The sequence below is a fragment of the Dreissena polymorpha genome, chromosome 9 (assembly GCF_020536995.1).
Source record: "Dreissena polymorpha isolate Duluth1 chromosome 9, UMN_Dpol_1.0, whole genome shotgun sequence".
NCBI lineage: Eukaryota > Metazoa > Mollusca > Bivalvia > Myida > Dreissenidae > Dreissena > Dreissena polymorpha.
Genome location: NC_068363.1, coordinates 62,594,282 through 62,861,843, shown reverse-complemented (window position 1 = coordinate 62,861,843; position 267,562 = coordinate 62,594,282). Strand labels below are relative to the sequence as shown.

At 37.2% G+C, this 267,562-nt stretch overlaps 6 protein-coding genes across 13 annotated transcripts; 3 read left to right on the top strand and 3 right to left on the bottom strand.

Annotated features, from left to right (window-relative positions):
• Positions 1 to 8,254: 8,254 nt before the first annotated feature.
• LOC127844769 (terminal nucleotidyltransferase 4B-like) lies at positions 8,255 to 49,340 on the bottom strand. Of its 4 annotated transcripts, none has more exons than XR_008032885.1 (13): positions 49,324 to 49,340; positions 48,350 to 48,862; positions 24,495 to 24,618; positions 23,426 to 23,472; positions 22,904 to 23,024; positions 21,924 to 22,019; positions 19,666 to 19,806; positions 17,628 to 17,841; positions 17,123 to 17,246; positions 16,017 to 16,205; positions 15,679 to 15,814; positions 10,161 to 15,215; positions 8,255 to 9,688 (listed from the first exon to the last, which is right to left on the bottom strand). XR_008032885.1 is itself a non-coding variant. In XM_052375234.1 (12 exons), the coding sequence occupies exons 2-12, from the start codon at positions 48,712 to 48,714 to the stop codon at positions 14,682 to 14,684; spliced, it is 2,091 nt and encodes a 696-aa protein (XP_052231194.1). In that variant the 5' UTR covers positions 48,715 to 48,862; positions 49,324 to 49,340; the 3' UTR covers positions 8,255 to 14,681. The 4 variants fall into 4 exon arrangements, 2 of the variants coding, with proteins under 2 accessions (XP_052231194.1, XP_052231195.1); XR_008032886.1 differs by having other exon boundaries at positions 8,255 to 9,727; positions 10,348 to 15,215; XM_052375234.1 differs by having other exon boundaries at positions 8,255 to 15,215.
• A 15,558-nt stretch (positions 49,341 to 64,898) lies between these two features.
• LOC127844773 (protein FAM136A-like) lies at positions 64,899 to 71,043 on the bottom strand. The gene is made up of 3 exons (XM_052375240.1): positions 70,799 to 71,043; positions 67,050 to 67,190; positions 64,899 to 65,793 (listed from the first exon to the last, which is right to left on the bottom strand). The coding sequence occupies exons 1-3, from the start codon at positions 70,877 to 70,879 to the stop codon at positions 65,608 to 65,610; spliced, it is 408 nt and encodes a 135-aa protein (XP_052231200.1). The 5' UTR covers positions 70,880 to 71,043; the 3' UTR covers positions 64,899 to 65,607.
• Positions 71,044 to 73,078: 2,035 nt separating this feature from the next.
• Positions 73,079 to 136,463, bottom strand: LOC127844767 (E3 ubiquitin-protein ligase Su(dx)-like). Of its 2 annotated transcripts, none has more exons than XM_052375227.1 (20): positions 136,302 to 136,463; positions 126,328 to 126,424; positions 125,126 to 125,273; positions 124,412 to 124,536; positions 121,520 to 121,660; positions 120,338 to 120,484; positions 119,311 to 119,413; positions 116,629 to 116,724; positions 115,359 to 115,606; positions 112,580 to 112,664; positions 110,783 to 110,911; positions 109,758 to 109,911; positions 105,418 to 105,506; positions 97,653 to 97,812; positions 95,149 to 95,282; positions 93,133 to 93,273; positions 86,492 to 86,612; positions 85,570 to 85,674; positions 82,198 to 82,294; positions 73,079 to 75,899 (listed from the first exon to the last, which is right to left on the bottom strand). In XM_052375227.1, exons 2-20 carry the CDS (start codon positions 126,389 to 126,391, stop codon positions 75,727 to 75,729), a joined length of 2,460 nt encoding a protein of 819 aa, XP_052231187.1. In that variant the 5' UTR covers positions 126,392 to 126,424; positions 136,302 to 136,463; the 3' UTR covers positions 73,079 to 75,726. The 2 variants fall into 2 exon arrangements, with proteins under 2 accessions (XP_052231187.1, XP_052231188.1); XM_052375228.1 differs by having other exon boundaries at positions 119,311 to 119,410.
• Positions 136,464 to 136,573: 110 nt separating this feature from the next.
• On the top strand, positions 136,574 to 225,086 carry LOC127844768 (engulfment and cell motility protein 2-like). Of its 4 annotated transcripts, none has more exons than XM_052375230.1 (19): positions 136,574 to 136,609; positions 141,556 to 141,717; positions 160,699 to 160,739; positions 163,409 to 163,478; positions 174,563 to 174,613; positions 175,504 to 175,679; positions 177,793 to 177,889; positions 181,840 to 181,928; positions 182,454 to 182,652; positions 187,862 to 187,984; positions 191,536 to 191,670; positions 193,569 to 193,673; positions 203,834 to 203,942; positions 206,771 to 206,907; positions 209,566 to 209,741; positions 215,352 to 215,470; positions 216,153 to 216,328; positions 221,202 to 221,339; positions 221,915 to 225,086. In XM_052375230.1, exons 2-19 carry the CDS (start codon positions 141,610 to 141,612, stop codon positions 222,071 to 222,073), a joined length of 2,208 nt encoding a protein of 735 aa, XP_052231190.1. In that variant the 5' UTR covers positions 136,574 to 136,609; positions 141,556 to 141,609; the 3' UTR covers positions 222,074 to 225,086. The 4 variants fall into 4 exon arrangements, with proteins under 4 accessions (XP_052231190.1, XP_052231192.1, XP_052231189.1 ...); XM_052375232.1 differs by lacking the exon at positions 136,574 to 136,609 and adding an exon at positions 136,688 to 136,706; XM_052375229.1 differs by lacking the exons at positions 136,574 to 136,609; positions 141,556 to 141,717 and adding an exon at positions 156,906 to 157,723.
• LOC127844772 (uncharacterized) lies at positions 139,064 to 140,275 on the top strand. Its single transcript, XM_052375238.1, has 2 exons — positions 139,064 to 139,261; positions 139,422 to 140,275. Exons 1-2 carry the CDS (start codon positions 139,124 to 139,126, stop codon positions 139,908 to 139,910), a joined length of 627 nt encoding a protein of 208 aa, XP_052231198.1. The 5' UTR covers positions 139,064 to 139,123; the 3' UTR covers positions 139,911 to 140,275.
• A 4,777-nt stretch (positions 225,087 to 229,863) lies between the features above and the next one.
• On the top strand, positions 229,864 to 260,371 carry LOC127844770 (lysosomal protective protein-like). The gene is made up of 13 exons (XM_052375236.1): positions 229,864 to 230,110; positions 231,645 to 231,826; positions 232,727 to 232,838; positions 237,318 to 237,368; positions 239,973 to 240,059; positions 240,216 to 240,463; positions 240,891 to 240,990; positions 244,924 to 245,094; positions 245,559 to 245,707; positions 247,947 to 248,022; positions 256,671 to 256,757; positions 258,515 to 258,619; positions 259,134 to 260,371. The coding sequence occupies exons 1-13, from the start codon at positions 230,063 to 230,065 to the stop codon at positions 259,206 to 259,208; spliced, it is 1,491 nt and encodes a 496-aa protein (XP_052231196.1). The 5' UTR covers positions 229,864 to 230,062; the 3' UTR covers positions 259,209 to 260,371.
• Positions 260,372 to 267,562: the final 7,191 nt, after the last annotated feature.

Genomic DNA, 267,562 nt, shown 5'->3' with positions numbered 1-267,562 from the left:
TTTTATACTTTATATAAGCTACCCCCGTAGTATCACAAAATATAACGACAACAACAGAACTCTCCAAATTATTCAATTGTTTCGCGTTGCATCGCTTCAGGTTTTTAAATCGTAAAAAGACGCATATAATGGATATTTTGGAGTATGGTAACTGTTCAGTATTACTGTTTTCTCACAAACATCATCAATACAACAAACATTTGCGAATCTGAAACAATTTTTTTTTATTTTGTCAATTAACCAAAGCGTAAAAAGGCCCCAATATTTTTCCTACCTAAACGGCATTATGACCCTGTTTTAAATATTATTGTCATTTATTGCAATGTTTTACTTGTGTCATGATAAACTCAAATTAGTATTGCTGCTAGGGGGATTAAACCTAACATATTTACCAAAATAGGTAGGAAGATTAAATAGATCTACTTTGTTATGAAAAGTAACAAAATGGACTTTTCCAAACTATAACAGATGGGAGTTGCAGCTGGAATGTTGGTAATCCTTGATATTTTAGGTGATTAAGTTTACGAGTTCTTGAAATGTTCACTTTACTGTTATGTCAGATTGTTAGAGTTTGTTTGAAAGATGCTGAACCTGTATCTTTTCAGAAAATTATATCTGTCGGTTCAAACAATATTGTCGATATTTACATTTTATTTAAAAAAAAGCACAAAATACGTTTTAAGGAATGAATCTACCAGCATTTCTAGTATATTAGTATATCCGTAGACGTTCCATGGACGGCGTTCCCGCTACGGTTCCCCTTGTGGCGTGTTTTACCACCAATTATGCGTTTCTAGAGTAAAACATGTTATATTTTCATCTATTTTATGGCACTTAACCATAAATGTCCTTTTTCAATCAATTGTATTGTGTTTGTTCTTTCCTACTTGACAAACGAGTTTTCCGGTCTAAGACCTTTTCATTACTATTTAGGACAATACATACATAACATTGTATGCACACATGTCATTGCATGCCTTAAATTACGTGTGTATAAACCAAACGTTAACTGTATTTTTTTAAACTGTCCAATCAAATCGAGTTATCGGTTCACGTGAGCTCTTGTGCCAATCAAAATCGATTTTGGGCATACTTGTTAGGCATTCTTACTACGCTTTTGCGTTTTAATTATCATTATAAAAATCAACACCCATGCACCTCCATCCCACTCTACCATGTGTTTTACATGTACCGTTTACATTTAATATGATTATGTTACTCTCTTACATTTCACCTTGCCTCATAATCATATCACATCCGAGGTTTTTTGTTGATATGAATATTTTTGTATACCTGTTTTTGTTATAACTTTTCGGCGTGTTAAGTTATGTCATTTAAGGAAAAATCATGTTATATTTTCATCTTTTGTATGGCATATTACAATAAATGTCCTTTTTCAATCAGGCATATTGTGTTTGTTCTTTTCTTCATGATCAGCGAGTACGTCAGGTCTAAGACCTATTCATTTCCCTCTAGGATAGCAAATAACAATATATTCGTAGACGTAGATGCGCAGACATTGAATCAGGTAACCAACAAATATAAATCGAAGAGGCGTATTGACAGGCCAGTTATATAGGTATTAAAGCAATAATAAGTTTATATATTACTTCAAATCGTGATAATCCATTTTGAACATATAAATCTTTCGATATGCTTTTATTTTGCAAAACACGACTATTATGTTATAAATTTGTCATCTTGCAAATTGAGTTTAATGGAGATTGAATGAACGTTTTAAATATTGGTTCATTTGTATTTCAGGCATTTCAGGAAAAATCAGAAAAACTATACACATTTACTCAAAATGTTTTGATTGTTTGTGGCAATATTAACTAGAAATCAATAACCTAAGTAAGTGCTCACAAATGCATAAGATAATCCGATAGTTTTCTTTAAATGTTGCTACTTAATTAAAAACATTAATAGCGATGAAAGCCCGTCATCGTGAAAAATCTATGTCCAATTCTGTCATGGGATTATTTTCTCACTCGACTATTCAATGAAACATCCGGGCTGTACTACCTAACCAAATGTTAGCCTTTGATTCGGCGTTTATGTCATGTGCTGGTTCAGGTTAACGTGTAATATTTTCATATCACTGTTTCTACTACATTTATTCAATTGAATCTTAACATAAATGTTAGGGGTCATCGTGTGAGGTTCCATAACTCTGACCTGCAATTGGAAGGAAATATGGCATTTGTTTTAGAAAATTATTGTTGACCTTTGCGTCAAACTACTCAGTGTATATTTGTGTCCCTATATATAATACAGATATTGAACTAAAACTTAAAATATCTGCATAAGGTTGTTCACTGTCCAATATCAATATCTATGTGAAACCTTTCAATATAAAGAAGTGAAACTCCAGCTGCTGGAGCAGTATTGAATTTTCATTAAAACAATTAATTGGTCCTTTATTTAAGGCAAGTGACCGATTGCCCAAACAGTACAAAACAGCACAATACAGCACAATACAAACCAACATAAACACAAAATAGCAGAATATGGAAGGGTATATATCCGCAAGTGTATGCTTTTTTTAATGCCAGTTGTATCTTGCTTATTGGCGACTCCAAGGTAACATATTACAACTAGAATTTTTATTCTGTTACATTACGACTGTATGTGTGTTTCTTGTACTTGCTTTTGAATAATTCACCGTTCATGGGCCGTTATGCTTATGTTCAGTTCCTTTATGAATACCATTCGCTTTTGGTGTAATTTAAATGTGATTTCACCTTTGCATTGTAGAAATGTTTATTCATAATACTTCTATTTACGTGTGTGCATATGACATAATTGCTGTTTCGGTGCTTTTTCTATGCAAGTACTTTATTTTATTGCATATAACTAATACTTATTTGACAATCTAGCTCAAATTATTATATAGGGAGACAACTCTGGCAGGTGTAAGGTTATTACCTGCGAGTAGACTACTTTTGTCGAAACAATTGTATTGGCGCCCGAGCTAATAGTATATTCCGCAAATAGATGTATTCGTTAAGAATAATTAGTACTAAATAATAGGATTTATTTGCAGATTGCAAGACAAACTGACACTTGGACGTACGGCAACGTGGTTAGCGATCTATACTTTCGTGTTTGCATTCGCGTGTATTTGGGCGCTTTGGTAATGTAACTCTTTTGAAAAGTATGCGAGAATATAATCCGGAGCTCATTGTATACTGGGTGATATCATAAGGAAAGTGGAGTTACCGGAGGAACCCCCACCAGTAGAGTATGTGAGCAACAGCTCAATCCACATGCACCGAGTGGGGTTTAACCACGATGAGAAACAAATGGTCCAAGCACTTTTCAAGCTTGTCCAAGCACTTTTCAAGCTTGATAGCCACGCTATACTCAACTGTGTTCTGACAAAGTGATCGAATTCTGACTGGTGTTGAGTATTCTAAACACTAAGTAATTTTTGCAAGAGAAATTAAGCAATTTTGCTTTTATTGCAAAATGGCGAGAAAACGTACAACCTGTAGGATATTACAGCTAGTAATAGATAAGCTAGATAAGATAAGCTAGTACATTGATTGTCAACAACAACAATGTGCCAATCGTGTGTTCCTGAGATTAAACTACACTCAGCTAGATATATGATCATCAAAACTGCTAATATGAAAAACGGTTTTGGAGACATTAATAACCCCGATGCGTCAATACGTTTACCCCCTGACACATGTCAATTTACGGATGGGGCTATTGCGTTGATATGTTTTGTGTATATATGTTACATGTTGATCTAGAGAGGAACTCCATTTTGGAGCAGTAGGGACCATGTTACTGTTAGCACACCCAGAAATAGTTTCCAGTCAATAGCTTGAGCTTGGATAGAGATATTTCTCTTTGTGTTTGTAGGCAGCTTACATACAGACCTATGTTGATGGAATTGCATGTGGGACCATTGTGATCAGGTTTATTGTAACTAACAAATAGAAGAGTCATTTCCGCTCAATAAATTGGTTCTAGTCTAGATCATGTTGTAATATGATCCTGCATGGTCAAATATCTTATTTTAAAAATTTCATATTTGTCTTTACATATACTCTTAAACGTCGATAGATATTCAACTTCAATCGTGGTTTCGGTCATTTTATTATGTGACTTACAGAAATCAAATATCCTACTAGCAAAATGATTGTGGCACTATAAGAGATCTCTTGTATAAACTTTACAGTGGTGTAGTTAAAAATCACTTAAATGTAATTTTCATTTTATTTGCAAGCAGAATTAAAGCAAATATAATTGTTTTAAAGAAATTATGTTTCGTTGTAATCAAAATAATTTACTACAAAGTTTAATATAGTGTAATTGTTAAATGATTAAGTCATGTGTCTGTTTATAGCAAATACATCTTATATCAATATGCCTAGGTGTTTAAAATGTTTTATCTCAATTTTAGCTCACACCACATTATAACTAAATTTTGATGTAACATGTTATTTCATACTTGTTGCGTGTAAAACAGTCTAACAAAAAAGAACTGTCCCAAAATGTGCGTCAATACTGTGTTTTATATGCGAAACTGATATACTTCTACATCGAATTTCTCTAACGTCACGTAAGAAGACGAAAGATGTGTGGACGGTTTTCCTTCATTAACTTTTTTATCCCGACGTCGACGATCTTGAAACAAAAAAAGAGGGAAGCACAAACAACGAAAAGCCAAAGATCGTATTGATTGAAAATCAATATAAATACAAAGTGGCTTACCTGGTGAAAATATCTGCTACTCCTTCGCGAAAAAAAAACAAAAACGACGCTATTATGGAAAGAAGCTCAAACTAACTTCACTTAAACGCGGCAAGCTCCCGTATACGCATCTCCCCCCCCCCCCCCCCCCCCTGCTATTGGATGAATTTGGGTTTCTTTGGAAATACACACCTTCTGAATGTTTGGTAAAGTTGGATTAAAAGGCACCTTGCACGAAATTCATTTAATTTATTTCAGGAACAGACTTATGAACAAAGTGGTTGCTTTTTTTTCTCATCACACCAATTATAACAAGAGTTCCGCGGTCGGAGACATATGCCCCCAAAACATGGCTTTGAACTAGTGACTTTAATTTCAATAGGGGTCATCTACTGTACAAGGCCAATGCACGTGTGCAGTATCAAGCCAATCTGTTGACGATTTATTCATCGGAAACAATGTTCACACTTATTGTGACAGTGACCATGACCTTTGACCTAGTGACCCGAATTGCACACAGAGTCATCAACTGTCCAAGTCCAATGCAAATTGGAAGTATCAAGCTAATCGGTCAATTTGTTAACGAATTATTGATCGAAAATAATTTTCACACTTATTGTTACAGTGACATTGACATTTGACCTAGTGACCCCAATTTCAATAGGGGTAATATACTTTCAATATCAATGCAAATGTGACGTATCAGGCCAATGGGTGAATAGTTGATTATTGATCGGAAACGTTTTCACACTTATTGTGACAGTGACCTTTGACCTAGTGACCCCACTTTCAATAGGGGTCATCTACTGTCCAATGGCCAATCCACATTTAAAATATCAAGCCAATCGGTCAAGTCGTTGACGAGTAATTGATCGGAAACAAGCTGGTCTACCGACAGACCGACAGACATCCTGCAAAACAATATACCCTCTCTTCTTAAAAGGGGGGCATAATTAGAAATGTGCCACAGACACTGATGCTCCCACAACAGATGTGTGCACACAGACAAATGCACTCTATATTCTACAGTGGACAAAAAGACAAATGGGCATTATTCAAATCTGGTTGGAGACATAATTCCTATTTTTACTATCATATTCACACTTAAACTGTCAAATTATGAGCGAGATTCACTCAGTAGTTCAAGGGTAGTTTTTATTGTATTGTATAGCCTATAGTGGAAAAACACTCAAGGATGTACGTCTGCCTAAGCGTGTCGCAAACAAAATTGTTTTTATTTACATGTAAAGGTCACTGTGATGTAAAAGTTTTAGCAAGATGGAACTTGTAGTAAACAAGAAGTTAAAAACAACATGATGGGCCTAAATAGTGTAACAGTATATAGGAAAACAACGAGGCTATAGACAAACTTCTTGAAGAAAAGAATAAACTCTTAAAGCAGAACCTCTCAAATAAAACCCAGGCCAACACAGCTGCTTTACACCAGGCAAAGCAACATGACTGAGCTAAGGCACATAAAAGACAAATGGCTCAAACAAAAAGCCCATGAAATTCAGGACTATGCTAACCCTAACAACTCCAAACGTTTCTATCAAGCTGTCAGAACACTGTATGGTCCCCAGCCTGCTGGTACATCACCACTGCTCTCTGCGGATGGGACCAAACTTTATCACAAACAAGCCTGGCATTTTTGATAGGTGGGCAGAGCATTTTGGGTCGGTCTTAAACATGCCATCTACAATCACTATCAGTGACGAAGCAATCAATCGCCTACGTCAAGCACCGATTGACAATACACTCGACAACCCTCCTTCCGCTACAGAGACAGAAAAGTATATTAAGCAAATGTCAACTGGCAAAGCTCTTGGCGCAGACTCCATTCCAGCTGAGATCTACAAAGCCGCAGGCAAACTGATAATCCAGAAAATGACATCACTTTTTCAGTCCATGTGGGAAAAGGAAACGCTTCCAAAGGATCTAAAGGATGCTTCAATAGTTCACCTCTACAAGCGTAAAGGCAACATACAGTCGTGCGACAACCACCGAGGGATCTCTCTCTTATCCATCGCAGGAAAGATCTTTGCACGCATACTTTTGAACAGACTCCTAATCCACCTTGAACACGGCCTCCTTCCTGAAAGTCAGTGCGGATTACGCTCCGGTCGTGGTACAGCTCGTGGTACAGCTGACATTATCTTTGCTGCTAAACAACTGCAAGAGAAATGCCAAGAACAGAATGTCAGCCTCTACACATTTTTAGACCTCACTAAAGCGTTTGATACTGTTATCAGGACGTGTTTATGGAAAATCATGGAGAAATTCGGCTGTCCACCAAGATTCATCACGATGGTACGCCAATTCCAGGACGGTATGCATGCTCATGTTCTCGATGATGGTAATCAATCTTCACCCTTTGAGGTCTCAAACGGAGTCAAGCAAGGATGCCTTTTAGCCCCGACACTCTTCAGCATGAAGTTTACTGCCATGCTGGAAGATGCCTTCTCTGAATGTGACCCAGGCATTGACATCAGGTACTGCACCGATGGGAGAGTCTTTAACCAGCAGCGTTTGAAAGCCAATACCAAAGTCCACTTCAAAAGGCTAAGAGACCTTCTCTTTGCAGATGATCGTGCCCTAAACGCTTCAACAGAGTCTGACATGCAACAGAGCCTTAACAGATTCTCAGATGCCTGTGACAATCAGCACTAAAAAGACCGAGGTCATGTTCCAACCAGCACCAAATAGCCATTACATCGAGCCAAACATCTCCATCAAGTCTCAGCGTCTCAATCCTGTGGAGGAATTCACATATCTTGGTAGCACTCTATCCAGAAACGTCCATATTGATGACAAAGTCAACTCTGCAAAGCTTAATCAAGCTCTGACTTTTGTCGCCTAAACAAAACTTTATGGAACCGCCGAGGTATCACAACAGCAATATGTGGAAGGGCGTTCCATGCCAGGATTGGATTAATCGGAATCTTTCGCACCCACAACACCAATCACAGAAACACAAACTGTTGAATTCATGGTCATCTTCGACAGCGAAAGACGAACTATCATATAGGAACAAAAGGCCATAAATCTGCCAAAACTCATGGCAGCCTATCTTGCTTTCTTTAAGAACAAATGGCTATAATTCTGGCAACATTCTTTTCAGCTAAAATTGCTTCCTTAACGATACAAGGGAGTTTCCATAACAGAGATTAGGAGTGGTCTTGTTGGTCTTTTAGTGCCCAGTGTGAAGCAACTATTACCAGTACAATGCACCTCAGTTTAACATCCCATGAGGAATACTAGTTAGTAGGATAGAGTAAAGCGCCTGCGGATATCAAACTTGCGACCCCTGAGTTCTGGCGCAAGTGTTTCACAACTAGAGCATGAATCTTCTTTCATAAAACGAATTTGGATGTACCAACTCCGTATCTATTTAGTATGTGCCTTTTTATTATTCATATAAGCTAATCGATCTCGTCATTCGTAACACATGACCATCAATTGTTTAACTGTCCGCAAGCATTCATTGTTACCTTCATTCCAATCTAAAGAATCTAAACTATATTAAAAATATTAATGCAATACATACTCATTTTTATTTTTTATTACCAATGCTTTTTTTATTGTTTTTATTCATTAATTACATTACATTTAACATGTTGAACATTTGATTCAATTAACAATTGGCGAATTATACATGTACAAACATTACACATACATCAGTTAAACATTGGGATGAAGAAATGTATAATAAAATACCCTAAATTATTTCCCTTTTATATAAATACGAGTGAAAACAATACTCCTTTATTTAATGTTACACAATATTTGCGATGAGTATGATTTGTTTCCAAACATGCACCAAATATTAATTAGAGCACATAATTTATTATGTATGATAAGAAAGTAAATGCCATTTTTGTAATATCTAAAAATAATCAAGAGGAAAAAAATATTGAGAAAATACAAGCATAACAAATTGTGATGTCATATTCTATAGAACATAATGAATAGGTGGGACATAATTTAACAAAATGCCTGGAATTATAGTTGCTGGTCATGCACATGATTGTTTTACAAACAGTCAAGCCTACTTAGTGTGAACAAATTACATTAAAGATTACCTTTGCGCAGTTTTATATTAGATTGCACCCTATTCACAATAAAAATTAATACTTATTACTCAAATAGTAGAATGACTGGTTTAAGGTATAATCAATATGACCCTGAACCTTCATTTCTATAGCATTGCAAATTGTCCTACACTTGAGAGAAACACAAAAAAGTATTCAACAGTATTCAATGTACTGATAAAAGTACCTTTTGCAGTATAAAATATTGATAAATAAACACCTGGTAAAAGTTCTGTAAGAAAAATGAACGCTTTTTTAACATATACTTTTTTAACCAATATAGTCAAAAATAAGTTATTAATTATACATGTCATTTTAAGAATGCTTGAAATTGGGAAAAACCTTTCATAAATCTACTTATTTAAGGTGAATTAATAGGAGTTGACCATTTTGAAGTATGATTCAGATAAATAATAAACAAGACGGCCATGATGGCCCTAAATCGCACACCTGACTAACCAAATACAATCCCAACCCAGATTTCATCAAGATAAACATTCTGACCAAATTTCAAAAAGATTAGATGAAAACTGTGACCTCTATTGTCTACACAAGGTTTTCTATTATTTGACCTAGTGACCTACTTTTTGACCCCAGATGACCCAAATACAATCCCAACCCAGATTTCATCAAGATAAACATTCTGATCAAATTTTATAAAGATTGGATGAAAACTGTGACCTCTATTGTCTACACAAGGTTTTTCTATTATTTGACCTAGTGACCTAGTTTTTGACCCCAGATGACCCAAATACAATCCCTACCCAGATTTCATCAAGATAAACATTCTGACTAAATTTCATAAAGATTGGATGAAAACTGTGAGCTCTATTGTATATACAAGGTTTTTCTATTATTTGACCTAGTGACCTAGTTTTTGACCTAGTGACCTAGTTTTTTACCCCAGATGACCCAAATACAATCCCAACCTAGATTTCATCAAGATAAACATTATGACCAAATTTCATAAAGACTGGATGAAAACTGTGACCTCTACTGTCTACACAAACAATTGTTGACGGTTTTTCTATTATTTGACCTAGTGACCTAGTTTTTGCCCTCAGATGACCCAAATACAATCCCAACTCAGATTTCATCAAGATAAACATTCTGACCAAAATTCATAAAGATTGGATGAAAACTGCGACCTCAAATGTCTACACAAGGTTTTTCTATTATTTGACCTAGTTTTTGACCTAGTGACCTAGTTTTTGACCCCAAATGACCCAAATACAATCCCAACCCAGACTTTATCAAGATAAACATTCTGACCAAATTTCATAAAGATTGGATGAAAACTGTGACCTCTACTGTCTACACAAGGATTTTCTACTATTTGATCTAGTTTTTTAACCTTGTGACCTAGTTTTTGACCCCAGATGACCCAAATACAATCCCAACCCAGCTTTCATCCAGATAAACATTCTGACCAAATTTCATAAAGATTGGATGAAAATTGTGACCTCTACTGTCTACACAAGGTTTTTCTATTATTTGACCTAGTTTTTTACCTAGTTTTGGCCCCAGATGACCCAAATACAATCCCAACCCAGATTTCATCAAGATAAACATTCTGACCAAATTTCATAAAGATTGGATGAAAACTGCGACCTCTATTGTCTACATAAGGTTTTTCTATTATTTCACCTATTATGTGACCTAGTTTTTGACCTAGTGACCTAGTTTTTCACCCCAGATGACCCATCAATACATCAAGATAAACATTCTGACCAAATTTCATAAAGATTGAATGAAAACTGTGCCCTCCACTGTCTACACAAACAAATTGTTGACGGACGCACACAAAACGGACGCCGGACATCACGCGGTCACATAAGCTCACCATGTCACTTCGTGGCAGGTGAGCTAAAAATAGCAAAAATATTTTTCTTACAAAGAAATACAATAGAACACAAGTGGAATCTTTGGCTTATAACAAATAAATGCAAATAATAACCATTATTTTATTCTTATCTTATAGACATGAATGTACAAGAACAAGTTGTCTCTTTTTTACATTTGGCATTGGTTAAATATCCATCATTGTAACTTTAAACTGACGCTAAGTTTTATAAAAAAATAAGATTCACAAAAAGTACAAAAGGTTGTAAGTCTGGAAAAAAAGCACACATTAAATAGATTTTATTTTAATAAAAGCAAAACATTTTGATGGGCAGAGCATACAATGTTACCAACCTTCCCTTTGATGTGATGGTTCTCAATGATATGACTAGGTATAAAGAATGGCTTATGTGGGTATATGACGACCATGATCATACATATAACAAAATCATGGATGAATAGAAAATAATAACGACGCACCCAGTGAACAGTTGCACATTCTTAATATTGCACAGAAGTGCTGTATATACCAAGATGTATGTCACAAACTTTAACACATGTGACAGGGCACCATATTATCTTGCAGAATTTGTTTAATGTACTTAATGTACTGAAAATCAAACACATATATAATACAATCTAAATCATTTCTTAGCAGTTTAACAACATCTTTTCGCAATCAAGCATTCAATCCATATCTCGTTTGTCATAATACCAATAATACAGACAACTTACATACAGTACATGTGGCATGTTATCACTAAGCTATTAGGCAAACCTTCAATGGTTGGTCAGCATTAACAATGAGAAATGTTGATATAGATTTTCCTTAAAAAATCACTACTCTGTCAATGAAAAATATTAAGAATGAACATCTATCTGGTCATTTATTTCCAAGTTTAAACCCTAAAAAAAGCTTTACATAAGAACTTTCATTTTTGTGTCTAAAATACCCACAATATATGCTGTCAAGACATGCTTTGGAAAGAAATTCAACCATCAGACAATGACGATAGCCAAACAGGCACCATGAAACCGTTATACAACTCACCCGGACGTCATTGTGCAAGGAGTAACATGCATTGTCAACAGACTTCTCACAATTTATTAATTTATTTCTCACTAAGGAGCAGTGTGAATATAGACCATGACATAAATACAGTTTTGCTCTATACTTTGTTAAATTACACATTTTGTTTTATTTCAAGAACGTTTTCAAACTAGTTTACAATTAAGCAAACTGGTGTATCTTATCTGGACGTAAAAAGTTAAATACAATTCAAGCATGCTAATACTTGCCATGATCAAATTGTAAACATGTATATATAAACCACACTAAATTCTGGTATAATTAAAAAAATCACATACAAATATAAATCATAAGCATCCATAAAACTGTAAAACAAAATCACCTTGAACATACAAGTTGTTCATCCAAATCTTCATACAAACCCAAAGAATATTGTGTACAATAGTTCATGATCTGTGGCACAATAGAAACTTAATATGAACCTGATTTTATACTATTTTTGTATTTTCTGATTTTATAACTTTTTATGGAATATTATTTCACACTCTTAAGCATGACAAAGATTATGCTTATGGAATTTCAATGTCACTAAATGATTATGAAACAAATGAAAAATGTACATATTAAAATATGAGAACATAAAAGTATGCACTGATGCAACCAGACAAAACAGCAAATAATACAAATGGATAACAATGTACAAAATATTTACACAATTTATTTTGTTGATCTAAACAACTGTTTTTCTAAAAAGCCAAAAAATAATCTTAATACACTTTTTGATGGTCTATATAATAACATGAATTCTTTTAGTTTACAAGGGAAACATAACTACCAAATAAAAAGCACATTTTAAATATATTAGAATTGTGTATGACCTTCAAATACATGTATATTTGTTAAACTTCTACGCTATAAGATTATGAAACAATACATTTTAAGAAAACGGGACTTTTTTGTACAAACTAACACAAAGCATCGTCTTCAGTGCCATTCAAAGTCCTAAAATATCATTCATTTTAAAATACTTAATACTAAAATGATGACAATAACAAAATAAAATAGCTCTATTATTTGCTGAAAATAAGAAAGTTCACTAACTAGTTTTAGTTTCGGAAAACAAGAAAAAGATGATACTGTTGTGTTAAAAAAACTACCAAAAACAATCCTGTTTTATGCATGGTTATAATATTACCTGCTTTAACAATATTTTCATGAATTTTGACCCTTAATATTAATACTGGACCTGTAAATATATCTCTTGCATGATATAATGTAACAAATTACTTTAAGCTACCCAATCAAACACGATTTTGCTCCATTACTTTTTCCCTTCATAATCTGGCATAAAACATGGCTAATAAAATGTAAAAATGAATACCACGTAAGACTTACAAAACTACCACCTTGTTACAATCAAAGGATTAAAATAGAATAAGAATATAATATCTTAAATACATAACATAAATTAATTTTAATTACGATAAGTATTTAAAACATTTCAGACACGAGTAATTATTGTTTGACAATCAAACTTTGAGTAAGGAAATTAACCCATCTATGCCTAGTGGACTCTCCCATCCTTCTAAATTGGATCAATTAATTTCAAAATTAGGGATGTCTAGTATATTTATTTCTATATTTAGAAAATATCTTAAAGAAATTCCTTTAAGCATTCGGCGCAGACCCTGATATACGCCGCATTATGCTGAGTCTCATCTGGGTCTACGCTGTTTGCCAAGGCCTTTTTTCTAGACACTAGGCATAAATGGGTTAAGGGAGAGATTTTCTTATTTCATTTCCAATTCAAAATTATTTATTTTCAGCCAATAAAAATCCTCCCATATCAAGAGAAATACATGATGATATAGAGCACATATAAAAAGATCTACACTATTTCAGGCTTTTGAAAGGCCGTCTGTAACCAAATATGATACTATTAATAACACCGATATTAACCAATCACTTAATCCAATTATGTTTGTTTCTTACCGATCAAATTAAAGGATACATATTCCAATCATCCAATTGTAAATTAAAACGTACTAATATGCTCCTTTATTGCACATGTTCTCGCCCTTAAATTTACATAGCTTGTTCTAACCCTTGAGTTGCCAAATAATCAAACAGACGCAATTTGTTATCTTTTGTTGTTGCTGTTTTCTTTGCATAAAAATGAATACTGATCAATCATACAGCAGCTTCAATGTCAGGGTGCAGGATCACGTGACTTTATGGGGTTCCACTTTTTAACTTTATAGGATTTAACACGACGGTAAGTGGTGCTTTATTTCAAATAACTTGTGAAGTTTTCTTAAGGATTTAAACTAGTGCATAAAAGACAGATTTTATGCTGCTCATGGCATTTTGAAATACATCAGAATTACTGTATTTATTAAGCATATGTTCTTGTTCAAAAATTTCTTTTTTTACTGCATACGTTGTACACGGTTAATGGCTGGTTATGTTTCAGGCAACGGAGAATTTTGTCACAGATTTCAGAAGTCTTCAAGGATTTATTCTTATACCTTAAGATATCGGCACAAACTGTCTTTTATGCACTATAGATTTTTGCTAATCTATTTCAATAACTTGAGATTTTTGCAAAAATTAAGTTCTTAACAGTGTGATTGCATTCAGTCAAGCCCGTGTGTAAACCCCTGAAAACCCTGTTGATTCTGCACCCTGAATGCACTTTTTTAAAAACAACAACACAACTTCGATCAAACCCGGCCCAACATTTTTTTAGTGTTGCTGTTTAATCTCACAAGATTAAGTCTTACTACTTAACATAAAATATCACAATAAATATATACATGTCTTCTTACATTATCACATAAGTCACTCACAATGTATACATAACTTAGGAGACATGCATGAGAGGAGAAATGACAGAAATCTTTGCATAAATATAAGATCTTCAATTTTGATGATTTTTCACACACTCTCAAGTCACAGCTTTTGAAACATGTTCCACATGCACCCCACAGTTCGGGGGCAAAAAGCAGTTGTTACCTTGACACTTCTGAGGCATTGGTAGAATTACTAGAATTGCTAGGACGTTTCTGACTGTCTTTGGGAGATTTTGAATTGCTGTTTCTTCGAGCCCTAGACTTAGGGTTCCTTGAGGACTTCACTGGGCCCCCTTGGTGATTATGACTATGACTAGTGTAGGTTTGAGACTTGTGGTGATAGGATTGCTTGCCATACCAATGTTGAGATCTCTGCTGTCCCACCTCCCTCCCCCACTGACCCCCATTGGGCTCATTATTTCGCCTCTGATTATGTTCAAAGTAATGGTGACCATTGTTGCTCCCATGGATCACAGATATGGGTCTCTGGCTGGCATTCGGAGGATTGGATCGGGTCGATGAAACACTGCTGGCACTGCTGTCCCGCCCCTTGGGGGTTGCTACGGAGATTGGAGATTTCTGGGGATCCCTGCTGTTGTGGAACTCCTTGGATACGATGGTGGTGCGTGGATGCTTGTTACCACCACTAAGATTACGCGTCTTTTCTTTCACTTGAATTTCTACTTCCGAGTCCTGTGAACATTGACGATAAAATGTATAATATTATTTATGTATTATTTGTGTTCTTCACCACAGCATCCTGTAGGATAAACTATGGATCATTTGCATCATATTACACAATTGTAGTCAGTTTAACCACATCATCAGTGTTTTGTTTTATTTATAATAGCTGAGTTATAGTGATAGGTAGAACATGATGAGATTAATGAGATACCTTGAACCCTAGGCAAGTGTTGATTTAAGGCAGGTTTATATAGCAAGTCTTAGAAAACCAGTATTATAAGCCATTTTATTATAAACCTACCCTACATTCTCTGTGCTGTTTGCACAGGCTAATCATGGACAACATGTTTCTCTTCCATAGTACTTTTCGTTTCAAGCAAGTCTCTTCAAAACAAAATTGCGGACTGCAAAGGCTAATCTGGGACGACGCTTAACGCACATGCATTAAGCCCATATTTCAAAATATACTCACAGATTCACTGGGGCTGGAGATTGCTGAAGAGCCCCGTGATGATGATGAGGTGGATCGACACACGGAGCTGTTCCCACTCGAGTCTGAGTTATCATCCACACTGCACTTCTTCTCTTCCAATACCAAGAGAACGGGCCTGAAACCAGTGGCACAGTTTAGGCATTGTGCCCAAATCAGCAGGGCAGTTTTTGGTTATTTGTTTTGGAAGCTATTGTATCATGCTTCCAAATCTTTTCAGTAGTTTATTGTCCATTAAAGGTAGTATCATAACTATAAAACCTCAGGCAGTACTCTTATATGCAAATGAGTTCCTAATCTTTATAATTCTATAAACATACTTATTATTGTTGTCATCCCCACACTCCGACCGCGATTTAGAGGTAGAGGTTGCCACATTGGCGTATGTTCTGCACACAGGGCCTGGCACACTGGAAGGGGAGGAATCTTTGGTCACTGGAAAGGTCTCCTGTATCCAACGACGATAATCCACCACCTCTGGAGTCACACGAACGATCCGACCCAAAATACTGCAACAAGCAGCGTCAAATATATTTTTTCTGTAGAATAATGCATTACAGTCATATTATTATTACAATGTACAGGGGGTTTTTTGGCCCGATTTTAAAGCAGAAATTCGGCTACGTTCCCAATCCCAAAAAGTATACTTTTTTCCCCAAAATGTGGCAAAAAATTCCCAATTTCCAAAAAAAAAAAATAAAAAAAAAAAATTTGAAAGAAGTGTCGAATAAGTATTTTATCTCAATTTTAATTCAATTACATCTTAACAAAGTATTATATGATTTTGTTCTTTTAATTTGAATGACTATAAAGAGTTATATCAAATTTAGTATTTCCCTAATCAGTGGACTTTTCGTGTGAAAAAAAAGGCTAATGAATTTATTTTTTCAATTTCATGAAAATTCCGATTAAATTCCCAATTCTAAAGCCATGGGCTACCTTCCCAAAAAGTGGAAAAAAAACCTGATGTGAATGTATGAAAACAAAACTGAAATAATGGCAACAATTTTAATTAGAATCGCATACAAGTCCATTTTTACAACACATATTATTTTCATACAGACCAGGGCCAGTACACAATTTTCCATAAGCAAAACAGAGAATATTTCAGAGAAGTGTTATGTTTCAAAATTGGTACTTCAATAAACTGACTGTCTTTATTAACAAATTGCGCATGATTTTAAGTCAAACTTGCATGTGGAACATTTGCAAATGCAGAAATATTATTGTTTTCTTTTGGTCAATCTTAATCAAACTGTACATCATTTTCTCTTAAAGCTAATAAAAGCTTGGTTACATTCAGGCTAAGATGGATGTCAAACATACTCAATGAAAATATATGAATATATACTGTTTCCTGCTTTGTTCAATGTAATCTTTAGATGGTAGCAACACAATCATTGTTTCTTCTCCCTTTCTGACCTACCTTTGGTGTCCCTTGATGACGCAAGCATTGTGTGGAGCCAACGCGTAGCTCAGAACTGAGTAAGCGTACTCAAAGGACTTGATCACCTGCATGACCCCGTACGAACTGCGACCTATATCATTACCTGAAACGGTAAAAATAGGAGTGGAACAGGTGCGTAGGAGTTAATGACTTCAGTAATCAAAGCAAAAAGAAAGGTCAACAAGAGATGTTTGTACAACAATAGATGCCCCATCACCACCTTACAAACTTTGTAAATGGAAAACCCCACCCCACCCCAAGTTATACATCAGCATGCATTTAAAATAAATTTAAGACTAATGAATCTGAAACAAAGTTGTTATTAATCAAATCATCAAAAAAGGATAACACGCCTGAGAGCATCTACCCCATGCAGTACCATACTACATCAAATAAAGAAAGTAAACACAATCCAATTGTCAGATGGTGTTTTATCACATTTGAAAGTATTTTTAACAAGGTCCAGTGTCTCAAGGCTACTCACCAGGTGTCAGGGGATCCTCTATACACAGGAAGGCAGGCCGATGCCCATTGTACATGTGCTTGCAGATGTCATCCTTAGGCCTGTATCGGCCCCCATCTTTCACGCTGATGCCCGTGTTCAGGTAGTTAAAGTGGCGCCCGTACAGCTCAAAGAACTCCACCAGCAGCACGCCCATGTTCAAGTTTGGGTTACGGGCATCCTCACGTGGATGAAGCTAGGAACACAGAGATGGTTAAACATTTATCACTCAGATATGCACTATTGCGCGTTTGGAGTCCCTTAGAAAATCAAATTAAATTTAGATTTGATTTTAAAAGACAACATTTCCAACCCTAAGATACTGATGAGCACTGAGCAGCAAACAGTATACAACCTTAACAGACTGCGAGTTACTCCCAACTATTCTGGTTTTATGCTGGTTGCACATTTTCAAATTCATTTTGCCATTGAGCTGGATAGGGTAAACGAGGTGAATTAAACATAGAAACGGTTCAATATTTAAAAAGCATTTCCATTCATCAGGGGTGTCAATTGTTCCAAATTTGAATCTGAAAAATTAGGCCAACCAAAATTACTGCATCTTAAAGCAACAGTCCAAAAAAAACAAGGGACAAAATTGTCACAAAACCAGGTTTTCATTGTGAAAAAAAATCTGATAAAGGGAGACAACTCAAACTGAACTTTTGAAATGAACAAACAAAATTAACCCCCTTTGTAAGTTTGTTTTAAAATAAATCTATTTTTAGTCGTGGCGACCTTGACATTGGAGATATTGACGTGATTCTTTCGTGCGACACACCGTCCCATGATGGTGAACAAATGTGCCAAATGATTTTAAAATCTCATTATGAATGACATAGTTATAGCCCAGACAAGCTCATTTATGGCTATTTTTTACCTTAAAGTGTGACCTTGACCTTGGAGATATTGACGTAATTTTTTCGCGCGACACACCGTCTAATGATGGTTAACAAATGTGCCAAATGATTTTAAAATCTCACAATGAACGACAAAGTTATGGCCCGGACAAGCTTGTTCCGCCTGCCCGCCAGCCAGCCCGCCCGCATTCGCCAATCTACTAACCAGTTTTTTCCTTCGGAAAACCTGGTTAAAAATACATGTTTTGCACATGAAATAAAATATGCATATCACTTGACTTCAGAAAATGAAAATCAGTTACCCAGCAAATGTGTTAGGAGTGTATAATATGGATAACATATTGCTTTACAATATGTTATTACAGTACTTTCCTTTGCTAAGCTATCAATTTAAATATATCAAGAGGGCAGGCATTACCAAGTTTTGTTTTATTGAATGATTTTCAGAAAGTCGCAACACATTTTTTGTCAGTTACCGTTCATGTCCGTGCCATCCGTAAACCAATCAATAAAAATCAAAGGTCAAAATCAGTACCTAGCGCGAATTTAGAGAATGCCGAGCAAGGTTTAACAATATTCGTTATCAAATGATTGCATACTTGAACAAATTTTGCTCTTCCCCCCAACCCCCCAAAAAATAAATATTTTAATTGAACTTGAAATCGACCATGGGGGAGTTCAAATCAGGATTTCCACCCTGACAATTGGCATACCTTATTCATAATAGTTAAGATGCAAATAAAATTAATGCATGTGTATGAGCCTGATTGGCAAAAGCCAATGCAACTGAACAACAAAGAGTTGTTTATTTTCCAATAAACTTCTAGATACAGCTACGAATATGCTTATGCTATTTCCTAGCCCTGTGGTCAGATCTGTGCAGACATTCGAGCCGTGTTCTGAGAAAACTGGGCATAATGTTTGTACGTAAAGTGTTGTCCCAGATTAGCCTGTGCAGTCCCCACAGGCTAAATAGGGACGACACTTTCTGCTTTAATGACATTTATCGTTTACATTAAGTCTCTTCTTAGCAAAAATCCAATTTAGGCAGAAAGTGTCGTCCCAGATTAGCCTGTGCGGACTGCACAAGCTAATCTGGGATGACACTTTACACACATGCATTATGCCCAGTCTTCTCAGAACACGACCCATTCATGTACCTGTAGAAAGCTGATGGTGAGCAGGATGAGACTATAGGATGAGATTCCCCCGGTGAACACCTCATTGAGATCTCTCTGAAGCAGGAACTGTTTGAGCACCAGGACCAGGTACTTTAGCACCGGGTAGTCCTTCATGAACTCCTGCAGGTCAAAACATAACGTATTAACTCATTTAAGCCTAGTGGACTCCCATCCTTCTAAATTGGATCAAATTTTTCCAAAATTAGGGATGTCTTATATATTTATTTCTATATTTAGAATATTTCTTACAGAAATTCCTTTAAGCAAACAGCGCAGACCCTGATGAGACGCCACATCATGTGGCGTCTCATCTGGGTCTATGCTGTTTGCAAAGGCCTTTTTTCTACACGCTAGGCATAAATGGGTTAATATTTTCAGTTAAGAAAGTGTCTTGGAAAATGGGGCTTAATTCATGTACCTAAAGTGTCGTCCAAGATTAGCCTGTGTAGTCAACAGAGGCTAACAAGGGACCACATTTTCAGCTTTTATGGAACTTTTTATTAAAGGAAGTCTCTACTAATTGAATATTCAGTTTAGGCAAAAGGATGTCTCTGTTCAGCCTGTGAAGACTGCACAGGCTAATCTAGGTTGACACTTTACCATGTTCATTAAGCCCTGTTTTGCCATAGCCCAGCTTGTATCAATGATAATTTTATTGTTCTACTGTTGAAAAAAACTTCATTATTTCTAAGCATCTAAAGTTTTTCTCTCTGTTTGTCTTTATGTCTTGTTCCAATTTTCACATGTGTTTTTTTACGAATTCCTTATTTTCCTAGCAAAATAATTTTTTACTTACATTTCCCCTGTTTTCAGGTAAATGACCAACTTTTTTTTAATGTTTAAAGCTTGAAATAAAATCTTAATATTTTTCCTTCATAAGAAAGCTGAAATCCAGAAGTAATAACCCTAGTCATATACCAGATTTCTCCATATTTTGACAGTCTTATATTCTGCAGTAAAATACTATTTCATTATCCAGTGTAACATCTATAACAACATAAACACTGTGATTAAAATGCTTAAATTCTACACTTTTCCTTTAATAGCTTCAATATAACTCAGCAGTAAAAATTAATCAAAAGAATACTAGAACCGAAAAGAGAAAAGTGCTTATGTTCAAAATTGCTTTTTTACAGCCATCAGAAGTGTATTATTTAACCCTTTCGCACTTAGAAGCAAAGTCTAAATGGCTAAGTGCAAACAGTATAAAACCAGAACAGCCTGCAAGCAACTCGCAGTCTGTTCAGATTTTATGCTGTTTGCTGCTCATCGGTATCTAAGGGTTGGAAATGAAGCCTTTCAAACTTGAATCTAGTAAGAAGGGTCATAAATTAAATAGAGTTTCCAAGGGACTACAAATGCGTGAAAAGACGTATCTAAGCGGTAAAGGGTTAAAATATATGGAAAAAGTGACCATTAATTATAAGCACATAAATATATAAATGTAGATACAATGTTTTCATTATCTGAAATAATTTTAAATAGTTCAAACTACACTCTTACATTAGGCATTTGAATTGTAAGTAATAAATGTTAAAACTTGACTTCATGAGTTCACAGAATAGCCATAGGAGATGTTAAATATTCTACATGTAATTTCAATGTACTAATTGTTGGACGTTAAATATTATATATGTAATTTCAATGTACTCATTGTTGGACGTAAAATATTCTACATGTAATTTCAATGTACTAATTGTTGGACACCTTTGGTGGAAAGCAAAAGACCACAAGCCAGACACTGGTTTTATTTTCACCCACACCTTTGTCATGTTTCAAGTGCTCTTACAGCAAATCAGTTGCAAGAATACTCTTTATTGTCGAGAGTCTCAACTTTAATTCACGATTTATCAGCCCTGAACTGATATCTATGGTTTTTATATAGGTGAACTTTTCATATTATACAAGAATAGAATGAAGAACTTGCATGTAATATGAGAAACGTTCTGGAAAAACGAGCTTAATGCAGCAGTGTAAAGTTATATCTCAGATTAGCCAGTTTAGCCTTCACCGGCTAATCAGGAATGACACTTTTCACCTAAAATGGATTTTTAACAAGAAAATATTCATTAAAAACGAGAAATCCCATCAAAAGAGGAAAGTGTAGTCCTCGAAAAGAGCGCACAGGCTAGTCTGGGATGACAATTTACCAACATGCATTAAGCCTAAATTTCCCAAAACAAGGCTTAATATATATTGAACTGAACAGGAAAAACATGCCAAATCAAGTGACCCACCATTATAAGAATAGCACTCTTGGTTCCTGTGGGCACATTGAAGCTGATGTCCACTCTGATCTCTGTCTTTGAGTCCGTCAGTTTTACAATGGGAACCTGTAACAGCGGCTGAGTCAACAACAGTGCAGTCGTGATTGAATACAGTTCAGAAGAAAATAAATGAGTCGCATTCTGAGAAAACTGGTCATAATGCATGTGCGTAAAGTGTCATCCTAGATTAGCCTGTGCAGTCTGCTCAGGCTAATCAGGGATGACACTTTCTGCCTAAACTGTCAATACTTAATATACGTGAACATGTGATAATATAACATTTGTCTTTTTAAGGGTTTATTGTTGTTTCAATTAGAAATAAGATTGCCATGTAATTATAATGCTTTTTTAAAGGAAAAAACAATGGTATGGAGAGTGCATTGTGGAGATGTACACTTGAATGTTACTAGTGCTATAAGTTGTTTGTTATCATATTTTCTTTTTATTTGATGGTTACTTAAAACTCAACCAAGATATCCCAATAGATAATAGTATAATCACTTCCCAAATGGGACCTTAAAAGTCTCAATTGATGGTTTCCAAGAAAATAAATAATTAAACGTCAAATTTATCACCTATCCAGCTTTATAAGTAACTTAAAGTTGAACCTTAGTAAATGTAATATTGAAACACTTTTAATATATATATATATATATATATATATATATATATATATTATATATTCAAGGATTTGTTATTTGTTAGCAAAAAACAAAACTAATTTCCCAATTTTAGTCAAAACGGCACATTATTTCCAAATCCAAAGGAACCCGGGCCCATTTCTGAAAGTGGTGGAAAAACCACTGATGGTACATGTATTAAGGATCTTAAAAATCTTGATGGCAATCTTCATCTGTATTTAAACTTAAATGGCCAATTAGGCCTGATTAACACAATAGCTCACAATAAGTACATGGACTGACTACAACCATTACAAGATGTGAACATACTGAAGCCTTGTCGAGGACTTTGATACTCTCTTTGTCAGTAATGCCCTTCCGTAGCAGAGCCTCCTCCAGTGTAAACAGTGGAGGCTTGGCCCACTTGCCATTCACCACCAGATCTATGTCACTGAAACAATACATCAGAGGCTAATTAACGCTGGATTGACCTTCTTGACCTAGACAAGTCTGGATAAGCCTCGCTCTGGGAAAATGGGGCTTAATGCATATACTTGGTGTCGTGCTAAAAACTAACCCAGAAGAAAATTATGATTATGATTTCCAAAACCTTTCCTTCACTGAAAATGTATTTGGATTTATACACAAAATTATTCAAATCATTTGCAAGCTGTTATGTAGACTTTATAGTTTAGTGTATTCACAGATGGAAAGTAGAGTACTGGATGACCCACATCTTTATTCTAGTAACATAAAATAAGGAAGTCACGCAATCAAATCTTAGGTAAAGATAAACATTTTAATTAGTATTTAGGACAAACTTTCATATGTAAAATAACAAAGAGTATTCACCTTGTTGGCAGATATAGCCCTGTTTTGAAGCTTCCAAAAATCTCAACCTGAAAAAAATGTACAAAAAATGCAATTAAGAAGTTTCATTTACGTCATATGAACTCAACAGATGTATTATAATCTATATTTATCTTTGTAAATGTTTTTTCTAATAAATTGGTCATGTAATGCTCAGCTCAGTTGGATCAAACATTTGTTTACACTGTATTTATACTTAATTTATATTTACTGGTTAGAGCCTCATTGGCAAAAGGTATTAATAATAACTTGTTCATAGGAGATTTGCACTGTTGTGGACACAGAATGGGGCATCTTGTTTGACATTTAAACAAGTAACCATCTGCAGACTAATAGGGTAGGTATCCGCTAAAAGCTGGACAAAACACTCCTCGTATTAGTAGGATAAAAAGCTTTAACAATTACATAAACGACTAAAATAGTGTATAGGTCAACTTTTGTGTTTAAACAACTGAAAAAATATAAACACAACACCACTATACCAGGGACTTTTTTGAAGCAGTTTTTAACCCAAAATAGGCCCCCATTCCTAAGGCAAAAAGGAGCTGTATCCCAAAAAAAAATTCTACATCATTCTCATTCCATGCAAAGTTGTTCGAGACTGCATGATAAAGACATTTATTTCAAAAGAATTCTCATGTTCAAATTAAATTAAAACAGTGTGAAGCTTAACTGTGATGTAATAATTTCATCCATCAAAAGTTGAAATGTCATTTTCCAAAAATATGGTATTGTCATGCCCATTTTCACAATTCAAGGGACAATTACCCCATTAACAAAGACCTGAGGGAATAACCATTGAATTTGTTTAAACATATTTATTTTAGCTTGATTGCATTGAAAGCCTCAGGTTTATCGAAACGCTCTCGGGTCCATTTCCTGGGCCTAGAACCAGTACTTGATGTCTTTGGGGGGAAATCTAAAGAACGCTCCCACAGTGGGGATCAAACACATGACCACCCGGTCGCTTGGCAAACACCTTATCCATTATACCATGGTGACTACTGAATTGGCCAAGGAAATTATTATGCAGGTCCAGCATGGAGCCTACCTCAGCTGAGTCCCAGAGTTCCTTGATGACGTCGGTGATCCTGTTGACCACATCCTGCCTCATGGCCTGTTCCTCTGCCGTATGTGACATGTACTGGTAGAAGTCCTTGATCTCTTCATGCAGCCTGCAACACACACAGAACTGTTGTACGGCAAAGCAAATCTAGACTAAATGCACGTTAGAAAAGTGTAGTCCCAGATTAGCCTGTGAAGTCCACACCGGCTAATCCGAAAGAACACTTTACAGAAAGAACAATTGTGCAGCGATTTCCATAACTCGGTCTTAATCAACACCTTATATGGTGGTGCGGTGGTCGAGCGGTAACACCCTGGTCTACCATTTCAGAGGTCCCGGTTCAATTCCGGCCGTGGGCACTGGAAATTTCAGAAATGCTTCAACCCACCCACCTAGATATGTACTGGTTTCTTGTGTATCGGTGCTATACACTGAGCACGTAAAAGAACCAAGGGGTCTATTCGCAAAGAGCTAGGGTATTGCACCCGGATTCCTTGTATCCCAATACTGTCTCTTCTGCTTGCTGTCTCTTCAGCAAAACCAAAATAACCCCATTACTTGCACTTTCATGGGTTATCCTTGACTGCAAGGTCAAAAGAAATACATACAACACAGAAATAAATTTCCTTTCTACAAGTGCAGATATCTTGCAATATGTTTACAAATGCTGGATCAAAGTTTAAGAAATAAAATGATACACAACTTGCGTGACCTACTTGTCATCTATCTGACCCAATCCAAGAATGAAATCTATACATAAAATTATAAGGAAAAATGCCCCACCCCCTGGTGGCCATGTTTTTTAACCAACCGGAACCATTTAGAATTTAATTTTCCGAGATATCATTGGGACAAATCTTACCAAGTTTCATGATGATCAAACTAAAAAATGTGGCCTCTAGAGTGTGTACAAGGTTTTACTACAGCCAAATAACAAATAATGCCCCGTCCCCTTGCGGCCATGTTTTTTAAGCAACCTGAACCATTTTCAAACTTGTCCAAAATATCATTGGGACAAATATTCTGACCAAGTTTCATGATGATTGGACAATAAATGTGGCCTCTAAAAAGGTTAACAAGGTTTTACCATAGCCATATAAGTAAAAATGCCCCGCCCCTAGCAACCATATTTATGAACCAACCCAGCGTGTTTTTTTGTCCAATTGGGAAAAGTACCCGTACCGGTCCAATTGGGAAAAATTGAGTCGTGAAAGCCTGAAAATTGGGAAAAATCGAGTCATGAAACCGTCAAATTGGGAGATTGGTGTATTTGATTTTATGCTCCCAAATACTTTTAAATTGATAACTAAGTGTTTTCAAGCTGTCAATATTGTATTTACCTAGGTTCAAACCATAGAGCTGCATAGGGAAACTAACAAAATGTTGCAATATTTTTTTTTTTTGGTAACTTTAATTGGGAATTTTTTGGACAGCAATTGGGGAATTTGTAGTTTTTTCATAATTAGGAAAGTGCCGTTTACCGGTACTTTATAAAGAAGGAAAAAAATCGCTACAACCGGAACCATTTTCGAACTCATTTAAGATATCATTTGGACAAATCTTTTGACCAAGTTTCATGAAGTTTGGAAAATAAATGTGGCCTCTAGAGTGTTAACAAGGTTTTACTAAAGCCACATAAAAAGATTAAGGTAAAATGCCCGCCCCTGGCAGCCATGTTTTTCAACCAACCAAAACCATTTTCAAACTCATCCAAGATATCATTGGGACAACAGTCGTCGAAATTCTCACTAGTCCGACAGCAAAAAACTAGTATTTTTTCTTTCGGGCTTGTAGGAAATCCATTATTACAAGCCCGACGTGCTTGTACAATTCATTAAACAGAAAACGAGTTCCACCTTCATTTTCAATATTTGTAAACAAAGTTTTGAGCCGCTTAAATCAACAGCCGCTTATGTTTTAACACACTGCGCACACGTGCTGGGCAATCAGCCTATAATTGGATTACTGCACATAATGCGCATGGTTTTGTGGTTCCCGGATTATTATTATGTTAAATAAATGTTTTGCGTTGTGTTCAGGACACAGAGAGTAATGGCCGAACAGTTGTCATTGAAGTACGTCGTTGAGGAATGCGAATCTGAGGTAACTGTGATTGACGCATTTGTCAACTGGCTTTTTGTAGAATAACCTGGCACTTAATTGCTTATATATTTTCTGGTTTGCTCTCTCTCTTTCACATGGATATATGGGATACATTTCTGCTAATTTTTTACCTAAACTTTATGTATATATCTATAATTGTGATTATATTGAAATCCGTGTGTGAAATTAATTTCTTCTTATTTCAGGATCCGAAAGAGGCTGGCTCAGATGACCAGGAAGCTAACTTGGATGAGGATGAAATTAATAAGAGATTTGTATTGTATTCTAAAGATTGAATAAATGAATGCTTCTTTGGATGTTTTATGTTATGTTTATCTGCATTTTTAACAAAAATGTTCGGGCTAGTAAAATCTGACTCGGGCTTGTTCAAATTCCTATAGTACTAGCCCGATTTGCTTGTAATTTTAATCTGAATTTCAATGACTGGGACAATGTAGCCTCTAAGAATGTCAACAAGGCAAATGTTTACGCTGAACGAACAACAACGAACAAAAGGTGATCGCAAAAGCTCACCATGAGAACATTGTGCTCAGGTAGGCTTTAAATGTTCTGACCAAGTTTCATGAAGATCGGACTATAAATGTGACTTTTCGAGTGTTAAAAAGGTTAAACTGTAGCCATATACGTAAAAATGCTCCGTCCCTTTGCAGCCATGTTTTCAACCAACCGGAACCATTTTCAAACTGGTCAAAGATATCATTTGGACAAATTTTCTGACCAAGTTTAAAGCCATATAAAGAAAATGCCCCCCACCCCCCTGGTCGCCATGTTTTACAAGCAACTTTAACCATTTTTGAACTTGTCTAACTTGTTGTTTTTAAGAAGGAAGTGTCTAATGATTGTTAGATCTCCTGTTTATTTCATAAACTCTAAGTTTGAGTTCTCAAAAATGTTCACCAGACCATTCATGTCAAATGCAAATATATTCAAGTTATTTAACAATTTTTAAATGGGTCTTAATGCATTATGCATAAAGTGTTTTCCCAGATAAGGGACAACACTTTCTGCCTGTCAAATATGGATGTTTGCTCAAATTAAAGACTTTCTTTAAACAAAAATACAATTACAATGTACAACATTAAGTGTTGTCCCTGATTAGCCTTTGTGAACTGCACAGGCTTATCTGGGAGGACACTTTAAGCACATGCATTATATCCTGTTTTCCTTGAGCGAGACTCATTTATAATTTAGTTAGCAGCCTAGTTCTGTTCTCACAGAGAATGCTCATCAACTAAGTATGTTAGGAATTGTTTCTTCTGCAGTCATTGTAAGACTATGTGGGCGGCTGAATACAGCGAAATACAGCAACACACAACTTAGTGTTAGCTCATAATGTTTATAATGAGAATTTCAGGAAATCTAGTGGCTGTTGTAGTTTTTTGTCAGTTGCATTTAAATTTTGCTCCCATTAATTTAGGTGGGTAAATATGGTCAAGTTAAACACAGAATCAAGGAAGGAATGTCTTATTTATCAGGATCGTACATACATGTATTATTTCAAGAGACTTGATTTGAGTAGAGCTCTGCTCATTTAATTAACATATGTATTTGTTAGTTGAGAATGTCATCATTGTGATGAAACTGTTTGCCTTTTGCAAACTTTAAAAGAAAAACAATATTTATTAATACAATTGTTATAGTATAATTTAAAATATGTATTTATTAAAATCCTTTAAGTTTTCATCTTGAATGAATCAATAGTTTCAATAGCTGATGATTACATGTGTATAACTGAATAAGCTGACACATATTTCAACATATTAAATGTCAGTTAACTGTTTGAGCATTGTAAAAGTCACACACCTGTCAGTCCCCCGATTATAAATTGAAATCGGCAATGTCATGAAGATCTAAGGAGGAAAAAAAATTATAAATTTCCATACAATATGTTTTTTTATACGACATATGCACAATGTTCATATACAAAAGCTAGTCTATTTTAAATATGAACATTTTCTGAAAATATGAATAAAATGTATTGATAACAGTTACATGTATTCTCTGAGAAGGTTGTCTATTAATCAATTTTATTCAGACATTTGATCTCCAATTTTAAAGAATTATCTAAAGGTCCAGACAAAAAGATCAATGTAAAAGATCAAATATTAATAGGTAGTAGTGGTTATAACCTAGATACTTATGAAAATATGTATGTACTCAATTGTAAATTATGTGTGCATGCAACAGCAATAGATAAGACTTACATGTACAAGAGCACAAGGAGTGCCTCAAGGCCCTAGGTTGGTCACCTAAGAAACATTTAAATTTAACTTTTATGTGCAGATGTTGTGATACGGAACATATATTGATTTCTGAAAAAAAGATTGGAAACTACAGTTCATCTTTAAATTTTGATGCACACATTTGAATAATATTTGAAGTATTACAGTCATTGAAATTTAGATGTAAATCTACAATCAAGTCGGGCTAGTAATATGGGAATTTGTACTAGCCCGAGTCAGATTTTACTAGCCCAAACATTTTTGTTAAAAATGCAGATAAACATAACATAAAACATCCAAAGAAGCATTCATTTATTCAATCTTTAGAACACAATACAACTCGATTATTAATTTCATCCTCATCCAAGTTAGCTTCCTCGTCATCTGAGCCAGCCTCTTTCGGATCCTGAAATAAGAAGAAATTAATTTCACACATGGATTTCAATTTAATCACAATTATAAATATATACATTAAGTTTAGGTAAAAAATTAGCAGAAATGTATCCCATATATCCATGTGAAAGAGAGAGCAAACCTGAACCACCAGAAAATATATAAGCAATTTAGTGCCAGGTTATTCTACAAAAAGCCAGTTGACAAATGCGTCAATCACACTTACCTCAGATTCGCATTCCTCAACGATGTACTTCAATGACGACTGTTCGGCCATTACTCTCTGTGTCCCGAACGAAACGCAAAACATTTATTTTACATAATAATAATCCGGGAACCACAAAACCATGCGCTTTATGTGCAGTAATCCAATTATCGACTGATTGCCCAGCACGTGTGCGCAATGTGTTAAGACATAAGCGGCAGTTGATATAAGCGGCACAAAACTTTGTTTACAAATATTGAAAATGAAAGTGGAACTTGTTTTCTTAATTGTACAAGCACGTTGGGCTTGTAATATTGGATTTCCTACAAGCCCGAAAGAAAAAATACTAGTTTTTTGCTGTCGGACTAGTGCAAATTTCGACGACTGAGTATTAATTATTTGTTACATTCTGAGTAGATATACATAATGTACTAATGTATAATGATTTAGTTTGCATTTTTTTGCAATTCTGTGAAACCAGGTTTTCTTTCATTTCAAACCTGCATTGCTGACCTACCTAAACATTCTATATGTGTCTAGATTTAATATATGAACTTAAACGCACTGCCTGCCCTAAATCAGATTCAATACTAGAAATGGCGCGGCAGAGGCCGACGCGTATCCCCACGCCGAATGTTTGACCTAGGTGTGCCCCAGGGTTGGTAATGGGGCCATGCATAGCTGAGATTGACCGTATTGTCATAAGAGAAGATCATCATCAATTAGAAGTGAATTGGTGTAGAAATGAAGAAGTTATAGTAAAAGGCAATTTTGGGTGGGTGTGACATATGTGGGCAGGGCGCCCCAGGGTTGGTAATTGTGCCATGCATAGTTGAGATTGACCGTATTGTCATAAGAGAAGTTCAGTATCAATTTGAAGTGAATCGGTGTAGAAATGAAGAAATTATAGTAAAAGGCAATTTTGGGTGGGTGTGGTCTATGTGGGCGGGGCCCCATAGTTGGTCATGGGGCCATGCATAGTTGAGATTGACCGTATTGTCATAAGAGAGGTTCAGTATCAATTTGAAGTGAATCGGTGTAGAAATGAAGAAATTATAGTAAAAGGCAATTTTGGGTGGGTGTGGTCTATGTGGGCGGGGCGCCCCAGGGTTGGTAATGGGGCCATGCATAGTTGAGATTGACTGTATTGTCATAAGAGAAGTTCAACATCAATTTGAAGTGAATCGGTGTAGAAATGAAGAAATTATAGTAAAAGGCAATTTTGGGTGGGTGTGGTCTATGTGGGCGGGGCCCCATAGTTGGTCATGGGGCCATGCATAGTTGAGATTGACCGTATTGTCATAAGAGAGGTTCAGTATCAATTTGAAGTGAATCGGTGTAGAAATGAAGAAATTATAGTAAAAGGCAATTTTGGGTGGGTGTGGTCTATGTGGGCGGGGCGCCCCAGGGTTGGTAATGGGGCCATGCATAGTTGAGATTGACTGTATTGTCATAAGAGAAGTTCAACATCAATTTGAAGTGAATCGGTGTAGAAATGAAGAAATTATAGTAAAGGCAATTTTGGGTGGGTGTGGTCTATGTGGGCGGGGCCCCAGGGTTGGTTATGGGGCCATGCATAGTTGAGATTGACCCTAATGTCATAAGAGAAGTTCAGTATCAATTTGAAGTGAATCCGTGTAGAAATGAAAAAATTATAGTAAATGGAATTTTTTGGTGGGTGTGGCCTATGTGGGCGGGCGCCCCAGGGTTGGGATTGGGGCCATGCATAGTTGAGATTGACCCTAATGTCATAACAAAAGTTCAGTATCAATTTGAAGTGAATCCGTGTAGAAATGAAAAAATTATAGTACATGGAAATTTTTGGTGGGTGTGGCCTATGTGGGCGGGGCGCCCCAGGGTTGGGAATGGGGCCATGCATGGTTGAGATTGACCGTATTGTCATAAGAGAGGTCCAGTATCAATTTGAAGTGAATCGGTGTAGAAATAAAGAAGTAAATGTAAAATAACCTAAAAAAATGAGTGATAATTTCTGACGCGGCCCCACCCTAACCGCTATAACTTTTGACCCAGGGGTCAGATCAAAATTCCAAATAGTGCAGGGTCGCACATATGCTCATAGCTACCATGTGTGTAAGTTTCAAGGTTCTAGTGCTTTTAGTGTAGGAGGAGATAGTGGCCAGGACGGACGGACAGACAGACAGACGGACGGACGGACGGACGGCAGAGATAACCACAATATCCCCACCTTTTTTTCAAAAAGCGTGGGGATAATAAACATGAACATCAGAGAAACTAACAGTTGTTCTTTGAAAAAACAACAGATCTTGTCAGCGGCATGATTAAATATACATGGCAGAGGACCACCAATCTTTATTGCCAAATACAACACTTTTGAGCCTTGTCATTTGAAAGATGTTTAAGTCATTTTTCCCATACAAGTTTATCATAAATCATTAGACCCCTGGGTATTTTTAGCCACAGAGCATGACTTGCATTAACTTAGTAGTGGACCAATAGACCATATTACAAATAAGTCCTGAAGTTTGTGGTTTTGAGATTTTTCAAGTTTTCATTTTCTTCAAATTATATTCAGCTCTGGTTAGCTTCATATGCATTGAACCAGCGTAATATTAATAACTGTCTAAAGGGAACACTAGGAATCTTTACTGCTAGGTTTTATTTAAATCTTCCAAGCGGTTCAAGGAAAGTTGCTACTGTCTACAAGAAGACAAAGTTAACATGCGCAAAGCCTGATCAACATGGTATGCTATAAGCTCTCTGTGAGCGCTACGAGCTCAGATGCAGATGAGCCAAAATTCCAACAAGCTAAAACGTACTCAGTCTTTTTTAAACTATCCATGCATTTTGTTTAGGCAGTTAATAATTTGCATAAATTAACTAGAAATGGCGCGGCAGAGGCCGACGCGTATCCCCACGCCGAATGTTTGACCTAGGTGTGCCCCAGGGTTGGTAATGGGGCCATGCATAGCTGAGATTGACCGTATTGTCATAAGAGAAGTTCATCATCAATTAGAAGTGAATTGGTGTAGAAATGAAGAAGTTATAGTAAAAGGCAATTTTGGGTGGGTGTGACATATGTGGGCAGGGCGCCCCAGGGTTGGTAATTGTGCAATGCATAGTTGAGATTGACCGTATTGTCATAAGAGAAGTTCAGTATCAATTTGAAGTGAATCGGTGTAGAAATGAAGAAATTATAGTAAAAGGCAATTTTGGGCGGGTGTGGTCTATGTGGGCGGGGCCCCAGGGTTGGTTATGGGGCCATGCATAGTTGAGATTGACCGTATTGTCATAAGAGAGGTTCAGTATCAATTTGAAGTGAATCGGTGTAGAAATAAAGAAATTATAGTAAAAGGCAATTTTGGGTGGGTGTGGTCTATGTGGGCGGGGCGCCCCAGGGTTGGTAATGGGGCCATGCATAGTTGAGATTGACTGTATTGTCATAAGAGAAGTTCAATATCAATTTGAAGTGAATCGGTGTAGAAATGAAGAAATTATAGTAAAAGCAATTTTGGGTGGGTGTGGTCTATGTGGGCGGGGCCCCAGGGTTGGTTATGGGGCCATGCATAGTTGAGATTGACCCTAATGTCATAAGAGAAGTTCAGTATCAATTTGAAGTGAATCCGTGTAGAAATGAAAAAAATATAGTAAATGGAATTTTTTGGTGGGTGTGGCCTATGTGGGCGGGCGCCCCAGGGTTGGGATTGGGGCCATGCATAGTTGAGATTGACCCTAATGTCATAACAAAAGTTCAGTATCAATTTGAAGAGAATCCGTGTAGAAATGAAAAAATTATAGTAAATGGAAATTTTTGGTGGGTGTGGCCTATGTGGGCGGGGCGCCCCAGGGTTGGGAATGGGGCCATGCATGGTTGAGATTGACCGTATTGTCATAAGAGAGGTCCAGTATCAATTTGAAGTGAATCGGTGTAGAAATGAAGAAGTAAATGTAAAATAACCTAAAAAAATGAGTGATAATTTCTGACGCGGCCCCACCCCAACCGCTATAACTTTTGACCCAGGGGTCAGATCAAAATTCCAAATAGTGCAGGGTCGCACATATGCTCATAGCTACCATGTGTGTAAGTTTCAAGGTTCTAGTGCTTTTAGTGTAGGAGGAGATAGTGGCCAGGACGGACGGACGGACGGACAGACGGATGGACGGCGGAGATAACCACAATATCCCCACCTTTTTTTCAAAAAGCGTGGGGATAATTATCCTTAATTTAGTCAGTACTTCATGAATTTAAAATTCTTTCAAAGGTAAACAAGAGCTGTCAGAGGACAGCGCGCTTGACTATTCGAGTGCTTGACGGTATAACGTAAGCCATCATGGAGAGGGGGGTATAATGTGTGTGTGTGGTCATTTAATAATGATATTTAAAAAAAAGAAGAAAAAAACAAGAGATGTGTTTGTCAGAAACACAATGCCCCCTAATGCGCCGCTTTTTTTTTGTTTACCTTTGACCTTGAAGGATGACCTTGACCTTTCACCACTCAAAATGTGCAGCTCCATGAGATACACATGCATGCCAAATATCAAGTTGGTGTGTTCAATATTTCAAAAGTTATTGCAAAACTTTACTGTAAGGTTAAAGTTTTGGTGACAGAATGACGCAATGACAGAAAGAAAGACAGGCCAAAAACAATATACCCCCCAATCTATCGATCCGGGGGACTCTCCTAATACTGATCTAAACATGCATGATTGCAATAGGTTTGCCATTCCAAGGGTCAAGGGTTCTGGCAAAAAGTCATTTGCTTTCAATGGGTGTACTCTCTGGAACTCTCTTCCTCAGCATATCAGAGATGCCAAAAGTATTCCATCTTTTAAACACAGTGTTAGGGAGCATTTTTTAAGCCAGATAGATTTTTAATGTGCATCTCTTTAAGATTTCTTACTGTTGATTTAACTTGAATGTCATTATAGATAGATTTATTGAGTCTTATCTAGTTGCTGTATGATTATTTTTTAGCTTGGCAAATAATTTTATGTTAATTTTTAAACACTTAAATTGTGATAACTTCTTAATAATTGTCTAGTCTAGAACTTATCAGAATATATTCTATGCATTTAGGTTAGTGTAACTTAAATATGTCACATGTCTTATTCACTGTGATATTACTACATACTGTGATATAAAACGTTGTCTCCTATGCCATACAATATTATAACTAAAGGACCACAATGGAAATAAGGGTTTAATTGCAAACCCTTTATTGTGCAATCCTTAACGTATAATGTTGATTGACATGGCTTTGTTTATACATGCAGGTTGTTTTTTATTACTTATTGTGTGTATATAACATGCTGCCATGTAAATCTATGCATTTTATGTTGAAATAAATCTGTCTATCTATAAAAAAAAAAAATGGGGGGGGGGGGGTCGGGGGTGTGGGGGATGGTTTGGGTTGAGTCCATTGTGGTATGTCAGGTAAGTGTGTTTTTGTCAAAGTATGAATCAAATGTGATCATAAATAAAGAAGTTATGGCAATTTAAGCAAAATTTATTAATTTGACCTTCAGAGTCAAAGTCATTCAAAGGCCAAGGTTAAATTCAACTTGCCAGGTACATTAACATCATGATAGTCAGAAGGTATTTGAAGTTTGAAAGCAATAGCTTTGATACTTTAGAAGTCAAGTGGATCTAAACACAAAAGTTAACAAAATATTCAAAGTTACGAAGACAAAAAAGGGCCATAATTCATACAAAATGCTTGATACAGTTGTCTGCTCTTGTTTATAGATTGGGGTCATGTTGGTAAAGAAGTCTGCAAAATATGAAAGCAAACTTTAACATAGATTTATCAATAATATGCATATTCTAAATGGAAAAAGGGCCACAATTCTTACAAAATGCTTGATACAGTTGTCTGCTCTTGTTTATAGGTTGGGATCATGTTGGTAAAGAAGTAGGCAAAATATAAAAGCAATATGTCAAGGGACATAGGAAATATTTGGGGTGGTACGCAAACTTTAACATATGAGTTGTCAATAATATGCATATTCTAAGTGGAAAAAGGGCCATTATTATTACAAAATGCTTGATACAGTTGTCTGCTCTTGTTAATAGGTTGGGATCATGTTGGTAAAGAAGTATGCAAAATATTAAAGCAATATGTCTAGGGACATAGGAAATATTTGGGGTGGTACGCAAACTTAAACATTTGCACGCTCACGCGAAGGCCGACGCTGGGGTGAGTAGGATAGCTCCACTACATATATTTCATATATATCTTAGTCGAGCTAAAAATTGGCCAAAATGATTTTCAAATGTAGCTGGTATAATACCTTTTACAGACAGTTATTTTCAGCAAGTCCTCAATTATAAGTGTGAGCGTTAACTCACACTAATGTTACAGACCATATTTTGCAAATCAGTATGTGCTTAGAAGAAGCCTTAGGTACGGTATGAAAAGACAACCACTGGCTGTTGCAGCAGACGACATATGCCATTCTCCTAGCAGAGTTGTCGTTCGTGCCTCAACATAAATGTGAATGTGATGAACCGCTGTGTATTGGTACACTGCAGAGGGTTAATATGACCAATAGTGTTTAACAGCTTGTAAAACGAGATTAGCCAGTCTATGTGTTTATCATTGAAATCTGTACATATTGGCTGCTTTCAGGGAAAACAGGGCTCAATGCATGTCAAATAAGATTAGCCTGTGCATACTGATAAGCCTGTGCAATGCGCACAAGCTAATCAAGGACGACATTTTAAAACAGCGAACACCTACAGTGCCTTCAGTGCTTTGATTAAGTCAGATTAATAATGTTTGTAGCTGACAGTATAAAACCTATACAGTATAAGAAATTCAATATCTGCCCTGGTTGTTGACGGCATAACATCTGTGTCTGTTGCTATAAAGTCAGATTATGTTGCCAAGTGCAAGCTGTGATCTTGTGACAAGAATTGAAAGTGTTAAATATTTTTTTATTCTCAACATGTTCATTCATAAAAAGTCTTTACGCCATGTTCATTCATTATGGTCTTTATGTCATGTTCATTCAAAAACGTCTTTACGTCATGTTCATTCATAAAAATGATGGATGTAATGATGAAAATGTTTACATGTATAAATATCAATAACTTTTATGCCCATATATGTTTGAAGTGCTGATACAGTACAGGCACCGTGTACTTAAACAAAAACGCCTGGCCGCGGTGTTCACTTTTCCCGATGGGTGACATTTCGCGGGGGGTATGGTGATAATCAATGCAATTGCCCTTTTTAACAACAAATACAGAGTTTCAAAGAAATCAAGAGAGTATTAAATCATTTATTTACTTGTGTCCGACTTTAAGTACTGTCCGAATTTACGTATTGCATCCGTATGTTACGACACTTGTGCGCAGTCAGTATACAATACAATAATTTTTTCAATAATGAAGGAACTGATACAGCGTAACAGTAACAATACAGCTTGTTTAAATTATATTTTATTAAGAGGAAATTTCAATGCCAAATTATTCGCGAGATACCCCGGTACTTTAGTTGAAATTCCCAACAAAACTTTTAATGGAAATTAAATGATCTCAATGTTGTACCAGCTACGAAACTTTTATTTGCAAATAAATACACCCACGCCAATTTTCGCGCGCTTTTTAATAGAACAAAGAAATTCATTTATTTCATGTAGAATTACAAACCTAAACAAGGGCTGTTTGTAAAACATGCATGCCCCCCATATGGGCTGTCCGTTGTACTGGCAGCCATTGTGTGAATACGACTTTTGTCACTGTAACCTTGACCTTTGACCTAGTGACCTGAAAATCAATAGGGGTCATCTGCAAGTCACGATCAATGTACCTATGAAGTGTCATGATCCTAGGCAAAAGCGTTCTTGAGTTATCATCCGAAAATCATTTTACTATTTCAGGTCACCGTGACCTTTGACCTTGTGACCTCAAAATCAATAGGGGTCATCTGCGAGTCATGATCAATCTACCTATGAAGTTTCATGATCCTAGGCATATGCGTTCTTGAGTTATCATCCGAAAATCATTTTACTATTTCGGGTCACTGTGACCTTGACCTTTGACCTAGTGACCTGAAAATCAATAGGGGTCATCTGCGAGTCATGATCAATCTACCTATAAAGTTTCATGATCCTAGGCATATGCCTTCTTGAATTATCATCCGAAAATAATTTTACTATTTCGGGTCACAGTGACCTTGACCCTTGACCTAGTGACCTCAAAATCAATAAGGGTCATCTGCGAGTCATGATCAATCTACCCATGAAGTTTCATGATCCTAGGCGTATGCGTTCTTGAGTTATCATCCGGAAACCATTTTACTATTTCGGGTCACCGTGACCTTGACCTAGTGACTCAAAATCAATAGGGGTCATCTGCGAGTCATGATCAATCTACCCATGAAGTTTCATGATCCTAGGCGTATGAGTTCTTGAGTCATCATCCGGAAACCATTTTACTATTTCGGGTCACCGTGACCTTGACCTTTGACCTTGTGACCTCAAAATCAATAGGGGTCATCTGCAAGTCATGATCAATGTACCTATGAAGTTTCATGATCCTAGGCCCAAGCGTTCTTGAGTTATCGTCTGACAACCACCTGGTGGACGGACCGACCGACATGAGCAAAGCAATATACCCCCTCTTCTTCAAAGGGGGGCATAAAAAGCTGTACACAATGCGTGCGAACCGTGTCAGGTTAAATTTACGCATGTATACAACTATCCTGATTGGGCGCTTATTTCATCAAATCTTTAAATTGAATTATATGCCGAAATTCATTTGATACTTTCAAAAATTTCAAATGTTTGTGTTTATGACTCTTATTGTCTATATTACCCACCCATAATTTGATTTTAAAATGGAAATCGGGCATATATTGAATTATCGTGTAATGGATACAGCGTTTTTTTCCTTCTTTGAATGGGTCCGGTAAACGGCCCTATTCCCAATCGGGACCGGACCTGGTCCCAAAATCGACGACGGACCCTTCCCAATTTAGAAAACTGTCATATCCCAAATAGTTTATATAAAAACGGCCTCGTATCGATTCGAAAATCCCAAATAGACTATCTTTTTTGTCTCAAAACAAAAGTTGACTTCAGAAGTTAGTAAACAAGTATGAAAAGGAAACGGTTGTTGTTGTAGTTGTTGTTGTTCTTTTAGAATGAGGCCGACGCAACTTCCGATAGGTGGAGCCACCTAGTAACCAAGTTGACTGTTCCCCGGCCAGCATACATAATGCAGCATTATTGAATGCTGGCGGGAAAACAGTCAACCAAATAAGGCAACAGTAGTAAAATTGACCTTGTTTTGTACGCTTCGATAACAATGTTTCACATGCTCGTGACAGTTGTTTATTGAACGTTCTCCTTAAATACAGATTCAATATACAAAATAAAATCCTTATCCAAAAAGAATGATAGATATTTCGAAATGCCGACTTTGACAAAATATTTTCCCGGGTTTTGGTTTTAGTCGTAGCGACGTCTTTACGTAGTAAACAAACCCAAATATGGAAATCCGAAATCTCGTTTTAATCTTCAAATACTCGCGGCGAAGTTAAATAGTCAACTACTTCCGACGATTTTGCACACTTGCATCGTGGTTTTTATATAAATAGCCAGAAAATGAGTCACAATTCAAAATACTACTTGAAGAAAGTGAACAAAACGAAATCAGCCAAGCATAAAAGTCTTGAAGACTTTGGGTTTCGTCTTGAACCGTGCTGGTCCTTTTAATTTAGACAAGTTATCTCAAATTGCAACACAAAGTGATTGTTTAATTGGGCTTTATGCCATTTTAAACAATTTTCAGTTATACTGCGGCAATACCCATTAATTCTATCTGGAAAACGAGTTCTTATTTTTTTTTTAAATAAACTGGTATTTGTTATACAGACTTATGATCTACCCTATCCCAGAATGCCATTGATATTGTAAAAAGCATTGTTAACTACATAAAATAGATTCCAGTTGATGTATTTGTATGATTTTTGATATTTCCCAATTTGATGGATTTCACGACGCGAAAATTCCCAATTTGAAGGATTTCGCGACTCAAAAATTCCCAATTTCTAGGGGACAGGACCTGTTCCCAAACAGGTGAAAAAAAACGCTGGGATAAAGATGGGAGAAGTTGCATGTATGCGATTGAGACAGTTGACACGTATGTTCGGGGAATCCAGAGACTTGGGTTAATACGATTTCTACAATCATTTATGAGTTCTCCATGGCTTCCAACTGTTAATTGAATAATCAAACACTCAGTTAACACTCCTTCATGTGCAGTATCATACAGCTAGGTGCGAACGCGGTTTCATTTATACTCGGCGTTTAAAAAGACAGAAAACACTGTCATGGGCATGGGTGTGAAATAAATAATTCATTATCACTTTTAAATGAAAGGAAAAATAAAGTACACGGTGCCTGTACTGTAACAATGATAATGATGGCCACTGGCAGGGTTTTTTATCTGATTTATGGGAAAGGGCCTGGCCTTGAGGGGAAAAAAAATCGCGCGAAATGCCTGATTTTGGGAGAAAAAATCACGCGAAACGCTGGATTTTGGGGGATATAAGGAAAGTCTTAAATAATCAATTTAACATATAATCCTGTTTTTAAAACAAATTCAAGGCAACAGATAATTTAATTATGCAATATGTTATATTTTCTACACTGTATCAGGTTAACTGATGTATTTAAAGTTAAAAAAAAAAAATGTTTTTTTTTTAGGGGTCAAAAATGAAGACTCGGGGAAAATTTACCTGCCGAGGGGAAAAAAAATCCAAGGGGAAAGGGCTGTTTTTCGGCGGGTCCCAAAGAAGGAAAAAAAGCCCTGGCCACTACAGGACTCGACATTAACGGTAGTCCGACTGTCCGGGACAACCAAATTGTTGGTCCGGACAAGTAAATAAAGAATTTGCTAGTCTGACGGGACAAGTGGACGTTATAATTTAATTACTTAGAAAAAAATGCCTTTAAATCTGTTATTTCTGTGGAGATACCACACAACTTTTTCAATTATATTTTGTTTACGTTTAAACGACAAAGCGCGAGATATTCCGATAGTTCCCAGGGGTGGCGAAATCTCAAAAATCTATACTTGTCCATGGACAACCACTTAGGAAATTTAACTTGTCCGTTGCTGAACTACACTTGTCCGTTAATGTTTATATAAATTTTAAACGCATTTATTGATTAATGTTAAATAATGTGGAATATATCAAAATGAGTATGATTTGCTTGTTTTGTTTATAATTGTATTTCAATGGTACATTAATTATAGCAGTATATTATAAACAATATAAAGACTTTCTCAAACTTTAAATCTTGCGAAGCTAGTGTTATACATTGTAATCTTAACAAATTAAACTAGTCCAATATGTGGACCTCATCAGACTGAGGCTCCGCTACTGGTAGCAATTTGATTATATAAACTGGTAACCATTGAAAATCTGTTAGCCAAGTTTCTTTAAAAGTTCTGGTGCGTTTACTTGGATCATATTTTTTATCATAATCTTTCTTAGTTTTTTGGGAGGTGGGCTGCTCAAATCTTCGGGTTTCTGGTCCGTTGTTGAAGAATAAAAAAAAGTTTCATCTTTACCATTAGTGTCATCTTAAATAACAAGGCAGACCGTGTTTTGATTATCTTAGATTGCTACTTTTTTTTCCGTCTGATTTCAAAAATAAAGAAACCAGTCTGTACACTGTCTAACAGTCGGGCCGAATGTTGAAAATGCGGCATGCTCCCAGTCTCTTTTAGAATAAGGGAGATCACTGCTCAGGAAAGTGCATGTATTTTAGCTGATTGCTCTGCAAATAGCACTGACAATGTAATTGCGTGTCAACCACCGGTTTTGTAAAACTTAATTACGGCTTTAATACAATGTATATTTGTATACCTGGACGCGACTTTTAAAAAACTTGTTGTCCACTGACAACTTAATAGAAAAAAATCAGTTGCCCAGACAAGCAAATGTACGACTCGGGCAACTCGGACATTTGATTTCGCCACCCCTGGTTCCATGTAATACTACACCGCACTGTTCACAAGGGAAGCAACCCGTAACATTTTTCTTTGCCAAGATAACAAAAATATTTCTCCCTTGTAAAGAATGTGCATTTTACGACACCAGTACACACCGATCTCACAGACAATGAACGTAACAACGTCATCTCTATGTATAGAATGATTTTACGACATCATTCCCATTCAAGGTTTGTTTTTTCGTTAGTACAATGTCGTCTGCTTAAAAATGTCTAATCTGCTTTCCTTTGGTTTTTCGTCTTCAAAATCACAGGACACTTAAAAAAAAATACCTTAAGGTTACTGTATTGAAATGGCCTACAATTATGTTAACATGTATTTTGAATCCGCTCGTGGAGGTTTCTCTGCTCTGGTTGATGCATTATTGAGTAGATTCTTGGACTCAGAGCCGAATTTTTTACCTTGGAATTTTCGAAGATATCACATCTTCTTCATCAGCTGATCACTGGCTGACTGACGTCACAGTGGATTTCGTTCAGAAGATCAAGGATCTTGAAGTACCCCCAGGCACGAAATTGGTATCCTATGATGTCTCAGCACTTTTCACTTCAATTCCAGTACCTAAAGCACTCACAGTGATCAAGAACAAATTGGCTGGAGACACCAAACTCGACGAACGATCTGAACTCAGTGTTGAACAAGTGACCGAGTTGTTAGACCTCTGCCTTAGTAGCACATACTTCATATACAATGAACAATTCTTCCAACAGAAGCAAGGTGCAGCCATGGGTTCTCCCGTATCGCCGATTGTCGCGAACTTATATATGGAGTTTTTTGAGAAGCAGGCATTGGAAACTGCAAGGAATCCACCGTCCCTCTGGCTGAGGTACGTGGATGATACCATGACTAAAATCCATGAATACAACATCCAAGAATTCACGGACCACATCAACTCAATAGACGAACATATCAAGTTCACTTCAGAGCAGGAGGAAGAAGGCCGTATTCCGTTCCTGGACACATGTGTTCACGTGGCAGACGATGGGTCGACGAAAACCACGGTTTACAGGAAACCGACGCACACCGACCAGTATCTGAACTTTCAGTCCAACCACCACCTTGAACACAAACGATCAGTTGTACGAACCCTACTACACAGAGCCAAAACCCTAATAACAAAAGAAAAAGACCAGAAAGACGAAATCGAACATTTGAAATCCGCTTTAAGAACCAACGGATACCCGGATTGGATATTCAGACTACCCAAAAAGAAAGAGAAAACACTAGACAAAGATAAGGGAACACAAAAGAGACCGACTGCAGGAATACCTTATATCAGGGGCACCTCAGAAGTTTTGGCTAGAGTATTCAAAAAACATGGAGCCAACATCTTCCACAAACCTTTCAATTCCATCAGACAGAACCTCACCAAAGTTAAAGACAAAACAGATAAAATGAAGAAATGTGGTGTGATCTATCATGTCCAATGTGAGGACTGTAAAAATGACTATGTAGGTGAAACAGCGAGACAATTAGACACTAGATTGAAAGAACACCTTACACGAACTTCTTCTGCCATATATGAACATTGTAAACAAACAGGTCACAAGATCGACCCTAACAAAACCAAAGTACTCACCTCCGAAGAACATCTATGGAAACGCAAGGTGAAAGAAGCAATTGAAATTAAACAGCGGCGGCCATCACTTAACAGGGACGAGGGACTCTAGCTACCCCGGGTTTATGACAGTCTCCTCATGTCACGTGACCCTTCACCGGTCATGTGACTGTGACGTCAGTCAGCCAGTGATCAGCTGATGAAGAAGATGTGATATCTTTGAAAATTCCAAGGTAAAAAATTCGGCTCTGAGTCCAAGAATCTACTCAATAATGTATTTTGAATGATTAAAGTCTTTATGATTTGAGCATTTTGCATTATTTCATTATTTTGCAAAGTACTGAGCAGAATAAGATATAATCATTAATGATCAGGACCAGTTGCTTTTTGGTCAGGACAAGTGGAATTTTGGTCTACTTGTCCGATCGGACAAGTGGCTTCAAAAGTTAATGTCGAGCCCTGCACTATCACAAAAGTCCAACAGGTTTTGTAGATCTGATATCTCCTTTTAATATTGCTCCATTATGTTACAAGTTTCATGTACACTCATGAATTATTTGGTTTGTTGAATATATACAATAAAAATGGCTTTTTCAAATTGATCAATACCCAGAGTCTTTTGAATCTGACAGCATGCAACAAGTGAAAAAATTGCAGTGGACAAAGTGTCCGTATATACTAAAGTTCAAGGATATTTTATTTGGTGCTTTATACTTAATACTTACCAATTAATATAAACACAGTTTGCAACATTGTTTTTATTTTGATAATTTAATCCAAAGTTTTTATGTTAGCAGGTGATTTTCTATACTGAACATGTAAACAAATGACCTAGGACCCTAAAAATCTCGCAAATCTGTGTGAATTGACAGTTTGACGTAATCAAAGAAAAGCCGCTTCCTGTCTAAAGGCATAACTTACTTAAGTAAACACGTTCAACTAATGCATAAGGAATGGTTTTAATTGTCGGAAGAAAGTCAATTCTCTGCTCGCTAATGCATTTATTTTCTCTTTGAAGTTAGGTTATTCCATTGATTGCTAGAAGAAGGTTGTAACTATTGAGTTGATAGTTGCATTTAATATTTACAGTTGTATTCTTGTTGCGTCGACATTAAAAAAAATGTTTACCAGTAATTATGGACCAAATCAGCAGAGTGACATTCACACATGTTAATCCCTTTTGTCAAAATACCGCAGACAGCAGTCTACACAAAAGGTCAGTAGACAAGCTTTGCGTGTTTTCATAACATCAAACACTTAAAATCCAGTTCCGCCCAGATGTCTTCTTTAATCAGTTTACAGTACAATTACTGTTAAAATAATTACTCTAATAAAATACCGTAACGATAAAGATTAGGCGTGTATGATTTGAAATTATTTTGGAGGAAATATCAACTTATTCGCGATATAATTTTGTTAAAAAATACCAAAGAAACTTTTAACCGAAATCAACAAAATTCAATGTTCTCTGCGCTATAAAGTTTGTATCAAAAAAATCAATACACCCACGCTTTGCAGGCGTATACCTTGTACATTGCAGCATAATTTTCGCGCGCTTTTGTCAGGAAATATACATGATGACTGTATATTGGAAGCATTTGTAAACGTTGTGTTAACATTAAAAATCGTAGTGTGTTTCGGATTACTAATTATTATTCTCATTTGAAAATTTTACGGAACATTTATTCTTATCTTATATGTGTTATGATTTAAATATTAATTTGTCAAATGTCTTATATTCATTCATATTGTAGACGTACCTGTGAATTAAAAAACATAATTTTTATACGTATTAATTTTCTATACAATTATCTTTTTTTATACATGTACTACAGTATTTAAACAATTAATCATAACAATGTTTTTATTTTTTGGCATGCCCAGTAGCACACTGCTAACGCGGCGTTGCGCGGCGGTCACTGATAAGAACGGAAATTGTCTGCATTTACCGACTATGCTAAAGTTATACACGCCGCGGGAATTAGCGAACGCGGCGTAACGCCGAGCATTTTATCGAGTTCACCTCGCTCTCTCAACGCCGCGTGAACACTCGCTAGCAGAAAAAAACACGGAGGGAGCGCGTTTTTGGGGGAAAACGAGTGGAGTGTACTGTACATAAGGCTGAAAAGCCCTCCTGGTAGAAAAGTTCAGGCACCCTGCAGACTCGGATTTCTTAATTCAAGCTCACCGGCGAGGGACCGTTAAATGGCATGTGCAAAGCACTGGCAAACATGTCACAGATATTGGCAAGAAAACATTGTGACCTAGTTCTGGCTACCATAACTTTAAATGTCACTTTTTATGATTTTTGACTGGCGCGACTTTATAGTTATGGACCAACCCCATTAGGAAAGTCAACCAGAAATTCCCGAAAAGTTGACAGTAAACAAAGACCGTTCCAAAACAGCTTTTAAATGCAGTTATTGGCCCAAATCAACCAATTGATAGGAAAGATTGACATTTTTCACATTTAACTGATATATTCTTTTACAAAATACTATCTTAAACATTTAAAATTATCTATTCTGCTTTTACATATCAAGAAAAACAGCGATGTGACAGACTTACTTGAAATGCGAATCTCCCGAGATTTCACGGTCATATGACGTTATTTCTATTTTTAGTAACATACCATGTGCCAAGTGCTTTCAAATTCAAAATGACATTTCCCGGTATTTTAGATTATTCTGGCTTTTTTTGTAAACAAATTGTAGTGTAAATACAAACTCAAAGTAAATATTATTTAAAACTACCTGATTCACACTGAAATCAGTCTTATAATCCACCAGACGTTAGTTGTTTATCACAAATAATAGATTTCAGAAAACGAAAGTAATGTTTACAATTTCAGCAAAAAATGGCAAGGTCGATCCGTAAGTATCCAAATGAAAACTCGTCATGTGACAAAGCGATAATGGCGTCAAAATTGTGAATTTCAGACTGATGAGAGCTATTTTCATATATTGTATGATGCATTTGAAACATTTGAACCTTAAAATAATCCCCGATGCAGTAATTTATATTCATTCACCAATATATGTAGAAATGTATCCAAGAAAATGAGCTTTCTTTGACTTATAGCATGACCAGGGTTTTTTCTCCACTTTTTGGGAAGATAGCCCATGGCTTTGGAATTGGGAATTTTATCGGCATTTTCATGAAATTGGGAAAATAAATTCATTAGCCTTTTTTTTCACACAAAAAGTCCACTGATTAGGGAAATACTAAATTTCAGCGTTTTTTTTCCCCAAAGGGGAAAGGTACCTGTACCCCTACAATTGGGAATTTTTCGAGTCGTGAAATCTTCAAATTGGGAAAAAAACGAGTCGCGAAATCAATGAATTGGGAAAAATTCGAGTCGCAAAATTGATGAATTGGGAACCTTTAAAATGCATGTAATCTATCATTAGGGGCTATATTCTGCATCACAAAGCATTTTAAACTCTAGGTTTTGACAGAAAAACTACAGTACGGTTATGCTATTTTGACTATCGTATCATGTCATGTGAAAATTGTGTTATTGCCACTTCAGTTAGGATGTGCCCGTCAATTGGAAAAAAATATCTTCCAGTGATAGGCATAAGAACTGAGGTTCCATAAAAAATAATATTAATAATTTTGTTTTAGCCCTTAAAAGTCTTACAAGCCCTGCAATGTTTCATGTGAGTTAAATTAAAAACTTAAAAACTAAACAAAAACAATGGATCTTGTACTGGTTTGACATCTTTTAACAATAGACTGAGAATAGTCACACGTAACCAAAATGAGTTTTTAGAGTGGAATGCTTTAACAATAATTTTCAAAGGTAAGTCTTATATTTTGTTTTGATTTTTTTTCATATCATCAAATAAGATATTAAGATCATCTGCCATTAAATGCTTATGTATATGTTGTAAATAACTATAGGATTTTACACCCATGTCTCATTATTTTTAATTTTATGTTAAACTTTTATTTGTTTATATCCGTATCCGAATAGTTACTGTCCGGATTTAACACTTAAAATACTATACATAGAAGTAATATGCGCATTTAACTCAATACGGTTACGTTTTTTTTAATGTCAACGAAAAATTAGTGTTGAGAAAGTTTATTGATGTAAGGAAGACTGGTCTTAGCGATGGAATTCTTTCACGGGAAATATCGATCACTCGTCGCGGTTATGTAATCCATTCACATTTTACACAGCGGTTAGAGTTGCGCCCCATTTGAAAAGTTTTGTTTACTCTCTACGCAACAATGTCCGGCGAAAATAAATGGCCGAAAATGAAAGGCTCGACAATATCAAAAGATATTTCCAGCGAAAATAAAAGGCACTAGCTATTGGGAACGGCACCTAAAATCGTTCGGAACGGTAGATATCGAGATTGGGAAAGGTCCGGTGCTAAAATTGGGAAGCCTCCGGTAGGCTTTGGGAAAGGTACCGTTCCCCGGTACTAGTTAAAGAAGGAAAAAAAACGCTGAATTTGATATAACTCTGTATAATCATTCAAACTAAAAGAACAAAATCATATAATACTTTGTTAGATGTAATTGAATTAAAATTGATATAAAATACGCATTAGACACTTCTTTCTAAAAAAAAATTTTTTTTTGTTTTTTTTTGGGGGGGTGGGGGGGGGGGAATTGGGAATTTTTTGCCACATTTTGGGAAAAAAAGTATACTTTTTGGGATTGGGAACATAGCCGAATTTCGGCTATAAAATCGGGCTAAAAAAAAACCTGATGACATAATTATGTTATGACTCTGGTTGACTTTTGATACGGGGTTGGCTTCAGAGTACAGGTCTGTCAATACTAAATAAACTGTACGCTGAAGTTTTTTTAGCTAATTGTGACCTAGAGTCTGGTTACAAGGTTTTTCTGAAATTTGATTAGGTGACCTAGCTTTTGGACTATTTATAATCAGATAAACGTTCTGACAAAAGTTCTATCAAAATTGAGTCATACATTTACTCCCTAAAAGACTGATAACATGGTGTTTCTAAGATTAAACCTGCTGACCAATTTTGGATAATTGACACAAATTCTAATCGAGATTTTTTTATAGATGAAAATTCTGAGGAAGTTTAATTGAATATAATAAGTGGCCTGTATTGTGATAACTGTCATAACACATGACAGAGGACAGACATAAGGCTATCACATCACAATAGCTTTGAGCACTTAGAGCTTAGTGGCCCTAAAAATGGGGCAAACCAGAAACAGGCAAATTGTTACCACTGAAATTAACCTTGACCTTGATTTTTCCATCACCTGTTGACATAAATTCTATGTTACATAATAAGCCAGCTAATAAAATGAATATTTAAATTCAATATATTTTACCAAATAACTGCCGGTTGGTGGTACAATTTTCCTTGGGGTATCCAAGGCGTGAGGCATCCATCACTTAAATAATGTTTGTAAATTAACCGATTGAAACCGTAAGTGCTTGCCTTGTTTTCTCGCTTTCTTTTACATATATGTAGGTTTTGACAGTTCTTCAAACTGTTTTGTTCGTTTTTGTCACAAATTCTTTGGTTCAAATTCTTCGGAAAGTCTAGCGGAATGAAGTCTTTATTCGTTTGGTCTAGATTAGGATTGTTAAATGACATGTTGTCCACGCCTATCACAGACTCTATAATGCTCGTCCATATATCGTGTGCCAAGCCAGTTTGTTCCGGTTGATACCAAGCAGTCCTTGGATCCATAAAAACACAGTATTAAAATCCCAAGCAAAACCTATGTTTATTCCAGAAAGTTAAATTTTTAAAAGCCGTTAAAAATTAACACACGATCAGCATGTTCGAATTTCACAACCGAGTGTCCCCTGCGCATGCGTACGTCAGTCGGCGTTATCTACAATATTTGAATAGAACGAAAATAATTACCAATCAGACGTTTTTTTTCCAGAAAATCTCTTCAAAGTCGAATGTATTTACTAAGGCTAATGAAAACAGTTGAGAAAGTTGTTTACAACAATAGAGGAATGGGATCATTTGTGGTTTTTGTACATTGAAAGTGAAAACCAATAAAGCACATCATGGGGCCATCCATAAAGTATGTCACGCTTTTTTGACCATTTTTAAGCCCCCCCCCCCCCTCTCCCTAAAGTACGTCACAAACTCACACTTTCGAACATTTTTTTTAATTAATACCTATTTCAAATTTAATCTAAAACACAATTCACTATTAAACCGTATTGAAATTTCACTTAAAAGAACTTTCACATTATTAAAACGACTTTAATACTAGAACAGTTAATTGTTAACAGTTGTCACAATTTTTCAATAAATTAGTTCGTCATTTACGATGCCTACTGTATTGAATAAACCGACCCAGTCCTGGTGCCTATTAAAATTTGGAACAACACATTCAGGGGATACGCAATTTGTCTTATTTTGACATAAATCTAATTCAAATGTTTCACAATTGTTTTGAAAATTATTTTTAAATTCTACTAAAGAAACAATAAATACGGTAAATTAGATTTTTTTAAATAAATGTGTGACATAACACATGGCCTGATCCCTCCCCTCCCCCATGTCACAAACTGTCACACTTTCTTACATCCCCGCCCCCACCTCACGAATGCTAGTCAGTTCGGTACCTGGTCATTTCGGACTTTAGTCACTTCGGTAGTTATTTCGGCACTTGAAGTTGGATGTTTCGGCACTTAATTATAGTTAGACGCTTCGGCACTCAATGCCTTTAAGAGCTTTATTTAATCTTAAAATTGAAAAATAATGGGAAATGGAAATAGTTAAAGCTAAATATAAACGTTTGCAAACCTCATAGTAATCGTTGAAAAAGTACCTTAGTTTTTAGTAAATATTGAATTAAAAAATTTCAATATATATTTCAATGTGCATTGTATTGTCATCGCCATATTTACGCTTCGACACTTACTTCAATTTTTAACCTAAATGATTAATACATATTCTTGATATAGGAATATAAAATTAAGGCAAACCCATCGAATTTTAATCATTTGTATTTTTCTACTCTGAAACACGTAAAAACAAACATGCATGATGAAAAAATCGATAAAAATGTACATGACCAAACAAATATGATTAATTTTTCTATTTAAAAAGGTAAAAAAAAAAACATTAATGGCAAACATCGATAAAAATGTTCATAACCGAACAAATTTTGATCAGTTTTATTTGTCTGTATTGAACAAACATTTTTTCAAGATAAAAAGGGCCAAAAGTCTGTTATTATCCGATGGTGTACAATGCTATTTGGCGTGCATCATCCTCTCATCAGTATATATACTCATACCAAGTTTCAATGAAATCCGCCAAAGCACTTCCAAGATATGGCTCCGGACACAAAAAAGCACTTTTTTAAGATTTAAAGGGCCATAACTCTGTTATTAACAGATGGTGTACAATGCCATTTGGCGTGCATCATCGTCTTATCCATATATATACTCATACCAAGTTTCAATGAAATCCGCCAAAGCATTTCCAAAATATGGCTTCGGACAAAAAAAGCATTTTTTTTTCAAGATACAAAGGGCCATAACTCCGTTATAAACAGATTGTGTATAATGCCATTTTGGCGTGCATCATCCTCTTATCCATATACATTCTCATACCAAGTTTCAATGAAATCCGCCAAAGCACTTCGAAGATATGGCTCCGGACACAAAAATGACGGACGGGCTGACGGAAAGACGGACGGACGGAAGAACGGACAAGGCCAAAACAATATCCCTTCGCCTATGGCGGAGGATAATAAAATTGCTCGACTTGACCCCATTCAAACAAATGTAAACAGTTTAAATTGTCGCATGCAAAACATGGAAAAAACGATCAGTGACCTTACCAACCAAAGTGCGTGAGATTGAAAAGAGCCGAGCATTTGACAGTCAAACCATGACAGAAATAAACAGCAAACACAAATACGTTGAAAACTTTATAAAAAATCACAAACAAAATGGAAACGATCACTCAAAAATTGTTATCAACTTACAAAATGCGGTTGGTTTATAAACAAACTGATTGAACAGCGATTATATATGTGATAATATACCAGTGCCGAAGTGACTAACTGTGAACGCGAACTATTCAAACCCGAGTGCCGAAGTGGCACTTTTAAACGGTGCGGAAGTAACCAGGTGCCGAGAAGACTAGATCCCCCTCCCCCGACCCCCTGGAGCGTGACATATTTTATGGACGGCCCCCAAGTCGGACTTCTACGGAAGTGTACTGGGCCTTAATTCGTAACTTGTTTAGCCTCAAATAAATATGTCATTATTCGGATATTAAGCCTAAAAAATTAAACAATATGGTTATATTAATTTAACTCGTGCACTCGCGAAGTCATTTTTTGCGACACAGACTACTGCTCTGAGAAGTGTATTTACTTTGGCCTTCACATTTTCATGTATTACAGTATATTATAAAATATTCTCCCACAAGCTGACATAGAAATATGGATTTGTTTTTTTGTTGCGTTTTTATCGTCATTCTTACTAATCTATATATTGTAACAGCGCACTGTCTTATGTTTTAAATTATCACAAGGTAAACTAACGCGTATCGTATGGTTCTTGTCTGGCCTAAAATGCCATCCCTTGAATTTCCTTAGGGGCGAACTTGGCGATCTTATTGTATACAAGTTTATAGGCTGACAAATCGACTTATCAACCAACAGAGTGACTCCAAAGTACACCCTGTCAAACTTCTCTTTAAACAGGGAACACACATATAACATGGCTATTAAATTATATCCTTATTGTGTTGCTTAATAAGCGGATAATTCTAGTAAAGGACCACCATGCGATGCCGCGCACTAAATATTTAACCCCTCACCATTTATTGCGGTTTGAGATAAAACGATTTTATAAGAAGTTATTTTCTAAAATACTTTTCAGTTTTAAAATCGAATTTAAGCTCTGGAGAAATATATATGCAACAGACCGAGGCGATTCGAACGACTTGGAGAGTGTCAACCAAGGATAATTCCTTTTAAGTTTCGTCAAAATCTGCCATTCGATTGAGGAGGATAAGCCGTAAGTGCTCAAGTGAAATAATTAGACATTTTATGTGACACCAATACACTAAGTAGTGGAGCCCAAGACTGGACAAGACATTCCTTCAACTAGATCTTTAAATAAACTACATTTGCAAATATTAAACTAAGTATAAGGCATATGTGTCTAATGTGATATAAAATCGAGAGACGAACCATTGTGTTTTAAAATGAAAACATAAAAACTGAAAACCGGTAATTTCTGGTGAGCTTAAAAACGAAATAAAAACGAATTGATTCTAACTGTTTTTGTTTTTCTTTCATCCTAGCTGGCGAAAAATTGTAATAGATTACTTTTCCAAATTACGGCTGGCATCATATATCAGCTAACGCAATCAAAAGGTGTTGACTTTTCACGACAAGACTGAGATCTTTAATTATACAAATACATGATATATTCTGATTCAGAAAATATCACTGTGCGCAACTGAAACTCTGCATATGTCGTTAAGATGATCGTCAAAGGTCAATGACCAAGGCAAAAAATTCTGACGTGAAGAGTTATTCCTCTTTTGTAATGAACTAAAAACATTCAAATCTTCACGTCAACTTTATACATTGAAACACACTTTTGCAGGTCTTCAGGATCTTCTTTAACAGTAACTGGGCAAAACCTATAACTTTTATAAAAGCCTTTATGTATGATTTTGCCCCTTTTTGTTTGTATGGATATTTTTGCCATTTTCAGCCGTATTTCAGTCCGCTGGTTTACGGATGCCAGTAATGACAACTGGAGGTACGCAGGACAATGGTCGTATAAATATATGTAATTAATGATCAACTCCCACAGAAGTTTTGTGGCCGTTGATAATTCGAGTAAAATTACTCAAAATATTTTACAACCACCGTATGATTTATTTACGTTTACGTTTTTTCCTTCTGATGCTGGCTGGCGATGTGGCCCTTAATCCAGGACCTCCTAGATACCTTTGTGGACTAAGCTACAAGCCGGTGACATTTAACCACCGAGGCATTTACTATGAGGGGTGTTACATATGGTGGCATGCTATCAAATGTGCAAAATTAACCCCAGCTGAATACTCTTCGCTGGGCGTCTCAGAGGACCCTTTGATCTGCAAACACTGTGATATGTTATCAAACTTTTCAAACTCTTTTTACAGTGACGATGCAACAAACCAATCATATCACAGCAATATGTGTAGTGAACTCGAAACTGACTGTGATATATTTGATCAACTCAACAACTTGAGAAAACAACATCCGAAAAAGTTTCTCTTCGCTTGCCTGAACATGAACAGTCTTAGAAACAAATTTCATTTTATACAAGAACTTTTAACAAAGAATACTATTGACTTATTAATTGTACTTGAAACAAAAATTGACTCTTTCTTTTCGGATGCTCAGTTTGCAGAAGACAACTTTTACCTCTGGAGAAAAGACAGAACAGCACATGCAGGTGGCGTGGCGGGGTATCTTAGGTCTCAAATAGCAGGCGAACGAAAACCGATGCTTGAATTTAGTGAACTAGAAAGTATAACATTAGATGTAAATCTAGAAAATCAGAAACTGTTATTTCTTCGTACTAACATGCCTCCTTCAGTTAAAAATAATGTTTTCGAAAAGCAGTGCCAAAAGACCATATGCAAATTACGAGCAAATATGATAACATCTTTTTCCTTAGCAATTTGAACTTTGATATGCTGGACAGTGCAAAATGCCAACCACTTATGAATATCTGTGATAGTTTTGATTTAGATAATATTGTCAACATTAACCTACATGTTTTACTGTAAATGGAAAACCATCACGTTTAGAAGTCATTTTAACAAACTGTAAATCTTTAGTTTTTAAATCATGCAATTTTTCATGTGGTCTTAGCGATGTTCATAACATTATTGGTTGCCAACTTAAACTTGAAAACCAGACAAATAAAACAAAATTATATTATTAAGAAGTTACAAAAACTTTTACGTTGATAAGTTTAATCATGAGTTAAATGAAAAAAATGTCTACTCTTGATATGAATGGAGATGTAAAACCTGACTATATAAAAATAAAATACTTCTTAATTTAACAGATTAACATGCTCCTTTAAAACAGAAAAAGATGCTCCATAAACAAGTACCTTTTATGAATAAGACACTAAAACAAGCTATATATCAAAAGCGAATGCTGCTAAATAAAAACAACAAGTAAAACAATGCAAAAAACTGGGATAAATATAGAAAACAAAGAAATCTAGTTACTAGTTTAAGTGGAAAATCTTTAAACAAATATTTTCTGGACCGATGTATTGGTGGATGTCAATCAAAAGATTTCTGGTCAACAGTAAAACCATTTTTAACAAATAAAGGCTCAATAACCCATACAGATACTATTTTAAATAAAAATGCCAATTTAGTAAATGATCAAACCGAGGTACGCGAAAATTTTAATGACTTCTTTGTTAATGTTGCGAAAAACATTGGTAATGACGCAGTTCAAATAGATTCCACACATCCTAGTATAACATAAATAGAAGAAAATATATCCTCTTCAGTAAAATTTGATTTTAAACCTGTAAATGAAAAATTATTAATAAGCAATTAGACAAACTAGGTACTAAAAAAGCTTCAGGCCATGACCGCACCCCTTCTAAAATATTTAAACTTGCCAAACCGTCAATAATTAAACCAATTACAAAAGTAATAAATAAATCATTTTCCACAGCAACATTTCCAGATAATCTTAAAACAGCTGAAGTAAGTCCCCTACATAAGAAAAACAGTACATTAGATAAAAGCAACTATAGGTCAGTCAGCATACTTCCAATAATCTCAAAACTGTTTGAAAGGGCAATTAATAATACTAATACTAGAATTCTTTTACCAACATTTCAACATTTACCTTTCAGCTTTCAGACCAGGTTAATTATGGCTGCCAAACTACACTCTTAAAAGTAATCGAGGATTGGAAATTAGCTTTAGACCAAAATAAATATACAGCTGCAATTTTAATGGACCTGTCCAAGGCGTTTGACTGTCTTCCGCATGACATTTTTATATTAAAACTTCAATCATACGGTGTGTCCAAAAGTGCTATATCCTTATTATCAAGTTACTTATCAAATCGAAAACAATGTTTTAAATTAGGGACCAATAAAAGTAGTTTCAGAGAAATTATAAAAGGAGTTCCACAAGGTTCAATATTAGGCCCTGTACTTTTTAATATATTTATTAATGACATTTTTCATTGTGTAACTGAGTGCAATATTTACAATTATGCTGATGATAACACACTTTCTTGCTCAAACTCAAACATAAAAAAAGTAAAGGAAAACCTAGAAAAAGACAGCCATAACCTAATTAAATGGTTCGAGAACAAAAAAATGCAGGCAAACCCTGATAAGTTCTTGGCCATTAAAATAACATATTTTTATTCTGGCATAAAATAGCACAATGCATACTTATAGCCAAAAATACAATTATAGCGTGAAAAGTGATAGGAACATGAAATAATATACACATTATTCTGAGAAAGATTAACAGAGATGTAAGTGCCGTGCAAACAGAATTTGCATGGTACATATCTATTTACAACAATAACAACAACATTTATTTGCAAGAAGGTGACTTTGAACTTCAAAACATTTTAACAGTTTGTATTCTTGTGTGAAATAATATACGTAATATACATTACATATTGGTCCAAAATAGACTTAAATATTCTTTGTAAGGTTAGAACTTAAATGGAGAAAAATTCAGATAAATTAAAGCAATATTTATGGAGACAAAATGTTGTAGTATAGATATAAAATGAGTTACAAATAGTTCATTACACATCGATAATAGCTAATTTTTAGCGTTAAAGGTAATGTGATCTTAAGAAAAATATGTAAGTTAGTTGCACATATCAATGACGGTTTTATTATAAATAAATACATTACTAGTATCATATATCGTACTTCAAACTATCTTCTTATACATGATGTAAGAGACAATAATGCGCTATTTACTAGGGTACATTCGAAGTAAAAAGAGTTTGTGATCTTGTTGCATTATATATGTATTTCGATAGATTGTTTAGTACATTAGTGGATTTTGACGACATAAGAGAACGGAACTTGTTTATTGATGGCCAGTGACAGTAATATGCTTTCAAATATTGCTTTCTGATTGTGGTATAAGCTGGGCATACAAGTAAGAAGTGGTATTCACTTTCGATTACTTTCATATTACAATATGTGCACAATCTATTTTCTTTTGGGATATTTTCATGTCGTCCTTTCTCAATCGCAAAATTGTGTGCGGATATTCTAAACGGAGTTAGGGCGATTCTAAATTTTGTTACGTTTATGCGATTAAGATACGCCTCAAATTCAAAATCTTACTTATAGGTGCTATAGGAGGCTAGTCGATTCGAATTATTAATGTTTGAGTACCACTACTGCTTAAAGATATCATATATTCGGTTTGATATAATTTTTAGCTCGTTATCATTTGTAAGTGTCTGCTATAACACTGGCCTTAAGCAGACTGATCTTCGTGATTGTATTGATGGTGCTGTACGCTTTCTTACTGCTGTCTGTGGTCATCTCTTTGTCAATGTTGATAAATGTCTCCTCAGTACAGGCTGGTGTACTTCTCATGCCTCAGCTCTCGCCTTTGGTCACAGAGGTCTTTGACCCCGGTTGTCAACCATGGCTTGTTCTTCCTCTCTCTCACAAAACTTCCTACGGCCAATGACAGCAGAACACCCTTATTGCTGTTGGTGATGGTGTCTATGCCATTGTACAGTATGTTCAGTGCTGCAAACTTTCCACCAATCTGTGCTTGAAATTTCCTCTATTATCTCTGGATGTTTAAGTTTCTATAAGTAAAATCTGATGGAAAGGTTCCTGGTGATAAGCATGCTCTAAAACTTCAGCTTGATGGTGGTGAGCACTAATTAAGCCATGATCTCTGCCAAAGAGAAACATGGCACAAATGAGTTACATGCATGTTATTTGGAAAATTTTGCATCTTGTGTTCCACATGAAACTTCAATCTATGGACATAATAATATTTACTTTCAAGACCAGTTGGAAATGTAACCCTTAATCATCCATATCAGGTTCCCTTCCCATCCCAAACAGCCTTGTTAAAGGGGCCTTTTCACAGATTTTGGCATATTTTGAAGTTTGTCATTAAATGCTTTATATTGATAAATGTAAACATTGGATCTTAAAAGCTCCAGTAAAAAAACAAGAATAAAATTTAAAAAAGGAAAAAAAAGTAGCCGGTACCAGGGCTCGAACCAGTGACCCCTGGAGTCCAGGAGTAAGTCTGAAGTAAAAACGCATTAGCCCTCTCGGCTATTTCGCCGGGTTTACACAGTTTGAGTATTTTATACCTTATATAAACAATCTTCGTAGTATCGTAAATTTAAACGACAACAACAGAACTCTCCAAATTATTCAATCGTTTCGCGTTGCAACGCTTTATAACTTTTAGGTTTTCAAATCGTCAAAAGATACATATAATGGCTATATTGGACTATGGTAAATGTTCAGTAATACTGTTTCCTCACAAATATCATAACTGAAACGAAAATTGGCGAATCTGAAACAACTTTTTTCAATTTTGTCAATTTACCAAACCGTGAAAAGATCCCTTTAAAGCTGGACTTGAACCGTTGTTGCACCAGTATGAAATTAATCTAGTTATGTACTTTCCCGGTAAGAGCATGCCAAGTCGCTGGTCTGTGTTTGTGGTGGTGCAGCCTGTTGGCCAATGTGAAATGGTGGTTTCTTGAGAACTCAATCAGTATTAACTCTCTTGCTGTTTACGTTCCAGTCGCCTTGGAAAATGATGGTATCTTCCTTGTGGACCTGGACTATGATGCGCTCCAATTCTTGATAGAACTGTTACATATGCTTTTCTTCTTAGTCTGACATTGGGGCACAGTTCTGGATGATTGTGATATTGTGAGGAGGTAAAACTGATGACGCTGATAACTTCCTCCTTCCTATTGCTAAAAGCAACCTCGAGAAACCTCATAGCTGAACCATATCTTGTGCCCTTCCTCTTTTGATCTTTCACCTTACCCTAGCCAAATAATGTCCAATGATGTCCCAGCTTTAGCGCTTCAGCTTGTCAGTTCATAGATTTTGCAGCACGCATGTTGTGTTTTCAAGTTGCATGTTTCTATGATTGTGCCATTTGTCACCATCTTGATCAATGGATAAGCTCTAGTAGCTAACTTGTCCCATCCACCCCTTAGACTGGCAGTGGAATGGGCAGTCGTTGTTTTTCCAGGACCTAACAGATCCGGCTTGGTTTTCCGTTGTCTGTCCACAACAAGAGAAAGTTAATCCTATTGTATTGTTATTACGTTGTATCGTCTACTTCCGTGACTTCATTTATCGTTACTAACCTAATATAAGAAGCTACATGTACTTACCAAATATGAATAAAGTTAATCCTATTGTATTGTTATGACGTCGTATTGTCTACTTTCGTGACTTCATTTATCGTTACTAACCTAATATAAGAAGCTACATGTACTTACCAAATATGAATAAAGTCAATCCTATTGTATTGTTATGACGTCGTATTGTCTACGTTCATGACTTCATTTATCGTTACTAACCTATTATAAGAAGCTACATGTACTTACCAAATATGAATTAAGTTAATCCTATTGTATTGTTATGACGTCATATTGTCTTCTTTCGTGACTTCATTTATCGTTACTAACCTAATATAAGAAGCTACATGTACTTACCAAATATAAATACATGATTAGCATGTGACCTGGCTTAACCCATGCAAATAAAGTATTCATGTTCTATAGTTTTTTTAATAACTAGAAGTTATAGTGTACCAATAGCCTTTTATATTGAAGGCTACTATTATTTTATTATCAACAAGAATGCACGTTGGCTTGATATTTTACATCACTTTCACACACAAACTGGCTCCAAATTCTTAAAATGTCTCAAATCCATACACAATTACACTTAGTTATAATTATTTCTAGTCAACTATAAGTATTTATTTGTGAAATTGTTACCCTATGTTTTTTAAAAAGTCAACCAATCTATAGTGGCTGCCAGTGGTATATGTTTGAACTGTTACTGAAATGCACAATTATTGGCTGTCATGCATGGTCTCTTTAAAGGAATTCCTATGTGGTTTGCATACAGACGGTTTGTTAAACACAACAATAAAAAAATATGAAAAATCAAACAATCCAAATAATTTAAAAATAACCGACTTGATAATAGGGTCTGTTTTGTTTGTTGCATAACAATCATAGTATGTGTAATCAGGGTGCAGGATCAAGTCACTTTATGGGGTTCAATAATGGATGTAAACACGCTGGAACGTCATCCTTTTTTCGGCTGTATACGCCAGCTTTTCACCTAACCTGACCTTTGTAACTGTCAAATAAAATTCAAATTAAACTTCCTGCGGCTAGTTCAGAATGAATAGACTTCATTTATCCCATAGGCTGATTTGAACATTCCACCGGAACATTGGAAACATGTCCGCTTCTTTGTAACACTGTTTTACTGCGTGATCAGCATGAAACATTTTTATCTCTAATGAAAAGGCTTAATAGAACAGTTTTACACTCAATCTCGACATCAATACAGTTTGTGCGTGCACCTTTTATTTTCAGAGGCAACAGCGTTTATACTTAAAGGCTATGTTCTCATATTTAGTACTGACTTCCATATTCCTGTCAACATGTTAACATGTAAAAGTATAAAGAGCAATGAAAGCGTGGCCTCACTTTAATGCATTGCCGCGAGGTATCACGGGTCAGTTTGCAGTTAGTGTGTGGTTTATTTACAGGTCATAACTGCGTCTTCGAATACGCTGACCTGAGTTCGCAGCCAGTAAAAGAATCGTTATATAATATAGACGCTATCCGTGAACTAGGTGAACTGGAATTTTCTTTAGACCAGAAAGATGTTAAATGAAGATATTCAGCGATATTATTATGGTATGTCAATAATAGATTCTTAATTTGTTTTCAACAATACCATGACAAATAATTAATTTAACAAGAATTATTCCACTATATTGACTAATGTATTAAGCATGAGCGCGATGATTCTCGATACTGTTAATAATCGAATCAAATAGCAATGCCCCACAAACCACTAAAACAGGTTTGTTCGAAGAACGCGCGTATAAATATTTAAAATATGTACGGATACTTCGCGTGTGGCCGGTTGACTCATATGTTTAAATTTCACTTCCATTCTTCTTTTGGGTTTCTGTTTCGTATCTATAGGTTTATGACCAGCAATACGTAATAATGTTATTTAAAAAAATATATTTTAAATAAAACAGTATTGAGAATCATCGCGTTCATGCTTATTAATACATGCTTAAAATAAGCCGCGAAAACTCCGCGTAATCCCGTACTGCGTGTGATGCAGCTAAGAACTGCACAGAAAAAAATACATTCGCTATCCTTGATCTCATTCATTGAACTATCAACGCCGTATATCTTTTTAAAAAATATTTCTTGTTTCAAATAACTTTTTTTTAATTCTGAAGAATTTCAACTAGTGCATGAAAAACAGCATTTAATGCGGCTTATGACAATGTGAAAAACATCAGAATCACTTTTTTAAATAAGACTGTGTTCTTGGCCCAAAAATCCATGTGTACAACATTTATATACACGGTTTTGCTACTTGCAAAGTGAAATTTTGGCACCGATTTCAATAATGTATTCTAATTTTAAGATATCGACACAAACTGCATGAACAACTGTCTTAAATGCGCTAAAGATTTTTGCAAACATATTTCATTAACTTGAGGTATATGCAAAAATATAGTTCTTAACGGTGTGTTTTTATTCTGTCCAGCCCGTCAGAAACACAATGCTCCCTACTGCGCCGCTTTGATTTATCATTAAAAATTTTAGCATAGGTGCGTTTACGCACCTATGCTTATGGTATATACCACATTTCGAAAATCCACATCGATTGGTTGCCCTTTATGAAGCCTTACCTGATAAAAAATCAGACGAAATATCTATTTAATTTAGTATATGGTCATTCTTACATTTTTTTTTTGGAAACGTTTTTCTAACGTTTTCTTCCAAGAATATTGCTGACACCGTTTTTAGTGAATTTTTCTTAGACCGTTTTATGTCAAAAAATCTTCTTATAACCTAAAACAAATTTCGTTCGTAAAACAATTCTATCTGCACTATAAATCTCAATCTCCTACGCAGTGGCCTCCCTTATACTAGAAGTTACTGACCGGGCGAAGCAAGGGAAGTAACTGCTGTGAGGAGTTTCTATAAAAATCTGCATTCAGAAATCTGTATTCAGAACTCAATCTGTTGTGCACGTCTGCATCTAACGCTTACCACAAGTTTTACGACAAATTCTTGACGCAGACGAATAGGGTAGCGTCTATTTTCATTTGTGAAAACAATAGTTCGATACAGATCTGTCCGTGCTTAAATTTTGAAAGGCTTGGGTAATTATTTTTCATAAGCGTTTCAAACACTGATGTAAATGGAAAGATTATCTATTTAAATAGTCGGTAATTGTTTGAAATTATTGATTTGAGAAATTCGCGGATGGCGATATCGAACTACATTATACCACGTGACGCCATTCTTCCCTGTATCTTGCACCTATGCTTTTAACGCCATCGGCGCTCTCGTTATCATTTGGCATAAAGGGCATAAAAAATTGTTACAGTACAGTACACAAATAAAGAAACCGCTTTTTTCAAAACTCCATAAAATGAGCCGAGCTCTAGAAGACTGGGCTGAATCCATCTGCATAAAGTGTTGCCGAGCACTAGGAGACTGGGCTGAATCCATCTGCATAAAGTGGTGTCCAAGAGTAGCGTAGGAAGTTTGCACAGGCTTATCTGGAACAACACTTTCCCCCTAAACTGGATTTTCCCATAGAAGAGACTTCTTTAAACATAAAATACCACACAAACGGAAAGTATCGTCCTTGATTAGCCTGTGCGGACATATTTGCCTTTGATATGTAACGTTTCATAATCAAATCCCATATCTATTTGTCACTTAAAAATAGATGAATATAAGAAGTGATTGAAAATAAGACAAAAGGTTATTTATACTCTTTTTTTTTGCGATTTATACATATTCATGTATATATTTATACATAATTATCTACTAATTGATTTATTTCCATATAAAGTTGTGTGTTTAGTAATAGTCACACAACACTCCAGTTCTAAAGAAAATAAAAGCTTCTGCCGACAGGTAATTAATCATCAAGTTGCTGTTTATATGTAGTATAAAGTCAGGTACTTTTGAATTAATGATCATATTTGAGCGGATGGAAGGACAAATAGACAGAAGGCAAACCTAAAAAAACTCTGTGAAACACCAGTGGAAGAAACGTATCACACTTTAACTGGCAGCAATAATTGATTAAATTTTCTAAAACACAACATAATGTCTTTGATATTCTTATATGGTTAACCTATTATACATTAAATTATCTACCCCAAAATTGAAAGTTTTTCAATGACAGAATACACTTTTAAATATTTAACACAGTTTTCATCATTTAACACTATACTACCAGTTCATTTATATCTAAAATAAACATCATTAAAACAATTTTCCATGAAACATAATGTGAACAACAAGGTAAATGAAATATAAAATCATTTAAACAAGAGGGCCATGATGGCCCTAGTTCGCTCACCTGAGAGGAGTCGGTTCATTCAATCTTAAATATCAACTTCACATTTGCTTCCAAATTTTAAAGAGACGTATTTGCAGTTTGGGTAAAATGACAAAATAAGTGTCATAGTTTAAAAAAAATGTATACAAAATGTTCAAACAAGCAAAATAACACTTCTGAGTACGAAAATGTCAACATATTAAAATAGTTAAAATGTTTGTTCATTCATGATAATTGTCATATAATTAGCATTCAAAATTGGTTAAACAATAAAGCATTTACGATTCTATTTCTCAAGAAAAAATCTGCAGTACTTACATTACATTTATAATCTGCTTCTAAATATATGTATGTTTGGCAAAGTGGTAGTGCATTGGCATATGCTACTGGAGGTCCCTATTTTCGATTTATAGGGACTGCACTATCTTTTATTAAACCTTTTGTCTTGCTTCTATCATTAGTTTAGGGATATCCAAACATTATCGTTAATTTTTATTTTAAATGTGAACAAGTTTCTTTTTAGTGCATATAATTCCACGCACATGTTTTATATTTAGAGTTCCAACACTATAGAAACCATTTCAAGCTTATCTGGCAACAGGGAACACCATATAAGTCACACAAAAAAGTATATGATAAATGCTAAGATGTTTTTTTCCCAAAATACATATAATTTAATAATCTGTGGTGCAAAAAACATTAAGAAATTTGCAACTATAAGAAGTTAAATATTTTATTTACATGCCTGCTGGAGTACAAAATTAGAAGTTCAGCCTCATTCACACATTCATTAAGCTTTTATTTTATTTTATTTTTTCTTCAATTAATACTTTTGAATCTGCCATGCTTTTTTTGTAATAATATTCTGCCTTTTCTGAGTCAACGGGCACATTCTTCATGAGGTTGCTCTTTCCACTGAAGACTCCATGCAAGAAAAAACATGAGCGTGTATTGCCATATTCGCACGCTTTTTGGCTGAATTCCAATGACCTATCCGTATCTTTTTTATTTAATAAATGCTTTGCCATAAGAGTACATCCTGCAGCACAACCCCCATCACAGGCACGTTCGTAGTACCGCATTGCACGTGGTAAGTTATCGGAAGTGTTGATTTTTTCACATACTTCTTTCGAAACTTGTATGTCGTACATGCCAAACGTCAAACTTGACCTAGATATTGTCCAGACAAACATCCTGGTTAAGTTTCATCATTATTGAACCAAAACTCTGGCATATGGAGTGTTTTTGTTTTTGCAAGATTTGACCTGGTGACCTATATTTTGAGTTGACCCCCCCCTTACCAAACATCAAACTTTGCTTACAAAAATAAATATTATGACCAAGATTCATAAAATCTGAAACAAAATTGTGACCTCTAGAGTGTTTACAAGGATTTTGTATAATACAATGAAATTTTAGACAATCTAAGGGCAATAATTATGTGATATATGTAAAACCAATCTTTGTACCAAGTTTCATGATGATTGAGCAAACATTATGATTTCTAGAGTGTTCTCAAGCTTTTTTTACTATATAAACATAAGAAAACTTCCCCCACCCTGGCAGCCATGTTATTCAACTGACCGGAACCATTTTCGAACTCAAATCTCATATCAAGGTAACAAATGTTCTGACCAAATTTCATGAAAATTGGGCCAAAAATGTTACTTCTAGAGTGTTCACATGTTTTTACTATATACATTATAGAGAAAAATGCCCCGCCCACTGGCGGCCATGTTTTTTCACCGATCTGGACCATTTTCGAACTCGTCCGAGATATCAATAAAACCAATGTTTTGACCAACTTTCATGATGATTGGGCAAAAATTATGACTTCTAGAGTGTTTACAAGGTTTCTATATAGCCTAATTAGGAAAACTGCCCCCCCCCCCCCTCCCCCCGCAGCCATGTTTTTCAACTGACCGGAACCATTTTCCAACTCAACTCTCATATCAAGGAAACAAATGTTCTGACCAAATTTCATGAAAATTGGGCCAAAAATGTGACTTCTAGAGTGTTCGCGTTTTCACTATATACATATACAGAAAAATGCCCCGCCCACTGGCTGCCATGTTTTTTCACCGATCTGGACCATTTTCAAAGTCGTCCGAGATATCAATAAAACAAATGTTTTGACCAACTTTCATGATTGGGCAAATATTGTGACTTCTAGAGTGTTTACAAGGTTTTTCTATAGCCAAATAAGGAAAACTGCCCCCCCCCCCCCCCCGGCAGCCATTTAATTTAATTCAACTGACCGGAACCATTTTCGAACTCAACTCTCATATCAAAGAAACAAGTGTTCTGACCAAATTTCATGAAAATTGGGCCAAAAATGTGACTCCAAGAGTGTTCACATGTTTTCACTATATACATATTATAGAGAAAAATACCCCGCCCACTGGCGGCCATGTTTTTTCACAGATCTGGACCATTTTCGAATGTGTCCCAGATATCAATAAAACCAATGTTTTGACCAACTTTCATGGTGATTGGGCAAAAATTGTGACTTCTAGAGTGTTAACAAGGTTTTTCTATAGCCAAATAAGGAAAACTGCCCTGCCCACTGGCGGCCATGTTTTTCAACGGACCGGAACCACTTTTGAACTCGACCAACATATCATTTAGGCAAACATTTTGACAAAGTTACATGAAAATTGGGCATGAAATTTAACTTCCACAGTGTTTACAAGGTTTTTGTTTTTTTTGACCTAGTGACCTAGTTTTTGACCCAGCATGACCCAGTTTCGAACTTGATCGAGATATCATTGGGACAAATCTTCTGACCATGTTTCATGGAGATCGGACATGAAATGTGGCCTCTAGAGTATTTACAAACCAAATGTGGACGACGGACGGATGGACCGACGAACGGAAGACGGACAAAGACCGGTCACAAAAGCTCACCTGAGCAATCAGGTGACCTAAAAAATTAATGGTTCAACAACACTGACTTAATACGCTTTTCTAGTTCTGGTAATTTGCCTATAAAACTATCAGCGCATGCATTGACACAAGATTCTGCTTCTGCTTTCATGGCTGCTGTCACATTTGAATTGGAACCTAGTCTGTCCTGCATTTGGTCCTGGCAGTTCTGCACACAACGGCTTAGACGGCTCTGAAAAATTTTAAACATAACATTTACAGATGAAAAAGTAAGTTCTGATATACATCCTATTTTTTGCAAATGCCTGGAAAAATTTTTTTACATTTGATGTGTCACATGATGTTATATGGTGCATAATAACTCTAAACAAGAGATTTGTTTGTCAGAAACACAATGCCCCCTATTGTGCCGCTTTGAAATAAAATTTCAATATATCATTTGGCAGGTTTAGAAATTATCTCCCTTTTAAAGCTTATTACTTCCCTTGGATTGTATTTTGTTACTTTTGACCTTGAAGGATGACCTTGACCTTTCACCACTCAAAATGTGCAGCTTCATGAGATACACATGCATGCCAAATATCAAGTTGCTATAATCAATATTTAAAAAGTTATGAAAAAACTTTAACGAAGTTTAAAGTTTTAGGAAAGGAAAAAACAATGATATTTGACCTAAACTTTAACGAAGGTTAAAGTTTTAGGAAAGGAAAAATGAGATACACATGCATGCCAAATATGAAGTTGCATATTTAAACACATTTAGGTATTCAAAACACAAGTGCTGTAGGGATTGCAACCTGGATTAGGCTGGTTCATTGGCCCCATATCCATTTCTTAACTAGTACGAAACATAGCAAAAATTGATAATTGAAACACCAGGCATTTGCAAACTTAACATAAATCGCCAGAATAGCTAGGTGCAGTTACTCATAAAATGCACAGATCAAACGAGATGTGTTTGTGAAACACTTTGCCCCCCCCCTACATATTTGACCTTGAAAAATGACCCTGACCTTTCACCATTCAAAATGTGCAGCTCCATGAGATACACATGCTTGCCAAATATCAAGTTGCTATCTTCAATATTGCATAAGTTATGGCCTATGTAAAAGTTTGACGCAAACCAACAAACAGACAGGGGAAACACAATATGTCCCCCAGTATAGACTGGGGGGACATAAAAATGAAAGCCCAACAGGACTCTGATTTTGAAGTTCAAGTCCCCCAGAAATGGCCCGCTGAATGCTATGTTGAAAGCATCTCAAATGTATACAGTTTGCTTGTGAACATATACATCACAACTGAACAATTTAGTTTTTTACTGACCGAAATCCAGGGGTTTCAAAAACCAATCAGTTACAAGTTAAACATTGAGTTTGCAAATTGAACAAATTCCCCTCAAAATAAATTACTTTTTCATCCAAAATACATTCACACACTTAAAGCAAATAAATAAATAATTTCTTCAAAATAACAGCAATATCAAACCTGATACTGCTGTGTTTCTGACTCGACTTGGCTTTGTAGTTTCTCCATTGGAGCAGCACACATGTTCATGCAACGCTGGACATCATTCATGCTGCTGGTTGTATCATCACAGCATTTAGCACTGCATCGGAATGTTTCTCCCTGTGTAGTGAAATCCAGAAATTTAAAACTTTGATTGCATAAAAAAATTAAAAAACAACATCGAAATGTTGTTGTTAGAAAATATCAATTGATTCATGAAGGACACATCAAACTCTGATTGAACATTAATATTAAAAGCTGTACAATCAAAACTAGTTGCAATAATACAACTCCCAGCTATTGACTCTCTGGGTTGCTGGAAGTTGCAACTGACAACCGATTTTCAATAGAAACTCTTTGCCCAGAATCCGGACGGCAGTTTAATCGGAAATATTAGCCATATAGACTATTTTCTGGCATAAATAAACACAAATAGATCGTAAATATATCCATAATGCGCAAATTAAAACAACTTATGGTGGACGAACCAGTTATCGAACACCTAAGAAATTACGTTAAATTCCCTTAAAATTGAAACACTAAAAATGACAAAAACATTTTTTTTTAACAAATGACTAACAGTTCAATCATTGAATGATTTAACTGTAAAGTTTTCCAGCAAACTACCTTCAAGAATTTATAACAATGATTTCCTGGTTATTGTCACCTCTAGCAGACATAACAAAATGGCAGCCTATGTAAACATGACCTATTACCCGACACTTCATAAATACTACTCCAGTATATGTAAAAGTCACATGACTATCACGTGACCCGGACTCGGCGAAAAAATCTGCGTCTGCTGCAATCAAAATTTCAAACGGAAATATGCTTTTTGGTGTGTAAATGCACGTTTTGATAAATGCATTCAAAAAGTAATAGCAAAAAACACATAAAACGGTGTAAATAACAAGAGGGCCATGATGGCCCTGAATCGCTAACCTGACTCATTAAGATCAGATGAAAACATAGACCTCTATTGTCTACACAATGTTTTTCTATGATTTGACCTAGTGACCTAGTTCCTGACTCTAGATGACCCAAATACAATCCCAATCCAGATTTCATCAAGATAAACATTCTGACCACAGTTCATAAATATTGGATGAAAACTGTGACCTCTATTGTCAACACAAGGTTTTTCTATTTATTTGACCTAGATTTTTACCCCAGATGACCCAAATACAATCCCACCCAGATTTCATCAAGAATTCTGACCAAATTTCATAAAGGTTGGATGAAAACTGTGATCTCTAATGTCTACACAAGGTTTTTCTATTATTTGACCTAGTGACCTAGTTTTTGACCCCAGATGACCCAAATAAAATCCCAACCCAGATTTCATCAAGATAAACATTCTGACCAAATTTCATAAAGATTGGATGAAAACTGTGACCTCTATTGTCTACAGAAGGTTGTTCTATTATTTGACCTAGTGACCTTGTTTTTGACCCCAGATGACCCAAATACAATCCCAAACCGGATTTCATCAAGATAAACATTTTGATCAAATTTCATCAAGATTGGATGCAAACTGTGACCTCTACTGTCTACACAAACAAATTGTTGACGGACGGACGCACGCAGGCACGCACAACGGACGCCGGACATCACACGATCACATAAGCTCACCGTGTCACTTCATGACAGGTGACCTAAAAATATGTGTCGAAGATAAACATGAACAGTTGTGGTTAAAATCCCATAGAAACAAGGGCTGTTTGTAAAACATGCATTCCCCCCTATATGGGCTATAAGTTGTAGTAGCAGCCATTGTGTGAATACGTTTTTTGTCACTGTGAATGGTGGTGGTGGTGTAGTAGTAGTAGTAGTAGTAGTAGTAGTAGTAGTAGTAGTAGTAGTAGTAGTAGTAGTAGTAGTTGTAGTAGTAGCAGTAGCAGTAGCAGAAGCAGTAGCAGCATTACAAGACCAATACTTAAGAATGATCAAATGGGAAAAGGTAACCTAGCACTGGCAGTAAATATGGGGCTCATTTACAGGTCAGATTTGGAATCTCTGCTGTAAAATGAGATTTTGAATGAATTAAAGGAAGGCAAATCTGTAATAAAAAGAACATGCATAAACCGTAGTTGTTTCCCTTGTTTGAACCATGCTAAATCCTTACAAGTTTGGAAAGAATTGGATGAAAAATTTGGACTTTATTGCATAAACACCATTTTCTCAATTCAATGGGAGGTAATTCTGTACTTCATGGACCAATAATGCTCATTTTTTGTAGGGTTCGTGTCCTCATTGATATAAAGACACTGTGCAAATTTGGAAAGGATCGGACAAAAAATGTGGAAGATTTTTGAAAGTTTTCACAAAATAGGCAAAAACGAATAAACATGCAAAGTTCAACGAGCTCCTGCGGCCATGTTTTTTGACGAATCAAATTTCTTTGAACAACTTTTTCAGGGGAGCCTTCAGAGGTCATCCCTGTGAAATTTTTTGAAAATCTGATGAGCGGTTTCTGACAAGAAGATTTTTTAAGGTTTTTACCATATATGGTCATGGCGGCCATCTTGGTTATGTGATCAAATTTTTTTTAACAATTCTTTTGTCCCATGACCTAGGGATGCTCCACATGAAATTTAGTTGAAATTGGCTCAATGGTTTAGTAGAAGAAGATGTTTACAAATTGTTTACAGACAGACAGACGGACGGACGCCGGACGGTGAGCGATCACAATAGCTCACCCCGAGCTATTGCTCAGGTGAGCTAAAAATAACTGCTTTCCTTTAACCTGTTTTTGGCGCATTTGTTTCAAGCTAAGTAGGAAAGTAGGTCATGGACTTCATGTGCGACCATTTGTTTATCAATGTGACGTCATGCGCACTTTTGCGCATGTGCATACAGAACCAAAACAAAACGTCCGATAATAGATGCTGTTCGATAACAGGTACTTACCTTATATGTTATGCTCGCAATATATTGATAATAATCCAAAGTTTCAAACACGTCACTGGTTCTTTTAAATGTATATGTTTTTGCAATTGACAAAGCCGAGTCTTCCAATAATTATGAATTTGAAAATACGTTGTATTCTTATTCCGGAATCCTCGGCAAGATAGATCTCATGTCTAATCTACCAATCGTAATATACCGACGATCTCCGGAACATCCGTAAGATAGATCAAATTGTCAATTCAAAACTTCGGCTTTGGGTTTGATAATGTTTTTTATATAAAGTTTTTGTTTTGAGTATTTCTCCAAAATTCACTCGCAAATAGATATCGGTATTAACATGTATTGTGTTTTGTAACGATGTATTAGGTAGATATAACTCGATTTTATAGACATACGCGAGACAATTTTTTGACATTAAAAAATGGGTGAAAAAGAAGAACTCTGAGCTATATGTATGTAGTTATAAAAGCTCAGAGCATTCAAGAAGAACTACAATAAAAACTTGCTATCAAACGTTGAATCAGGTGGCATTGTTTCCCAGATAGATATGACACAAATAACAGATACCAAATAGATATTACTATCTATTTAACATCAATTAACCCCTAACCCAACCCCTAACCCTTCGTTCAATTTCTCCTTTGGTGTGAATTTATTTAAAATACAATGACGTTCTCGCGTCGAATCACCGAATATCCGAAATCAAATATGTCCGGAAAATCACTTAAGTTAATAATTATCTACAGAGTAGCTTATCGCAACCTGCAATTTCAACTTTCAAATAATTAACTTGTTAAAATAATTCAAAGGACCATCACCTGCAACTTTCTCATGACTTCTTTGTCAAGTCTTTCCATCATTTTAACGCTTTCATTCTGAATTCTCATGCCGGCATCCATGTTGAAGGTCGATAGGTTACATCATAAAACAATCATAAAATACTTCACCCTATAGTTAACTATTCGTTGTACTACGTTTCGTTCTGATCTTCGACCCAAGTATAGATTTACTGTTCAATACTGTTTGAGATATTGAGCTAATTATCGAACACGTGGAATGTCGACATGTACACATTTTTTCATTTAACGATAATAGGTTGCGAATAAGTATGCGCAAAAGAGATTGCTAACATTTAAAGGGGCCTTTTCACAGATTTTGGCATTTTTTTTAACTTATTCATTAAATGCTTTATATTGATCAATGTAAACATTGGAATATAAAAGCTCCAGTAAAAAATCAAGAAAAAAAAATAAAAAAAGGAAAAGAACATTGCCCGGAGAAGGTTTCGAACCAGTGACCCCTGGAGTCCTGCCAGAGTCCTGAAGTAAAAACGCTTTAGCCTACTGAGCTATTCCGCCGAGTACACATTCTTGACGTATTTTATACCTTATATAAGCAATCTTCGTAGTTTCACAAAATTTAACGACAAAAACAGAACTCTCCAAATTATTCAATCGTTTCGCGTTGCAACGCTTTATAATTTTTAGGTTTTAAAATCGTCAAAAGATGCATATAATGGCTATATTAGAGCATGGTTAATGTTCAGTATTACTGTTTCCTCACAAATATCATAACTAAAACGAAAACTTACGAATCTGAAACAACTTTTTTCAATTTTGTCAATTTACCAAAGCGTGAAAAGATCCCTTTAAGTTAATCATGAGCTTAAATTGTGTTTCATCTCAGGAATAGCATCCATGTATAATTACATATAAGAACGTTTGTTCAGTTAAATTTTCAATTATTTCCTTTTTAGCCATTTAAATGCAACCCAAAATCTTATTTTATGACACGGTCCATGCAATCAAATTCAAATACGTTATTATTTGCACTTGTGCATAATCACTTAGTACATCAACCCATACCAAAGTGTGTGTAACTAATGTATGAATGCAAATACCATACTGAACTGACGCTGTCGTGTTATGTATCAGTTTTTCTTAAAGAATACTTTTTTGGCAAGTGAAGGGAACTGCTTAATTAATTATAATTAATTCAATCACAAATTAAGCTGTGAAAACATACTGCTAAGAATTGCTAAATTTAGGCATGTTGAATGTGTCAGACGAGTTATGGAGGTTTCGGTAAATGACAAGTTCGGTAAATTGATTTGTATAGTAAATGCCGTGGAGGTTTCGGTAAATTGGTATAAATAGGGATTATCGCACCTTTTGTCTTTGTCTTTTTAATTATCTGTTTAAATGTACGGAGTTGATTTTATCAATTTAGAGATGTTTGCAAAGTGTTAATATTAATTATCCAGGCTTGTAACCTATTCATATTCTAATCAAGGGAGGTAAATTATATAATAAAAGTTTATCTTTAGGTCATGATTGTTTTGTTTTTTTATTTATGTTTTTAAACAATTAGTTGAAAAAACCTTAATTAAAGTGTATCAGATAAAAAAAAATGTGGCTCTTACAAGAGGTGGCCTCCACTTGGCAAGAGCTGGGCAACATATTCATTATGTTGGCAAACTACCTCATGTTTATATATTGAGAAATTGAGTGTTTATCGGTGGTCTAAAATACTATTGCGCTTTATATTTAAACTGAAATTACTTTTATTAAATCATGTCTACAATATATTACAAGAAACTTTTTTAAATAGCATTAATCTTAAAGATCTTACATTGATTCTGCCATAAATCATTATTTATTATTACTATTATGTTATTTAAATAAAAGCACCAATTATTAAAAAAAAAACAGTATTGCGTTATTTACATCAATTTCCTAACAGAATTCGTTTTTCAGAGGTAGCTCATTCATTCCCCTTAATTCTTTACCGTAGGCATAGCATTAATTACTCAACTCAAAATTAATCCACAGTTTGCAAATAAATGCCCCTAATGTTATTGTAAGCCAATAATAGGTGTCATTAACACCTCGTTGTAGGTATACCACCTCTATAAAAACCAATTTACCGGACCCTCCACGGCATTTACTATATAAATCAATTTACCGAACTTGTCATTTACCGAAACCTCCAGCACCTGTGCCAGACCCCTTATTTCTTCTCTGCTTATTTAAATATACACGTACAAATGTACAGACTGACACTGCCCTAGAAGGTTGTAGTAGAAATCACAATTAATAAATCCTTCAGTAATTTTAATGTTCCAAGCAACATATTGCAACACGCAGTGGAAAGAAATGCCAGTATAACAAAACTTAACAACAGAATGCTATGGGATATATAAGGCAAACAAATCTAGAGCGATTTCATTTTTTATAGACTGTTGTAGATTGTTGTCAGTAGACTCAGTACATTTTACTTATTTAAACACATATAACCAGATTGATCTATAAACAATGGAGTTTTACACATGCATAGGCATAATCTCTTAACTTAAGCATAAGAATAACCTCACATTTCTCATATAATAATCAATACTAGTGCTTAGAACAAATATAGATGAAATAATTCAATTGTGACTTTTGTTTAAATTCCTGAAAGAATCGTAACTAGGCACGAACCATGCAAAAGGCTGTGAATAAGTTTTTAAGAGTTACAGAAAAATCTTTGTTAAGGTGTTGGCAGAACACAGTAAATATTGATTATATGTTTATATGTCCATGTTTGTAGTATGTTGATAACTTGAGGAATACATGTAACTCTAAAGAACTATGTTTTATTACCTGAACCTTGTCAACAACTTCCCTGTTAAAATTAAACAAACTAATAAATTGTAAGTAAAATGTGTCTATGAATTTTTCTGATGAATTCAATGTAGTCTTGGTAACAAATTAAAACCAACAAAAATATTCATGTATAAATGATAGATAAAATATATCGCTAAATCTGACAAGAATCGCTTTAACAATTACGATTTTTGAATTTTAAGCAAAAAGTTACATTACAAAGATATTGTATACAGGGTATGAGCGTCACTGGTTTCTAGAAAATTAAAATTACCATTTAAACAATTTTGTTTTCATTAAAATACATTCATTATGTTGAAGGTGATTTGCGTTGAATCAAAGCTTAAGACACATTTAGTTTTTGTAAGGGTCACTGCAGCACGTGAAACTGATACAGAAGATTATTCTCAAGTAATCATGTGAAGGCTATCTACAAAACACAATTTTTTAAAGATTAATTGTCTAAAACAGAAAAAAACACAGTCTAACTCTTTGGTAATTGTCATTAAACTTAAAAATAAATGAACAATACACAAACTTCTACCACTTGATTTGTATTTCCTATTAACATAAATTGATCAAAATTTGAAATCTTTCGTTTTTAAGGAAACTTTGTATGGAGTGCATTACTCTAGAAAATACATATGAATAATGAATTTCTTGTATATATATTAAAGAATTAAAAATTACATCCTTAATTACAAAAACAAGTGTACATAATGAGCCATTTTAAGTACATAACACATAATTAAAGAACAAAGTACACACAAATCACTGTACAAGTTGTGTTTTCTTGGAATTCATGCTTTTGATTAAGCATAAAAAACAACATAATAGCCTTCCAAACACTACATTTTCACAATATACCAGTTGTAAAATATTTCTTAACTATATTTTATTCAGAAAATAATATTTGCACTGCCATGGACTACCTATATGACGGAGCATACTGCATACATGAACTGAATTCACTGAAAGCTTGATATTGAAGCTAATAACTGTTATTTTCTCATTATCAAGATATAGTTGTATTTTTTGCATATACATTTTGAATTCAATACTTGTTTTTAGGCTCGGTCTCAGTAGAGGTGTTTAAACTGGGCATAATGCTTGAGCAGAAGGCGTTAAATCATATAAGCCTGTGCAATCCTTAAAGGCTCATCAAAAGCGACACTTTCCGCTTTTATGGATTTTTTTGTTTCAGAGAAGTTTCTTCTAAACAGAAATCAATTCTCGGCAGAAAGTGTTGTCCCTGGTTTGAAACTTCAAGCACATGCATTAAGCCCTGTTTTCCCAGAGCGAGGCTCATTCATTTGAAATGTTTGTAGAGTGTCAATCAAAAACATGCATACATGTGAGGAAACAACATGTCAACGTATTCTCTTTAGAGAATATAACAACATTTTTATTAAATAAACAATAAGAATATTTCAATATTAATAAAAGAAGATTATCGTACAAGTATTTACATGATTGCTACACATGTGTGGAATACATACAACGACTAGATCAATCATATTTTTCCAAAAAACTTAATTAATACTAATAGGGTTTTCACTTTATTATTAGCAATAAAATGATTAAAGAAAAACTGCTCTGAATATAAAAAAGAAAAAGACAATTGCATAATTTGTTATTTAAATCCCCAATTCATGGATATGGATAACCATTACCGGTATTGTGCATTAAATAATATAACTGTTTTCAATGTAGGAAATCTTGAAGAAAATCTGTTTTGGGTACAACCCATAGTCAACCACTTGTCAAAACTAGATTTGAATGCAACATAATAACACCAGGGATGAAAACAACTCAATAATAAGATGCTGGTATCATTATTCTTTACATAGATTGAAAATATATAAGAAACACATCACTATGAAGATTGTTCATAAAAGCCTGTTTACACATGTATTAAATTAGCACAATTTTAATAGTATCTTCTAAATTAACATTCTTCCACATATCTGCTTAAGTTTCATCGCTTTTAACAAGAAGCAATTGTTCTCCATTAGGAAACTGATAACAATGAGTAATCTTGCCCTAATCTTCAATCTCCCTCTATGAAGAACTTTTCTTTCCCATGTGTTCAAAATCATAGTCTATTCTTGGCCGAATCCTTCTGTTTCCTCTATAGCCATTGTCAGTTTTTCCACAAGCTGTTCATAACTACGATACGGCGGCAAGTCTATTCTGTTGAAACATGTATGACTTCGAGGCAGCCATGTTTCCTTTCCTACCTTCTCTATACAGAACCGCTGTGGACCGTTGCTCCCTGAAAATACCAACAAACATAGAATATTTATTGGAAAAAAATCCTTAATGGCTCTAACTGAATGTAGCAAGAAAATGTGTAAATCTGATTACATCATAATCATTCATTTTTGTACAAAAGCTGAATGACATGGACGCAGATTATTATTATTTACTATAATTACAGCCTACCAGATTAAATTTGCCTACAATTAAGATCCATATTCAAATAATAATAGATGTAGCCCTGATTGATAAGTTTGGAAAACCCCTCTACTCAGACAGTACAAAGTTGGCATATGAAACCCTTTGAAAATCAAACACCATTGCAACCTTTACAATTTGAAAGAAAGTACCTTTGGTACAAAACCAGTAAGTGAAATTAGTTGAGTTCAACACATACATGTTTGTACAGGATGTTTGAATATGTTTCATTGTAGTTATCCCCACGTTTTTCGGAGAAAAAGTGGGGATATTGTATTGATGTGCGTCTGTCCGTCAGTCCTGGCCACCTGCTCCTCCTACACTATTAGCACTAGAACCTTGAAACTTACATACATGGTAGCTATGAGCATATGTGCGATGGTGACAGTGACGGAATTTTGATCCTGGGTAAAAAGTTATGGGGGTTGGGGAGGGGCCCGGTCAGAGATTTTCACTCATTTTTTTATGTTATTTTACATAACTTCTTCATTTCTGCACTGATTTACTTCAAATTGATACTGAACCTCTCTTATCACAATACAGTCAATCTCAGCTATGCATGGCCCCATTACCAACCCTAGGGCAACTCGCCCACATAGGCCACGCCCACCCAAAATTGCCTTTTACTATATTTTCTTTTTTTGTACACCGATTCACTTCATATTGATACTGAACCTCTTTTATGACAATACGGTCAATCTCAACTATGCATGGCGCCATTACCAACCCTGGGGCGCTCTACCTACATAGGCCACGCCCACCCAAAATTGCCTTTTACTATAATTTCTTCATTTCTACACTGATTCACTTCTAATTGATACTGAACTTCTCTTATGACAATACGGTCAATCTCTACTATGTATGGCCCCATTACCAACCCTGGGGCGCCCCGCCCATAATAGGCCACACCCACATAGGCCACGCTCACCCAAAATTGCCTTTTACTTTAATTTCTTCATTTCTACTACGGTTCACTTCAAATTGATACTGAACCTCTCTTATGACAATACAGTTAATCTCAACTATGCATGGCCCCATTACCAACCCTGGGGCGCCCCGCCCACATAGGCCGCGCCCACTCAAAATTGCCTTTTATAATATCTTCATTTCTACACTGATTCACTTTAAATTGATACTGAACCTCTTTTATGACAATACAGTCAATCTCAACTATGCATGGCGCCATTACCAACCCTGGGGCACCCCGCCCACATAGACCACGCCCATCCAAAATTGCCTTTTACTATAATTTCTTCATTTCTACACATATTTACTTCAAATTGATACTGAACATCTCTTATGACAATACGGTCAATCTCAACTATGTATGGCCCCTTTACCAACCCTGGGGCGCCCCGCCCATAATGGCCACACCCACCCGAAATAGTCTTTTACTATAATTTCTTCATTTCTACACCGATTCACTTCTAATTGATACTGAACTTCTGTTATGACAATACGGTCAATCTCAACTATGCATGGACCCATTACCAACCATGGGGCGCCCCTGGGTCAAACATGCGGCATTGGGATACGCGTTGGCCTCTGCCGCGCCATTTCTAGTTTGTGTTTATAAACACGATTGTATTTGTATTGTACATATGCACTTTGACTACATTTTTTGTTTGTAAATGGTCAAAGGCATTTTGACAATGTTCCAATATAACAAGAGGCCACAAAGGGCCCTGGGTCGCTCACCTGAGAGACTTAGATGGAAAGAAAGAAAGATTAAAACTCTTCAGCGAATATTTCAAGTTATTAGTACGAAAAGACTGATTTTAAAAATAATGTGTTCCAAAGAATTAACAGTAGGCCTATATAGAAAATTACCCCACCCACCCTGGTGGCCATGTTTTTAATACCCAGATTTTTTTAAATATATAAATATAAGAAAAATGCTTCTTACAAACATATAGAGACAAGAGCACCGCCTTGCGGGTGCAGACCGCTCATCCATTCCAGGGGGGGGGGGGGTTTCTTGGGTGCGATGGTTGGACGGTATTTCAAAAATAAAATTATAAAAATAAATATTTGTGTTTTTTAACTGTTTCAAAAAAAAAAAATGGGGGGTGGGTGGGGGGGTATACTGTGAGGGATTCAAATCTTATCATAAATAAAGAAGTTATAGCCATTTTAGCAAAATTTAATAATTTGACCTTGAGAGTCAAGGTCATTCAAAGGTCAAGGTAAAATTCAACTTGCCAGGTACAGTAACCTCATGATAGCATGAAAGTATTTGAAGTTTGAAAGCAATAGCCTTTATACTTTAGAAGTAAAGTGGATCGAAACACAAAATTTAACCATATATTCAAAGTTACTAAGTAAAAAAAGGGCCATAATTCCGTAAAAATGACAACCAGAGTTATGCAACTTGTCCTTTTACTGTCCCCTTATGATAGTTTGCGAGTGTTCCAAGTATGAAAGCAACATCTATGATACTTTAGGGATAAAGTTGACCAAATCACAAAACTTAACCAAATTTTCAATTTTCTAAGTATAAAGGGCCCATAATTCCGTCCAAATGCCAGTCAGATTTACATAACTTTGCCTGCACAGTCCCCTTATGATAGTTAATAAGTGTTGCAAGTATGAAAGCAATAGCTTTGATACTGTAGGAATAAAGTGGACCTAAACACAAAACTTAACCAAATTTTCAATTTTCTAAGTATAATAAGGGCACATAATTCTGTCAAAATGCCAGTCAGAGTTACATTACTTTGCCTGCACAGTCCCCTTATGATAGTTAGTAAGTGTTGCAAGTATGAAAGCAATAGCTTTGATACTTAAGGAATAAAATGGACCTAAACACAAAACTTGACCAAAATTTTCAATTTTCTTAGTATAAAAAGAGCACAAAATTCTGTCAAAATGCAAGCCAGAGTTATCTAACTTTGCCTGCCCAGTCCCCTCATGATAGTAAGTAAGTGTACCAAGTTTGAATGCAATAGCATTGATACTTTCTGAGAAAAGTGGACCTTAACGCACAACTTAACCGGATGCCGACGCCGACGCAGACGCCGACGCCAAGGTGATGACAATAGCTCATAATTTTTTTTCAAAAAATAGATGAGCTAAAAACTGCCCCATCCCCTGGCAGCAATTTTTTTCCACTGATCATGACCATTTTCAAACTCATCCGGCATATCAATAAAACCAATGTTTTGACCAAGTTACATGATGATTGTCCAAAAAATGTGACTTTTAGAGTGTTTGCAGGCTTTTTCAGTATATAAATATAAGGAATATGCCCCCCCCCCCCCCCCCCCCCCCCCCCCTGGCGGTCATGTTACTAGATGGGATCAAAACCATTTTTGAACTCAACCGTCGTATCCAGGAAACAAGGGTTGTTAACGTTGTTTTGTGAAAAGAATAGGTTTGCTGTTTCGGCAGATATATACATATATGCGCTATCAGTTAGTTTTGTGTGTGTGTGTTTAAATTTTTTTAATAGACATTAATTTTGGTTACCCGTTGCGACAAAGCTATTATTTTGGATAAAAGTAATATGAGGACAGTAATTTAATAATGAGCATCAGCAAAAGAAAATGGAAGTAAATTTTTCAACAAATTGTTGTCCAAATTTGAGATCATGAGATAAGCATCACATCATCTTATAGGGGATGACTGTTTACAATCTTTTAGCAAGAACACTTTTAGATACTGAAAACAACAGTATTTGTTAAAGAGATTGTGTTTTTGTAAAAAAGTTTTTGCATAATTATATAAAATATGTTGAATTGTTATGATATATCAAAGTCAGTTATAAAAAAGTAAATGAGAATATGTACAGCTACTAGAAATTCAATATTGATCTTCTTTTATAGAACAAAACATCACTTGATCTTTCTTATAGTTATAAATGTGTGCAGATATAGAAGTTAACACACACAAAACATTTGAAAATGTATCATATCAAAACAACTATCAAACTATTTGTAATTTAAATGCACATAAAATCTGTAGCATAAATACATTATTTTTGCAAAAACAAATGCAAATCAACTTTTCTTCAAACAGCTGTTTGTGCTTCTTAAAAGATGTGATAAGTTGTTGTTTTTTACTACCAAATTGTTCACATTTTTGACAAAGTGTTTTTAAACAACTGGAACAATTTTATGACTCACCTTGCATTGATATTTCCAATTGAAACAACAATAAAACCTGCTAAAATCACAAATCTTTCATAATCACACACAAACTACTGACTAACTGAAAATTGTAGGGGTAAAACATTTAAAGTTGTAATGTCATTATCTATCTAATGAATGGTTTCCATCTGACATCAACACAAAGGTCTTTGATGAAAGTGCCCAGTTAATTGGGGTCAATTTCCAGGAGTGTAACACAATTACCACCTGGCAACAATGCAAGCACAGGTATAAATGAGTTTTATAGAGAGTAGCCTAGGATAAGTGTATGAAAAGTCAATTAAGATTCATATGTAACACTTCTTGTTGTTTTATTGGTTTTACCACTATATTAAATTTCTGCAAAGATATAGATAACAATCATAAGTAATGGCAATAATTAATTTGAGAAATGCAATAATTATAATTAGATATTTGGGTTGTGGTTAATGTTTCTGAATCCATTACCAGAATCATCATAATAATCATCATCATCATTGTGCACCAACATCCGCATTACAACCAGAGTGTTAAGATGGTTTTAATATAGTCATATTATGAAAACTGCCGCTACCCTGGCGGCCATGTTTTTCAACAAACCGTTACCATTTTCAAACACAGCCAAACTATCAATACAACAAATCTTCGGACCAAGTTCCATGAAGATTGGGCTATAAATGTTATTTCTAGTGTGTTAACAAGGTTTCACTATAGCCATATAAGCAAAGCTGCCCCGCCCCCTAGCGGTCATATTTTTCAACAGACCAAAACTTTTTTCAAAATCAGCCTAGCTATCACAAAAAGAAATGTTCAGACCAAGTTTCATGAAGATTGGACAATAAATGTGACTCCTAGAGTGTTAACAAGGTTTAACTATAGCTATATAAGCAAAACTGCCCTGCCCCCTGGCGGCCATGTTTTTTACCGATCCGAACCATTTTCAAACTCAACCGTCGTATCCAGGAAAACAATGTTCTTACCAAATTTAATGAAGATTGGACCAAAAATGTGACTTCTAGAGCAATCACATGTTTTCACTATATACATATAGAGAAAATTGCCACGCCCCCTGGCGGCCATGATTTTTCACAGATCTGGACCATTTTCGAACTCCTCCGAGATATCAATAAAACCAATGTTTTGACCAAGTTTCATGATGATTGGGCAAAAATTGTGACTTCTAGAGTGTTCACAAGGTTTCTCTATAGCCATATAAGGAATACTGCCCCGCCTCCTGGCGGCAATGTTTTTCAATTGACGGAAACCATTTTTTAACTCAACCAACATATCATTAAGACAAACATTTTAACAAAGTTACATAAAGATTGGGCATCAAATGTGACTTCTACAGTATTCATAAGGTTTTTCTTTTTTTGACCTAGTGACCTAGTTTTTGACCCAGCATGACCCAGTTTCGAAACCCAGTCGAGGTATCATTGGGACAAATGTTCTGACCAAGTTTCATGAAAATCGGACAATAAATGTAGCCTCTAGAGTGTTCACAAGGCAAATGGTGACGAAGGACACACGACGCACGACGGACGATGGACAAAAGGCAATCACAATAGCTCACCATGAACACGTTGTGCTCAGGTGAGCTAAAAATGGAAAAACTTGAAGTGTTGCCCAATCCAGGGTAAGTCTATTGAGAAGTCTTCAAACATATACGAGTATATGTAGTTCACACAAAGTATATTGCAATAGATCAGCATGTGATGTTTGGACAGGCTAATCAGGGACAACACTTTCTGTATAAATAGTATTTTTTTGTTTTAAAGAAGTCTCTTCTCAGCAAAAATTCAGTCAATGAGGAAAGTGTCGTCACTGATAAGCCTGTGTGGACTGCACAGGCTAATCAAGGCTACACTTGTACACAAATGCATTAAGCCCCTTTACTCAGAGCGAGGATCATATCAATATATTTATAAGAAGTATTTGAATCCGAGTCCTTTGAGTTCAAACATTAGTACTGATATACGGTGTCCTTACCCATCAACTCTGCAAATCCGCCCACTGGCAGACGGCAGGTGCCGGTTACAAACTGCAACAATCTTATTCTCTTCTCATTTTCTAGCTCACGAACAAACTGAAATTTACAACTTAATCAATCAGATGGGCAAATACAGAAGATGAACAAGAAAACGTTTATCTCCCAAACCAACTGAAATTCACAATGAAAATTTCATCATGTGCCTATGATGAACAAAGGTTATTAAGTTGGATGAGAAAACTTTAAATGGACAAATGATAAGTTCAATCTGACTGGACATCCACAAATTTTAGGGGAAAATCCTGAACATACATAAAATAAAAGATTTCCATCAAAATAAAAGCCAGAGAAAGTTTTCAAACTAATTGTGAGCATTATCACCCTCTAATTGTGAGCATTATCACCCTCTAATTGTGAGCATTATCACCCTCTAACATTCAGGGGATCAGTTTTAAGGAGCAAATGTCAAAGAATTTAAATATTATTGCAAAATTGCTCACTTAGAAGGCAATAATAATCTAAGAACAGCCTGTAAAATGAACTCATCATTTTATTTACAAATATGTTTCAGGTCATGTTTAAACCAATATAATTATCATATAATCATTGTTTATTGTCAGAGCCTTTTTCTTGATATGGGGAAAGGGCAAAGCCTTCCATTTTGTGAAATAATTCATAGAATTTATTTAAGGGAGGACATTTTCCGAGATTAATATGAAACCTGGTGAAAATTGCATCATTTTAAAGAAGTTACCTTACATGAAAGAGTTCCATAGTAGACACTAGCTAAATATAAAACAAGAGTTCCGCGGTCGGAGATGACCGCATTGAAGCCGGATTTTTGATTTAAATGACAGGAAAGTACCTTTCGTGTTTTTGTCAATGCAATACTTAAATTACTGAAATATTGTTCAAAGGTCAAAATGAAATGTAAGTACTTTTCAAGGCATGAGCAAACCTTGTGTTATGTTTTGAATGCATGCATATACATGAACAACAATAACATTTAAGGTCACAGTGACCTTGACCTTAGAATGAATGACCTTGAAATGACCAGTGGTCATCTAAGTGTGCTTGCAAACCTTCATGTCAAGTTTGAAGACTCTATGTCCAAGCATACCAAAGTTATAACAATTTTAACATTTTAACATTTAAGGTCACAGTGACCTTGACCTTCAAATGAATGACATTGAAATGACCAGTGGTCATCTTCTAGTACTGGCCAATCTTTATTTCAAGTTTGAAGACTCTAGGTACAAGCATACCAAAGTTATAACATGAAATAAGAACTTTAACATTTTTACATTCAAGGTCACAGTGACCTTGACCTTCAAATGAATGACCTTGAAATGTCCAGTGGTTACTTACTAGTTCTGGCCAACCTTCATGTCAAATTTCAAGACTCTAGGTCCAAGCATACCAAAGTTATAACAACTTTAACATTTTTACATTCAAGGTCACAGTGACCTTGACCTTCAAATGAATGACCTTGAAATGTCCAGTGGTTACTTACTAGTTCTGGCCAACCTTCATGTCAAGTTTCAAGACTCTAGGTCCAAGCATACCAAAGTTATAACAACTTTAACATTTTTATATTGAAGGTCACAGTGACCTTCACCTTCAAATGAATGACCTTGAAATGACCAGTGGTCATCTGTTAATCCTGGCCAACCTTCATGTCAAGTTTGAAGACTCTAGGTCCAAGCATACCAAAGTTATACCATGAAATAAGAACTTTAACATTTTTACATTCAAGGTCACAGTGACCTTGACCTTCAAATGAATGACCTTGAAATGACCAGTGGTTACTAACTAGTTATGGCCAACCTTCATGTCAAGTTTCAAGACTCTAGGTCCAAGCATACCAAAGTTATAAGAACTTTAACATTTTTTATATTGAAGGTCACAGTGACCTTGACCTTCAAATGAATGACCTTGAAATGACCAGTGGTCATCTGTTAATCCTGGCCAACCTTCATGTCAAGTTTGAAGACTCTAGGTCCAAGCATACCAAAGTTATACCATGAAATAAGAACTTTAACATTTTCGAGCACGCCGCCCGCCCGCCACCCCCGCCACCCCCCGCCCGCCCGCCCGCCCGACAACATCAATCTATAAGCCGAGATTTTTTTCGAAAAAAATCCGGCTAAAAAATCAGCATTAAATAAACGCAGATGCCCATGGTTGAAGCCTGGTCGATATTGATTGATTTCCCATTTAAATAAGTTATAGTTAAAAAATTGTTCAATGTGAAAATCAAAATAAGGTCAGGTAATGCAACATGTCGTTCGTTTTCAAAGACATCATCAATGCAAGTATAAAAGCCTTGTAGACAGCATTATTGATGATTGATGAAACACATCAAACTGGGTTAACTAAGGCTTTGGACCTTCAGAAATAGTGACGAGTCCAATAATAGGTCAATGTCAAGCTCAAAATGATGTTCGGTTGAGATGGTAGGTTGATATAGAGGATATTTGTTGGACTCCGTGGATTATCGATTTTAATTCACGAGTGATCATAGAAAATAATATTAGATTTAGATTAAATATATATTTTCTATGATCACGAGTGAATTAAAATTGATATTCCCCCGAATCCAACAAATTTTATTTTTATTTTATGCTTTTTTTTTTACATTTTATATGCACTGTATAAGAGTTTAACTAAAAAAAATTGCTGGGAAAATGACAGAAAACTGAAAATTATCGATAATTTTCACTGTCAATTTTCACTGTTTGAAACAGTGAAAGTATCAGTTTTAATTCACTTAGATTTCTTTATAAACCACCAGAAAGCATAAAATAAAGTATCCAAACTTTGTACTTAGCATTATTGATGTAATATGAAGAATGTAATTTTGAGTAAACCTCAGAGGGACAATTAAAAATGAAACAGACAAACTAATGGATTGCTAGATGCCTCTCTGTCAGCATCAGGGTTAGGTTTTTTTTATTTTTATTTTTTATTTTGGGGGGGGGGGGGGTTGGGACAAGGAATTAATAAGCCCTGATTGTTGGTTGGCCCATAATTATTTATAATCTTCAGCATAGCTTTTGATTTTGATTTCTAAGCAACAGAAATCCAAATCTGTTGACAATAAAGCCACATACTGGGATACCTGAGCATCAATCATGTGCCTTATGTGTCGTCCAACATTATCCAGTGCAGTCCCCATAGGCTAATCAGGGACGACACTTTCCGCTTTATGGAATTTTCCGTTTAAATAAGTAACATTTAAATGAAAATCCAGTCTAGGCATGAAGTGTTGTTGCTAATTGATCTGGGACAACAATTTACACACATACATTGAGCTCAGTTTTTTTCAGAAAGAGGCTAAGTATTCTGATTTATCCTCAAAGTCAGGTTACCTTCCAGAACCAGACGACCTGTTTGCTGGTGCGCTGATAGTGCCTGTATATTGTGTTCCTTTCCCAGTCGTCCACATCGATCTCTTGCATGCCACACAACATCAGCTGAAATGGAAAATGTAACCTCGGTGCCTGGCTTCCCTTAACCCTTTGCATGCTGGGAAATTTGTCGTCTGCTAAAATGTTGTCTGCTGAATTTCTAAAATTAGCATTTACTTAGATATTTTTTTCAAAGTATACTATCAGAATAGCAAAACAGTTTTGATCCTGATGAGACACCACGTTCTGTGGCGTCTCATCTGGATCCAAACTGTTTGCAAATGCCTTCAAAATTCGGTTCCAGCACTGAAAGAGTTAATTTTATTGAATGAAACTGAAGTCACATATGAACCATCTAATTTAACATACAAAGATTAATATAAGTTGAGCCTTTACTAAAGGAGATTAATACACTTACAAAGCGCTTTGACCAAAATGTATGGATTGTTCAATTAATGAGTTATTCTGACCTTTGACATTAAGAATTAGCTGAACCATGAAGGTAGCAATTAGGTTATTGCATGCTACACATTGCCTCATATAGATTAGCTTTTTGGCATTTTTTTTAAATCCATCATTTCATGAAGTTATCAAGTGAAAAAGCTTAATTTAAACTGAAAAAGCCCTATTTTGCCTGAAAAAGCCATGTGGTTTTAGCCTGTGAAACATCTTCTCAGATAGGTTAAGGTTAGTGCCCATATACTCTGAAATATTCCAAGATCAAAAGCTGACAAGTGAAATGACAGACCAAGCAACAGACAAACTGATTTAAGTAATTCTTGTATAGCCTCTCCTCCCCCACCCTATGGAAGAGATCTCTATATCATACTTCTCTCTCCCTCTCATCAAAGTACTGAAGCCACTCTAGGGCTCTATATCATACCTCTAACTCCCTCTCATCAAAGTACTGAAGCCACTCTAGAGGTACCACCTCACTGAACCCATCCAAGAATGCCTTGGTTTGCTCCTCAACCCCTCGAGTGAATCGCCAGTTTGTCATCAAACTAAAATTTACCAACAGTTTTTGTAATGTCATTTATGGAATAATCGTGAATTTGGTGTGTATTTTGTTCAGTCAATAACTTGTACAGAATAAATATCTACTTCGGCAAGATAAACAAAATGTGGCAAGTACCAACAAGAAAAGCTGTCAGAGACTAGCACTTTTGAATGTTCTTGTTCTCGCCAGGTCCTACTTGATGTATTCTATAGACACTATGACAACAAGACTGATAAGCCCCTCCTTCCTGATGTATTCTATAGACACTATGACAACAAGACTGATAAGCCCCTCCTTCCTGATGTATTCTATTGACACTATGACAACAGGACTGATAAGCCCCTCCTACTTGGTATATTCTATAGACAATATGACAACATGACTGCTAAGCCCCTCCTACTTGATGTATTCTATGGACGAAATGACAACAAGACTGATAAGCCCCTCCTACGTGATGTATTCTATAGAAACTATGACAAAAAGACTGGTAAGCCCCTCCTACTTGATGTATTCTATAGACGCTATGACAAAAAGACTGGTAAGCCCCTCTTACTTGATGTATTATATAACAATATGACAACAAGACTGATGCGCACCTACTTTTTGATGTATTCTATAGACACTATGACAACAAGACTGATAAGCCCCTCCTACTTGATGTATTCTATTGACAATATGACAACAAGCCTGATAAGCCCCTCCTACACGATGTTTTCTATAAACACTATGACAACAAGCCTGATAAGCCGCTCCTACATGATGTTTTCAATAGAAACTATGACAAAAAGACTGATAAGCCCCTCCTACTTGATGTATTCTAGAGACACTGAAGCCCCTCCTACTTGATGTATTCTAGAGACACTGTGACAACAAGACTGATAAGCCCCTCCTACTTTATGAATTCTATGGACAGTATGACAACAAGACTGATAAGACCCTCCTTCCTGATGTAATCTATGGACAGTATGACAACAAGACTGATAAGCCCCTCCTTCCTGATGTATTCTATAGACACTATGACGACAAGACTGATAGGACCCTCCTACATTATGAATTCTATGGACAGTATGACAACAAGACTGATAAGACCCTCCTTCCTGATGTATTCTATGGACAGTATGACAACAAGACTGATAAGCCCCTCCTTCCTGATGTATTCTATGGACAGTATGACAACAAGACTGATAAGACCCTCCTTCCTGATGTATTCTATAGACATTATTACAACAAGACTGATAAGCCCCTCCTTCCTGATGTATTCTATGGACAGTATGACAGCAAGACTGATAAGCCCCTCCTTCCTGGTGCATTCTATGGACAGTATGACAACAAGACTGATAAGACCCTCCTTCCTGATGTATTCTATGGACAGTATGACAACAAGACTGATAAGCCCCTCCTACTTTATGTATTCTATAGACACTATGACAACAAGACTGATAAGCCCCTCCTACTGTATGTATTCTATAGACACTATGACAACAAGACTGATAAGCCCATCCTTCCTGATGTATTCTAGAGACACTAAGACAACAAGACTGATAAGCCCCTCCTACTTTATGTATTCTATGGACAGTATTACAACAAGACTGATAAGCCCCTCCTTCCTGATGTATTCTATGGACAGTATGACAACAAGACTGATAAGCCCCTCCTACTTTATGTATTCTATAGACACTATGACAACAAGACTGATAAGCCCCTCCTTCCTGATGTATTCTATGGACAGTATGACAACAAGACTGATAAGCCCCTCCTTCCTGATGTATTATATGGACAGTATGACAACAAGACTGATAAAACCCTCCTTCCTGATGTATTCTATGGACAGTATGACAACAAGACTGATAAGCCCCTCCTACTTTATGTATTCTATAGACACTATGACAACAAGGCTGATAAGCCCCTCCTACTTTTTGTATTCTATGGACAGTATGACAACAAGACTGATAAGCCCCTCCTTCCTGATGTATTCTATGGACAGTATGACAACAAGACTGATAAGCCCCTCTTACTTTATGTATTCTATAGACACTATGACAACAAGACTGATAAGACCCTCCTTCCTGATGTATTCTATGGACAGTATGACAACAAGGCTGATAAGCCCCTCCTTCCTGATGTATTCTATGAACAGTATGACGACAAGACTGATAAGCCCCTCCTACTTGATGTATTCTATAGACACTATGACAACAAGACTGATAAGCCACTCCTTCCTGATGTATTCTATGGACAGTATGACAACAAGACTGATCACCCCCTTCTACTTAATGTATTCTATGGACAGTATGACAACAAGACTGATAAGCCCCTCCTTCCTGATGTATTCTATGGACAGTATGACAACAAGACTGATAAGCCCCTCCTTCCTGATGTATTCTATGGACACTATGAACACAAGAATGATAAGCCTCTCCTTCTTCATGCATTCTATACACAGTATGACAACAAGACTGATAAGCCCCTCCTTCCTGATGTATTCTATGGACACTATGATGACAAGACTGATAAGCCCCTCATTCCTGATGTATTCTATAGACACTATGACAACAAGACTAATAAGCCCCTCCTTCCTGATGTATTCTATGGACAGTATGACAACAAGACTGATAAGCCCCTCCTACTTTATGTATTCTATGGACAGTATGACAACAAGACTGATAAGCCCCTCCTTCCTGATGTATTCTATAGACACTATGGCAACAAGACTGATAAGCCCCTCCTTCCTGATGTATTCTATGGACAGTATGACAACAAGACTGATAAGCCCCTCCTACTTTATGTATTCTATGGACAGTATGACAACAAGACTGATAAGCCCCTCCTTCCTGATGTATTCTATGGACAGTATGACAACAAGACTGATAAGCCCCTCCTTCCTGATGTATTCTATGGACAGAATGACAACAAGATTGATAAGCCCCTCCTTCCTGATGTATTCTATAGACACTATGACAACAAGACTGATAAGCCCCTCTTTCCTGATGTATTCTATGGAAAGTATGACAACAAGACTGATAAGCCCCTCCTTCTTGATGTTTTCTATATACACTATGACAACAAGACTGATAAGCCCCTCCTTCCTGATGTATTCTATGGACAGTATGACAACAAGACTGATAAGCCCCTCCTTCTTGATGTATTCTATGGACAGTATGACAACAAGACTGATAAGCCCCTCCTTCCTGATGTATTCTATTGACACTATGACAACAAGACTGATAAGCCCCTCCTTCCTGATGTATTCTATGGACAGTATGACAACAAGACTGATAAGCCCCTCCTTCCTGATGTATTCTATGGACAGTATGACAACAAGACTGATAAGACCCTCCTACCTGATGTATTCTATGGACAGTATGACAACAAGACTGATAAGCCCCTTCTACTTTATGTATTCTATGGACAGTATGACAACAAGACTGATAAGCCCCTCCTTCCTGATGTATTCTAAAGACACTATGACAACAAGACTAATAAGCCCCTCCTTCCTAATGTATTCTATGGACAGTATGACGACAAGATTGATAAGCAACTCCTTCCTTATGTTTTCTATGTACACTATGACAACAAGACTGATAAGCCCCTCCTTCCTGATGAATTCTATGGACAGTATGACAACAAGACTGATAAGCCCCGCCTTCCTGATGTATTCTAAGGACAGTATGACAACAAGACTGATAAGACCCTCCTACTTGATGTATTCTATAGACACTATGACAACAAGACTGATAAGCCCGTCCTTCCTGATGTATTCTATAGACACTATGACAACAAGACTGATAAGCCCCTCCTACTTGATGTATTCTATAGACACTATGACAACAAGACTGATAAGACCCTCCAACTTGATGTATTCTATAGACACTATGACAACAAGACTGATAAGCCCCTCCTTCATGATGTATTCTATGGACACTATGACAACAAGACTGATAAGCCCCTCCTTCCTGATGTATTCTATGGACAGTATGACAACAAGACTGATAAGACTCTTCTTCCTGATGTATTCTATAGACACTATGACAACAAGACTGATAAGCCCCTCCTTCCTGATGTATTCTATGGACAGTATGACAACAAGACTGATAAGCCCCTCCTACTTTATGTATTCTATAGACACAGTATGACAACAAGACTGATAAGACCCTCCTTCCTGATGTATTCTATGGACAGTATGACAACAAGTCTGATAAGCCCCTTCTACTTTATGTATTCTACGGACAGTATGACAACAAGACTGATAAGCCCCTCCTTCCTGATGTATTCTATAGACACTATGACAACAAGACTAATAAGCCCCTCCTTCCTAATGTATTCTATGGACAGTTTGACAAGATTGATAAGCCCCTCCTTCCTGATGTATTATATGGACACTATGACAACAAGACTGATAAGCCCCTCCTTCCTGATGTATTCTATGGACAGTATGACAACAAGACTGATAAGCCCCTCCTTCCTGATGTATTCTATGGACAGTGTGACAACAAGACTGATAAGACCCTCCTACTTGATGTATTCTATAGACACTATGACAACAAGACTGATAAGCCCGTCCTTCCTGATGTATTCTATGGACACTATGACAACAAGACTGATAAGCCCCTCCTCCTTGATGTATTCTATAGACACTATGACAACAAGACTGATAAGACCCTCCTACTTGATGTATTCTATAGACAATATGACAACAAGACTGATAAGCCCCTCCTTCCCGATGTATTCTATGGACACTATGACAACAAGACTGATAAGCCCCTCCATCCTGATGTATTCTATGGACAGTATGATCATAAGACTGATAAGCCCCTCCTTCCTGATGTATTCTATGGACAGTATGACAACAAGACTGATAAGACTCTCCTTCCTGATGTATTCTATCGACACTATGATAACAAGACTGATAAGCCCCTCCTTCCTGATGTATTCTATAGACACTATGACAACAAGACTGATAAGCCCCTCCTTCCTGATGTATTCTATGGACACTATGACAACAAGACTGATAAGCCCCTCCTTCCTGATGTATTCTATGGACAGTATGACAACAAGACTGATAAGCCCCTCCTTCCTGATGTATTCTATAGACACTATGACAACAAGACTGATAAGCCCCTCCTTCCTGATGTATTCTATGGACAGTATGACAACAAGACTGATAAGCCCCTCCTTCCTGATGTATTCTATGGACACTATGACAACAAGACTGATAAGCCCCTCCTTCCTGATGTATTCTATGAACAGTATGACGACAAGACTGATAAGCCCCTCCTTCCTGATGTTTTCTATGGACACTATGACAACAAGACTGATAAGCCCCTTCTTCCTGATGTATTCTATGGACAGTATGACAACAAGACTGATAAGCCCCTCCTTCCTGATGTATTCTAAGGGCAGTATGACGACAAGACTGATAAGCCCCTCCTTCCTGATGTTTTCTATGGAAAGAATGACAACAAGACTGATAAGACCCTCCTTCCTGATGTATTCTATAGACACTATGACAACAAGACTAATAAGCCTCTCCTTCCTGATGTATTCTATGGACAGTATGACGACAAGACTGATAAGCCCCTCCTTCCTGATGAATTCTATAGACAGTATGACAACAAGACTGATAAGCCCCTCCTACTTTATGTATTCTATGGACAGTATGACAACAAGACTGATAAGCCCCTCCTTCCTGATGTATTCTATAGATAGTATGACAACAAGACTGATAAGCCCCTCCTTCCTGGTGCATTCTATGGACAGTATGACAACAAGACTTATAAGCCCCTCCTTCTTGATGTATTCTATGAACAGTATGACAAAAAGACTGATAAGCCCCTCCTTATGTGATGTATTCTATAGACACTATGACAACAAGACTGATAAGCCCCTCCTTCCTGATGTATTCTATGGACAGTATGACAACAAGACTGATAAGCCCCTCCTTCCTGATGTATTCTATGGACAGTATGACAACAAGACTGATAAGCCCCTCCTTCCTGATGTATTCTATAGACAGTATGACAACAAGACTGATAAGCCCCTCCTTCCTGATGTATTCTATGGACAGTATGACAACAAGACTGATAAGACCCTCCTTCCTGATGTATTCTATAGACACTATGACAACAAGACTGATAAGACCCTCCTATTTCATGCATTCTATAGAAACTATGACAGCACGACATCCTACTTGATGTTTTCCATCACAATATGACAAAAGACTGATAAACCCTTCCTACTAAATGTTTTCTATACACACTATGACAACAAGACTGATAAGCCCCTCCTTCTTGATGTATTTTATAGACACTTTCAGCACTTACCCCTGCTCTAAATTTTCTTTAGCCAAGTTGCCTAACCATAGAATAGTGTGTGAAATCTGAGTTCTTTTAATATTTGTACGAGAAAAAAAAAAAACAAAATATAATTTCTTTAACCAAATGGCTAAGCTATTTCAGCTATTGGCTAATATTGCAAATGGCAGGGTAAGCCTTGACTATGTCTAAAAGGTTGATCAGCTTTCCTACTTGATGTATTCCTCTTTGTTCTCGTTGGTGACTGCCACCTCAGATCCGTTCTCCTTAAGGTCGTGCTGGGTGATCTTGCCCAGGGTCTCAAAGTCGGCAGAGAATGTCAACTCCAGTCCACACTCTTCGATGTCGTTATCCCTGAAATCAAGCAAATAATTGAGTCTCCTTCTGTGAAAAGGGGGTTTAATGCATGTGTGTAAAGTGTCTTCTCAGAGTAGCCTGTGCAGCTCGCACAGGCTAATCAGGGGCAACACTTCCTGCTTTTTATTGTATTTTTTGTTTGACTGAAGACTCTTCTTGACGAAAATCCAAATAAGGCCGAAAGTGTCGTCCCTGTTGAGCCTATGCTGACTTCACAGGCTTATTTGGGACCCCTTTTGAAGTTAGTTATGCTTATTAAAAAAATCTATAACATAGATGTTGTATTTTGGTTGAAAACAGAAGAATTTTAGATTTTTTTAGGGAAAAATTTAATTTAGGTAAAAATTAAGTAAAAACGGCTACACATGCTGTGTAAATACCAATAATTCTTAAAATATTCACTTAAAAAAAGTTTTTTTTGGGTTTATTAGTCTATAAGAATATTTATTTAATGATTTATATCCAAATTACTTCAAAAGTTTCATGTTTTCCTATAAAAATGATGACTGAACAGATTGATAGGAAAGATACCAACAAATCCGTGTTGCTAGGGTGCCCACCTAGAATTGGCCTGTTACTAAGGAAAAACCGTTGTAAATTATTTTGCCATAGTTTTGTGGGGAAGATATAAAATGTTTAATTAAATGTCACACTTGTGCCTAAAATCATTTCATTCAGTAGAAAAAGTCAATTTCACTCTTAAGTGGCCAAATATACAGGAAAAGAGGCTAATTAGCTCAATAATGAGATGAGCCTATCAGTTATTAGTCTCAACCTACACTTGTTGAATATTATTATTAGGAAAAAGCTCTGATGCAAAGGTGATGTGCCATAATAAATTTAAAATTGTATTGATTTCTCAAAATTGGTTTTTACACTTGCATGTTTAAAATCTGTAAAATCAGAGGTAAGGTCACAATTGCAGGTCTATATTAGATTCAATTCAAGATCTAAGAGAAAATGGCTGATGTGGTCAAAACCAAAACCTGTGTAAGCATCTGAGGTAACAAGCACTGTTTTACACGACCTAAGTATTTATGTATGAATTGCTGATGAGTATAGCTTGGAGTTTTAACAAGATGTATTTGTGAAACACAATATCCCCCTATATGATGTTTGACCTTGAAGGATGACCTTGACCTTTCACCACTCAAAATGTGCAGCTCCATGAGATACACATGCATGCCAAATATCAAGTTGCTATCTTCAATATTGCAAATATATTCATAAAATAAGCTATTTGGGCCACATATATTTGACCTCTGACCTTGAAGGATGACTTTGACCTTTCACCACTAAAAATGTGCAGCTCCATGAGATGCACATGCATGCCAAATATCAAGTTGCTGTCTTCAATATTGCAAAAGTATTTATAAAATAAGCGATTTGGGCCACATATATTTGACCTCTGACCTTTAAGGATGACCTTGACCTTTCACCACTCAAAATGTGCAGCTCCATGAGATACACATGCATGCCAAATATCAAGTTGCTATCTTCAATATTGCAAAAGTATTCATAAAATGAGCGATTTTGACCACATATATTTGACCTTTGACCTTGAAGGATGACCTTGACCTTGACCTTTCACCACTCAAAATGTGCAGCTTCATGAGATACACATGCATGCCAAATATGAAGTTGCTATCTTCAATATAGCAAAAGTTATTGCAAAATGTTAAAGTTGGCGCAAACAGACCAACAGACCAACGGACCAACAGACCAACAGACAGGGCAAAAACAATATGTCCCCCACTACTATAGTGGGGGACATAAAAATGCACTGCCATATAACTGTATGCTATAATTATCATTCCACATCATAAAACTTGACTAATCGTGCCATGACTACTGTTTATTAAAAGTACTTACTTGATCCAAACTAAACTGCTGTAAAACTCTGAGTCTATAGATTCCAGATCTTTGAGGATTAGCTTTTTGTTTAGCATGCGTTTGTAGAAAGGCAAGGTGAATCCACTATCAATGAACTTTCCATGGTAAAGGGCCTGAAATAAAGAATCCCAAAGGGCATGTAACACTTACTTTGTTGTAAAAGTATGTCCTTAATGCAGTTGATTTAAGCAAAGTACAAGTTCCACATACTACACAGGTCCGTTGTTTTTTTAGTAGTGCCCGGTAAAGATGCGTGCGCATCTAGTCAGCGAGCACTATACAGTATGGCGCGGGCCGCTGACCAGATGCGCGCTCATCTAATTGTGCCCGCTACAATGTTAGTAAATTGTAACATTTGTGAAAGTTTTACAACGCAAAGATTTTTCAAGTACTGTTTCCTTTGTTTACAAAAATATTCTTGTTTTACACCAGTACATATTATTAATAGTAACAGATAAATATTGATGGAATTTATATTGTGTTATTTATTTTTATTCCTATTGACATTTATCTGCGCAAAAATGTTCGGTATAATATAAGAGATAACAAGAGATGTGTTTGTCAGAAACACAATGTCCTCTACTGCCTGCTTTGATACATGTTTTTTCGATATTTGACCTTGAAGATTTAACCTTGACCTTGACCTTTCACCTCTCAAATTGTGCAGCTCCATGAGATACACATGCATGTTAAATACTGTGAAACCATTATTAATCGTCAGGCATAAATTTTCATAAATTTCGTCAGTCGACCGATCGGCGAATTTAAGATTCTAACGAACAATCATGCTCTATGTTTGAACAAAAACAAACACTAAGTTGAACAATATTTTAAAACTTTACCGTAGACATGACGCATTAAATTCCAACATAATCCATGCACACATTCACTGCTGTTTCGTAATCAAGATTAATCCGGTTTTGACACAAAGGGATGTAGATTACACAAGGTACTTAACTGACACGTTACACTTCTTTCAAAAGCGTGTGCAGTACAGCTGTATCGAATGCGTTGACTTCGTTTATGTAGCATGGTAATAAATTAGCACTAATTGTTTATAACTTTATTACCCATAAGTTGCATTGTTTTTTTTCAGGGGTGTTGCATATTAGCCATCACGCAGCGAATGCCAATGAAAGACAATAAACCAAATGAAAAGATGACGATGTGTGATCAACATGCGTATTTATCACAAATAAATAAAGAATATTTTAATTGCTGTTTGTTGTTTGATTGTTTGCGTTTAACCACACTTATTACTTTTTTATATGTATCAATTTATTTATTTTTAAATTATTGACATTATTGATTTATATACCGGTAGTTTACTTTTTAAGAACAAACACACAGTTTATAATTTTAATGTTGATATCAGGATAAAAAGTGACATTTGAGACCAATTACTGTTCTTAAAATTATCAAAAATGTACGTTTTAAACTTTATTGAAAAGTGACAAAATAATTTCCTAACACTAGTTGTTACCCATATTGTTCGCACCTTCCCTAATTGGTGCCGATAAAGGTACGATTGTTATCAGTATGGCAATTATAATAATAGAAAAAGACTTATTGGCAATTGGCTCCGTTGTTTAAAACACTCGTGAACGGTTATTCGATCCCACTTGTCCGCTAATCATAACAATGAACGTGTGAATGGCATACATTAAGAGGGTCCATTACTGTCCCTTGATAACAAAAGACTAATTAATTGGCATGTGACAAACAGGCCCCACCTCCTGCAGTGATTCTCAAGTGTGGTCCCGCATTCGTACAACGATTTTTCGCAACTGCGATTGATCGCGAATATGTATTACACACACATCGGATATTGACTGACGCATTTTTTTTAAATTCAAAATCAGAAATTGGCGAATTTAAGTGCTGACGAAATCGTCATTTTTATAAAAATGACGAAATTTTGTGTTGTCGAAAATAAATGGTTTCACAGTATCAAGTTGCTATAAGAAGGGACATAGAAGTTATGAGCATTTTTCTAAATCTTAAAGCGAAACCTAAATGCAAAGTGTGACGGAAAGACGGATGGACGGACGATCCAATCACTATATGCCCTCCTTCGGGGGCATAAAAAACCTCACTTCAGGCCCAATGGCTTTGGTCCATATACTATTTTGGGCTGCCTGCTTGGTCACTATTCTGCCATAGGGCCCTCAGTTAGGTTTTCTATTTCTTATATAGTGCATGCTTTTCAAAATAAAAATTCAAATGAGCCGCGCTCTGGTTAAACCTGGGTTTATTCCTAAGCTTAATGAGTTGTCCCAGATAAGCCTGTCCAGTCCACACAGGCTAATAAGAGACAACATTTTGTGCTTGTATTGCATTTTTTGTTTAAAGGTAGTCTCTTCTTAGCTAAAATTGAGTTTAGGCAGGAAGTGTCGTCACTGATTAGCCTGTGCTGACCCTATTTTCCCACAGCATGGCTCAAAGACATCCCAGTGCAATGTGCCACAAGTATTTACACCTACCATCGCTATGAATCTCCCAATGAACCTGAAGTAGACGAGATGGTCTGGGTTGATGCCCGAGGCCGGATTGATCTGCAGACTGTAGTTGCTGTTGCTGGCGTACTCAAACAGGCAGTACATTGGATTTAACACGTCATGAGACAAGTGGAAGAACCATTCCCTGAAATACGTCACATATAGAAGGATTTAGTCCATGGATTGGATTGGTGCACAATCCAGCTATTTTAGCACGCTATTTGCAATATCCCCGTGTTTTATTCACTCAAATAATCTTCCATCCAATAAAGGATGCCAATAAGTTAATCTTAAAAAAAACATAAGTAAATAGGGCACCGATGCCCCCTACATTCCATGTTCTGTCTAAAAAACTCTACTTACCCCTGTATGTCAAAATCAAGCTATTTTATGGAGAATGTAAAGGGTGATACAAGCCACATGCCATTTCCTGATCAAAGTCATTTGTGGTAAGTTATTTTACAAGTGAATGATGTATTAAAAAGTTACAATCCAGACAAGCTGCTGTATGGTTAGAGTTGACTTTGACCTTGTTACTTTCACTTCAGAGGTAGGGAGATGGCTGTGAAACACTATACTTCCTGTCATGATTATTTACAATAGTATGACCTTATTTTAAGATCCATTCATATATGGTTTAATTATGGATGAGACATAAATTGTCCTGCTGTTGTCAAGCTGTTTTTGTCAAAACTTTACCCTAGACTCTCAGTTTGACCTTGACCATTACGGAAGTGGTTGGGTGTTACACATTTGAGCCAAGTTAATTAGAAATCCATTTATACAAAGTTATGACATAGACAGGAATTGTCAAGCTGTTTTATGGTCAAATTTTACATATGAGCTCTAAGTGTGACCTTGGCCTTTTGAGGAAGGGACACAATTGGTACAAATTTTTAAAATAAAATTCATTTTAATTATTAAATACTTACCTGTTATCGTATGCTTATACTTTCCAAGGGGAAATAACTCATCCGGAATTTTAACTGGGAATCCGCCACCTCAATACCGTAATACAGGCCAGGTTAAACATAGTGCAATGCAACCTAGCCAAAAATCGGTAACCAACCCTCAATATTCTTTCAATATATATACAAAAATATTAACCGAATAGCGGGGTGGGAGGTGGGACTTACCGATAACAGGTAAGTATTTAATAATTAAAATGAATTTTATTTTAAAAATTTGTTTTAATGTCATAAATACTGACCTGTTATCGTATGCTGATTTTGCAGCTGCGGTGGGAAGGTTCGTATATATTTTCCCAACACAGTAGAACCCATAAACAGGGTTATCAGCTAATGATATCAAGTAATCTTCGTTAAAACGGTATAAATTATGACTTCTCGGACAGAGTAATATGTCTATGTCGTAAAGAAGACACTACCGTTAGTGAAACCACAACAAGCCCAAACGTATACAAATTGTATTGTTGGCACTTCAGAAAACGAAGATAAAAAGATGACAAGGTGGTCGGATTCCTCCAGTAAACAGCTTAGAGCACGTCAAAAAGTGGGGTGTGATTAATATATGCCCACAAAACAGACAGAGCTCTTAATTCATGCGGTCAGATCCTAAAAAGGAATGAATCCTTAGATAGGATAAGATTAACTTTCCTTAGTCGAGGTCTAACCCCGAGAAATAGAAGCCGCAGACACATCTCCCCCCCCCCTTTTTTGGGGAAATGAAGAGTGTCTTTGAGAACCTCGAATGGACTTCTGACTAACACTGCTGAGATAGAACTTCAAAGCCCTGATTGCCCAAAGAAGTTTATCCTCATCTTAATGACTACCAGTTTAAGAAAACTTGGAAACTTGAAGGTAGAAGCCATATAGAGGACTTGATATTAAGCAAGGAATCCTGGCTGACACAACAAAGTGAAAACGACAATAGATCCAACTGGAATTGGTCGTATTCAACAGAAAAAGCATGAATTTCACTTCTCTGTATCGTAAAAGCCATAATAAGAAGGAAAACCGTCTTAAAATTATATTGGAACTGTTAATAAGCCTGATGAAAAAGGTTCATAAGGAGCTCATTAAGCATCCCAACATGTTACACAAGTCAAAACCGCTTAAGAAGGTAAAGGAACGAAAAACATAGTGTTGACGTTCCATAGTTTGGATCAGTTCCAAAATAGGTAAGACAGCACAGAGTTGCGATGACTTACACAAAACAAGGTATACGAAAGCATAATCTCTATCCTTTGATGAAGAAAAGAACAAATTTCTTATCATCAAGAAAAGATGAGAAAAACCTCTATGTATCTAGCAGAGTGATTAAGGTAATAACTATGCTCTCAATTACCCAGTAAAAAATGAATTTCCATAGAACCTTTATACAGTTCTGATGGAATTATCCTTGCACAAGTAACAAGGATTGAAACTCTAACAGAAAACGTTCTTCTGTAGAGATAACTAAAAGTTATTAATGGCCAGACATAAAGTGGCACATGTTTGGATCAGTAAAAATATGTCTCAGTGAGATATGATATTTGACCTGTGAAGAAGTTTCCTGAAAATAATTGTACAGGAGACTTAAAAGGTCGTAGAACCATAATCCCATGGTTCATTAAGTATATTTCATGAAATTATGGCAAAAACTCAGTTATTGCAAAAACTCACCAAGAAGGCAAGATATTCCAGTTTATGTCAATGGACGAATGTATAACAATCGCACACCCTGCTGGATCGATTTCTGTGAACTGCATTGTTGACGTTGTTCAGCATACCGGTATACACTGCGATATACGATCGCATAACGCTAATAACTAGCGTTTGATGATAAACAACATTCTTTGATATACTATGTACACCATGCAACTCGTCTGCAACTTCACTGCCGCGCATGCGCAATTACATTATTGAACCCAACGGAAAAAAAAATAATTCGAAAGAAAGAACTGCAGGACAAAAGGTCCAACAGGGCGAGACGAACTGGTATGAGAAAGACGATAGAGAAAATTTGTTGTTCTTGCAAAGAAAGAATAAGTTCCTGATTTCCAGTTACAAGGAGTGATAATATGATCACCTCCGTGTCTGTAAGTAAACCACGACCGATGTGTGATAGTTGAAACCATCACAAAGGAATCGTGAAAATGTGTTGTCAATGAAAAACAGCTAAAAAGAATTTTCGCTTTTCAAGATGTAGATGTGCAGGTGATATTCGTTAGGATACCACATAATTGAGAAAATCAAGATACGTTGTTCTATGTGATCGTCCATAACCTTATCTGCTCACATCTGTATAAGATGTAAGGAAGGTTGTGGTAGAATAAACTATATTCTTGCCAAGATAATCTTCTAGTCTAGACACCACTGAATAGTGGTAAATAATGACAAAAGGATGGAAATCTGTGTCATTAAATAATCCCGAGATTAATACAATTATCTTAAAAATAAAGCTGAAACGGACGTAAGAAAAGACGTCTCAGCAGAAGGACCGGTGACCGGACCGGTAAATACCGACCGGTGACCGGAACCATTTGTCAAGGATGGGTGGGCAAAGAAACCACGGCAAGCCGAACTTTCCCACTCCAAACACACTTGAAAATTGGTAGAATAGGACAGTGTTTAACACTTATAAGTTTATGACCTATCTACAGAATATAGCCTCTTCTTGAACCAATAACAGGCGCCTTTAAAATCCTGGATAATACAGGTCGCGAAGTCATCGATTTGCGAAGTACGGAAATATGATTGATAGTGGTACCTCCGGAATCGGAGGTGTGATGGCAGAAAAAGGTGAAAACCCTAGGGATAACCTTAAGCGGGTCCACGCTTGCCGGTAGAATGCATGGAAGTCTTAAATTCTGACTTGATTAATCCATTTACTTCAAGACTTCTAACCTGGACGAATTCCGAAAGGAATACGACCAGTTATAGGAAGACGGCCTGTTATGGCCAGAAGTGTAATAGAAGAATAACTTTAAGATGAGGTCCCTCCAGATCCTAGGATCTAAGATCTGAGTTCAATAGGTCCTAAGCCATCTACAAGACTGTAGCCGTCAATCTGATAGGCAATCCTATGTATCAGAACTCTTGTTGATTCCAGTAGCTTGAAAATATGCACTGCCGTAGGAGCAATAGAAAAGCAGAAGTCGATACAAATGTCGTCTTGCTAATCCTGCTAGCGTCATTAATGTGTCCCAACTGTTCCGTGACACTGACTGCAAAGTCTGTAGCCGACAGGTAAAGGCGGTTAAAACAATTCATCCTTCGGGTCTCGAACATAAATTAATAGAGGTCAAATAGTAATGTTCGACCTCAATGCTAGTCTCCGAGCCCACTTCAGCCGATCTATCTGCAAGACCAGTAGTCTGCATGTAGCCGGTTGAGATAGAAGTACAAATAACAGATATAGCATGATTTGGTAACCGTCGCCAGTAGAACATCAGTATTGAAAAACACAAAAAGTCATGTAGATTGTTGAATCCATAAAATATAGTATTCAATACAATCATAGCCAGGGGTATACAACTATGTAATGTAGACGATACCCGTGATACTAAAAATTGACCGATGAAAACACAGTGGAATACCGGTAATTGGTAAGTGGTGACCGAACCGGACCGGTCAATGACCGGTAACTGTAGCCCGGTGAATGGACCAGTCATAATATGACCGGTGACGTTACCAGTTAAAGACCGAAAAATGGTGGAATCCATATGGTCTGTTATCAATGTCAAGCACTGCTCGGAAAAGAAGATCATGCCAAAAAAATCCAATCCGATGGCGATGAGACATCACTTATTCTGACCGGTGATCAGTGATCGGTGATATGACCGATGAATGGTGACCGATGTCCGGTGATCGGGACCGGTATAATATAACTGCGTCAGAATGGAAATATCTGGTGCAGAAGAATGACCATCCACGAAGTCATCTGATAATGTTAACCGGAAAACAACGGTAGATTATCAGTATTAATAGGCATAAGTGTCCTTGTAGTCGTAGTGGAGAAAAGAACAGCTTATCCCGAAGCCTGAATGTTAAACGAACTAGTGTTCGTATACAACTACGGCTCGGTGACTGCAACATGTGTGGATGCCATAAGAAGAACCATCACACGTGGAATGGAGACATGATATTCCTAAAGGAATAAAATGGAGAACGTCGATATGACCAGTAGGTTTATTAACGCCTACGTGAGAAGTGGCGACATCCATATAACTTCGATGCCGAAATATTGTTCGGCTACGCTGGAAATATTGTCTTCTACAATATTGTCTCCGTGAGCATTGACATGATCGCTTACGAGCGTATCAACGCCGAGAACTGCTCAATGAAGGAGAGGTATGTTCGATAACTATCCAGTGGTGCTCAATGCAGTCCGCTGATGTCTCCGTGAAGGTTGACGGCGTCCTCGTTTCCTGCGATGTCGAGATCTGGATCGGCCGAGATGTGGATCGGCTGCGATGAGACCGAGATCTTCTAGAATAACGTCTCCGTGAGTGACGACGTGATCGCTTACGAGAGCCGCGACGATGAGAACTGCTCGACGAAGAAGAGCGTGTCCGATGTCTAATCCTTGATGAAGACGATGTATTCAATGAAGAATAGGAGAATAATTCAATGAAGAAGACCGAGTTCTTCTTCTTGACCGGTGACTGGTGTTATCGGTGGCAGGCCTAACTGATGACTGTTGACCGGTGACCGGAGCGGTGATCAATGACCGGACCGGTGACCGGACCGGACCGTTGACATGACCGGACCGGTGACATGACCGGACCGGTGACATGACCGGTGACCGGACCGGACCGGTGACATGACCGGTGACCGGACCGGACATCAATGACCGGACCGGTGACCGGACCGGACCGGTGACCGGACCGGACCGGTGACATGACCGGTGACCGGACCGGTGACATGACCGGACCGGACCGGTGACCGGACCGGTGATCAATGACCGGACCGGTGACCGGACCGGTGACCGGACCGGACCGGTGACCGGACCGGTGACCGGACCGGTGACATGACCGGTGACCGGACCGGACCGGTGACCGGACCGGTGACATGACCGGTGACCGGACCGGACCGGTGACATGACCGGTGACCGGACCGGTGATCAATGACCGGACCGGACCGGTGACATGACCGGTGACCGGACCGGCCGGTCAGACGTCGATCAATGGTCCGTGATCAACGTCCCCGGTGACGTACCGGTCATATCATGACCAGTGTTGTCACCGGATAATGACCGTATGGCGGATGCCAAATGGTCCGGCATTGGTCGATGTCCTTGACCAATGCCATCGGGCAAAGACCGGCTGACGGGTGTCGCCATATGGTCTGATGTTGACCGACTGTCTAAGAGACTTAGCATAGTACGGTCGCGATCGTGCCCGATACCCGGTGACTGATACTGCAACTATCATTCCATGATCTGCGAAGTCACCGGGTATTTATCCACTCTTGTTTCTGCGACCATCATGTAGTCGAATATATGAAAAACAAGAGCAAAGCATATTAAACCATAAACTGGTCACAGACCAGATTATCATACGGCACATAAAATCATTATTTGACCATAATGAAAATTATAATAATACTGCCGTAGATCATAAATTAAACAAAAGTTTAATTCAAAACAGATGAAAAATAAAATGACGATCAATTAGATTGTCATACGGAACGTTAAAATCATTATTGCACACAATGGCAAATGATAAACAATCTGTCAATAGAAGAACACGCTTTGCACGATCTCGTAACACATTAGAAGAACATGCTTTGCACGTTCTAGCAATGTATTAGAAGAGCACGTTTTGCACGTGGTCGTTCGCGCCTGAAAACACCCAGCATGGTAGAAATAAACCATTGTTCGATAAAAACAAGCATGGCTTACCTTTTACAAATGAAACAAAATCCATTAAATCCACACAAATTAATCCGAATGAGAAATAAAAAGATAAATAACACAATTTATCTATTCAAAACCCCAATCAACCAAGTGAAAAACAATATTTTAATTCAGAGCCGTAAAAGACACGTATACACCTGGTTGATCCGGAAAGAATATTGAGGGTTGGTTACCGATTTTTGGCTAGGTTGCATTGCACTATGTTTAACCTGGCCTGTATTACGGTATTGAGGTGGCGGATTCCCAGTTAAAATTCCGGATGAGTTATTTCCCCTTGGAAAGTATAAGCATACGATAACAGGTCAGTATTTATGACATTAAAACAAAGAACTGATCTTTTATGACGGTATCAGTTGTGCAAAGTTATTATAAATCCATCAATTCATGGCAAAGTAATGGCTGAGACATCAGACACTGCTTCTTTCCTAATTTTCATTATTTACTTATTTTCAGTTGGAATCTCTTTATTTCAAGCATTGCGAATATGTATGACAACCCAAATGCTCGTTGATTTTGTACAGAGTTTACAGGAGTTTAAGTTTTATTTTTGGTAAACATTCATAAAACAAATTTTTTATATACATGATTTTTAGGTTTTTAATGAATAAACCATATGTTTCCTTGTTCAATCATATACAAAAATTCATTTTCCAGTTATGTAAAATAATTTAAAATGCATGCATTGCATACACAGCCAAATGTTATCATCAAAGACAAAAAATTATATCTTTTAAATTCTTAGCAACCGAATAAAAATTTATTAATGAAAATTGTAGTCTGACCTACCAAGTGACATGAGTAGCCTTACATACCCAGTAGTTTACTATGCAGGGAATAATTTTGCTCTAATTTAATTTTATATCATCCATGAGTGAAAGAGTTACAATACCTGGCTACGCCTCCATAGTCAAGACCTTCTTCACCTTTGAATATTATGTACAATCTCCTGCGAAGATCAAATGGCTGTAGCCGCATTATCTGAGGAAAAAAAACATTTTAATGAACATGAAGGTAATCATGCAAAGACTGTGTTTGGTTTTTTTAAAGTCGAGGCTAAACTACAGCTTTCTATAAAGGCCAAAAAAAAATGAGACATTAGTTTACACAAAAAATAATTTCTCTATGTCACACTGACCTTAAATAGACAAACAAAATATCACAGATATAACATATTTGTCGCATATAAAACTTTCAGGAAATAACATTAATATGAGAAACAATGTTTTCACTGTGGCATTTTTATTTAAACCTGTCCGATTTGTACTGGTTAGAGAGTATTTGTCGGACAGCAGTATTTACCGGACGTTCTATTTATTTTGTGTATTGTAACGCTTCAACGCTGCTTCGTCAGATACTTACAGATGTTTGTTTTCTTGAAGTTGACAGCAAAAAATCGTTAAATGCTTGTATTAAAGTTAAACAAGTGTGATGTTTTCAAATCTAGTGGGAATGTAATGCGACCTACTTGCGGGTGATATTAATAGCCCGTGCATGCTCAAAAGAAATCTCTAACTGAAACCCGAACGGTGTGCTTGAGATTTTCGTTCGTCTACTGTAATAGAGCAGGTCTCAAATTTTTTTTTCTTTTTCATAATAGAGCAGGTCTCATTTATTCGTATTACAATCTTTTATTTTACCAAAAGCGTATGTGTTTAATAGTGGTATTCCACTACGACCCGATTCCCAACGATTTGTCCCGATTTCCAATATTTTGAGGTCGGGGACATTCGTAACTCAATTGGCAAAGGTCCTTACTCATTCGTAGCTAGTCGCGGGCGAGTCATGAGCTCCCAAAAAATGGCGGCCAGTTTTTAAACGTGTTTAAAATTTGACCAAGACCTCCAAGACTGAATTTAATCGCAGTTGACTCGTAACAGTGTCGTAGTGCGTTCTTGGGCGTCGTAATGGAATCTTAGGTAATTTGTGACTCAATGGGGGAATCGGTGATCACGTGATCTGTCTACGAATCATTTACGACTTTGTCAAACTCTCAAGAGTTCACCCCGATTGAGTTGCGAGCCCGCTAAGATTCTCGTGATTTAGTCACGAAACAGTTATGATTTTGTAAAGAATGATAAAGAAATCATATATTTCCATCATGTTTTGTTGTCGAATAACCCACAGTTAGAAGTATAGATGCGTACGAATTAAATCACGAACGCGGAGCACGAGTGCTTTGATAACAGGAGTCTATACTCCTTACTGTGGGAAATTCGACAACAAGCCATCATAGAAAAATATTATTTCTTTTCTTACACGATTCTGATTGATTTGCTTCAAGCTTTTGGACGTGAACTATATTTATCAATACTCCGCCCTTCTTAGTACAAAGTTCACTATTTAGTGACGTCATTGAATTGTACAAACATTTGACGTCCTTTTCATTCATAAATATTTTGCAAATTAAGTCACTTTCATTGAGAACAACACTCATAGAAACTAAATGACATCACATGTGTTAATTCTTCTGAAAAGCTGACATGCTATAAATGTTTTCTTAACTACGTTTCTTAACGAACAAATTCTTAGCAGGCGTGGTCGTGCCACTTATCACCAAATATACAATTTGTTGTTTCATTACATTTATGTTCGTGCTACATTTTTTACATATCTTTAAAAGCGGGATTTAAGCACGTGCCATTTACTGCAATATTTTCTTTATTTATTCGGAACTATTTTCGAAACATTAAGCTCAGCCCATAATTTATTGCAGAATAACCCACACTTTATTTCCTTCTTTGTCTATAGAAAACAAGTCGCGTGCCATGTTAGAATCAATATCAGTAGATATTGGCGCTGAATTCATGGTTGCTTTCGTTGAGGTCCTAGCTTAGTCGTGACCGATCTGCATCGTTCGTAGTACAGTCACAGTAGATTCTTACACATCGTAGTGAAGTCGCGACCCTATTTGCAAGACTTCAACCGAACCCCACGATTCGTCGTAACTCAATCGTACCACTGTCGTAACTCAATCGCAGACTGTCACGAGTCTTCCCGATTCAATAAATGTGAGAAATCATAGCGAATAGTGGGCTTGTTTTCGTAGTGGAATAGGGCAATAGCACGCACACATGATTTAAATTATAGATATTTTACATTAAAATTCCACACAATTAGCTGTATGCATATATCTGAATTGCTCACAAAATGTACTAAGTAAACAATTAAATACAATAGAAACAAATCTCATTTAAAATTATTAATTCACTGTTTGGATTTTCTCCCTTGAAAAATAATATTCTTCTTTACACAAAGATCTATAAATAAACATGCTTATTTATAGATATTAGTTCGAACTGATATTGGAAACAAACACACTCAGAAAGCAACATATTTCACTATCAAAGTAATGTATTAACGTCATTTTAATGTTAATGTTAAGAAAAGTTTTATTTAAACTCTTATTTGTTTCAAAATACTAAATTTATATAAATGTATGGTAAATGCTTCTGTAAAAAGGAAAATTACCTCCCTTTAATGACTCCATATACGGCCAATATACATACACAAGCGCACATCAAAAAATATTTTGTTTACATTCCCTTGTAGATGACAAACCCAGGATGTATCAGTAATTTTTTTATATTTTATTTGTATTATTTAGAAAGTTATTAAATAAAAACCGTAACTTTTGTCAGAGAAATGCTCGCTGACCAGTATGGGGTCACTTGCTTCCTGGTTTTCAAAATCTACTGAAATCATAAATAAAGCTCTCTGTTTTGTTTGTTTGTTTTCCTTATTTTCATTCATCATTATTTTACAACACTGCAGAAATTTATGACAAATGTCGAGATAAAGAATAAGAAAAACCTTCAAGGATATGAATGTTTCAAAGCAGAAAAAGATAAGGTCAAAAAGTAAAAGATTAGGTCAAACAGTACAAGGGCTGTTTGTAAAACATGCATGCCCCCCATATGGGCTGTCCGTTGTAGTGGCAGCCATTGTGTGAATACGATTTTTGTCACTGTGAACTTGAACTTTGACCTAGTGACCTGAAAATCAATAGGGGTCATCTGCGGGTCACGATCAATGTACCTATGAAGTGTCATGATCCTAGGCAAAAGCGTTCTTGAGTTATCATCCGAAAATCATTTTACTATTTCGGGTCACCTTGACCTTGGACCTTGTGACCACAAAATCAATAGGGGTCATCTGCAAGTCATGATCAATCTACCTATGAAGTTTCATGATCCTAGGCGTTTGCGTTCTTGTGTTATCATCCAAAACCATTTTACTATTTCGGGTCACCGTGACCTTGACCTTTGACCTAGTGACCTCAAAATCAATAGGGGTCATCTGCGAGTCATGATCAATCTACCCATGAAGTTTCGTGATCCTAGGCGTATGCGTTCTTGAGTTATCATCCGGAAACCATTTTACTATTTCAGGTCACCGTGACCTTGACCTTTGACCTAGTGACCTCAAAATCAATAGGGGTCATCTGCAAGTCATGATCAATCTACCCATGAAGTTTCATGATCCTAGGCGTATGCGTTCTTGAGTTATCATTCAAAAACCATTTTACTATTTCTGGTCACCGTGACCTTGACCTTTGACCTAGTGACCTCAAAATCAATAGGGGTCATCTGCGAGTCATGATCAATGTACCTATGAAGTTTCATGATCCTAGGTGCAAGCGTTCATGAGTTATCGTCTGACAACCACCTGGTGGACGGACCGACGGACCGACAGACCGACAGACATGAGCAAAGCAATATACCCCCTCTTCTTCGAAGGGGGGCATAAAAAGATAAAGTCAAACAGGAAAAGATACGGTCAAACAGAAAAGGATTAGGTCAAACAGAATAGATTAGGTCAAACAGAAAAAGATTACGTAAAACAGAAAAAGATTAGGTCAAACAGAAAAAGATTAGGTCAAACAGAAAAATATTAGTTTAACAGTAACAGATTAGGTTAAACAGAAACAGATTAGGTCAAACAGAAAAAGATTAGGTCAAACAGAAAAAGATTAGGTCAAACAGATTTTTTTTTAGAACAAACAGAAATAGATTAGAGGCGGACATACAGACATGACTGAATTCTATATAAAAGCTATAGATTAGGGAAGGACATACAGATATAACTACACATGTGATTCCTTTTTTGAAGCAGAAATAGATTAGGACCATACTGATATTACTTCGGTTGTAAATCCTATAAAGAAGCCACTTTTCACACAATGAGTGTGCAACAAGCAGCCTTCATACACACATCATATCCCAAACTGACCTGAGCAAATGAATCCTCAAAGAGGTTATCCCTGGACACTGTGACCTTCACATGACCCGGGAGGGCATTGGACTGACAGAGGTAACGGAACTGACCCAACTTCCAGCGGAAACTTCTCTCGTATTGTATAGGCACACCAAACGCTCCTTTGGGCCTTAAAACATTAGACAAAATTACACAAATAACAGATGCAGAGGGATTAACTATAGTAACAGGGATATCAAAACATAATGACACATAATGTTAGGAAAAAACACTAATTCAATAAAATAAGTTTTGTAAATAAGGAAAAGGTACATAATATGGTAAACAAGACTATTGCCAAGCAATATATGTCCCCTACCAGCTCCACCATTGTCAGAATATTTTTTGTTGCCATAGCAACCAGAATTTTTGACATAGGAACAAAATGAAATGACATGCATAATCTCCATATTGCCATCTGTCCATGTTTGAAGTTTCATGAAAAAATATGAAGAACTTTTAAAGTTATCGCAGGATCCAGAAAAATGTGACAGACTGACGGACTGACAGACGAACGGACAGACGGACACACAGAGCGCAAACCATAAGTCCCCTCTGGTGAAACCGGTAGGGGACAATAACCAATATGATTTCTAATATATACTTCAAACATGCTGGAAATTGAAAAACATAAACATTATTAGATAAAGAAATTGAAAACACCATGCACAAATAAACATATTGGAGTGCATGTTTTGTGTACTTATAAAGTTAATTAGACCTATCAGGTATGAGCCTCGCTCTGTGAAAAGAGGGTTTAATACATGTGCGTAAAGTGTTGTCCCAGATAAGCCTGTGCAGTCTGCATAGGCTTGTCAGGGACAACACTTTCCACTTTTAAGTAATTTTTTTGTATGCAGAAAGAATCATCAAAAAGAAAATCCAGAAAGTGTCATCCCTGATGAGCCGTTAAAAACTGCACACAGGCTACTCTGGGACAACACATTACGCACATGCATTAAACCCCCTTTTCACAGACTGATCATATATGCATGTGTTACCCTTTTGAAGGGCCCCCTCGTGGGTCCTGGAATGTGGTTGTTTTTGTGTTGTGGTCAACAAAGTAGCGCACCCCCTCTGCAGTGTACCTCATCTCCCAGCCTTCAGGTAATGGGTCCTCTTGTATGGTCCTGTGGGGTGTAGATACGGCAATTAATAGCTTCAACCATTAATAGCTTTAGCAAAGGCTTGCTTAAATCAGGTTGATCCATAAATAGGAGAGATTTTAAATAATCAAAACATTAAACGGTGGGCAGATAAAATAATGAATAGCTTCAACTATGAACCGCTTGATCTATAAATAGCTTTATTAGAGAATAGCTTATATTAGGTTGACACATAAATAAATAGTTTAAACAATGAAAAACTTACTCTGTCTGTGGATATATCAAGAAAAAGCTTGAACAATAAATAGCTTTATCAAAGAATAGCTTACATTGGGATGATACATTACTAATTCCTTTAAAACAAGAGATGTGTTTGTCAGAAACACAATGCCCCCTATGGGCCGCTTTGAAATAAAATGTCAATATATCATTTGGCAGGTTTAAAAATTATCTCCCTTTTAAGCTTATTACTTCCCTTGGATTGTATCTTTTTACTTTTGACCTTGAAGGATGACCTTGACCACTCAAAATGTGCAGCTCCATGAGATACACAAGCTTGCTAAATATCAAGTTGCTATCTTCAATATTGCAAAAGTTATGGCCGATGTTAAAGTTTACGGACAGACAGACGGACAGTTCAAATGCTATATGCCACCCTACCGGGGGCATAAAAATAACACCTAAAACTGTGGGGAGACACATCAATAACAAGCTTTAAGAACAAACAGCTCAAACAGTCAAACCGTTCACCAGTGAAAACAAATTAATCAGTGCATGTTAATAAATAGCTTAACAGAGCATATTTAATCAATAATTTATTTAATATGTAGTTCAATCAGCAAAAAAAAATTAACTTGCAATACATTTTTTATGTTATAGTTACCAAGCATGAAAGACAAGATTTATATTAGGATTTTAGCAAATATTACATGTTATTGACCAATCAATAAGATCTGAATACCAAGCTATTCAAATGTCAAAAACAAGTAAATTACTTTATTTTATACTTTCCGGTGGTTTATAAGGAAATACAAATGTATCAGTGAAAGAAAATTGGTATTCCACTGTTTTAAACAGTGAAAAATAACAGTGACAAATATCGATATTTTTCACTGTTTTACTTTGAAATGACATCATTTTTTAGACAAAATGACGTTATTAATCCAGCAAAATTATCCAGTTAAACTCATTTACAATGAAAATAAACGGTCAAAAAAGCATTAAAATAAAAAGAAAATTTGTTGGATTCTATGGAATATCGATTTTATTTCACTCGTGATAATAGAAAATATATATTTTCTATGATCACTCATGAATTAAATTCGATATTCCACCGAATCCAACAAATATCCTCTATGTAATGTGATAGGTCAATCAAACAATAGGTAGCCAATGACAAAAATTAAATTGTTATTTTTAACAAGTGAAAACAAAATAGCCTCACTCTTGGAAAACTGCGCTTTATTCATGTGCCTAGAGTGTCATAACAGATTTGCAAATCAGGTAAAACACTTTCCGCCTGAACTTGATTTTTGTTAAGAAGACTTCTTTTGAACGTAAAATTCCATAAACATAGAAGTGTCGTCCCTGATAAACCTGTGGGAACTGCACAGGCTAATCTGGGTCAACACTTAATGCACATGCATAAAGCCCCACTTTCTCAAAGCATGGCTCAAATAAAGCTGCACCTACCCCTGGGTGCGAGGGTCCTCCCACTGGGTCGTTCTGTTTTTATGATTGACATAGTACACTCGCCCATTTGCATCGGCTCTCTTCTCTGGAACACAGTCATAAAGAATTAATGTCAAAGCCATACAATTCATATGTACAATGTCAAGATCCAATTCCCATACACATATAATATTTTAAATAATGATGAAAAAAATCTAACTGTGCTAAACAGATTCATTTATATTGAAGGCAGCATGCCTGTGCCTTAATGGAGAATTGTCTATACATCTTTACTGTATTGAAGTCTACCAAAGATACAATTACATACAATTTCTGTCAGTGTTTTTTTCAGTTTTGGGGGAAAGGGGTAGGGTCCCCTGAGGGGCGGAAAATTCGCGCCTTAAAGGGGAAAAAGGGGAAATTTCAATGCTTAGCAAGAAACAGTACAAAATCAAGTTTTAACACTATAATTCACCATACATAGAGAGAAAAACTTTAAAGGAGTAAAGGCTAAAAGAAAGTAAACACGCGGATGAGGCAGTTCAGGAAAAATAAAAGTAAATAAATTCGTAAAGAAAGACGTATTTAATTGAGGTATTGATTAAAAGGGAATTGCACTTCCGAGAGGTGAATTTTTCAAATATTTGGGGGAAAAATATATACTCTAGAGATGGGGGAATGGGGCCGAATAACGGCGAATATTTCATAAAAAAAAAAAACACTGTCTGTTCACAATTTTAGCTAACACTATGATATATTGAGGTGATGTCATTACTATTCAGGTGCAGGAAAGATGGTTCATAAACATTGTAAAAGATGTTGAGCGGAGTCTGTATCTTTTAAGAAAATATCTCATAAAAAAAAAAAAATCAGCTTTGTTTCACATTCCACATTCAGACAGTAGCCCAAGCCTTGCTACAATGCATATACCAGCCTTCAGACCTAGCTACAACACATTCCCCAGCCTTCAGCTAGCTACAACACATTCCCAGCCTTCAGGCCTAGCTACAACACATACACCAGCCTTCAGGCAGTGGCCCAATCTAGCTACATGTACCCCAGTCTTCAGGCAGTCGCCCAACCTAGATACATCACGTACCCCAGCCTTCAGGCAGTTGACCAACCTAGCTACAATACGTACCCCAGCCTTCAGACAGTCGCCCAACCTAGCTACATCACGTACCCCAGCCTTTAGGCAGTTGCCCAACCTAGCTACAACACATACCCTAGCTTTCAGGCAGTGGCCCAACCTAGATACAACACATACCCCAGCCTTCAGGCAATGGGCCAACTTATCTACAACACATACCCCAGCCATCAGGCAGTGACTAAACCAAGCTTCAACACATTCCCTAACCTTCAGGCAATGGGCCAACTTATCTACAACACGTACCCCAGCCTTCAGGCAGTGGCAAAACCTAGTTACATTTACCCTAGCCTCCAGGCAATGGGCCAACTTATCTACAACACATACCCCAGCCTTCAAGCAGTGACCAAACCTAGTTACATCATTTACCCCAGCCTTCAGGCAGTTGCCCAATCTAGCTACAACACATACCACAGCCTTCAGGTACTGGCCAACCTTGCAAAATCACGTTCCCCAGCCTTAAAGCTGTGGCCAAACCTAGCTACAACATGTACCCTAGCCTTCACAGTGGCCCAACCTTGCCACATTACATACCCAAGCCATCTGGCAATGGCCCAGCTTGGCTTTAACATATTCCCAAGCCTTCAAAAATTGGTCCAACCTAGCTATAACACATATCCCAGCCTTCAGGAATTGGTCCAACCTAGCTACAACACGTACCCAAGCCTTCAGACAGTGGCTCAGCCTAGCTACATCATGTACCCAAGCCTTTAGGCAGTGGCCCAACCTAGCTTCAACATATATCCCAGCCTTCAGGCTGTGACCCAGCCTAGCTACATCACATTCCCCAGCCTTCTGAAATTGACCCAACCTAGCTACATCACATACCCCAGCCTTCAGGCAGTGGCTCAACCTAGCTGCATCACGTAGCCCAGCCTTCAGGCTGTGACCTAGCCTAGCTACATTACATACCCCAGCCTTCAGGCAGTGGTCTAACCTAGTTACATCACATACCCCAGCCTTCAGGCTGTGACCCAGCCTAGCTACATTACATACCCATGCCTTCAGGCAGTGGCCCTACCTTGCTAAATCACATACCCCAGCCTTCAGGCTGTGATCCGGCCTAGCTACATTACATACCTCAGCATTCAGGCAGTGGCCCTACCTTGCTACATCACATACCCCAGCCTTCAGGCTGTGACCCAGCCTAGCTACATTACATACCCCAGCCTTCCGGCAGTGGCCCTACCTTGCTACATCACATACCCCAGCCTTCAGGCTGTGACCCAGCCTAGCTACATTACATACCCCAGCCTTCAGGCAGTGGCCCTACGTTGCTACATCACGTACCCCAGCCTTCAGGCAGTGGCCCTACCTTGCTACATCACATATCCCAGCCTTCAGGCTGTGACCCAGCCTAGCTACATTACATACCCCAGCCTTCAGGCAGTGGCCCTACCTTGCTACATCACGTACCCCAGCCTTCAGGCTGTGACCCAGCCTAGCTACATTACATACCCCAGCCTTCAGGCAGTGGACCTACCTTGCTACATCACGTACCCCAGCTTTCAGGCAGTGGCTCAACCTACCTTCAGGCAGTGGCCCAACCTAGCTAGCTACAACACGTAGTCCAACCTTCAGGCAGTGGCCTAACCTAGCTACAACACATACCCCAGCCTTCAGGCAGTGGCCTCACCTAGCTACAACACATACCCCAGCCTTCAGGCAGTGGCCCAAGGGAGTCATCAGGCGTGGTGGTGGGCACATTGGGCATCATCGTAGAGTTGAACAGCGTACGATTCTGAAGCTGCTCGAACGCCTGCGAGCGATTGGAGTTCCACGCCTGTGTCCAGTTTTGGACATTTTGGACAAAGTCTGTACTGGGTCTCTGCCATGTTGTGGTTCGTGTGTTGTGATCCACATAGTAGACACGACCCCTGTTGTCCACCCGCCTCTCCCACCTTGATGGCAACAAACAAACTGATAAGTGTGTACGAAGCATAACTTCAAATAATATCTTTAAGAAAATTTATGTATATATATCACCCCATTGTTGCAAAAAGGTGCCATGTGCCTCCTTATTTCAATGTCACCTGGTACCTTTTTGCACCAAGGGGGCGATATTACCTTAAGGGCAGACAAAATAATGGTTTGATCGAATTTGCCCTTTACATATTGGAGCAAGTGAGCAAAATAAAATAAATTAATAATAAAATTATTTGTATTCCATTTTGATGTAATCAGAGACTAGCGCAAAGCGCAGAATAAAAAAGAATATCTGGGAAACTGATGGATACTCCCTAATGATACTCTTTGTCAATTAATGGGTTGTGTGGAAACACATTATTATTTAATGGAGCAATAACTCCCTGAAAAGTTACTGGAGTATTTATAGCAACCTTACTATTTGTCTTCCCTGTTGGGATACTGCATATACAAATTTTATCGAAATTGATTCATTAGTATAAACAATGATCTAACACAGAAAAGTAAAATACATTAGAAAATGTCATAGTCTTAATAATTGCATGAAAAAATTATTGGAGCATAAAACCTGAAAGTAAACACATGTCCACCTAATAACGGTTTAAATGAAGTGTAAGAACAATTGGATATTTAGTGTTCTATATAAAAAGTAGGAATGTTCATAAGCATTCACCATACACGAATCTTAGTGTTGCAGTATGGAAACCACTAGGGAAATGTCATATGCAACAACGGGGCATTAACCCTTCCCTGCTTGGAAGCACATTTAAAATAGCAATATGCAACCATCATAAAACCTGAAAATCCTGCTAGTAACTTGTAGTCTGTTCCGGTTTTATGCTATTTGCTACTAATCAGTACCTCAAAGTTGGAAATGCAGCCATTAAAATTTTAATCTATTAAGTTCAAATTAAAATGATTTTCTTAGGGACAACAAACAGGTATAAATGTGTATCACGGTGGTAAAGGGATAACAGATTGAAGAGATTGTGCCTACCCTCCGGGTAGAGGCTGAGGTCGTTCCCAGGTTGTAGTGCGAGTGTTGTGGTCTACGTAATAGTGGCGTCCCTGGGGGTCCACACGCTCCTCCCATCTGTAAACACAAACAACAAAAGTGTCTGAAAAACTGGGCAAGTACAGTAAGTACGGAGTTTAAAAAAAGTTAAAAACTCATACTCAAGAGAAACAGTTGCACCATATGATCTGACTCTGCATTTGATTGTGAGGTGCCTTGTTATTTTAAACGTGTATCCAGTCAAAACTGTAAACAGAGGTCAGTCCAGGCAAATGGCCAAAGTGACCGTTGTTGACGAATGACCACTATTCTCGGATCACCATTTTTTAGATGGTTGGTAAGTTAGTAGTGTTGTTACTTCATTACCCCAGCCAGTCATTCACACTCAGTTTATAAAAGGCTCATTGCCGATAACTAAGTATAACAAGAGCACCACATAACGGGTGCCACGCTCTGCTACGGGTGCAGTTTTGAATAAATGAAAGCTTGTCAGAATTATTTTTCATTTTTTTTACATCACATCACACAGTGACCTTGACCTTTGACCTAGTGACCCCAAAATGGGTGTGGCGTATAGAACTTATCAAGGTGCATCTACATATGAAGTTTCAAAGATGTAAGTGGATGCACTTTGATTTTAGAGCCAATGTTAAGGTTTTAGCACGTCGCAGACAGCGGACGGCAAGCTGACTATGACAATACCTCAGGTTTTCTCCGAAAACGCCAAGCTAATAACATAAATATTTTATATTATACAATGCAGAATAATGTCTTGTAAATTGATTTAATTTCATAACTATTTTTAAACTAAATCTATGACTTTATCAATGATAGATTTTGTGTTTATTCATGCTTCTCATTCATTAAGTAAATCTGACAGTTCATATAAAATTAATTGGGATGTATTTTTAAATAAAGATTGTCACGTGTCCTTGACGTCATGTCCAAAACAATAATGAAGGGGATTCATTGTCATAAACCAAAAGTGTGGTATAACTGTATCGTTCTAATTCAAAGAAAAAGACCCAAAATCTCAATAAAAATGTCGAGTTTGTTATCAAATTTGCAATTCAACGTATAATTTTCCTGAATAGACAATAACTAAATCTGTTATCATCATCTTATAACAACACTAGTCAGCTTGGTGTTGTTTTTAACACCATATCAGCAATAAAGATCTATTGCAGTCTCAGCCAAACATGGCCGGACCGATGGACATGTCCTGTAAAATTTTGTAAGGGGCGGCCTGACTTGTCAAATTTACAGGACAGATTGTCCGGTAAAAAAAGGGAACGAATTCGTTGGTTTGTATAGGTTTGTATCGGCTACTTTTGTTTTGGAAAATGTTCTTAAGATATTATGAAGGAGTGATTGCCGACATAGGCGACTAAATTATGTTCGCAAGATTAATCTCCAGGAAAGTGTCGCCTCTACCAGTCATTTTGCAGTCGATGATGAGGTTGAGATGCAAGACGATGATGAACATGAGATCTATCTCCAAGTTTTGATACTGACATTGACATTTTGAACAAGTTTACTGTGATGATGTGTATGAGGATGATTGCAGTGTGGATTTTCAAAATGAAAAAGACAATGTTCATGCGTTCAGCATTTTTTTTGGATATGTTTTAGCTAAACAAGACTAGTACCGTGTATGGCATGTATTATAATTTAACGTCAGATACAAATGTGTGACCTTGAATTGAATTAAATTAATAGCTTTTAAATCATTTATCATTTTATATCATAAACACATTGATCCCAGCAATGAAACCAATTTATTTTACTATTATATTCTTTAGTTGATAGGTCCTGTAGAAAAAGAGGAGGTCCTGTATTTTTTCCCATTTTAATGGACCGACTGTCCTGTAAAAATTTGCCTAGTTTGGATTTGACTGCTATTGATTTTGTAACGCCTCATGCATTGTCGTTATGAATGCAGCCAATAATTGCTACTTATACATATTCTTATTATTACGTGCACCTGTTTTGTTTGTGTTCTTAATTTTCGTGACTGATGCATGACCGTTGGTTTCAGTTCAAACATGACTTTCAGAGTGAAATATACTGGTCTTTATGGACAATTGACCTTAATTCTCAAGTGTAATATAGTGATTTTTGTTGGAGGGAATCCAGACTCACCGTTGTCTGCAATTGACCGTTATTCTCAAGACGACTGTAGACATGGATTATTTTTCTTAATTTTTATCCCACATATAGGATTGCTAACTAGAGCTTTGTCACAGACGTGACGAATACCCCCACATGAAGAGCAGATGAAAAGTACTTGAAATAGGGAACACCATACTGAATGTGCAAAACGCATTAAGTGAACCCCTGACCTAGTTTTTGGCCTGGAATGTCCCATGTTCAAACATGGCCTAGAGATCATTTAGATAAAACTTCTAAGTTTGGTGTAGAGCGGATGATAAGTACTTGAAATAGAGAGTGGACACCATACTGAATGTGTAAAACGCATTAAGTGACCCCGTGACCTAGTTTTTGGCCCGGCATGGCTCATGTTCGAACATGGTCTAGAGATCATCTATATAAAACTTAATGAAAGCAGAATCAACAGGTAAACAATTTAGTATTTTACTGAATTAGTCAACAGTGTAGTGTCAAAACTATTTTCTCATGCCTCTCGACCTCTTCACAACTTACCCGTTAGGCAGCGGCTCATTGTTGTTGGTTGGGTCAGTACTCGAGGCAGGGGCCTCAGAGGTCGGAGCACTATCGGAGCCGTTCTCACTGGGACCTGCACCTACTCAAAAGATACAAATTAGTAGATGCTTATTAACCCTTTCCCACTCAGAAGCAAAGTGAAAATTGCTATGTGCAAACAGCATTAAACCAGAACAGACTACGAGTATCTCACAGTCTGTTCCAGTTTTATGCTGTTTGCTGCTCATCAGTAACTTAGGGTTGGAAATAAAGCCTTTAAAACTTGAATCTAGAAAGAGAGGTCGTTAGTAAAATTTAACTTTCTGAGGGACTACAAATGCGTAAAACTACGGACATTGCATCTAAGTGAAAAAGGATTAACCCGTGGATTCATGTCTGGGCAAGTCAGTTACTAAATTTGGTAGTCAGTCCGTGAAACTTGCTTTGTAAGCAAGCAGCTTCCCTACAGTTGTTAAGTTAATTTTTAAAAGGCTTAAGATTCAGGCTCACAAAAGGGCAGAACGCATTGTGTCATACCAGCAATATTAAAATATTCTCCGAGTTTGTTTTGTTAAAAATAAGAATAAGATCATTTTGAGTTTGACATGAACTTGGTTTTAGGCTACTTATTATTTTGCAATGTACCATAGTTAGTTTCCCAGATGTGCAATCTACCATTCAAATTTTGTTTCTACCCCTGTACAGAGTTTCCAGGTGACAAGAGCCATTAAATGGGGGATTTGTTTGTTTGAAGATTTTAATTTCTTGCCATTTTCAACACAACAATTCAATCATATCAGTCATATCATGTGGTAAGTAAACCTACTCCCACTTCCTATTGGTTAGCAGGTTTACCAGTAATTAGTGCACAAACTTAAACAGTAACTGATAATTGCCCTTTTTGAATTACAGGAACAGGGATAAACCTTGATTTTTAAGCACTTTTCAAGGTCTATGCAAATCCTGGTCAACCAGTTATCAAAACCCAACAAAACTTATTGAATACAGTTAAGGTTTGAAGCCTTACCTGCAGGTGGAGTGGCATTTGTAGCGATGACTGAACTACGATTGGGAACTGGAGGGGCAGGTCGTGGAGGGGCAGGGCGTGAGTCCCTGGACCGACCCTCCCGGGGGTTCCCTGTGGGTGTGGTTGCCATAGCACCTGCAACCTGACCTGAAGGGAAAAATGTGTAAGACTTTGTTATTATGTAATTTATGTTTTATAAGTCAATTTGATGTCCACCATCTGACCAGGGTTTGATTATTACATTTATGGGATGCCATGAATCTTATGGTTAATATAAAGGGGTTCTGTTGATTAAATGGGGGTGCAAATCATTTTTATACACAACCACATTGCTAAGTTAATTTGTAAGTTAATATGCTTAACAAAAAGAACAAGGTCAATGTCAAAGTAAAGATTTTGTGATAAGTGTAGATTACTGTCACAAATGAGTCTATATTAGCTCAAGGTCAATTTATAAGTGATGTTAGAGTTAAGCAACAGAAGTACAGCTGCCCTAAAACTTCCTGGTACGAAGCCTGGATAGTATAGTTGGATTGGGGATGATAATAAGCAACAACTTATGTCTGTATACAAGTGTTGTATCAAGTGGTATTGCTACTAGACGAAAATGAGAAAAATTGTACACCAAAAAATAGCCTTTCTGACTATTCAAAATTGAAAGGGCTCAAAGTTACAGTAAGGTTGGGTAAAATAGCTGGTAAGGAACATTTATCATTAACAAGTCATTAGTCACCAGTGGGACAATATTTGGTGCTAGCCAAAATGGTCATTAGACATTTGATAATAGTCAAGGAAGGAGAGACCAAAAGACAGTTGGACAGAACACTTTATGCATTCAACATGAAGTATTCCAGATACCAGATAACAAATAAAAGAATACAAATAAAAGAAGCTGGTACACATCAAATAGCTTTATCTTGCAAACATATATGCTTTGTTTGCACTTTGATCATACTTTTCAATTTTAAATAAACCAATATTAGATAGAAAGAAGTATTATATCTTAACATTCATGAAAAAAGCACATCATTTATAGATTAAATATTTAATATTACGGCAAGCCAAAGCACCAAGTTCAACATGTCAGAAATATTGTGCATCCATTTGGATACAAGTTCACAAATAGAAAGAGTCTATTGATGCAAAAACTATGGCCTGTAAAACCCTGATTTATGACCGTACCATTCGATGTGACGGCGCTGTTGGACGGAGAAGTCTTAGGGAACTTCTTCATGTTCACTGTGAGGCCGTCAAATATGAGAGTGAGATCCGCCGTCTTCTTGTCGGCATTCGTCAACGGGACTGCCTTGCGCAGTTTGGATACTAAGAATACAAACATTGGTCACTAAATGGGTAGTATCTGTAGACTGCAACACTACTTTTCATCTGGAACTTGTACTAATAATTTTGTGGATTGTGTGTTTACAACAATTTAGTAGCATAAAAATTAAGATAAATTTCATAATTTGTGCTATGCAGTTAATAAAGCCATTGACAACTTATTTAAGAATCTATAGCCATTAGTAACAATAACATTGTGTGACCAGTCTTTGTTAACAAGGAAAGTATGATTTCTCAATTGTCAATGGTTTTGTTTTGATACATCAGACTCAATGTAATACCTTGAACTCAATGAATGAAGAAGCATTAGATGGAAAAGGAATAGAAGAAAAAATATTGTTTGATAGAGAACCATTATAGAAGGATTTTTATAAGAATGATTTCAACTTCAAGGACTTTCTAAAATATTGGAAAAAGAAATTTCCCATTTTAGTTCTGTCATTTTCACCTTTGACAGTTGGTCACATCTTTTTAAGCATCTTTGAGTTACCACAGAATTTTTTTTTAAGGTCAGATTAATAAAATTAGCATAGTCTGACTGGTTTCTGGGGAGACATTGATAGCCTGAAAAAATAGCTGTTTCCTGTAACCTGATAAACCATATTGTTTACTACTGACTCTTTTCCTTTAATATTCAGAATATCACTGTTACATGCAAACCCATATAATCATTCATAACTCAAGATTTTCTTTATAAATTCTTAATTATAGTCGCGACATATGTGGTGCATGCAATCTTTTGCAGGTCAAAATCATTACAATTGCCGAGAGAGTTTACCTTGTGGCATTACAACCTAACCATGATAAATAACTTCACCTAATTTATGCACAATAGACATAAACAACATACAGTTTTGGTCTTTATTTACAATATTAAATGTGTTTAAGAATTAACTAAACAGAAATGTTTGCCATCTTTAAGAAGTTAACACACTGGTGCATCGTGGGCATACAGTGAATTGTCAGATATGCTTCAATTTTACGCCCAATCAAGACAGAAGTATTTCCATTTAACATGCCTAAATCATGCAACACGATTTACCTGCATCTAGGATTTGTTTTTATTTTATGGTTATGACCAAGCAAACTTGAATACAGTCAAACCTGAATTCAGCGGTCAGTCAAGGGAAATGACCAAAGTGACCGTTGTCCACAGGTGACCGTTGAATTCGGATCACAATTTTAAGATGGTTTGTCAGTTGGTAGTATTGCTACGTCGTTACCCCACCCAGTCGTTTGCATACGGTGTTAAACAAATGCTCATTGCCATTAACTAAGCATAATAACAGAATTTACGTACATTGAAAAATACAGAATAATATCTTATAGATTGATTTAATTTCATATTGTTATTAAACAAAAGCAATGACTTTATCAACGCTAGTATAATTGTTTACTCATGCATCTTGATCATTCTATAAATAAAACTTGTCACGTGCCGTTGACGTCACGTCCGTACAAGTCTTAAAAGCGGATTCGCTTTCATAAACCGATAGTACGGTGATATTGTACCATTCTAATAAGAAAAAGACGCAAAAAGTTTGTTAAAATGTATTCGTATGCAAACATCACACAAAAGCATTTTAATTCAACAACCTCATACAAAATACAACGCTTCAAACTCACATTTGCATTCGATTCATACTCCTACATGATATCTCGCTTATGCTTACGCACACTCTGCACTTGCGTACGTCCAACACAGAGCTCACTTGCTATTACACGCGAACTTTTTCCAGATTCAAACAGTTTCAAACACTTGACTCGCTCCTCTAATGTGAGGAACTTACGTTCACCACTCATTGTTATTCCGTGATTGATTATTTCGATTGCTTTTAAAAGTGCTGTGAACGCTAAAAAGCTTTTTTAAAGAATGATCCGAAAATGTTATTTTAAAATCGATACTCAATATTGTAAGTACAATATACTAATTTAGCGGTCATATAATTAGCGATTATTACTTTAAACGTGTCAAAAACTCTGACATATTTTCTGTTGAAGAAACCCCCACATTTATCCCGGGAAAACAAACCTTCTCAACACCTTACTATTTGTTTACTCGCAGCGGACCGCTTCTATAATATCAAAGGCAATTACCGCTATCAAACGCTTTAACCGCAAAATAGACGGACAAATGATGTGCAGTGTTTTTAATTTTCGCGACTCGAGACGATTGACGCGTGACCGTTGATTTCAGTTCAAATATGAATTTCGGAGTTGAATATAGTGGCCGTTGGCCGTTATGAACAGGTGGCCGTTAAATTCAGGTGTAATATAGAGTGTTTTTCGTCGGGGGGATTCCAGACTGACCGTTGTCTGCAGGTGACCGGTAAATTCAGGTGGCCGTTAGGTCAGTTTCGACTGTATAGCTTAAGTGCAACATGCAAAAAAAATATTTTTTACAAATACAGGCTAAAGTGAAAGTAAATTTCTATGGAAAGTCAGCTTATATTTATCAACATTTAAATTATAAATACTTATCTGTTAATTGACATACAAAATCATTGTTTTGACACATGGAACTGGATCTTTTAAACCTCATGTGGCATAATAACATTCCATTAAAAGCTAAATTTTGCATAGCACCTTTCACATGAAAGACAGGGCTCAGGTCTATGACTTGGTCCGGACTTAAAATATTAAAGGGATTGCATGACACACTGCCAAGGCATTAGCATTTATTAACAAATGCAATCATCAGAGATTATTCAAGAAACAAGACATGTAACCTACGTTTGCCCCTATTTTCGTCCAGCAATGTGTACAGGTCTATAGTATGGGTGCCAAGCAGGACGTTGCCTCGTAGAGCTTTAACACACTGAATACGCAGCTCAATCTTTGAGTACGGGGTCACCAGTCTGACAACACAGAAACAATCACATAATTGAGTTGTGTTCTGAGAAAACTGGGCATAATGCATGTGCTTAAAGTGTCTTCCCAAATTAGCCTGTGCAGTACGCTCATCAGAGATGACACTTTCCGCTTTTATGACATTTTTCGTTTAAATGAAGTCTCTTCTTAGCAAAAATCCAATTGAGGCGGAAAGTGTCGTCCCTGATAAGCATGTGCGGACTGCACAGGCTAATCTGGGACGACACTTTACGCACATGCAGTATGCCCTGTTTTCACAGAATGCTGCTCACATAATGCATGAACAACCGAACTTTGTACACCAGTTTTGAGTTGTCTGTTGCAAATATATAAAAGCCAATTTTTTAACCTGTAATTAAACAATACTGCCTAATTATAGTTCAGTTTGTATTTATAAACTACTTTATAAAGGTATAATGTGGTTATAAACTTATTAGACAACAGCATATATAAGTGCTCAAACATGCTAGACAGTATTTGCAACCTTAATTAAAAGATAAATCCAACCTGAACCAATTTCACACAACCAGTAATTACAATCACACTCCATAAGAAATAATGACTATCAGCTCTTACATGGTGAATGCATCATCCCATTTTGGGCTCGTAGTTTTCTTGCACACTTCTGTTTTTCTTGGAGGCTGCCCATCCACACACAGCTCTGTGAATGTGTCCACATTGCCAGAGAAAATCCCAGTATTGGTGGCTAGCTTGGCAGAGTGCACTTAAATGTAAATATGCATACAGATAAATCAACTGTAGCATGGTACAGCATGTTTACTTCAAAGTAATTGTTTTATGCATTGCAAATTTCCTCACTGATATCTGTACACCCATGCAGTTTCATATTGAAATCTTGTAACTATTTGAGATGTAGCCGTGAAAAGTTACACAATACAAACAGCAATAACTCTTATTTACAAAAGGGTTATGGTTCTTGTGCATGGCACTTCTCCTCGTTGATATCAATACACGTCACCAATGAAGTTTCATGTTAAAGTCTTGTATGGTATCTGAGACAAAGCACAGAAAAGTTACATCATACAAAAAAAGGCAATAACTCTTATTTGAGAAAGTGTAGGCTTATGGTTCATGTGCATAGCACTTCTCTTCATTTATATCTATCCAGTCAACCCATGAAATTTCATGTTGATATCTTATATAGTTTCTATGATAAAGCCATGAAAAGTTTTGTGACGTATGATTTGTTGCATTGATATTTTTACAATTGAGTAAAGCTATATGTCAGGGGTATATCGATGATATTGAGAACAGCTACTTATTGACATGTTTTAAAACAAGACATAAGTCCATTATTTTGCTGAAATACCTTTTTTGACTATTAAATATAGACAGATCTATTGATAAATAATAAAAACTTATATTATTACATGAATGACCTGACTTGTTATATTGTGATCGCGATCAGTGTATCCCACAAACCACAATGTAACAGATCTGAAGTGTATATGAATTTGATGAAATAAATAGAATAAAAATAAAGATAATAGAAGAAAGTGTTATGGAGAAATACAGTTTTATAGCAATGAATAAGCGCAGATTTTGATTATGTACATGTAGAAAGTTTTTAAGATTTAAAAAAAGGCCGCCCAACTTCTTCACAAACACATTTTTAACGCAAGCTGCATATGCAGTCATAGTGGTATTCGCCCAGTCTGGTCAGCAGCTAACTTTTCAGTTTATGAGACCAAGAAACCTGGCTGAACATTGCACAAGACCCATTTTAGCATAACATCACTCTTATGTATGCAGCTTACCATTGATACTGAGTTGTGAGAACTGGACGTTGCTGGTTCCTGATGCTGCAGCTGCTTCTCCCATTATCTAGTATTATTCTTTCACTATTCACTGCAACTAAAATGAAAGTTTGCTTAACATTAAAAGTTTAAATTACTTTTAAACACTGAAAAAGATATAATACTTGTTTAATTTGAGCCAGTGGTTTCTATGATCCAACAAGACAATTTACAGAAATGCTTATACAATCAATAATTAAAATAATAATTATTTCTAATACAGAAAGAATGGAAAATTTCTGCATCTATGATGATAGACCTGAATTATAAAAAATGTAAAATGGACCTCACTTGTCACTGTAACAAAAACATATTTAGACTACGTATTTTTAAATTATTTAAATTATCGTACAGTGCCTCAAATCGAGTGTGTCCTGGTATCGAGTACTTTGTTTACATTAAGGAGGCTCTCGTGATGATGTCACACGCATGCGCTTCAATAAGTTAGTTTCCTTAACATTACTATGCTTGATAAATACAAACACAACATAATGGGGCACATTCAGGTATTATTACATTTCAAAATCTTATGTCAACTAAAATAATGTAAATGTGATTATGTATCTGTGTTCATACATTTTATTGGTTCCCTTCATTAAATTTCCTCATAAATTGTAAAGTGAAGCAGACGACCGTGCTAGAGTAAACACGAAACTTGCATTTATTTGATATATTTTTTTTTTAAATCTTAAACTTTCTCCTGATTCTCGAAAAGTGCTGCATGATAAATTCTAGTATAAGACCTATGCGCCCACGTGAAAGAATAACCCGTCTCGATTGCAGGATAATTAAAGGATATCTTTCAAAAGTAACATATATGCTGAAATTTATTTGAACAAATGTTGACTTTTGTGTTTCTATGAGCCCTCACAAGAAGAAAGACTGATAGAACAAAAACTTGTTAAATTGCAAATAAAAGTTATAAAAATGTGGAATTACTGTTTAAGTTTATATAAAATACGTTTTCAGTGAATCAAATTTTTTAGTTAAGCAGGCCTTATGCCTATAGCAATCGAGCACTTTCCCTTTCTGGTATGACGTCTTGATTCGAGGTAAACACGCACATAGTGGATGTTATTCCGGTTGTATATGGAAATATCAGCTTTGCGTGGTTAAACACGCAGTAAAAACAATATTGACATGGATTTAACAGGACATATTTAATATTTGAAAGTAAATCTTTTATTGCTAGGGCTATAGATAACTTTTGGGGTATATAGGGTAATCGACCTCATGTTTTTGACAACAATAGAGTTTTTGTAAATTCAATAGTTTTAGCAAAACATTTCACCCCATTCGTTGGAGCTTAATTGGGTTTTTAACCCTCGGTTTGTTAACTCAATTGGGCAATTTAGGGAATGACATAAATACTATAATAAAAATCTACTAAGGTTACTATATTATTTATACAAATGAAATCCAAAAAGGTACATGTACATAACAACAAACAATTACTGAATTTCTGATCAAAGTTCATTTATTTTTGTGTTGAATAAGACCGAGTTCCTGAAAATCGCTGCATAATTGATGAAGTTATAATGGCTGTTCAAAGCAATGAACCCCATTTTCGGGTCATTTTGAGTTGAATACATTGAAAATGAAAATAGAAATCTGACGGGTCTACGAATAAATGCAATAATACCCCAAAGATTGATAACAGCTAGAAAGACTGCCTTCTGATCTTCATAGGATGGCGTATAAACTCTCCGGTACATTTTTGCACGGAAAATAACCAGTCTAAATAATACGCCCGGTGTTCGTAAAAAATGCGTTCTTGACGCAAGTTTTTTTTACGAGAATTACGTTATTAAATTTGTATTTGCGTTTTTGTACGCTTTATTTTGAATTTAATTAAGTTTTTGGTTAATTTAATTGCGTAATAACGCAAATACGCTTGCTATCTATAGTCCTGTATTGCCTAATTGTTTGCTTGAAGTCAGAAATTGTTTTACTGGGTTCCTGAACTGCTCAATACTATCAAGTAACTATTACCGGATCAGTAGCATAATAATGTTGTTCTGGTGAAAAGCAATTATACATGTTTTGATACTTTTTTTTACACCAGTTTGATTAAATATTACCTTTGCTTACTGTTTTAGAGCAAAGACTTATTCTTAAGCGCAGGCAAAATGTATTTTTGTGATACTTTTGTTCGCCTCAGAATTCATGCATTAACCGATCAGTTGTAGCCATAACGGATCACGTGATCGAAACCAGGAGGGTATCTCACATGCTATTTTAACTGTTGAAACATGAACTGTGTTGTTTACAATGTCCAAGTACCATTGCCAGTTATAAATTATAATCATTTGTTTCGTTATTATTTGTTTTCTATATGTTATCTTGTATCTACACTTTCAAATGCATGACATTCTTGTGTGAATTATCTGTTGAAAATCCTAAATAGATCGAAACGATATTGGCATCTTATAAACCATGTAAATTGTTTGAATTATATCTTATCATCGATATTGAACATAGAGCATAAATAAAACATTAAGAATGAGATAATTTATTGAAAGACTCAACAAGATTTGCATATATTTCAAAATAAACTAGAGCTTTGTCACCTTTGTCACAGACGTGACAAATACCCCCACATGCTGCATTGACACATAATATTTTGCATGTTGTCTTCACAAAAAACAGCGGAGACCATGCTAAATTTTTAAACGCACTAAGTGACCCCTTGACCTAGTTTTTGACCCAGAAAGGCCCATGTTCTAACTTGGCCTTAAGATCATCTCCATAAAACTTCTGACCAAGTTTGGTGAAGATCGGATGTAAACTACTTGAATAAGAGAGTGGACACCATGCTGAATGTTAAAAAACGCACTCAGTGACCCCGTGACCTAGTTTTAGGCCCGGAATGGCCCATGTTAAAACTTGTCCTAGAGATCATTTTGATAAAACTAGTGACCAAGTTTGGTGAGGATTGGATGAAAACTACTTGAATTAGAGAGCGGACAACATGGTGAGGTTTAAAACGCACTAAGATCCCTGTGACCTAGTTTTTGACCCGGCATGACCCATATTCAAATATGACCTAGACATCATCTAGATACAACTTCTGACCAAGTTTGGTGAAGATTGGATGAAAACTACTTGAATTAGAGAGCGGACAACATTGTGGTGTTTAAAACGCACTAAGTGACCCCGTGACCTTGTTTTTGACCCAGAATGACCCATATTCAAACTTGCCCTAGACATTATAAAGATACAACTTCTGACAAATTTTGAAGATTTGGAAAAAAAATTGAAATAGAGAGCGGACAACATGGTGAGGTTTAAAACACACTAAGTGACCCCGTGACCTAGTTTTTGAGCCTGCATGGCCCATGTTCGAACTTGACCTACACATCATCTAGTTCCAACTTCTGACCAATTGTGGTGAAGATCGGATTTAATTAACTTGAAATAGAGAGCGGACACCATGCTCAATGTGTAAAACGTACTAAGTGACCCTGTGACCTAGTTTTTGATCTGGCATGGCCCATGTTCGAACTTGGCCTTCAGATCATCTAGATAAAACTTCTGACCAAGTTTGGTCAAGATCCGATGAAAACTACTTGAATAAAAGAGAGGACAACATGCTGAATGTTTAAAACGCACTTAGTGACCCCGTGACCTAGTTTTGACCCGGCAAGGCCCATGTTCAAACGTGGCCTTTAGATCATATAGATACAACTTCTGACCAAGTTTGGTGAAGATCGGATGAAAACTTCTTGAATTAGAGAGCGGAGAACATGCTGAACGTTTAAAACGCACTAAGTGACCCCGTGACCTAGTTTTTGACCCGGCAAGGCGCAAGGATCATCCTAGAGGGCGACGTAGGCGACTTTGTCGCCTTACGATGCTTGATATCGCTTTCTGATTACATCTTAGCGAAAACAAAATCGACGACATTTTCTTATATTTTCTCCTTTGATAATCTGCCGCACGTGTGCGCAATGCCGTCACTAATACTGCCATTGTTTGCTGTGTGAAAATATCGGTTATCTGATCTACTGATAGCGAGAGGATTTGCTACGCATCACTGACCGCTGATGCAAGTTGCCTTGGTTTATTCCAGTTGAGGCATTGTGTACACGCCGGTCTAATAGACAATAGTGTAATTGACGTAACCATCTATGTATAGAATGACAGGCTCCCAACCTCGTTTACAGTTTTTCAATCGGCTCTTGTAATTTGTCAAGGCTGCCGGGAACCAATACAGCCATTGTTCACATGATGGTCATTTATTGTTATGCTTGACGATTTGTACAACTTAAAACAGTCCGAATCTCACTGCTTAATTTCAGTCAGAACATATTTGAGTACTGAGCTTAACAAATATCACAAACAGAGAAACAGACTTACACATTAAAAGTGTAATCCAAAAACGCAGTCAAGCACGTGGGAACATTCCATTAAAAGTCAATGACGCCATTTAAACATAAGAATTACCGGCATGTGACACTCAGTTAGGAGAATTACAATTTGGGGTATTTCAGAATGTACAGATGTGTTACATCAATTTATGTATTTATAATCGAAAAAAAAACACAACAAATCTTGAAATAATTAAGCTATGGCCGGCATAGAACATAAACATGTATTGTTGAAGAATCTCCCTCGAAATGTTCGGGAGGTTTTTAAGAGTACAAGTTACTCTCTGTCGTTATTCAAATTGCAAATTGAGACTGCTGCATAATGCAGAATTAATTGGGTTAAATTTCCAATTTAAATTCAGTTAAAAATGTGCATATGCGAAAAAAATCGAATAGAAATAACCAAATGCTAAACAGTGACTTATTGTGCGCAATGGGGATGAAATATAGCATTACGAATATATACTTAACTATTTGTATTGTTATTGTTATGCGTTTATTATATCGCCATGAGACATTGTCCGGTCTTTTAATTATTGATTTCTGATTGGTACTGACATGAGCAGTAACTGATGAAACCTCTTCGGTACTGTCCGAAACCCGTACAATCTATGGATGTTGCTAATGTCCGAAATCTTGCTATTTTAAACTATCTATTAGCAAAGTAAAGCACTGCAAAATTGTATTTTAAAGCAATATGTCAACCAAATAATAAATTGATTGCGTATTTGCTAGGTTACAGGTTACTGGTTTTAATTTTCTGCCGTCAAACGATATGCATGTGCAGAAGACGTATATCGACATGTTTTCGGACAGTCGTTTTCGGATACCAGAGCTCCAGATAAGGATTTGTGAAATAAGTAACGGTACTGCCACTGACAGAAAGAAAAGGAGTAACGCTAAAAATCAAATAGTACCTGTACTACCATATCCAAAATAGAGGTAGTACTGTACTACCCGTGTTCTTGGATATTGAAGGGTGTATAACTGACTTTACAGAAACATTTGCAGCAATTATAATAAATATATTTAGCTTCTTAAACAATTACTTAATAAGGTTTTCCATTCTGAATTATGATCATTTAAACTCATGACTTAATACTATTTCTTTTATTTTCTTGACAAAAAATACCAGCCAACTAGTAAGCTAAGTAAATGAATACTAATGTCACTGTTTCATCTCAAAAGAATAATTGCTTTAGCAGCTAACTGTCAAATCATATTTGGTTTTCCAATCTTCCACAGTTTTTGTTTGGATCCATTTCCTGTTGTGTTTTCTTACGTTTTTAGCCACCGATGCAATCAAATCGTTTAATATCAGTGCGACAATGTCTTGTTCTGGGTTTACAGATTAAATGTCAGGATGGTCAAGACAACTGTATGTAGCCATTATATGACAAAAAAGTGTGTGTTTTTTAACCGCTTTTGGGTTTAGACGGCCTTCCCATGCGCGCAGACATATTGTTTTTGACGGGTTTACGAGTAATTGGAAATCAAACAACAGAATAGATAGTAATATCAGAACCCAGTCTACAACTTTTCGGTAATTTAAATTAAGGAAAAGCGCCGTTAGGTTAGAGACCGAAAAAATCAAGCTGCGCTGATGCGGACGTATCAGTACGGCCAGATTGTTTTTGCAAATGCGTAAAAGGAAAATTAAAGTCGTAATTGTACGTCCAGTTTATAAAAATAAATGCGTAAACCTTCATGAAAAAGCCGTATTGACGACTGTACGGCGCTTATCTGGAGCTCTGGGATACGAACGGTTCGTCGATTTTAATTATTTTTTTACGTCCTTTATAACATTCGTATAGAATGATGAATAAACATGCAATGTTACAGATGGTCTGGTTGACAATATTTCGCAATGTACTAACCAGAAAGACTAAAAAAAGAACAATATGCTAGGGCTCTGCCCTATATTCCCTTTATCCTACATGCTCAGGCTCTTGGCTTATTAGTAATTACATATGAATGAAATGTGTATTTTGGCCAAATTGAACACACGTTTTACAGTTTTTAAGAGAGCAATATCTCTTTAACATCATGGCAGTTTAAAATAAAATGTTTAGTTTTAGTTAGTGTTTCAGCATATTTTATTTCAGATATATGTATGGTTATTAATTGTGAAACATTAATATTAAAGTACCTTTACGCGTGTGATAAAAGGTCCGCTCACTTCTCCCCAATACCATTGGAAGGAGAAGTCACTTCTCCCTAAAATTTTGGGCTAGGCTGATCCCTGAAGGCCCATGTTCAAACTTGGCCTAGACATCATGTAGATACAACTTCTGACCAAGTTTTTTGAAGATCGGATGAAAACTACTTGAATTAGAGAGCGGACAACATGCTGAATGTTTAAAACGCACTAAGTGACCCCATGACCTAGTTTTTGACCCGGCAAGGCCCATGTTCAAACTTGGCCTTAAGATCATCTAGATACAACTTCTGACCAAGTTGGTGAAGATCGGATGAAAACTACTTGAATTAGAGAGCGGACAACAAGGTGAGGTTTAAAACGCACTAAGATACCCCGTGACCTAGCTTTTGACCCGGCAAGGCCCATGTTCGAACTTGGCCTAGACATCATGTAGATACAACTTCTGTCCAAGTTTGGTGAAGATTGGATAAAAACTCCTTGAATTAGAGAGCAGACACTTAATATGGACCGACAGACAGACAGACCGACCGACAAACAGACAAGTACACTCCTATATACCCCCTAAACTTCGTTTGTGGGGGTATAAATATTATCAATATGCATATTATCACGCTTGATCTGTTATTGCCCTAATTCTTCATTTCATTTAAGGTGTTGCAAAATCTTAAACACGAATCAAAACTTAAATGGACTTTTGCAGGCAGAAAGACTACTAAATGGCCTTTAAATTAATGTGTAAACTTCTGACTTTCCAACATAGTTAAAGCATGTGGCCGCAAATAATGTTCAACCTTGATTTGGAAACGAGACGGAAGTCAATAAAGTCATGTATACACGTAAGCAAAACATACCCAAATGTTTGACAAAGAGTAGCTCCGATTACGACTCAATGAATGCGTTTTAAAGAACAGCTCTTGAAGATGCAATGTGCAAAAAATCATCGAAAAATGTCAACTTTTTATCCCGATACGCAGTCTTGATCATCAAAGTGATCCGCTTAGTATGGGTAATGATCCGGTAATGGTAACATGACTGTATGCGGTAACCGGAGGATATATTAGCCTCGAGTATCCTAACATCGTGGTAATAAAGAAAGTCGGCCTCACGCGACGTAAACTGTCAAGAGATCTTGGCGGTTCAAAACTTAAATATTAGTTTGGTTATCCGTTAATGTTAACTACGGTAGATAAAACAAAAAACAAGCAGCAAACTATTACAAAATATACGTTTTCATTGCATACCCATAGCTCAGCGTCTTGGTCCCTGTGTATCCTAAGTTTGTGGTAAACCTTCCAGGTTAAAATTGATCAACTTTCGGTTTCAAAATTAACATACTCATTTGCATACGCGGCCCTAGAAAGGTCACGTCGTCTGCTCAGTAAACGAAAAAAATGGAGGCAACACTTAGGGGCGTTATACAGTACAGCCAAAGCGGCACAAACATAATCCGCGGCTACGCCACGGCCAGATTTTTAGTACGCGGCGGCCGAATCGTGTGTTGACGCGGCATCGATCCGCGCAACAACGCCGAGTCTGTAGTTAACCTCGCGTACTTTCGCGGAGTAAATCCGCCGCATACGTACGCGGCGGATCGAGTGAAAAGATATCCACCTACATGTGCATACATGTATGTGTAGCGTAGAATTAATTTACGCGCAACTGTTAATGTTTCGTTCGATTATCATTATTAAATTTGCAATCTGAAACACACTTCTGAATTTTAATGCTAACGCGACATTTGGCAAATTCTAGCGTCAAATAAACAGTGCTAAAATATCCTTTGTTTCATAAAAAGCACGCTAAAATTATGCAGACATGAAGAACATCGTTTGGAAAGTTTGGGTGTATTTTGTGTTGTATAAATACATGAACATCACGTCAGGCGTAAATCCCGTCTTCAGTGGGAAAAAAACGCCCTGATTAGACGTTATTTCATCATCTCTATAAATAGTAAATAATGCCAAAATGTATTTGATACTAAAGGAAATATCGAGAATGTTTGTGTATCGTAAATATTTACCAGCATTTGCTTCAAAACTGGAATATACGGGATTATCGGGTAATTAGTAGTAATATTAACTATATAATATGAACAAAATAGAATGTGTTTGTATACGCATATTCAAACAATAGTTATAATAAGCTGATTATTAACAAAACAACAAATATGTCGTCACTGTCTTGATTATTGATGTGGCTTCAAGCTGCTAATTTTCTCAGCTTAAATATAATAGCAAATTCAACATGCAACTAATTTATAAATCCACCATATGCAGGAGCCTTGACCACTTGTATGTGCGAAAACATACGTGATTTTGTTTATGTGTGAAATACATACACTACGGGCGGGAAACAAAATTAATTGGCCCGACACTTTAACTATGCTTACATGTTTATGCTAATACAATCCGCGCACAATAAATTTATTATGATTTTAATAATTATTATAATTGTTCTTTCAAAATTTGTTAACTACATGAAACTAATAATTTTTAAAAGATTTTTTATTTCATGATGCGCATCGACTCAGCATCATGTCGCGGATCGTGGCATGCCTTGGCGGACAGATGCGAAGTTTCGCTGCGAAATGCGACTTGCCGCCGCATACTTACGTGGCTTCAACGACTGACGTGGCATCGACTCGTTTCACCTTGTCGCCGCGGATCGCAAAATACGTTTGTTCCGCTTTGGCTGTACTGCATCAGTCATTTTTCATGTGATATGAACATGAAATAGTAAAATATCCTTTTTTTTATAAAGGTGGTAATACATTTATTCTTATTTACATGTTTGAATCGCATTTTCGTTGAATTTCTTCTCGGACACTCTGTAAACAAACCGCTGTAACTTTTGACATAAGTCGCACGCTGAAAAATAATGCACGCGACGAGAGGTCACGAGAATAATGGATACCACGATGTTAGAACTCCCACAATGTTGAGATACTCGACGATACACAAAACATCATCACATGACTTTTCTGGAATATTCTGTGTTTAAACAGAAGAATTGACAACATTTGGAAAGGGATGGAAACTATTGTATTTGAATGCAAGTTTTTTTATTTATTGTTTTTAATTGCCATAATCACCTAAATTATGTCTTCTGTAGAATTCATTAATTTATTCTGCTGGTCAAATATTTTGAGTAAAAAATATTAAGCACAATCATATATTTGTGTCATATTTGGTTCTGAGACTGTCAATTGGATTATTATAAGATTAGAAATTAGAATAAGAAGTGAATATAACAGATTTGAATTCTAATATTTGGTTGATTTAGGATATGTTTTTCTAGGTTGTCATTGACAAAACAAAACTGGAATTTCACATTTATATGTCAACCGTGTGATAAGACAATGCTTTACATAATAAAATAATGTTATATAAGAAAGAAATACCTACATTTTCAAATAATCTAAACTATTGAAGTCCGATTGTGTCGCATTTCATTTTTGACAAGTTGTTTTGGACTCCATACCTGAAATTAGATCACGTGATCGTGTTGTTCGGTTAATGCAATTTATTTATTTTTTACATTATCTTTTTAAAGGTTTGATTGAAAATAAAGTATTTTAAAATGAAAAATCAGACGTTTAGATGGCATTCTTTAAGAATATATGAATATATAATTTTATGTACAGTCTTTAAATCCGGAAAATACCGATCGCCAATGTTACGACTATATAAAATTTCAGTTAGTCAACAAGGAAGTAAGTGCTCAATGAAATATAATTTATAGTAACCTTTTAAATAAAAAGTCATTACAAAAGAATATCGTTTCGGTTGTACTCAACACATTGAATTATAGTAAATTAGTTTCTATGACTTTGCACAAGTGTCATACTTGGTTTATTTGTTAAAGGGACCATTTTTTCACAGATTTTGGCATGAATTCAAGTTTGTCATTAAATGCTTTAAATTGATGTAATTATTGGAACTCAATAGCTAATGTAAAAACAAGAATAAAGGAAAAAAAGAAAAGAAATAATCCTTAGCTGCGTTTGTACAACTTACACTTGGAGTAAAAGTCTTGCACTTAAACCTCTCGGCCATCAGTGCTCATACAGTGTTTGATGTATTTGATACTTATAAGCAATTCTTGTAATGTTACAAACTCATAATAACAATATCAACAGAACCCTCCCAATTATTCAATTGTTTCGCTTTTGTAATACTTTATAATTTCAGGGTTTTAAATCGTCATAATATGCATATAATTGATATTTTAGAGCATGATACATGTAAATGTTCAGTACAGCAATTTTTTTTGCCCAATTGGGAAAAATATTCTCGAAAACCCCTGAAATTGGGAAATTGGTGTGTTAAAGTTTTTGCACCAAAATACTTTAAAATTGATAACTAAGTGTTGTCAAGTTGTCAATGCTATATTTACTTATGTTCAAGTCATATAGCTGCATAGGGAAACCAGCTTAATGTAATTAAAAAATGAAACAAAATTAACTGTGTTGGTATGATATCTGGAATTCATTTGTATACAATAAAGGTCAACAGTTCTCCAGCTGTGCCTAAATGGAAGGGCGCCGCCCCTTGCCCTCCTGAAGCCCCACTCTGCCCTTCTGGTGCCCCGCCCTGCCTTTTTATTATTAAAAAATACTATTATGTATTTTTAGCTCACCTGTCACGAATTGACATGGTGAGCTTATGTGACCGTGTGATGTCCGGCGTCCGTTGTGTGTGCATGTGTGTGTCCGTGTGTCCGTCAATAATTTGTTTGTGTAGACAGTAGAGGTCACAGTTTTCATCCAATCTTTATGAAATTTGGTCAGAATGTTTTTCTTGATGAAATCTGGGTTGGGATTGTATTTGGGTCATCTGGGGTCAAAAACTAGGTCACTAGGTCAAATAATATAAAAACCTTGTGTAGACAATAGAGGTTACAGTTTTCATCCAATCTTTATGAATTTGGTCAGAATGTTTATCTTGATGAAATCTGGGTTGGGATTGTATTTGGGTCATCTGGGGTCAAAAACTAGGTCACTAGGTCAAATAATAGAAAAACCTTGTGTAGACAATGGAGGTCACCGTTTTCATCCAATCTTTATGAAATTTGGTCACAATGTTTATCTTGATGAAATCTGGGTTTGGATTGTATTTGGGTCATCTAGGGTCAAAAACTAGGTCACTAGATCAGATCATAGAAAAACCTTGTGAAGACAATAGAGGTCATAGTTTTCATCTGATCTTAATGAAATATGGTCAGAATGTTTATCCTGATAATAACTGATTTTGAATCGTTACAGGGCTCCCGCTGCTGTTTGCCAATGGCGAAAGTTTAGCAAATTCAGCGAATTAAATACCGTAATCGTTTTTTTCCTGACAAATGCAGTCCCAGATAATAAACTCTTTCAGCTGTAGACTGTGCTTCAATACATCGCCGTGTTATTGACCCGAAAAATTGATACGCAGTCGGCATTAACACCAGTCAGAACCGGTCATCAAAACAAAGGAAAATGACTGGTGTGAAAACAAAACAATGATGTAATCGTACATCTTATTGGCTTAAATAAACAATAACATCTGATTAAAGATTAAAGATTGCTGCCAATTTCAATCAATTTGAGTAAAAGCCGTTAGCGAATTATCAACTTAGTCACACAATGATTGTAAGTAAAGAAGTTGATAATTGATTTTAATTTGAGAAGTTTGTAATGTTTGTAATGACTAAAGGCTAAATGTGTTACAATTGAAACCCTTGACATTTTCGGCGAAAGTGTCGGAAATTGAGACTGCCATTATGACGACCATAGGCAATAAGCGTCCTTTGGACTCTGACGAATCTAATGACACTCTCTAAAAAAAATCAAATCTGATAATAGATCATTCAAAGATGTTTGACTTTCGAAACTCAAGTGGTTAGACTATAATGCAAAATCAAAAACGACGTATTGCAAAATATGCATACAGTTTCAAAAATCAAATTCATTCACTTCGAGTGTAGTATGTTGAAAAATGACAACATTTCAAAACACGAAAAATCAAAAGGTACTAAAAAAGAATGACAATCAATATTAAAATGAATATACATGAACAATTTTAATATTATTAATTATATATTAAAAATAACAATAATATTTTGTTATGTTAATAATAAATATATATTGACACTTTTCAAAATGAGCTTTTTGTTTTGAAATTTAGCATTTTTAATTTTGTTTATTTCAGATCACAAAGAGGCCTCACAAGCTTGAAGTCTGAAAACATCAATGACAAATGCGCAGGCTGCAGCAATATCCAAAAGTGAAGCGGCTGTAGTGTCGGCTATGACTAATGTGTACTTTGCTGCACAACATACTCTCGCATCATCGCTGGTTCAAGACCTGAACAGATTGTGTGTCTTGCAGGTAAAAAAATAAATAAAACATCTTTAAAACAAATTTGATTTGTTTTAAATTGATTGATAAAATTTGATTTTGTTTAAGTTTGCTACAAATATTGAGCAAAATATACTTGAAATCATAAATTATATTTTCAGGATGCAAATTTGTATTAATATATTTTCAGGGTGCAACCCAGCTCAATGACCTTCGAGTTGACAGCCACACGTCATATGAACACAGCTCCAGTGTGTCGGAATTTCAAAACTGTATGGCAGACGTTCTGAGGAGTGATCTTCTCCAGAAGATACAGACATCATGCAAGTACAGTATCCAGATTGATGAGAGTACAGACATTTCAGTGAAACAAAATTTAGTGACCTATGTTAGACTTTTGGAACCTGATGAGTTTGGAATGGCTTTGCCACATACTTACTTTTTAGGTGTGGCTGAACTTCAAAGAGCAAATGCAGAGAGCATATATGAGAATGTAGTTAATTTGCTTGGTAGAAAGGGAATTGACATCCAACATCTCAGAAATTCTATTAAAATTGAAAACTTGGAGAACTTGTTGATTTTGTCCATAGACAGCCCACCAATGGAAAAGTTTGATTTCAAACGTGCTTTCAAGATTTGGGCTTCATTGAAGTTGAGATGGATTATGGCCTTCTGCTAAAATGTATGTTCAGGATATCATGTGCCAGGGTTTTTTCTGCCAAATTTTGGGAAAAGGAGTGTGACTAAATTGGGAATTTTTTATCGACAAAATTGGCCATTTTGGGAATTTTTGCTTCGATGAAACGGCTCATTTGGGAAAAAATTGTGAATTTATCATGCTTAAATAATTCAGTGGTTTAACAAATAAATTTGTTTTTATTTGTTATTTTGACTTCTTTAAATAAACAGATGCAATATTGGGCATGTTCAAGGTTTATTCAAGTACTGCAGTTTTGTTTTTCAGTTACAGTTACATTCTGAGATAAGAACCGAACAGTCAAAACCTTATAGCAGATATTTTTACCAAAACAAACACTGGTTACTCACACAAGTTATAAGACACTTCATTCTTAAAAAAAAAAAAAAAATTTTTTTTTTTTTTTTGGAAATTGGGGGAAAAAAAAAAAATTCGGTTTGGGATCGGGTCCGTTTGCTTTGGGAGTGCCTCCGTTTTCCGGATGCACAGACAGTGCTGAAAAACCCCTGTGTGCTCATGCAATGTAAATTTATCATGTGCTTATTTTATGAACATGTGCTTGAGTTATGATGTGTGTATATCTATAAATGTTGTGTTGTACTGTTGTTTTTTTTGTTATGCACACATGATGTGGATTATGGCCTTCTGCTAAAATCTATGTTCAGGATATCATGTGCTCATGTAATTTATAATATTCTTATTTTATGAACATGTGCTTGAGTTATGATGTATGTTCTTCTATAAATGGTTTGTTGTAAACTGTTTATTTTTGTAATGCACACATGATCATTATAGTAATAAACATATTAAAGCTTTGTTTTGTAGTTTCTTCTTCTACACCCCTTAACCTAGACTTCCTTATGCTTTGCTAAAACTTTGGCTACAGTTTCTAAAATTTGGCTAAAAAAAATTACATTTGGCTAAAATGTTGGCTATAGAATTTTTTGGGCCAGGGGGAGCCCTGATCGTATATGGGTCATCTGATCTGGGGTCAAAAATTAGGTCACCGGGCCAATGCTAGTAAAACCCTGTGTAGATGAAAGAGGTCACAGTTTTCATCACATCTTAATGAAATTTTGTCAGAATGTATTAATTAATGACATCTGGCTTGGGATTGTATATGGGCTGATAGAATTTAAGTTGATGTGGCAAGGTTAGTCAGGTGAGCGATTCAGGGCCATCATGGCCCTCTTGTTTAAAAACATTCTACAATTTATTAATATCTTATAACATTGTAATTATTTTATTCCTCATGATAAACATTTTATTCGCATGGTTTAATAATAATTGCAATAATATTCTAACAATTATTAAAAACATAAAAATAAATATGCAGCAGGGAGCATACGCTAAAAAGTGCCCTCTTGACAAAGTTCTGCCCTTTGAAAGTGCCCTTTTGTCAAAATAGCCCCCCCCCCCCCGCCCTTTTCAAATCCTAGCTGGAGCACTGGGTCAAAGTAATATAGTATTATAAAACGAATCATACTTATAGCCTTTGATGGCATTTTAACACAATAATTCCAATTTTTAGACCTTAATCTGCTATTTTTCCCCACCCAATAGGCACCAACCCCCTTCCCTAAGGACTCAGAAAAAATTGCTCTCATTTATCCCTATTCCTTTTCAGAGAAGTTAATCTCATCCAATCAAGATCTGACTAGCCAATGTTGACCTCATTCTGATGGCCAATAATCGTGCGTCAACGGGGTCAAGAGGTCATTCCGAGAACATGAAAAAGGTTGCCGTGACGATGCCCGGGCAGCAGGCCCTGTTCCTGGAACTTGATCAGGTACGAATGTTCTCCTTAAGGCCTAGTTTAAGCTTTATTTATTTCACCTACTTCATGTGTTGTGATAGATGGGTTTGTGTGTGTGTTTATCAGTGTTTTATGTGGGTGTTGGTGGTTGTAGGTGCGTGGGGGGATGGCTGCTGTGCGTTTGTGGGGAGAGGTAGGTTAAGTGTGTATTTCTAAGATTGTAAGGTCTGTCAGCGCTTGAGGCTGCATTGTGTGTAGTCCCTCAGAGTGTTTCTGTACATCCAACTAAGTTATTTATTAGGCTCACAATTATTATATCCCTGTGTACTGGCACCCCATGGCAGTCACACTGACCCTCTACAGTGCGTCATAGATAATTGAGCCTTGTTCTCAAAAAAGTGGGCTTAATGCTTGTGTCTAAAATGTTGTCTCAGATAAGCCTGTGCGGGCTCATTGGGGAAAACACTTTCTGCTTTTATAACAAAATTTGTTTAAAGCAATTCCTCTCTTCACAAAAATCCAACCTAGGGAGAAACTGTCGTTCCTGATAAGCCTGTGCAGACTTCCTAGGCTTATCTGAGACGAAGCTTTATGTCCATGCATAAAGCCCAGTTTCCTCATAACTACGCTCAACAGACATTAATGGATAGCTGGACATTCAGAAAGACATCTGGGACAAAAATTTAGTTGAATGTTTCTTAAAGTATGCAATTTACTCAACTTTATGATGATGTATTCAATGCTAAAACAGTTTCCCTTTCTTATACAGAATGTGTAGCTCTGAATGAAAATTTTATTTGTGATAAACAACAACATATGAACCAGATTATGTTCAAAGACTGGTTGAAAAGATAGACTTTCCATTCAAATGTTCCACCCAAGTGACAGTAATTTGTAAATATTTATATTTTGGGTATATTTTAAAATAACCTGGAATGCTTTTCAATTTTGACAACTGGCTTATATTCACCGTACTGTTCTTAAACTTGAAAATAAAAAACAAAATTATACACAAGCAGAACTACCTCTGCATTCGCAAATATGTGAGATGCTGTTGATGTTAGTGTTCTCAGATTAATATTTAAAGCAAAGGTACATATAGCTTAGAACACTCGTTTTAACATATTCTTTACTTGTAGTCCTAAATGATCTGAAAATAGGTCAGTTAATATTGACCCAGGTTAAATTTGTCTACATAATGAGACATAATCGGTTGATCTCAAACTACATTTATTCCCTAAACTTAAGGAGTTTATGTTAAATGCATTTTCTATCTTATTTTGCAGAAGCGTAAACAGATTAGCATGAGCCTTGTTCTGGGAAAACTGGGCTTAATGTAAAATTTTTCCAGAGAAGCCTGTGCTGTCCTCACAGGGTAACCTTGGAGACTGCACATTGATGTATGTTAACACTGATTGCACACAGATTAAGTCTGCTTTCCCAGAGCGGGGCTCAAAAGTTAGACAACATATTGACAAGGGGGAAGCAGTGGTCCAATGGTTGGGTTACTGGTTAGACAACATATTCACAAGGGGGTAGCAGTGGTCCAATGGTTGGGTTACTAGTTAGACAACATATTGACAAGGGGGGAAGCAGTGGTCCAATGGTTGGGTTACTGGTTAGACAACATATTGACAAGGGGGAAGCAGTGGTCCAATGGTTGGGTTACTGGTTAGGCAACATATTCACAAGGGGGGTAGCAGTGGTCCAATGGATGGGTTACTGGTTAGACAACATATTCACAAGGGGGTAGCAGTGGTCCAATGGTTGGGTTACTAGTTAGACAACATATTCACAAGGGGGAAGCAGTGGTCCAATGGTTGGGTTACTGGTTAGACAACATATTCACAAGGGGGTAGCAGTGGTCCAATGGTTGGGTTAATGGTTAGACAACATATTGACAAGGGGGAAGCAGTGGTCCAATGGTTGGGTTACTGGTTAGACAACATATTGACAAGGGGGTAGCAGTGGTCCAATGGTTGGGTTACTGGTTAGACAACATATTGACAAGGGGGAAGCAGTGGTCCAATGGATTGGTTACTGGTTAGACAACATATTCACAAGGGGGAAGCAGTGGTCCAATGGTTGGGTTACTGGTTAGACAACATATTCACACGGGGGTAGCAGTGGTCCAATGGTTGGGTTACTGGTTAGACAACATATTCACAAGGGGGTAGCAGTGGTCCAATGGTTGGGTTACTGGTTAGACAACATATTGACAAGGGGGAAGCAGTGGTCCAATGGTTGGGTTACTAGTTAGACAACATATTCACAAGGGGGTAGCAGTGGTCCAATGGTTGGGTTACTGGTTAGACAACATATTCACAAGGGGGTTGCAGTGGTCCAATGGTTGGGTTACTAGTTAGACAACATATTCACAAGGGGGAAGCAGTGGTCCAATGGTTGGGTTACTGGTTAGACAACATATTCACAAGGGGGTAGCAGTGGTCCAATGGTTGGGTAACTGGTAAGACCACATATTGACAAGGGGGAAGCAGTGGTCCAATGGTTGGGTTACTAGTTAGACAACATATTCACAAGGGGGTAGCAGTGGTCCAATGGTTGGGTTACTGGTAGACAACATATTCACAAGGGGGTAGCAGTGGTCCAATGGTTGGGTTACTAGTTAGACAACATATTCACAAGGGGAAGCAGTGGTCCAATGGTTGGGTTACTAGTTAGACAACATATTCACAAGGGGGTAGCAGTGGTCCAATGGTTGGGTTACTGGTTAGACAACATATTCACAAGGGGGTAGCAGTGGTCCAATGGTTGGGTTACTAGATAGACAACATATTCACAAGGGGGTAGCAGTGGTCCAATGGATTGGTTACTGGTTAGACAACATATTCACAAGGGGGTAGCAGTGGTCCAATGGATGGGTTACTGGTTAGACAACATATTCACAAGGGGGTAGCAGTGGTCCAATGGTTGGGTTACTGGTTAGACAACATATTCACAAGGGGGTAGCAGTGGTCCAATGGTTGGGTTACTGGTTAGACAACATATTCACAAGGGGGTAAGCAGTGGTCCAATGGTTGGGTTACTGGTTAGACAACATATTCACAAGGGGGTAGCAGTGGTCCAATGGATTGGTTACTGGTTAGACAACATATTCACACGGGGGTAGCAGTGGTCCAATTGTTGGGTTACTGGTTAGACAACATATTCACAAGGGGGTAGCAGTGGTCCAATGGATTGGTTACTGGTTAGACAACATATTCACAAGGGGGTAGCAGTGGTCCAATGGTTGGGTTACTGGTTAGACAACATATTCACAAGGGGGAAGCAGTGGTCCAATGGATTGGGTTACTGGTTAGACAACATATTCACAAGGGGGTAGCAGTGGTCCAATGGTTGGGTTACTGGTTAGACAACATATTCACAAGGGGGTAGCAGTGGTCCAATGGTTGGGTTACTGGTTAGACAACATATTCACAAGGGGGAGCAGTGGTCCAATGGTTGGGTTACTGGTTAGACAACATATTCACAAGGGGGTAGCAGTGGTCCAATGGTTGGGTTACTGGTTAGACAACATATTCACAAGGGGGTAGCAGTGGTCCAATGGTTGGGTTACTGGTTAGACAACATATTCACAAGGGGGTAGCAGTGGTCCAATGGTTGGGTTACTGGTTAGACAACATATTCACAAGGGGGTAGCAGTGGTCCAATGGTTGGGTTACTGGTTAGACAACATATTCACAAGGGGTAAGCAGTGGTCCAATGGTTGGGTTACTGGTTAGACAACATATTCACAAGGGGGTAGCAGTGGTCCAATGGTTGGGTTACTGGTTGACAACATATTCACAAGGGGGTAGCAGTGGTCCAATGGTGGGGTTACTGGTTAGACAACATATTCACAAGGGGGTAGCAGTGGTCCAATGGATTGGTTACTGGTTAGAACACATATTCACAGGGGTTAGCAGTGGTCCAATGTTGGTTACTGGTTAGGACAACATATTCACAAGGGGTAGCAGTGGTCCATGGATTGGTTACTGGTTAGACAACTATTCACAAGGGGTGCAGTGGTCCAATGGTTGGGTTACGGGTTAGACAACATATCACAAGGGGGGTAGCAGTGGTCCAATGGTTGGGTTACTGGTTAGACAACATATTCACAAGGGGGTAGCAGTGTCCAATGGTTGGGTTACTGGTTAGGACAACATATTCACAAGGGGTAGCGTGGTCCAATGGTTGGGGTTACTGGTTAGACAACATATTCACAAGGGGGGTAAGCAGTGGTCCAATGGTTGGGTTACTGGTTAGACAACATATTCACAAGGGGGTAGCAGTGGTCCAATGGTTGGGTTACTGGTTAGACAACATATTCACAGAGGGGGAAGCAGTGGTCCATGGTTGGGGTTACTGGTTACAACATTTCACAAGGGGGTAGCAGTGGTCCAATGGTTTGGTTACTGGTTAGACAACATATTCACAAGGGGTAGCAGTGGTCCAATGGTTGGGTTACTGGTTAGACAACATATTCACAAGGGGGTAGCAGTGGTCCAATGGATTGGTTACTGGTTAGACAACATATTCACAAGGGGTAGCAGTGGTCCAATGGTTGGGTTACTGGTTAGACAACATATTCACAAGGGGGGAGCAGTGGTCCAATGGATGGGTTACTTGTTAGACAACATATTCACAAGGGGGTAGCAGTGGTCCAATGGTGGGTTACTGGTTAGACAACATATTCACAAGGGGGTAGCAGTGGTCCAATGGTTGGGTTACTGGTTAGACAACATATTCACCAGGGGGGAAGCAGTGGTCCAATGGTTGGGTTACTGGTTAGACAACATATTCACAAGGGGGTAGCAGTGGTCCAATGGTTGGGTTACTGGTTAGACAACATATTCACAAGGGGGGTAGCAGTGGTTCAATGGTTGGGTTACTGGTTAGACAACATATTCACAAGGGGGTAGCAGTGGTCCAATGGTTGGGTACTGGTTAGACAACATATTCACAATGGGGTAGCAGTGGTCCAATGGTTGGGTTACTGGTTAGACAACATATTCACAAGGGGGTAGCAGTGGTCCAATGGTTGGGTTACTGGTTAGACAACATATTCACAATGGGGTAGCAGTGGTCCAATGGTTGGGTTACTGGTTAGACAACATATTCACAAGGGGGTAGCAGTGGTCCAATGGTTGGGTTACTGGTTAGACAACATATTCACAAGGGGGTAGCAGTGGTCCAATGGTTGGGTTACTGGTTAGACAACATATTCACAAGGGGGATAGCAGTGGTCCAATGGTTGGGTTACTGGTTAGACAACATATTCACAAGGGGTAGCAGTGGTCCAATGGTGGGTTACTGGTTAGACAACATATTCACAAGGGGGTAAGCAGTGGTCCCATGGGTGGGTTACTGGTTAACATACAAGGGGTAGCAGTGGTCCAATGGTTGGGTTACTGGTTAGACAACATATTCACAAGGGGGTAGCAGTGGTCCAATGGTTGGGTTACTGGTTAGACAACATATTCACAAGGGGGTAGCAGTGGTCCAATGGTTGGGTTACTGGTTAGACAACATATTCACAAGGGGGTAGCAGTGGTCCAATGGTTGGGTTACTGGTTAGACAACATATTCACAAGGGGGTAGCAGTGGTCCAATGGTTGGGTTACTGGTTAGACAACATATTCACAAGGGGGTAGCAGTGGTCCAATGGTTGGGTTACTGGTTAGACAACATATTCACAAGGGGGTAGCAGTGGTCCAATGGTTGGGTTACTGGTTAGACAACATATTCACAAGGGGGTAGCAGTGGTCCAATGGTTGGGTTACTGGTTAGACAACATATTCACAAGGGGGTAGCAGTGGTCCAATGGTTGGGTTACTGGTTAGACAACATATTCACAAGGGGGTAGCAGTGGTCCAATGGTTGGGTTACTGGTTAGACAACATATTCACAAGGGGGTAGCAGTGGTCCAATGGTGGGTTACTGGTTAGACAACATATTCACAAGGGGGTAGCAGTGGTCCAATGGATGGGTATGGTTAGACAACATATTCACAAGGGGGGGTAGCAGTGTCCAATGGATGGGTTACTGGTTAGACAACATATTCACAGGGGTAGCAGTGGTCCAATGGTTGGGTTACTGGTTAGACAACATATTCACAAGGGGGTAGTAAGCAGTGGTCCAATGGTTGGGTTACTGGTTAGACAAACATATTCACAAGGGGTAGCAGTGGTCCAATGGATGGGTTACTGGTTAGACAACATATTCACAAGGGGGTAGCAGTGGTCCAATGGTTGGTTACTGTTTAGACAACATATTCACAAGGGGGTAGCAGTGGTTCCAATGGTTGGGTTACTGGTTAGACAACATATTCACAAGGGGTTAGGCAGTGGTCCAATGGTTGGGTTACTGGTTAGACAACATATTCCACATAGGGGTAGCAGTGGTCCATGGTTGGTTTACTGGTTAGACAAATATTCACAAGGGGGTAGCAGTGGTCCAATGGTTGGGTTACTGGTTAGACAACATATTCACAAGGGGGTAGCAGTGGTCCAATGGTTGGGTTACTGGTTAGACAACATATTCACAAGGGGGTAGCAGTGGTCCAATGGTTGGGTTACTGGTTATACAACATATTCACAAGGGGGTAGCAGTGGTCCAATGGATGGGTTACTGGTTAGACAACATATTCACAAGGGGGAAGCAGTGGTCCAATGGATGGGTTACTGGTTAGACAACATATTCACAAGGGGGGTAGCAGTGGTCCAATGGTTGGGTTACTGGTTAGACAACATATTCACAAGGGGGGTAGCAGTGGTCCAATGGTTGGGTTACTGGTTAGACAACATATTCACAAGGGGGGGGGGGCAGTGGTCCAATGGTTGGGTTACTGGTTAGACAACATATTCACAAGGGGGTAGCAGTGGTCCAATGGTTGGGTTACTGGTTAGACAACATATTCACAAGGGGGTAGCAGTGGTCCAATGGTTGGGTTACTGGTTAGACAACATATTCACAAGGGGGTAGCAGTGGTCAATGGTTGGGTTACTGGTTAGACAACATATTCACAATGGGGTAGCAGTGGTCCAATGGTTTGGTTACTGGTTAGACAACATATTCACAAGGGGGTAGCAGTGGTCCAATGGGTGGGTTACTGGTTAGACAACATATTCACAATGGGGTAGCAGTGGTCCAATGGTTGGGTTACTGGTTAGACAACATATTCACAAGGGGGTAGCAGTTGTCCAATGGATGGGTTACTGGTTAGACAACATATTCACAAGGGGGTAGCAGTGGTCCAATGGTTGGGTTACTGGTTAGACAACATATTCACAAGGGGGTAGCAGTGGTCCAATGGTTGGGTTACTGGTTAGACAACATATTCACAAGGGGTAAGCAGTTGTCCAATGGATGGGTTACTGGTTAGACAACATATTCACAAGGGGGTAGCAGTGGTCCAATGGTTGGGTTACTGGTTAGACAACATATTCACAAGGGGGTAGCAGTGGTCCAATGGTTGGGTTACTGGTTAGACAACATATTCACAAGGGGGTAGCAGTGGTCCAATGGTTGGGTTACTGGTTAGACAACATATTCACAAGGGGGTAGCAGTGGTCCAATGGTTGGGTTACTGGTTAGACAACATATTCACAAGGGGGTAGCAGTGGTCCAATGGTTGGGTTACTGGTTAGACAAACATATTCACAAGGGGGGTAGCAGTGGTCCAATGGTTGGGTTACTGGTTAGACAACATATTCACAAGGGGGTAGCAGTGGTCCAATGGTTGTGTTACTGGTTAAACAACATATTCACAAGGGGGTAGCAGAGGTCCAATGGTTGGGTTACTGGTTAGACAAAATATTCACAAGGGGGAAGCAGTGGTCCAATGGTTGGGTTACTGGTTAGACAACATATTCACAAGGGGGTAACAGTGGTCCAATGGATGGGTAACTGGTTAGACAACATATTCACAAGGGGGTAGCAGTGGTCCAATGGTTGGGTTACTGGTTAGACAACATATTCACAAGGGAGTAGCAGTGGTCCAATGGTTGGGTTACTGGTTAGACAACATATTCACAAGGGGGTAGCAGTGGTCCAATGGATGGGTTACTGGTTAGACAACATATTCACAAGGGGGTAGCAGTGGTCCAATGGATGGGTTACTGGTTAGACAACATATTCACAAGGGGGTGGCAGTGGTCCAATGGTTGGGTTACTGGTTAGACAACATATTCACAAGGTGGTAGCAGTGGTCCAATGGTTGGGTTACTGGTTAGACAACATATTCACAAGGGGGTAGCAGTGGTCCAATGGATGGGTTACTGGTTAGACAACATATTCACAAGGGGGTAGCAGTGGTCCAATGGTTGGGTCACTGGTTAGACAACATATTCACAAGGGGGTAGCAGTGGTCCAATGGTTGGGGTTACTGGTTAGACAACATATTCACAAGGGGGGTAGCAGTGGTCCAATGGTTGGGTTACTGGTTAGACAACATATTCACAAGGGGGTAGCAGTGGTCCAATGGTTGGGTTACTGGTTAGACAACATATTCACAAGGGGGTAGCAGTGGTCCAATGGTTGGGTTACTGGTTAGACAACATATTCACAAGGGGGTAGCGGTGGTACAATGGTTGGGTTACTGGTTAGGCAACATATTCACAAGGGGGTGGCAGTGGTCCAATGGTTGGGTTACTGGTTAGACAACATATTCACAATGGGGTAGCAGTGGTCCAATGGATGGGTTACTGGTTAGACAACATATTCACAAGGGGGTAGCAGTGGTCCAATGGATGGGTTACTGGTTAGACAACATATTCACAAGGGGGTAGCAGTGGTCCAATGGTTGGGTTACTGGTTAGACAACATATTCACAAGCGGGTAGCAGTGGTCCAATGGTTGGGTTACTGGTTAGACAACATATTCACAAGGGGGTAGCAGTTGTCCAATGGATGGGTTACTGGTTAGACAACATATTCACAAGGGGGAAGCAGTGGTCCAATGGATGGTTTACTGGTTAGACAACATATTCACAAGGGGGTAGCAGTGGTCCAATGGTTGGGTTACTTGTTAGACAACATATTCACAAGGGGGTAGCAGTGGTCCAATGGTTGGGTTACTGGTTAGACAACATATTCACTAGGTGGTAGCAGTGGTCCAATGGTTGGGTTACTGGTTAGACAACATATTCACAAGGGGGTAGCAGTGGTCCAATGGTTGGGTTACTGGTTAGAGACAACATTTTGACAAGGGGGTAGCAGTGGTCCAATGGTTGGGTTACTGGTTAGACAACATATTCACAAGGGGGTAGCAGTGGTCCAATGGTTGGGTTACTGGTTAGACAACATATTCACAAGGGGGTAGCAGTGGTCCAATGGTTGGGTTACTGGTTAGACAACATATTCACAAGGGGGTAGCAGTGGTCCAATGGTTGGGTTACTGGTTAGACAACATATTCACAGGGGGGAAGCAGTGGTCCAATGGTTGGGTTACTGGTTAGACAACATATTCACAAGGGGGTAGCAGTGGTCCAATGGTTGGGTTACTGGTTAGACAACATATTCACAAGGGGGTAGCAGTGGTCCAATGGATGGGTTACTGGTTAGACAACATATTCACAAGGGGGTAGCAGTGGTCCAATGGATGGGTTACTGTTTAGACAACATATTCACAAGGGGGTAGCAGTGGTCCATTGGTTGGGTTACTGGTTAGACAACATATTCACAAGGGGTATAGCAGTGGTCCAATGGTTGGGTTACTGGTTAGACAACATATTCACAAGGGGGTAGCAGTTGTCCAATGGATGGGTTACTGGTTAGACAACATATTCACAAGGGGGTAGCAGTGGTCCAATGGATGGTTTACTGTTTAGACAACATATTCACAAGGGGGTAGCAGTGGTCCAATGGTTGGGTTACTGGTTAGACAACATATTCACAAGGGGGTAGCAGTGGTCCAATGGTTGGGTTACTGGTTAGACAACATATTCACTAGGGGGTAGCAGTGGTCCAATGGTTGGGTTACTGGTTAGACAACATATTCACAAGGGGGTAGCAGTGGTCCAATGGATGGGTTACTGGTTAGACAACATATTCACAAGGGGGTAGCAGTGGTCCAATGGTTGGGTTACTGGTTAGACAACATATTCACAGGGGGGAAGCAGTGGTCCAATGGTTGGGTTACTTGTTAGACAACATATGCACAAGGGGGTAGCAGTGGTCCAATGGTTGGGTTACTGGTTAGACAACATATTCACTAGGTGGTAGCAGTGGTCCAATGGTTGGGTTACTGGTTAGACAACATATTCACAAGGGGGTAGCAGTGGTCCAATGGTTGGGTTACTGGTTAGACAACATTTTGACAAGGGGGTAGCAGTGGTCCAATGGTTGGGTTACTGGTTAGACAACATATTCACAAGGGGGTAGCAGTGGTCCAATGGTTGGGTTACTGGTTAGACAACATATTCACAAGGGGGTAGCAGTGGTCCAATGGTTGGGTTACTGGTTAGACAACATATTCACAAGGGGGTAGCAGTGGTCCAATGGTTGGGTTACTGGTTAGACAACATATTCACAGGGGGGAAGCAGTGGTCCAATGGTTGGGTTACTGGTTAGACAACATATTCACAAGGGGGTAGCAGTGGTCCAATGGTTGGGTTACTGGTTAGACAACATATTCACAAGGGGGTAGCAGTGGTCCAATGGATGGGTTACTGGTTAGACAACATATTCACAAGGGGGTAGCAGTGGTCCAATGGATGGGTTACTGGTTAGACAACATATTCACAAGGGGGTAGCAGTGGTCCATTGGTTGGGTTACTGGTTAGACAACATATTCACAAGGGGGTAGCAGTGGTCCAATGGTTGGGTTACTGGTTAGACAACATATTCACAAGGGGGTAGCAGTTGCCCAATGGATGGGTTACTGGTTAGACAACATATTCACAAGGGGGTAGCAGTGGTCCAATGGATGGTTTACTGTTTAGACAACATATTCACAAGGGGGTAGCAGTGGTCCAATGGTTGGGTTACTGGTTAGACAACATATTCACAAGGGGGTAGCAGTGGTCCAATGGTTGAGTTACTGGTTAGACAACATATTCACTAGGGTTAGCAGTGGTCCAATGGTTGGGTTACTGGTTAGACAACATATTGACAAGGGGGTAGCAGTGGTCCAATGGTTGGGTTACTGGTTAGACAACATATTCACAAGGGGGTAGCAGCGGTCCAATGGTTGGGTTACTGGTTAGACAACATATTCACAAGGGGGTAGCAGTGGTCCAATGGTTGGGTTACTGGTTAGACAACATATTCACAAGGGGGTAGCAGTGGTCCAATGGTTGGGTTACTGGTTAGACAACATATTCACAAGGGGGTAGCAGTGGTCCAATGGTTGGGTTACTGGTTAGACAACATATTCACAGGGGGGAAGCAGTGGTCCAATGGTTGGGTTACTGGTTAGACAACATATTCACAAGGGGGTAGCAGTGGTCCAATGGTTGGGTTACTGGTTAGACAACATATTCACAAGGGGGTAGCAGTGGTCCAATGGTTGGGTTACTCGTTAGACAATATATTCACAAGGGGGAAGCAGTGGTCCAATGGTTGGGTTACTGGTTAGACAACATATTCACAAGGGGGTAGCAGTGGTCCAATGGTTGGGTTACTGTTTAGACAACATATTCACAAGGGGGAAGCAGTGGTCCAATGGTTGGGTTACTGGTTAGACAACATATTCACAAGGGGGAAGCAGTGGTCCAATGGTTGGGTTACTGGTTAGACAACATATTCACAAGGGGGTAGCAGTGGTCCAATGGTTGGGTTACTGGTTAGACAACATATTCACAAGGGGGTAGCAGTGGTCCAATGGTTGGGTTACTGGTTAGACAACATATTCACAAGGGGGTTTGCAGTGGTCCAATGGTTGGGTTACTGGTTAGACAACATATTCACAAGGGGGTAGCAGTGGTCCAATGGTTGGGTTACTGGTTAGACAACATATTCACAAGGGGGTAGCAGTGGTCCAATGGTTGGGTTACTGGTTAGACAACATATTCACAAGGGGGAAGCAGTGGTCCAATGGTTGGGTTACTGCAGCACTGCTATGGAATTTTGAAGACTCTAGTTCGAATCCCACCTAGACCTTTAGGACTTTTCTGAGCAACCATTTTATCCAATATGGTCTCCTCCCATACCAAAATAAGGACTTAAATTGAAGGAAATAAATCAGTATTCCTTGGTTACATTCTTAGATTGAACAGAATGATTGGCATAAAGTCAGCCTAAGATGTGCAGGTATTCCCTTATCCGACTATAACCTTATCATTATCTTTAAAGTAACAATATATTCCGCAATATATTATAAGCTTTATTCTCCCTGGATTTCTCAAATTATGGCCCTTGGATTATCACAAGTTGGCTCTCTTTAGTTAAGCAGTTTACATTTGATATATAAAACATGTTCTTGCTCCAGAAATCACGAGCAGGGGTATTAATAACATGTTAACAAATAGCTTACCTCCCTTGAAATGCAATCGTTCTGTTCTGTGTTTGGTTTAAATGTATATGTAAGGTTTACATAACCAGGAAGTTGTCATTGTAAGGAAATATATTAACCTTACATGTATTTAATTATTTAGATGATTCTGGTTAGAAATAGAGTGGTGTGGTAAATATTATTTTATGAAATGACACAACTTTTGACAGAAACTAAATATTCACTTAGTCTGAAATAAAGATGACCTGTGTATGTACTTAACCCTTTGCATGCTGGGAAATTTGTCGTCTGCTTAAATGTTGTCTCCAGAATTTCTAAAGTTAGCATTTTCTTCATTTTTTTTCAAAGAATACTATCAGAATAGGAAACAGTGTGGATCCTGATGAGACGCCATGTTCTGTGGCGTCTCATCTGGATCCAAACTGTTTTCAAAAGCCTTCAAAATTCGGTTCCAGCACTGAAAGAGTTAACTATTACCAGATATATACAATTCAGTTTGTACCAGTTGATACCCCCAAGCTCTATATTCATCAGTGTATGGTTTCATGTTAATCAAACAAGACATTTATGGTATTTTTTTTATAAATTGAATGGTAATATTGTATTATTATAGTGACTTAAACTTTTGATTTGCCTGGGTAGTTATGTGTATTATTCTGATTCAGAAAGATGATTAGTGTAACAAATTTAAAACTCACATTTGTATAGTGCATTACAGTAGCTATCAACAAAATCAACCAAAGACTTATCTACTATTAATCGTAATATAAGTGTCATTTCATTTCCAATTTGTAAAGTGCTTTCTATCACAATGTGTTTCATCAGAAAGATTATTTTCCAAGAACATTTTTAGTGATTAATTATAGTATAAAGAGATAATGTTTTATGTACCAGTTTATTTGCTGACCTGAGGGCATAGTACTTATGGGGAGTTTTTAGGATACTGGGTTGTCCCTCATCCATAAGTGTGTGAGTGAGTTAGGATACTGGGTTGTCCCTCATCCATAAGTGTGTGAGTGAGTTAGGATACTGGGTTGTCCCTCATCCATAAGTGTGTGAGTGAGTTAGGATACTGGGTTGTCCCTCATCCATAAATGTGTGAGTGAGTTGTGTGATACTGGGTTGTCCCTCATCCATAAGTGTGTGAGTGAGTTAGGATACTGGGTTGTCCCTCATCCATAAGTGTGTGAGTGAGTTGTGTGAGGTGTGTTAACTTTTTCTTCTAACACCTCCACCTTAATCACATGATAGATTTTAATGAACTTTACAGGAATGATTCTTAGGTATCCCTTTTTCATCAAATTGGTTGGTTTAATTAAATTTGTAGGATACCATAGCTAAAAAATAGGACTGGTTTAAAACATGAAAACTTCCAAAAATGTCTAGACTGGTCCTCTGCTAAATTTGCTCAAATCAAATCTGGCCATGCCCCAAGGCTCAAATGACTTAACCCTTTGCATGCCTGGAAATTCGTCGTCTGCTAAAATGTCGTCTGCTGAATTTCTAAAATAAGCATTTTCTTCTATTTTTTTCAAAGAATACTATCAGAATAGCAAACAGTTTGGATCCAGATGAGACGCCACGTTCTTGGGCAACTCATCTGGATCCAAACTGTTTTCAAAGGCCTTCAAAATTTGGTTCCAGCACTGAAAGAGTTAAATAGACTTACATAGCAAAATTACTAAACAATCTCCTCTAAAACTAGATGACCAAGCGTATGGTAACTCTGACCTGCAATTTAGGAGAATTATGTCCCTTTTTGTATTAAGAGATTTGTTTAAGGGAGACATTCACAATCTCCATATCACTGTTTCTTTCGTTGGTATTTAGTTAAAACTTTATACTTTGTTCAGGTTCATTGTCTTACATGTAGGTCACTGACCAAGTACCATAACCGTGACCTGCTATTTAGCATAATTATTCCTCTTTTTGAACTTAGAAAAATGGTTAAGGTAAACAAGGGCAATATCTCCATATCAAAAATTGGTTAAGGTTAACAAGGGCAACATCGCCATATCAAAAATTGGTTAAGGTAAACAAGGGCAACATTTCCATATAACTATTTCTATACAAGTATTCAATTGAAACTTAACACGTGTATTCAAAATCATTGTGTGAGGTTACTGACAAAGTTTCATAACTCTTACCTGTAATTAAGCTGAAATGTGACCCTTTTTACGAAACAATTCTGGTAATTTTTTTCTGTCCAACAACCCCAATTTAATGAAATTAAAATATCCGGGCGATGTCCATTGCACTTATTTATTGATTGCTATATTATATTCTTTAAGGAGATAACACATACTGGATCATTTTGCATTTAAAATGTTTTAATCTATTGTTTGAATTCTGATGTATAACATAGCACGTGTTTATCACTGTTTGACGTTCTTACCATTTTACTAATTAATTATATAGATCTTTTAAATCATGACAAGTTTTGACATTATTGCCAATTTGATTTAGGCATGTTTCATTTATTTTTAGAACATATTTAAACATTGTCTGCTTCTTTGCAATTGCATATGAAATGTAGGAAAAAGGGAATTTAAAAAAAATCCATATGCAAGATAAAATGGTTGACTATTCTTAATGGTGTAAAGTTTCAGTACGTAAGGAGAATGTGAAATGTTGAATACGATCCTTGTACTATATCTGTATTTGATGTGTTTTAATGATCTTTAGACCTGACCTGCTTTAGAAATTCAGGAAGTTAAGGTCCATTTGACTTGTAACATCCTACACGCAGTGTTATCACTGGCTACATACAACCTTACTCTGTTTAAAATATTGTATTGACATTTATTAAATTTACTTAATGCTTTGTTGCCGGATTTAGGATTGTTATTATTTTTAGCTTTGAATCGCTCTTGGAAGGAAAGTAACTAAGGACAATATATATTATAGTTTCCTTATGTGGTGCATCTGTGGTATGTGAAAGTGAAATGTCATTTAAGTGATTGGTTCATTTGAAATGATATTGTTTTCCTAAGCATAGTGTTTGTACCATCTGTTTCATTCATTGACTGTTTCTGAAAATCACTTCCATTTGTTCAGGTTCAATGCTGCTGGTTTGTGAAATATAATATGTAAGGAGATTTTAAAATTGAGAAAAAGAACAGTTAGTTTATTCTCATGTGAAGAAAACAATATATTAAATATATGTGATGTGAAATAGTTGCTTTTTGGAATATGTAAACCAACTTTGTCATAGAAATAAAATTTAATGAAATATGATGAACTGTTGAATATTTCATAAATAAAGAAATAACAACAAACATTAAATATGAATAAAAAAGACCGTTCTCGCAGTGTTCAAAATCTGCACGAATCAAAGTCCTTTCCATGCACAAACAATGAAGTGTCAAAGGCTGTTGGAAACCAGGTTGAGGAAAATAAAAGAGCTTCCTCTGTGAAAATCGAGAAAACAAGGTTCTATTCAGAATCGGAAATGAAAGATGTTACTGTAGCTTCTCAAAAAACAGGTGTTCGTACTACACGGATATATAAAGTGGAACACCAAGACCATATCAAGAAAGTTGCAATCATGCATTTTCAGCACACCTTGTTGTATGAACTAGATCAGGTTAGGGTCTTGTGTTTATCCATAATTGATATCGCCTCGCCTCTGGAAAAAAGGGGCTTTATGCATGTGCCAAACAGGATTGTCCCAGATAAGCCTGTGCAGTCAGCACAGGCTAATCATGGACAACACTTTCAACCTAGTCTGGACTTTGTTTAGGAAATACATCCTTTAAGAGATAAATTCCATTCAAATGGAATGTGTTATCCCTGATTAGCCTGTGCTAATGATCTACATTACATCTGTTTTGCAGCATTACATTATGTTTCATAGATCAGGTTTTCATGAGCTAATTATCTGCATTCGATCCAGATAGTTCTATTAGATCAAGTTTTAATATGTTAACTATGTACATTACATCCATACCCACCCCTCACCCCCAATTATATCAGTTTTCATATGTTCATTTTCTACATTACATCAATACACCCCGATAAGATCAAGTTTTTATATATTATATATCAACATACCATCCATACACCCTTATAAGATGACGTTTTCATATATTAATTTTCTATATTAGATCCATACAGCCCCATTAGATCAGATTTCATATGCTAATTATTTACATAAGATCATTGCCAATTAGATAAGGTTTTCATATGCTAATGTCTAAATTAGATCCCTACAGCCCCATCAGATCAGGTTTCATGCCCATTTAAGGCTACATTACCAAGCAAAGAGCAAGAGTCAGTTTCATCAGTTTTAAAAGCCTTAAGACAGCAGCTAATATACTGATGTACCAATTTGTTGAAATTTGATATCAAATAATAATGGAGAATCATACAACTCTTCCTGTACAAACGTTGCAAGTATTATTAAATGTGCTCCCATAAATATAAATATTTCACGCTGCTTTGAAGCAGATAAATGGGTAACTGTTGCACAGGTTTGTACAAACAGGAAGAGTTGATCACAATTACATGCATAGTCCATAACATTTTTCCCCTGGGCTGATAGTGATAAAGATCTTAAAGTCAATTTTCACATAAGTAGCACATGCGGGAAACTTTCAGAACTATTCTGTATGTAACATTTCGATCATGTATAATATAATTATAAACTGGTCAAGGATTATTAATTGATGGTCAAGTACATGTATTACTAATTGATAAATTACTAATTACAATAGTCAACTGCTTTTATATGTATGATATAACTTGATACTGTATGAATTTTGGTAGGCTAGGAAGTGTGTTACATGTTTAGCTGTTTGATTTATGGACCAGAAATAATTATTGACAAAGGAAGTTACACATATATGAATATAAACAACCTAACTGTTTGTTCTTGATATTAAATTTAAATTATTGACTCTGGACTGTTACTGGCTGTCCAATCAGCGCAGTGGTTGATGTACACACTTGTCACCTAGGCGACCCGCGTTCGTTCCCTGTTCCTGGCAGCATGTGAGTCTGGTTGGTGGTCACCATACCAGTTAGGTGGTGTTTCCTCCATGAACTCCTGCTCCCCACCACACACAGCAGACCATACAAAGCTTTGAAACATTTCACTAAAAGAAAAAAGCTGAAAATTGCAGCTATAATTAAAAAATGTGTCCCGACTTTCGTGAGTCAAGGAGTTAACTATGTATGAGTGCTGGGACACACTCCTCTGGGTCCTCCCATAATGAAGCCTCAGGCACAGAAGGACCTCATAAACTTTGGAATGCACACACACTGGATTTTTCATTTTTTTTTTTTTTTTGAGGTCTTAATCTTATATGTTAACTGCAAGGTTAAGTTAAGCTCACTTCAATGAAATTAACAATAAAAAACAAACCATACCTTTTTATCCCTCACACATTTTGAAAAGCGTGGGGATATTGTGGTTATCTCCACCGTCTGTCCGTCCGTTCCAGCCACTATTTCCTCCTACACTATTAGCACTAGAACCTTGAAACTTACACACATGGTAGCTATGAGCATATGTGCGACCCTGCACTATTTGGAATTTTGATCTGACCCCTGGGTCAAAAGTTATGGGGGTTGGGATGAGGCCAGGTCAGAGATTTTCACTCATTTTTGTAGGTTATTTTACATTAACTTCTTCAATTCTACACCGATTTACTTCAAATTGATACTGAACCTCTCTTATGACAATACGGTCAATCTCAATTATGCATGGCCCCATTACCAACCCTGGGGTGCCCCGCCCACATAAACCACACCCACCCAAAATTGCCTTTTACTATAATTTCTTCATTTCTACACTGATGCACTTCAAATTGATACTGAACCTCTCTTTTGACATTACGGTCAATCTCAACTATGCATGGCCCCATTACCAACCCTGGGGCGCCCCGCCCACATAGGCCACACCCACCCAAAATTGCCTTTTACTATAACTTCTTCATTTCTACACAATTCACTTCTAATTGATACTGAACTTCTCTTATGACAATACGGTCAATCTCAACTATGCATGGCCAATTACCAACCCTGGGTCGCCCTTGGGTCAAACATGCAGCGTGGGGATGCGCGTCGGCCTCTGTCGCGCCATTTCTAGTATAAATTGAAAGCTATTTAAAGTGGAGAAAGAAGTGTTTTACTCTACAAAGATACGTCGCCAACATTTGTAAAATTTAACACTGTCTTCACTTTTTAACAACATTCAGTTTAGAATTTTTTGAAATTATGTTTTGATCAGTCCTTTTTGTTCAATGTTTGTTGAACACACAAGAGGATGTGAACCATTTAATTCTAGGCAGCATCATCTCAGCCATAAATTATGTACATGCGTCATACAAAAATGGGTCTTATGCCATTTAGGGCAAGCGTAGCTCCAGACCAGCTTAGGCATTAGCTCAGTCTGGACTGGAGCTGCCCTGTCTGCTATAAAGTCATGCAAGTTTGCATGGTCATGTATGGGTACAGTAGGTGTAGCTTCTGACCAGAATGACAAACTGCACTGGCTTAATTCGTGACAGTCTGTAAATATGATGCAATGTGTTGATGCATTTTATTTGTATTTTCCAGAACCGTCCATTGACAGGCATTGTACAGGACATATGTGACAAGTAAGTTGAACCTTCCTTGTCCCTAAAAGAACTATTTGACAATCATTCATCTCAATTTATTTTCTTAAGACAAATAATAAAACAGTTAATCTACAAATTTGTTAGGTAACTTAAGCAGGGCTTTTTACAGCAAATCTTGTGGCGGATCAAGACTGTGCTACTTAACTAATGTGACCATATGGCCATTGCTCTGGGCATATGGGGCTTCATGCATGTGCGTTAAGTATCGTCCCTTAAGCCTATGCAGTCTGACTACACCTTAAGGCTTCATGCATGTGCGTAAAGTGTTGTAAAGTGTCGTCCCTTAAGCCTGTGCAGTCTGACTACACCTTGAGGCTTCATACATGTGCGTAAAGTGTTGTAAAGTGTTGTCCCTTAAGCCTGTGCAGTCTGACTTCACCTTAAGGCTTCATGAATGTGCGTAAAGTGTTGTAAAGTGTTGTCCCTTAAGCTTATGCAGTCTAACTACACCTTAAGGCTTCATGCATGTGCGTAAAGTGTTGTAAAGTGTTGTCCCTTAAGCCTGTGCAGTCTGACTTCACCTTAAGGCTTCATGCATGTGCGTAAAGTGTTGTAAAGTGTTGTCCCTTAAGCTTATGCAGTCTAACTACACCTTAAGGCTTCATGCATGTGCGTAAAGTGTTGTAAAGTGTTGTCCCTTAAGCCTGAGCAGTCTGACTTCACCTTAAGGCTTCATGCATGTGCGTAAAGTGTTGTAAAGTGTTGTCCCTTAAGCCTATGCAGTCTGACTACACCTTAAGGCTTCATGCATGTGCATAAAGTGTTGTAAAGTGTTGTCCCTTATGCCTATGCAGTCTAACTACACCTTGAGGCTTCATGCATGTGCGTAAGATGACGTAAAGTGTCGTCCCTTAAGCCTGTGCAGTCTGACTACACCTTAAGGCTTCATGCATGTGCGTAAAGTGTTGTCCCTTAAGCCTATGCAGTCTAACTACACCTTGAGGCTTCATGCATGTGCGTAAGATGACGTAAAGTGTTGTAAAGTGTTGTCCCTTAAGCCTATGCAGTCTAACTACACCTTAAGGCTTCATGCATGTGCGTAAAGTGTTGTAAAGTGTTGTCCCTTAAGCCTATGCAGTCTGACTACACCTTGAGGCTTCATGCATGTGCGTAAAGTGTTGTAAAGTGTTGTCCCTTAAGCCTATGCAGTCTAACTACACCTTGGGGCTTCATGCATGTGCGTAAAGTGTTGTAAAGTGTTGTCCCTTAAGCCTATGCAGTCTAACTACACCCTGAGGCTTCATGCATGTGCGTAAAGTGTTGTAAAGTGTTGTAAAGTGTCGTCCCTTAAGCCTGTGTAGTCTGACTACACCTTGAGGCTTCATGCATGTGCGTAAAGTGTTGTAAAGTGTTGTCCCTTAAGCCTGTGTAGTCTGACTACACCTTGAGGCTTCATGCATGTGCGTAAAGTGTTGTAAAGTGTCGTCCCTTAAGCCTATGCAGTCTGACTACACCTTAAGGCTTCATGCATGTGGGTAAAGTGTTGTTAAGTGTCGTCCCTTAAGCCTATGCAGTCTGACTACACCTTAAGGCTTCATGCATATGGGTAAAGTGTTGTAAAGTGTCGTCCCTTAAGCCTGTGTAGTCTGACTACACCTTGAGGCTTCATGCATGTGCGTAAAGTGTTGTAAAGTGTCGTCCCTTAAGCCTGTGTAGTCTGACTACACCTTGAGGCTTCATGCATGTGGGTAAAGTGTTGTAAAGTGTCGTCCCTTAAGCCTGTGTAGTCTGACTACACCTTGAGGCTTCATGCATGTGCGTAAAGTGTTGTAAAGTATCGTCCCTTAAGCCTGTGTAGTCTGACTACACCTTGAGGCTTCATGCATGTGCGTAAAGTGTTGTAAAGTGTCGTCCCTTAAGCCTGTGTAGTCTGACTACACCTTGAGGCTTCATGCATGTGGGTAAAGTGTTGTAAAGTGTCGTCCCTTAAGCCTGTGTAGTCTGACTACACCTTGAGGCTTCATGCATGTTCGTAAAGTGTTGTAAAGTGTCGTCCCTTAAGCCTGTGTAGTCTGACTACACCTTGAGGCTTCATGCATGTGGGTAAAGTGTTGTAAAGTGTCGTCCCTTAAGCCTGTGTAGTCTGACTACACCTTGAGGCTTCATGCATGTGCGTAAAGTGTTGTAAAGTGTCGTCCCTTAAGCCTGTGTAGTCTGACTACACCTTGAGGCTTCATGCATGTGGGTAAAGTGTTGTAAAGTGTCGTCCCTTAAGCCTGTGTAGTCTGACTACACCTTGAGGCTTCATGCATGTGCGTAAAGTGTTGTAAAGTGTCGTCCCTTAAGCCTGTGTAGTCTGACTACACCTTGAGGCTTCATGCATGTGGGTAAAGTGTTGTAAAGTGTCGTCCCTTAAGCCTGTGTAGTCTGACTACACCTTGAGGCTTCATGCATGTGCGTAAAGTGTTGTAAAGTGTTGTAAAGTGTTGTCCCTTAAGCCTGTGTAGTCTGACTTCACCTGATTTTTGTTTAGAAGAGACTTCCTTTAAAAGACAATTCCATATAAGCTTAAAGTGTTGTTCATGATTAGCCTGTGTGGACTGCACAGGCTAATATGGGAGGAAACTGTAGTAAGCCTCTTATCCTGGAGCGAGGCTCAATAATGCTTCTAGTTGTGTGCAGTTGTTATTGGTTTTGTGTGTTTGCAGATGGAATCTCCCAAACCCAGACGACTTTGCACTTCAGTTTTCAGAGAAAGAAGCATACATCACAGAGAGGGTATGTCTTCTTTGGGAGATTGATAGATAAAAATGATTATGTAGTTCTGTGATAGGGGTTTAACAATTGAAATAGTCCTTTGTAACCAACCTTAATAACTTGTGTCCATCAGGTTTTTTTAAACAACTATCAGTCCATAACTTGACGAAATTTCCTTCAATTATTTGACCAAGTGCGCATACATTACGTGACCAAATGTACATTCATTATGAGACAAAATGGCCACCTATTATTTGACCTAATGCCATTCCATTATGAAATATTCAGTAATATCAAATGTAGGCAAACTCCAATTAATTCTCTCCGTGCCTTGGACAAATAACCTTAGGCAAACCCAAATGTGTATCAGCTACTATTATTCAACTGCTCACAATATTTGACCAACATCCATTATATGACCTAGATCCTTGCCAGTATATGTGTGTCACGTTCTGAAAAACTGGGCATAATGCATGTGCTTAAAGTGTCGTCCCAGATTAGCCTGTGCAGTCTGCACAGGCTAATCAGGTAGGACACTTTCCGCTTTTATGGTATTTTTAGTTTCAAGGAAGTCTCTTCTTACAGAAAATCAAGTTTAGGCGGAAAGTGTTGTCCCTGATTAGCCTGTACGGACTGCACAGGCTAATCTGGGATGACACTTTACGCACATGCATTATGCACAGTTTTCTCAGAACAAGACACATATTGCTATTAATTTAAACTCATAACTAGATTGTGTGCACCAACATGGTGATTGCGCACTTACAGTCATTATAGTGATCTTCAAAAAAAAACATTTTAAGTGATATTTATAAGTCCCATCCTAATTGTTTATTGCTGTTAAATAGGCAAAAACACTTTCAAGACATTGAAAGGATTCTCAAGTTCTAACAATCATGAGCATTTGACCTTTTTATATATTAATTTGGTTTCTACATTAGGAAATGATCCAGAAAGTCATGCAAATGTTATCATTTGTTATTTTTGAAAAATACCATGGAATGAATTTTATAACAAAATGTTATATGTGGAATTGTTTTAAATAATTATAATATGAAGAAACAAGATTAATTTAAAATAATGCCTGCCCTAGGGTCGGACCTTAGACCTTTAGCAGTAAGAGCTAACATGCGTACCACTACACCATGGAGGCTTTTTAATTTAGATGGTCTAAAAACGCTTTGCTGTTAATAAAGATCTGACATCAAGCTTGATAATATTTCCTATTATAATGGATGATTATCTTTAAACAAAAATACATTAAAAAAAAATTGTTGGTCAGGAGTGTTAATTTGCTTGTTTGAATAAATGCATTCAATCTTTATACTTCATCCTATTGAGGTACTCTAAATAGAGTTGTTTATCAAATCATTCCACAAGATCAAAGCTTAGCTACTCTCCTGGTTCACATGATTTTTAGTGACTAATATCGCAAAATTATAAAATATCTTTTTCTCTGAAATCACATTGAACAATTTGGTATGTAAAACCCATTGTACTATTTTGTTTATTACAATGAATATTTGTTGTCTACAGAGTTTATTTAAACCATGCCCCTTTCAATACTGATCACAGGCAATTTTTAGCTCACCTGAGTGCAAAGAGCCGTCAGTGTTGTGCAGTGTCCGTTGTTATTTTATGCAGTGTGCATTGTAAGGTATGCTTGATCAACATTTACCACGTTACCACTCTAGAGGCCACATTTTTTATCAATCTTGATGAACCTTGGTCAAAATGATTATCATCATTTAGACAATATGAGTCGTGTGCTGAGAAAACTGGACATAATGCATGTGTGTAAAGTGTCATCCCAGATTAGCCTTTGCAGTCCAAACTGGCGAATGAGGGACGACACTTTCCGCCTTAACTGGATTTTTGTGTAGAAGAGACTTCATTTAAACAAAAAATGTCATAAAAGCGGAAAGTGTTGTCCCTGATTAGCCTGTGTCGACTGCACAGGCTAATCAGGGACAATACTTTAAGCACATGCATTATGCCCAGTTTTCTCAGAACACGACTCATATTTAAGCTGACTTTGATTCTGGGTCACTTGCATCTAAACACTAGATCACCAGGTCAAATCTTAGAAAAACCCTGTTACTTCTCAAGATGCCATATTTTTGACTCAAAGGATAGAAAACTTTTTTACCACTCTGGAGGCCATATTGACATTTTTCTAGGTCGAGATCAAATCTGTTTAAAGTGGGTCCAAAATCTAGGATACCTGGTCAAATTTACAATATCTTGTTAGCAAAATGGTTATATTGTCAATATTAGGCCAAAATTTCAACTTGGGTCATTTGCATACAAAAAAAGGTCACCATTTAGAATCTTAGAAAAACATTGTAACCGCTTTTGAGGCCATATTTATGACTTAATCTGGATGAAATCATTTAACCTATTTATGCCTAGCATCTAGAAATAAGGCCTTGGCAAACAGTGTAGACCCTGATGAGACGCCACATGATGCGGCGTCTCATCAGGATCTGCGCTGTTTGCTTAAATGAAGTTCTGTTAGAAATATTATAAATATAAAAATAAATATACTAGACATCCTTAATTTTGGAAATAAATTGATCCAATTTAGAAGAATGGGAGAGTCCACTAGGCATAAATGGGTTAAGAACACTTATATTGATTATAAACAGGTCAAGTACGTATCTGGGTAACATGCATTTAGAAACTAGGTCACCAGGGTCAATATTAGAAAAACCTTGTTACCACTCTGGGGTGTGCAATTAGTGGACAGTAATAAATTAATCATATTAAAATTTTATTTGATGAAGTTACTGTTTAACATATATCACTCCTGTAAAATTAATTATTTCCTTAACATCAAATTATGTCTTAGCTACGCCAAAAATATATCAGATATAATCAACATTTAATGACAATGATCAATTCAGAATATGGTCTCCTTAACAACCTATCACAATTTGTTAAAGTAAAAAAAAAGCTCAAATCTGTTATACACTCGCAACATTCTTTAGAACATTTTATGCCTTTTTTAGAAAACAAGTTGGTTTCAGGGCGTAAAATTGAATCCATCTGTTGTCTGGGTGGCCTTTTGAGCATTTAGTGTAAATTCCGCCTCTAGTTAATGTTGTTCTTTACAGGAATCTTCATTTAAGTTGGCCAGAATTTAATGTCCAAATGAAATTTGGCTAAGTTTGACACTTGGTCACATGGTTTTAAGAACTTGATAACTTGGTCACATTTAAGAAAAAGCTTGACAACCCTATAGACTGTCACATTTTACATTTCCTGATCACATAGTGCTCATTGAGAGCTTTTTGGATACCTTGATGTCCATGATCGGATCCACTATTCAGTGCATTAGATCCTTAACCCATTTATTCCTATTGTCTAAAAAAAAGGCATTGGCAAACAGTGTAGACCCAGATGAGATGCCGCATGATGCAGCGTCTCAAAAGGGTCTGCGCTGTTTGTTTAAAGGAATTTCTGTAAGAAATATTCTAAATATAGAAATAAAAATACTAGACATCCCTAATTTTGGAAATAAATTGATCCAATTTAGAAGGATGGGATAGTCCACTAGGCATAAATGGGTTAAATGCTAGACAGATTGCAATGAAACTTAACAGGAATGAACCTTTGGTAACTCTTTCAAAGTTGTTCAGATTTTTGCGGTCTGATGCATGATGTAGGACACCAGAGCTAAAAATAGATTTGAAAAATGGCAAACTTACCTAATCTATAACCACAAGGGTCAGGGTTTTAATATTTAGTTTGAAACATCGTCTAAAGGTCCTTTGTGAAGTTTGTTCAAATTATGCCACTGGGATAAAAACTGGCAACACCTTAGGCGTTACATGATTTATATGGACTTGTTTAGTAAATTACTTTCAAAGCCTTCTTTTTAGCTCAGTGTTTTCGGAAAAAAAACAAGATATTGTCATAGCCAGCTCATCGTGTCGTCCGCCATCTGCATCGTGGTAAAACCTTAACTTTTTGTTAAGATTTCGAACATTGGCTCTAAAATCAAATTGCTTCCACCTACAACTTTGAAACTTCATATGTAGATGCACCTTGATGAGTTCTACATGCCACATATTTTTGGGTCACTAGGTCAAAGGTCAAGGTCACTGTGACCTAAAAAAATAAAATCTGACAAGCTTTCATTTATTCATAACTGCACCCGTAGGCGAGCGTGGCACCCGTTATGCGGTGCTCTTGTTTGAATCTCCCTTGTCAGTCTTTTATGTTTGGTGTGTTACATTGCATAGTGGTCCTCTACAAATAATGACCCTTGGTTAAAATTTGGCAGTGCCCTGGGGGTTACTTGTTCCTTCTGGTATAAAGTGAAAACTAAGTCTTTAATTTTTATGTCCCCCAGTCTATACTGGGGAACATATTGTTTTTGCCCTGTCTGTTTGTTGGTTTGTTTGTGTCAAACTTTAACATTTTGCAATAACGTTTGCAATATTGTAGATAGCAACTTGATATTTGGCATGCATGTGTATCTCATGGAGCTGCACATTTTGAGTGGTGAAAGGTAAAGGTCATCATCATCAAATATATGGGGGAACATAGTGTTTCACAAACACATCTTGTTTTATGTATACTGAACACAATAACTAAGAATCTGAGAATGTTCAAATGATGCCTCTGGGGTCAACACGCCCTAAGGTTCTTAAGATTTACCGTAATAATTCTAAGTTTTAGGACACTTAAAAATAATAAAATTCGTGTCCAAAAATTAGATATAGAAAATATTTAAAAAATGTTCAAAAATTACAGGTGTCTAAATAAAAGCAATAAATCAATGCACAATAGTGTTTCTACTTGAAAATAAAAACAACTTAACAGCTTTGCTTACTCTTGCCTGAAATGATACAGAACAAAAAAGTAAAAACATGAAACATACTGCTTTCTTAATAGGAAGATATCATTTAAAATGCTGTTGGGTGAACGATCGTTTTCTGGCGCTATATATGGTTATTTACCCAATTACACAAATGTTATGGTTCATTGCCCTCAGGCATGCGTCTCCCAGGTTTTATGACCTTAATCCATTTGTAAAACCCATGATCAAAGTGTCACAAGAAAAGCAATACAGTGCCGAAATCTGGTAAAATAGCGCTGTAAATCATACTGTCAAAAAATTAGGAGTCATTAATGATAGACAAAAACACACATGTCAGAAAATGAAGTCACAAAAAATAATTATTTTGGCCAAAACAGGGGGGGGGGGGGGAGGGGGGGTTGGGGGGTGTCCGAAAACTAAGATTGTCCGAAAACTTAGAATAATTACAGTATATATAGACTTATTTAGTAAATAACTTAACAATCTTTTTTTCTAAAACTGCAAAAGTTTGGTAATTGATAGTTTAATATTTGCTGTGCGACATCATATGGTAACCTGATACAAAGTTACTTCAAATCATGCCCTTAACGTAAAATCAGACCACCTTAGGGGTTACTTGTTATATTCACGCTTTGGAAAGGCGTGGGGATATTGTGGTTATCTCCATCGTATGTCTGTCTGTCAGTCCCTCTTTCTGTCCTGGCCACTATTTCTTCCTACACTATTAGCACTAGAACCTTGAAACTTACACACATGGTAGCTATGAGCATATGGGCGACCCTGCACTATTTGGAATTTTGATCTGACCTCTGGGTCAAAAGTTATGGGTGTTGGGGTGGGGCCAGTCAGAGATTTTCACTCATTTTTTTAAGTTATTTCACATTAACTTCTTCATTTTTACACCGATTTACTTCAAACTGAACCTCTCTTATGACAATACGGTCAATCTCAACTATAGATGGCCCCATTACCAACCCTGGGGCGCCCCGCCCACATAGACCACACCCACCCAAAATTGCCTTTTACTATAATTTCTTCATTTCTACACTGATTCACTTCAAATTGATACTGAACCTCTCTTATGACAAAACGGTCAATCTCAACTATGCATGGCCCCATTACCAACCCTGGGGCGCCCTGCCTTCATAGACCGCACCCACCCAAAATTGCCTTTTACTATAATTTCTTCATTTCTACACTGATTCTTTTCAAATTGATACTGAACCTCTCTTTTGATAATACGGTCAATCTCAACTATGCATGGCCTCATTACCAACCCTGGGGCGCCCCGCCCACATAGGCCACACCCACCAAAAATTTCCTTTTACTATAATTTCTTCATTTCTAAACCGATTCACTTCAAATTGATACTGGACTTCTCTAATGACAATACGGTCAATCTCAACTATGCATGGCCCCATTACCAACCCTGGGGCACCCCACCCACATAGGCCACACCCACCCAAAATTGCCTTTTACTATAAATTCTTCATTTCTACACCGATTCACTTGTAATTGATACTGGAATTTCTCTAATGACAATACGGTCAATCTCAACTATGCATGGCCCCATTACCAACTCTGGGGCACCCCTGTGTCAAACATGCGGCATGGGGAAACGCGTCGGCCTCTGCTGCGCCATTTCTAGTTTTTTAATGTTTTTATGAAACACTTTAATATGTTCAAATACTTTGTCTGACCAAAAATTAAAACATGTGTCATACAGAGTAAAAAAAAAACTTGATAAAAACCTCATTTTTGCTCAGTCATGAACAAAATCTTTGCATAACAGTTAAGTTGTTACAGGTCTCAGGTGAGCAACATGTTTAGGCCCTCTTGTGTGCTTAATCATTATAAAATCTGATCACTTAAGCTTGCCCATGAAAACTTTGAAAAGTTTTTAAAAGTCTGAAATACTGTGAAAACCAGCGAAAATCTAACAAAAAGCAGTATGTCATGTATACAACATTATATATGATTTGCCTAGGGTGCTAACAGGTTGAAGTAAACTGATATGATCTTCGTTATCTTATACTTTTCTTCCTTATTTATTTTGCACATGCATTTTTAATAAAAGAAAAATATATATATGTTCAACTTTAACAAACTCAAATGATAACTTAAGAAATGGAAATTTACATACAAGTAAATTGACAAAATTTTGCAGTTTAACGCTGCTTAAATTGGACAAGGAAATTGATATAGAGGACATAATTTGAGTGTTTGTGTATTGAATGTTATCAATTTCAATGGATATAAAGAAGTGGATGTGAAAAAATGCCTAAAATTTATAAAAGACAGACCCAGCAAGATTGTCAACAAGGAGACACATCAGTTCGTATATATAGACAATCTCTTGCACGACGGTCACATTACATTCACCTCTGTGTTGGGCTCAGAACGGACTATTGTTTTGAAAGCGTCTCATTCATGTCATGATCATTCCAAGCGTTCATCATTGAGGTTACAGTATTCTAAACAATCTCTTGCACCACGGTTACATTGCATTAACTGCATTAAAGAAAACCATCTCATACCATGATATCTTATACCAGTCTTAATTAATTATTATAAAATTGATATGTTTTTTTATGTTAAGAAACCAACATACATAAATACGTCGAAGCAATGCCTACCGTCACTCAATAAAAAATATGTACAATTGTTTACATTTGTGAAGTGCGTGGAATGATTACATCTGTGTAAATGGGCAATAAAATAGTTCCAAAGAGTTGCATTAAAACTCACAAGTTTTTGCACGATTTATCGTACATTTAAAAGTCATTTTTCTTAATTAAATGCATGCGATCTTAAATATCCACTCAAATATACATTGTATGCGTTTGTTCGGTTTTAGCTATTTGGTAGACAAAACGGCATGCTGAGCCTTATGCAGAGTTGTATGTGAGAGCAAGGAACGACAACTCTGCGTGGAGATTGATATATAGGATCTGGCACGAGTTGTCATATCATACCATATTTTATTAAAAGAGTTCAGGAATTTTGTTAGTAAGCGAGCCTTTGGTGAGCTTACTAACGAATTTCCTGGACAAGTTTAATAAAATATGGTATGATATGACATGACGTCATTTGATGTTGCAACGTCATTTCAGAAAAATAACAAAATGCGATTGGTCAATTGAACGAAAATAAGCCAATGAAAATGCTTAAAAAGTATATTACACATGTGTAAGATAAAAATATTCATAATGGTTATATGACATGGGAAACAGGGTATGGCATAAAATTATATTAAGGGCTTAGCAGTTGAAGCTGATGGGGAATATTAAGAAGATGGAACAGTTTACTTACAAATAACAAATGAGTCGTGTTCTGAGAAGACTGGGCATAATGCATGTGCGTAAAGTGTCGTCCCTTACCGCCAAAATTGGATTTTTGCTAAGAAAAGACTTTATTTTAACGAAAAATGTCAAAAAGCGTCGCCTGTGTTGTTTGCACAGGCTAATATGGGACGGCACTCTACGCATATGCATTATGCCCTGTTTTCTCAGAACACGGCTCAAATAATAGATAAATAAGAGCCTTGTTCTTGGCAGAGAGGGATTGATGCGTAACCTGTGGTCCCAGTAAGCATGTGCAGCCTTTACTTTGTGAGCCATGTGCTTTTCAACCAGGTTTTCTGAAGGAAAAAACTGGTTATTAGATTTGCGAATGTCCGCTGGCGGGTGGGCTGGCGGGTGGTCTGGCGGGCGGGCGGAACAAGCTTGTCCGAGCCATAACTTTTAGTTCATTGTGAGATTTAAAAATCATTTGGCACATTTGTTCACCATCATTAGACGGTGTGTCTTGCGAAAGAATTACGTCTATATCCCCAAGGTCAAGTCACACTTTGAGTTCAAAGGTCAAAAATGGCCATAAATGAGCTTGTCCGAGCCATAACTTTTTAGTTCATTGCGAGATTTTAAAATCATTTGGCACATTTGTTCATCATCATTGGACGGTGTGTCGCACAAAAAAATTACATCAATATCTCCAAGTTCAAGGTCATCACGACTACAAATAGATTTATTTTGAAACATAGGGGGTTAATTATAAACAATCAGTTCAGTTTGAGTTGTCTGCCTTTATCAGACTTTTTTTCAAATTGAAAACCTGGTTTTGTGACAATTTTGTCTCTTGTTAACCATTGAAATTACAAATTATGATTGTTCAACTCCATTATTGATTGACATTTAACAACTTTCTGCTCAAAAGCAAAATGAAAATGTCTATAATATGCAACAAGCATAAATCAAGAACAGCAAGTCACAGTCAGATTTTATGCTGCTTTCCGAGAGTCAGTATCTTAGGATTGAACAAGAAACTTGAATCTAGCAAGAAAGGTCTTTTGTTTAACCCATTTATGCCTAGTGGACTCTCCCATCCTTTTAATTGGATCAATTTATTACCAAAATTAGGGATGTTAAGTATATTTATGCCCCCCTTCGATGAAGAGGGGTATATTGTTTTGCTCATGTCGGTCCGTCCGTATGTCCGTCCACCAGATGGTTTCCGGATGATAACTCAAGAACGCTTAAGCCTAGGATCACGAAACTTCATAGGTACATTGATCATGACTCGCAGATGACCCCTATTGATTTTGAGGTCACTAGGTCAAAGGTCAAGGTCACGGTGACTCGAAATAGTAAAATGGTTTCCGGATGATAACTCAAGAATGCTTATGCCTAGGATCATGAAAATTCATAGGTACATTGATCATGACTCGCAGATGACCCCTATTGATTTTCAGGTCACTAGGTCAAAGGTCAAGGTCACAGTGCCAAAAAACGTATTCACACAATGGCTGCCACTACAACTAACAGCCCATATAGGGGGCATGCATGATTTACAAACAGCTCTTGTTATATCTATATTGAGAACATTCTTTACAGAAATTTCTTTAAGCAAACAGCGCAGACCCAGATGAAATTCCGCATCATACGCTGTTTTGCCAAGGCCTTTTTTCTAGATGCTAGGCATAAATTGGTCAAATTGATTGAATAAAGCTGCACAATGTGTGTCTGAGTGGTTAAGCATTAAGAATCTAGTGGTCCATTGACAAGACTTAAGTGAAGTGAAAGTGCTGCATGGAAACAATGTACATGTACTTTCCAGTTATTGAATTTAAAAAAGGAATGTTTTCTTCCTGCATTTACTTGCAGTTCTGGGTGAATACTATGAGTATGTGGGTACATAAATGTACAGGTCCCAGCTGGGTAAAATAGCTGGGAGTTGAATATTGCAACTACTCTTTTTAAGTGTCATACTAAATACAATAATTCAGCAGTATACAAACACCCGTGTAAAAAATACTCCTTTTCCCTTCCAACCACTGGAAAACTCCAAACAAGCTGACTCTGTCAGACACAATTGATAACTCTTTGCTTTAGAATGTGATTTTTAGCGCGGCTGTTTTCAGAGAAAACCCGAGGTTTTTTCATAATCAGCTCGTTGTCCGCTGTCCGCCATGTTAAAACCTTGACATTTTCCTGTAACATCAAAGAGCTTCCACCTACAACTTTGAAACTTCATATGTAGATGCACCTTGATGAGTTCTACACGCCACCATTTTTGGGGTCACTAGGTCAAAGGTCAAGGTCACTGTGACCGCAAAAAAAAAAGAAAAAAAAATCTGACAAGCTTTCGCAGCCGAGCGTGGCAACCGTTATGCGGTGCTCTTGTTATGTTGTGTAACTTAATTATTAGCTTTACAAAATGTCTACCAGCATTTAAAAAAAATATTGAAACACCTCTCTTACTCAATTTAGGAGTAAGAGGAACCTCCATTTAGGCATGTATTTCAAAACACTATGACTATATATAAGTGTTGTTTTGATAAATTTAGTACTGTTTCAGTCATGACCATGCATCTTGAACCCATTTATGCCTAGCGTCTAGAAAAAAGGCCTTAGCAAACAGCGTAGACGCAGATGAGACACCGAATGATTCGGCATCTCATCAGGGTCTGTGATGTTTCTTAAAGGAATTTCTGTAACAAATATTCTAAATATATGAATAAACATACTAGACATCCCTAATTTTGGAAATTAATTTATCCAATTTAGAAGGATGGGAGAGTCCACAAGGCATAAATGGGTTAAAATGTGTGACAGATTGTTATCTGCCATTTGAGATAGACAATCTAAGATTTGCTTGAAATCTTGCGACTTTAAGATTGGTATTAACATACAATTCCTCAAGATAAATGCACATTGTTCACATACATTAGAAATAACGCTGTTGGAGTATTAGAATGAGTGTGTTTTATAAATTTCAGAATCGAGCTGACATTAGCAACGGCAATGTTTTGATGCTAACAGATTCATCTGTGAGTACCATGATTGTTATTGTATTTATTTTGTAAGAGAGAAATCAATATGATTTTACCACTGCAAAGAAAATTTAAGAATGTCAATTTTGGAGTCATTTTGTTACACAATTTCTTAATCTGTTTGCTAACAACAAGAAGACAATTTTCTTTATTGAGACTTCACTGCCCTGTTTATTCATTCTTTATTCAATCTATTTTCATTTGATATACATAATCGACCAAAATCAATCATTTACCAATTGAAGGGAAAATTAAGGAAATTCCACTTTGGTAAAATAAATTGCGGGTAGCCATGTGAGCCCTTAAGTCATTGTTGTTTATATCTTTATTGTCCCCTACCGGTTTCACCGCGAAAATGGTGGAGCTGGTAGGGGACATATATTGCTTGGCAATAGTCTTGTTTATATCTGTTGCTGGTATTTATATAACGCCTAGCAAATCCAGAACATAAGATAAATTGCCCCTTTTTCTTGGAAATCTCTCTTGGAATTATATTTTAGAACAATTATAGCCCTGAGATTACCATCTTGCTCATAGTTTTAGAAAATATTTTAACTTTTATGAACTGGGCTCGAGGAAAACTGAGCTTAATGCATGGTCAGTCTTCACAGGCTAGTCAGGGACTACACTTTCCGCTATACTTGGTTGTTCATAAAACAATGAATTCCATTAAAAAGTGGAAAGTCTCACTGATTAGCCTGTGCATACTGCACAGGCTAATCTGGGATGAAACATTGCTCACACGCATTAAGCACTTTTTTCGCAGACTGTGGCTCATATTATTGTGTTTTTTGAAGCCAGATGTTAATTTCTTTTTGCTAATTTGTTATTATTGGCTAATTTGGCATATGATAAGTACTGAACCCTCATGCGTATTACTTTTGCAGGCACGTTCAGCGCAGATCATCATAGATAAGCTGAATAAGGGCAGTCGAGAGGATAAAATTGAGGCTTTGAGAGTCCTATCACACAAATGTGTGGATCAAACATTTGCCAAGGAATTCATAGACAAAGGAGGCTTGAAAATGGTGGTCACTCATGTCTCTAATAGCAGTAAAAATTTGTAAGTTGCAATTTATAAACAAAAATTTCAAAAAAAAGCATTTGGGTTATTAGTGGATCTATATAATTGTTTGGGATGTCAGACTTGGGAATGCAGTTAATCCTGACTTCGTGGTTATCTGCAGAAACCAGTCACATGCATGCAGCAGTCAGTCTAGATTTCAATGCCCCCCCCCACCCCTCCTCTCCTGCGTGATGAAAATCATTTTGTATTACACCTGATTATAGGGGGCATCAGACTACCTGTTGTTTACAAATATCTTTCCATGAACATAATATCAACTAGCAGATTTACTGAATTTACAAGATGCAGGAGTATATTCATAAGTTAATCGTTAATTTAAAATAAATTGACAAGATATTAATATGTATTATTCAAAAGAAATCATTTATGTTATTACACGTATAATTATTTATCAGCAATTAGCCTTTGTTAATTTACATTACACTGTGTAGGGTAATAACCTGGAAATACTACCATCTCACCAACCATCAAAAAGGTGGTCACGTGAGAACAGTGGTCACCTGTCTACAACTGTTGTCACTTTGGCAATTTTTCTTAACTGACCATTGTTTTCAGGCTTGTCTGAAGAGTTTCTTTAATTAAACTTCATACTTTCAAAATGTGATTGCTTGAACTAACAAGGCACAACCAAAAAGTTTGAGTCATCCTAAATTTGAGCCAAAAAAAATCTAATATAATGTCTTTATTATCATTTGTCTGCAACATATTTGCATCTCCTGTGGAAAGTTCATACTTCCTTATGAATTAATATGAACCAAATATTTACATAACATTTTTGTAACTCAATATTAAAAACATTTAAAGTTATTGCAAACAAATATCTTAATATAAATTTATATTATATCAGCTCTTTTATATGAAGCAAATTTACGGATACATGAAAGAAAGAGTACTAAGATACTAAACAAAGGCACTCTTAACACATAGCAGAAATAGTACTCAACACTAGTTATTTATTCGTTAGTTTTTTAACAAAAAAAATATGTTAGTGTGTGTGGTGTTGATGATTTCTCGTCCAGATACATATTTTTCAATTGCATCCAGTTGACTTTATAGATGATGCGAATCTTTGCATCTTTCTAGAAATTTACGGATTATATGTATCACTCCAATATATGTATTCCAGAAAAGCAAGCTTTATGAAAATTCCACGTATCTGCTGGTACTAATACAGCTGACCTATTCATATTCAATTCAAAATCACACACCGTATCAACCGTTATTATTTAAATCAAGCTATCACTGGTTGATACAATGGACCAAGGTTGTTTGTACTGAGGGATTAGTGGGGTTTTCTAAACTCGAGCGAATTCTGGGATCAGTCTGTTGCTAACTTCGCAGACGTCTTCTGTGTTGGGTTTCATGAGGTGTTGTCTTCTTCATCTGACCATGCTGCAGCATCTCCCACTCTTGTTTGGACTCAATTAATAGTTGAGTGGATGACGTTTTTTCTCAAAACTCAAAATTAACAATAGAGTTTATGATAAGTTTGCAACAGCTGTTACACCCATAATAGACTTGCACTAATCAAGCGCTCCTAATGGAAGTGAGTTTGAACAAAACAAACAAAAAAAGGTAAAGACATTGTGACGGGGACTGATGAAAAAGTTTCAGCCATCCAATAGTTGAGCCCTCATGATTTCAAGCCAAACCACATAAATGTATATTAATATACAGCAATAAAAAATTGGTGCTTCCAGGAGGCTTAGAGCCAATCGGAAATTTGTCAAGCGGATTCGGGCCATTTGGTCATGCTGAAAATATATTCCTTATCTTAAGATAAAATGGAATGAGTAGGGTTAAAGTCATGCTCATAGTAACTTAAACTAGCCTGAGTGTTTCCGCTTTGTAAATGTAGATCAAATTGAGATATTGTATTGAAAAATATACCTTAAGATATCCAATTAGATGGATAAATGAGGCGCCATCTAATACTGATGTAAATTAATGTATTTGACCAAACATACTCTGTTGTTTTTATTATTATTATTACCAGTATTGAAATTTACCAGTCAATTTACATGAGATAAACATGTTTCATTGTTATACTCATCATAGTTGTGGTACTTCATGTTTATTCTTGTTTTAGTTCTGGAGACCCACTCATGTACCTGCTGAAATCCTTCATCGCCCTGATGGATCATGGCATGATCCCCTGGGACCTCGAAAATGAGTTCATCAAAGAGGTAAACAACAACAACTACAACAACAGCAACCTCAAACTTCTAACAACAAAAATAAACTTGAACTACTACAACTTCCAAAACAACAACAACATATACCACCACAACATATACAACAACAACTACATCAGTACCTGAAGCTTAAAGACGATTCTTGCCGTAGAAATATTGAGTTTAATAACAAAGAGTTTAACTGCACATTCTTGCCTAATTTGAGTACATAAGACTGGCATATTACCGCAATTACTCTATGTTTTCGGACACTCTTAAGTTTTCGGACACCCCCTTTTTTAGCAAAAATTATTATTTTTCATGACTCTTAATTTTCGGACACAAGATTTTTCGTCCATTATTTATGTCTTTAGTTTTCGGACAGAATATTTTACAGCGCTATTTTACCAAATTTCGGATCTGTTTTCGATATCTTATGAAACTTCGATCATGGGGTTTTACAACCAGATTAACATCATAAAACATGGAAGGTGCATGCCTGAGGGCAACGGACCATTACATTGCGTTATTGGGTAAATAACCTTGTTAACCGGTATTAAACAATGGTTTCGCTCGATAGCATAAGCGTTATGACACTTACCAAGGGCAGTACCAATTAACGGTTCAATTATCTACTGCGATGGTCCTACCCCTTCTAAGTAAAATAACTCTGACAAATACTTAACGCTTCAAAGTGTGATGCACCCTATTGCAAGTTTTACGAACAATGGAAGGTGTAAGAAAACAACTATCTGAAATGAACAAACAAAGAATTCATAGTTTGCTTTTTTTACGTTAATTACAGTTTCATACTAGCGAGTATCGGTACGTCACATTCTCATCTTTGAACTCGTTGGTCAAAGTACAACCTTGAAGTAACTTTCTGTCAAATAAATTCAGCATTTAAAATTATTTAAAATGCAGTGCAAATATATATAACTGTAATTTATACTATACGGCATGGTATTTTACAAGCGCATGCTATTACCGGTAGTCGTTGATACAATTGACGCTATTTTCGAACACTTCAATTTTCGACTCTAAGTTTTCGAACACCTGCATTTCGTGAATATCTTTGGTATCTACGTTTTCGGACACAATTTTTTATTTTTATTTTAAGTGTCTGAAAACATAGAGTCATTACGGTCATCAGACTGTTGGATTGTTGTTTTTCAAATGGCATATTAATCAGACTGTTGGACAGTTTTTTTTTTGCTCATCTGAGCACAACGTGCTCATGGTGAGCTTTTGTGATCGCTTTTTGTCTGTCGTGCGTCGTCCGTCGTCAACATTTTGCCTTGTGAACACTCTAGAGGCCACATTTATTGTCTGATCTTCATGAAATGTGGTCAGAATATTTGTCCCATTGATACCTTGACTGAGTTAGAAACTGGGTCATGCTGGGTCAAAAACTAGGTCACTAGGTCAAAAAAAAGAAAAAACCTTGTGAACACTGTAGAAGTAACATTAAAAGCCCAATCTTCACATAACTTTGTCAAAATGTTTGCCTAAATGATATGTTGGTTGAGTTCAAAAATGGTTCAAGTCCGTTGAAAAAAATGGCCGTCAGGGGGCGGGGCAGTATTCCTAATATGGTTATAGAGAAACCTTGTGAACACTCTAGAAGTCACAATTTTTGCCCAATCATCATGAAACTTGGTCAAAACATTGGTTTTATTAATATCTCGGACGAGTTTGAAAATGGTCCAGATCAGTGAAAAAACATGGCCGCCAGGGGGCGGGGCAGTTTTCCTTATATGGCTTTCGTAAAACTTTGTTAACACTCTAGAGGCCACATTTATTGTCCAATATTCATGAAATTTGGTCGGAAGATTGGTCTTAATTATATCTTGAATGAGTTCGAAAATGGTTACGTTTGCTTGAAAAACATGGCTGCCAAGGGGCGGGGCATTTTTCCTTATATGGCTATAGTAAAACCTTGTGAACAGTCTAGAGGCCACATTTATTGTCCAATCTTCATGAAATTTGGCCAGAAGATTGGTCTCAATGATATCTTGAATAAGTTTGAAAATGGTTACGTTTGCTTAAAAAACATGGCTGCCAAGGGGCGGGGCATTTTTCCTTATATGGCTATATATATGGCTATAGTAAAATCTTGTTAACACTCTAGAGGCCACATTTGTTGTCTGATCATCATGAAACTTGGTCAGAAGAATGGGGTCAATGATATGTTGAATGAGTTCGAAAATGGTTATGTTTGCTTGAAAAACATGGCTGCCAAGGGGCGGGGCATTTTTCCTTATATAGCTATATATGGCTATAGTAAAATCTTGTTAACACTCTAGAGGCCACATTTAATTTTCGATCTTCATGAAAATTGGTCAGAAGATTGACCCCTATAATATCTTGGACAAATGAAAAAAAGAAGCTGGTTGGTTGAAAAACATGGCTGCCAGGGGGCGGGGCATTTTTCCTTATATGGCTTTAGTAAAACCTTGTTAAAACTCTAGAGGCCACATTTATTTTCCGATCTTCATGAAACTTGGTCAGACGGTTTGTCCTAATGATATCTTGGATGAGTTTGAAAATGGTTTCGGTTGATTAAAAAAATGTATCATGCTTTAGTAAAACCTTGTTAACACTCTAGAGGCCACATTTATTGTTCAATCATCATGAAACTTGGTCAGATGATTTGTCCCAATGATATCTTGGATGAGTTCGAAAAATGGTTCCGGTTGGTAGAAAAACATGGCCGCGAAGGGGGCGTGGCATTTTTCCTTATATAGCTATAGTTAAACCTTGTTAACACTCTAGAAGCCATATTTATTGTACGATCATCATGAAACTTTGTCAGAAGATTTGTCCCAATGATATTTTGGACAAGTTTGAAAGTGGTTCCAGTTGCTTGAAAAACATGGCCACCAGTGGTCGGCGCATTTTTCCTTATATGGACTTATGAATCGTCATGAAACTTTGTCAGTATATTTGTTTAAATGTATCTTGGATGTATATGAAAATGGTTCTGGTCTGTTGAAAAACGTGGCTGCCAGGGTGTTCATTAGTCATGAAAGTTGGTAAGAACATATTGTTCTAATGACATTTTGGGCTGCACAGAACAGGTCAGTTCCTTTGAATCTCAGGTGAGCGACTTTGGGCCTTTCAGGCCCTCTTGTTCAAATGGCATATTAATCAGACTTTTTCATTTCTGTTTGTCAAATGGCATATATTTCAGACTGTTGAACTATTGGTTTTCAAATGGCATATTAATCAGATTGTTGGGCTGTTGTTTTTTAAATGGCATATTTATCAGACTGTTTGACTGTTGTTTTTCAAATGGCATATTAAACAGACTGTTGGGCTGTTGTTTTTTAAATGGCATATTAATCAGACTATTTGACTGTAGTTTTTCAAAAGGCATTTATCAGACTGTTGGACTGTAGTTTTTCAAATGGCATATTAATCAGACTGTAGGGCTGTTTTTTTCAAATGGCATATTAGTCAGACTGTTTGGCTGTTGTATTTCAAATGGCATATTAATCAGACTGTTTTGCTGTTGTATTTCAAATGGCATATTAATCAGACTGTTTGGCTGTTGCATTTCAAGTGGCATATTAATCTGACTGTTTAGCTGTTGTTTTTCAAATGGCATATTAATCAGACTGTAACTGTAAAGCTGTTGTATTTCAAATGGCATTTTAATCAGACTGTAGGGCTGTTGTATTTCAAATGGCATATTAATCAGACTGTTGGACAGTCGTTTTTCATATGGCATATAAATCAGATTTTTTTTGCACAAGGCACATTTATATGATTGATGGTAAGCGGATAACAAATGAATCAGACTGTTGGCTTGCATCTTTATGAGACGTTTGATTTGCATGAGACAAATTAATTGGACTTTTGGTTTGTAGTTAGATAAATTAAACTGTATGTTTGCAGGTAGCAGATTAATTAGTTGGTTTGCTTTCAAATAGCAAACTTATAAGACTGTTGGTTTACAGGTTGCGTCTTGTGTGTCTGGTGATAAGAAGGTAAATGATGGGATTGTCAGACCAGCCTTGGAGATCCTAGAAAATGTTTTCATGCAATGGTGAGTATTTCAGGCTGGGTCTGGCGACAGATTCATGAAAACATGTGAATGGTTTTATTATTATGTTTTAAAATTATATTTACAGAAGCTCTAAAGACTTAAAATTGAAATGCAATATGTTGTGTAGATGTCTAAAAGATTTGTGGACACTTAAAAATATTTAATTGATTTTAATAATAATACACCAGTAATATTGGCTTGCAACAACAAAACTTAATTTAATTTACTGAGCACAATTTCATAATCAGTCTGGACAATATGAGCCTTGTTCTGTAAAAATTTGGCTTAATGCATGTGCTTGAAGTGTCGTCACAGATAATCAGGCACAACTTTTTCCGCATTTATAAAAGTGTTTGCTTAAAGAAAGACTTCTTATTTAAAATCAAGTTTAGGCGTTGAGTATCATCCCTGATCAGCCTGTGGTCTGCACAGGCTAATCTGGGACAACTTTTAAAACACATGCATTAAGCAAAAATTGCCCAAAATGCGGCTCAAATGATAGTTGTCTGTCTTGCTGCATTTCAGCACAGACCAATCCAAGGTGGAGGCAGTTGATAGCTTCATCACGACTGATAAAGTGATCGAGCACCTGACAAGTTCCAACAATGAGGTGCAGCAAAGTGCCCTTGCACTCATCAACGCTATGTTTATGAAATCATCACCGGAGAATAAGAAGAAACTGTCGGCTGCCATCCAGTCTAAAGGGTTCCGAGCCAATATAACGGTTATAGGCTTTTTAGCTCACTTGAGCACAAAGTGCTCATGGTGAGCTTTTGTGATCGCCTTTTGTCCGTCATGCGTTGTCCGTTGTGCGGCGTCAACATTTGCCTTGTTAACTCTCTAGAGGCCACATTTATTGACCAATCTTCATGAAATTTGGTCAGAAGATTGGTCTTAATTATAGCTTGGATGAGTTAGAAAATGGTTACGTTTGCTTGAAAAACATGGCTGCCAAGGGGCGGGGCATTTTTCCTTATATGGCTATATATGGCTATAGTAAAATCTTGTTAACACTCTAGAGGCCACATTTATTGTCTTATCTACATGAAACTTGGTCAGAAGATTCATCCAAATAATATCTTGAACGAGTTCGAAAAGGATGCCGGTTGGTTGAAAAACATGGCCACCAGGGGGCTGGGCATTTTTCCTTATATGGCTATAGTAAAACCTTGTTAACACTCTAGAGGCCACATTTATTTTCCGATCTTCATGAAACTTGCTCAGAAGATTTGTCCCAATGATATCTTGGATGAGTTCAAAAATGGTAACCTTTGCTGAAAAAACATGGCTGCCAAGCGGGCGGGGCATTTTTCCTTATATGGCTATATATAGCTATTATATATAGTAAAATCTTGTTAACACTCTAGAGGCAACATTTATTGTCCAATCTTCATGAAACTTGGTCAGACGATTCATCCCAATAATATCTTGAACGAGTTTGAAAATGATGCCGGTAGGTTGAAATACATGGCCGCCAGGGGGCGGAGCATTTTTCCTTATATGGCCATAGTAAAACCTTGTTAACACCCTAGAGGCCACATTTATTTTCCGATCTTCATGATAATTGGTCAGAAGATTTGTCCCAATGATATCTTGGATGAGTTCGAAAATTGTTTTGGTTTCTTTAAAAACATGGCCCCCAAGGGGTGGGGCATTTTTCCTTATAAGGCTATATATGGCTTTTGTAAAACCTTGTTAACACTCTAGAGGCCACATTTATTGTCCAATCTTCATGAAATATGGTCAGAAGATTTGTCTTATTCATATCATGGATGAGTTCGAAAATGATTACATGGCTGCCATGGGTAGGGGCATTTTTGCTTATATGGCTATATATGGCTATAGTAAAATCTTTTTAACACTCTAGAGGCCACATTTATAGTCCGATCTTCATGAAACTCAGTCAGAAGATTCATCCCAATAATATCTTGGACGAGTTCAAAAATGATGCTTGTTGGTTGAAAAACATGGCCACCACTGGGGCGGGGCATTTTTCCTTATATGGCTATTGTAAAACCATGTTAACACTCTAGAGGTCACATTTATTTTCCGATCATCATGAGACTTTGTCAGAAGATTTGTCCTAATGGTATCTTCAATTAATTCGAAAATGGTTTTGGTTGCTTTAAAAACATGGCCACCAGGGGCGGGGCATTTTTCCTTATTGTGGCTATATATGGCTATAGTAACACCTTGTTAACACTGTCGAGGCCACACTCATTGTCCAATCTTTATGAAATATGGTCAGAAGATTGGTCTTAATGATATCTTGGATGAGTTTGAAAATAATTATGTTTGCTTGAAAAACATGGCTTCCAAGGGGCGGAGCATTTTTCCTTATATGGCTTTAGTAAAATCTTGTTAACACTCTAGATGCCACATTTTCTGTCCAATTTCATGAAACTTGGTCAGAAGATTCCTCCTGATAATATCTTGGACGAGTTAAAAATGTTGCGGGTTGGTTGCAAAAAACATGGCTGCCAGGGGGCGGGGCATTTTTCCTTATATGGCTTTAGTAAAACATTCTTAACACTCTAGAGGCCACATTTATTTTCCGATCTTCATGAAACTTGGTCAGAAGATTTGTCCCAAAAATATCTTGTTATCGCAGGTGAGCGACTTTGGGCCTTTTGTTTTAAGCTTTATTGTTTATGCTGAGAGTTTTCGCAGTTGGTGCGAATATGACCAAACTAATTCTTATGCCCCCTTTCGAAGAAAAGCAGGTATATAGTTTTCGCACTGTCCGTCAGTCTGTCTGTCAGTCTGTCACACTTTTCATGTCCGCTCTCTAATTCAAATAGTTGTCATCCGATCTTTACCAAACTTGGTCAGAAGTTGTATCTAGACAATATCTAGGACAAGTTCGAATATGGGTCATGCCGGGTCAAAAACTAGGTAACGTGGTTACTTAGTGCATTTCAAGGATTTAGCATGGTGTCCGCTCTCTAATTGAAGTAGTTTTCATCTGATCTTTACCAAACTTGGTCAGAAGTTGTATCAAGACAATATCTTGGTCAAGTTCGAATATGGGTCATGCCGGGTTAAAAACTAGGTCATGGAGTCACTTAGTGCATTTCAAGGATTAAGCATGGTGTCCGCTCTCTAATTGAAGTAGTTTTCATCTGATCTTTACCAAATTTTGTCAGAAGTTGTATCAAGACAATATCTAGGTCAAGTTCGAAAATGGGTGTTGCGGGGTCAAAAACAAGGTCATAGGGTTTCTAAGTGCATTTCAAGGATTTATCATGGTGTCCGCTCTCTAGTTTATGTGGCTTTCTAATTTATTTTGATATTTTAAGACATTTTTATGCCCCTGAAGGAGGGCATATAGTGATAGGACTGTCTGTCCGTCCGTCTGTGCGTCACACTTTGCGTTTAGATTTTGAAAAATGCTCATAACTTCTATGTCGCTTCAGATAGCAATTTATTATTTGGCATGCATGTGTATATGGACAAAGCCTTTCCATACGCAAACAAATTTTGATCCCTGTGACCTTGACCTTGAACTTAGGGTCTGCATTTAGGTTTTGAAATCTGCGTTTAGGTTTTGAAAAAAGCTCATTACTTCGACCAAGCGTTTATAGGGGGCATAAGTCATCCTATTGTGACAGCTCTTGTTCTGTCATATTGGGCTTTTTTTAATAAAATACCTTATGCCATATTTGTACTTAAGTTGAAAGCCATCACAACTAAGGCCGAATTTAAAAAACATCATGCTTCGGTAAACATGTAAATCAAATTTTATCAAGTTTTCAGAATGTTTTCTGGCTTATGAGAAAATCTTACTGTGAAACCATTTATTTTCGTCAGCACGAAATTTCGTCCTTTTTAAAAAATTACTATTTTGTCAGCACTTAAATTCGTCCATTTCTGGTTTTGAAAAAAAAGCGTCTGATTTGTTTGTAATGTTTGTAATACATGTAATACGTGGTTGCGAAAAAATCGTGCTGGGGAAAGAGGGGTGACACTTGGTAGTCACTTGCAGGAGGTGGGCCTTGTTTGGCATATGCCAATTAACAAGTCTGTTATTTCAGGTGATAGTAACTGTCCCTTTTTATTTTTTGTCATTGACACGTTCTTTGTTATGATTAGAGGATAAGTGGGACTGAATAACCGTTAACGAGTGTTTTAAACAACGAAGCCAATTGCCAATTAGTCTTTTCCATTACAATCACGGTCAAACTAATAACAATCTTACCTTTATCGGCGCCAAATAGAGAAGGTGCGAACATTATGGGTTATAATTAGCGTAAGCTAAATAAAACAAAATTAACACTTGTGCATTTTCATGAGTATGAGATTTAGTCTGAATGACTAGTTTCATCAAAATTTGGTCAATGCAGTAATCAAACTTGTTCTATTGTACGAAAGAGGATCTAGTTTGTTAAGTGGTTTTTTTTCTGAATGGAATGCTGCATTTATTGATAAACAACAGTATTAAATCTATAAAAAAAAAATGTTTTTGTTATAAAAAAACAAAGGTACGGGTTTTTATGTATATGTACAAAAATAGTAGATGCAGTTAAAACCAAACAACCAAACACAAATCAATATGTTCATTATTAATTTGTAATAAAAGCGCAGAATATATTTCAGTCAGGTGTTGATCACACATCGTCATATTTTAATTGCGTTTAATAGTATTGTCTTTAATCCGGATTCGCCGCGTATTGGCTGTATAATCTGCAACACCCCTGAAAAACACAATACACACAATGGGTAATAAAGTTGTTAACAATTAGCGCTAATCAACACTATTATGCCTAAACGAAGTCGATGCATTCTATACAGCCTTATTGCATTCGCGTTTTACAGGAAATGTCAGTTGTCAGTACACTATATAATGTAAACCCCTTTTGTGTCAAAACCGGATTTAACTTGAGTGTGAATAGTCGACTGTTTCATGTTCTTTGTTTCAATACCATCAGGGTATCTGTACTATAAGTATACCAGTCTACAAACAAGGTGCGCGCTTCCGCATATGGGTATTCCGACGTTCAAAAAATTGACCTATGGTTTAGCGTTCACGCCGTCGAACGCATTTAGCAATATAACTCGTTTTTTTTTCACTATTCCTTTACTTGCACAAAATACTAGTGGCTTATAACTTACCTTGCAATCTTTTTTTACTCGCATTTTGCGAGTGTGGGAGTGTTAATTTCGAGCCCTGTGTACATGCGTGGATTACGCTGGATTTAAATGCCTTATGCCTATACGGTAATTCAGTCTTATCTGTTTCGAATATGGGACATGATTGTTCGTTAGGATCTTGAATTAGTCCATCGGTCGAAGGACGAAAAAGACGAAAATTAATGTCTGACGAATAATAATGGTTTCACAGTATTTAAAAAAACTTCCAAGATTTTTCTTTTAGTTTTCCCTTATGTCCTTGATTATAATAAATATCAGACCAGGCCCAAGATTCTTTAAGCTCGATCTATTAATTATTCTAATTCATAACATGCCTCAAATTTATTATAAAATGTCACCAAACTGGTCTTGTTTACAAGATGTCGCCAAACTGGTCTGGTTAACAAAATGTCACCAAACTGGTCTGGTTAACAAAATGTCACCAAACTGGTCTGGTTTACAAGATGTCTTTAAACTTGTCTGGTTGATACATTTTTCACCCAACTGGTATGGTTTGCAAAATGTCATTAAACTGGTCTGGTTTACAAAATGTCACCAAACTTGTCCAGTTTACAAAATGTCACCAAAATGGTCTGGTTTATAAAATGTCACCAAACTGGTCTGGTTTATAAAATGTCACTAAACTGGTCTGCTTAACAAAATATCACTCAACTTGTCTGGTTTACAAAATGTCACCAAACTGGTATGGTTTTCTGCCTTGATCTTATTTTAACAGGACGCTGTACATTTTGTGACTAAAAATTATTCCCTATCATGACCCACTCCTGTCTGTGTCGTTGCAGAAAATTCTGGAAGCACCTACTGGCCACGACATGGCTCATGAGTTGTACCGGCTACAGAAACTTATTTTGAACATGTATGAGGACAAAATGAGGACACCTGTGGTCCATAGCAACCAAACCCAGGTAACAACTAAGTTTCCAAAAATTATCGTCATAGTTTTCACTGGAAGGAATGGTAAGAAAAAATTATAAAACCATGTTAACAATTTTTGATAAAGGTTTTTAGCTCCACTGGCCAGAGGCCAGCGGGGCTTATGTCATGGTCCTGTGTCCTGCGAACATGGGTTTACTTTTTATTTAAACATCTTCTTCTCCTAACCTACTGGTCCAATTCTGATGAAATTTCTCAGGAATGTTCCTGGGGTGAACCTCTTCCAAATTTGTTCAAATTATGCTCCTGGGGTCAAATTTAACCCTGCCCTGGGGGGGGTCAAATATTGAGAATTTGCTTATATAAGGCCTATTTTGTGAAAACTTAACAAATGTTCTCGTCTGTAACCATTGGGCCTAGGGCCACGAAATTTGGTATGCAGTGACATCTTATAGTCCTCTACCAAGTTTCTTCAAATTATGCCCCTGGGGTCAAATTTGACCCTGCCGGGGGGGGGGGGGGGGGTCAAACAATTGAAAATTTGCTTATATAAGGCCTATTTTGTGAAAACTTTAGAAATCTTCTTGTCCATAACCATTGGGCCTAGGGCTACCAAATTTGGTATGTAGTGACATCTTATAGTCCTCTACCAAGTTTCTTCAAATTATGCCCTTGGGGTCAAATTTGACCCTGTCCTGGGGGATCAAAAAAATGAAAATTTGCTTATATAAGGCCAATTTTGTGAAAACTTTAAAAATCTTCTCGTCCTTAAGCATTGGGTCTAGGGCTACCAAATTTAGTATGTAGTGACATCTTATAGTCCTCGACCAAGTTTTTTTCAAATTATGCCCCTGGGGTCAAATTTGACCCTGCCCTGGGGGGTCAAAAAATTGAAAATTTGCTTATATAAGGCCTGTTTTGTGCAAACTTTACAAATCATCTTGTCCATAACCGTATGGCATAGGGCTACCAAATTTGGTATGTAATGACATCTACCAAGTTTGTTCAAATTAAGCCACTGGGATCAAATTTGACCGTTCCCCAGGGGTCACAAAATTGAACATATGCTTATATTGGGCCCATTTTGTGCAAACTTTACAAATCTTCTTGTCCATAACTATTGAGCCTATTTCTACCAAATTCGGTATGTAGTGACATCTAATAGGTCTCCACTTAGTTTGTTCAAATTATGCTCCTGGGGACAAATTTGACCCTGCCCCGGGGGTCACAAAAATGAAAATATGCTTAAATAAAGCCTATTTTGTGCAAACTTCAAAAATCTTCTTGCTCATAATTATAGAGCCTAGGGCTACTAAATTTGGTATGTAGTGATATCTAATTGTCCTCTACCAAATTTGTTCATGACTCGCAGATGACCCCCTATTGATTTTCAGGTCACTAGGTCAAAGGTCAAGGTCAAGGTGACCCGAAATAGTAAAATGGTTTCCGGATGATAACTCAAGAACGCTTATGCCTAGGATCATGAAACTTCATTTTCAGGTCACTAGGTCAAAGGTAAAGGTTTGGTGACCTGAAATAGTAAAATGGTTTCCAGATGATATCTCAAGAAAGCTTATGCTTAGGATCATGAAACTTCATTAGTACATTGATCATGACTCGCAGACTCCTATTGATTTTCAGGTCACTAGGTCAAAGGTCAAGGTCACTATGACTCAACTTAGAAAAATGGTTTCCTGAACATAACTCAAGAAGATTTACGCCTAGGATCATGAAACTTAATAGGTAAATTGATCATGACTTGCATATGACCCTTATTGACGTTCAGGTCACTAGGTCAAAGGTCAAGGTCACGGTGACTTTACACAGTAAAATGGTTTCCGGATGATAACTCAAGAAAGCTAATACGTCTAGGATCATGAAACTTCATAGGTACGTTGATCATGACTCGCAGATGACTCCTATTGATTTTGAGGTCACTAGGTCAAAGGTCAAGGTCACAGTGACAAAAAACGTATTCACACAATGGCTGCCACTACAATTGACAGCCCATATGGGGGGCATGCATGTTTTACAAACAGCCCTTGTTATATTTTGAGATGATTCTTTACAAAGAAAGATGCTACTATTGTATTTGTTATAAATGTGTGAAAGGCTCTTGAGAAGGAACCAGAGATTATTAACCCTTTACCAAACACTAACAGGATTTTACACGTTTGTAGCTGACGACTGTATAAATGATTGTGATAAAAGGTGATCAAGATGAGCAATTTCTCCTTTTATCACAATTATTTATACCCTACCTGATCATTTCCTTCAGATTCTATGACAATGTAATTGTCGTCCGCAACCTCTTTCAAATTGGGAAAGTCCAAAATGTGTCGTTTGGTAAAGGGTTAAGGCATTTTGATTCATATGGGTCTTGTGAATCTGTTTCAAATCAAATGCGTAGATTTGATCTTCAGCATCTAAAAATATGTGAAATAGAAAGAACAACAATATCTTTTGGAGAGATAAATGTACCTACGTTATAAGCAAAGGACCTGTGTAACAGTTCCCGGGCTTTTTAGTCTGTTTAGTTAACCCGGTAGTAACTTTTTCCATATATAAAAATGCTCACCCTTCCAACTTTAAGCGCCCAGTGGGACGAGGGATAGAAAGAAAAAGTCACATGCTTGAGTACATTTCAACCCATGCGCATTGCACGTTTTTTTTCGCATAAAAAACAGTGGAGCGATACATGGCCATCATGGCCCTCTTGTTAATACATCATATGAGGTTTGTTTTGGGAAAGCAGTGTTTGATGCATGTGCACAAAGTGGCATCCTAGATTAGCCTGTGTGGACTGACACTTCCTGCTTTTATATTATTTTTCTTTTTGAAGGAAGTCTGTTCGTGGAGAAAATTCAGTTTTAAGTGGACATCCACTGATTTGCCTGCGTGTATTGCTCCGGCTAATCTGGCACAAAACTGAACACACGTCCATTCGGCCCAGTTCTCTCAGAAAAAGGCTTATATGTTTTATTTTCACACCAGCCTGCTTGTTTGAAGCCATGAATAAGTAAAATATATTTTGCCTAGTGTAAACTAAGATCTTTTGTGCCTGAATGTGTTATAACAAGAAATATTGCCGGGTTAAAATAATAATTTGCCCAAAAAAGATTATAACAGCCATAATGTTTGTTCTCAAATGTCGACATTGCCTGATGGATACATTAACATCTTTACTATTATTTGAGTCATATTTTGAGAAAATTGGGCTTAATGCATTTGCATAAAGTGTCATCCCTGATAAGCCTAAGCTGTACGCACAGATTTATCATGGGCAAGGCTTGTCGCATAAACTGGATTTTTGCTAAAAAGAGACTTCTTCTTTACACGAAAACAAAACAAAATGGAAAGTGTCTACCCTGATAAGCCTGTGCGGACTTCCATCAGCCATCAGGGACAACACTTTACAAAACATGGAATAAGCTCAGTGTTTCCAGGACGCGGCACGTTTAAACTGATTTATGGTAATTAGTGTTTGCATATATTCTGACAAATTAAAATGTATTGCCTATTCCCACATGGGCAACTGCTACCAAAGCTTGTTTGTTAAAACTGTGTACTTGCACATTTTCAGGTTGAGCTGGTTAAAAAGACCATTGAAGAATTGCGGAGAATAGCGTTTGATTTTTCCGACCCCTCAGACCAGTCGTCTTCTTCAGCCGCTCGCAAGCCTGATGTCAACAAGGACTGGAAGAAACTTGGCTTTATGGTTTGATGCTGTTTTGATTCAATTGATAAAAGTTCTTTAGAGAAACTAGGATTTATGGTTTGATCCGATACATTAAAAACTGACCTAGCGGTCAACTGAGAACAGCTGTCTTACACATGTCAACTGTCCATTACGGCACACAGCCAGTATATTTTACTCAGAAAATCATTTATAATGAACAAGAAATATCTTTAAAAAAGATATACGACGTTGATTGTGGTTGGAGTTTATGAAAGGTAAAGAGTTCAATGAATGAGATCAAGGATTGCGAATGTCTTTTTCTGTGCAGTTCTTAGCTGCATCACACGCAGTTCGGGATGTTATGCGGAGTTTTCACGGCTTATTTTACATTATTACATATTGCTGGTCATAAACCTATAGATACAAAACAGAAAACCAAAAGAAGAATGGAAGTGAAATTTAAACATATGAGTCAACCGGCCACACGCAAAGTATCCGTACATATTTTAAATATTTATACACGCGTTCTTCGAACAAACCTGTTTTAGTGATTTGTTGGGCATTGCTTTATGATTCGATTATTAACAGTATTGAGAATCATCACACTCATGCTTAATACATTAGTCAATATGGTGGAATAATTCTAGTTAAATAAATTAAAAATAATATTTATCATGGTATTGTTGAAAACACATTAAGAATCTATTATTAACATACCATAATTATATCGCTGGATATCTTCATTTAACATCTTTCTGGTCTAAAGAAAATTCCAATTCACCTTGTTTACGCTATAGCGTCTTTATTATGTAACGATTATTTTACTGGCTGCGAACACCGGTCAGCACATAAAGTAGTCGTGAAGACGCAGCGATGACCTGTATATAAACTCTTACATTTACACACACTAACCGCGAACTGACCCTGATACCTCGCGGGTTGAAATGCAATGCATTAAAGTGAGGCCTCCCTTCCACTGCTCTTTATACTTTTACATGTTAACATGTTGACAGGAATATGGAAGTTAGTACTAAATATGAGAACATAGCCTTTAAGTACAAACGTTCTCACGCTGGCAATCCTCTGAAAATAAAAGGTGCACGCACAAACTGTATTGATGTTGAGATTGAGTGTAAAACTGTTCTATCTATTAAGCCTTTTCATTAGAGATAAAATTGTTTCATGCTGAACACGCAGTAAAACAGTGTTACAAAGACGCGGACATTTTTCCAATGTTCTGGCCGTATGCTCAAATCAGCCTATGGGATAAATGAAGTGTATTAATTCTGAACTAGCCGCGGGAAATTTTATTTGAATTTTATTGGACAGTTACAAAGGTCAGGTAAGGTGAAAAGCTGGCGTATAAAGCTACGCCGAAAAAGCTCTATTTTGCAAGTTTGATTTATAATCCCAATGGATCTTTTTGGCAACCTATACCACAAGTAGAGAGGATTTAAGTCTAATCCTATCAAGCATTTAGAAGAACATCTATATTGTAAATGGCAACTTAGATGTTTGATTAGATATATCTTATGCTTGAAATACAGGATGCACTCCTGAATGATTTGTATTTGAAAAAATCCTGCTAATCCATCTTATCTAGTATGAATTTAATATGAGTCTTGCATGCATAAAATGGTGTCACAGATTAAGTTGCCTCGGCCATCAGGGATGCCACTTTCTTTGCCTAGACTGGATTTTTGTTAAGAAAAAACATCTTTCAAACCAAAAAACACACACATAAAAGAAGAATGTATTGTTCCTGATTAGTTTGTGAGGACTGAACAGGCTAATTATGGATGACACTTAACGATGAGAGCATTGCTCAATATCAAAATAAAAAACTAAGTCAGCCCAACATTAATAATGGTACACTTGTTTTGTTCTTATGATGATTTAGACTGCAAAACAGTTACCATATTCATTGCTTTCTTCAGAACCTGACAGACCCATATCGGGACTTTGAGCACGCCCCGCCGGGACTGCTTGCCTTGGAAAACATGATCTACTTCGCTCAGATGCACAAGGAGACGTACATCAAGGTACAGGATCATCTCTTTTGAAATATCTTCTGTCTAGTGAATGTCTTGTGATGTGTCTTAAGTCTTTCAGTGCTGGAACCGAATTTTGAAGGCCTTTGCAAACAGTTTGGATCCAGGTGAGATGCCACATTCTGTGGCGTCTCATCTGGATCCAAACTGTTTGCTAATCTAATAGTATTCTTTGAAAAAAATCAAAGAAAAGTTTAGAAATTCAGCAGACGACATTTTAGCAGACAACAAATTTCCCTGCATGCAAATTAAGGGTTAAGTCTTGCTAACTGTTTGCTACCTACTTGAAAGCCTCCTATTTAGTGAATTGTCTAATACTGTAAAACCATTATTAATCGTCAGGCATTAATGTTCGTGTATTCCGTCAGTCGACCGATTGACGAATTCAAGACCTTAATGACCAATTATGTCCCATATTTGAACAAATAATAAAGACTGAATTACCAAAGGCATGAGGCCCTAAAATCCAACGTAATCCACGCATACATACTCCGTCTGTTTCGTAATCAAGATTATTCTGGTTTTGACACAAAAGGGTGTAGATTACACAGTGTACTTAAGTGACACATGACATTGCTCTAAAACTTGAGTGCAGTACAGCTGTATCGACTGCGTTGACTTCGTTTAGGAAGAATAGTAATGATTAGCACTATTTGTTAACAACTTTATTACCTATTGTGTGTATTGTGTTTTTCAGTGTTGTTGCAAATTATACAGCCTCCACCAGCGGATCCGGATCAAAGACAATAAACGAAATTAAAAGATGATGATGTGTGATCAACACCTGACTTATATACATTCTCGCATTGATCAAAAATTTGTACGAAACATATTGATAAGTGTTTGGTTGTTGGCTGTTTCAAACACTCATTAACGGTTATTTGGTCCCACTAATCCGCTTATCTTAATAATGATACACTAATGGGAGCCAATTACTGATCACCTGATTACCAAAGACTAGTTTATTGACATGTGACAAACAGGCCCCACCTCTTGCAAGTGACTCTCAAATGTCCTCCCTCTTTCCCTACTACAATTTATTGCAACTGCGATATATTTCGGACAAACAAATCGGATATTGACTGAAGCATGTTTATTGGTTTTTTCAAAGTCAGGAATTGGCGAATTTAAGTGCTGACGAAAAAGTCATATTTATAAAAATGACGAAATTTCATGCTGGCAAAAATAAATGGTTTCACAGAATATTTTATATGTCTTCTTCTTAGTAAATTGTCTACTATCTAGATAAATACGTTCTGTTTAGTTATCTGTCATAAGTAATTGTCAACTTTTTGAGTTCAATGTCTACTGTGAAAGTGCTCCAGCTAGGATTAATATGGGCAGGGTGCTCTTTTGTAAAAGGGCACTACCGGTAACCATCCGCCGTCATTCATGTATTATCCCTGTGGGATATTTTCAATGTAGCATTCATATATTAAATATTACTTGTATTTCATTTAACACATTGTTTCTATAATTAGTGAAGCTGGTTTAACTGTTAAAATAAGTTACTTAATTGAATCTTTAAATAAAATTTGCTGTGTCATGATTTTATAAGATGAAAAAAATAAGGAACGACAGGGTGCTGCGATATTCTGTAATGGCCTAGCACTGCTGTTAAATATGAAGTTCATTTTTAGCTTGACTATTATATATGAAATATATATAGTGGAGCTATCCTACTCACCCCGGCGTCGGCGTTGCCGTTCCCTTTGGCGTTGGCATTTGTGTGCAAATGTTAAAGTTTGCATACTACCCCCATTATTTTCATTGACATATTGCTTTCATATTTTGCATACTTGTTTACCATCATGACCCCAACCTATAAACAAGAGCAGACAACTGTATCAAGCATTTTGACAGAATTATTGCCCCTTTTTTACTTAGAATATGCATATTATTGATAAATCTATGTTAAAGTTTGCGTACTACCCCAAATATTTCTTATGTCCTTTGACATATTGATTTTTTATTTTGCGTACTTGCTTACCAACATGACCCCAACCTATAAACAAGAGCAGACCACTGTATCAAGCATTTTGACAGATTTATGGCCCCTTTTATACTTAGAATATGCATATTATTGATAAATCTATGTTAAAGTTTGTGTACTACCCCAAATATTTCCTGTGTCCCTTGACATATTGCTTTCATATTTTGCATACTTATTTACCAACATGATCCCAACATATAAACAAGAGCAGACCACTGTATCAAGCATTTTGACAGAATTATGGCCCCTTTTATACTTAGATAATTGAACATTTTGCTTAAATTGCCATAACTTCTTTATTTTACGACTGCAACGATAAAACAACACATTACTCCATTTAGCTAGTTTAATGACCCGATTCCAAAATATTTTGCCTCCCAATAAACATCACAAAATGTAATAGAATGCACAAAGTATTCACTAACAGATCTCTTTAATATTATACGAGTAAAAAGTGGGATATAAAAGGCCGCAGCGAAAAAACAGCCGGTGGTAACCACGAGCCCAACGAAAAATCGGCTACTCACTCGTGGAAACCTGTTACTTTGAAAATATACCTACCGGAGGTGGATGAGCACACGATAAAATTACAAAACGTGAAGTAACACCGTTATAGTAGCAACACCGTGTACCCAAAATAAAAAATGCTATTGCTCATCAAGCGACCGAACTAGGAAGAACCATATACTTTGCTGGGCTAAACCTAGTTCTACCAATCGCTTGACCATTGTATCCACTTTTACATGATAATCGCCATGACACTTTTAATGACACACTAAAATTTTTACTTGATCACTACACTTGTGATCGCACTGATTTCGCACTTGCGAATTACATACTTAATCGGACATTGATCACTACACTTGTGATCACACTTTTGCGCACTTGCGATAACACTTACTTGATCACTACACTTGTGATCTTTTACATACTTAATCGGACATTGATCACTACACTTGTGATCACACTTTTTGCGCACTTGCGTTAACACTTACTTGATCACTACACTTGTGATCCAATACTTTTACTTGTACCTTTTATATACTTAATCGGACATTGATCACTACACTTGTGATCACACTTTTTCGCACTTGCGATAATATACTTAATCGGACATTGATCACTACACTTGTGATCACACTTTTTCGCACTTGCGATAATACTTTTACTTGATCACAACACTTGTGATCACTTTTATCGCCACACTTGCGATAATATTACTTGTACCTTTTTACAATCTTAATCGGACATTAAAATACAACTTATCGCTCAGCCATTGATTTGACACCTAAACGTTTTTTACCCTACGGTATTGCTACTATTTTTTATTCTGTTCAAGCAGCTTAAACTTTAATAACTTGGAATTACCCGAAAGGACAAGGATGATAAACTACGCAAGTAGTCACAGAGTCCATTCAGATAAATGTAAACTTGGAATTACCCGAAAGGACAAGGATGATAAACTACGCAAGTAGTCACAGAGTCCATTCAGATAAATGTATAAATGCGCATGCCCATCCGACCCCCGGCAAACAGAATTTTCCGCCACAATAAATTTCACAAATTTATCCCCCACAAATTCTGGATTAGCCCTTAACAGAACTTTAAGATGACGTCGCGAATGCAATCCAAATACGATTCGAGGCCAACATCCGACAGATGCACACCATCGCTCCGAAAAAACCCTGGCGTCGCGGAATCGATCGGCCCCGACACTATTTCGCGCTTGGTAAACTTTTTCGCGCGCAGCCGACCCCAGCGATTGATGTGCGATCACACTTTTACTTATCACACTTTTACTTGAGCGCTACACTTGCGATCATACCACTTTTTATACCAATGGTCACTCGACCATTACACACTTGTTAACTCGGACATTTAGTACCAAAGGTCACTTGACAATTACACGCTTTACCAATGGTCACTTGACCATTACGCACTTTTTAACTCGGACATTAAATACCAATGGTCACTTTACCATTACACAATTTTTAACTCGGACATTTAATACCACGGACATTTAATACCAATGGTCACTTGACCATTACACACTTTTTAACTCGGACATAACTCGGACATTTAATACATCTCGGACATTTAATACCAATAAGCGCACTATTTCGCGCTTGGTAAACTTTTCAGCGCGCAGCCGACCCCAGCGATTGATCTGCGATCACACTTTTACTTATCACACTTTTACTTGATCGCTACACTTGCGATCATACCACTTTTTATACCAATGGTCACTTGACCATTACACACTTTTTAACTCGGACATTTAGTACCAATGGTCACTTGACCATTACACACTTTACCAATGGTCACTTGACCATTACGCACTTTTTAACTCGGACATTAAATACCAATGGTCACTTGACCATTACACAATTTTTAACTCGGATATTTAATACCACGGACATGTAATACCAATGGTCACTTGACCATTACACACTTTTTAACTCGGACATAACTCGGACATTTAATACATCTCGGACATTTAATACCAATAAGCGCTATACAAGTTTTTTCCCTGCTGCATTGCTACTATTTTTAAAGCCTAACCTTTAAATTAGGTTGATATACTACGCCTGAAACCCAGAGTCCATTCGAGCCAATGTGTTGATTCATAGTTGCTAAGGTTATGGACCGACTTTATGGGGTCGTACTGCGAGGTAGTCTGTAAACGACCGAACTGGACACAACGCAGACTCCGGCTGGTATGGGATCCTAATTGTGACCGGAATACCGCGCTGATTTGTTTTATGTTTCCTGAGTGTGACCATTATGGCGTGTTTATCCCCCGTGACCCTAACGTGGGCTATTTGCAACTGATGACTGTATGTTGCTGTTGCTACCAATTCACTGACTCGGAACGGACCGAAATATGCCAGAGTAAACATAGCATTGAATAGTGAGCGCTCGAAGTCATTATAACACACCTGTGCTAATTGCGAGATAATAACTGTCAAGACCTTGCGAGTGATTGGTGCCCGCGTATCAACCGTTTGTCGCGAGCGAGAACAGCCCTGAAGCATTTTCTTCACTACAAAAAATGTTACTTATATCGTACTAGCCCATGTATTTATGAATATAACTCAATCCAGAAATGTAGTTCTTGATAGATTTAGGTGATAGACCCTTTTCAACACAATAGGCTACAAAGAGAACAACATGTTGTTGATCCGCGGGCCAATTGTTGTTTAGACTATATGCAGATCGAAAATTGTTGAACATAATATTTTTATTTTTTAAATCCTTGCCCAGAGAAACAGTGCAACTACAATTGGAAATAATTCAAGAACAGTTATGTCACTAGTTACGCCCTTTTGCCGCCATAAATTAGGCCAACGAGCGTTACACCAGTGACCTTTAAAATAAATCCCAAAAACCGAAACCAGACCCGCCAGCACTATCTGTAAACAATTCAGTGTCAACATTGAATATCCAGTATCGGTCATGGAAAAACGACACGCCGTTGTAATCGCGCAAAAATGTCAACCACATTTCGAGGTCTTGCCTAACAGCACGTGTTATACGTATGCAGTGGAATGCTTTTGTTATGTCACAGGTGGTGTAAATTAATCGAAACGGGCGGCCGACTGGGATTGCCCTGCACACGAAGTTAAGAGACCTTATTAACGATTGCACTTGCTTTAGGTTATTTTTTATTTTTATTTTTTTTTTTGTTTCTGCACGATGGTGTGATTATTATTTTTTTTTTTTTTTTTTTTTTCTTTCCCGTAACTCAACGATTTTTATTTAAGAATGCGGACTACTAGTTCCGCCGAATCTTATTCTAAGCCTAAGAACACGATTATTTCCGTGGGCCCTTCTGTTTTCTCCGTGGCTAACGGCACGTTTAGCTCGTGCATGCAATTGATAAACGAATCCATCACCTTGCGGCAACCTAGCTCAGATTGATCGCCACCCAGAAAATCGTCTAAATAGTGTTTAAGCTTGCCCGATGACATTTTACTCTTAACGCAGAATTCAAGGAATGAGGAAAACTGTTCAAATGTTTTGCAACTGACTGAAGCTTCGAATGGTAATGCTTTTTCCACATAAAACATACCATTAAACTGTATGCCCAGTATTTCGAAATCTTCTCGCCGAACTGGGAGTAGGCGAGATGCAATCTTAAGATCCATTTTGAAAAGTTTACAGATTCGCCCTAAATCTGGAACCATGTGAACCGCCTCAACGAAATTTGTGTACTGAGCGGATGAGTATTTTTTATCAATGAAGTCATTAACCGAGTTACCCTCTGGAAAAGAAAGGTGATGAATCATCCTAAATTCACCTGGTGTCTTTTTTGGCACCAAGCCAACTGGGGAAACCATGAAATTAGAAAATGGTTGTTCGCTGAAAGGCCCAGCCAACCTCCTCGCCAAAATCTCCTTATTTATCTTATCTTGAATTATGTCAGCATTTGCGATTGCAGGCTTTACTTTTTTACTAAATCTACTGACTCTGGGTCCGTTATAATGCACTGAAAAACCCATTTGTAAAAAACATTTAAAAGGTCATTTCGATCTGTAGAATTATACGATGTTAAATATTCACGAAATATTTTGCTATTCACCGGCGATGGTGCGAGATTAAGTAGGTCATTACAGGGAAAGTTAATGCAAAATCACCTGCACTTTATCGCGTCGCGTGCTATGATAGAGTGACGCATAAATCAAGAAAGCGTCCGACCACCGTTCGATGTTATGAATTTTATCCCTACACTCCTTAGGGCGCTGTTCGGCCCTCTGCCGAAAGTTGCAAAACACTACCGTTACAAAAAGCGGATAATTCGAAGGCACCTTTTAACAGCCAAATTGACATATTCGCCTCTAGAAATTTGTTGTTTCAATGCGGCTGGCACGTGCGCAGCCAAGTCATCGTTTGATAAGCGCGTTAATTCCTGACAACTATATCATGTTTTGACCCTGATTAATAGCCGAAGCAAGAGATTGAACTTTTATTGTATTTTCGATTACCGGGAAACTTAAGAGTTGATTCCCCGCTAACACCGCACCCCTCAACGTTACGTGTATTAATAGGAGGAACGATTTTAGATGCCCTTAGATCTATTATCTTCTCAAAATCAATAAAGCCTCTACCTGGGTCCGGTTGTAAGAGCCGGGTATCGTCCTCTCCAACCTCTGCCGCATTTTCCGGTAATTTCCGCTTTGTTCCACGCGGCATTATTTCAGATGATTCGAGATTTAATTTAAATTAAGTTTGTTGACGATCCGAACAAAAGCACAGGCAGTTTGCAAAAGGCGGAATGACGTAATATCACGTGGTACGGAAATGCGTAATTTCATTGTTTTAACGAACTCTACCGAAGCATTCCGTACATAACGTTACATCCGTAATCGTATCTATAGAAACCGGCAAACAACATTCGTTTCCGCGAAAATAAATATTATTAATTTATATTCAGAAATTAATAAGTCTTATTTATAATCAGATTTTATTAATACTTTGACAAAACAAAACTTACTTGAATACTACAATGGATTCCACCCAAACAAAACTCCACGCCCCAACCCAGAATCCCTGCCTCCACCTCGCCCCCCACCCCCCAAATTTTTTATTATTTTTTTCCTTTCTTTATGCCCCCAGATTGAATGATCGGGGGTATATTGTTTTTGGCCTGTCTGTCTGTCTTTCTGTCTGTCATTCTGTCCCAAAACTTTAACCTCACAGTAAAGTTTTGCAATAACTTTTGAAATATTGAACATAGCAACCTGATATTTGGCATGCATGTGTATCTCATGGAGCTGCACATTTTGAGTGGTGAAAGGTCAAGGTTATCCTTCAAGGTCAAAGGTAAAAAATTTAAAAATTTAATATAGTAAAGTTTTGCAATAACTTTTGAAGTATTGAACATAGCAACTTGATATTTGGCATGCTTGTGTATCTCATGGAGCTGCACATTTTGAGTGGTGAAAGGTCAAGGTCATCCTTCAAGGTCAAAGGTCAAAAGAATAAATAGTGGCGCATAAGGGGGCATTGTGTTTCTGACAAAAACATCTCTTGTTATTTTTGAAAGATCATCTAATAAATGACCACACCCCACATTATACCCCCTCTCAACCCCCCCCCCCCCCCTACCCCCTCAATAAAAAATAAAAAAATTGTTTTTCCTTTTTATGTTTGAAAGATTGTCTAATAAATGACCACACCCCACATTATACCCCCTTCTCAACCCCTTACCCTACCCCCACCCAAATAAAAATAAAATAAAAATTGTTTTCCTTTTTTTATTTTTGAAAGATCGTCTATTAAATGATTGAAAATGAACAATTTTCCCATGATGGCTTATGTTATACTGTCAAGCACTCGAATAATCGAGTGCGCTGTCCTCTGACAGCTCTTGTTATACTTTCTAGTTAAATATATACTTTCTATTGCAATATCTTCCATCTAAATAACTATATCCTAAAAATTTGAATGTATTTCTAGCTAAATGTTTTCTGTATTGTTTAACTGTATACTATCTAGTTAACTGCCTATTGTCAAGAAAATGTTTACTATTTCAATATCTGCTGTCAAGTTAACTGTCTACTATCAAGTTAAATTTCTTCTGTCTAGTAAACTATCTACTTTCAAGTCAACTGTATAATGTCAAGTAGGCTGTGAACTATGTTATACAAAATGTCTTTAGTCCAGTTAACCAACCCATGCAAAAGAAGTCGGAATTCACTCATTTCTGATAAAACTTGCTGAGGTCTGGTTTTATTAGCTCAGCTGTTTTCGGAGAAAACCCAAGGTATTGTCATAGCCAGCTCGTTTTCCGGTGTCTGCCGTCCGCGTTGTGCTAAAACCTTAACATAGGCTCTAAAATCAAAGTGCTTCCACCTACAACATTGAAACTTCATATGTAGATGCACCTTGATGACTTTTACACGCCACACCCATTTTTGGGTCACTAGGTCAAAGGTCAAGGTCACTTCTGACAAGTTTTCATTTATTCAAAACTGCACCCACAGCCGAGTGTTGGCACCCGCTATGCGGTGCTTTTATTATGCTCCCCGGTGGAGCATATAGTTGCCAGTTTGTAGTTCCTTACTTCCTTACTTCCTTCCGTCACACTTTTGCTACCGTTTCTCATAGCGCCTTCAATACTTTACCAATCGTTTTCAAACTTGGCATATAGGTACCTTGCATGGACCTCTAGCTTTTGATGAGGTTTGAGGTCACTCGGTCAAGGTCACCGAGGCTAATAATAGATATTTGTATGTGTTTATTAACACATACATTGACAAAGCGCATCATCGGGGAGCATCCATCAGTTTCACTGATATTCTTGTTCCATAAACTGTCAGTCCTCTTGTCCAACAAAAAAAAACAATATGCAAAACTTTGTTATGGTAAAAAATGAAAATGGAACTAGGAATATTTAAAAAAAACTGCCTGACCTATGGTTTATTCCAATTGATTGTTTAACTTTAAAATAAAACGAATTTTACCAACCAGTTGAACTTTCTGTTTTTGCTGGTGATGTAAAAAATCCAATTATGAGTTTTAGAAACAGTCACCCAACAAGTTTGTGATTGGTTTAATTGAATTTTACTGGTTTGAATGCTTATGATGATTGTTAATCAAAACAGGAAACCACCTGACCATGGTGTGTTCTGTTTCATGTCTTCTGTTAACTGTCTCTTATCTAGTTATCTGTGAAAGTAATTTTTGACACTTAAAACACTCAAATATTTATGTTCTGTTTCTATAATTTTCTGGTAAATTCTTTTAATATTTATTTTAGCCTATGACTGTTAAACTGTTCACTGAAGTTTAAATCTTAGAAATGCAATAATTTATTTTGCCAGACACAATGTGGAAATGTATATCCTAGAATCCTGGGAATCATGTTCGTATTAGCTTCTGTCTGGGAAAACAGGGCTTAATGCAAGTGTGTAAAGTATCATCCCGTATTAGCCTGTGCAGTCCACACAGGCTTATTATAATGGAGTCACACTTTTATGAATTTTCATTAAGAAGTCTTCCTTTCAAATGAAAAATTAAGTAATAGCAAAGGGTGTTGTCCTTGATTGGCCTGCACAGACTGCACAGGCTAATTTCGGACGACACTTTATGAACTTGCATTTAGCCCAGTTTTTCCAGAACAATGCTCATATATCTACATTTTGCCCCATGACAGGTGGTGCTGGAGAACTGTGGTAGGGCACCTGACCAGGATTGTCCATTCATCCAGGCGGCCATCAAACTGACCAGTATCCTGTGTGACCTGCTCAAAATTGGGGAACTACGTAAGAACCAGAGCCAACAATTGAGTCGTGTTCTGAGAAAACTGGGCTAAATGCTTGTGCGTAAAGTGTTGTCCCAGATTAGCCTGTGCAGTCCGCACAGTTAATCAGGGACAACACTTTCCGCTTTTATGACATTTTAGTTTAAATAAAGTCTCTTCTTAGCAAAAAATATTGGATAAGGCGAAAAGTGTTGTCCCTGATTAGCCTGTGTGGACTGCACAGGCTAATCTGGGACAACACTTTACGCACATGCATTATGCCCAGTTTTCTAAGAACCAGAGCCAACAATTACAGAATAAGTGCTTGTTGTCTCAAATTTGGCCTCAACTAAAATATTGACCAATCAGATTGAATGTAAACTTTTGGTGTTCATTTAAATATATTTGCTTGAGTTGATTGAATTTATCAATGTCCATAATCACTGAGCTATAAAACATTCGCACGTATGTTTTGAATTATCTGGTTGCACAATTATATGGCTGAAAATGTTTCCATAAAAAGTTAAAAATAAGTAGTAAATTTATTATAGAGCTTGTTTGTCATCTGAACTTTTCATGACATACATTTTGTACTTACATTTATATTTCCATCTTTTTCCTTGATATAATTTTGTCTCTTTTCAACTTTGTTGAGATTTTTTTAAACTTACTATCTTTAAAATGTATGTCATTCATAGTCCTTTAATTAATTGTTGCTAGAAAATCCCATGATATCAGTTATCTTCACCCCAATATTATGGACCATAATTATTCATTGTTGCTAGAAAATCCCATGACATCAGTTATCTTCACCCCAATATTATGGACCATAATTATTAATTGTTGCTAGAAAATCCCATGATATCAGTTATCTTCATCCCAATATTATGGACCATAATTATTAATTGTTGCTAGAAAATCCCATGATATCAGTTATCTTCACCCCAATATTATGGACCATAATTATTAATTGTTGCTAGAAAATCCCATGATATCAGTTATCTTCACCCCAATATTATGGACCATACTTATTAATTGTTGCTAGAAAATCCCATGATATCAGTTATCTTCACCCCAATATTATGGACCATAATTATTAATTGTTGCTAGAAAATCCCATGATATCAGTTATCTTCACCCCAATATTATGGACCATAATTATTAATTGTTGCTAGAAAATCCCATGATATCAGTTATCTTCACCCCAATATTATGGACCATAATTATTAATTGTTGCTAGAAAATCCCATGATATCAGTTATCTTCACCCCAATATTATGGACCATAATTATTAATTGTTGCTAGAAAATCCCATGATATCAGTTATCTTCACCCCAATATTATGGACCATAATTATTAATTGTTGCTAGAAAATCCCATGATATCAGTTATCTTCACCCCAATATTATGGACCATAATTATTAATTGTTGCTAGAAAATCCCATGATATCAGTTATCTTCACCCCAATATTATGGACCATAATTATTAATTGTTGCTAGAAAATCCCATGATATCAGTTATCTTCACCCCAATATTATGGACCATAATTATTAATTGTTGCTAGAAAATCCCATGATATCAGTAATCTTCACCCCAATATTATGGACCATAATTATTAATTGTTGCTAGAAAATCCCATGATATCAGTTATCTTCACCCCAATATTATGGACCATAATTATTAATTGTTGCTAGAAAATCCCATGATATCAGTTATCTTCACCCCAATTTTATGGACCATAATTATTAATTGTTGCTAGAAAATCCCATGATATCAGTTATCTTCACCCCAATATTATGGACCATAATTATTAATTGTTGCTAGAAAATCCCATGATATCAGTTATCTTCACCCCAATATTATGGACCATAATTATTAATTGTTGCTAGAAAATCCCATGATATCAGTTATCTTCACCCCAATATTATGGACCATAATTATTAATTGTTGCTAGAAAATCCCATGATATCAGTTATCTTCACCCCAATATTATGGACCATAATTATTAATTGTTGCTAGAAAATCCCATGATATCAGTTATCTTCACCCCAATATTATGGACCATAATTATTAATTGTTGCTAGAAAATCCCATGATATCAGTTATCTTCACCCCAATATTATGGATCATAATTATTAATTGTTTCTAGAAAATCCCTCGATATCAGTTATCTTCACCCCAATATTATGGACCATAATTATTAATTGTTGCGAGAAAATCCCATGATATCAGTTATCTTCACCCCAATATTATGGACCATAATTATTAATTGTTGCTAGAAAATCCCATGAGTTATCTTCACCCCAATATTATGGACCATAATTATTAATTGTTGCTAGAAAATCCCATGATATCAGTTATCTTCACCCCAATATTATGGACCATAATTATTAATTGTTGCTAGAAAATCCCATGATATCAGTTATCTTCACCCCAATATTATGGACCATAATTATTAATTGTTGCTAGAAAATCCCATGATATCAGTTATCTTCACCCCAATATTATGGACCATAATTATTAATTGTTGCTAGAAAATCCCATGATATCAGTTATCTTCACCCCAATATTATGGACCATAATTATTAATTGTTGCTAGAAAATCCCATGATATAAGTTATCTTCACCCCAATATTATGGACCATAATTATTGATTGTTGCTAGAAAATCCCATGATATCAGTTATCTTCACCTCAATATTATGGACCATAATTATTAATTGCGTCACATTCTGGGAAATCTGGGCTTAATGCATGTGCGTAAAGTGTCGTCCCTGATTGGCCGGTGTAGTCTGCAGTTTTCCAAAAACGCAGCTCATTAATTGTTGTATTTGCTGTTTCCTTAATCAGCCAATGAGGATGAGAGCTCGTACTACCCTATGTTCTTCACGACTGACAAGCCCCTAGAAGAGTTCTTCTCCACGTGCATCAACCTGGTGAACCGCACCTGGAAGGAAATGAGGGCGTCAAAGGAAGACTTTGAGAAGGTTTGTTCTCTGGTTTTGATGCATGTGTGTAAAGTGTCGTCCAAGATTAGCAAATGCAGTCCACACAGGCTAATCAGAGACAACAATTTCCGCTTGAATGGAATTCTTCGTATAAAAGAAGTCACTGCTAAATGAATAGCCAGTCTGGGCGCAAAGTGTCGTTCCTGATTAGCCTGAGTGGACTGCACAGGCTAATCTGGAAAGACACTTTACGCACATGCATTAAGCCCTGTTTTCCCAGAGCTAAGCTCATTTTATATTTTGTGTTTAGCTTCCCAAGTCTAAACATTGTTTGGTGAGAAATATCAAATTTTTAATATGCATTCATATTTAGAAATAATGGCTTGATGTGTTTTTTTTTAATGTTTGTAAACAAAGAACAGCTTTGCAAGTAAACAATTTAAAATTCCTTCAATTTAAATGAATATCTTTGTTTCCATGAAAACCAAAAGTTTACACAAATAGCAAATTCTGTGTGAAATTGAAATAATTTTACAGGAATCAAATAATTAATAAATGTTTGATTATGCCAAAAAATATACAGGTGAAAAGATACTTTAGAAATTTGTGTCCAAGCTTACAAAATAATATATAAACCTAGGTGTCTTTTAACATTGGAACCATTGTCCTTTTTTTGTCAAAAATGTGTAGGAAACAATTTTCCATATGATGCCAGGGCTTAGTTTTCCTTGTACGGCTTTGTATAAAATTGTGAAAAACTTAAAACTAAAATTTTTTTATCCAAAATGGTCCTTGTTTGACAATGTGCTAAATTCCTGAAAATTATGTTGATTATTAAAAATTAAATCGGCTGACATGAAGTAGGGACACATTTGTTATATGGCTCATACATGCCATAATTTTTTAGGTCCAAAGCGGGACATTCCATAAAAAATTGTCGGGACATTTGACCAAAAAGCAGGACACCAAAAACGATCTATCATTCCACCTTTACTGAAGTCAGTATAGTACTCACAAAAACTCTTGATACTTTTATTCAAGACATAAAACATCTGATATGTAGCATGAAATCTAAAACATAACAATAACAGTTTTATCAAATAAGACAATAGCAAACAACGAAGATAATATTCATCTTTTTAGAGTACAAAATCTGGAACATTACGACAACAATACTCATTATATTACTTTCAATGGCAAACATTAACGCAGGGGAGGCTATCCAGTACACTGAAAGTACGGTTTACAGTCAACTTTTACAATAATACAAGACCACTTTAACTGTTTGTTGCGATGTTTTTTAAGCATGTATCCATGCGCAGTTTGTTACTTGTCAATTGTCGCGGCTTAATTGGAGTAGGGTCAAACTGTCATGCATAGCACCCCGTTGTTTTTAGCTTAATTGGAGTAGGGTCAAACTGTCATGCATAGCACCTCGTTGTTTTTATTACAATTACACCCAATTACACTAGACAGGATGGGTGTCACTTATTGGACTGTTTGTTGGGATTTTGGTATATTGCACATTCGGATTATCCCGCTATTTATGAACTACATTGAATGTAAAAGACTCATTAATGACGTAGAGTTAATTTTACAAAACAATTGTTTTGTAAACCGTTTCAAACAAAGACAAAAACAAACACATTTTCAACATTTTTTTCATTATAATAAAACTATCGATAGCAATAAGCGACCACTATCTTGAATGCCTGATAAAATCAATAATTAGCCGATAAATCGCTGATAAGGTGTCATAAACAACACTGGTACACACGAGAAGTAGAATCGGATTGTTAATTGGGGGCAATAAAGGGATTAGCGGTGGTAAGTGTAAGCGAAACAGAGCTTGAATAGCGAATTTTATTGGGAACCTATAGACCTTACATCGTTTTTTACGAATGTCGGGACAAATCGTCTCATATCGGGACGCCGGGACAAAGAGCCCAAAAGCGGGACTGTCCCGCCGAGATCGGGACGTCTGGCATGTATGATATGGCTATATGGTTATTGATCATCAATAATTAATCATATAAAAACTAAATATAACAATTTGCTCCTCCACAAAAGTCAGTTTCATTAAAAATATCACAACTAGGTTGTGATATATTTTCTTTATTATGATGGTTTTATGGAATACTTTGAAACTGAGACCACTGACTAGATTTCAAAATAATTCTAAATAAATTTTCTTGGTTGACCCCTTATTTTCTAGAAGCCATTTTAAGACTAGATCCAATAGTCTGATGCTCAGTCATCAATAATTGTCCCATCAACATTGTCCCATCAACATTGCCCAATCAACATTGCCCCATCAACATTGTCCCATCAACATTGCCCCATCAACATTGTCCCATCTACATTGTCCCATCAACGTTATCTCATCAATGTTGTCCCATCAACATTGCCCCATCAACATTGCTCCATCAACATTATTCCATCAACATTGCCCAATCAACATTGTGCCATCAACATTGCCACATCAACATTGCCACATCAACATTGCCCCATCAACATTGTCCCATCAACATTGCCCCATCAATATCAATGTTGTCCGATCAACATTGCCCCACCAACATTTTCCCACCAATATTGTCCCATCAACATTGTCCCACCAACAGAACATTATTCTATCATCCATATATTTTCCCATCAACCAGACATTTTCCCATCTTCCAAACTTGATCCCATCAACAGGTGCTCAGTGTTGTCAAGGAGCAGATCACGAGGGCCCTGGACAGGAATCAGATGCCCAGGACGTTTGAGATGTTCAAGCAGAAGCTGGTGGTGCTGGCGTACCCTGAACTGCGCAAGATCTGGGAGGCAGAGAGACAGAAACGTGAGGAGAGCAAGGCGCAGGCCAAACCTATACTGTGGGTAACAGTAACATGCATTATATGAGCCTTGTTCTGTGAAAACTGGGCTTAATGCATGTGCGTAAAGTGTCATCCCAGATTAACCTGTGCAGTCTGTACAGGCTAATCAGGGACGACACATTCCGAATAAACTTGATTTTCGGTAAGGAGGGACTTCCTTGAATCTAAAAATACCATAAAAGCGGAAAGTGTTGTCCCTGATAAGCCTGTGCGGACTGCTTAGGCTTATCTGGGATTACACTTTATGCACATGCATTTGACCCGTTTTCAGCATGATTAATATGTACATGTTACTACAGTCAAAACTCTCTTTACGAGCACCTAGGTATTACGACCAACTCGCTAAGTCGACCACTATTTCTCAGTCCCGATTTTTCCTGCTATATTTCAATGGTCGTTACACTCACTAATCCGACCAACCTGCTATAACAACCACTTTAATCAATACAGATGATCGAAATTGCTCTAAATTGACACCCGCCAAACCACCAGTAATTTTCACACTGTACTTGATTTGGTGTTGTGTTTTAATCAGGTTTGTGTACGAAGCCATCGTGACCCAATTAAGCACCATAAACGACAACGATTTTTGGCATCGATTTGCAACACAGGTGTTCAGATTTTTGGCACTTGTTATTCTCTTGAACCCTTGATTCTTGATTAAAAATTAGCTGTTGTTATAGAGTCTTTGATGGGTAAATTGGTTATTATTTGGTATACACTTTAAAGATTTAATACGGCGAATAATTTAACAGTTAGGATATTTGAGTAAGAAGCTTTTGTTCGTGATGGATATGAAAAATAAAATAATCAAAATGGATAAGCAAAAACGGAAAGAGTTGTGCTTTAAAGAAAAGATTGATTTTATCTACGCGAGTGATGGGAAATCTCAACTGCAGTTGGCCGATTTATTTGGCATTGGAGAGACTCAGGTTCAAACTATTCTAAAAAGAAAAGATGAATTTTTAGACAGCTATGAACAGAATCAAGGCAAGGATAAGAAAAGGCTGTGTACCAGATCACCGGTTGACAACATAAACAATCTCATGTGGGAGTGGTTTAAGACAGCCAGGTCACAGGGTATACCACTCTCCGGTCCAATGCTTCAAGACATACTGTGATTGGCCTGTCTGTTCATTGTCCTGGAGACATACTTGATACAGTGATTGGCCTGTCTGTTCATTGTCTTGGAGACATAATTGATACATTGATTGGCCTGTCTGTTTGTTGTCCTGGAAAGATTCAGCGATTGGTCTGTCTGTTTGTTGTCCTGGAGACATACAGTGATTGGTTTGTTGTCCTGGAGACATACTGTTTTAGAGTGATTGGCCTGTCTGCTTGTTGTTCTGGAGACTTTCAGTGATAAGACTGTCTTTTCCTTGTCAGAAGACATAAAGTGATTGGACTGTCGGTTCGTAGTCTTGGAGACATACTGGGATTGGCCTGTCTGTTTGTTTTACTGGAGACAAACAGTGATTGGCCTGTCTGTGAGTTGTCCTGGAGACACACAGTGACTGGCCTGTCTGTTATTTGTCCTGGAGACATACAGTGATTGGCCTGTCTGTTCATTGTCCTGGAGACAAACAGTGATTGGCCTGTCTGTTCATTGTCCTGGGGACATACAGTGATTGGCCTTTCTGTTCATTGTCCTGGAGACATACAGTGATTGGCCTGTCTGTTTGTTGTCCTGAAGACATACATGGATTGGCCTGTCTGTTTGTTGTCCTTGAGACATACAGGGATTGGCCTGTCTATTAGTTTTTAGCTCACCTGAGCGATAGCTCGAGGTGAGCTATTGTGATCACTCAGGGTCCGGCGTCCGGCCGGCCGTCGGTCCGTCCGTCTGTCTGTCTGTAAACAATTTGTAAACATCTTCTTCTACTAAACCATTGAGCCAATTTCAACTGAATTTCATGTGGAGCATCCCTAGGTCATGGGACAAAAAAAAAAATTGTTAAAAAAAATTTGATCATATAACCAAGATGGCCGCAATGACCATATATGGTAAAAACCTTAAAAAATCTTCTTGTCAGAAACCGCTCATCAGATTTTCAAAAAAATTCTAATGGATGACCTTTGAAGGCTCCCCTAAAAAAATGTGCAAAGAAATTTGATTCGTCAAAAAACATGGCCGCAGGAGCTCGTTGAACTTTGCATGTTTATACGTTTTTGTCTATTTTGTGAAAACTTTAAAAAATCTTCCACATTTTTTGTCCGATCCTTTTCAAATTTGCACAGTGTCTTTATATTAATGAAGACACGAACCCTACAAAAAATGAGCATTATTGGTCCATGAAGTACAGAATTACCTCCCCTTGAATTGAGAAAATGGTGTTTATGCAATAAAGTCCAAATTTTTCATCCAATTCTTTCCAAACTTGTAAGGATTTAGCATGGTTCAAACAAGGGAAACAACTACGGTTTATGCATGTTCTTTTTATTACAGATTTGCCTCCCTTTAATTCATTCAATTCATTTAATTCTCATTTTACAGCAGAGATTCCAAATCTGACCTGTAAATGAGCCCCATATTTACTGCCAGTGTAGGTTACCTTTTCCCATTTGATCATTCTTAAGTATTGGTCTTGTAATGCTGCTACTGCTTCTGCTACTGCTACTGCTACTATTACTACTACTACTACTACTACTACTACTACTACTACTACTACTACTACTACTACTACTACTACTACTACTACCACTTCTACTACTACTACTACTACTACTACTACTACTACTACTACTACTACTACTACTACTACTACTACTACTACTACTACTACTACTACTACTACTACCACCACCACCACCACCACCACCACCACCACCTTCTACTACTACTGCCACTACTACTACTACTTTACCACTACTACTACTACTACTACTACTACTACTACTACTACTATCACTTCTACTACTACTACTACTACTACTAACTACTACTACTACTACTACTACTACTACTACTACTTACTATTCTACTACTACTACTACTAACGACTTACTACTTACTACTTACTACACTATACTACTACTACTACTACTACGAACTACTACTACTAACGTCTACTAACTACTACTACTACAATACTACTACTACTACTACTACTACTGCTACTACACTACACAACTACTATTACTACTACTACTATTTTACTACTACTACTACACTACTACACTACATACTCTACTACTACTACTACTACACCACCACCACCACCACCACCACCACCACCACCACCACCACCACCACCACCACCACCACCATTCACAGTGACAAAAAACGTATTCACACAATGGCTGCTACTGCAACTTATAGCCCATATAGGGGGGCATGCATGTTTTACAAACAGCCCTTGTTTCTATGGGATTTTAACCACACTGTTCATGTTTATCTCCGACACATATTTTAGGTCACCTGTCATGAAGTGACACGGTGAGCTTATGTGATCGTGTGATGTCCGGCGTCCGTTGTGCGTGCCTGCGTGTGTCCGTGCGTCCGTCCGTCAACAATTTGTTTGTGTAGACAGTAGAGGTCACAGTTTGCATCCATTCTTGATGAAATTTGGTTAAAATGTTTATCTTGATGAAATCCGGTTTGGGCTTGTATTTGGGTCATCTGGGGTCAAAAACAAGGTCACTAGGTCAAATAATAGAACAACCTTCTGTAGACAATAGAGGTCACAGTTTTCATCCAATCTTTATGAAATTTGGTCAGAATGTTTATCTTGATGAAATCTGGGTTGGGATTTTATTTGGGTCATCTGGGGTCAAAAACTAGGTCACTAGGTCAAATAATAGAAAAACCTTGTGTAGACATTAGAGATCACAGTTTTCATCCAACCTTTATGAAATTTGGTCAGAATTCTTGATGAAATCTTGGTGGGATTGTATTTGGGTCATCTGGGGTAAAAATCTAGGTCAAATAAATAGAAAAACCTTGTGTTGACAATAGAGGTCACAGTTTTCATCCAATATTTATGAACTGTGGTCAGAATGTTTATCTTGATGAAATCTGGATTGGGATTGTATTTGGGTCATCTAGAGTCAGGAACTAGGTCACTAGGTCAAATCATAGAAAAACATTGTGTAGACAATAGAGGTCATAGTTTTCATCTGATCTTAATGAGTCAGGTGAGCGATTCAGGGCCATCATGGCCCTCTTGTCCTTGTTTGTTGTCCTGGAGACATACTGTTTTAGAGTGATTGGCCTGTCTGTTTGTTGTTCTGGAGACTTTCAGTGATAAGACTGTCCTTGTCAGAAGACATAAAGTGATTGGACTGTCGGTTCGTAGTCTTGGAGACATACTGTGATTGGCCTGTCTGTTTGTTTTCCTGGAGACAAACAGTGATTGGCCTGTCTGTTCATTGTCCCGGAGACACACAGTGACTGGCCTTTCTGTTCATTGTCCTGGAGACATACAGTGATTGGCCTGTCTGTTTGTTGTCCTGAAGACATACATGGATTGGCCTGTCTGTTTGTTGTCCTGGAGACATACAGGGATTGGCCTGTCTATTAGTTTTCCTGGAGACATGAAGTGATTGGCCTATCTGTATGATGTCCTGGAGACATGCAAGGATTTGCCTATCTGTTGGTATCCCTGCAGACAAACAGTGAATAGCTCATTGTGTCTGTCTGTTTGACCTGTAAACCCAAAAATGACATGTTAAGTACAATATCAATGATGCTATTTACAATGCTTTTATACTTTCAATACACATTATCCTTACCTCATTTTGACCATAACATTGACCTTCTTTTAGACTTTGACAAATTCTGAAGGTCCATTTTGTTGGTTAATCCAAAGTTCATATTTTGTCTAATATGAATACCACTTACTTCAAGGGTTGATACCTGCATGGATGATGTCATTGAATGAATACCACTTACTTCAAGGGTTGATACCTGCATGGATGATGTCATTGAATACTACATTACCTGACCTGATTGGACTTTGCATGTCACCATGGCCTAGTGGATATGGTGTTCCACTAGCAACCTGAAGGTCATGCATTTGATCCCTGTCTGGGATGTTCTTAAAATTTCTCAAAGTACTAAGACACCAAAGACACTAAGAACTCGCTCTGCCCAGGAAACAGACTTGGGAGCTTCTCAATAGGCCGTAGGCTTTCAATGAAATTGAGCTTTAATGAAAATGTTTAAACTTACATCAATGCTTCTTTCTAAAAAGCTTGGATACTTTGATGTAACACTCTTAAAGACCACATCATCTGAACTCATAATGACCTTGACCTATTTATGAACTTAGACTTATTTGGAGCCAATTAATTAACCTTGAAAAGAACTCTACCTGGAGCATCTGGGTTTATTAACTCCAACATCATTTATCAATTGTGTCAAAATTATAAATAAATACCTTATCAGTGATAATATTTTAAAGTCATTAGTATGTGTACTTGTGCTTCTTTGTATAGCATTTTTATAGTTTTTTTCCAACTACCAGTAGTACATGGAGGCATATGTGTCCTCTTGACACAAATCATGTTCATGAACTATTATAAATATATAGATTTTCAATGTATTCAATACATTGTTGATTTGATGTTTATGGCATGTGAAATTTCAATGCTGATGTTAATATACAGGGAGTTGCGAGCCATGCTGAAGCCAGAAATCATGGATCTGATACGCAGACAGCGGCTCACATACCTGGAGGGCGGGACACGCTTTCACAAGTACGACGAGAAAGGAAATAAAGTAAAAAGTAAGAGAAATCATTAATGTCTGTTTTAATTTTTGGGGGCTTGTATTCCACTCAGATTTAAGAATAAAACATAGACTGATAATGAAGACAACTGCAAGTTGGTTAGCAAATATACAAGGTACTAGTACTGAATTAAAGGTTCTGTTTGTCATTTATAAGCCATTTAAAATAATTAAAACAGAAATTAAAAGTTGATGAATACAAATTAAAATCAATTTGCAGTTACGTTAAAACATAATATTTCAAGAAAATATTTTATTGTCCATGCTAAGCTTAAAAGTCAGTTGGTAAAACCGGTCCCTGACAACCAATATATGTACTTTATATTTCCATTTTTATGTCCCCCAGTCTATACTGGGGGGACAAATTGTTTTTGGCCTGTCTGTTTGTTGGTTTGTTTGCGTCAAACTTTAAGATTTGCCATATCTTTTGCAATCAATATTGAAGATAGCAACTTGATATATGGCATGCATATGTATCTCATAGAGCTGCACATTTTGAGTGGTGTAAGGTCAAGGTCATCCTGCAAGGTCAAAGGTAAAAATTATTGGGGGGACAAAGTGTTTCACAAACACATCTTGTTTGTGTTTAAACGTCTGTAGAGCGCCATCTTTGTCTTAGACACTGAGTTTCTATTGGTAATGTTCTCATAATGTGCTAACACTATATCTGTCCCCCCTAGACCGCTACCAGTACTGGAGACTTGCCGCCAATCACAAGGCATTCTCCTACGGTGACTGTAGCGATATGGAATCACCTGCATTGGAAGAACTTCAACACAAAGTAGCCATCCAAGAAATCAAAGGTCTCGTCACCGGGGCAGACTGTGCAAAACTGCTAAAAAATGCAAAAATCAAGGTATTACTAAATTTTATTGTTGACCAACATTTATGTTATTCTGTAAAAACTATAATAAGTGTATGAACTGCATTATGCAAAAATGGTTCTTAAGCCATTTAGGGCCAGCATAGCTCCAGACTAGTCTGGGCGTCCCAGCAGTCTGGTTAGGATGCAGAGTCTGGTTAGGATGCACAGTCTGGTTTGGATGCAAAGTCTGGTTGGGATGCACAGTCTGGTTTGGATGCACAGTCTGGTTAGGATACACAGTCTGGTTAGGATGCACAGTCTGGTTTGGATGTAAAGTCTGGTTGGGATGCACAGTCTGGTTAGGATACACAGTCTGGTTAGGATGCACAGTCTGGTTTGGATGCAAAGTCTGGTTGGGATGCACAGTCTGGTTTGGATGCACAGTCTGGTTAGGATGCACAGTCTGGTCTGGATGCACAGTCTGGTTAGGATGCACAGTCTGGTTAGGATGCACAGTCTGGTTAGGATGCACAGTCTGGTTTGGATGCACAGTCTGGTCTGGATGCACAGTCTGGTTAGGATGCACAGTCTGGTTAGGATGCACAGTCTGGTTAGGATGCACAGTCTGGTTAGGATGTTAAGTCTGGTTAGGATGCACAGTCTGGTCTGGATGCACAGTCTGGTTAGGATGTTAAGTCTGGTTAGGATGCACAGTCTGGTCTGGATGCACAGTCTGGTTAGGATGCACAGTCTGGTTAGGATGCACAGTCTGATTAGGATGCACAGTCTGGTCTGGATGCACAGTCTGGTTAGGATGCACAGTCTGGTTAGGATGCACAGTCTGGTTTGGATGCACAGTCTGGTCTGGATGCACAGTCTGGTTTGGATGCACAGTCTGGTCTGGATGCACAGTCTGATTAGGATGCACAGTCTGGTTAGGATGCACAGTCTGGTTAGGATACACAGTCTGGTTAGGATGCACAGTCTGGTTTGGATGCACAGTCTGGTTAGGATGCACAGTCTGGTTAGGATGCACAGTCTGGTTAGGATGCACAGTCTGGGTAGGATGCACAGTCTGGTCTGGATGCACAGTCTGGTTAGGATGCACAGTCTGGTTAGGATGCACAGTCTGGTTAGGATGCAGAGTCTGGTTTGGATGCAAAGTCTGGTTGGGATGCACAGTCTGGTTTGGATGCACAGTCTGGTTAGGATGCACAGTCTGGTTAGGATGCACAGTCTGGTCTGGATGCACAGTCTGGTTAGGAGGCAAAGTCTGGTTAGGATACACAGTCTGGTTAGGATGCACAGTCTGGTTTGGATGCACAGTCTGGTTGGGATGCACAGTCTGGTCTGGATGCACAGTCTGGTTAGGATGCACAGTCTGGTCTGGATGCACAGTCTGGTTAGGATGCACAGTCTGGTTAGGATGCACAGTCTGGGTAGGATGCACAGTCTGGTCTGGATGCACAGTCTGGTTAGGAGGCACAGTCTGGTTAGGATACACAGTCTGGTTAGGATGCACAGTCTGGTTTGGATGCACAGTCTGGTTGGGATGCACAGTCTGGTTTGGATGCACAGTCTGGTTAGGATGCACAGTCTGGTTAGGATACACAGTCTGGTAAGGATGCACAGTCTGGTTTGGATTGGATGCACAGTCTGGTTAGGATGCACAGTCTGGTTAGGATACACAGTCTGGTTAGGATGCACAGTCTGGTTTGGATGCACAGTCTGGTTGGGATGCACAGTCTGGTTGGGATGCACAGTCTGGTTTGGATGCACAGTCTGGTTAGGATACAGAGTCTGGTTAGGATGCACAGTCTGGTTTGAATGCACAGTCTGGTTGGGATGCACAGTCTGGTTTGGATGCACAGTCTGGTTAGGATGCACATTCTGGTTAGGATGCACAGTCTGGTTAGGATGCACAGTCTGGTTAGGATGCACAGTCTGGTTAGGATGCACAGTCTGGTTAGGATGCACAGTCTGGTTAGGATACACAGTCTGGTTTGGATGCACAGTCTGGTTAGGATGCACAGTCTGGTTAGGATGCACAGCCTGGGTAGGATGCAGAGTCTGGTTAGGATGCACAGTCTGGTTAGGATGCACAGTCTGGTCTGGATGCACAGTCTGGTTAGGATACACAGTCTGGTTAGGATGCACAGTCTGGTCTGGATGCACAGTCTGGGTAGGATGCACAGTCTGGTTAGGATGCACAGTCTGGTCTGGATGCACAGTCTGGTCTGGATGCACAGTCTGGTTAGGATGCAGAGTCTGGTCTGGATGCACAGTCTGGTTAGGATGCACAGTCTGGTTAGGATGTTAAGTCTGGTTAGGATGCACAGTCTGGTCTGGATGCACAGTCTGGTTAGGATGCACAGTCTGGTCTGGATGCACAGCCTGGTTAGGATGCACAGTCTGGTCTGGATGCACAGTCTGGGTAGGATGCACAGTCTGGTTAGGATGCACAGTCTGGTCTGGATGCACAGTCTGGTTAGGATGCACAGTCTGGTCTGGATGCACAGTCTGGGTAGGATGCACAGTCTGGTCTGGATGCACAGTCTGGTTAGGATGCACAGTCTGGTTAGGATGCAGAGTCTGGTCTGGATGCACAGTCTGGTTAGGATGCACAGTCTGGTTAGGATGTTAAGTCTGGTTAGGATGCACAGTCTGGTCTGGATGCACAGTCTGGTTAGGATGCACAGTCTGGTCTGGATGCACAGCCTGGTTAGGATGCACAGTCTGGTCTAGATGCACAGTCTGGGTAGGATGCACAGTCTGGTTAGGATGCACAGTCTGGTCTGGATGCACAGTCTGGTTAGGATGCACAGTCTGGTCTGGATGCACAGTCTGGGTAGGATGCACAGTCTGGTTAGGATGCACAGTCTGGTCTGGATGCACAGTCTGGTTAGGATGCACAGTCTGGTTAGGATGTTAAGTCTGGTTAGGATGCACAGTCTGGTCTGGATGCACAGTCTGGTTAGGATGCACAGTCTGGTCTGGATGCACAGCCTGGTTAGGATGTTAAGTCTGGTTAGGATGCACAGTCTGGTCTGGATGCACAGTCTGGTTAGGATGCACAGTCTGGTTAGGATGCACAGTCTGGTTAGGATGCACAGTCTGGTTAGGATGCACAGTCTGGTTAGGATGCACAGTCTGGTTAGGATGCACAGTCTGGTTAGGATGCACAGTCTGGTTAGGATGTTAAGTCTGGTTAGGATGCACAGTCTGGTCTGGATGCACAGTCTGGTTAGGATGCACAGTCTGGTCTGGATGCACAGTCTGGTCAGGATGCACAGTCTGGTTAGGATGCACAGTCTGGTTAGGATGCACAGTCTGGTCTGGATGCACAGTCTGGTTAGGATGCACAGTCTGGTCTGGATGCACAGCCTGGTTAGGATGCACAGTCTGGTCTGGATGCACAGTCTGGGTAGGATGCACAGTCTGGTTAGGATGCACAGTCTGGTCTGGATGCACAGTCTGGTTAGGATGCACAGTCTGGTCTGGATGCACAGTCTGGGTAGGATGCACAGTCTGGTTAGGATGCACAGTCTGGTCTGGATGCACAGTCTGGTTAGGATGCACAGTCTGGTTAGGATGTTAAGTCTGGTTAGGATGCACAGTCTGGTCTGGATGCACAGTCTGGTTAGGATGCACAGTCTGGTCTGGATGCACAGCCTGGTTAGGATGTTAAGTCTGGTTAGGATGCACAGTCTGGTCTGGATGCACAGTCTGGTTAGGATGCACAGTCTGGTTAGGATGCACAGTCTGGTTAGGATGCACAGTCTGGTTAGGATGCACAGTCTGGTTAGGATGCACAGTCTGGTTAGGATGCACAGTCTGGTTAGGATGCACAGTCTGGTTAGGATGTTAAGTCTGGTTAGGATGCACAGTCTGGTCTGGATGCACAGTCTGGTTAGGATGCACAGTCTGGTCTGGATGCACAGTCTGGTTAGGATGCACAGTCTGGTTAGGATGCACAGTCTGGTCTGGATGCACAGTCTGGTCAGGATGCACAGTCTGGTCTGGATGCACAGTCTGGTCTGGATGCACAGTCTGGTTAGGATGCACAGTCTGGTTAGGATGCACAGTCTGGTCTGGATGCACAGTCTGGTTAGGATGCACAGTCTGGTCTGGATGCACAGTCTGGTTAGGATGCACAGTCTGGTTAGGATGCACAGTCTGGTCTGGATGCACAGTCTGGTCTGGATGCACAGTCTGGTTAGGATGCACAGTCTGGTCTGGATGCACAGTCTGGTTAGGATGCACAGTCTGGTTAGGATGCACAGTCTGGTCTGGATGCACAGTCTGGTTAGGATGCACAGTCTGGTTAGGATGCACAGTCTGGTCTGGATGCACAGTCTGGTTAGGATGCACAGTCTGGTCTGGATGCACAGTCTGGGTAGGATGCACAGTCTGGTCTGGATGCACAGTCTGGTTAGGATGCACAGTCTGGTTAGGATGCACAGTCTGGTTAGGATGCACAGTCTGGTCTGGAGCTACAGCTATGGTACAAAATGTATGAATGCTGATAGAAATAACATTTAGATTTTGTATGTAAATTTAATTGAAATATCATTTATGATGAAATCATCCACACACAAAATTGCCCTAAAAAACGTCCACACAGAGCAAACAATGTTTATAAGTCATCTCTGGGAAAATCAGGCAAATTTCACGTGTGCCAAGTATTTCAAGGATTAGCTTTTGCAGTCCACACAGGCTTATAAGAGAGAACACTTTCTGCTTTAGCTGGAATTTTGCTAAGAAGAGACTTCCTTTGAACAAAAAATGCAATAAACGAGTAAAGTGTGGTTCCTGATTAGCCTGTGCAGACTGCACAGGCTTATTTAAGATGACAAACTCTGTTTTCCCTGATCAAGGCTCATATTAATCTAACAAGCAAACCTCTGTATTATGTCGCCCCCAGTTGGACCAGATGTTGCCATTTGCTTTGGTATTGGAGGCGTCTAGACCTGACGAGGAGAAGTTCTTCTTTTTCAATGCCAGCTCGGACCAGGAGGCCATGATCTGGGAGGATGGAATCAATGCACTGCTCAATGAACCCGTATGTAACATAAAAAAACATCATGAAAAAATGGGTCTTATGCCATATGCGGCCGGGCAGCCTGGTCAGGCGCTACTGTGTCCGCTATCAAGTCTCGCAAAGTTGTGTGGTCACATTAGTGTACAGGGTAGCCCCTTAGCAGACTGCTGTTGGTCTGGAGCTACACTGGCCGCATATGCCATAACACCACAGCTCAACCAAACAGTACGTATCACAACCGAATCAATCACAATGCACTGATTAACAAACCTGTACATATCACAAAATCTTGCATTAGTTTTGCTGCCAACAATTTAAATAGTATAAGGGTAGTGTTGCAAATAAACTTTTGTATTTTACTTTACCTGGTTTCCTATTAATCCCTTTTTCTGAAAATATTCTGCCTTTTACTTTAAAAACCAAATATAACCGTATGCTAAACATAAAATTACATCATTAAAATCAATGTCTTGATTATTCTGTGCACGGTTGCTTTCTTTGAATTTGTTTCTGACATTATGTAAGACCAGTCAACTGTTAAAATTATCACAACATTCAATGATTCTGATTCTTAATGCCCACCCTCTTGTTTCCAGATGCGGAGCAAACAGACGCGGGATGACTCTGACGTCCTACTCAACATGGAGATCAAGCTACGGCTCCTGGAGACGGAGGGAATCACGATTCCCAACGAGCCTCCGCCCATTCCGCCCCTCCCTGACAACTTTAACTTTGCCTACACCATGGCAGTATAACATGGAGGAATCTGATAGAAGTTGAAAAATCTTAGCATTTTGCATCATATGCCTTGAAGCTTGAGATGCAGTCTTGATGTTTGGTATTTGTCCATCAAATTAAATATTAGCCGTGCTCTCAGCACACCAGGCTTAATACATGTTAAGTGTTGTCCTACTCAGGCTAATCAGGGACAATACTTTCTGCCTAGACTGGATTTTCATGTGTGCCAAGTATTGCCAAACCTGGAGGGACAATACTTTCTGCCTAGACTGGATTTTCATGTGTGCCAAGTATTGCCAAACCTGGAGGAGTCTGATATTTGTTGAAAGATCTTAGCATTTTACATTAGATACGTGCTCTGAAAAAACCAGGCTTAGTACATGTTTGTAAAGTGTTGCCCTATATTAGCCTGTGCAGTCCACACAGGCTAATCAGGGACATCAATTTTCCCCCTAGACTGGAATTTCATTTCGAAGAGACTTTTCTTAAAAGTAAAATTAATTTAAAGCGGAAATTGTCTTCCCTGATTACCCTGTTCAGACTGCACATGCTCATCTGGGACGACACTTAACGCACTTACTTTCAGCCCTGTTTTCACTGAGTAAGGCTCATATATATTTGTTATGAAATGTTAAGTATAATTATACACAACAGAAAGGAGCTACTTTTGTTACTCAAAATTTCGGTCAAAGGCCTTTCTCAGGACTTGTTTTATCAGAATTAATTATTGTAAGATGTTTAGTAAGAGGTATTACTGTAGTAATACTGAGTGTTAAGGAAATATTATCATCTGCTAAATTCTTAGGATATTGTTTGTAAGTTTTTCTTGTTGTCAGTAATGAATGTAGAATATTATAAGCTTAGAAGTTTAAGTAAGAGCACTGTGGCTTTACTTGTTTTCATGGCAAATTAATGAGTTTAAATTATTTCTTAATATTTGATGGGTTTAAGAATACAAATTATCAGAAATGTAAGTTTCAGTTCTGCCGACTTAATGTATGGTATCATTTTTCACCAGCCAAAATCATACCACATTCTGGCAACAGTTTTGTCATCAATTACATTGTAATTGTATTCAAATTGGAAAATGCTTACTTGAAATGTTGCATCCAGCTCAAATGTTGATTGTGAAGACAGAAATTCTTTATGACTATACTAGATTTTTGTTCATAACATATTTTTTTAAACAATAATTCCAAAAAAGCAGACAGTATCTGGTATGATAATTTATGCACATGCTTTGAGGTTTCTTGGCCTGGTTTCTTCAGAGTCTGGCTCATATTTTGCTGTTGGTTTAGTAGAATTTCAGCATTCTTCATTGTTGACCCATATTCACTGAACTTTTGAGTGGAAACTTAAAGAAATTACTATAAATGATAACACTGCATGTGTATCTGGCTAGTCAATGTATACATACAAAATATTTCTAAAATTATTATTGTGTTTTAATGTTGAAAGCAGAAAACGCTGGATTTTGCATATACAGTTTCATCTGAAAATGTCATGTTGGTACAATTTAAGAAAGGATCCCTCTTATGTGCTTTGTGAATACAGACCCCTGGCTTCATTTGACCTTGCTCAATTCTTCATGGCTTCCATAGTTTTGACATAATAATCTCATATGTCGTGCAATAAAATTGTGCTTGTTTATTTCTTGAAATATGTATACAACTGAGTAGATTACTGGTAACCCATTTATGCCTAGCGTCTAGAAAAAATGCCTTGGCAAACATCATAGACCCAGATGAGACGCCGCATGATGCGACATCTCATCAGGGTCTGCGCTGTTTGCTTAAAGGAATTTTTGTAAGAAATATTCTAAAAATAGACATAAGTATACTAGATATCCCTAATTTTTTTAATAAATTGATCCACTAGGCATAACTGGGTTAAAACACCATTGTAGCTTGTATTTGAATTTCAATAAGCAGATAATCATACACTTTACTCACTACAGGGGTCTAACTTGGATAAATGAATCCGCCTGGCAACTTTTTGTAGGATGTTTTTTCTTATTCAAATTGATACAAAAGTTTTGATATGGTAAAATTTGTATTTGAATATTATTTCCACATGTATTCTATATATCTGCTAGGGACATGCATGTGGTTTATTATTATAAACCTGCAATACAATGATGCATTCATGTTGCTTGTGATATGTTTTCCATACTACATGTTAACTCTAATCACTGGCATTACTGTACAAATATTTTGTTTCATTTGTCTTTTTACTATCATTGTGTTATAACAATTTTGAATTTTGTCTATTGACTTTGTGACAGTCACAATTCTTTGTGTCACAGTCAAAAAACAATTAGATCACCCTATGTCTGACGTCCATGCTTTGTGGGGTGTCAAGTGTGTGGTGTGTGTCCTCAACTTTTGCTCGAATCCACTCCAGAGGCTAAATTTTCATAAATCTTGAAGAAATTTTGTCAGGATGTCTATCTTGACAATATGTAGACAAAGTTGGAACATGAGTTATGTGCGTCGAAAAACAAGGTCACCATGTCAAATCTTCGCCTTGAACATGCCATTTTTTAATGGATTTTTTTAATAAATTGACACAAATGCAATCTATTATGACACATAAGTAAGAGTTAAAACTTGTCTCCCTACTATAATAGTCAAGATCACACTTCTTTTTTTACTGCATATTTGTCAAATTTTAAGATAACTTACCATTAATGCTAACAGGATTTTAAGACAAAGTGTACTTTAGCAACACCTATGCCTCATTAACACATGTCTTGTTTACTTTAGGTCAATACAATTGTTTCTTACTAAGCCTTGCCTTCTAACAATTGGTGTCCATGAACTCAGGTTAGCGTTTGAAGACCAAAATGACCTCTTGTCTTTGTTTATTAATTTGCTTTTGTCAACATACTTTGTATAAGCTTTTAAATTATAGCTTTTTGTTTCATTTACAGCTTGAAGTCATTTTCTATATTACATTCCATATGTTATATGACATGTTTTATACTGAAAATACAAGAAATACAATTAAATAAAATTCTTTTAAAATTTATTTTGTTTATATTTTATATAGGTAAAGGGGATTTGGATGTATACAATTTCCATGATCATTGTCCAAAACTATCTCAAGATATCACAAGGAAAGAGGCAGAATGACATAGTCTATGGACTGAACCAATCAACCATTAAGACCATTACTGACCAACCAACTAAATGAAAGTTTAATTGCAATATTCTGGCACTTCTTCAAAGGGTGGGTGGTGGGGGAATACAAACTTCAGCCCAAAATACACGTAGTCTAACACTCATGGAACCCAATTTTAAGCAAGTATTCTAATAGAACCGTTGTGAATAAAGAGGACAGTATAACATTGATATGCCATTCAAGATGTATGTTTTCTTTTATTAACGCTATACTAAGAAGATATTGTTGAAATATAATATATGAGCTAGATTAGAAGTATTTAAATTCTCAAAGTTGCTACAAAAAAGGTTACGTTCAACCCGAACGTGATGACAGAGGGTTACCGATGCTGTTCTAAGTTGCATCACAACTTGATGGATACTGTTTTAATTCTATCAGAGCTCAATGGGTACTGTTTTAAGTCTATCAGAGCTCAATGGGTACTGTTCTAAGTCTCTTAAAACTTTTTTTATATAGCTTGTATTCACCTCCATACATAACAAATTGTATTTTCAGTATACATGTTAATTTGTTAGTACTTGGTTGGTATAATAGAGGTAAATAAAATCTATGCATTCCATTATATAGATACAAACATGCAGTTCACACACACACAGATGCATACGCAAATGCCATGTTATGATAAAAAAAAGAAAGAAATATGTTTCTATATATAAGTGTCTCAAAACTTGATGGTTACTTTCCAAAGTCAAATCAGAGCTTGATTTATACTATTTGAAGTCAAATCAGAGCTTAATGGATACTATTTTAAGTCACATAAGAGCTTGGTGAATACTGTTCTGGGTCAAATCAAAGCTTGATGGATACTTTCCAAAGTCAAATCAGAGCTTGATTTATACTGTTTGAAGTCACATCAGAGATTGATTGGTACTGTTTTGAGTCACATAAGAGCTTGGTGAATACTGTTCTGGGTCAAATCAAAGCTTGATGGATACTTTCCAAAGTCAAATCAGAGCTTGATGGATACTGTTCTAAGTCACATCAGAGCCAGATCTGGATAGATCTATTCAAACCCACTTCTAAGCCAAATTGAATGAATACTAATAAATCTAAATTCAGAACTAGATAGATAAAGTGCAACCTTACATCAGAACTAAATTTAATGGATGTAAATCAAAGTCTTTTCAGGGCTACATAGCTCTTGTTAAAGGTAACATAAGAAAGATACATAAATTGCAATTTATCAGTTTTACTTAACTAAGAATGTTGAGCAGGGAAAATCATCTTTTATGTGTGATGATGTCATTTGTATGCATGAAATTAAAAAAAATCACCCTTTACCACTTAGATATTTATTTTTACGCATTTGTAGTCCCTTTGACAGTTAAATTTAATTAAAGACCTTTTCTACTAGATACAAGTTTTAAAGGCTTTATTTTAAACCCTTAGATACTGATCAGCAGCAAACAGCATAAAACCTGATCAACCTGCAAGTTACTCGCAGGCCGTTCTGATTTTATGCTGTTTGCACATAGCCATTTTCACTTGGCTTCTATATATATATATATATATATATATATATATAGATTGAATAAGGGAAGAGTTGTCCGCATTACAAGTGAACAAAATAGGTACGAGTTACCCACGTTACGAGTTTACTTAGGGGCTGGTTTACTGTAAACCCCACATCACCTATGTATGTTATGGGCATACAACTACATGTATTTATAGTACACAGAGCTTACTAAGGCCAAACGTTCTTCTTTCCACTAACATGTCCAATAAAATAAGGTCGGTATTTTGGCCAAACTGTTGTTAGCTCATCTATTATTTGAAAAAAAATTATGAGCTATTGTCATCACCTTGGCGTCCGCTTCTGTGTCGGCGTCGGCGTCCGGTTAAGTTTTGCGTTTAGGTCCACTTTTCTCAGAAAGTATCAATGCTATTGCATTCAAACTTGGTACACTTACTTACTATCATGAGGGGACTGGGCAGGCAAAGTTAGATAACTCTGGCTTGCATTTTGACAGAATTATGTGCCCTTTTTATACTAAGAAAATTGAAAATTTTGGTTAAGTTTTGTGTTTAGGTCCATTTTATTCCTTAAGTATCAAAGCTATTGCTTTCATACTTGCAACACTTACTAACTATCATAAGGGGACTGTGCAGGCAAAGTAATGTAACTCTGACTGGCATTTTGACAGAATTATGGGCCCTTTTTATACTTAGAAAATTGAAAAATTGGTTAAGTTTTGTGTTTAGGTCCACTTTATTCCTACAGTATCAAAGCTATTGCTTTCATACTTGCAACACTTATTAACTATCATAAGGGGATTGTGCAGGCAAAGTTATGTAACTCTGACTGGCATTTGGACGGAATTATGGGCCCTTTATACTTAGAAAATTGAAAATTTTGTTAAGTTTTGTGTTTTGGTCCACTTTACCCCTAAACTATCATAGATATTGCTTTCATACTTGGAACACTCGCAAACTATCATAAGGGTACAGTAAAAGGACAAGTTGCATAACTCTGGTTGTCACATTTACGGAATTATGGCCCTTTTTGACTTAGTAACTTTGAATATATGGTTAAACTTTACTTCTCAAGTATCAAGGCTATTGCTTTCAAACTTCAAATACTTTCATGCTATCATGAGGTTACTGTACCTGGCAAGTTGAATTTTACCTTGACCTTTGAATGAACTTGACTCTCCAGGTCAAATTATTAAATTTTGCTAAAAATGCCATAACTTCTTTATTTATGATCAGATTTGATTGATACTTTGACAAAACTACTCTTACCTGACATACCACAATAGACTCCACCCAAACCATCCCCCGTGCTCCCCCCCCCCGAATCCCCCCCCCTAATATATTTTTTTTTAAGATCATCTCACAAATGACCACCACACCCTCACACTTTACTATACCCCCCCGCCCCCCAAATTGTTTTTGTTTTTTAAACAGTTAAAAAACACAAATATTAATTTTTATTATTTTATGTTTGAAATACTGTCCAACCATCGCACCCAACAATACCCCCCCCCCCCCCCCCGATTTTTTTTTTTGCATTTTTTTTCCGCATTTTTGGAAGATAATGTAATAAATGTCCACGCCTCCACACTATACACCCCTCTTCACTCCACCCCTCCCTCCTTTGTGATTGAAAATGAGAGTCCCTTCACCTTTAAAAAGAAAATAGATGAGCGGTCTGCACCCGCAAGGCGGTGCTCTTGTTTTTCATTAAGTTTTTGCAGTGTACACCCTGCCAGTATTTCCTTTTTCAATACGGATGTTCGATGGCAGAAGTCTTTTAAATATTCACAATGCCTATGAACAAACAACAAGGGGTAAAAATTATTGCATTTACGGAATTTTTAGATTTCAGCCTTATCTCAATGTTGTAAATATTTCAAAATTAAGATTCGAATTTACGCGTTTACGAGTATCTGCTAACAGACTTGAAGTCGAAGCAGGGCGATGGCACAAGCCTGAAAAGACACCGTATGAAAACAGAAAATGTAAACACTGTAACGTTCTCGAAGATGAGTTCCATTTCTTACTCGAATGTCCAGTTTTTAATAGTCTTAGAAAACAATATATATGTAGATATTATTGGAATCGCACAAATATGATAAAGTTTATCGAACTTTTACAAACTGACAACGCTAAAACAATTAAAAATCTTGCAACATTTATTTTTAAAGCAGCAAAATTGAGAACTGAATTATATTATCAATAACCTCTCTCCACATATTACTGTCTATGTGTTGTCAATCAATAAAAATTATATGTTTTCACATTGTTAGAACATTCAAGTTTATTTTGAATACGATAAGACTTTACAATATGCATATTATATAATTACCTTAATATATAAATGTTTAAAATATTTGTTTATTTTGAATATGAATGTCTTTAGAGTTGCCAATTCTTTCGTTACAAATTGTTAACTTATATTGCCTAAAATAGTATATATATATATACCTGTATGTCATTGACCACGGTTTACTACATTGTGTATTATATGTTTGTGTACTCATGGGCTTAAAGCCTAATGTATTCTGAAATAAAACCATTATATGCACCGATTTTGCTTTATGTGCTCACGTTCATTTAGCGTTTATGATAGAGCGCACTGTATGATCAAAAACGCAAACAGAATACAAATAAACGGAAAAAACGTTTACTGTCAGCACGAAAAATTCTGTTTGGTCGGGTAAGTGGAAACAGGGACATACATATACAAAAATATTTTTTAAGTATATATTCCGTGATGTAAGCAAACAGCTTTTTTCTTATCATCAATCTATATCCATGGTTATTTTGTTAGATTATATGGACTATTCATCAGTCACAAGCTGTTGGAAATATCAGTATAAGATAGATAAACGTCACGGAAAAATATGTGTACTACTTGCACGTGCGTCAGTGCGAGCTATTGAACTAGTAAATTGGTGCACTGTAAATATTCCGTGTTCTAATAAACTACGGAAATATTATGCAATTTCAACGCATTCATCTTTAATATACGCACTCTAGTGAGAACAGCTTGTGATAGTTTTAAATATACGACATCTGGAACATTAAACGAAGGCACGATGTGCATGATCGCTCATTAGATGTAGCCAAATGAAGATAGTGTTGTGCAACCTGTTAAAAGCAAATGATCATCCACGTGATGTACGCTTTAGCAAGTCATGTGACTCACATGTGCCGACTAATTTCAGAACATGACGCAAGGCATTTATCGTCTGATCAGGCAGATATAAATGCCAAACAAACTCTTGAAAACTGTATAAATAAAAAACAATTAGAATTATTATACTCGATACATAGCTACAATAGCAACTTGTCAGTGTATTTTGCGGTGGATTAATTGTATGTTTGATTTCAACGTTATTATAATTGTACTGTATAGTGTATACAAGGTAAGGAAGGGATTGTCATACTTTTCTTTGTATTTTGTGTATCGTATAAAATGTGTGTCATGCATTTTCCGCTTTGCAAACAAGATACTAACTTTTGTATGGGTAATTTTTCAGATTAGGAAATCGGATGTAAAGAAAGAAAAGTTGTTATTAAATTATCTTAAAACAAGAAAAGTCACCCTTATGTGCGTCAACATTTTATTGATAAGGTACTCAATCAAAGAAAAGTCTATGTCGAAAATAAATTCGTATAAAACGTAGTACTTACTGTAGGCCTTGTAATTGCTTTTGTTTTTTTTTTCTGGCAGAACATTAATACATTTAGCAACGTTAGATAGCCTATGTATGATGATGTTGCAATGATTAAACTCCCAGCTTTTGACCCTCTGAGCTGTACGTATGTACTTATAAAATCTCAGAGCATTCAACTTCAAGAAGAATTAACCGATACTCCGGATTTGAAGTGTGTGCAGGTACTGTATTTACAAATGTCCGAAATTTTAGAGACAAAAATTAAGGTGTCCGAAAAGGTTAATTATATTCAGGGATCTATATTCTGCTTAAAAAAATAAATAAAATCACAGCTTTGCTAACTTTTGCCTGAAATGATATAGAACAAAAACATAAAAGCAGAAAACATCCTTTCCTTAATAGGACGACACTGTTTAAAATGCTGTTGAATGAATCCATTACTTTCCACCAGTATACATGGTTATTTACCCAAATACGCGAATGTAATGGTCCAATGCCCTCAGGCATGAATCTGCAAGGTTTTATGGCCTTAATCCTGTTGTAAAAATCCATTATCGAAGTGTCACAAGATAAGTGAAAACAGGGCTGGGTCCAAGTCAGTAGAAGAGCACGGTAAAATATACTGTCCGAAAATTAATAGACATAAATTATAGATGAAAACCTGTATGTCCGAAAAATTTAAAGTCACGAAAAAAAAATTTTTTGCTAAAAAAGAGTGTCAGAAAACTTAGAGTAATTACGGTAAGTACTCATAAAAGCTCAAATCATTCCAGAAGATGATGGTGGTGCATGGTGATGGTTTAGTGCTGGTGGTAGTTCACTTTATGTTGTTTAATATTGTGTCATCTTAAAGAGACTTGTTCACTGACCTTTTGCAAGTATGCCAAAACCCATAATAGCCATTGGTTGCTATTGACTACGGTTACTTCAGTATTTTTTAGACAGTAGATATTGACAGAACATTTATTCCTAAATTAATTTGAAAACCTAAACAATGGTTCATTTTGATGCCGTCACAGACATTTGTTTCCTTTTAATATTGTTTTTTTTTATTTAATAGAATTGGTGCTGATTTTTTGCAGACGTTCAAATGAATTGTGTTTGCCAATTCCAGTTTTGTTATGGGCAAAACTAAACAAAATTAAACACACCTCATAACTTCTTTCACGTTTCATGTTTCATGTAATTGATTTCACTGTCATTATGAAATACTGTTCATTTTGTCATTGGTTTGGCTGTGTACACTAGTATGTGCCAATACATAGACCTCTCTTGTAACCAGTTATTGAGGATGTCATCCAGCCTGCTACTGATGTTGCCACTATTAGGCTTACTAAGCTTAAGTGTGTCTGCTGCACCACAGAATGACCTTGTGGTGACCTTGCCTGGGCTTGACAAGCAGCCGCCATGGAAACACTACTCAGGGTATCTGAAGGCATCTGGTACCAAGCAGCTGCATTACTGGTAGGTAGGCCTTGTTGTTAGCCCTTTGCATGCTGGGAAATTTGTGGTCTGCTAAAATGTTGTCTGCTGGATTTCTAAAATTAGCATTTTCTTTGATTTTTTTCCAAGAATACTATCAGAATAGCAAACAGTTTGGATCCTGATGAGACGCCATGTTCTGTGGCGTCTCATCTGGATCCAAACTGTTTGCAAAGGCTTTCAAAATTCAGGTCCAGCACCGAAAGAGTTAAGTCTTTTATCGCTCAAATAATTATGTTTGTAGTTCCTTAGAAAATTAAATTAACTTAAAATAACTTTCTGTCTATATTTAAGCATAAAGGCTTCATATGCAGCCGTAAGATACAATTGAGCAGCAAACAGCATAAAACCTGAACAGCTAGTTACTGGCACGCTGTTCTAGTTTTGTGCTGGTTGCATGTGGCCATTTTCATTTGACTTCTGAGTGGGAAATGGTCAAACAATCTCTGCAAAAGGAGTAAAAATAACGTCTGCTTCTGGATTTCTAGAAAATATTGGAATGGAATTAATACCTGATTGTTACTCAGTGAAACTGTTCAAATATTCTATTTTATATTTAGGTTAAGTGTAGCTTGTATTGTGTGACTAAAATTAAGAGTTATTTAGATCATAATATATTTTCCGTCTAAACAAGATTTTCGGTATTAAAGAAGGGACTTCCTTTAAACGAAAAATACCATAAAAGCGGAAATTGTCGTCCCTGATTAGCCTGTGCGGAGTTCACAGGCTAATCTGGGACAAAATTTAACGCTCATGCATTAAGCCCAATTTTCTCAGAACAAGACTCATATAAATACCTGATCTTTGATTAGATTGAATTCATTTTTTCATACAAATTCTCTTCAATTTTTGTTTAATTTACATGTGTACATTTACATCCAGGTTTATAGAATCCGCCAACAAGCCGTCGTCAGACCCACTGGTTCTGTGGATGAACGGTGGACCTGGCTGCAGTTCTGACCTTGGCCTACTCACCGAACATGGGCCTTTCAGGGTAAAACTGTGATATCACTCATGTCATATAAGTCCGCTTTGCCAAAACAGGGTTTAATGCATGTGTGTGAAGTGTCAGCCCAGATTAGCCTGTGAAGTCCTCACAGGTTATTCAGGGACGACACTTTCCACCTTAATTAGATTTTGTTTAGAAGATACTTCCTTAACCCTTTGCATGCTGGGAAATTTGTCGTCTGCTAAAATGTCGTCTGCTGAATTTCTTAAATTAGCATTTTCTTCGATTTTTTTCAAAGAATACTATCAGAATAGCAAACAGTTTGGATCCAGATGAGACGCCACGTTCTGTGGCGTCTCATCTGGATCCAAACTGTTTGCAAAGGCCTTCACAACTCGGTTCCCGCACTGTAAGGGTTAAAACAAAAAAGCCATGAGAGCTAAAAGTGTTATCCCTGGGGTGACACCTGTTATCTCATGTTGAGGCTGCTATGCAGATGTTAGAATGTTAAAGGCAGTCAAGAGAATCATCTTATGTCGTCCTCTTTATTCTCACACAATGGTAGTTTGAAGATGGGTGGTTGATTTGTTTTTCTGTATGCATTTCTTGTTCTTCAAACTACTTGAAGTATTTTGTTTTATTTCTTTGTGATTGACACTTCTCACACTGCATATTCTTTAGGAGTAGTTATTTGTAACTTTTTTACCCCATTCAATTCAAAATGGCAGAGGTCGCCGTGGTGTAATGGATATGGTGTCCGCCTTGCGACCGGGAGGTCACGGGTTCGATCCCCACCGTGGGAGCGTTCTTTAGATTTCCCCCAAAGACACCAAGAACTGGTTCTAGGCCCAGGAAACGGACTCGAGAGCGTTTATATAAGCCTAAGGCTTTCGACGCAATCGAGCTAAAATAAATAGGTTTAAACTAAACTAAATGGCAGATTTATTGTCTTTATTGATACAATTTTGTTTCTTTGAACATCTTTATTTTTATATGAGACTTTACTACATTCAACCAAATAAACTTATATGTTGTGTAGCTCAACCTGTTAACCCCTGCATAGCAAGTTATCATCATTTACTGTTGCAATTTATTTAGCTTAATTTGGTTCCCTTGTTTATAAGCAATATGCACATACAACAGGAGTGCCCATACAACCTGCTTCAAGCAATTAGATAGTGATGATTACAAATTGCAGTACCTTCAACTCTGCCAACTATTTTCCAAGTGATTGAGTGTAAATTGCATAATTATTTCTTCTTATGGCCAACCTGTTTACCCATTAGTGTTATTGGTTAATAGTACAGGGTAATTACCTGCATTATAAAATTCCCCTGACTTGGTCTAGATATTGCCCTACAAATACACTGTAGACAAAATTGTCTTCTTTCTGTTGTGTCTAAATTCACATTGCAACATTTCTTACAAATAGAGATTATCTGATGGGAGTCTCAGATTGAGGAAATGAGATAAATTGTGGTACTGGTATAGAGATGTCAAGTAGCAATACAAAATGATTAAGTGTTATTTCCTGAGTTTTAAACAATGAATTAAGATCAGTACAAACAATACATGTATGTAAACACTATAAGATTGAGATGCTTAAGAGTTTTTTTAACTAAGAGGACATACACAGATTGCCATGCGAAACCATAAGAGCTGCATTATGCGAAAATAGGTCTTAAACCATATGCTGACAGCATAGCTCCAGACAATGCGTGCACTCTGTTCAGAAGTTACTCTCTCCAATATAGTGTCATGCATTGTTTTTTGGGTCTTATTAGTCGACAGGGTATGTCATGGGCTCAGTCTGGAGATACTCTGGCATCATATTGGATAAGACATGTTTTTGCATGAAGGTCATTAAGTTATAAACTCCCTTTTGACATGGCAAATGCTTATTATGCTCCCCTTCAAAGAAGAGGGGGTCTATTGCTTTGCAAATGTCAATCTGTCTGTCGGTCGGTCTGTTGGTCTGTCGGTCGGTCCGTCCACCAGGTGGTTTCCGGATGATAACTCAAGAACGCTTGGGCCTAGGATCATGACTCGCAGATGACCCCTATTGATTTTGAGGTCACTAGGTCAAAAGTCAAGGTCACGGTGACCCGAAATAGTAAAATGTTTTTTGGATAATAACTTAAGAACGCATACGTGGCCAACAGGGCGAACTCTGAACAATATAACTGAAGCAACTGGTCTGTAATCCTAAATCTATAATTATCAGTCCAATGAAACATCATCATTTGAGTAAGATAAAGTGGATCAGTAAAAAAATATTATCAAAATATGAGATTTTTCTGTATATTTTGTATATTAAATATTGTGTTAATGTTTAATTTTGTTGATTAATATAAATATAAGCAGGACATAATACACTATTATATCTTTCTTATATACAGGGGAAACAAATGCAATAAGTTTAAATTTCATGTTTAATAAATAGAGGATATTTGTTCATGTCAGTGTGAGATCATTTGTTATTTTTTTCATTGTCCCTTGACATATTGCTTTTATATTTTTCATTCCCCGGTACTTTTTTACCAACATCACCCCAACCTATATTACCCCCCCCCCCCAACCTCTCCCCCCCAATTTTTGTTTTTAAACATCCTCTAATACATTACCACACCCACATTATACATACCTCTTTACCCCCACCCCCCCTACCCCCCCCCCCCAATTTTTTTTAAACATCTAATAAATTACCACACCACACATTATACCCCTCTCACTCCCCCTACCCCTCTCACCCCCCCAATTTATTTTTTTCAAAACATCTAATAAATTACCACACCCAACATTATACCCCCCTCACTCCCCCCTACCCCCCCTCCCCCCCCACCCCCATCCCCCCAAAAAAATCTTTTAAAACATCTAACAAAGTACCACACCCCACATTATACCCCCTAACCCCCCATTTTTTTTTAATTATCTAATAACATACCACAACCCCACATTATACCCCCTCTCACCACCCCACCCCCCTTACCCCCCCCCCACCCCCTTACCCCCCCCCCCACCCCCCCCAATTTTTTTTTCAAAACATTTTATAAATAACCACACCCCACATTATACCCCCTCTTACCCCCCTACCCCCCCCCCCCATTTTTTTTTTAAAACATCTAATAAATTACCTCACCCCACATTATACCCCCCTCTCACTCCCCCCTACCCCTCGTCCCCCCCATTTTTTTAAAAACATCTAATAAATTACCACACCCCACATTATACCCCCCCTCTCACCCCCCTACCCCCCCCCCACCTACCCCCCCCCCCTCCAATTTTTTTTTTTTCCTTTTTTATTTTTGAAAGATCGTCTAATAAATTATTGAATATGAACAATTTTCCCATGATGGCTTACGTTATACTGTCAAGCACTCGAATAGTCGAGCGCGCTGTCCTCTGAGAGCTCTTGTTAGGTCACAAGGTCAAAGATCAAGGTCACAGTGACTCGAAATAGTAAAATGGTTTCGGATGATTACTCAAGAATGCTTACGCCTAGGATCATGAAACTTCATAGGTACATTGATCATGACTGGCAGATGTCCCCCTATTGATTTTCAGGTCACTAGGTCAAAGGTCAAGGTCACAGTGACTTAAAAGAGTACAATGGTTTGCGGATGATATCTTACATTAGGTCAAAGGTCAAGGTCACAGTGACAAAAAACGTATTCACACAATGGCTGCCACTACAACTGACACCCCATATGGGGGGCATGCATGTTTTACAAACAGCCCTTCTTATTGTTTTATCTGCCTCTCAACACATATTAATGTTGTTTAATTGTTAAAATGAATATAGGAAATAATTTTTGCTGCCACAGAGATGTTAAGATCTGAATTTTCTATATCAAGAGAGGCTAATATCTTTCTTGAATGTAAATTGTATATTTTTTATTTGTTCTTGTTTGAGTGTTAGTACATTTTATTATGTACCTAAAAATATGCTTGCTAAAATAAGAGAGTATTTGCACTATTAAAATACAACAAACAAGTGGACCTTATCTGCAGACTGCAAAGGCCAGTCTGGGACTATACTGAATGCACAGGCATTAAGCCCCATTTTCCAAGAGTGAGGTTCATATATGAGTCATGTTCTGAGAAAAGTGGCCATAATGCATGGGCGTAATGTGTCGTCCCAGATTAGCCTGTGCAGTCCACACAGGCTAATCAGACACAACACTTTCCTCCTAAATTGGATTTTTGCTAGGAAGAGACTTCATTTAAACGAAAAATGTCAATAAGTGGAAAGTGTTGTCCCTGATTAGCTTGTGCGGACTGCAAAGGCTAATCTGGGACAACACTTTACGCACATGCATTAAGCCCATTTTTTTTTCAAAACACAACTCATATTATCACTGAAAGTAAGTCAAGTATTTTTTTTATAAGCACTTATATCAATGAAAATTTTAACATCTTCCCTATTCCAGTTTGATACAGAAATATATAAAATAACAACAACATATATTCTGGTATTAGTCTATATTTTTCAACATCATCTCAGATATGTGTATTCCATTGCAGATTTCAAAGACTGGTGGTGGAGTTTCCATCAACAAGTATAGCTGGAACAATGTAAGTCCGCACAGTATCTAAAACATTGAGTAATATGTTATCAATATGCACATTTTCAACAATGTTTCAATGAAGTTAAAAAAATGATTTAAGCTTTGGTTTGCATTGACCAATTTTGACGAAGCTTTATATAGATATAGCAAGCATGCATGGCAACTAAGCTTAGGATCTACTTTGGGGCCAGTCATGTGAAAGTTACCGCTGTTGTAACTAAAAATAGAAAAACGAAATGAGCTAAATAATAACATTTGGAGCTGGTTGAGTCAAGGTCACTAATACTTGAAAGAGAAAAAAGTTACCAGTCAATTATTTGCATATTATGACAAAGGATGAGGTATTTCACTGTAATGTTGTGTGTACCATTGGTACGTGTTTTGTGGCATTGCCATGGCCTTTGTTTTAATTTAAATGACTAATTTGTTTTTTGAAGTACGCAGTTAAAAAAAAATAATCATAAAATGTACAATATTGTGTTTATTACAATACATGTAATAAGCTAGTATAAGTATAAGTTAAAGGTTGTTCAAAAAAAAGAAGCTGTATTAAAAGTCTAAATGGGTTGGTGCAAAATGCATCATGGTCTCATTTCTAAAGAATTATTTTAATAAACTCTTAATTACTATGTAATAAGTTGACCATCTACTCTTAGTAAATAAGAGTCTGTGAATGGCATCGTTCATGAAAGTAATTAATTTAGTTAAAAAAACAACTCATTATGTGCAGAAAATAAGAGTATACTTTTGTTATTAATAGGACATCCTTCTTAACTGAAATGATTTATTTATTAATGTCAAATTTTATGAGCACAAAATTTTTCAAATAAAAAAAAAAACTTTCTTTATTACCATGAAGGAAGTAATGTGTTTACACATGCATTTATTGCTTCTTAATTGCCTAGGAGGAAGTTTCTTTAATCAGTTCATGAGATGTCTGGTGAATGTTTTTTTTTAATCAGGAAAACGTTTAACTTGAAATCCACATGCCAGATAACTTCTTTAAACAGACCAGCCATGTGTTTAAAATAAAAGAATGCCTTTACTTACAGACTTTTACTTCCTTACTTCTGCAAATAAATTGCATTTTTTCTCTCAAATGTACTGCTGAGAACTTATTAGCATTAGAGAAATCAAAATATAAGAAAAGTGCAGATGCTGCGAGGAGTAGTCAAGGTGTGGGTTGTGACAGAATAATATGCTAGAATAAATGCCTTGAGTATATTTGACAATAGGTTGTAGTCATACATGCCAGAACTTTTCAGGTTCAAATCGGGACTTTCCATAAAAAATTGTCAGGACATTTGACCAAAAAGCGGGACACCTAAAACGATCAATCATTCCACCTTTTCTTTAGTCAGTAGTCAGTATATTTCTTACAAAAACTCTAAATTTCCCCCCAATATTGACAATGAATGTGTGTTCAGAATTTCGTGAACGCGTACGTTCTCCATTTTCCGGAAGTAAACACACTCCATTAACTGAAATATGGGGTGTCCCCGTTTGCCTCGATTTGACATCCAATTGGTGCAGGGATATCCCTTTGAACATATGTAAAACGTGTGACACGATGTGAGCGCATCGAGCACTATTCTTATTCAACCAATCGTAAATTAACCCTAAATTTAGATTGATGCAATATGTACAAACTATTTTCTGAAAATACGTCAAAAACGAAAGGTAATTTGTGAGAAACATCGATGTGTATAGGTCAGCATTCAATTTGTTTGATGTACAAAATCGGTGTTTTGACAGGTTTTATAACTTTAGGTTGTATAATACACAGGATAATAGTTTCGTTGGACTTCATTAGGCCATGAAATACAAATGCAGGTGGCGTTTATTTCTGTACAATACATCTTTGGATAGCAATTAGCAACCCCTATCATAAAAACACCATGGCGTGAATGCTGATTAAATCAATAAGTTGCCAAAATTCGCTGATAAGGTGTCAAAAACAACACTGGTGCACTCGAGTAGTAGAAGTGGGTTGTAAATTGGGGGTAATAAAGGGATTAGCGATTGTAAGTTTTAGCCAGAAAGAGCTTGACAAGCGAATTTTATTGGGAACTTGTAGACCTTACATCGTTTTTAACGAATGTCGGGACAAATCGTTTCATATCGGGATGCCAGGACAAAGAGCCCAAAAGCAGGTCTGTCCCGCCGAGATAGGGACGTCTGGCATGTCTGGTTGTAGTGTGTTAATAAAATGAAAAAACCTAACTCTTTTACTAAAAGTTGTGGGATATAAATCTCAATTAAGCACAATTACATTTGTTTTACAAAATGATCTCCCTTGTACATGATGATCTCCCTTGTACGCGATAATCTACCTTTATATGATATTGTTCTCCTTTTCATGATAATCATCAGCCTTGTACATGATGATCTCCCTGGTTTAGGTTGCCAACTTGTACATGATGATCTCCCTTGTTTAGGTTGCCTTGTACATGATTATCTCCCTTGTTTAGGTTGCCAACTAGTACATGATGATCTCCCTTGTTTAGGTTGCCAACTTGTACATGATGATCCCCCTTGTTTAGTTACCAACTTGTACATGATTATCTCCCTTGTTTAGGTTGCCTTGTACATAATGATCTCCCTTGTTTAGGTTGCCAACATGCTGTATCTGGAGGCACCGGCTGGTGTGGGGTATTCATTCTCAGAGGACAAGAACTATACAACCAACGACGATGAGGTATAAGGGAGTAAATTATTTTGGCAGTTTGGTTTCATGAAAATATTTCATAGATAATTGTATAATTATGATACATACGTAAGTCAATACTCTTTAAAAAAAAACAAATAGATTTAGTTTTTAACCACTAAGATAAAATAAATCTCCACCTTACAGGTCGCAAATGACAACTACCTGGCTTTGACCTCATTCTTCAGCAAGTTCCCAGAGTACAAATCAAACGCATTCTTCATCACAGGAGAGAGTTACGCGGGCATCTATGTGCCCACCCTTTCTGCAAAGGTCCTGCAAGACCCCAGCATGAACTTCAAGGGAATGGCCATTGGCAATGGAATCTCTAATTTCACCACCAATGATAATTCGCTGCTGTATTTCGGGTACTACCATGGACTCATTGGTGAAGAGTAAGTTGGTTATACATTTTTACTTATGTGTGTGTGTATTGAAAAGTTTATGGGGCTCTTCCATGTCTGTGGCAGCATTTTGTGAAGGCCAAGATCAGAGCACTCCTACCAAATTTGCTTACTAGACTCACACAATGTGGGACTGCCGAATTTATAAGTGAGCTTGCTCTCAGATTTACAGGGGTGGGGGTGGGAGGGGGAGCTTGGGCTGGCAAAGGACATACATTTTTATTGCTCTTTTATTGCATTCATGTAAGAAACGAGGCTTGCTTCACCAAATTGATAATATAAAGGTCATTTTGAGGCAGGACATGTCTTCGTAAGTTTATTTAACATATGAAATAAATAGCCTGTTTTGAAGTGTGTATATTTGCATTTTTATAATTTTTAAGGTTATTTCCTTTTATTTTTGTGTTTCTACTTGCAGTCTATGGAACAAGATGTTGAGTGACTGCTGCCCAGGCCAGTCGGTCCGCCAGTGCCACTTTGTGAACGGCTACACATCTAATGGCGCTTGCTCAGATGTTGTAAGTCTGTGATCATGTCTTTCATTTTTAGCGAGGCTGTTTTCGGAGAAAACCCGAGCTATTGTCATAGCCAGCTCGTTGTCCGCCGTCCGCCGTAGGCGTCGTGCTAAAACCTTAACATTGGCCATAACTTTTTAAATATTAAAGATAGCACCTTGATATTTGGCATGCATGCGTATCTCATAGACCTGCACATTTTGAGTGGTAAAATTAAAGGTGAACATTATCCTTCAAGGTCTAGGGTCGAAAAAACAAAGTCAAGGGAAGTAATAAGCTTTAAATGGATATAGTTATCTGACCTGCCCACGTATATATTTTTGTTTAATAAATCAAAGCGGCGCAGTAGGCGGCATTGTGTTTCTGACAAACACATTGTGGTAAAAGGTCAAGGTCATCCTTTACGGTCTACGGTAAAAAATACAGATTTAAGGGAAGTAATAAGCTTTAAAAAGGGAGAAAATTATTCAATATTGAACATAGCCACTTTATATATATGGCATGCATGTGTATCTCATGGAGCTGCACATTTTGAGTAGTGAATCTACAGTCACGTTAGAGGCTTTTAATTATTTGCTACTAAAAATAGAGATTTGTTACAGACAATTTTTTTCAAGGGAAGTAATTATATAATTATAAATCTCATATTATATATTTCTTTACCAAGAATTGACGTTCTTTTCACAGTTACTGTACAGATTTATTATTTTGATTATTTATAACCCAAATGAAATGATTGATTTGTCCAAAAAAAATTTTAAATGATATAATTATAATTTCTTTGATGTTCATTACATACCTGTGGACTTTTGTCCATAGATACAAAATCAACTCTGGTTATGATCTCTTTTAAACCACAGGCCTTGGTTGTCAGTGATGTCTGATATGGTCATAATTGGCTGTGAGACCCTCCTCACCCCCCCCCCCCCCCCACCCCCGGTTGGATTGGACAAAATTCAAGGGAAGTAATAACCTTTAAAGGGAGATGATTTCTATACCTGCCAAATGATAAATTGAAATTTTATTTCAATGCGGCGCAGTAGGGGGCATTGTGTTTCTGACAAACGCATCTCTTGTTGGGTCACTGGGTCAAAGGTCAAGGTCACTGTGACCTCTAAAAAAAAGAAAAAAAATTCTGACAGGCTTTCGCAGCCGAGCGTGGCACCCGTTATGTGGTGCTCTTGTTAGCTCACCTGATTGCTCAGGTGAGCTTTTTGTGATCGGTCTTTGTCTGTCGTCTGTCCGTCCGTCCTTCTGTCCACATTTGATTATAAACACTCTAGAGGCCACATTTCTTGTGCGATCTTCGTGAAACTTGGTCAGAAGGTTTGTCCCAATGATACCTCTGTCGAGTTCGAAACTGGGTCATTCCGGGTCAAAAACTAGGTCACTAGGTAAAATAAAAAGAAAAACCTTGTAAACACTGAAGAAGTCACATTTCATGCCCAATCTTTATGTTTCTTTGTCAAAAAATGTTGGTTGAGTGATAAACATGGCCGCCAGTGGGCGGGGCAGTTTTCCTTATTTGGCTATAGAGAAACCTTGTAAATACTCTAGGTCACATTTCTTGTCCGATCTCCATGAAACTTGGTCAGAAGATTTGTCACAATGATACCTCGATCGAGTTTGAAACTGGGTCATGCTGGGTCAAAAACTAGGTCACTAGGTAAACAAAAAGAAAAACCTTGTAAACACTGTAGAAGTCACATTTCATGTCCAATATTCATGTAACTTTGTCAAAATGTTTGTCTTTTGGTTGAGTTCAAATGTGGTTCCTGTCTGTAAAAGAATAGGCCGCCAGTGGGCGGGGCTGTTTTCCCTATTTGGCTAAAGAGAAACCTGGTGGACACTCTAGAAGTCACAATTTTTGCCCAATCATCATGGTTTTATTGATATCTCGGATGAGTTCAAAAATGATCCAGATCGGTGAAAAAACATGGCCACCAGTGGACGGGGCACTTTTCTATATATGTATTTCAATTTTCATGAAATTTTATCAGAACATTTGTTTCCTAGATAAGAGTTTTGAGTTCCAAAATGGTCCCGGTCCGTTGAAAAACATGGCTGTCAGGAGGGTGGCTGTCAGGAGGGGTGGGGGCAGTTTTCCTTATATGACTATAGAGAAACCTTGTGAACACATTTGTTGCCTAATCACAGTAGAACTTTCAAGACATTGGTTTTATTGATATCTCGGACAAGTTGGATAATGGCTCAGATCAGTAAAAAAAATCACTTTAGCTCACCTGATTGCTCAGGTGAGGTTTTAGGATCTATCTTTGTCCATCGTCCGTCTGTTTCTTCCACATTTGGTTTGTAAACACTCTAGCATTCACATTTCTCAAGCTTTCTTTATCAAAGTTGCTGAGAAGCTATATGGCCACAAGATCTCGGTCAAGTTTGATATCGTAATGAACAAAATCGCATAATAAATGCCAGAATTATTGCCCTTAGTTTGTCAAAATTTTCATAATATTATACAAAATCCTTGTAAACACTCTTAGAGGTCACAATTTTGTTTCAGATTTTATGAATCTTGGTCATAATATTTATTTTTTGTAAGCAAAGTTTGATGTTTGGTAAGGGGGGTCAACTCAATATATAGTTCACTGGGTCAAATCTTACACAAATAAAATCACTCCATATGCCAGAGTTTTGGTTCAATAAGGATGAAACTTGACCAGGATGTTTTTCTGGACTATATCTAGGTCAAATTTGATGTTTGGTAATGTAAGGACAAAACCTAGGTCATGGGGTCTAATCTTACAAAACCAGGATGTTTTTTTTTATGATATCTAGTCAAAGCTTGACATTGGGTTATGTGGGGTCAAAATCTTGGTCAGGAGGTCCAAATCTTGCAAAACCTTGTAAACACATGTAGAATTAGCATTTCTTGCAAATGTCTGCATTGCAAAAAAAACATGCAAATAGACAGTACTCAATCAGAATAAATCATATGCTCATACTGCAAAAGTAAACAGACCAATCTTATATGCTCCAGCGTACTGAAATTTCAACTTAGCAACAAACAAGGCCTTGTTAAAAAAGGTGAGCGAACTAGGGCCATCTTGGCCCTCTTGTTATAATTAAGCCTTGCTCTGGGGGAATAAGGCTAAATGCCTTTGCATAAATTGTCTTCCCAAAGCGGAAAGTGTCCTCCTTGATTAGCTTGTGTAGACTCCTAGGGTTAATCTGGGACGAAATTGTATGCACATGTCTTATATTATAAGCTTGGCTGTTTTCGAAGGTATTGTCATAGCCAGCTTATCGTGTCCGCGTCGTGCTAAAACCTTTACATTTTGTCAAGGTTTTAAACATTGGCTCTAAAATCAAATTGCTTCAACCTACAACTTTGAAACTTGGTATGTAGCTGCACCTTGTTTAGTTCTACATGCCACACCCATTTTTGGGTCACTAGGTCAAAGGTCAAGGTCACTGTGACCTCTAAAAAATAATAATCTGACAAGCTTTCATTTGTTCACAACTGCACCGGCAGCCAAGTGTGGCACCCGTTATGCGGTGCTCTTGTATTAATATCCCATTATTAAGACTGATTTAATGAATTAATATGCAATGGTATAGTCTCAGCCTTTTTCCAAGTTTGCCCACCTCATTTAAAACAGCGCAAATGTGTGTTATAACAGCAGAGTTATGTTTTATATTTATGACATCATTTGATGTTGTTGTTTTTTGTAGTCACTTTATTATATTTAAAAAAAACAAATAGAAAAATCAAGAAAATTATACAAGAAATTGAAAACCACATACATGTCAAATGCGGACCAGTGTTTATGCTCTGCTTTAAATCTGAACCCCTTGCAAGACTCACTTAGTCAAGTTTCTTTAAACATTGTTTATATGTACATGTATAACAAACTTGTCATTTATCATCACAAATATGGTTTTCTGTATTTATTATACTGGTTCCCTGCATTCCAGGTTGGACAGGCTCTGGATCAGATCTCGGGAACTGGCCTTAATGAGTACAACCTGTACGCCCCTTGTGAAGTGCCCACATTTGGTGGTTATATTTACAACAACGACTCTTTTGTCTACAGTCTGCCAAGCCTCTCGCATCAGAATCACCCAATGATAATTGAGAAATTGAATGTAAGTATAAAAAAAGAGACTTTAAATGTAAAATTAAATGTAAACAATAAATTGTGCTGATATTGAGAAATTAAATGTAGGAAATAAGGTTTGTTGAATAATGATGAGATAGAGAAATTAAATGTAAGAAATAATGTAGGGTTACTTGTAATTTATAACAAAAAATGTTTGCTGTATGCTGATTATGTATTCCTGAAGAAAATATATTGATTTTTCTCGAAGCTTTCTCATAGTTTGTTTACCTCTTACTTTTGATGTTATTTTAATATTTTTTTCCAATTTATGACAGGTATTTTTCTATTGTGTAGGACTTAAAGTAGTAATGTGGCTGTTATATACTTGTTAATTAAAGCATGGAGTATTGAAGCAATGTTTCAGCACAATTCATTTTACTGATTAAACATTTTAATTGTCTTGCAAATTACCCATTAAATTATTGTATCTTCTATGAATCTGCCTGTTAGCAACTCAAGTTACGTAAGCAGTTTGAGGAGTCAGTGAGGATCACACCACCGTGCCTAGACTACGGATACGTGATTAGTTACATGAACACGGAGGAGGTGCGCGCAGCACTCCATATCTCACCATTCGCCCAGGACTGGGATGTGTGCAGGTATGTGTTATATTGACCATGTTTTAATGTTTAAGGCTTAATTAAGTAATTGGCATTCTTTGACGTACTTAACCCATTTATGCCTATTGGACTCTCCCATCCTTCAAAATGGATCAATTTATTTCCATTTACCCTACACTCCACAAGTAATCCAATGCATTTTTAGCTCACCTGAACTCAAAGTTCTCATTTCTTTGTCTAAGGCTTGTTGTGATGTCTTGAAACATATCAAAGTTATCAAACAATATGATGTAAATCATTATAGGGTGCCAAATTCTATAAGAAGCAAAAGAAGGAAAGGAATCTAGCATAAAATCATGAAAATATAAATATAAATGAATACCACCGTTGAATGAATACATTAAAAACAAAACATGACTCCAATTTGAATACAGAAAAGTAAACATGCAGCCTTATACATCTCTTATCTGTTGTAACCAATGGGTATGTAAATGAGATACAAAACTTTTTGTGAATAATGAAAGGGTGTTCACAGTAGCAGATAAAAGCACAGGCTGGTCTGCAGACACACAGGCTTTATAAGGCATAACACCTGTTTTCACATGATATGGCTTTGTAACACAAGCTGTTTGGGTTGACCCTTCCATCGGTCACAGTATGGGGCAGAAGAAACAACAACCATATTTGTTAAAAATACTTTTACCTTGTCAACTTAGTTCTATTAATATAATAAGGGTTCCAATACGCTTTCTGTATTAGCTGTATAAAAGAAAGATCACAAAACAGAGTGAAACAATCAAACTCTCTTCTGATTGCAATTGTGCAATTGAAAACGTTACAGTATGTCTACTTAAAAATTGTGTCAAGAACAAGTTTGATTGTGAGAGTTTAATTCATGATGTGCCCATTCTATCATAATACACAACGTCTTCACTTTTTGATAGTCTCTTCCTTCTTCTCAAGAACTATTGAAGTTGGAAGTGAATAATTACACAATGTCTTGGTTTTACAGTTGGCGTGCATTAACTACACTTAATGGCATTTCTAAAGCAACACTTACATTTTTCATAATTTCTTGTTATTTTATCAACGAACTTTGTCAAAATTTGAAATATAAACTAATAAATAATAATTTAATAATTTTATATTCAAATTGATTCTCAGTTTGATGAATACTATTAATTAAGTAATATCATTGTAAAAAAAAAACGTCACAAATGACACAATAAAAAATATTTACTTTCAGGGAAAATCGTTTAACAATATATAAAGAACATTCCCTAAACGATTGTTCATTCCTGGTTTGTTGCTCAGTATCATTTTCGTCAACCCAGCCTTCACAGTCGAGATCTCTGGTCTGGAGCTACAAAACCATGCAAGGTTTCGTGGTCTGACAGAGTACCTCCAGACTAGCCTGTGCAGTTATGCAATATACTGGCTAGAGACCCATTGTCCCATGGAAATAGATTAGAGGCACATTATCCTAAAAGTTTAATGGGTCACATTGTTAATCAATCCAATCTCTTCAATTGGAAATTGCAGGACTGTGCATGCCAATTAGCAAGTTATATGATAGCTCCAATACACTGTAATGTTTAATATATAAGCAACTTCAGGGATAACAATTTAGAGTAAGAATTATTATAAATTGTTCAGTAATTAGCTATTTTAAGGATTGTATTGTTTTTATGTCCCTGGATCGAAAGATCGGGGGTAAATTGTTTTTGGCCTGTCTGTCATTGTATGTGTGTGTGTGTCCCAAAACTTTAACCAAAACTTTAACCTTGGTCATTACTTTTGCAATATTCAACATAGCAACTTGATATTTGGCATGCATGTGTATCTCATGGAGCTGCACATTTTGAGTGGTGAAAGGTCAAGGTCAAGGTCACCCTTCAAGGTCAAAGGTCAAAAAAACAAATTCAAACACTGTAACCAAAACTTTAACCCTCTTCATAACTTTTGCAATATTGAAGATAGCAACTTGATATTTGGCATGCATGTGTATCTCATGGAGCTGCACATTTTGAGTGGTGAAAGATCAAGGTCATCCTTCAAGGTCAAAGGTCAAATTTATGGCTTCAAAGCAGCGCAATAGGGGGCATTGTGTTTCTGACAAACACATCTCTTGTTTATCTTTAATTTTTATTTTTGTATTGAAATGTTTGGATACTGAAAAAGTGTTGTAAAATGTATAATTAACATTGTAAGTTAAATTTGTCTTTAGTTTATTAATTGCAGCATTAATTGACATTTTATATTTACTCCATGTATACAGTGATGATGTTGGAGGCAGCTATGTGACGCTGTACAGAGATGTGACCCAATTTTATCAAAAGGTTTTAGCAGCAGGGGTAAGCTGACTGTTGTTATTGTTGTTGCTGTTGTTACATGAAATCATTTTCATTCAGTACAGTGGGGTTCACATGTCAGATAATAAAAGCTTTTTGTAAATTTGTGTGTAGGTACTGACAATATATTATGACTAAGATTCAAACATTGGATAATGAGATCTTGCAACGAAACGAGCCTTGATCTGGGAATATGGGGTTCAATGCATGCCAGTGAAGTGTCATCCTAGATTAGCCTGTGCAGTCCACACAGGCTAATCAAAGACAATAGTTTCTGCTTTTATGGTATTTTTCATTTAAAGTAAGTCTCTCCTTAGTGAACGTCGGAATGAGTCTTCCACCATTAGCTTGTACAGACTGCACGGGCTAATCAGGTACTACATTTTAAGCACATGGCGGGATGGCATGCTTTAAGCACATGGCGGGACGACGTGCTATAAGCACATGGCGGGATGACATGCTTTAAGCACATGGCAGGATGACATGCTTTAAGCACATGGCGGGATGACATGCTTTAAGCACATGGCGGGATGACATGCTTTAAGCACATGGCGGGATGACATGCTTTAAGCACATGGCGGGATGACATGCTTTAAGCATATGGCGGGGATGACATGATTTAAGCACATGGCGGGATGACATGATTTAAGCACATGGCGGGATGACATGCTTTAAGCACATGGCGGGTTGACATGCTTAAAGCACATGGCTGGATGACGTGCTTGAAGCACATGGCGGGATGATGTGCTTTAAGCACATGGCGGGATGACTTGCTTTAAGCACATGGCGGGATGACGTGCTTAAAGCACATGGCAGGATGACATGCTTTAAGCCCATGGCGGGATGACGTGCTTTAAGCACATGGCGGGATGACGTGCTTTAAGCACATGGCGGGATGACGTGCTTTAAGCACATGGTGGGATGACATGCTTTAAGCACATGGCGGGTTGACATGCTTTTAGCACATGGCGGGTTGACATGCTTTAAGCACATGGCGGGATGACGTGCTTAAAGCACATGGCGGGATGACATGCTTTAAGCACATGGCGGGTTGACATGCTTAAAGCACATGGCAGGATGACATGCTTTAAGCCCATGGCGGGATGATGTGCTTTAAGCACATGGCGGGATGACGTGCTTTAAGCACATGGCGGGATGACGTGCTTTAAGCACATGGCGGGATGACGTGCTTAAAGCACATGGCGGGATGACGTTCTTTAAGCACATGGCGGGATGACATGCTTGAAGCACATGGCGGGATGACATGCTTAAAGCACAGGGCGGGATGACGTGCTTTAAGCACATGGCGGGATGACGTGCTTTAAGCACATGGCGGGATGACGTGCTTTAAGCACATGGCGGGATGACATGCTTAAAGCACATGGCGGGATAACGTTCTTTAAGCACATGGCGGGATGACATGTTTGAAGCACATGGCGGGATGACATGCTTTAAGCACATGGCAGGATGACATGCTTTAAGCCCATGGCAGGATGACATGCTTTAAGCACATGGCGGGATGACATGCTTTAAGCACATGGCGGGATGACATGCTTTAAGCACATGGCGGGATGACATGCTTAAAGCACATGGCGGGATGACGTTCTTTAAGCACATGGCGGGATGACATGTTTGAAGCACATGGCGGGATGACATGCTTTAAGCACATGGCAGGATGACATGCTTTAAGCCCATGGCAGGATGACATGCTTTAAGCACATGGCGGGATGACATGCTTTAAGCACATGGCGGGATGACATGCTTTTAGCACATGGCGGGATGACATGCTTTAAGCACATGGTGGGATGACATGCTTTAAGCACATGGCGGGATGACATGCTTTAAGCACATGGCGGGATGACGTGCTTAAAGCACATGGCTGGATGGCGTGCTTTAAGCACATGGCGGGATGACATGCTTTAAGCACATGGCGGGATGACGTGCTTTAAGCACATGGAGGGATGACATGCTTTGAGCACATGGCGGGATGACGTGCTAAAAGCACATGGTGGGATGACGTGCTTTAAGCACATGGCGGGATGATGTGCTTTAAGCACATGGCAGGATGACGTGCTTTAAGCACATGGCGGGATGACGTGCTTTAAGAACATGGCGGGATGACGTTCTTTAAGCACATGGCGGGATGACATGCTTGAAGCACATGGCGGGATGACATGCTTAAATCGCATGGCGGGATGACGTGCTTTAAGCACATGGCGGGATGACGTGCTTTAAGCACATGGCAGGATGACGTGCTTTAAGCACATGGCGGGATGACGTGCTTTAAGCACATGGCGGGATGACGTGCTTTAAGCACATGGTGGGATGACATGCTTTAAGCACATGGCCGGATGACGTGCTTTAAGCACATGACTGGATGACGTGCTTTAAGCACATGGGGGGATGACGTGCTTTAAGCACATGGCAGGATGACATGCTTTAAGCACATGGCGGGATGACATGCTTTAAGCACATGGCGGAATGACATGCTTTGAGCACATGGCGGGATGACGTGCTTTGAGCACATGGCGGGATGATGTGCTTTAAGCACATGGCGGGATGACGTGCTTTAAGCACATGGCAGGATGATGTGCTTTAAGCACATGGCGGGATGACGTGCTTTAAGCACATGGCGGGATGACGTGCTTTAAGCACATGGCGGGATGACATGCTTTAAGCACATGGCGGGATGACGTGCTTTAAGCACATGGCGGGATGACGTGCTTTAAGCACATGGCGGGATGACGTACTTTAAGCACATGGCGGGATGACATGCTTTAAGCACATGGCGGGATGACATGCTTTAAGCACATGGCGGGATGACATGCTTTAAGCACATGGCGGGATGACATGCTTTAAGCTCCCATTTCTAAGAGTGAGACTCAATTAATGTATTTTTTATTCAGTTCCATAATGGTAGAACTGTCAAGTGACATTCATATTGCTCATATTGTTGAATATACATGTGTCCCTACCCTGTGCATTTGAAATTGATTTCTGAACAATATACATGTACTCTACAAATTGTAAGGTTGTTGCCTCAGTTTTCATGTCAAGTCAATTCAAATTTGTCTGGAATTCTCAACACTGGTCACCAAGGCATCACATTTTCTAGAAGACGTCACAGTGGAAAATTGCAATTATTTTATAGATATATTGGATTTGCCAATTACCTGTATTCAATGCTGATCCATAGTATTCCAACTTGGCATTCATATTAAATAACTTTTAACTGAACTATTGACATAATCTTTGGTGATGTGTGTTGAAACAGGTAAAAAATGTTGTGAATCTCCACGCAAAGATAAAACTGTTTAGATTAGATGATTTTGAAGGCAAAAAACCTTGGACTTGTAGTGTATGTATGCATGTCGTTGTTTGCAATTATTATGTAGTATATTTGTATTATATTTGTTTGAAACAGTGACCAAGTGCACAGCAATTACAAGACTATATATAATGATGTAACACAGTTCTACCAAACTGTTCTCAATGCTGGGGTAAGATAGCTTGACCATGGTCAGCTTCATATATGCCCCTTGGTCACTTAGCAACATACACACATCTACCACCTAACTTTGTCACCATCTTTCAAATACACTTTTGTCACATAACACAATAGCCCAGGTCATTTCCCTGATCTTCCTAAAAGACAATTTCATCTCAAATGTGTGTATATTATAATTTAAAGCTGCACTAATGTTAATTCTTTCTAACTATGCATTGTTCAAAAATAAAAAGGATAATAAAAGCATAACAGTTTTAAGAAGAAATAGTCGAATAGTAATCAGAAACACGCATCACTAAATTAGCCACATTGTGCGAAATTGGGTCTTAGCCATTTGCACAGTCTGGTCAGGAGCTACTCTGTGCGCTATATAAAGTAATGCAAGGTTTCTTGGTCTCAATACTCTGTGCGCTATATAAAGTCATGCAAGGTTTCTTGGTCTCAATACTCTGTGCGCTATATAAAGTCATGCAAGGTTTCTTGGTCTCAATACTCTGTGCGCTATATAAAGTCATGCAAGGTTTCTTGGTCTCAATACTCTGTGCGCTATATAAAGTAATGCAAGGTTTCTTGGTCTCAATACTCTGTGCGCTATATAAAGTCATGCAAGGTTTCTTGGTCTCAATACTCTGTGCGCTATATAAAGTCATGCAAGGTTTCTTGGTCTCAATACTCTGTGCGCTATATAAAGTCATGCAAGGTTTCTTGGTCTCAATACTCTGTGCGCTATATAAAGTCATGCAAGGTTTCTTGGTCTCAATACTCTGTGCGCTATATAAAGTCATGCAAGGTTTCTTGGTCTCAATACTCTGTGCGCTATATAAAGTCATGCAAGGTTTCTTGGTCTCAATACTCTGTGCGCTATATAAAGTCATGCAAGGTTTCTTGGTCTCAATACTCTGTGCGCTATATAAAGTCATGCAAGGTTTCTTGGTCTCAATACTCTGTGCGCTATATAAAGTAATGCAAGGTTTCTTGGTCTCAATACTCTATGCGCTATATAAAGTCATGCAAGGTTTCTTGGTCTCAATACTCTGTGCGCTATATAAAGTCATGCAAGGTTTCTTGGTCTCAATACTCTGTGCGCTATATAAAGTAATGCAAGGTTTCTTGGTCTCAATACTCTGTGCGCTATATAAAGTCATGCAAGGTTTCTTGGTCTCAATACTCTGTGCGCTATATAAAGTCATGCAAGGTTTCTTGGTCTCAATACTCTGTGCGCTATATAAAGTAATGCAAGGTTTCTTGGTCTCAATACTCTGTGCGCTATATAAAGTCATGCAAGGTTTCTTGGTCTCAATACTCTGTGCGCTATATAAAGTCATGCAAGGTTTCTTGGTCTCAATACTCTGTGCGCTATATAAAGTCATGCAAGGTTTCTTGGTCTCAATACTCTGTGCGCTATATAAAGTCATGCAAGGTTTCTTGGTCTCAATACTCTGTGCGCTATATAAAGTCATGCAAGGTTTCTTGGTCTCAATACTCTGTGCGCTATATAAAGTCATGCAAGGTTTCTTGGTCTCAATACTCTGTGCGCTATATAAAGTCATGCAAGGTTTCTTGGTCTCAATACTCTGTGCGCTATATAAAGTCATGCAAGGTTTCTTGGTCTCAATACTCTGTGCGCTATATAAAGTCATGCAAGGTTTCTTGGTCTCGATACTCTGTGCGCTATATAAAGTCATGCAAGGTTTCTTGGTCTCAATACTCTGTGCGCTATATAAAGTCATGCAAGGTTTCTTGGTCTCAATACTCTGTGCGCTATATAAAGTCATGCAAGGTTTCTTGGTCTCAATACTCTGTGCGCTATATAAAGTCATGCAAGGTTTCTTGGTCTCAATACTCTGTGCGCTATATAAAGTCATGCAAGGTTTCTTGGTCTCAATACTCTGTGCGCTATATAAAGTCATGCAAGGTTTCTTGGTCTCAATACTCTGTGTGCTATATAAAGTCATGCAAGGTTTCTTGGTCTCAATACTCTGTGCGCTATATAAAGTCATGCAAGGTTTCTTGGTCTCAATACTCTGTGCGCTATATAAAGTCATGCAAGGTTTCTTGGTCTCAATACTCTGTGCGCTATATAAAGTCATGCAAGGTTTCTTGGTCTCAATACTCTGTGCGCTATATAAAGTCATGCAAGGTTTCTTGGTCTCAATACTCTGTGCGCTATATAAAGTCATGCAAGGTTTCTTGGTCTCAATACTCTGTGCGCTATATAAAGTCATGCAAGGTTTCTTGGTCTCAATACTCTGTGCGCTATATAAAGTCATGCAAGGTTTCTTGGTCTCAATACTCTGTGCGCTATATAAAGTCATGCAAGGTTTCTTGGTCTCAATACTCTGTGCGCTATATAAAGTCATGCAAGGTTTCTTGGTCTCAATACTCTGTGCGCTATATAAAGTCATGCAAGGTTTCTTGGTCTCAATACTCTGTGCGCTATATAAAGTCATGCAAGGTTTCTTGGTCTCAATACTCTGTGCGCTATATAAAGTCATGCAAGGTTTCTTGGTCTCAATACTCTGTGCGCTATATAAAGTCATGCAAGGTTTCTTGGTCTCAATACTCTGTGCGCTATATAAAGTCATGCAAGGTTTCTTGGTCTCAATACTCTGTGCGCTATATAAAGTCATGCAAGGTTTCTTGGTCTCAATACTCTGTGCGCTATATAAAGTCATGCAAGGTTTCTTGGTCTCAATACTCTGTGCGCTATATAAAGTCATGCAAGGTTTCTTGGTCTCAATACTCTGTGCGCTATATAAAGTAATGCAAGGTTTCTTGGTCTCAATACTCTGTGCGCTATATAAAGTCATGCAAGGTTTCTTGGTCTCAATACTCTGTGCGCTATATAAAGTCATGCAAGGTTTCTTGGTCTCAATACTCTGTGCGCTATATAAAGTCATGCAAGGTTTCTTGGTCTCAATACTCTGTGCGCTATATAAAGTCATGCAAGGTTTCTTGGTCTCAATACTCTGTGCGCTATGTAAAGTCATGCAAGGTTTCTTGGTCTCAATACTCTGTGCGCTATATAAAGTCATGCAAGGTTTCTTGGTCTCAATACTCTGTGCGCTATATAAAGTAATGCAAGGTTTCTTGGTCTCAATACTCTGTGCGCTATATAAAGTCATGCAAGGTTTCTTGGTCTCAATACTCTGTGCGCTATATAAAGTCATGCAAGGTTTCTTGGTCTCAATACTCTGTGCGCTATATAAAGTCATGCAAGGTTTCTTGGTCTCAATACTCTGTGCGCTATATAAAGTCATGCAAGGTTTCTTGGTCTCAATACTCTGTGCGCTATATAAAGTCATGCAAGGTTTCTTGGTCTCAATACTCTATGCGCTATATAAAGTCATGCAAGGTTTCTTGGTCTCAATACTCTGTGCGCTATATAAAGTCTTGCAAGGTTTCTTGGTCTCAATACTCTGTGCGCTATATAAAGTCATGCAAGGTTTCTTGGTCTCAATACTCTGTGCGCTATATAAAGTCATGCAAGGTTTCTTGGTCTCAATACTCTGTGCGCTATATAAAGTCATGCAAGGTTTCTTGGTCTCAATACTCTGTGCGCTATATAAAGTAATGCAAGGTTTCTTGGTCTCAATACTCTGTGCGCTATATAAAGTCATGCAAGGTTTCTTGGTCTCAATACTCTGTGCGCTATATAAAGTCATGCAAGGTTTCTTGGTCTCAATACTCTGTGCGCTATATAAAGTCATGCAAGGTTTCTTGGTCTCAATACTCTGTGCGCTATATAAAGTCATGCAAGGTTTCTTGGTCTCAATACTCTGTGCGCTATATAAAGTCATGCAAGGTTTCTTGGTCTCAATACTCTGTGCGCTATATAAAGTCATGCAAAGTTTCTTGGTCTCAATACTCTGTGCGCTATGTAAAGTCATGCAAGGTTTCTTGGTCTCAATACTCTGTGCGCTATATAAAGTCATGCAAGGTTTCTTGGTCTCAATACTCTGTGCGCTATATAAAGTCATGCAAGGTTTCTTGGTCTCAATACTCTGTGCGCTATATAAAGTCATGCAAGGTTTCTTGGTCTCAATACTCTGTGTGCTATATAAAGTCATGCAAGGTTTCTTGGTCTCAATACTCTGTGCGCTATATACAGTCATGCAAGGTTTCTTGGTCTCAATACTCTGTGCGCTATATACAGTCATGCAAGGTTTCTTGGTCTCAATACTCTGTGCGCTATATAAAGTCATGCAAGCTTTCTTGGTCTCAATACTCTGTGTGCTATATAAAGTCATGCAAGCTTTCTTGGTCTCAATGGTGTAGAGAATAGCTCCTGACCAAACTGCGTGAATTATGGAGCTATGCTGGCCTCATATTGCATAAAACCCCTTTTTTGACAACAAAGCTCAAATAATAGGTTGTTTGATTAATAACTGATATTTTAGATCGATCGGGGGATGGTTAAAGAGAGTCTTATGTTATAATATTATAGATTGGTGTTTCATTTTAGTTAAGCTTTAACTACTTTATACTTTATTATTTCTAATTATACATGTACATGTAAATAAAAAAAAACTTCTTCCAAGATTCTGATTGTTCCTTTTGACTCCCAAAATACTTTTTAACAAACATTTTCCAAAAAATGGTTAAGAAGGTCATTCTGCCATATGTTTGTTAACCATAGGCGGGGGGATATTGTTTTGGCGTTGTCCGTCCGTCCGTTCGGCACTTTTGTGTCCGGAGCTATATCTTGGAAGTGCTTTGGTGGATTTCATTGAAACTTGGTATGAGTATATATATGGATAAGAGGATGATACATGCCAAATGGCATTGTACACCATCTGTTAATAATGGAGTTATGGCCCTTTGTATCTTAAAAAATGCTTTTTTAGCTGAGTGTCAAATATAACACTTTTGTGTCCAGAAGCATATTGGCGGGGGATATCAATTCAACGAAGTTGCTTGTTGTCATAATTGTTATGCCTATATGCAGGTTATGTCCCACTTACATATGTATCTGTGGGTGTTGTTAAATGACAGAAATCCTCCAATAATCTTTTTTTGAGAAATCTCTTTCTGGGTCGGCATGAACAATAAAGAGTCTGATGGGTTTGTGGAATAAAAACAACTTTCTTTATGTCTTTTTGTACGCCTTTTTGTTCCATTTATAGCCTGTGTTGACTTTCAGAAAACCGTGTTAGTGTACAATGGTGATGTGGACATGGCGTGTAACTTCCTTGGAGACGAATGGTTTGTGGAGGACCTGGGCTTACCTGTGAGTAGTCTTTACAATGGAGACTGAGTAAGCCTTGTTCTGGAAAAACTGGGACAACACTTTTTGCTACTCTCGATTTTCCTTTAGAATTAAGAGACCTCCTTTAAACAAAAAAACTCCATAAAAGGGGAAAGTTTCATCCATGATCTGCCTTAACTGGAATGATACGTTACGCACAGGCGTTAAGCCTAGTTGTCCCAGAATAAGGCTCAAATGAGTCATGTTCTGAGAAAAGTGGGCATAATGCATGTGCGTAAGGTGTCATCCCAGATTAGCTTGTGCAGTTCGCACAGGCTAATCTGGGACGACACTTTACGCACATGAATTATGCCCAGTTTTATCAGAACAAGACACAAAATATTCAACAAGAGTCTCTGATATAGCAGTGTTGTGAAGATACAATAGTGTTGTTCTCTACACTAAAATAAAACTGAAAAACACATTGTGTGAATCTTTCACTCTATTTGTGTGTTCATCAGTAGTTATGAAAAATTAAAGTTAGTTATAATCTATATTTGACAACAAATAATGTAAACAAGGGCTGTTTGTAAAACATGCATGCCCCCCATATGGGCTGTCCGTTTTAGTGGCAGCCATTGTGTGAATACGTTTTTTGTCACTGTGACCTTGACCTTTGACCTAGTGACCTGAAAATCAATAGGGGTCATCTGCAAGTCACGATCAAAGTACCTATGAAGTGTCATGATCCTAGGCAAAAGCATTCTTGAGTTATCATCCGAAAATCATTTTACTATTTCGGGTCACTGTGACCTTGACCTTTGACCTTGTGACCTCAAAATCAATAGGGGTCATCTGCAAGTCATGATCAATCTACCTGTGAAGTTTCATGATCCTAGGCATATGCGTTCTTGAGTTATCATCCGAAAACCATTTTACTATTTCGGGTCACCGTGACCTTGACCTTTGACCTAGTGACCTGAAAATCAAATAGGGGTCATCTGCGAGTCACGATCAATGTACCTATGAAGTGTCATGATCCTAGGCAAAAGCGTTCTTGAGTTATCATCCGGAAATCATTTTACTATTTCGGGTCACCGTGACCTTGACCTTTGACCTTGTGACCTCAAAATCAATAGGGGTCATCTGCGAGTCATGATCAATCTACCTGTGAAGTTTCATGATCCTAGGCATATGCGTTCTTGAGTTTTCATCCGAAAACCATTTTACTATTTCGGGTCACCGTGACCTTTGACCTAGTGACCTCAAAATCAATAGGGGTCATCTGCGAGTCATGATCAATCTACCCATGAAGTTTCATGATCCTAGGCGTATGCATTCTTGAGTTATCATCCGGAAACCATTTAACTATTTCGGGTCACCGTGACCTTGACCTTTGACCTAGTGACCTCAAAATCAATAGGGGTCATCTGCGAGTCATGATCAATCTACCCATGAAGTTTCATGATCCTAGGCGTATGCGTTTTTGAGTTATCATTCAAAAACCATTTTACTATTTCGGGTCAACGTGACCTTGACCTTTGACCTAGTGACCTCAAAATCAATAGGGGTCATCTGCGAGTCATGATCAATGTACCTATGAAGTTTCGTGATCCTAGGCCCAAGCCTTCTTGAGTTATCGTCTGACAACCACCTGGTGGAGGGACAGACCGACCGACAGACCAACCGACAGACCAACCGACAGACCGACCGACATGAGCAAAGCAATATACCCCCTCTTATTCGAAAGAAATGTAGCCTACGGTATATGTTGATCCTAAGTTATGTTTGTGTTTCAGGTAGTGAAGCAGCGCGGTCCCTGGTACGTGAAGGATGCCTCTGGACAGAGACAGGTGGCAGGCTTCACCAAGCAGTTCAAACAACTCACTCTCACCACTATACGGGTACGTACAAATAGGGGGCAGGTTAAAAAAGTGAATAATGATTTTTAAAATATTGTTTGAAATGAATGTGATTATTAGAGTTATTATTGTTGCTGTAAAATAAAAAAATAAAAATTATCTGCTTATTAACCTGACATGTTTAGGATTGAATCTGTAATTGAGCATTCTTTTAGTTAAATTACTACATGCAAGACTGTGCTGACAAAAACAAGTAGAATTGAGTGTTGCTCTTCAAAAAATGTTATTAATGCATGTGTGTAAAGTGTCCTCACAGTTAAGCCTGTGCAGGCTTCACAGGCTAATCCAATACAAGCACTTTCCACCTAAACTGGATTTTCACAAAGAAGAGGCATCCATTAAAGGAAAAATATCGCTAAAGCGGAAAAAGTCATCCCTGATAAGCCTGTGCAAATTTCACAAACTAATCTGGGAGGACACTTTACGCACATGCATTAAACCTTGAGCATGAAATCGTGGTGTTGCTATGGTAACCAAGTGTGTTTGCCTCCCTCAGGGTGCAGGTCACATGGTGCCACAAGACGCCCCTCAGGCGGCCCTGGAGATGTTCAGTAGCTTCCTTTATCAGTAGACGCCATACAGGGACTGTGGAATAGTCAGCATTTGTTACCATGGAAACAGAAATGTGAAACCTCAGGTGACAAGTTCAGGAAATGTTGAACAGTCAACGATGGTTTTCATAGAAACAATCTGTAATATATAATTGAAAGCTGTAGAGGAAATGTGAAACATCCAGCATTTGTTAAAATGGAAGCAAAAATGTACATTATCAGTAACTCAATCCAGGAGATGTCATACAAGAACTGTTGAATATTCAGCTTTTGTTGATATGGTAACAAGGATGATAAAGATAAAAAATGTCTAATCATTTGGTGGCCAAAATAAAACACATTAGTACCGGTAATTAGTACATCTGCCAGTTGATGCACAGGAAATGTTGAATGTTGTTTGTTAGCTTGTGTGATCTGTGATCGATCAACTTCATTTCCCATTATTTATTCATTTTAGACTGTTTAGTATTGTTCTTTATTTTTTCTATTGGTATTGAATTATACACATGCATTGCCATATCATTGATTATGTGGTATTGTTTTCCAGAAATCCACAATAAAATTAGTCTACATTAGCTTTTGTATACATGAAAAACTATACAGAGAATACTATGTTAGTGTGATTGTGTACTTAAATTTATCCACGAATGAAGAAAGGTTTACATGGCGAGGCTTGCTTAAATTAAATGTATTCATTTTAGAAAAATTCACCGTTCCATATAACATGTGTATATATTGCATTAGCAGAAAACATAATTCTTTGCAATATATATGGTTTTGTTTCTATATTTATTATTAAACAAACTTGTTTACAAATGTTTAGCAAATTGTTTTAAGAAATAAATTGTGTCCCTTACTCTCATAGTATTGGTCCTCCTCATTGTATTGTGCCTTTAACGAAAAACCTTCAAGAAGTGCTGGAAAGTTAATGTTGTTTCAATTTTTAAAAGTGGTAATTTATTTGAAGGTTATCCATGACTATTATGATGATCATTCTCATAATTCCAGTGTTCGTTGAAAAGAAGGCTATGTTTATTCCAGGGTGATGCTATGGTTTTTTATTACGTAACACACAATTTTGTTAGTTTGTTTATGGATTAATAGTGGCTATATCAAATGTTTTATATGCCGCTTATTTTTGAATAAAATGTAACACTATTTAAATAAAACAACTTGAGCAAGAGTTCGTTTTCCATTAAGTTACTTTTTTAGAACAAGGACATGTGCATAGTAACAAATCTTATGAACCAATCAGAAGGGCCGATACAATGAGACACTTGTACATGAAACAGATTACTAAAGGAAGCTAATTCTAGCCAGTATTTTGTCTAAACATTGCCGATTTAAATGCAGTTTTGATTGTTTTGTCCAAGAATACACATTTAACAAAAGGTTGACATTTAACACATGCATGTTTTTGTATTTGTTCATATTCTCAGAATTCGTATGTATTCATTAAGAGGGCCGATAGATTGCATAGACATGCTGATAAATGGGAACAAATGCAGAATCAAAACATCATAAAATAGATTTCTTAACCCTTTGCATGCTGGGAAATTTGTCGTCTGCTAAAATGTCGTCTGCCGAATTTCTAAAATTAGCATTTTCTTCGATTTTTTTCAAAGAATACTATCAGAATAGCAAACAGTTTGGATCCTGATGAGACGCTTAGTTCTGTGGCGTCTCATCTGGATCCAAACTGTTTGCAAAGGCCTTTAAAATTCAGCTCCAGCGCTTTAAGGGTTAAGAATTAACAGTTTTCACTTTGAATTATTCATAAACCTTTGAGACCTGTTACACTTTTCACCTGTGAAGCAGATTGTATGCTAATTACCTGCTAATTACCTGTCATATTACTGAAAGCAAATGCATTTATGCTTCATTAACCACTTTTCAAAAAATTTTGGTCTTTTATGTTTTGTTTTGTTCTTGTTTTTTCAATTGAACATAAACTACTTTGCATTGGACACTCATACTCAATAACAGAGTGGGCAGGAGCAGTTTCATTAAGGTACAATTGTTAATTAATATTATTGAGAAAAGTTGTCATTTATCAATAGTGATGCATATTTGAGTCATCAATTCAAGTAAGTGTTTTTATTTAAAAAACTGCTTTTAAATTATTTTATCATGATTTTATAAAAATGTTTTTGTACAAGCTTATGGTTTAATTTGAGATATTACAAAAATACAATATTCCATATTTCACTAGACAGTTCTTGAATCATAATTGATACAATATGTCATAGAACAGGCAGCAGGCACTTTACAAACTAATTATGACAGCCTTTATGTTACCGGTATGTTGCATTAGTGTGTACCAGAAAAGGACACATGCAAATATTTTAATATGCATATTTTATCATTTGTGCAATAATTGAAGATTTCTATCTATAATCATGCAGAAAACTGAAGGTTTTTACCATGAGAACCCCCCATGATAAATTTGTTTAACAATTAATCTCAAGATGTTTCACCCTGCACATTTGGATAGATATCCATCAGTCCAGGAAAGCAATTTCAATATGAGCAAATATTCATTTTCTTCTTATTATTATTACTATTATTGATTTGCTTTCTTTATAATAGCCCAACCAAGCTCAATGATATGTGAGAAAAAGCAGGAACATTTAAGAAATGTTCTATAATTTGCATTTAACATTTTTACTCCTTAAAAATTTCTTTCATCTTTACTAGACTAAATGATGTTTGTGGGAATCATATTTCAAATAAGTCTGATAAAGAGCAAACTTCCCCAGAATAGTGGAGTTTATAATGTCCTTGAATTAAACTGGCTTTTAGCTGTTTTCATGCTCAAATAAGGACATGAAGTGTCTGTGGTATACCTTTAGTAAATAGTCTCAGATACTTGACTTGCAGTCATCAAATTCAGTAGTTGTCAGATACAGCCGTGATGCTGCTACTATCTCCTTCATCAGGTGGGGCCCTATTCATCGGACGTTTCGACACTGTCCCACGACATCCTCCTATGGTGTGTCGACCGGAAATGTTCAATTTCCAGCCAGTAGATAGTAAGCCTCCGCTACACTTCCTCATCTGCCAGGTCTCGGTGACTTGTCCCTGCCCTGTGTCCCCCTATCCACTTCTCCTCTCTCTTCCGCCATAGCCACAAGCAAGCAGACTCCGTTTCACGTGCAACAACCAATATGGCCCGTTTCCGGATCTGTTCTGTAACCCCCAGTCTGCTGAAAGTGCGCCACAGTGATTGCACTGGGAAACCTCTGCAGCTCACCTCCACTGGAAAACACCATGCCTTCCAGCCTTTCTCTGTGCAGGTATCCGTGAGAGCCTGGTACTTTTCGCGCTTCCATTCAAAGCTCTCCTCGGACCGCTCCTCCCATTGTATTGTGAGCTCCACCATCACAACCTGTTTTGATGCAGCTGACCACAGTACTATGTGGGGTCTCTGATTTGTCACGGTAATCTCCTGCGGAATCTTGAGCTGTTTCTTCAGGTCTGCTTCCATTCAGTTGCCATTCCAAGAATCCCACATGCGCGTTTGGCCTTTGCCCCTTTTTCTCCATTTTATCTAAATCTTATATGTGGCTCAATTGCATTCATTTAGCAGGGTTTTCAAATGAACTTTGCATAATCTTATATTGTGAGGATCTCCACAATCCCATAATACCAAGCTGCACTCTGGGGAGACTGGGCTTTATGAATGTGCCTAAAGTTTGACCCCACTTTAGCCTGTGCAGTTCAGCACAGGCAAATGAAGAACAACACTATGCTCAATGTATTTTTGGGGGTTGAAGGAAATCTCTTTTAAAGAGGCCTTTTCACAGAATTTGGCATGCATTGAAGTTTGTCATTAAATGGTTTATATTAATAATTGTAAACATTGGATTGGATCTAAAAAGTTCCAGTAAAAAAACAAAGAAACAATTTAAAAAAGAAAAAAAAAAAACTCAATTTGGTTTGAACCACTGACCCCTGGAGTCCTGGAGTAAGTCTTCCGCTTAGACCACTGGACCATCTGTGCTCATACAATGAGTGATGTATTTTATAGTTTATATAAGCAATCCTCATAGTTTCACAAAATATAATCACAACAAAAGAACTATCTAAATTATTCAATTGTTTCCCGTTGCAAATTTTTATATTTTTCAGGGTTTTAAATCGTCAAAAGATGCATATAATGGATATTTTAGAGCATGGTAGATGTTCAGTATCATTGTTTCCTCACAAATATCATAGCTAAAACGAACATTTAGGAATCTGAGACAACTTTTTTTAATTTTGTCAATTTACCAAAACGTGAAAAGGCCCCTTTAAATCAAAGTCCAGTCTAGGCGGTGTGTTGTTTGCACAGGCTAAACAAAGAATAACACTTGTGCATTCAGCTCTATTTTCTCAGATCAAGGCTAATTGTTATTCCTGGACAAGTATAACAACCAGTGGCATGCTGTTATGCACTCAGAAAGCTATTAAGAAGAGTTTATCAAAGTTTATATTGAGAACTTTTCTAATTGTTTTGATTAATTTCACATAAATAATGATGTTGCTCTACCTTATGTCTCATTTAATAGCTATGGTAACAGCCCTTTTGACCCAGAAGGTCAAACAGAGGTATTACAGATTACTAGTTGTAAACCTTGATTACGGTGCAATTTACACCCAGCTGCACATGTCTGGTCTAATTTCAAAAAGTTTAAAATATGTTTGCACTAAACAACTTATTCTTAAGCTAATAATCTTAATTGTAATCAATATCTGCCCCACTATGATCTCATTAGTGAAAACCTGCACTGCCACTGTAAACTGTTAAGAAAACTTTCACAGCCCATTGTGAGCAATACATGAGTATAGTCTAGCATGTTGTTGAAGCCTTACAATGTTACCTCCTTTTGAATGTAATCTTGAAAAACGATTCAAGAATGAACAAAAGGCTAATTACGAAGATATTCCGGCCATTGTGTTTGTTAATGCAATTGAATTTAATAGAGCTATAGGGTTTGTGGTTAGATAGGCGAAATTACTTTCAGAATCTGTCCCAAATCTGTTCCAGTGACCTAAGATTGTTGGTGATTTCTATTGGTAATAAAAAGATTTAATAACATGTCCTAGCATACACTTATTTCAATATGTCTATATGTTTGTATTTCTATTGCAATAATCAATTTTACTTCACAATAAACATACACTTATTGAGTTATTAATATACCTGTAAAAATTAAATACTGATAATTAATCTTGCCAACAATATATATCAAGTTTCAACCTTTGGCACTGAAGTAAGACAAAATACATGTGGCAGAGAGAACATTAAGTGACCCTAAAGACAAAACATATATTCAATAAATGAGCAAAACAATGAGTTTAATTGCTACTAATGACTTCAATTATGGTGGCACTGAACAGGCATGGTAGTCTCCTGTCAGTACAGCGTGCTCATGAGGAGACTTTTGCATCAGCTTTTGTCTATTGTTTGTCATGTGGCATATGTTAACACTCTAGATGCCATTTGTACCACATTTATTGTCCAATCCTCATGAAACTTTACGAGCCTTTAAATATAGTCCCCGTGATATAAATGTTGGATCCAAAAATACCTGACATCAAAATCTTGGTCATGTTAATGAGAATACTTGTTAAAACTCAAGAAATCACATTTGTTAGCAAATCTTCAAAAAAACTTGGTCAAAAAATTTGATTCGATCTGTTTAAAAAAAGAATTTAATCTGTTGAAAAACATCTTCCAGGGGTTAAGGAAGTTTTCCACAAGCCTTTTTTAAAGAACGATTTTCTGATTGTTGCTCTAAAAAAACTGTTGAGAAGGAGGAATGAAAAAAAGAAAAGATGATAACCAAAAAAAAACTTATGGTAAAAAATTTATTGTATGAAGTTATGGTTAAAATTTTATTGTATGAAGTTTTTTGTACATTTTGTGATAAAATAATAAAATATTAAATTTGATCTCGTGCAAAGAAACTCAAGAAATCACATTTGTTAGCAAATCTTCAAAAAACTTGGTCAGAAAATTTGATTTGATCTGTTTTAACCCTTTGCATGCTGGGAAATTTGTCGTCTGCTAAAATGTTGTCTACTGAATTTCTAAAATTAGCATTTTCTTCATTTTTTTCGAAGAATACTATCAGAATAGCAAACAGTTGGGATCCTGATGAGACGCCATGTTCTGTGGCGTCTCATTTGGATACATGCTGTTTGCAAAGGCCTTCAAAATACGGTTCCAGCACTGGAAGAGTTAAAACTGGATTTGGTCTGTTGAAAAACATCTTCCAGGGGTTGAGGAAGTTTTTCACAAGCCTTTTTTAAAGAAAGATTTTTAGATTTATATTGCTCTAAAAAAGCTGTTGGGAAGGAGGAATGAAAAAAAGAAAAGATGATCACCAAAAAAAAACTTATGGTAAAAAATTTATTGTATGAAGTTTTTTTGTACATTTTGTGATAAAATAATACATTTTATCCCGTGCAGTGCCGCTGGGTTTATGTTTTACAAATTTAAGTGTAAAAATATCAACTAGAATCCCAAGAAATGAATTCAGTGTCATTTATGGGCTGTGATGCTGCAAATGATTTTTCATTCTGATAAAAGACAAGCCCAAACCAAAACACCAACTTGCAAGTTTTCATAAAAAAATATTGATGGCACGAAAGAGCTTATGATACATTCACATTGAACACATGAAATTGCTTGAAATAAATTACTTGTCTAGCACCCAGCATCTGACCATGAAACTGCAGTCCACTAAAAACATTGCCAACAGGGTGCATGGGACTTAACCTTATATGGCTGTAGCAAAACATTGTTACATTTTTAATGAAATCTTCATGAAATTTATTAGACATTTTTTGATAATGAAGTCTAGGCTGAGTTGAAAATGGTTTCGGTTTGTTCGGAAAATCATGCTCGCCAGGAGGTGGGGCATTTTTTCTTATGCGGCTATATTGCAATATTGCAGTCATCTTCATGGTTAAAACAGTTCAGTTCCTTTGGGTGTTAGGTAAGCAACCTAGGGTCTTTGGCTCTCTTGGTGTTGTAGTATTTAGTAATTTGGAATTTGTACTAATTAAGTGTGCACTTATTTTAACCATAACATTTGCATGTTCCAGCAGAGTGGCTGTTTAACAGTGAGTGGACAATTAAATGAGTGCTCCATTGTCTAAATGGGTACAGAGGAATTTGAATTGGACCTCGCTCTGGGAAACAAGGTTAAATGCATGCGCGAAAAGTGTTGTCCCAGATTAGCCAGTGCAGTGCGCATACGCTAATCAGGGACAACACTTAACGTTTTTTTGGTATTTTTGTTTAAAGGAAGTCTCACACTACAGAGACTGATCTGGGGCAACACTTTAGGCACGTACATTAAACCCCTTTGACAGATCCATCTGGGGCAACACTTTAGGCACGTACATTAAACCCCTCTGACAGATCCAGGCTCGATTTTTGTATGGGTAACAACAATATGTGTTAAACTAAAAAACCACATAGACCCTATGAACAATCTTCTATAAGCACATGTCATAGGACAGCAAACAGAACATGTTACACCTATGCCCCAATAATGACAATGCTGTTTATTTCATTTTACCAACCAACTCATCATAAATTATTACTTTCATGCTTCAATAAGATGGCTATGATTGACCAAATTGCTCACTGGAGAACAAGGGCTGAATGAGATCAACTCTGATAGCTGAATTATATTGCTTACAAAACTGTCCCACAGACCGACATTTGAGTCGCCTTCGGGGAAAACAGGGCTTAATGCATGTGGCGTTATGTGTCATACCATATTAGCCTGTGCAGTTCATACCGAATAATCATGGACAACACTTTTCATTCTTATGGAATTTTTTGGTTAAATATAGTATTTTCTCAACAAAAATCCAGTTAAGGCTGAAAGTGTCATCCCTGATAAGCCTGTACAGTTGGCAGACACTGTACAAGCATGGTCATGATCTCATGAAAAGTGAAGTCTTTATTGTGTCCGTCTTACCAATTGTTGATGCTTAAGATACAATAAAATAGATGTCGCCTATACTAAAAGCGGACCCTTTTCCACTCAGAAGCAAAGTGAAAATGGCTATATCAAACGAGCACAAAACCAGCAGACTGTTCAGTTTGTGTGCTCTTTGTTACTCATCAGTATCTTAAAGTTGGAAATGAAGCCTTTAAAACTTGAATCTATTAAGAAAATTATTCAATTTAATAGTATTTTCTATGGGGCTTCAAATAGTCAACATGTGTATCTGAGTGCTACTGGGCTTACATAAATGCATAGTGAGCAAACAAAAATTCATGTAAAGGGGATTGTGAAATAGTTGTGCAACTGAGTTATTAAAATGACTATAAGGACCAGACTTGTTTTTAGATATGCCCGCATTCACG

Bases quoted from the DNA above. Each gene is read 5' to 3' on its own strand.
- LOC127844769 (XM_052375234.1), bottom strand. From the start codon at position 48,714: ATGGATCCAAGGACTGCTTGGTATCAACCGGAACAAACTGGCTTGGCA. The intron at 16,206-17,122 runs GTAGGTCAGAAA...TGCTTGTTGCAG, and splicing joins GTCATCAAGGGACACCAAAG to TATTTTGGGTCGGATCGTTC. The intron at 15,216-15,678 runs GTGAGTATATTT...CAATGTTCACAG, and splicing joins TCTCCAGCCCCAGTGAATCT to GACTCGGAAGTAGAAATTCA.
- LOC127844773 (XM_052375240.1), bottom strand. From the start codon at position 70,879: ATGGATGCCGGCATGAGAATTCAGAATGAAAGCGTTAAAATGATGGAA. The intron at 67,191-70,798 runs GTGATGGTCCTT...TTCACTACACAG, and splicing joins AAGTCATGAGAAAGTTGCAG to GGAGAAACATTCCGATGCAG. The intron at 65,794-67,049 runs GTTTGATATTGC...AAAATTTTTCAG, and splicing joins CAGAAACACAGCAGTATCAG to AGCCGTCTAAGCCGTTGTGT.
- LOC127844767 (XM_052375227.1), bottom strand. From the start codon at position 126,391: ATGGGAGAAGCAGCTGCAGCATCAGGAACCAGCAACGTCCAGTTCTCA. The intron at 125,274-126,327 runs GTAAGCTGCATA...TTTACATTTAAG, and splicing joins CTCACAACTCAGTATCAATG to TGCACTCTGCCAAGCTAGCC. The intron at 120,485-121,519 runs GTACGGTCATAA...TTTTCCCTTCAG, and splicing joins CAGCGCCGTCACATCGAATG to GTCAGGTTGCAGGTGCTATG.
- LOC127844772 (XM_052375238.1), top strand. From the start codon at position 139,124: ATGACAAATGCGCAGGCTGCAGCAATATCCAAAAGTGAAGCGGCTGTA. The intron at 139,262-139,421 runs GTAAAAAAATAA...ATATATTTTCAG, and splicing joins ACAGATTGTGTGTCTTGCAG to GGTGCAACCCAGCTCAATGA.
- LOC127844768 (XM_052375229.1), top strand. From the start codon at position 157,424: ATGAATAAAAAAGACCGTTCTCGCAGTGTTCAAAATCTGCACGAATCA. The intron at 177,890-181,839 runs GTAAACAACAAC...GTTGGTTTACAG, and splicing joins AAAATGAGTTCATCAAAGAG to GTTGCGTCTTGTGTGTCTGG. The intron at 206,908-209,565 runs GTTTGTTCTCTG...TCCCATCAACAG, and splicing joins CAAAGGAAGACTTTGAGAAG to GTGCTCAGTGTTGTCAAGGA.
- LOC127844770 (XM_052375236.1), top strand. From the start codon at position 230,063: ATGTTTGATTTCAACGTTATTATAATTGTACTGTATAGTGTATACAAG. The intron at 248,023-256,670 runs GTAAGCTGACTG...GTTGACTTTCAG, and splicing joins AAAAGGTTTTAGCAGCAGGG to AAAACCGTGTTAGTGTACAA. The intron at 258,620-259,133 runs GTACGTACAAAT...TGCCTCCCTCAG, and splicing joins TCACTCTCACCACTATACGG to GGTGCAGGTCACATGGTGCC.